Here is a 211,594-nt window from a genome sequence, read left to right on the forward strand (position 1 = left end):
GGCACCCGCGGTCCGCCGCCCGACATAGGCCCCGCCCTCTATGCCTCCCCCATCCTGTTGGCCATCACTGACACATAAAGCACTTGGTCATATTTACAGGATATTTTTGAGCTCGCCACCCAAAGAATGGACGGCACCGTCAGTGAGAACAGGCCCATTTCGAAATGCAGCTCATCGGCCTGTAGAGCCATTCACAAGCTGTCACGGTCAATAAGTCCAGGGTCGGTTACACCCAGGTGACACATCGGAAAATATCGCAGGATCTTCACGCTTGGCGTTTTTCCCCTTATACAACCTCGGCCTCCTATTTCGGGGCATCGAGGATGCGTGTGCCAGGATAACTTCTCCGTGCATGGCTGGATTTCGAGAAACTGTGTACATGCGTGTGCACACCTGAGAGTGCGCGAGCATGCGTCCATGTCCCCCACACTGTCTGTCCATCGTCACCTCACGTCACACCCCCGTCCTGCTGTCTCCTTCATGATGTGAGACGTCCTCCTCCTCCTTTCTTGCTTCCCCCCCATTTTTCCGTCTTTAGCTTTATCCTTGTGGTAGCAGGTTAGCCTTTTAGTGTATTTATCTTTAAAACTAGAGAAAAAGACAAAAAAATCTGCTTGTTCATTGTACAGTGTTGTTCTTTTAAAAAGTCATTTTTGTAACTGAAAGTGTTTCATTCATCCAAATAAAAAAGGAGACAAAAACTGTACAGCAGAATAATGCCTAGATCATATTTTATGTTGCAACATCACGCACTTCAGAGACAACGAATCAGACACCTGATCGGCATCAAAATATGACCTCAATAAATACTGCTTTAATATTATACGCAATGCAAACACAAGTTCAAAGCCACCCATCTCACCAAGAAAAAGCTACGTGATGCTTTACCTAAGAATCAGCATTCCTTAATCAATGTGATGAGAAATCAGCGTTGCCTAAAATCACAATACTTCATTACGATACAACCCAGAGAAACGCAGCATGCATCAGTCTTAGTGTCGTATGACACTGTAAAATGAGTCAGCAAGTCAATACGATTACAGGGGAATGGCTGTACTTTGTGGTATCTAATTTTTTATTCACATTTTATTATGCAGAATAATAATTAGATATGCATGGCTTAAAAGGAAATGACTATAAATAAAAATATCACAAAGCAGAGGTAGCTGGCCCATGGTTCTTATTTTATTGCATAATGCAGAGGAGATACTACTTCCCTCTACCGCCAGATGGTATACCATAGCCTGACCGTCTAGCATTACATATATATTATGCTTAAAATATGTTCTGTATACAAATACATCTACACTCATCACTGTTATTTAACTATATATTTTTTCTTATGCAAGTTGCAGGCAACGAGTAAGTTTAGATCACTTGCCGGAATCGGAACCAGTTAAAGCACAAAGAGCAGATTAACGTGAACGAGTTAATCGATGTTGTGTTGAATAATGCTGTACTTATGGTGCGTGTGTACAGCCTAATATAAACAAATTTTGCTTCGGCTGCATAATGGAAGATTTCGCATTTCCCGTGTAACGAAGTTAGTTTCATTTACGCCATTTTGGTTCAAATGAGGCGCATGAACGCCAAGAGCCAAAATGGTAGAAATCGTGGGCGCTGAATTTGCAACCCTGTTGCAATATGTTAAGGCTTAAGCAGGCGATGCCTGATCGTAGAGTTGTGTTGCTATTATAAAGTCTATGCTTTAAAAATGCAGAACAGAAATGGAAGAGTTGTTTATCTGTCGTTAATGTGCTTAACTTAGGCGTGAGTTGGCATGTTTGTCGATACTGTGTAAATTGATCGCCGCTAAAATCAGTGCTGGTAGACATTAGGCGATCGCTCTTCACATGATGCACATATCTGTGCATCGCTCTTCGAGTCTCAGTTCAAATCCACAGCCACACTAATTGGAAAAAACGGCATACTTTTGGGATTAATAAAGGCTACTTTCTAAATAATTCCAAAATATTAATACTGTAGAATGCCATTGTGCAAGTTAGACGTTGTATTATATTTGTTGACGACCCTGGTTTTTACTAATCGCAATATTAAAATGGATAAAATATTTGATAGGACTGTCTCGGTGTCATTTGTGATTCTCACCACTAGATGGCGATATTGATCAGCCTGTGTCTCTTACTATTGCATAAGTCCAATTACTTCCTAATTTTTGCGCTCGTGGTGCCCCTTTCACCGCTGACCTGAACTTCACTGAAGACGTAAAGCGAAATGAGCAGAACTCGCAAGGCAAAATCGAGAAGAAATGAGTTGACAAAGCACGGTAAACAAAGACGGTTTGAGCAGAATTATACCGATCCTGTCCTTAAAAAAAAAAAAAAAACAACTTTACATGTCCCAGCAAATCCAGCTCATTGTGTCAGTAACTCAATTTGGAATATCAATTTGAATTTCAGGTTAAGGGGCACCCCTGAGAGTGAGAGGGGAGCAGAGAGGGAGTGCACAAAATTCAGTGGGGCAGAGAGGATGTGCCAAACAATAACATGCTTGGTGAAATGGAGGTAGGCTGGGTTGTTATGGGAGCAGTGACTGCTCTGATGTAACACCCAGCAGATGAGACCTCCAGCACTGGGTGTCCTCTCTTTCCACTTGAGTCAGAGGACATCTGCTGGTTGACAAATATCATGCTTGTCTCCTGCCCACAGTCCCCCCCCCCCCCCCCCCCCCCACCCCCAACGTGGCCTCCTTCCCTGCGAGTGCGGCGGGGAAAGCAGGCGCCTGCTTGACAGCTCCTGCGCATCCTCGTGTGGAGCCGCACGCTCGGTCAGCCTGCCTGTCAGCACGCTACTGAGCCTGTGGGACGAGTCGGCGTGGAGCGGGAGTTGTGGGGGGGGGGATCTTGACTGTCTACTGGGAACGGAACATGCTCGTTTGCTGGGCGAGCACAGCGCGGGCCGTGACTGGGTTCAGTCACACCAACGGGCCTGCATGGTCGGTTTGCAGTGTATCTCTCTCTCTCTCTCTCTCTCTCTCTGTTTACTCATCCTGTCTTCTCAGGAGATAAGGCCGTCTACGCCTCTGTCTTCCTCACTCCGTGATGTCCTTCTTTGAACTTCCCTGCCTTTATCGCTCCATCTTCCCCCTGGAGGTGATAACACAGTTCGATGTCTCTGGCCTTGCCTCTCCACTCCTGACCTACATGTAGGTGTCCACGTCGATGCCAGCCAGTTTAACCGTAATCAGCACAAGTTGAGTTGGATAAAAAAAAAAAAAACACACGCAGAGCACACACCAAGTCGGGGCAGTGAACTGGACGGGAGTATTCCCCTCTCTCAGCCCCATCACTCTGCGTCCCTGCTGTCAGGTGTTTGCCAGTATGTCATCATGGGCGCCCTCTGTTGGTCACTGTGTGAGCCTCTCCTGGCCTGGGGTTATATATATGGCCCTCGCTGTTTTCTCGACAGGCAGTTAGCCTCTCCCCGGCCGGGCACGCTCCTTCCAGGGACACACTGACATGCAGACCAGCTAACTGCAGGCAGCTAACTGTTCGCTGTCACCCTGCCAGCACTGTTGCACCCCCCCCCCCCATATGTGAAAAGAGATGGGTGGCAGGACTTGTGTGTGTGTGTGTGTGTGTGTATGTGGGGGGGGGGCAGAAGGGATCCAGCCAGTGAGCCCCAGGGGGCACACAGGCAGGTCTCTCCATTTGGCATATACCCCCATCACCTCGGCCACACCCCCATCACCACGGCCACACCCCCATCATCTCGGCCACGCCCCCATCACCACGGCCACACCCCCATCACCACGGCCACACCCCCATCATCTCGGCCACGCCCCCATCACATTGGCCACGCCCCCATCACATTGGCCATACCACTCATGGAGCCCTGAGGCCCACCTGGGGCTTTGCAGCCTGAAACGCCTTCTCACATGACCACTGGCCTAGCCTGTCCTTGTTTTTGTCGCCAGGCCGACAGCTCCCCCCTCCCCCCCCCACAGGTCCAACACGCCATTTGGTCTCCCTGCATAAATCTCAGCTGGAGTTCGGGCCCCAGTTTGCCTCTCCTCAGGCCTGGGGACGGCCCTCAGCGACTCCCGAGCCGTGCGAAAGCCTTGTTTAAATTTAGGCCTGGTCTGACGTGGGGAAATTTGGAGCCTGCCTTCGTCGGCTTGTAAAAAGAGAGAGTGGAAGCAGGCGTTAGTGCCAATAGGAAGAGCGTGTTCCTCACCAAGATACAGGAGACTCTGTCAACACACACTGCTCTCAATATAGAAGCTGCAGCTCTGCCAGGCATACCTCTCCCTTCATTCCCTCTATCCTTACACACTCTCCCTCACACTACCACTTATTTGCTTCGTTTATGGGTCTCCTGGACACCCTCAGTCCCAAGCGATCTGTCCCACGGCCCCCGGAATGTCCTTCATGCCATGAGTGACTCTCCACCCACGTCGTACACGTCTGGCCCTGCCAGCCTTTGGTTTAATTTGACATGGACCCGCATTCTCAGTCCGCTTCTCACGTAACAGATCATCCTCATATCCAGGATCCACTACATTTCATTCGACCCCTGTTAGCGACATTCATAAACCGCAATTAGCGAGGTCGGAGTCTTCAGTTGCGCCTAAACGCTGAAAAGGCAGATCGCTATTCCGTCTTCGAAGAGAAGGACCATAAAGTTATTTCTGCTCTTTGTGCTCTTTCGACCTTGAAGAAGTACATATTTGCATACCGAGGATGATCTTTTCACAGATGGAAATGAGCGAACCAGAAATTTGAGTTTATTGCTTAATAGAGATATCTTCCCTTTCAGATATTGCCCTGTAGATGATATTAGATTTACAGACGATGAGTTCCCGAATTACTGGTTCTGCTTTAACATGAATCTCGTTATTTGCAGAATAGCACACAAAACGTCAGTCACCTTCCTCACCCCCCCCCCAACTTCCTCAATTTACCCCCCCTGCACTTTTTCTCAGCTCTACCCCACTGCCCTGCTCTCCCCCTCTCTCTTCCCCCTTTCTTTCCTTCCTCTGCACAGGAGTGTGGTAATCCCATTACTCATGTGCGAATACCAGCTGGGAGGGGGGGGGTGGGGGGCAGACGGGAAGGGGAGGGAGGGAGGGAAGCAGGGGAGAGCAGGAAAGTATGGACGGAGAAAAAGTTAATATCCTCCTACAGAGAGTAACTCTACGCAGCGTGCTGTGACCGAAGAGTGTTTTTCCCTGGATGGCGGCTGCTCCCGCTTGCCAGTGTGCCCGTCGCATGGACAGAGAGGGAATGGTATTCAAAAATAAAACAAGGGAAAGATATAGTGTGATTCCTGACGGGTTAAGCGCCAAGCTTGAAAATAAACAAGTTCTTTGATGACAAAGAACCCATTGAGTCTCTCTCTCAGACACACACAGACATGCACACTAATACATACACTCTCTCTCTCACCCACACACACGAACTTGCACATTAATACTCATACTCTCGACCTCCCTCTCTCTCTCTCCCTTTTCCACCCCTCAGTCTCGTTCTGTCTCCGCAGTTTCTCCACGCGTGACGCTTTTTCCCTTCTCCCCCATGTTCTCTGTCTTTCACGCGGCCTCGACCCCCCCGCGCCTTGAGCGCTCCGTCAGCAGCAGCGCTGTCATTCTTTCCCCTGTGCCGTCCTTCAGATTCTAATTACCATCAAGAGAAAGGCCCGGCACCACGCACATTACGGTAAATTAGGAGCTATTGCGGAGAAAAATAAGTTAGCGATGGGAGGTGAGGCGTGGGACGTATAATAATAAGGGCACATCCTCCCTTTCTGTGGGCGACCCCCCCAGCCCGGCCTGGCCCGGCCCGGTCCGGACCGGCCTGGCTCTCCCCTTTCCATGCTCATCTCGGGTTTGGGTCTTGGCTCACCCTGGGTCCCCTGCCGTTTTGCGGTCACCCCCGGGGGAGCACATCGGAGACGCGGTTCCATAAACCCGAGTCACCGAATCCAGTGACCCCTGCGGCGGCGGTGGTGCACAGGTGTGTCGCGCCCCTGCGCGCTCTGTACGTGGGTGTGTGTGGTTTTTTTGTGCGTGTAACACGAAACGCTTGTATTCTGTTTCAGCTTGGAATGACTTTATTGGCACGGCCAATGCCAAAACTATTGTAGTGTCCGCCTGGGGCCTGTGAGCTCTGTGCCTATGGTCTTCTATCTTTTTGGGCGGGCCTGCTGACTGGGGGAGGAGGAGGGCAGGTTCTGGTGGCACCTGTCTGTTCAAGGCTCCCAGTCCATTAGGTGAATTGGCCATGTCCACTGGGCTCGCTAATTCGGCTGACTGGAAGCCTCCGTTTGCTGTCAGTCCCAAGGCTCCTGGGCACTGGAGCAGCCGTCCTGTCCGCCTTCCTTCCCTTCTCTTGTCTTCCCACTCCTCTCTCTGCCTTTCTGTGGACTCTGTAACCCCCCCCCCCCCAATTCAGTAATGCTGAAGGCTCTTAGCCGCATGTGTGTGATGCGTTTAATCTGGGTGAGAGGGGCAGTGTTAAGGGGACTCCCCTTTTCCCCAAGTTGTCCTGCTCGTATGCGCATGTCACTTCAGTAGCATGCTCTCACACTCTGGACATGGCTCCCTGTCCCTTGTCACACAGATAAAGCCTATTTTCAATTAAAGCTGAGGCTCTTTGTCCCCAAGGAACAGACAGGGAGTGGTTCCTCACATACCGCGGGTAATTGGGGAGAGGTGCACTGTTTTCTGTCCTGAAAACGAGTCTCCTTTCTCCCTCTTTCTCTCCCTAAGCGTCTCTCTGTCACTCTGATTAGGGATGGGGATCGTCTCACAAAAGAGGGAGCCAGAGTAAGAAAGAGGGGGAGTTGGGGCTGGGGGGCGGCCACCGAGGAACCCCGGAGCATGGATGTAGAGGTTCTCAGCCTTGGACCTTGGAGATCAAGATGTGTTTGGAGTTTTCCAACTAATTGGCCAACATATACGCATTCTGTGTGTGCCTTTTATGGTTTTAGCATGTTAGCAAGCAGCGTGGAAAAAAGTTGGATTTTGGCCTGGTAGTTGTCGATCATGATATATTGATATTGTTTGGGTTTCTTGAGTGAGTGGAGAGAAGGACTAAGAGAATTAAAGAGCTTAAGTGATAAACAGTATTATTGATGCTATTGTACAATTTTTCACATGGAAAGCAATTTCTGTTATCATAAAATAATTATATTTCCTGTTGAGAAAGCTGGGAGTTTGGTCCTCTCCGAGGAATCACCGTGGTGAAGGTACCTGTTTCTTATGACCACAAAATCTGCCGGCGAGTTTGTAAAATGTGAAAAGGAATGTAAAAAAGCGGAATTTAAAACAAAAAGTGGGAGGTGAACATTTCAAATTCTGTGGTTTTACGCAGGGACACGGCTCTGCGTGAATCATTTTTAAGTACGAAAGAAAAAGCAGAGAGGGCGGCAATGGTGTGGACGGTAATGGACGGAGGTAACGATGGCGGAACAGTGGGAACGAGAGAGACGGAGACAGGAGAGAGACAGCAGGAGAGAGGAGGAGAGAGACAGACAGAGAGAGGGTGAGGGGGAGGAGCCGTGTTAATCGGTGTTCAGAATGTACTGTGCCGTGGATGTGACTGAAATGTCATCGCCCTGCACTCATGTTGCCATAGAGCACCTTTTGAAGTAAACAGAGAGAAATAGGGGAGAAGGAGAGCAAGATGGGGGGATGATGACAGAGTGAGGGATGGTGGGGGAAGGAAGGGGCCGCCTCCTTCCCCGTGCCTCCCCATACCCTCATCCTCGCCCCTTGGAACATTGCTCTTTGCTCCCCTCTTCCACTCCCTCTCTTTCTGCTCTCATCTCACCAAACAAACTTCCTCTCTGAAAAGCCAGAGGCTTCTGAAGGACTCTTCACCTGAGAGAGCGAGTGAGGCGGCGTGCAGCTAATAACAAAGATGGGCTGCAGAAAGATAATGAAAACTGCCTGTGAAACAAGAGCACGCAAATAAACATGGAAAGCTAACTAGGTCTACAAAAACCAATATGTCTTAAAGGGAATGTCATTATGGTGTTACTGGCTTTTAGGGACCAGTGTATGTGAGGGTGTCCTTAAATAAATGGGACACAAACCGACAGTACCTAGGGCTCCACCAAATTGTTCCCCAAATGGACATGTGGAAAAACACACCATAGGAGCCCAGAAGCTCTTACTGAGCAGAGAGACAAGGCAGGCAGGACAGGATGCAGGTTCCTGTTTCCTGGATGCCTGGAACTCACCATCCTGGCCAAAGGTTCCTGTAAAGGACACTAATAATTACCCAGGAAACTGAAGAACCACTTGGTTAGGTGGCATCAGCTCCAAAAAAACAAGACACCATGCTTTTTTTTTTTTTATGGCATGATTTCAGTGTCAAGACTCTCTGTCAGTCACCACACTCTCTGCTTCTGATTGGTGTTCTGGCATTTTACCCATACCTGGAAGTGTTGGGCTGAGGGAGGAAACACGCTTCACTTCTCAAGCGTGGCACGCACACCCAGCCAGCAGCATAGAGTCACCCTGCACACGGGGGTGGGGTGGGGGGTTGCTAGCAGGACACGGAAGGTCCTGATGTCCTGACTGAGGGCCGCATTGCCTTTTCACTGCTAAAAGATGTCACGGGTAATGAGGAACTCGTGCAAGAAGTGGGACTGTATGTATCGACGTGGAGTGATTCTGGCAAACGCGTCATTACCCATAACTTTTGAGTGGAGTTTCTCTCATTCAAGATGAATTAATTTGCTTTCTATGTGAGGGGGGCTGTGCATGCAGTACAATTCGGGAGCCTGCTGTTCTTCAGCTAGAGAGCAACGTCACAGCAGAGGTGTGAACAGAAGGCAGAATTAGTATCAGTTTACCTCAGGCAAATGTGTCTCCTACTCTGAAGACAGACAGTGTGCTCTCTGTACCCCAGGCTTATACAGCAGGGTACATTCACACTACAGGCTGCCGTCAATGAAAATCAACAGACTGACAGACAACGTATGCTCTCTCTCTCTCAGCATCAGAGCTTCAATGAGCGAAGGCACACACCTGTAATTCGGCTCCACAGAAGGTTACTGATGAACGTATTCTCTCAAGTCTTGCTCTTGCATTCTGTCAAGCTTTAGTAAGTAGCTGGGTCCACACTCACAGTGACCGCACAGATTTTGTAATGAAATGGTTAGTTATACTGTTCGTGGGAAAGCCAGTATATGTGTTTGGTTTTTGTTTCACAAATAAATAAAAATACAACACATGATAAAAAGTCTGCTGGCAAGTCATTAAGTGGTAGCTCCAGGGTTAGGGATTCAATCCTTTCTCTGCTTTATGTCTGTAGAGCTTCCACAGTTTTATGTATGTGTGTATATAATATAATAATAATAATTATTATCACACCTTTTCTAGGCAGGCATCCTTTCTGGTCGTCTTCCCTGCGCGGTTCCCTAGAGGTTCCCCTTAACCCTACTTAGGGAAGGTGTTCACTATTTAGATGCTACATTATTAATACAGAATAGATCTACAGTAACAATGTACCTTTTCTCACATGTGCATATTTGTAGGTTGTTTACAAACGCGGCAGCTTCGTGATGCCACCCTTATAACTTGCTATTTGCTATTAGCAATCATCGCTCTCTGAAATTGTTTATTAAGAACGGTACACGTGACGTAGGTAGACGTGATGACGCCGCCATGCCTCTTCTCGATTCTGAACGTTGGCAGCGTGTGTAGGACGCGGATGTTACGTCACCACGGCAGCGGCTCTGGCGGTCTCCAAGGCGACGCCGCGTGCTGCAGTGACGCCAGCCCGGCTCGTGGCGAGTGGGCGTGACCCCCCTTCCGTCGTCCGTGTGGGCGGCCCCGTGCAGTAGAGAGAGAGAGCGAAACACGACACCCCGGGAAAGGAGGGGGGGGGAGGAGAGAGTAGCTACGGAGTGAGTGGAGGAAGAAGAAGAAAGTCGGTAAAAAGAGAAAGAGAGCCACACTCACTCTATCCATCGGTGAGTTTTCGATAAAGCAATGCTGAAGTACGCGGAATGCTAGAAAGAGAAGGAGTAAACAAGTGACCAAAACTGCTGAAACAACGAAGCGAGCGCCGGGAGGGCTTTCAATCCTCTGCTGTGTCCGGACTGCTGGCTCAACCCGCATTTCTCCGCACTCGAGTTGGACGAGTGACACTGCCCCCGGGGCCACTTCGTCCCTGCGATCTGGGGAAACTACACAGCCACGATACAAACTCCGAAGAGGAGGAGGAGGAGGAGAGAGAGGAGGAGGAGGAGGGGGCCTGGAAGGAGAGGGAGAGAGCGGAGGAGGAGGGGGGCGCGCTGAATCAGTGAGTGAAACGGAGCAAGTTAAGCGCACCACCGACGGCAAGAAAAAGTTTGTAGTTTTGTGGTTTAGATTAACACTGGGAGGAAGATCGACGAGAAGGGATTGAGAGGGAGGCCAGCTTGGCTCCCGAAACTCGAGCCGCCTGATTGATCCATCTCGAAAGCCACTTTCATCATGAAACCCCCGGGAGAATCGGGTAAGTTGTGCAAACATTTTTTTTGTGCATGGACAGCTGAATAGGCGCCTAACTAGCTGGCTTGCGGCATAATACCTGCCGTATACTGACTACCTGGTTAACCCATGGGGCGATCATTAGCTCGCGAGGTACAAACAGTTAGGCGCAGCGTGTTATATTCCCCGATGACAGGCTTCTGGTACAGTAACCGACCCCAAATCATCAAATTACCCATGGTGATAATTAATGTCAAATCTGATTTTCCCCATGTTTATCCGTGCAGACTCGATGCATGCTCAACTATAGTGAACAGGACTGCAGTTTTGGGTAATGTGGCCGTTAGCTTGGTGAAAGTTGGAGACTAAGCGATCACACATAACCGCAGATTAATATGGCATGTACGGGCGAGATTGGTGGTGGACAAATCAAACTGGCCAGAAAGGGGGTCGATCGTGTTTGGTTTGGGTAGCCGGCGGACCGGGGAAAGTGTATGCACTGGCGGCATAAGGGAGACAGCACTGCGGCGATAGGCCCTGCTCCGGAGGGCTGCCCGGGCAGACCGCGGGCTGCTTCCTAACTCTCGACCGTGAAAAAGTTCATTGTCCCGCGTTCGTCGCCTCTCCGGCCGGCGGCGTGCGGCCGCGCCGCGCTCCGCTTGCACAGAGTTGCCCAGTCCCCGCAGCTAGGCGCATTTGGAGGCGACCTGTTGAACGTGGCGGATGAATGTGCGTCGTGTTGGTGTTGCTGCTACTGTTGTGTTTTTTTTGTGCTGAAGTTTGGCGGCGTGAGGGGCTGCGCGGCTGCTCCGGCGTCCCCCCCCCCCCAGCGGGTCTCTACGCTCGGCGCCCTGGCCTTAGCCGTTAGCTGTTAGCCGGCGCACACGGCGTACAAAATGGAAGCGTTTTCTCTTCTCAGGCGGAAACCACCTTTTTATTTAATAAAGAAAAGTTAATTACGCCTTTAAATTACCTCGGTCCGAATCTGGTGCGGCTTCTGCGAGCCGCTAGCAGTATAATAACTTTTTTTTGCGCCTTTCTTTCGTGCCTTAGCTAGCCGGTGCGTTTGTGCTGGCTAACAGGAATGTAACAGTAGTTTAGCTGTTACTTTCATACTTTTCTGTACTTCATTCTCCCCGCTTAGCTCTTCGCTAAGTCACACAATGTCGCTCCGCTAAACGGGACCGTTTCAATGTCCATGCCGAGATTGCCTTTCCATGTCGGATCGCTCTTTTAAAATCGCATAGTTTTGTTATTTTGTTTTTTTTCTGTTTTTTGTTTCATATCCCCCTCCCGCACCCCACCCCCTCCCAGCCCTCGCTCATATTCCACTCGTAGCTACTGGAAAAAGTTTCCGTGAAATATTAGTAACCGGAGTTAAGTCTTGACAGTTAGGGACTTTGTTTAGTTAGCTAGTTAGCCAGACGCCTTCATGTCTGGTTTCACCTGTTTTGGAAGTTTCTGTCGGGGGAATGGAGACATACACTAGTTAGTAACGTTAACATTAGTTTAAAACACGATTATTTTTTTCTGGTTGATTGAGTATTAATGTATTGTAATGTATTAATGCATTTTGCGCGGGCGTGGGGGGGCATCTTGGTTAACCATTCCACCCCCCCCCCCCGGATTGCATGCATCACACCGCCTCCATCAGCACAATAACTCCATCACACGGTCGCACCGACGGGAACAACACGAGTCATTCACGCAAACAACATTATCGGCATGGTAATGCATTCACCCGGACTGACACGATCAGGCTTCGGCACTGACAAGACCGTCACCCCTGCACCACAATGGAGTCCCATCGCCCTCATGGTCACGTTTAAAGCGGCGATCGTGATCTTTGTGTTTTTCAAACAGGGTTTTTTCACTCCCCCCTAGACACTGTTCAGTATGTGCGGACCTAAAGTGCCAAGGAGTACCGAGAACAATGAAATCAGCGCTTGAAATATTGGAGAGAGCGTCTGTCCAGATAAGGCTTGGTAGCGTGAAAACTCCTGGCTCCTGTTAAGCAGGTTAAAAGACCGTGTCGCTTAAGTAAAATTTTTTAACCCCAAAACGGAACAGATGCAAATATTTGGCTGAACACAGCGTGAACCTGACAGAGATTTGACTTCTCCGGGGGCCGCAACGGGCACCGGTCTTCTGTGACTGGGCTATGAAATAGGCGTGTACTTTTTATACGCTTGTTGATTTTTGCTGGTTTGTGTGACTTGTTTCCTGTTTCATGGTGTTGCATGATGTCGATTACCTGAAAAGCCAGACGCTGTCATCTGGTTTTCAGTCTAGTGGCAGAAATAGCTGCTTCAAACTGCCTCCACACTATTCCCCTTTTGGATCTGGGCTATATATATATATATACACACTTACATATGTACACACACACACAGTATAGGAACAATATTATATATATATATATATATATATATATGTACATATGTAAGTGTGGACTTTCTCAGTGGATTCATTACTGGATTCATTAATACTGGTTCACACCATTCTTTTTGACAGATAACGCCTGTTCAGCCAGGGGTGTGCATTATTCTGCTTATTTTCACTTGAAGTTTGCCTCTCAACAACATCATACCATACTGTGAGGTATAAGCATGTGTATTGAGGAGGTGGCCGTGCAGCAGGTGTATGAGACCATAGCGGTGAGGAGGCCAGATTTTCCGTCGCGTTGGCCTTTCCCCATCTGCTGTAGGCTGCCCGTGCATGTGACTGCATGTGCCATGTACCTCCGGTGCCCCAGGGCAGCCCCGTTCTCAAGAAACTCTCTCAGACAACTTTGCAGCTTATCCTGTCAGTACCGGAGGAAGATCTTTAGGTAGAAGTCAGTATCTAGCTTCAGTTCCCTCGGATGCTGCCTTGATGGGAATACAGCGTGGATTGACTGCATCCTTGCAAACCCACCAGTGAAATGTCCTTGTTTTGAGGTGCTGTGTTTATTCTAAACTCCCAGCCATATTTTTTGACAATTTTTTTCCCCTGTATTAAGAATATTGATGTAGGAGTATTATGACACTTAAATTTTTTATTATATATGTAAACTAATCCAGGACATGAAATATATAACAATTTATAATCTGAGTATCCAACATGTGCTCAAGGCTGTAGTTGTCACGGTCAAACTGCCATGATCCACATTAATAATGGATATTTTTTTCCGCGTGATGGGTTTCAGGTATCTGGTATATTCTGCTTCCAATCAATGATGTTTTTTTAAGTAAATGTCACATTTATACTTCTTGGAACAATCGTGGTAGGTGTTCCACTGGCTGTCCTGTCTGTTGTGTGACCCCCGCAATCCCATGTGACCACACCCTGAGTGCCTTGACCTCCCCCCCACCCCATGGCAGGCCTCCCGAAACCCTTCAAAGTGAGGTCGCTGGTGAAATGGCCGGGGAAGGCTCTGTTACGTGCATGGGAATGGCTTCCGTGTGTCTCGGGCCAGGGGGAGCTGCGCTGCCCCGATTGTGGCTTTCCCACTGTGACTGTGGCCAGGTGTGCGACAGAAATCTGAAGAGTGGCAAATCTTTTGGCTTGTTGTGTGACCGTTAGAGCGTAGAAATACGCTTTTAAGAACACTTCTGTTACGTTCAGTGGTCGCTGCTTTAAAATCTTTGTTTTAAAACTATTTGGTAGGGCGTCATTGTCACAATACTGTACCTGCCTCGGTCATGTGGGTAGAGTTTAGTGCACCCAGCCCTTGTGGTTACATTAGAGTGGCCACTGTGGTTAGTAGCAGTCATGCAGTCTGTGTGTGTAAAGGCAGTCTATGAGTTTGAGCTGATAAGAGGGGCTTTGATTTGTGTTATCAGCGTGTTGGTGTGAGCATATGGGGGGTGGCCGGGGGCATAAGGCCACGGGGAGGGTGTTGCTGATGGGATCAGTGGCTGTCACAGGTCCCGCCCCCTCGATTGGCTATTATGGGATTGTGGTTGGTTGATAGCGGTGAGACTGTGCTGTTGATATGGCTGCCTCTGAGCTTTTGTCACTTGGATATTGTGTGAGCACATGCCGGATCATGGGATAGCCATGCTCTGGGGGTGCTGGCTGGGCATGAGTCCTGTGTGGATGCATGTGGGAGACCTTGTGCCCCCCTCGCCCCCCACCCTACTTTTCAGCATCGTGTGTGAGCTAAAATACTTCTCTGTTCTCTAGCATGCTTGGAGCTACAACTGGAAGGCTGGGATCTATGCTGCATGGTTTGGCTTTGGCTTAACGGTGTGTCAAAGCAAACACCTTCTCCCTGTTTCTGGGTTTTACCTGAAAATGGGGGCACGGTCCATTTTGCGAGGCGGCGGCCATGTTGGCCTTTTCTTCTGGTTCTTTACAGCGATCGCCGGCCTTCTATGGCTTCTGCGATTTTTAGCAAGGGAGAATTCTGTTTAGGGTCAGGTGGGGGTATGGTTGAGCCGACCGGAGGTGGTGGTTAGACTGGGGGGGGAACCAAAAGCTGGGCCCTTTTCCTCCATCAGCAAACAGTTTATCTCCAGAGGCACACAATCTTATCTACATGACTTAACAGCAGTGCATACTTCAACAAACTCATTTTTTTCCTCCTCCATAATTATTTTTATAGATGGGGCCGCCGTCTGCTGCATACTACCTCTCCCTGCTTTTATTTGCGAGCTCCTGAAACTCAACCTGTTGTTCGGGCATGAGCCCAGTGGAGGGTTCGCTGACCTCGCCGGCCGGTATGGGGGGGCGACTTCGGCCTGCTCAGCACTTCGGGCCGCCCGATTGCCGCTTGTCGTGCCAGGAGACTTTGGCACGAGGGTCGGCCCGTCGTAAGCCACTGCCTCTCGCTGGTTTTGGTACCAAGGCGCCGTTTTGTTATTTTGGTTTGTGCGGGCACCGCAACTCCGAATGAAGTCTCTGATGCCGTTTAACTAGCTGAACCTCTCTGTCATTAAGTTGGGAATGCGCGGACAGGGATCCTGCTCCTGATACAGGCGTCACCCTGCCGCGCTGATGATGTTTCTCTGTATTTAAAAATCGCAGGTGTGGCCGGCCATTAAACGGCCAGCGGCATGCCAGCCTCTAGCTGGAAATCCCGGATTTACGTACAGCCCTTTCCCAGCCCTAGCCCCGCAGCGATGCGTAAAGTAAGCGTTTATGCTATCCCGGGAAATTATCTGTCATATTAATTATTTACCAGTGAGCATGGATTGGAGCGTATTAACGGGAAACGATGGTGCTTGGCTCCAGCCCCGCAGAGTACGCGCACATGCTGGTGCCACATTGATTGAATGGCACTTCTCCTGCATCCTTTTATACCTGCATTGTGTGTGTACATGTATAACTACATACAGTGTGCATACATATGTAAACACAGGATGAACCTGACTAAATATCTGGGCTGGTACGATGGGGAAAATCCAAACCCAGGAGTGAACTGGACACCTGGAATGTGGCTGGTACAGGGGCAGGGGTGGCTCAGATGGCAGGTTCTTGCTGCGTTTAATGGACTGGTGGTCGCATGGGTGCTAAGTGACCTGCCCAGCACAGTGACGGACTTACCGGGCTGTGACCTCGGGGCTGCATCTGCCCTCTGGGCCGGACGTGTGCAAGACACCTCCGCAGTGCCTGCTATAGTCGAGTCCCTTTTAAAGCATATTAGGTTGAAAATGACATATTGGGTCTTTTGAGTTGGGTTGGGGGCTTTCCTGAGCCCTGGGCTGGTGTATGTGATACTCTGGACATTGTGTACTTTCTGGGAGCTCTGGGGAGAATGTCACCTCTCTGTTTGCCTCTAAGTGGGACTTTGCTCCCACCCCAGCCACGGGAGGTAAAAGTTCTGGGCTCCAAGCGCCGGCGCTGCTTGGTTGTGGCAGCCACCCCCCCCCCGGTTGTTTGCGGGAATGACCCCGCTCCCTGGAGCCGGCGGCGAATAAACAGCCAGAGGCAGGCAGCAGAGCCCGGGCACAGCGCAGCGCGAGCATCTGCTGTCGCAAGTCTTGAGGAGAAGGAGAGTAAAGACAGAGAGTCTGGAGGGAAAACCACAACAGAGGGAGAGGAGCAGCCCCCCCCCGAACTCCTGCGATCTCCTCCAGAGCAACTTGGCCATGGTGGTGTCGTTTGCCATGCCGCTTACCAGCTCCCCCCCCCCCCCCGCGCACATAACGGTTTTGCTGCTGTGCCAGCAGGAGGGCGGGCCTGGCCCACAGCCTCCCCGTTCCATCCCCGTCTAGTGTGTCTGCTGGTCCAGCTTCAGACGGTCCCTGCGAGTTTAAAGTTCCAAACAGCTCGCCGCTCCGCTCGTGAAACTATCGTCTCAAACTTTATATGTGCGTTTGGGCTGGAACAGAACTATCTTAAGCAGCAGCTTCAGTGCCATTTTTGAATCTTTCTCATGGAGAAGCACATGGCACGTTTCTAATGATCATCAGATAGTGCGCAGCAATAAAACCTGATTTCTGTTTATTTTTAGATACCTGGGCTTTTGAGCCAGTTCTCCCCAGTCTTAATTTCACACAGGCCTGTCTTTTTAGGGTTGTGTGGAAATGGCTCAATGGATCGAAGGTGCAACTATTTAAAATTTTTTTCTTACGTCCCCTTCCTTTCCATGCCATTCAAATTCACAAGAGCATTATCAGCATGACAAGAATCCAGCCCGGCGCTGCCAGAATCGGCAGCGTCGGATGGACGGATGGACGGACGTGGCGATGGGAAAAGCACAGTTCAGAAATGCAGTAGGTGAAATGGAGAGCGGCTCTTTGGTCCGCCTGTCCTCTCTGGGCACCGGGGAGCTGGGGCTCCGGTTTCCATGGCCGGGAATGCTGTGTGCGCCGTGGTCCACGTGATGCAGGCGGGGACGAAAGCCAGTGCGACGGACGCGCTCCTGTTTCTGGGAAAAGCTCACGGCTCCCCCCGTCCCACTGGACTCTTGTTCCCTCTTCCCCCTCATCCTTTGCTCCCCCCCCCCTTCCCCGTCCTGCAGCAGAAAGAAAATTTCTCTCATAGATGTTTCTTAAGGTGGACCGCACGGGTGGGGGGGCATGGGCACGGGGGAGGATTTGGTGAGACTCTGGCTGGATGAAGGGGCTGAACCGGGAGGTGAGGGGCTGCTTCTGAGGACGCTTCCCGGCCTGGGTTCGCACACACGCCCCCAGGGCTGGGCAGAGAAGACGGCCCGGCAGGTGCCCAGAAGTACAAAAAGAGCGGGCAGGCAGGGTGCCGGGGATACTGTCCTTTTTCTGTAGGTGCGCTAGGTGTAGGAGAGAGGTGTTAATTTCACTGGTGCGTCGTTAGAGTTCTGGGCTCCTCTCCGCTGTCACACGGTCTGTTCTGTGTCGTCAGCAGTGCATGGGCACAGCGATTTAGGTAGGGAACTTGGAAAAGTGAGCTTCTGTTTCTCAGCCTTGCTGTGTGTGTGTGTGTGTGTGTGTGTGCACTCACTCGTGCGGCCATTCCTAGCTCCAGGTGTCTCCTTGCTTTGTCTGAAGTGCGTCTTGCTGTTAGCATTTGACCTTGATTTCTCTATATCTGTCTCAGTGCCTCATTTAGTTTTAAATTTTTTTTTCTTGTCACTTTTGCCATGACTGCCAAGTCCACCCAGTGCCCTGGTGTAGAGACAGCGTCACGCTGGGGGCTGCTGGCTTGTCCACATGGTGGAAGTATGTAATGTAATATGTGGTTTCCAGTGTCCTGGCTGGGAGCAGGATTCGCTGTGTGTGTGTGTGTGTGTGTGTGTGTGTACGCGCAGGGACACCAGATCTGGTGGATCTTGGTTCTTCAAGGAGACCAAACAGTCCACAGAAGGTTGGGCTAGGGTACCTTCGGCCCGCCTGCTCCAGCCTCGACCAGATTCCATCCCTCAGGGTCCTCACAGGCACTGTAAGCAAATATGCTTCCTGTCTCCACGTGTAAAATGAAACGCTGACAAGTGTTTACGACGTGGAGTTTTGTTGCTACCGAATTGCCTTTTATTTGTCAATCCTTCATTTGAATGAAGACACAGGTGTGCAGAGGGCTGACTCTGAAACTTGATATTTCGTGTATGTGACCTTACTGAGTTGTTTATTTGCTTGTCCAATTCCTTACCCTCAATGGCCTGGTATTTAGTTTGGTTGGGGCCCGTTCCTCTCCCAGGTCACAGGCGGGTGACCTGGATGGGTCCTGCTCTCCTGTAATTAGGTGGGGCGATGGCCCCAGGCCCTGGCTAGTGGGCCGCACTGGGAGGTCCACACTCCCGGCGTGGCCAGTCCTGCTCAAACTCAATGGCTCTTTATGAAACTGGGAGTGCTGGAATATTTTCCGTCTATTTTTATCTGGGAATTTGCGGCTATAGAAGGGTGGGAGCAGTGAAGTCAGAAATCTAATATAATGCAAAGCGATTGGGGGGGGGGTACATCAGCATGCGTCTTCCAGGCCGCTAACCCCGTGTGTGTGTGTGTGTGTGTGTGTGTGTGTGTGTGTGTGTGTGTGTGTGTGTGTGTGTGTGTGGTCGTCTCATGGATTCACATTCTGCTTGGCGCCACCTTAAACTCTCTCTCTCTCTCTCTCTCTCTCTCTCTCTCTCTGTTTTTCCCCCCGCTCCCCTCCCCCCACACCACCCCTCCTTCTCCCCAAGTCAGGAATGCGAGATCACGTTTGAAAAGTCCCCCCCCCTCCACACCCTGCCCCTCCTTCACTCGCTCACTCACTCACTCCCTCGCTCTGTTTAGACCTGTCCTCTTAGCATGTCAGTGTTAATTTTGAACTTTGGGCCAATTTGTTGCAGACGGCTCCTCCGTGGTTCCAAGTTGGCGGGGGCAGGCTGGAGGCTGGGAGAGAGTGCGTGCTGGGGGGGGGCGGGGCTGGGCCGTGCTTGCGGCAGGCCCCACTCCATAAGGAACATGCATGTCGCCTGCAGTGTGGAGGGGGATACAAGCGCATCTGCTTGCAGGAGTCTTTAGTAGATCAATGACAACCCCCCCCCCCCCCCCCCCCCCCCCACTGTGTGCACAGAAAGGGCTGCCGGCACCCCCTGCAGTAGCCCCCACGTCACACCTTTCACCTTGATGTGACCCTCAGAGGGCTCCTCCCCCGTCCGTCATTTGCGTTGGGGAAATTGCTGAACTCACCTGGAGTTGTCTGCCTGACTGACGGAAATAACTTATGCGGACCAAGAAAACCATTCTTAGGGGGGACTGGCTATATAACCTTTCCTGGCCTATTTGGAAGTTAATAGTGTCCCAAAGTGAGAGAACTGGAAGATCTCTCAGTCACTCTTTGGGTAATTATGGCACTCTGGGAAAACCGCTGCAGCACCAATAGAACACTGTCTTTCTTAGAGAGCCGTGAGCCTGTCCCTCTGCCTTCTGTCACTGGCTCGCAGGCGCGGGCCTCTCCCGGAAGCTGGATTCCTAATATAGGGAAGAGGGAAGCCTCGTGGAGGCTGCTAGCCGGCTCTATAGCCATGCCCTTAGCCCGCAACAGCGGGTGTGTCTGATTAAGCAGGACGCATCTTATTCTCTGTCGGGGAGTGATGGTGCTGCGCTCACGACAGACAGACAGGCTGCTGCTGGCCGCCGGGGGAGCCGACCCTTGTGAAGCGTAGGGCCCCCGCGTGATGATGCTGCCGTCTGTGTTGCATGCTTTATGCTATGGTGGAGTGTGAAAGCCTTCTGGGAACTAGCCTTTTAAGCATCGATTAACCCCCCCCCCCCCACCACCACCTTTACCCCTCCTCCTCAGGCCACTGCGCTGCCTCTGTCCCTGAGCTGTGATACAATACCCTCAGTGGCATCTTACCTTCCATTACCCCTCTTCACCCCCCCCACCCCCCACTCTGAGAATTAAACACTACTTTAGCTCCCTATTAACCAGCAAGTTCAGGTGCTCTGTGTCAAGGCTGTACTGCTTCTGGGGCTGTGGAGTTTACTGGCCTCAGGGTCACGTGTTTGCTGCGTGCTTCCTGACCCCGGTGGTGCCAGAGGGCCAGTTGGGAGGCTCTGTTGTCCCCGTTTAGGGGAATCTCCCGGAAGGCGGCACACTGCCTCTTTACATCGGCGGGTAACTCGATTTGCAATCCACGCACCTTTCCCAGCAGTCTGCATAATGCATGGATGGTCGAAGAGGTATGTTTACCAAAGAGCCCCACGTTAAACTTTAATGCCATGTTTATCGTCTGTGTTGTCTCTCCTGGGGAGGACTGGTACTCCAGTCGTTTCAGGCTTTTGGTCTGTATGTGTGTGTTTTTTGTTTTTTTTTGCTTTGTTTTGGTTTTAGTCACTGAACTCATAAATCTGTTTGCTGTCTTCAAGCCCCCCGCCACCCCCCCTTCTTGAACACTGCCAAGAAGGTGTTGTATTGCCTACCCAATGCATTTCCCGTATAATTATTTGAAATGGGCCAGCTTTAACTTTTGACATGGTTTTAGGTGATTATGCAACAAACAAGTAGCCCCCCCACCACCTTGCCCAGATATGGATCACCCTGGCTTGGGGACCCAACACAACAAGGTTCATTGGTTTAGGATCGCAACTCGTAGCCAGAGAGGACGTGGATGGCAGAGGGCCGCACACCCCCAGGTGGCTCGGCACAGCAAGGGAGCCTCACCTCTGCTGCTCTCCTCACACCTGCCCCCCCCCCCCGGCTCACACACTGCGGTCATTGTGTCCCCCTCTCCCACACACGCGCACACACTCTGACTCAGACTCGTATACACAGACACACTCAGACATTAATACACCGACACACCCTCCACACGCTGGTGGTCACAGCTTGATTCATATGTATACAGAGACACACGCTTGCCTTCACATACTAATATACACACACGCTCAGAGTCGGTCTCTCAAACCCAGAGTCACAGGCTGACACACACTCCCTTTCTCCCTCAAACTCCCACGCACTCCCAGACTAACACACACACACAGGCGGGCAAACATACCGCAGCCCCAACATGTGGGATACATTTGAACAGCAGTTTTCCAGTAACAGGCCCCGTCCCCCTCTCTGGGCTGAAGCCTGCCCCCCATTCGTCTGTCTGTCTGTCTGTCTGTCTGTCCTGTGCACCGTGGTCTGACTGCCCTCAGTGGGGTGGGGGAGGGGGGCAGGTAAACTCAGCCACTGATGGAGGCCGTGAAATAAACATCCATTTCCCATGTCTCCCCCCATCTATATGTGTCAATTCCCAGCCGCCGCATTAGCAGTGCGCCGTTCATTATGCCAGCGGCTGACGAGCGTTAATCCCGGCTGGGCTGGCCGGGTCCCCGAGGGAGGCCCTGCTGCTGCTGCCCCACTGCCGACCGGTTTTCCCGCAAACTGTCTGGAGGGGGTTTCAGCACTGGGTCTTTGTGCCCCCAAAAAGCAGCCGACACCCTCTGCGTTTGTGGGCATTGCCCCCCGCCCCCCACCCACCCACCCCGTGCCTGTCTGCTGCCTGATTCAGCTCCTGTTCCCTTGTTTTCTCAGGCACACAGCTTGCTGCCCACAGGCTGCCTCCGCGCTGCCGCCGCAGATGTAATGAGCAGCAGAGGGGGGGCGGGGCGGGCGGCGTGGGAGGCGCGGCGCAGGGCGGCAGTGGCGGCTGTGCGGTCGGTGACTCAGTGGCAGAGACAGGGGTCCAATTGGCCCGGGAGCACAGGCTCTGTTAACGCCGCTTTGCGTGCCCCAGCGCTCCGTGCCCCGTTGGTCTCCGCAGGCACACCCCCGCCAAGCCCCTGCTTCTCCCACTGTCCCTTTATCATCTGGGTCCCTGGAACCGACCCCGAGCCCGGAGCTTTGACCTCGTGCCGGCTCGTGAGTCGGCCTGCGTCACAGGAAGGGCCGCTGTGCTGTTTTTCTCCCGCTGCGGGTGGCGCGCTGGTGTAGAAAGGAAGTCGGCGCTGACCCTCTGGCGCGGGAGTGTGCCGGCGGGGGGACACGGGGGGTGGCCAGCCGCTGCGCAGTGGGTCCCTCTAGATGGGGTTTCTGGGCTGTTTTCTTCCTGCTCTCCCAGGGCTGTCCTCACCTTCTGTTTGGGTGCCAGCATCCCAGCATCTAAATGCCCTTGTCCTGTATAGTGTGTGAAATTTGGCCTACGGTCAGTCCTGTTTCTGTCCTGTCCTGTTCTTGGCAGCATGGCGGCCTGCCTGACGCAGTGCTGCCTCCCACTCCTTGCAGTCAAGGCCTGGGTATTGTGCTTTCCTGGCCCCTCCATAACACACAGTATTCAGAGGATTGTCCACCTCGTAACAGAAGCGGGCCGTCCTAGAGACAGGCAGGAGGTGGTGTCTGCTGTGCCCCTCCAAACCCCCCCCCCCGTGGTGTCCCTCGGCCCAGGCAATGCGGTGGGTGAACTTTGGGGGTCTGCAGTGGTGCCGGCGTGGGTGGGGCTCCCCAAAGCGTGGTTACATCACCCGACTTGCGTAAGCGGCTGGTTTATTTGCTCCAGCTGGGGACTCTAATCTCTTCGGGCAGACAGACAGGGGGTGGTGGGGGGGGGGGGATAACTCGATCAGCATGTTGATGCGCAGGGTCCTGGTTGGCTGGCCTCTTTACCACCTAAGCGCCAGTCACCCACATGGGTGACCCCCTCCTGCGGGAATTTCGTTGGTATGGCCTCAAGCGGGTATGCATCGCTTCCACGGCGAGGTCAGCAAGGTGAGAGTGACACACGTCAGATGGCTGTGGTTTAATCAGCATTAGCGGACGCATTTAATGAGTTTGAGAGTCACACAGGGAGTCACACCTTGGTCCTATGGATGCTGACTAAAAAGGATCGTGCATAACAGGCTGTTTACAAAAGTAAATTCTGTGTGCAGGGCAGGATGGAGGGTGTGGGGGGCAGGACTGAGTTGTGGGGCCCGCAAGCGAAAACCCAACATGCCCCCCCCCCCCCCCACCAAGAATTGTAAGCAGATGTGGACGGACCTTTTTCCTCTAGCTAAATATAGACTGATGGAAGAATAGGAGGAAGCGAGGGAGGGAATAGGGGACTGACGAGGTCCGGGGGGAGGCCGAGAGAAGCATGGAACAAGTCTGACGGGGAGCGCTCGTATTTTTGGGCAGTGTAAGGCACGCGGGCGGCCAGCCGCTGCAGCTTGGGGATGCCACCATCAGCACCAGCATCTGCCGCTTCTCTAAAAGCGCCTGATGCCTGCATGGCACTAATCGCGGCGCTGATTTGCCCGCTGCTCAGACGGGACCACCGTGTGAATGTCGGGTGTGTGAGGGGGGTGTGGTGTGGGGCTGCCCGCCCCCATGCTGCAGGCCACTCCCCCGCCTCCGCCCTGTTGCTGGAAGTGCACATTTTCCATGGCAACCGGCCAAATATTTAGCCTCCTCGGCCGTTTACGCCACAGGAAGAGAGATGCGGCGGCTTCCTGTTGGCGCCTGTGTGGAAGTTTGCTCGACAGGTACGGAGGCGGGCGGGGGGGGAGCTGTGGTGACGTTCCCGTGTTTGGAGTCTCGTGTCTCCAGCGAGGCGCACCTGTGCCTCCTTCCCTCCAGCGTGGGGAGCCGGCTGCCAGTGGGAGCCGGAGGAGGGGCTCACGACTACCTGTTGCTGCCTCGCTCGCATGATCCCCCCCCCCCCCCCACTGTTACCTGCTCTATTTGAGGCCTTTTGCTCCTCTCTCCCCTGAGCTTGAAAAGACTCATTGTCATTTGTTTTATTTTTCTGTTCCCTCCGTTTCTCGGGTGTATTTTTAGTCCTGAAGTGTCTGGTTGCTAGGCGACAGTGTCCGAGAGAGGGAGAGAGGGAGAGGAGGAGAGAAAGCGAGGGATCGGGAGGAAAGTGTTTGCGTTGTGAAGGCTGAATGAGAGCCACGCACACGCACTGAGTCAGCGCTGACGCACACACAACCTGCGCGGCTGATGTTATTGTGCGTTCTGTTTTTTCCTGCTTCTTTTCGGGGTGGCGCATGTTTATGTCACCTCGCCGCTTCCATATGCGGCCGCCGCTGTCACGAGCGTCACTCTGGCCACTTGCACACACTTGTGTAACTGTCCCCAGCCACCCGGCGCACGGCGCCGGCCCTCCATGCCCAGATCCTCACGTGCGCCCGGCCAGTCCCACTCCCACGCTTTCACATTGGAGCCCCAACCTCCCTCCCGGGGGCTGCAAAGGACTCCTGCTTCCTTCCCCCTAAAATTTGCCGCTTCGTTAAGATGCCCGAGACTCTGGTGACTCCATCTGGCCGCATAATTAATGAAATGCTACAAAATCACAAAACGTCGGCCTTTTCTTTAAAAAGCAGCGTGTCCTCCAACAGCACCAAATCCACGTCAGCCGCGTTTTAGATGAGATACGATAACATCTTAACTAGTAGCAGTCATTAAATAATCAGTTTTGCCCGTTTCCTTGTCCCGTGCTAATCCGAGAGTGTGCCTGGCAGGAACATGAGTGCGATTGTGTTTTTGTTTACCAAACTCCCTTTAAAGCTGTCTGTTTGTGCTCTGATTCACCCTCAAGCTCCTGTCTGTGTGTGTTTGTGTGTGTCTGTCGGTGCATGCGTGTCTGTCTGTTACTGTTTCTTTCGGTCTCTCGTTCACCGGTGTCAGTCTCTCTCTCAGCTCTGGCTCCTCCTCCTCTGACCCCTCTGCCCCACCTGCGGGGGGCGTGTTTCCCCGCATGTCTTCGCTTGTGCGCAGCGCTCAGAGGAAGCAGAGCCGCTGTTGCGGTGGGGGACTTCCTGTCCCACTCTGGTGCCACATTCCAGGAAACGGCACCCCCCCCCCCCATTTGCCTTTTTTTGTTTTATTTTGTTCCTTTTGTTTTTGTTACTCAGCTGCTGCCACATCCTCCAATCATGTTTTGAGCCTGGCCTTTGTCTGGGGTGGGAGGCAGGGTCCAGGTTGCATTGATCCTGAGTTGTGAGTCAGATTCAGCCGAGTCACGTTGGTACTGGAGTTGGGGGGGGGGGGTGCCAGCAGCTAATGATTCCGGCTGAGGTAAATATACCCCAACGCTGGGAACTGGCAGGTCAGAGCAGCATACTGGAAGCTGTGTCCGGCCTGGAGGTGCCCTGCACCAGCCAACGGAGGAGTACTGTAAGAGTGAGGGGGGGCTCAATCACAGCCACAGAACACATCAACGTTCCAGCTAAGATGTGGATCAGAGGTGTCACATCCTGCATAATGCCCCCCCCATCATGGCAGATACAGTGCGTGATACAGTGTGACACCGCAGTGTGTTCTCATTTTCACTGCTACAGAGAAGCGTGTGTGTGGGTTATGTATGCATTACATCGTGGGGACCATTTTTTGGTCCCCATCAGGGGAAACGGAATTTTATAAAAATCTTGTCACTGCAATAAAAAAAAAACTAAAAATTGCAAAAGTCTTTGGTTACTTATGGTTAAGGTTAGGGCTGAGTAAGGGTGAAGGTCATCATTGTTGGGGTTACGGTTTTGCCCATAGAAATGTATGAATGGTCCCCACAAAGATATGAGTACGGGTTTATGTATGTTATGTGTGTGTGTGTGTGTGTGTGTGTGTGTGTGTGTGTGTGTGCGCGCGTGCGCCTGTGCGTTTGTATGTGACTGACTGTACACTTCTACACCAGCATGTTTTGGCTCCTCCCTGACAGACAGGTTCCTGGAAAAGGGTTACAGGTACAGTATGTAAGTGGGGGGGGGGGCTGCTCACCCACCATCAATGCCTCTTCCACCTCCGGCTGCCTCTACTGTGGCTTTTATTTCTCTCTCGCATATCCTCCTTCCCCCCAAATTCTCACAGTACCTCTCCACTTCTCTCCACTTCTCTCCACTTCTCTCCTTCTCTCCACTTCTCTCCACTTCTCTCCGCTCCTCTCACTCCTCTTGATGGTGAACAATAACCCCAGTGTGCGTGCCTCTATTTTTGGCCTTTGAAGGCCACTGGTGAACTCGCTCTCTCACTCTCACACCAGCTTTGTTTTGCTGATGCACCCCCTGCCCCCCCAGCCCTGATTGTGCACTAGTGCGACATTACATCTTGGGGACCAAACAATCCTCTCTTCCTCCTATTATAGGTATAATTTTAGCCTGGCTTGACGTCACCCTGAGCCTTGCCTCCCCCCAGTACGTTGGCCTCTTGCCGGGAGTGTCCCCCCCCCCGGGGTCTGGTGCTCCCGGCCCCTCCTGGGACAGTCCGAGATGCCCCTCCTCGCTGCATTTCTCTCGTTCTCACTTTGGCGTTGAAGAAACCTGGTTCTCTAAGATCTAACCCCAGCAGGCAAAGTGTGTCCAGCCCCGACCCCTGCCGACCCCCCAGGCCTGTTCCATGTCCGTCAGTTGTTGAGCTCGCGTGGTTTATTTTCAGTTCTCTCTTCAGTGTCGTGGGTCTGTCTGACCTGTGGCTCTGGGCGGCTCTCAGTGAGCCTCCGGCTCCTGGCTCGTGTTTAGCGGGCACCCCTCTGGTCCTCGCCGCTGCGGGGGCTTGCTCCCGCTTCCACGTCCTTGCAGGTATTCAGGAAGAGCACAGGACTATAGATGGGGGGGGGGCGGCTGAGCTGTTGTGGGGGAGAGGGGGATGACTCCGTCATGAGCACGCGGTGATCTATCTGCCATTATCGATGTCCAGGCCGCGTGGAGCCAGCCAGTGCTGGGAAGCCCTGAGCCTAGTGGACCTCCCCAAGAGTGCGGCTGTGTCGCTCCAGTGGAGGGCAGCTCAGGACTAGACTTTTGATTTAACCCCCCCCCAGGCTCCCTGTGTCCTTGCCCACATACCCACTGTGTTGAGACCATCTGTGGGGTGAAGTCCAGATATTTATCGTTCTTTTGATTCTTGGGGGGGGTGTTTAAATGGCGGCTGGGGCCTGACCAGAGACGAAGGGAGGGAGAGAAGGAAGGAGAGGCGATCCGACCTGGATGACAGCAGACTACCAGACGAGCTATGATCTCATCCCCCTTTCTGCCCCTCCGCCCCCACGCTCCCATTGTCTGCCTCCTCCCTCCCTTCCCACTCCAGTTTCCCACTCTTTTCTCTCTGTGTCCCAGGGCTCATCCCGCCTCTTAGCCCCCCCCCACCCACCCCCCCACTCTGTCCCAGAGCAGAGATTACGCCCTAGTCAGCGTGCTGCATTATTGATGCAGTGTCTCAATGTCCGTGTGTCTCACTGTCTCTGCACTTTAATGGGTATCTGGTGTCGACACTGGGGGTGGGTCTGGGAGACAGAGGGAGGGCCAGGGATTCGGGTCATGGAGGTTAAGTGGGGTGGGGGGGGTGTTTATGTGCCAGCATTGAAATGCTTGGGCTTGTGTTTTGCACATACTCTCACATACTCTCACATACTCTCACATGCCCACACCGGCGTTTGCTGATGGGCTGGGCGGCCATGTGATTCGTGAGCCCTGCATGCGTGGTGTGGGACGTGTGCACATGCGCGCTTACACACACACACACTCACACACACACACACACACACACACACACAGGGGCCCTGCTGTGTGCCACCTCCTGAAGCGGGCTGTGCTTAATTTAACACTGTTAAGCAAATGTTGCTTCTTTGAGCCAGGGGACAAAAGGAATCATCGTCGTTGTCATTGCCAGTATCCGTAACGATGATGAATTCCCTCATGGGACTTTTTGTTCAAAGGCCTCGTCTTCTCCCCAGCGAAGCCTTACAGTAATGGAAGGTGGGGTAATGGCTGTTCGTGGCCGAGGAGGGTTCAGAGGCTTCACGGCTGCTGGCTGCATACAGCTCGCCTGTTACACTTGCCTAGCACAGAAAGCGGGGGCCACTTGGCCGTGGTGTGGGTCGAGAGCTCTCTGTGTGGTCGATTTTAGTACATTCCTGTTGGATTTGTTACCTGAAGGAATCAACTGGTGTCCACTGGCCTGCGATTTCAGTCGAAATTTGTTTGTCCGTGCCGTCATGTGGGCTGTGGTCTGCCTCACGGCCTCTGTGCCCTTCTGCTGGGGGGGCGAACGCGACGCCTTATGTGATACTGACCCAGGACAAGAGCACCGGCCTGGAGGCTGCATGGCCCGGCTCGGGAAGCAGATATAAGCGGCCCTTTCATTTCAGACTGTCACTTTAGCCGCATGTGACTTTTCTGCCGTTTTCGGAAAGATTGGTGACGCTGCACAGCTAGTTTTACATTTAATTAGTCATAAGTCAGTGCGTGCGCGTGTGCCAGTGGGGCATGGGGGGCGGTAAAAGGGTGTGTTTACTCGGCCACGCCGGCATATCGATTTCAGTGGCACCTTCTGATGTTTAGAGGCGGCCTTCGACCTCGTGACCCGAAGCTGGACTTTGCCGTGGGGCCGCCGCGTTACAGGCGCCGTGTCACCGGGGGTCATCGCCCGCCCACTCTTGCCCCGATTCACTCCCAGTCCCTCGCCGACGTGCGATCGCACGATCCCATGCCGTGTCGTGTGACTGTCTCCCGGCCCGTGGGATGGCCCTCGGCCTTCCCGGCTTGGTCCCCCCCGATCGGTGCACGAGCCGCTGGCCACTTCCACCCTCGCTGCCGTAGTAAATGGCGCTGTGAGAGCGCGGATGTGGCTTACAACAATTCCCCACACGCTATGGTTTCCAGGTAGTGAGCGGTCGCCTGTGCGCTCGCTGTGAGCTGAGCTGCGCGCATCCGCCCCAAGCAGGCCGTGGGGGGCGGGGCACACAGGTGCTGGTGATGCAGGTGTTTGTCGCCGCGGCGAGGGGGGGGGGGGCTGCAGACCTTTATGACAGGAAGGAGTCTGGTGGGGGGGGGGATTAAACTATTTTCCCCCCCACCAGAGGACTGGGGACCTCCAAGGACTGCAGGCCCCTTTTCAGACACTTGTGGGTGTGTGACCAGTCCGTAGCTGCAGGGCTTTGCGGTTCAGCTTCGCTCCTTTTAACGGCGGAAGGCTGTGGGTTTTTTTCTTCTGAAACCCCCTGCTGTATCAAAGTAGACATATTTATGTGAGGTGTCACCATAGCATCTGGTACTACGAGTGAAAGGTGACAGTGCGTCCCAGTGCGCCGGCCGCCGCGCTTGCTGTGCTCAGCGGAGCGTGCTCCATCCCGCCACCATGCGTGCTGCACGGCCGATTTATCTTCCGCCATCCTGGGGGGTGCTGATGATCTCTTCTTCCTCCTGTACCCCCTCCATCTCCTTACACTGTTCCTTCTCTCCCCCCCCCCCACCCACAGGGTTCGCCTTCCCGGACTGGGCCTACAAACCGGAGTCCAGTCCGGGCTCACGGCAGATCCAGCTGTGGCACTTCATCCTGGAGCTGCTGCGGAAGGAGGAGTACCAGGGGGTGATCGCCTGGCAGGGCGACTACGGCGAGTTCGTCATCAAGGACCCCGACGAGGTGGCCCGCCTGTGGGGAGCACGCAAATGCAAGCCGCAGATGAACTACGACAAGCTGAGCCGTGCGCTGCGGTACGAGCAGCCCGTCCCGACTGGGGTCTCACGCACCCCAACGGGAACCGCGTGTCGGCCACACAGAAGCTTTGATGTCTTGTAACCTTTAGAATGTAAATGAGGGGAGCCATTTCCCTGGCTTGGTGTGTTGACGCTGGCGCATTGCAGGGGGGTGGGGGGTGGCTATACGACCTGTGATGCCCCAGCCAGGTGGCTCGTGCCAAACAAGTAGCCCCCCCCCCCCCCCCCTCCCCCGACTTGGCTCACGTTCCTGATCCTGCCCTGGTGTTTTAGCACATTTCCAGCTTGTGACAGGCTTTATATATAGAAGAGACTGCTGGGGGGGGCTGACGCAAGCAAGCGTGTAGCACACAGGCGTACGTGTATCTGCCCCGGCAGTGCAGCTACACGTGCAGTCAGAGGTGGTCGCGGACACACACAGTCACGTGCGGTCAGTGGCAGTCATACGTGCACACAAACACGGTCACGTGCAGTCGGTGGCGGTCATACATGCACACTCATGGTGAAAAGTGCGGTCAGAGGCGGTCACTTGCGCTGCCAGGCGTCACGGCCCGGCCAGATGTGCATTATCATCATATCCAGAGGGGAGAGAAGCACTCCAAGCGCACATCAATAAGCAGTGCGGGCTCTGCGGGCACGCACACACGCATGCGTGGTGACCTGGCACGCCACTCAGACCACGTGGCGCCGCCGCCATAGGGGGAGCGAGGCGCAGGGAGCGGAGCACAAGGCCAGCTGCCGCCACTCGCTCGCCTGCCTGCACGTGCTTCAAAGATGTACATATTTCTCAGCACTTTAATCTGACAGCGGTTTCTCCTCCTACTTCTCGTCTCCTTCATACTTGCATTCCTTCCCTTGGAGTTCTTCTGGAAATTCCCCCAGTGGTCCCTTGTCAGCTGGAGGGTCGGCGGAGGTGCTTTGCTACTCCGGCAGATTCATGGGGCCCGGTACTCAAAATGGGCCCCTGACTATATAAAATCAAATGAAACATTAGACTGTGGGGCCTCAAGCGGACATTTTGTCGGGGCCCCTGGACAGCACTAGCTGCTTACTCTGCTTTTAGGCCACGTGGGGCTCCTGGAGGTGGGGGGATTCTCCCCGAGACATCTCCCGCGTCCCGATACTTCATCGCTCGACATAGATCCGAGCCTGGGATCACGTGACTGACGACAGCGTGTGAGCGTAAGCGTGCAGCGGTCAGTGGGTCAGCGGCAGCAGCCGCCGGCCACCACAACAGCCCCCTTTGTGCCGGGCAGCCCAGCGTGCGTCTGGGAGGGTGCATGCGGGGCTCTGTGCGCTGCTTTGTCCCCCTGAGAAAGACCCTTTATGGGTCCTGTTGGCGGCGGCGTGAGCATGTGCTTGGGCACGGCTGCTGGTACATACGCACACGCGCACACACACCCAAGGCATTGCTCACATAGAGAGGAGCATGATGGGGGTCACACGCACGCACACACACACACACACCCACCCAGGGCACTCCTCACATAGAGAGAAGCATGATGGGGGTCACACACACACACACACACACACACACACACACACACTCACACTCACACTCACACTCACTCACTCACTCACTCTCTTCTCTACCTTTATCATCCATACACAGTGTTCCCGCTACTGCTGCTCTAGCCATAACTTGGGGTGGGGGGCTTCAGCCTTCTTACACAAGAATCACAACAATGACTTGATTATGAATAATGGGGGCCTTTTGTAGCAGCCCCCCCCCCCCCCCCGCCTGCTTAAATACTCGTGTCCTTTAGCGTGTAGCGTATATTTGCTCCCTAGTCCCGCTCTGCGCTACGTGCCCCATCCGTCTGTTTATTGGAAGCTCTCTCAAGCTCCTACATCTTGAAAAGTTTTATACACTTAATGGGGGGGCAGACTAAGTGGATGAATTTCCCAGTGTTCTGGGAAGGTTGGGGGGGGGCAGAGCGTGTGTGGCCCCCACCCCTACCCCGGGTAACGTGTGCAGCGCCGTGAGGGATTGCAGGCGCTCCCATAATATCAACCCCCCCCTTCCCTTTGAAGTGAGTTCAAATGCTCTTCAAAGTGTCGCGCGTCGACTACGCCAGTATGTTGCGCACGTGCGCCTCAGCGCCAGGCCTGCTCTCCAGACCCCCACCCCACCTTTTTTAAAGGGGCCTCGCCTGCCTCTCTACCCCCACAACCCAGAGTCCTTGTTCCTCTGACTCGTCAGGAGTCTCAGCGGTTCGCCACCCCCCCCATACCGAAATAACACACTGCTCCGTCTGCGTAAACAGCCCCTGAGCCGCACGGCGGTTGGGGGGCGGCTGACTGGGCGACACAACAGCGCTAATAACCATAATACAGCAAGACAGGGAGGAACCCCCCCCAGCTCTCCCTCTCAAAATAATAGGCTGTGTTGTGGTGACAGCGAGGGGGCGCTGCAGCCAGGCCCCAGTCATACTGAATGTTATTTTAATACAGGATCGAGGGAGGGGCATTTCACTGGGGTTTGGGCGGGGCTTCTGTGACACAAGGGTCGCGTGACGTTTGTTCAAGAAGATGAGGGGCTTGCGTAAGAAGATCGAGGATCAGGAAGGGCGTTTATATAAATTTGAGGACAAAGGTTGATACAGGTGTGAGGATCATGTGTGTCAACCTATACGAGTGTCTGCATGTCTGCATAAATGGTTTCTTATGTAGCGATCACACACATTTCATGTTATCGGATATTATCGAATAATTGGGTTAAATATTCAGGGTAAAGAAAAAGTACAAGAATTGTATTTAGTAACTCCTGGCACCTCCTTTATTGGCAATAACCTCCAACAAATGCTCTCCATAGCTGCTGATCCAACCTGCAGAGGTTAGGAGATATTTGACCCATTCCTTTATGCAAAGCTGTTTCAGTTCATGTATATTTTTGGGATGTCTTGCCTGAACGGCCTGCTTCAGATCATGAGGCAGCATTTTCAGGTGACTGAGATGAGTGCTGTTCTGAATATAGCATTTCATCCCTTTCAGCCACTATGTTGATTTATTCTTGTTTTTGGATTATTATGTTTTAAGGTGCAAGAGATGTTTGTAGGTCCTTATTTGTCAGCCAAGGGCTCCTTGTTGGTGTCTTCGCAGTGATCTGTCAGACACACACTTCTAGGGCAAAATCTCTCTTGATTGGACCGTATTGCACTTGAGTTCTTATGAAGAGTACAGAAGTTTTGTGCTGGGCCAGGTCAAATCCACTTCTGCTCCCTTCAAGAGGTCACTATCCTTGACGTTCTTCCATCTGTGACCTTCATTGACGTTCGATAAATACATCCTTTCATACTTCATTCTTTTTACTTATCCTGGTCGGTGGTATGTGTTGATATAAATCATCCATCCATCCATATCCAGGTTGATAAAGATAAGTCAACATAAAATACCCTGGGTATCTTTTGTTAAATACAACGGTATTATGACAGTTTATTCCACAGGATTCAGAAACTTTTTCTGGCAAGTGTAGATCAAAGCCGAGTGAGCGCGAGGGTTGCATGAACGTGATTGGCGGGAGCGGTGGTGGCACGGGTGACAGGCGGTCCGTGAGAACGGCAAGAGGTCCTTCTGCTCTGCTTGACGAGGTGACAGTCTAATGACTGTGTGCTCTGCCGCTGTCTGGGTCTGGTCAGATGCTGCTCCCGGTGGGGTTTGGGCAGCACAGCGCCCCCAAGTGTGTGGTGGCAGTGTCTCTGCAGTTAGTGTTTATGAGGCATATCCTGCTGTCTGTCTGCTCTGCAGATATTACTACAACAAGAGGATCCTGCACAAGACCAAAGGGAAGAGATTCACCTACAAGTTCAACTTCAACAAGCTGGTGCTCGTCAATTACCCCTTCATTGACATGGGGTCTGCAGGTTCGAGTCGACCTTGTGTCCTCCTGCTGTGTGTGATACTCTGCTCTGTCGCCGCTACCGTCTAACATTCGCCCCTTCCCTTGCCGCCTTCAGGTAGTGGAGTCCCCCAGAGCGCCCCACCGGTGCCCACGGGGGCGGGCACGCACTTCCGCTTCCCTCCCTCCACCCCGTCGGATGTGCTGTCGCCCAACGAGGACCTGCGCAGTCCGGGCGTGTTCAGCGCGGTGTCTCGCCGCATGGCCCGTGGCTCAGTCAGCGACTGCAGCGATGGTACCTCTGTTAACTCCGAGATCGAGGAAGGTGGTGGAGGTGGTGGCGGCGAGGAGAGGCCCAGCGGAGGGAGCGGCAGTGGTGGCGGCGGGCCCGGCGCTGGGGGCTTCCGTAGCATCCTGCACCCTCGTCTCTCCCATGAGCCTCTCTTCCGGATGTACGGTGGTCCTGGCAACCCAAATCACCCTCCTCGGGCCCCTCCAGGTCACCGAGTTGTCGCAGATCCCCTGTCCCCCTTCCCTGTTTCTCCACTCCCCGGCCCTGGTGGTGCTGGGCTGCTAGCTCCGCCCCTCTCCCCTGCCCTCTCCATGACCCCCTCCTCACACCTGCCCTATACACCCTCCCCGACCCTCTCCCCCATGCTTGGCTCCCACTTTTCCTTCAACCCTGAGGACATGAAACGCTACCTGCAGGCGCACACCCAGAGTGTCTACAACTATCACCTGAGCCCACGTGCCTTCCTGCACTATCCCAACATCGTCATCCCTCAGCCTCAGCGGCCCGATAAAGGCCTGGGCCCCAGCGGGGGTGAGCGTGGTAGCGAGCGGCCCAGCCTTAATAGCCACCCCTCTGGCCTGCCACATGGCCACGCCCACCCACATGGCCACGCCCACCCGATCCACCACCCGCTGCATCTCGGCGAGGAATCCGCCCACATGTCACCCTTCAAGTTCAAGCTGCAACCACCACCCCTGGGGCGCAAGCAGCGTGAAAACCAGGCACCTACGCAGACCCAGGCCAGCTCTAGCTCCTTGTCCTCCGCTTCGGGCCTGGGCTCCTCCGTACCTTTCGGCAGTGACCACAGCTCGGCCAGTGGCTCCTCATCGTCTGGCTCCCTGAGCAATGCAGGGTTGCCCAAAATCAAGGTGAGAACCTGCTTAGGCTTGGTATGGATCCAGAATGTTGGGCTTGCTGCAGTTGTAGAATGTTGGCAGCTTTACGGCTGTAGATTGTCAGATTTTGTACGTTTCCAGAATGTTCCAGCACTATTATTTTAACGACTGTCCATTTGACTGTATATCCCATACAATTAGAGGTTGCTTTCCCTGCTCACAAGCTCTCTCTATGCAGGTGGAGCCAATTTCTGACATCGAGTCTGAGGAAGATGTTCAGGTGACAGATATCAGTGATGAAGAAGGAGAAGACAGAGAGGAGGACTTTTATCCCCCGCATGGGCGAGAACAGCAGGCCAACGGTACAGCTGCACCACCAGCTGCTGATGAGGATCTGGATGAAGATGTCTTCAAGACCCCCGCGCCACCACCGCCGGGCTTGCCACCCTTTTTGGGTCCTGAGAATCGACGCCTCCCAGCACTGAAGAGTGAGCCGGTGGAGCCTGGAGAGCCAGCGGCTGCAGTGCTCACACCCTCTCCAGCCGGCCCCCCCAAGTGCATCCCCCTCAAGCTACGATTCAAGCGACGCTGGAGTGAGGACCAGCGCATGGAGGCCAGCACTGAGGAGTCTGATGACAAGAAAGTGCGGGCTGAAGAGCGGGATGGCCGCAGGGGTGTGGAAGAGAATGGGGGGGCAGAGAGCCCCCCCCTGGCACCTGAGTGTCCCCTCCCCCCAACCCAGCGCAGGGTCAGCGCGGAGCTGCACCGTGCCACTGCCCAGCTCTCCCTCGAGAACAACGACTGCTGATTCCCACACACACACACACGAGCACATAAACACACACATCATCTCTCTCACATAAACACACACACACAGCGACATGTACAGATTTGAAGGCAGGTGGGCATCTGCGTAATCCATGCCGAACTGAAACGGACTGACACTAATGCTGATAGGCTCCAGCAGTGGGTAACTGCTGAGTGACAGTGTCATTCTCACCCCCCACTACAAACCTGGGCCTGCCACACCAAACTCAGCCTATCCCCCCCCCCCCCCCCCCACACACACACACACACACACACACACACACAAAAACATACACCAAACTCATGTCAGTCCTGTCCACCCACAGATGGGCCCCACTGTGACAGATCTTCATCTTGAACGAAAAGGGAGAGAGTCACTCTGGATGCTGAGGAGGGGGCGGGGGGTTTGGAGCACTGGCTGTCCTCAGGACCCTCACCTGCCCTCTTGTGCCCTCGGGACCTCTTGCAGGCCCTGATTTCAGTGTGGTGGAGGGAAGAATGTTAGTTTTTTTTTTTTTTTTTTTTAGCGAATGGTAAGATTTCATAAGTGCCTGTTACACGGTGCGGGGGGGGCACAGCAAAGGGGCTGCTCTGGCATCTGTTTCTCCAGCTATAAACTCATAGGAAGACGTTCCGAACTCTGGTTTCGTTTTTCAGACTCGGACTTGTAAAGTCGCGGGGAAAGTGGAGGTCCGGCGCCGAGCGGCTGCCGCCCGCTTGGTCACGCGGCTCTGCTGCGCAGCCCCGCAGTTCCCAGCATGCCCTACTAGAAGGTTCTCCCTTGGGTGTCGTGTGGTGGCGCAGTGCTGTGTGTGTGGGGGGGGGGGGGGGGTTGGGGGTGACTTTAAAAGATATCATATCGGAATGAGAGTCATCCTCGTAAACGCGGCGCATTAAGCACCCCCCACCGCCCTCCCCCATGTGTTTCTGCCTGTCACTTGTAGAGATCACAGGCAGGGCTAGTGCCGCTCTGCCTGTCCCATGCTGGCCTGCAGAAATGGGGCTGGATCCTGTACAAGCCTCACTTTAAAAAAAAAAAAACCATCATAACGTGGACTGCGGCACAAAACTCAGGTGACACACGGAGTCCATGTGACCTTCATTTTTATTGTTTTTTTTTTTGTCACCGTGACTTTTCCAGCAGAACTTCAGAAATGCCAGCATACTCCCAGCAACTTTTTTGAGATTTCATGGAAAGGAGGGGAGGGAAGGGGTGGGGTGGGAGGTAAAATAGAGAATCTGCCTCTTTTAGCAAACTTTTTTTTTTTGGGGGGGAGGGGTCATGATGACCTTTGAGGCATTGTCTAGAGAGGGTGGAGAAGTGAGGGGGGATAACCATGAACCATGGAGGGGGGGCAGGTTGTGCGCTTGAGGGGGGAGGAGAAGAAAGGGTGGCGGTTATAGCAGAGAAGGGGGGTGGAGATTGGGGTGGAGATTAGGGAGAGGAGCACCGTGGGTCACATGGTCACCTCTTCACGGCAAATCAGGGTCGCTGGGTCACTCCCCCCCTCCCTGGAGCCTCGCTGGTCAGATTTTATTGCATTGGCTGAAGCTGGGCAGACGGACACGCACAGGAACCACACTGCCTTTATGCTGACCAGCCCAGGAGCACCGGGGTGGGGGCAGAGGGGGGGGGGGGTGCCGAAACAAACTCACTGCCTACTCTTTGCCTTGTTTTTATAGCATGTAAAAAATCTAGCAAAATATGGAAATATACACACATAAACTATACCTTTTATATATTATATATAAAATATTATAAATGGAGAGAGATTTTAAGATAACATTTAATAAAGTCAGATTCAGGATTTTTGTAAGAAAAACCGAGAAAATAATTAAGGGGAAACAGCAAATCATTTTATGGGGTGATTTCTAGACAGGGGTTGGTTGGGTTAGTTGGGATCTTAATTTTTTATGTCGTTTTAAGATATTTTGCAGGGAAACAAATGGGATTTCTTTTTTTAAAAAAAGAAAAATATTTGAAAATGGAGTCTAAAAAAAAGCCGTGAAACACAGGCAGCAGGGGGCAGCGGCCCCCCCCCTTCGCCACGTGCAGTTTTGGCCCAAGGCTGTGGTTCTGGCCAGTCCAGTTGTGTGACGTGGACAGGGGCTGCCAGACTGAGGAAGAGTGCGCCCCCGCTGCACCCGTGACCGCTTCAGCACGCCGGGGATGCGGAGATCCAGAGCCATAAGCATGTGGAAATCCTGTCTCTATTTTGGGACCGAAGCCACTTTGAGAGGCTGCTAATTCGGACTCTACGGCGTCTCTGTGACCCTGGCTGCGGGAGGCGGTGCAGGGGCACCCCGCCTGGGGGCTGAGAGCTCTGCAGAATAGGGGCACCCCCTCCCTGCCCCGCGACTGGCTCCGGAGTGCAGAATCACGTTGGTTAACAAGGAGCCTCTGGGAATCCGGTCAGACGTGTCCAGACGTTGTCATGGCATTCCGGGAGCCCATGAGCCCCGAGGGCATCTCCGGGCTGCACCAAGTGGACCTGAGTACCGAGTGCTGGCCTGGGTTCCCTGCCCCTCCTGCCTTGTCTGTACTCCAACTGACAGCTGCCTTAATTCTCTTTGTATCTGAAATGACACACCTGATGTTCCCTGTGCCTGCCTCCCTCTGCCCGCTCATGCGCACGCAGCCCTGTCTCCGGCCGCACGCCGACCGCATACCATACCCTGGTTTACACTGCCACCTGCGTTTTCCCACAAAACGCTCCAGAGGGCACCCTACCAAATTTCACACCCCCCTCCGCTTTGGGGGAGCAGCTAGAAAAATGATCAAATCATCCTGTCTGGCACCTGGATGGGACTTTGAATATGACAGAGAGGCACACGGTACGGGAAATATACATCGGATATTATTTAGCAGATTGTTTTCCCCTTTGTATGTTTCCTTCTGATGTCAATATTGCTGTTCATTATTATTGCTGTTATTATTATTAATATTATTATTAATATTATTATTGAATTATTTACCTCCCCCTTTTCCCGTAGATAGTGTTCATCACATTCAGTGATAGGTTCCTCTCCCTGCTCCTACCCCCACCTCACCCCCTCCCCCTTTGTTTCTTTCTGCTGACCCTCCCCAGTTTTTACAGTGCAACCATTTTAAAAAGTGTAACATAACATTTAAAGGATTGTAATTGTAATTCAGCTGGCAGTCACTGTAATTGAAGAGTGATTGTGGTTAATGGGGACGTGGTTGGAGTGCGTTGATTATCTTCGGGGGGCGGGGGGGGGGGGTCATGGTTTTATCTCGTCGTATTGTAATTTTTATTTTATAATGTTATAATGTTACTTTTCTGTTTTGCTCTTGTATATTTTTTCATTTTGGGGATTATATCATTTCAAAGTAAAGTGTATTTTCCTGTGTAACAGTCTCTCCCTCTCTCCCCTCCCTCTCTTCGGTTATATAACACTCAAATGGAGGGATGAGACATAATACCATGATGTAACATTGAACCTCTTCTTCTTTGATTATTTTTTGTTTTTTTTTTTTTTCTTTCAACTTGTAATTAAACTGTAATCAGGGTTAATTAAAACTGGTTAAAAACCACTTCTGGCGCCTGTGTGCTCTCTCATCCGAGTGTCCCTCTTGATTTGAGATCATTGGGGGAAACGTGACGTACCTTCCAGAGCAGGCGGATTTCTGCCGCGGAAGATGCGTGTAAACAGAGGATTAAACTTTCATCGGCCCTGTCCCGCTGCTATGAATAGGTATTAATCTGCCAGGTCGCCTTGGCCAAATGCGCAGGCCTGTCCTGCCTGGGGGACGGCCACATTCCGGGAGATGCTCTGTCACACCAGTCATGATGGCGAGAAGATTAATTATCGATGCGGAACCGGCACCGGTTACCTAGCTGTCTCATGACATCGAAATGAATAACTCATGACTTGGGTATATTACTTTCAAAATATATATTTTTTGCAATCAGTATCTATGAATAAGGTTACGTGGCTGAATAATTTTAGAAATGCACTTTTGAGTGAGTGAGCTGTGAAGCACTCATCTCATTAATAGAATAATACATCAAATAGCAGAAGTTGTAAGGACACCCCCCTGCCCACGGGGTCCCTGAGCTCCCATGTACTCAGGCAATGAGCTGCTCCACAGTGATTTAACCCCATGTCATGCTTCAGGAAGAGCGAGCAGAAGGAAGACCACAGCAACCTCACCTTACACTCTCACCACATCCCTCTCTGCATCTTCGCTTGCTTTCGTGGAACCCAGCCTGTCATCCCCCCCCACCCCCCGTTGCCGAAGCCGTGTGCGGCATGTACACGCCTACAGACGCCACATCCGCTTCTAGGCTGCGAAGAGCCGGGCCATGCGACTCCATCCTGCATGCAACGCTCTCGTGGCCCCGGTGTCACGTAGCTCCACACTGATATGCTCGCAGCGACGGGGCCTCCGCCTTGCTAACATGGACGCTGTGAGGGAGGAAGGGAAGGCGGATGGTGTGGCGGGACACTGCCGCCAAAGAGGCTGTAGGCATCAATTAGCCACAATTAATTAGGCGTAACTATGAATCGTAAGACCTCGTGACGCACAAAGTCATAACAAAATCCATATAAACACAGCTGAGCAAAACAAGTGCGAGAACGTGGGCCACTGTTGGTCGACTCTGCTATTCTTTGAGAGTAGCCCCCCCTCCTGTTCCTTAAAAGTACTGCCAGCCACAGCACAACCAGCCAGCGGCTCCCTATTGGTTTCTGCCCTGTCAATCATGAAATAGCACCAGTTTTTTTTTTATTCCCACCCATTCCATGCAATATTATTTTAAAGTTGCAATGTAGGTTGTTGCAATTGAAAGTAAATATTTTAGCCTGTAATTGATGCTTTTTTACTAAGGACAAATAAACATGAAACATCTTGAACTTTCACTTATTTGTATTAAAATGTGGAAAAAAATGTAATTAATATGAACTAATTACATGTAATCTAACAAGTGTGTTGACATAAGCGGCGTAAAGGTTGACTGTCATTGGAAGAATACATAGCTTTATTTCTTTTCGACAATTTATAAGTGTAACAATGTTAATAAGCATAATGTGTACTTTAGTGGCATGGTGGTGCAGTGGTTAGCACTGTTGCCTCACACCTCTGGGACCCGGGTTTGAATCTCCGCCTGGGTCACATGTGTGTGGAGTTTGCATGTTCTCCCCATGTCGTCGTGGGGTTTCCTCCGGGTACTCCGGTTTCCCCCCACAATCCAAAAACATGCTGAGGCTAATTGGAGTTACTAAATTGCCCATATGTGTGCCTGTGTGAGTGAATGGTGTGTGATGAACGTCCGAGATAGGCTCCAGACCCCCTGCCACTCAGTAGGATAAGCAGTTTGGAAAATGGATGGATGGATAGTTGAGCAGGGTCCCAGGAGAATCCATCCTACATTTAAACTTCAAATCCCGCCCCCCCTTTTCACCAGGTTGAGCCCCTCCCTCCCAGTGAAGTGCCAGTAGGTGCCAGCAGATTCCCCAAGGGACCCCCCCCCCCCATTAGCAAGCAACCCGTTTCTAAGGAACAAAGGAGTGGCTGTCACAAAGACCAACAGGTGATCAGTCACACTGCAGGTTGTGAGGGAGAATCCTCCCCAGCGTGGCCCAAACTCGCCCTGTAGATTGCAGGCCGCAGCAGAACCAGGGTTTTCAGACACGCAGTAACAGTGCTGCAACATGACACTGCCTCCAGAGGCCGGAATCGCAGCTTCCTGCAGGATTGCTCCTGTCGGCAAATATCTGCACTACCTAAAGCCAAGACTGTGGAGGTACCGGCCTGTACAGTGACCTCTAGGTCTGACTGGCTGCTCTGCTGTCCGGAAAAAAGGCATCGACCTCCAGACACATAGCTGCTTCCCGTAACGACTTCCCTTGAGTTTTACCTTGTGCGCAGGTATAATAACTATGATACAAATGGCCAACAAAGTGATTTGCAGTAATTAAAAAAGGAACAGCAGAGAGAGCAGTAATATTGCTGGTCCTTTGCGCTGTTTTAGACGCCGCTCGCATATTCAGGCTTGAATTACTGTGCTGTAGTGCCGCAATGACTCAACCGCTTCGTGTCACACTTAATTAGTCTAAATCACCGTTTCCTTGTACTGTTATGTTGTCGATGATTTAGAGACCAGATCACTGGGATGGAGAACCCCCCCCCCCCACCCTGCACTGCCAGAGGGCAGCCAGTGTACACGTGAAGGATTGCAGTGCTCTCTGCAGATGGGAGGAGGGAGCACGGGCGGAGAGGCCTGGCCCGGACTGGTATGGGCGGGGCGGGACGGCCGTCGGCGCATTGCTGTACTGGGAGAGGTGGCGTTGCTGCTGCTGGCACCCGGGGGAGGGCGGGGTTACCATGACGATGCCACATGGCCGAGCCAGCTGATAGCTCGCTGCTGTCTGCTGTGTGGTTACTAGCCAGGAATGGGGGTCAGAGGTCTCAGTACTTTCCCAGATCCTTCCTGTGTTTGTGGAACTATTACCGGATTTACCATCAGACCATTAGCCTAAAACTATAGTATGCTTTAATCTTTTAACCGAACAACCGACTAACTCAATCTAACTCAATCTCTAACCCGGAAATGTGAAACATTGCAAAAATGATTTGTTTCAAGGAGACATCCAAACGTTAGTCATTATGTATAATTAAGAGATTTACCGTGTACTGAGTTTACACAATGAAGATCCAACTGATAGCTTCATGACAGTTATATGTGGCTAACAGGCACCACCAGGAACATACAAATAACCACAGATATAATGTAAGATTGTAATTAATTAATGTGATATGATGATGATGATCAGCTGCCTCCTGGGTCTCCAGAGTGCATCTCTGGAACAGAAGGATACTTATCTGTGTGAAAACATGGCGGACGTGTTTTCGGTGGTCCGTCGAGCCCCTTTGCCCAGAGCGGACCGGGTGAAATGCCATGACCGGTCCCTGGAACCCAGCTGCAGACTCGCTCGTCCCATGCCAAACCACGACTGGGAATCCACACCCTGCCTGAGTCTGCTACCCAAAACCAGGGCGCCTCGCGACTGTGGTCCACCAGAGCTAGGCAGAAATGTTAGAAAACTTGGCCGGGATAACCACACCAAAACCACACTTTTTTTTTTTTTTTTTTTATTTTAAAAAAACTACTTCTGGAACCAAGACACAACAACCTTAGAATACTAAATATATACTCCTCTAGAACAACTGCAGAAGTTCGGTTTTCACCACACTTGCCGCTAGCAAAAAATGTGGCCTGTGACTATCACTCATTATGGATGCAAGCTGATTAAACTTTCGAGCAAGTTTTACGGCCCCATACTGACATGTCTCTAGTTAACACTTGTGCGGGCAGTACCATAAGGCAGATGTTAGCCACGTTGCTAACGCGCCTGCACTGGTGCCACAGGTATTTTATTCCATTTGCCGCGCTTCGTTTTAGAACCATGACGCTATCTCCCTCTTGTTTCTCCTTGTCACCGTCCGCCACTCCCATTGTCTTGCTGTCTAACTATCTCTTCTTCTGTTTGTTTCACTTCATTTGTCCTTCAATGGCTGTCTGGTTTCTGGCAGCAGCAGGCCAATCAGACAGCGTGCTGCCTGGCGGGAGGGCCAGCCCTTGATGGCTGACTGACGGGTGAGTGTGGCCCATGCTGAGATTGGCCGTTAACTGGGCAAGGATTAGGTCAAGGGTCAAAGCTTTCAGGACAGCGAGAGGGTGAGAGCTTAGTAAATAAGTGAGAGCGGCCATTGCACAACAATGTCATCATCTGAGGAGCACTACAGCTTTAAGAAAATGTTTTGTTCAGGCTTTCTGAGGTTGGGACACATTTTAGCAAAAAAAAAGAAAAAGAAAAAAAAAAAAACATGCCCGCCCTTAAATATAATCACAGCCGTTCTCATGCCAGCCAACTGGTCAGTTTAGACTTCAGGGGTGGAGAAACTGGAATCTGTTGTGGATGCAAAAACTCCACAGGCTCTTTCTGCCGGTACTGAGAGTACACTTTCAGGATTAGTCATAATACTACTGAAACGGTCGTAACATAAATCTCACCTCTGGTTGTACTTTTGAAGTTGCCTAAATATTTCAAGCTTTCATCGTGCAAAAACAAAAATCTATAGTTTAGTTGTGCTTAATTTGTAAAGCAAAGAAAACGCAACAAATAAGCAAATGTTTACTCCGTTGCTTGTTCTGTTTGCAGCCCTTATGTGACACGTTCCGTGTGGGTTGCGGCAGGCCGGTCTGATCAGCGGTTTTGTCCCGCTTCCAGGACCGGAGCCCTACGGCTCTGTCATGATGTCATCCCTTCTGCAGGAGTAGTCGAGGACACATGACCTTCAAAGAGAATCGTTACGTTGGCTTCAAATGCAGCGCGACATAGGGGAGTGAAACGCATCCCTGAATTTTAAAAAGGTCGATCGAAAGAACTGTAGCACGTACATTTTTTTTTTTTGGATCGCTGCCCCGGGTTCCTACTGTATGGCCTTCATAACGTTACCCTCCGCCTGGGTGGTGCTGTGACGCTGCATAATTCCCACAATCGTTATTGCACCTTTGAAAAGTGTCCTTTTACGATACTAGAGGTAGCAACAATAAACAAGTCCCGACTTAATGTTTTAAACTTGAGCATTGCCAAAACTCAAGCAGTTTCCTGGGGAATCCCGATTTTGCGTACAGGGCTGTTACCTGCTGGCTTCAATCTGTGTATTTCTTTCAGAGAATTCAAATTATAAAATGCTAAATTAAACGTGCTTTAAATTAAACGTGGTTCCTAAATGAATTTTCACTTCACACATAAACATGCAGCAGTGTCCGATTTCCCTCCCGGCTTATGCATACAAAAACCACCGCTGCTTACGTGCTATCATATACACTACAAGTTATTACAGTTAGGCCATAAACATCCTGAAAATACCCCATAAAACCACAAAAATTCCACGGCGAACTGGACTGTATGTATTATGAAGTGTAGAATCGCCGATTAACCTGTAGGTGTCTCTGTATCTCAGCACAGTGATATTTCTACTCCCCCTCCCCATCCAGTAGTCACCCCGGATCTATTTCACCGCTCAGTAGTAGTACTGATCTCTGTTGCAGTCTTGTAGCAGTGTCAGTTTCTGTTCCCTAAATGCAGTAATCTTGAATTAGCGGCAGTTTTAGCCTGTGGGGACCCAGATAATTCCTTCGATCAACTGTCTTGTTCGGGCGAACAGAACTACTTACATGACAGTTAGGGGGCGCAGTTTTACGTGAATATTCATAAGTAACTGCTTTTCGCTATACGCGACGATGTTCGCAAGTGTGATTATGTAACGGTTACTGCGTTGCATTGCGTATGTACAATAAACATTTTACTTCCCTAATTGTAACTTGTAAATGACCAGACGAGCATTATCGTAACTCGTAATAATTATTATAAAACTAAATCGTAACGCCACACAATTGTTTATAAAAAAAATATATGAAAAATACAGAAAATGCATGCAGTTTCCTACCTACCAAAACGACATAACAGACATTTTAGGACTTATACCCATATACACTATTTTATACTACAAGCCTTGTTTAAGTAAACATGGGGTTAGACGAGTTTACTCCAGACCACGCCTCTTCAGTCCAGCTGGTGGCAACATGCGTGATGACATCATCGTTGTAGTTCTTCATTGGGTAAAAGAGTCTGTAGCTTTTAGCCAATCAGAGGATGATTCAGTGACGTCAACTTAGAACTCAACTGAAGTTGTATGGAGTAGGCGGGGCACAAGGATCGTCGACGTCAAGAAGATCCTCGATGAGAATCATGATTGGCTGGGGGGGCGAGGTGAGGGTCTGTTGCTGAGAGAAAAAGAGAGCGACGAAAAAGGAAGAGTGAAAAAGCGAAAGAATTCAACAAAATAAAGTAGAACATTGATGACACAATGTTATAGGACACATATAAATCCAAACGTGGGGTAATATTGCAATATTTGCTGCACGTTTTACCTTACGATCAAAATAACAAAACTTTGGAGAAAAAAAATCTTCAGTCGACGCTCCGCGCCCCAATTCAGTTGCCATGTCACTCGTCCCACTCCCTCTAGGCCATGTCGTGAAAATTAATAATGCATATGTAGTTTTCTAGCAGGTGTTCTACAGCGCCGCTTATGGAATCTCTGGGGTAGACGGACGACAATTCCCAGGGTACACCGCGGATCTAGGGGCAGTCCCTGTGGTGTCAGTTGTAGCAAACACAACCGGTAATCGACTTAGAGGAGGCATTCAGCAATTTTTAATTGGCTACCGGCATTTCCCTTCCTTTCCTTGGCCCACCTTCTCCCTGTTCCTAAGGTTCCCCTTACTTTGATTGGACACTGTAACCGTTCTGCCGAAGCTGCGGCTCTGCCTTTTCCCCAGTCGCTATTTGTTCAAGATGTTTGTCAATCAACAGTACTTTGACAGTCGGTCATGCTCTGTAGTTTGTAATCCCACAACTATAGGCTACTGTAAGTGTCAGTGATTTCTGATTGGCTGGACGGCCCAGCTGTTAGTGGTTCATTCACCATTTTGTGACTGTAGTGGAAAAGGGACTCAGATAGTTTTTCCCTCTCCTTTGAGTTGCCGTGAAAAAAGACATGTTTTACGGAGGAAAATAAAGTGAAAGCTCGGACAGACAGCAGCCATGGACGGCAATTCGATTGTACTCCTGGTCGTACTAGATATTCCAACTGCAGACGGCACCGTAAATCTGTCTGTCGCCAACTGAACCTTTCTGTTGGGTGAGTTTAAGCGAGTTTATATTCTTTAGCTGCCTGGATAGCTTTGCAGCTGCTATCGATAGCTAGCTGTCTGTCTTCCGTGCTCTTTTCCCTGGCACCCTCCGTCTATGCCACGGAAAGAAAATTGGGAAAAAATAGGGATGAAGTGCTGCGAAGAACGTAGCGGAGAGCAGAAGCGGGAGAGGGGAGGATCGGGGAGGAGGGGTGGGGGTGTACAGTCTAAACTTTGTCAAATGTTATAATGGCTTAGCTAGCTGGCTAACTGGCTAGCGAACGGGACGCGACGCAGCTCCGCTCCGATTGACAGCGGTAAACTTGACTTTGACTGCCGAGTAGAGCGGCAGCGGCGGCGCTGGGATTCCCGGACAGGCGGCACGTAAACACACCGAGGCCACGGAACGAACCCCCGGCTCAGCCGCCGCAGGCACTTAATGTCAGTGTTTTGTCACAACTGTCTTTAAAAAGCCGTTTTCTGGCCGGCTACTATCGTACTATTAAAAGTACGCGCGGCCGATCCAGGCTAGCTACTACCAGCTACTACTGTGATAACAGCCGCCGCCACGACCTGCTCTACGCCCGCAGTTAGCTGGGCGCCCTGGAAATGCAAGTTTTTCCGTGCTGCTCTCCGTCTATTCCGCCTTTTATGCACTTTTTGCGTTGTTTTTTAGCGCCGCGCTTCAGCGTAAGCCGGAGCGGGCCTGTCCGCCGGGCGCTATAGTCGCTCGGTGCCGGCTACGCTTTGTGCTCCAGCACGCAAGAACTGTGCCGGGTTGCCCCGACGGCGCACCGTGATCCGGCCGCCGTGGCCGATCTCCCGGGGCTGCTGGTAGCGCTGTCACTCCTTGTGGGGATAACCGTGCCCCCCGATAAATATCACCCCTCCCCCAGCCGCATCAAGGTAGCTGCCTTAGTCAGCTGGCTGGTGTCTCCCCCCCAAGCGCAACGTGATCGTGTTAGTACGGCTACGATTGATCTAAGTTATTTCACGTTGGTGAAATGGCACCTATTCAAGCACGTAGTACGCCTGGCATCCCTTACGTGCCGCTGTCGCGGCGGGGAGTTTGGTCATTTGTGCGAGAAGTCATTTCTTAACGTCGCTGCGTTTAAGCTACTTTGCCCCACTCTAGCGGTACTTGCCGCTACGTGACTCGTCTCAAACGACGCCGATCCTGCTTGGCGGTAGTCAACATGTGGACCGTGTAACTGCAGGGGGGATCGACTCGGCTTTGGCAGCGCAGTTAACACTTAATCCCGCTGCTCGATAGGTGAGGATTCTCCAGAGCGAAGGAAGATTGTACGCGGCCACAGATTGTTGCCTGGGTCTGTTATGGTTACCACGCTGTTCGGCATCTCTGCTCTTGTGTTGTAGTTAACTGTTACCAGCCACAACATATATTCCGCAGCTGACGTTCTTGCCAGAGTAACTGTCTGAAAAAGTACCGCACGTAGGTCGCGATCTCTCAGACGGTGTGTGAGCTAGGCGTGTGTGTGTGAGAGTGAGAGAGATCACGGTCTCATTCTTTCATGTTTGCCTGCTCCCCTGTGACCCACTTAAACCAAGGCTACTCAGGCGCTATGGGATGGGAAACTACAGCCCAGAACACCCACATTCCAGTGCGGTGCACTTCCTGCACAATGCAGCACAGACTAGCACCCCCCCCCCCCCCCCCCCCCCAAAGTGTCCCACAGCTCTCCCTATGCACCACAATCGCAGGGCACTGGACACCTGGTGTCGTTTACAGGGGAGAGAGCAGAGGTCAGCAGCCAGGAAGCTCTGTGCAGCCGTGCATGTCATATAGACAGCCAGCCGGCTTGCTACCTGGGTCCCGTGTGTTGACGCCGGGTTGTGAGGTCCGGCTTCCCTTTATGCAAAGGACTCTTGGAGTCATAGGCCCCTTAGCATGATTTTGCCGTGTGGTGACGTGTTACTAATACCCAGTGCTCGTCCTTTTTGCAAACCCTACAAGGGAGTTTGGGCAAGCTGCCTCAGCATGCTGTATGCCGTGTAGGGGAAGGCTGTCCGTCTGTGTGCTGCATAGCCATCGTAGTAAACGAGGGTTTTACTGCATGCTGTCTCTGTCGTTTCTGCCTGCATGGAAGCGACTACCTCGGACCCCTTGCCGGCTCCTGTGCCGAGAAGGGGAGGACGGCTGCTATTTTCATTGCAGGTCTGCTTGTTCTGTTAATGTTGTTTTAATTTCTGGAGGTAAAAGAATAAGCAGAATCGGTGAATATAATAAATATGCAATAAAATACAATTTGCTGGGGAGACAGAGTGGTATCTTGACAGTGATATAGATGTGACTTGTGGGCAGGGTGAAGGGGCAATCCTGGTGGTCTGGGGTTCCCTCCTCACAGAGGCTGCATGGTATGCTGTAAGGCCACAGAGGATCCCTAGCAGGTCCGACGAGTAAGACCTGGGGTCAGAACCGGTGGCAGCCTGTGTGCCAACAGCTATAGTGATGTCCAGGTCCAGCTCCAAGTCCCCTGTTTTCCAGGGAACATGCCGTCCTGATCCAGCTGGAGCCGTGAGGGGGTGCAGGCGGCATTAAGTGTGGCCGCGTTGCAGCCGCTCCTCTCCCTACCCCTCATGTGTGACGGGTTTATCGTCTGAAATATTTTATTGATTCTCATCTATGTTTTTTTAATGGGCCCTAAAGGGTCTTTGCTCCAGCGGGACTGCCACTTCGTACCCGCCGTCTCGCTCACGAGGATCTGAATCACACGTTTGAAACTCGCGTGCTCTCGCTTCCTCAAGATCAGACGACATTCGTGGCATACACTCAGATGGCTGCAGAAATGGCTGGCAGCACGGCACTGCCGTGTCGCTGGGGGTCCGTCCTCCCGTGTTGTCATGTACGTCCCCATTGGGGATACGGCATCACCTCGTCCTCCGAAATATCAGAGACGGGAATGACAGCGCTGACAAAATGGAGTCATCTCCGCACGTAATGGATTGACTTTTTAAATGAGCCAGTGCCACCAGACACTCATATTGCAACCAGTCAGATTTAAAATATATATATTTTTTTTGTTAAATCTGAGATTTACACTAAGAGTCAGGGCTGAAGGGGAAACGAACAAGACAAGAAAGCGACCAAAGAAAAAGCGGGAGGAAGTGATGTTACAGGCCATGGCAGGAAGTGGGGGCTGATTGTCATAGCAAACAAACAGTTAAAGTACGGCCACTGTAGAGAGAGTGGGGGGAGAAGAAAACAAAACTTTCAAGTGACGGGGTTGAAGAATTTCCCCACCTCTACCAGGAAACCAGCATCTGTGTGTGTGTGTGTGTGTGTGTGTCAGTGACTGTGTGTCTGAGGCATCTGCGCCTTTGGATTCCTGTGTACTCTTGCTCTTTATTTTTCCCCAGCTTCGTACCTTATTATTACACTGCCGCATGCTTGATTAAGCTAAAATTGTCCCTTTTTGCAACTTAAGTGTGAAACAGAGAGTCAGTGTGAACGACGAAAGCTCTGGAAAATCCCCTTGCCTCGTTGCTACATGCAGGATTGCTCGCACCCGGCAGGCGGGACCAGAACCTCCACACTCTGGCTGCCCATCGCTCTGGGCCCATTCTTGTGTGACCTCTACTGGGATGCAGACCTAACCGGCGCCGTGATGCTGTACCAAGCCTGGCGTAAAGGGGTGGGGGCCACCACTTAATGTGAAAGGGTTTTGTGCCTCGCCTGTTAATTCGAGATAGACATGGAGCTCGGCGATGGCGTGCTCGATCACTTTCTACCATGTGGCCATTTGGCAGCATGAAGCGGTGGTTGATGTGAGCCCGAAGGTTATAGGTTCAAATCCCACCACTGCCTCACCCCAGTGATGAGGTTAGCCTGAATAGGTTTGTCTCTGCAAGATTGGTCATTTGCCCTCATTGATGATATCAGCTCTGCTTGTAAATAAATATTAAAATGAAATGGCTCTGTACTGCAGCATACCACGGTATTACCTACTGATGCAACATATTTAATGTAACTAATTAATGCTGTGAGTAAAAATAAATGTGATGGCTCAGATTTCGGCTGCACTTTGCTCTCTGGAGTCTGCACTAGATCCCCGCAGTGTTTAATATGGTCGACTGAGGTGCCAATGAGAGTCTCTGACATGTTACCCATGCACCCAACCGAAAGTCTCACCTCTTAAGTGCAGCCCGTTAACCGGGGCGTCTTCGTTAGCGGCTCTCCCGGCAGCTAGCCAATAACGCAGCCTCTCCTCTGTGTTTCAGAACCCGGAAGGAGGGAGAAGGACAGGTGGGATCTGGGAGAGAGGAAGGCAGAGGAAGGAGGTGGCAGAAGAGAAGCTGGGGAGCACTTTAACGTAAAAAGCCAAATTACAGGAGCACTAAAGGCAGGGATGAAGTCTGCTAAAAAGCCAGGAGGACGTTCCCCCCCGTCCACCCGGGCCAAGGGGGGCAAGAGGCGGGGGCCTGCCGAGACGGCGTCCGAGGGAGAGAGGCGAGAGAAGGCCAGGGACAGTCTTGATGAAGCCCCACAAGAGTCTAGGAGACAGACCCCACCCAGATCCCAGGACGAATCGGTCAGATGTGGCGGCTCCTCGGATGGTGAGGGGTCCAGGGACCCAGGGCGACTGGAGGATTGCGAGAAGCTGGGAGATGACAGTGACAGGGGGATATCCAGAGTGGGGGGGACACACAGGAGTGGAGGCAGCAGCAGCAGCAGCAGCAGCAGCAACAACAACAACAACGGGGGCAGCAGCAGTAGCAGCTCGGGCAGCAGCCCCAACCCCCCCTCGAGCCGCAAGACGGCCACTTTCAAAGCCCGCGTGCCCAAGAAAAAGTACATGTATGAGCACTGTACGGCAGCCACGTCCAGTGCTACCCATGGCAATGGCTATGGTATCAGCAGCGGGCAGCCCACTGCCCCCGGCGCCCTACCCGGTGAGGACAGCATGGACACGGATGGCCACAGCCACAACAGCGGCCTGGGAGACGAATGTGCCTCCGGGGCCACTGCCGTTAGACCCCCCGCTGAGAGAGAGCGGGGCATGGCGGGAGACGGGGAGGGAGACGGAGCCCCGAACTCCGTGCGCTCATCTTCCACCGACACAGCCAGCGAGCACTCGGCAGACCTGGAGGTCCTGGAGACGCACAGCAATCCGCACCCCACTCTGAGTCCCACGCGGCCCTACCGCAGTCCCTCTGGGCTGGCCCTGCGACCCAGCCCCACACGTAGCCCCACGCACAGAGACCCGGACCGGGACAGGGGCCTGCCTGCTGGGCTGGAGGATGCACTCGCCAAAGGACTGAAGAACCAGAGGATATTGGCCCGATGCAGACGTGGTGATGGGGATGGCAAAGGGGTGCTAGAAGGTGGGGCCCAGGGTCAGGAGGCGGGGCCTCGTTCCAGTGTGTACCGGGCAGGCGTGGTGCGTAGGGTGAGCGGTGAGCAACACAGCATTGCCGTACAGCTCAATGGCGAGAACTACCTGCGGCACTACCCCTTTCCCGGCGGGACGGCCCAGGGCGGCCCTGTGGACCTCATCCTGGATGCCTCCCCGCCAGGCTCTGCCCCGGTGGCAGTGGGGACACGTGTGGTGGTGCCGTTTGGGGGTGAGGGCCAAGAGACGGCACGGCAGCTGTTCAGGGAAGGTGTGGTGTCCCAGGTGGACGGCCACCCGGCAGTGCCATGCCGTGTGACGCTGTGTGAAGATGCTGCCACACTGGCCGATGCCGACGCCGGTGAGGAGGAGCGGCACATGGCCGCTGCACAGCTCGTCTGGGTGCCCTGGCAGCACCTGCGCCTGCTGGTGAACCCTTGGGAGCTGCCGCAGCCGGAGGCAGGCCGGGACCGCGAGCGGGAGGAGCGTGAGCACTGGGTGGACATGGAGATGGAGCTGGAGCGGGAGGTGAGCCAACTGAGCAGTGGCATGGCGCTGGGCCGAGCTGCGGGGCCCCCTCTGGGTTGTGGATTCCCGTCTGGGGGAGGGCCGGGTCGACACCTTGGCCGCCTGGCTGCTCCGCCCTCCACGGGTGGCACACCCACTGGACCTGCGGTGGACAGGGAGCGGGACAGACAGATCCAGAAGCAGCCTCAGAGCCTGGAGGAGGACATCGAGGTGTCTGAGTTCAGCATGGCCCGCCTGCAGGAGGACAGAGTAGCTGGCGAGGTGGGGGGTAAGACCGTGGCACAGCACCCCAGGCACATTCTCTCTAAGCCTCCCGGCTACCCCAGTTCTCACCACGCCCTGGGACGGGGTATTGGCACCCCCATGGGCACGACACACCTTTCTCTCACCGCCATGGCCGGCCCGCAGCCCCCGCCATCTTCTGCGATTTTGGGCCCAGAAGCAGGCGTTGGGTCGCCCCACCTGCCCCCACTGCCGTCCTCGTCGGGGTCTCGCGGACCCGTGGTCCCGCTGGACAAGGCGGCGAGCTCAGGCACGCCGGGGGGCGGCGGCTCGGGCTCCACGTCCTCGTCGGCGTCGTCATCGCGCTCTCGCACGCCTCTAACAGCTGCCCAGCAGAAGTACAAGAAGGGTGACGTGGTGTGCACCCCCAACGGCATCCGCAAGAAGTTCAACGGCAAGCAATGGCGGCGACTGTGCTCACGGGAGGGCTGTATGAAGGAGTCGCAGCGCCGGGGCTACTGCTCACGCCACCTGTCCATGCGCACCAAGGAGATGGAGGGCGGGGGCTGAGCGGGAGCGTGGGGGCGGAAGCAGCTCGGGCACCGTCACACCTTCCGACCTGAGGCTAGGCGGCGGCAGGGCCAGCAGTGAGTTCGACTGGGACGAGACGTCACGGGACAGCAGTGAGGCCAGCAGCCGGGGCGACTCTAGGCCGCGTCTGGTGCTGCCTTCTCTGCTGCCGCAGGACTTCTCGCGCTTTGACTTTGATGAGTGCGAGGCGGCCACCATGTTGGTGTCATTGAGCAGCTCGCGCTCTGGTACCCCGTCCTTCTCGCCCGTATCCAACCAGTCGCCCTTCTCCCCTGCCCCATCGCCCTCGCCATCGCCGCATTTCGTCTTTCGGCCCGCCAACTTCAGCCCCATCACCGCCCGCCGCCATCGGCACCAGAGCGGCACAGCTGGAGGTGGTGGCACGCCCAAGCTGGGCACGCCGGGCTCTGACCGAGACCGGCACCCCCCAAGTATCCCTCCTTCCTTCCAAACCAGCCTCACGTTCACTGTGCCCATGAGCCCTGGCAAGCGCAAGACTGATGCCCCCTTGCCGCCGCCTCCCCCGTCGCAGGATTACGGCAAAATCGAACATGAGCAGGGCGACCCGGGGCTGGGCCTCACCACGGCGGCCTTCCGTGTGCTGTCGCCGCAGACACAGTCCCATGCAACCTCTTTCTCACGGCCACGTGGGGTGACCACACCCTCCAGTCGACCCCCCTCCTCAACCAACGCCTCACCCCCACCGATGCTGGTCTCCCCGACGCCCCCCTCACCCCTCCCACAGGATGCAGGCCTTCGGCGCGTGGTGCCCGTGTCCCAGCAACCGCTGCGCGACTCGCCTGTCATCGTGCGCAACCCTGATGTGCCACTCGCCAAGTTCACGGAGCGCCCCCTGGGCCGCGGGGGCGGGGTGGCCTCTCGCTCCAAAGAGCACAGCCAGACCCCCCAGCCAACCTCTGGCCTCCAGGTTCCTGTGCCCATCAATGCTGCCGCCGCCACCAATGGTACGGTACTTCTGCGCAACTCCACACCCGCCCTGGTGTTGGTGTCCTCTGCCCCCTCACTCCCCCCCATGCCATCAGGCCACCCTGCCCAGGCCAGCCCCGCTCTGGCCTGCATCTCCGTCACCTGCCCCACCTCTGGCCCAGTGCTCACCAATTCCGGCTCTGGGAACCGGGACCGAGGTGGACACACAGGTCCCTTTGGAGGCCCGGTGCAGCAACCAGTGCCCTGCCATCCATCTCCCACCGCCCTGCTGCCCCTCATCCTGCCAGCGGAGTCTCTGCACCCGGCCCCCTGCAAGGATATCATCATGGGCCGCCCCGGGACAGGTAAAAACCCATAATTAAGGGCTGGCACCCCATCAAAAAAGGGGGAGCAGTATGCTTTGCCCATTCTGAGTGCTCCGTGTGTGTTTCGATGACAGAAGCTGTGGCAAGTAGGTCCTTTGAAATAACCATGGATAAAGGGGTGTGGTTTACACACGTGCTGTGCACAAAGCTTCAGAAGGCAGATGCGTTGGGGAACAGGGTCCCTGAGGCATGTGGCACTTTGGAACCCCTTGGCCTGGCCGCTAAGGATCGGCCTCCCCGTTAGCGTACGTGCTGCTCATGCCGAGAGTATATAATCCAGAACAAAAACAGAATTGGATAACTTGACCCGGAAGGTTCCGTTTCACCGCGAGTCCCTCAGGCGCCCGGTGTTTTGTTCAGCGTGTTACGGCACCTTCCACGTCGCTTGTTTTTTTGTTCTGTATGCTGTGCTGGTTTTACATGAAGCTGCTTGAATGTGCTGTGCTGTAGTGCCGAAGAAGTGGGTGACTGGAGGGGCCAGGGAAGGGCACCAGCTTTAAGCGAAACGTGTGTAACTGTGCCCTCTGGGAGTGTCCTCTGCTGGTGGGCGCAGTCCGCTTACTCTGCAGCATTGGATACTTCCAGTCTTTGAACGGCAAATGAGAATACAATGAAAAAGGAAAAAAACGTCACACTAACCATCAGATGGAATACAGTTAAGGACAGCAGGTGGTGCCGTGGTTACCGATGTGGCTTAAATGCCAGGGGACCCAGCTGTAGTGTCCTTTAACTGGAAGGGCTCCAGTGCAAAACATGGATAAATGGACACAGTGTAGCAGCTTGCCATAAAGTAATGTTATGTAATGTAGAGCCATCAAACTATCAAAGTGTAAAGTAGATGGCAGAGAGAAGACATACTGCCTGTTCTCTGGTGCTGAAAGGCAGCTTCAGTTTTCCTTATTAATAACATTTACAATAATTCAACAGTTTTTACAATGATAAGATTAGTCCACATCCACACCGTTAATGAGATGTTATTAAAGAAGTATGTGTGGGAGACATCCTCATGGTTAATTAAGCGTTATTACAGGCATGTACGGTAATTCCTTCACATTCATGAGGGTTATGGGCGGAAGACCTGCGAGAATGTGAAAATTCACAAATAATGTTTGGGCACCCCTAACCACAGCCCGTAGCAGTCTGCTAGCCTGAACGATAACGTAAAAGTCTATTGATTACCGATTTCTAAACAGTCGGTACTGTATTGTACACTTTGCATGTCAAATTGCTTTGTCATTTCTTATGCAGACCTTTTTATGTAATACACAAATAATCTAAATTATGCCCCCTTATGTACAGAGTTACCCCTGTATGCACTGGGAACACTACATTTTGGACTCATTAAAAACACAAAATTAATGGCGCTGAATAGTTTATAGGTTACTGCAAGAAATGTGAGATTCCACAATCACAAAGACGGCTATGACATGTGAGTGAGGCTGCTTAACGAGATAATGGTGTATGGCGTACCCCAGCCAAGACTTTTAATATTAAAAATAATAGCTAACAAATATTCTGTATCTAAAATATTTATGCATTATTTGTTTTTCTATGATCCAAATAATTTTCAGTAGTGCTTTTGTGAGTTTCTGTGATTTTTCAGCAAGCAACAAAAATAGTTCCGTTTAATAGTTAATGGTCAATAACTGAAACTGCAAATTTGGCATCAAATTTGTGAGTCTAGAGGGGCACCTGTATATGGGAGACATTATGAATGAACATTGAGCGATTGTTGCATTTATGTAGCACTTTTCAAGACAAAAACCATTTTACAAAAACAATGGGGAACCACTTCAACCACCACCACTGTGTAGCACCCATCTGGATGATGGGTGCCATTCTGAGCCAGTACGCTCACCGCACAGTAGCTCAGGTGAAGGGGCAGGGGAGAATTAAGAGGTTAGATATAGGGGATGATTAGGAAACCAGATTTGATGGGGCCGCAGTGACAAATTTTAGCCAGGACGTTGGGGTACCACCCCTACTCTTTCAAAAGAGATCTTTTATGACCTCAGGGAGTTGGGACCTCAGTTTTACGTCTCATCCGAAGGACGTCATAGTTTCAAAAAGCATTGTGTCCCCATCATTATAAGGCTGCCACAAATGATGATTTTCTGTCAGTTAATCTCTGACCTATTTTACTGATTGGTCAATGAATCCGAACACTTAATTTTCTTCCAGAAAATCAAATTTCATTTGTTCATTTTATTTTGACAACAACAAACTATGTCCTTTTCCTCACTATACGGACCTTACTTACGCCCACAGTACGATTAGCATATTAGTAGTATGCCTAAAATGTCGAGAGGCATACTGTGATGCCAAAAAATAAGTAATCAGCCTGAATTTGGTATGTCCTTATGTTTATTAAACTCGGTTAGCGAAGCACACCACATGCAACTGTTTCGGTAAATCATGGAAGCGATAAGCACTGAAGTTGAGGTGAAGAACAGGACAGCTCAGCAAACTGCAGATATTGTGTATAAATGGTAATAAGATGTTGGTGGGTGGCAGTACTTTTTGCAGTCTAAAGTCCGACATGTTTTTTGGTAAAGATTGTAACGTAGCAGACAGACAACTTCATGGGTTTATTAATAAGTGTATTTAGCAGCTACAAGGACAAAATATATTTAAAAGCTCACCATAGTAAATGGTAACTTAATAAACATGAATAAATAACTTTTAAGGTGGTTTTACCCTTTCTGGTGGTCCATCATTCAGAATAGTGTCTGTGCGATTTCTTTTCATAGAGCTAGTGCTGAAATACTCCCACAATTACATATTAATATTGAAGGAAAACTTTTGTCAAAATGAATTGAATTATTTTCTTAAAATAACTTAAAAAGATGCATTGATGTAAAGTATTGAATGCAGAGCATTTTCTGCATCGATGTCTTTGACTACATCGACTAATTGCGGCAGCCCTGCATCATTGCACTGGGACACTGGGATCCACACTGGCCACAGGATGGGCTAACCTGTTGGCTACACCAGCACCTCTTCCAGCAGTAACCCAGCTTTCCATCCAACTACTGGCCAGGCCCAAGCCTCATCTTGAGATGGACTACCTAGTCTGAATTAGTCCACATCCTCCTGGTTAATGCCACGTTATTACAGATGTATGTATGGGAGACATTAGTCCACATCCTCTTGGTTAATGTGGCGTTATTACAGATGTATGTATGGGAGACATTAGTCCACATCCTCTTGGTTAATGTGACGTTATTACAGATGTATGTATGGGAGACATTAGTCCACATCCTCTTGGTTAATGTGACGTTATTACAGATGTATGTATGGGAGACATTAGTCCACATCGTCTTGGTGAATGTGACGTTATTACAGATGTATGTATGGGAGACATTAGTCCACATCGTCTTGGTTAATGTGACGTTATTACAGATGTATGTATGGGAGACATTAGTCCACATCCTCTTGGTTAATGTGACGTTATTACAGATGTATGTATGGGAGACATTAGTCCACATCCTCTTGGTGAATGTGACGTTATTACAGATGTATGTATGGGAGACATTAGTCCACATCGTCTTGGTGAATGTGACGTTATTACAGATGTATGTATGGGAGACATTAGTCCACATCCTTTTGGTTAATGTGACGTTATTACAGATGGATGTATGGGAGACATTAGTCCACATCGTCTTGGTGAATGTGACGTTATTACAGATGTATGTATGGGAGACATTAGTCCACATTGTCTTGGTGAATGTGACGTTATTACAGATGTATGTATGGGAGACATTAGTCCACATCCTCTTGGTTAAAGTGACGTTATTACAGATGTATGTATGGGAGACATTAGTCCACATAATCTTGGTGAATGTGACGTTATTTCAGATGTATGTATGGGTGACATTAGTCCACGTCCTCTTGGTTAATGTGACGTTATTACAGATGTATGTATGGGAGACATTAGTCCACATCCTCTTGGTTAAAGTGACGTTATTACAGGTGTATGTATGGGAGACATTAGTCTACATCCTCTTGGTTAATGTGACATTATTACAGATGTATGTTTTTAGACAGTCCTAGGGTTGTTACCATATAACTACTGACAGCACAACATTTGTTTTAGTGAATAATTTTAGCCTCATCAACAGGGCCTTGCTGATCAGCCGAGAAAACCATGTCAAAAAGTCAGAATCGCACCTTAGTTTCACAGACCCAATTTCACAGAAATGGTGGGGAAGCAGCTCACTGAATTTCACAGTCTGAGACACGGGGGGTGGTGATGGGGGTGATTCTGGATTTGATATTGACACTAGGGCTGACTCTGGATTTTTGCGTGACTCTGAACTTAAGACAGCACTCTGGACTTGAGACACACGAGGGGTAACTGTATTTGCGACAACACACTGGATTTAAAATTGGTTTTGGGGGGGGGGGGGGGGGTGACTGTCCTTGAGGCAGAATACTGTATATCAGATAGACACTGGCTGTCTCTAGATTTGTGACTGACTCTGGACATAAGACGGCACTCTGGTGCAGTTGTTTTCCTTGTGTGTGATGCTCCGTGCCGAGCGGGAGGTGGTCTCTCACGCAACGTTAGGCCGTCACCTGGTGCTGAGGGGCACTGCTGGCGTGTTGGGCTTCCCACATGAGGGTACCGTGCTCTCACACCGATCCTGGGGACCCAGCCTGAGCGTCTTCTCACACCTACCACCCCTAATGCATGCGGGGTGGTGTTTCCGCAGGCAGCTCATGGATTTGGACAGCGGATATGGTCTGTGGGTGCAATTGTCAAGGAACGACCCGGAAAAGGTGGCGAGGGGGAGCAGGGAGGTATGCTCCTGAGGGGGCCATGGGCATCAAATGTGGAACTGATGCTTATTACCTCCTGGCCCAGATCCTCCTGGCCACGTGCCATCGCACAGTTTGGTGTCTGTTTCCCTGGCTCTGCAACACAGTGAAAACGCCATGTAGCCATACCTCTGTTTGGGTAAAGAGGCGAGAGGGAAAAAATCAGTATTTCCAGGTAGCCTTGGCTCTATTGGGTGTGCTGTGGCCTTTGAGGGGTGGGGGTGGGGCGGGGGGGGTTAATTCATTCCACTTCTTAATGACGCATTGCAAGAAGTGGAAAAAAGGCGTAGGAGTCCTTTTGGTGTTGGGTTTCTGGGTGTTTATTCTGAACGTGTGTGTGATACTGAACAGGGTGGCTGTGCCGAAGGATCCGGCGTGCCCCTGTCCTGTGTGGGCACGCACCGCACCCGTGCCCAGCCGAAATTAGAGAGCGACAGGCCCTCTCTTCCCCTCCCCTTCCCTCCCCACCTCTTCTCATCTCCCAGGAGGGATCCTGCGTGTGTGAAGGGCAGCTGTGTAGCTGACATTGTAGGCTGCTGCATCAGAACATAGACAGGAGGGTGTAATTTTGCCATCTGAGTGAGTATCTGAGTGATGGATGTGTTTGAGCGGCCCCCGCGGCAACCGCACGTGTGATGCAGTGGTGGATGGCCGGTCACCGTCAGCGGAGTGTGGCTGGATTGAAACACGCCTGAAGTGAATAGGGCCTGCCTAGACATGTTGAGAGGGGAGGAGGAGAGCGGAGAGAGAGAGAGAGAGAGATCAGCATGCCTTTCCCGTTTAAGTATGACACAAACGAGACATTTATTGGGTTTATTTTAGGGGGAAGCCGGGTTTGGGGCAGAGTCTGAGGAAGGACAGAGTGATTAAGGGGATTAAAAGTTTGAAAAGGGCTGACTGAACAGGACGTGGTGAATATCCACAGATTACTAGGCCACAAGTGAGCAAACCATTTTTTTTTGTTTCAGCCCTTTTTATGACCCCCCCTCCCCCACACCGACCTCGAGGACCGTCAGAGCATCATTGCTGCAGCCTTTATGGCTGCTAGTCTCTCTGCGACCAACATAAATGGCGTGTGAGTCACTCACCCATGCTCAGTCGCTCACACTCGCACGGGGACGCACACACGTATGGGGACACACACTTGCACGGTTACGCAAATGCTCACACACACACACAGGAGCTGGAGCCCGGCTTAGGGTGTCGCTGGGATACAGGGGAAGTGTACAGGGTGTGGGAAATCGCTCTCTGTTTTAAAAATGGAAAAAAGCAGCGTAGGAGGGACAACTGGAGAGAACGAGGCTGAGAAAGAGGGCGGGGGAGGGAGGTGGATGGAAACCCAGACTGACATGCCAACGGAGTGAAACAGATGTGTGTGTGCGTGTCTGCATGTCTGTGCGTGTGTGTGTGTGTCTGCGTGCGTGCGTGCATGCATGCGTGCGTGTGTGTGTGTGTGTGTGTGTGTGTGTGACTGAGTTTGTGTGTGTGTTTTTCGATTGGTGACCACCGGATGTGACGTGTCAGTGCAGAGTGCCTGTTTCCATGGCGACCTTGCAAACTCTCCCATACTTTGCACACATCCTGCATCCTGGCCAAGCCTGTCTAACCGTCAAGCTGACACTTCATGGTTGCCAGTGACCTCACTGGTTTATTGTCACTCTGATGCCCAGTCATGGGGCGCTGTTACGGAGGGGTAACAGAGCAGTGAAAGGGCTGGGAGGTCTTCTGTTTGCCTCTGTCACCCTTCCCGCCCTGAGATGGGGTGTTGAAGCTTAATGTGACAGACAGGTAGCCTTGAGCCAAGCGTGACGTGGCGTGGCAGGCCCTCATCTCCCTGGTCATCTCCCTGCTCTGTGCACACACATGCAGTCCTCGTCTTGACCAGTCCCTTGCATCTGCAGTCATGCTCCCCCAATGCCTGTTTCACTGGCTGACAATTTACCCTCTTAGCTCAGCGACACGAATCATTTGAGCTTTGGGCTTTTTCACCCTTTCTGTAAAGGGAACATGGATGATATGAGTGGGAAACCTACTAGGGCAGCAGAAATTGCACTTTGATCATTTCGTAAAGTAATATTAGTATTTTTGTGATTTATAATGGATAATTTTGCTTGATCTTTGTCTCCGTAAATGTGTCCTCCATTTGTTCTGTCTCATTTTTCCACGTCCGTGCTATGCTCAAGTCAATAACTGTCAGTCGTCTGTTTGTCATAGAACAAGACTGCCCCCAGGTGGACAAAGTCTTAAACGGCGCCGCTGTAAAATGTATAGCTGCTAGGTCTTTAACGACTTCTGGGGATGACTTCTGGGGACCATCAGGGGACGTGACTTCCTATAATTTAGGCTTTTTGTCAGATAGAGAGAGGCAGGGAAGCACTGCCTGCTGCTGAGCACTGGGGCATCTCAGAATTACCGGAAGAATCTGTTTCATAGTAAGAAAGGTACTTGCTTGTCATCCATGGCTAACAGTGTGATCACGGCACAGACGGATTAGCCTATACAGGGCAGCAGCGTGATGGCTCTGCGGAAAACCCTGTGGTCAACACCAGCGGTAAGGATGCTACAGGCAGAAGCCAGCGCAGGGACTTTTGACACCCGAATGTATGTGGGTGCTACCATGGCAACCGGGGACCTGAATAATTTGGGTTTTAAGTGGCTGTGGCTGGTGGTGAGTCGACCCCAGTGGGAATCAGGAGCCGCCGGAGGTGGGGTGGCACTTTCATGCAGCAGTCGGAAGGTCAGCCCTGGTGAGTGATCCCCACGCCCACTGTGTACGGGCCAGTGGGATTATTACATGCAACCCTGGAGTTTGCAGGAGGGGGGGGGGAGTCACCCGCGTCCAGCCTCTCTCACTCCATCACCTGCTGTTTAAAATCACTAATCTCCCCCTATTTATAGCTTTAGCCACTCACCCATACTGTGTGCATGGCTGCAGCAAACCTGGAGCCAGGCCCAGGAAGCGCAGGACGCACTCGCTTGCCAGTCCTGCATGGCTTTTGGACATTCAACATCCAGTCAGGAACCAAAGTCACAGCCCAGTATACCCATTATGGACATTCACTCATCTTATACCCTGTTAAGCTGGTCAGGGGCCAATCTCTGGTGGCACAGGGCATAAGGTGAGGGACACCCTGGACGGGATGGCAGTCCATCACAGGGGATAAGGCGGGGGACACCCTGGACGGGATGCCAGTCCATCACAGCGCACAAGGCGGGGGACACCCTGGATGGGATGCCAGCCCATCACAGGGCACAAGGCAGGGGACACCCTGGATGGGATTCAAGTCCATTTCATGGCATGAACATACAGTAATACTGTATGGGCCACTGAGAGACATGAGGTAGTCTAACTGCATGCCTTTGGACTGTGGGAGCAGACCTGTGCAACAAGGGGAAAACATGCAAACTACACACGCACATCCACAGACACAGCGGGGAAGGGATTCCAACCCCTGATCCAAGAAGTATGACACAGCACTTATACCCAGTTAACCACTCTGTTATGAACATACAGGTTAATTTATTGAGATTTTTAGTATATAATATATAGACTGTGGTTCTGTGCATTTGTCTGCAATAAATCCCATCAGCAGCATATGGTGTGTCTGAATGTCTCACATTTAGTATGATACAACTGGTCAGCGATGTTGGAATCTGAGCCCTATGCTGATTCCCAGCAGTCGCACAAGCAGGTCTTCCTGTAAGGGTTAACGATTGGCTTTCCACCAATGAATGAGCCAGTCTCTACAGCAATAGTACCCCTTGCTTTACTCTGATTGGCTGTGTCCTGGGATACAAAAATTAGTCCCTCCCACCATTGTGCTTCTCTCTGATTGGCAGGCCAGCCCCTCGGGCAGCTCGACTACTCGACAGCGAATCTGCCCTGCGGTCCAAATCATTGTGACTGCCGTGTGCCTCCCACTGGTCTCTTGTCCTCGTTAGCGTCAGGGATGCGTTGCATTCCAGGACACGCTCGGCGTGCACACGGCAGCTTTTTAACACAACCCTAAGTATCACTCATTTAAAACCTGTCGTTAAATGTCTCTGACTTCTCCAAGTTCTACACCCTTCCTCCCACAGGAGAAGCTAGTTTTTCTCTCTCTCTCTCCCGCCCCCTTCCCTCCCTCCCTCCCTCCCTTTCCACAGAATGACTCTCTGGCTATTTTTACACTCCTGACTCCCTCTCTTTTTCCTTCCCACCCATTTTTTTCTCCTTCGCTTTCTGCCCCCAGTCGTCAGTCCCTGGGTATGTGCATGCATGTGTGTGTAAGTGCGTGAGTGCGTGCGGCAGAGGTGTGTGTGTGTGTGTGTGTGTGTGCGTGTGTGTGTGTGTGTATTAGCATGATCACGGGCAACATGGCACCAATCATGGTGGGATGCCTCTCTCCTCTCCGTGTTTAGAGAACATGAGCGTGTGGGGTTGAATGGGCCCGTTATTGTGGAAAATGACGTGGGTGCCCCTGCGTGAGGAGCCCCCGCCCCTCCCTGATGGCCCCCTCTGAGCACAGGCACAGAGTGGCACAGAAGTGCTCCGTAAACAGGCTCGCTGTTTAACAGACGGTGCCCGTCTGTGCCCGTCTGTGTCAAAAGCCCCACTGTGCACTCGTGACTTGCTTCTCGTGACAATTCCTCCGTTGACATACTAGTAGGTCGACATTGGTGATTTATAAAATTATTCCAGTTTCACATAGTTGTTTTTGTAAAGTGATCTGTTTGCGCTGCCCTGCGGAAACAGTGGTGCCTTGTTAGGGTGCAGTAAATGGATATGATAATCATCACACACTCGCATGACCCCTTTGTTTGTGGTGATCACCAGCTCCTGGGTTAGCATTGAGAAGGTGTGTTTTAAACTTGTCATATCTGTGCTGTGGCCTTATTGTATTTTGTATAGAAAATAGATTACAAATGATTTGACCGTGTTTTGTTTATTTAATATTGTCAGCCACCATCAATGATTACGTTCTATTATTATTAATTTGTAGTTGTTCATGTTATTTTTATAACATTCATTTCAAGGTGATGAGATGTTTCGAGACATGTTTCAGGATATTACATTTAGCAGCGTTTTTCAAAAACCTTGGTGGCTAATTTGACTTACATCATTGGTAAAATCCAAATATGCACTTTATTTGGAATATGGGAAATATTATAGGGATGAATATTATAGGGACAAATCTGTAAACGTTTGCATTCAGTTGAAGGGTAGACTGATATAATGAAAGCCACAGTACAGAAAGAGGTAGTAACACTAAATAACTAACTATGCATTACAATTTAAATGGTAGATTAAACGCTTGGTTTACAGTCGTGTTTACGGGAGCAGCATTATCTAATGTTTACAGCGCCCTCTGTCCTCAAACGGTCGTGACAAGTACTGCTTTTCTAGTTCAGACCGCAGCTCAGTGGGAGGGCACTACATCTGGTACTTGTGTCAAGCGATTTGTTGTCCCACATCCTAGTGCCCTTTTTCAATTGGTGTGATCTTCAGTCTATCTCGACCCAGTGTTTAGGCCATTCCAATGGTAATGACGCCTGGGAGGGGCTATGTTAAATAGTTTCAGCAATACGAGTCAGGTTGTTTTTCACGAGCCAATAGCTGAACGAAAACCGCAACGTCATCATGGGACCAAAGGACGGCACAGCCAATAGGTAGCCTTGCCCTAATTTTATTTGACTATTAATATTTAGAAGCTTTCTTTCAAGTCAGAGACCAGTCCGAGCATGAGAACCAGACAGCGTGTGATTTGCATATGACTGACATTCCAGCGTATATATTGACCAATTATAGAGCTAGGCGGTGAAATGACGAGGAATGAGATAGGCCAATGAGAGAGAAAAAGTAGGCCGATGGGCGGTGCTGGGCTGGGCGAGGTTGACACTCAGAGAGCGAGAGGGGGCAGCCCAGTTTACAACAGGAGAAAGAGGGTGGGAGGGAAAGAGAAAGAAAGAAAGGACGAGCGAGCGAGAGAGGAGGAATCGAGGGGAAGAGTCGAGTTCAAGTGAATGATGTTGTGATACAACGACTTTTACTACGAAAGACTCGCCGAGTTGACGGAAGGGAGTGTGTTGTTGTGAATAGATCCTACGTGGACTGGCCAGCTGCATACAAATTTCACGGGACTTCGCTGGCTGTTGTTATTATTTCCAGCCATCATTTCCACGGATCCGTATCAGAGCATCTCTGCCAGGCTGTTCTTTTCTCTGTTTTTGAGAAACCACGTCGTTCTTTTCCAGTTCAGATCGGCGAACGAGTTGACTATGTTCCTCTCCTCCCTGTCATCTGAATTGAGATTAGCCGTCGGTGCCGTTGCTGTTGTCATCGCAGGAGCTCGTTTTTTTTCGCAGCAATATTTTAGTCTATTTTTTCTTTGGGGGAGGTAGAGGTTAGGGTGTGTGTGACGAGGGGGGAGCCGAAGGTGGCTGTTTTGCGAAAAGAGAAGTCGGCGTAGAGCTGCGATAGTTAGCCCCGCTAGCTGGCTAACCACTTCGAAAAATGAAAGATTTCGCGGTGTAGCGATCTATTGCAAAATTTATACAGATGTGGGATTTACACATGGATTACAGTTGATTTCGACATGCACTAAATCGTTGAAAACAGCTTATATTATCTTTAAGTAGCTACTGATAAGAGAGGAAAAGAGAGGATGTATATATAAAATTAACAATTATATATTGTCTTTTTATATCAATTTCACACGTATTTCTTGCTCTGGTTAAAGCATACGTGGCTACGAGTGACCAAAAGATACTTTACGTGCGAATAATCCGGCCCAGAATATTAAATGCGTTTTGAAAAATAGTATACGGGCAGAAATACTCGTTTTACTTTTAATTACGTCTAGAAAAAAACATAACATCAACAGTACAAAGTAAATAGCTAATGGAATGCGTTTTAAGATCTGTTGAATGTGTTGTATTTAACAATATACCGTAAAGGACAGTTTTGTATCCGATTTACTCTTGGTGCTTGATTTGCCCAATTGCTTTATGATACGTAATGGACTAAATACTAGTTATATTAGCCAAGCGCGCAACTGAGCTGGCGGTTTGCTCACGTCGGTGTCCATCCTTTGATTAATTAATCCGTATTATAATGACTTTTTCGAGTTGAGACGGCTTGCCCCGGGTGCTGCGGACCGGAGCGGAGCGAAGGGCAGTCGCGACATGAGAGCCGCCCGCGTTTGGTTGGCCGTGATCGGTGCAGCGGGTGCGGGGCCAGGGGCGTTCCCGAGGGGCTGGACCGCGCTGGAGCGCCGCTGCTAAGGGATCCGGTATCTCACCCGGAGCCGACCAGCAGCACGGCTGTATTTTGATGTGACACCTGCATCGGTGGTGGCAAACCGCGAAACGCGCGATTTAATTAATTTGATCGCCTTTCACTGCGAGTTATAGTGACCTCCGATCGAGAAGCCAAGCAAACCGTAATAATCCGTAAACCGTTCTCATCCTGTAGTTATAATAAAATCAAACGGAGCGCCCATTAAATGCACACGCCAATTAAGTTTAACGGGGAGCTATGTTACATACACTTGGGGCTGAAGGTATGGTAGTCAATAGCTTTAAATATCTCCAGCATTAGTTCTAGACCCCCCAGTGTCAGCCTGCCAGATGATTTAATGTAGCCAGGCGGTTAGGCATGCTGTCAAGATATTTAATGTTAAACAATACACATTTTATCTCGTAGTGTAAGTAAATGGACTTAATAGGGAGTATATGTGGCTTTTTAGAAGATACAGAAGGCATTGTTATGTTCTTTCCATGTAGCCGCTGAACAGTTGCGATCATTAACCTGCTACTTCGAGGGTGGAACAGAATACAGGAAGAAAAGCCTAGTGCCTTTTCTTTTGTTACAAAACTGGGTTGATGTCGTTAAGCGCTGGAATCTGCGTCGCCAAAAATGAGTTGGCTTCCTAGCAATTAAGCCAGAAACAACCAAAGAGGCTCCATCCATATGCAATTTCATATGAAATATCGCTTTCTCGGATTCGTGTAACCTTTAAATGCTTGCGCTTCTGCAAACATTTCGTTGTATTATGGAGTAAACAGCCAATGTGTCAATTTAAATCTAGCTAGTGCGATGCGTCTTTGCTGAGGCGAAGTAAGTACGCGACGCCGAGGATGGGGGGATGGCCTACATCGGCAAGCCTGTAAAGGCATCGATCCGTTAATGTAAACACACAGGAAGAGAGGAACAGAAAGTGCACAAGTCGACGCAAACGAAGGTCACATTAGGTGATTTAAGGCTATTAGGGGTGGACGGAGGGAGCTGCAAGCGCGATCAGCTTCATTGCGGAACTGGGACCACTTCCACACCCTAAAAGTTGGCGTGCTTTTGGTGGATTTGGACCGACGCTTTTGAAATACCAGCTGCTAACGAGCTGCCAGCTAACGCAGCATTTGGTGAATGATCAGTGACGACACCATTTGGAGCCGGGCAGACAGACACGCATGTAACGCCGGTGACGGACTGTACGGCACGCCGCCCCGACGCTTTCCGTTTCGTTATCATCATTCATTTTTGGAAGTGAGAAACCAGTAACCAGTTTTTTTGAGGTTTAAGGAGAGGTCGATTATAACAATCATGTACTTCCACCGATGGAGCGCTCATCCATTCAAGACTGTCACATGGGATAAATGTTTCTTGGACTGCTGATGTTTGGGAGCCTTTTTTAATTTTTTGATCCTACCTATTAAAATGGACATCATTTTTACTACCTTTTAAAATTATTTTGGAATTGTAAAATATACAAACGTGTAATTTGCTGAAAAGGACTTTTTCTATGAACCATGTTTTCGTCAGACAGTCCTCAGTATCTCCGACAGGGCTTGAGTATGTTCGGTTAGTAATGGTTCCAGACCTTACCTACACTGCCTAGTAATTTACTGTGATTGATCAGGGTCAGACGCTTCTGTAACACTGCTTTGCTTTTCTTATATTTAATCTACAAGTGGCTGATTTGCGTAGAACCTCTTTGGCCACGTTCTTTGAGCGACGAAGTTGAGCCATAGATGAAAGGATGTAACTAAGTGGCACATCCACGTAACGTGTAAAACGATCTAATTTAAAAACGGCGAGGCACGAATCTAATGAGATACTGCACGCTTGGGTTCAGTATTTGGTTACGCCTACTGCTGTGTGAAGTTAACTTTGAATAATATGATCGTAGCCTCTTGACCATTAACGTGCAAAGGGAATGAAATGTCCACTTTAAGTAAATGGAGATGGATGTGATCCCACTTTGCACTATATTCAATACCGATGGACCAGGCTGTATAATTTCTTTTTCTTTTATAATTAGTTGCTTGGACTCAGTTGTTGACCTCAAGACGGTGACTAGGTGGAAAAAAAAAAAACTTTTGCGGAGCTAACCTAGCTAGTGATTGGCCGTTAATCAGTCTCAGGGCATAGCATCCAAATGCCATTGATATAAACATCACTATACCTAAATAGAAAAAGTTGCACAGACACCTTCGTTTCCTAGATTTACCTCAACTAAAAGGCCCTGGATATTAATTCATGGACGGTAAACTAGTGCTAGGGCTGCTCCCATAATCACAAGTATTTTGGTCAGTATTGAGGTCATGAATATTTAACATTGTTACTCATTGACTTTGGAAATATCATTAATTTATTGAACATTTAAAATGCCATTTTAACAGTAGATTTACTTAAACTTCAAATGTAATTAACTGAGAAACAAATAAAAAGGGTCTGGAAAGGGGTGCAATGGGTTTATAACACAAGACAAAATGGAAGCATGATTGCTAAACGAAATGTGGCACAATAATAGTTTTATTTTGATTATATAGTTTTGAAAATTATTGGAAGGCAAAACCATAATTCAAATTAAAATTCATTTACTCGCCCAGCCCTAACTAGTGCTGCAGTCACTTTTCATACTAGACTGGGTTATCAAAATGAATACGTGGCTTGATTTTGTGCATGAAAATATTATGAATTATAATGTTAATTTTGAAGTTTGAAGTGACTCGGGTTTGATCCAGTAAGGGAATGAAGTACGAAAACAGCCCAGGTGGCACTCAGGGTCGCAGGTATAGACCAGGACAGTCCCATGTCAGACATGCAGTCCTAAGCTATATCCAGGTGGGGCTCGATAATGGCACAGAAGAGGCGTATCAGAGGTTGCCATTTAAATGTGAAAACAGCAAATAAAATATCTGAAATCCTGACACTGATGTTTATGATTACGTATATATGTATAATCATTCCCAAAAAGTGTGCCTCGCATGCGTAGACTGCATTGTTCATTAGTCATTGTGATTTTGTTGTAATTTTATTGTCTGAAATGATTAAATCTTTTTATCCTGCAGTATGGACCAATGTGGAACCCCGGTCAGTGCCGGTATTTCCTTGGCACTCATTGGTTCCTTTTGTGGCACCCAGCCAGTCAGATTCCTCATCTCAGCCTGCTGAGGGCCAGCAGCCTGTCAACCACCCCCAAACAGCCAATCAGAATAAAGGTAAGATCTAATATGTGCGGGATAACCATAGTTGTGAAGATGTATAGGCTAAAGGTGCATACTACTCTTTGGGGTCACATTGATGGAAAACTATCCAACTTTACAGTAAATGTATCAGCAGGAGCAACTTTTCTTCCTGATTTCAGGTCTTAGGTCAGTGTTTTAGGTCTTGTTGCACTTTTCATATACAGACGCTCCTCTGCTTACGAACTTTCAACTTACAAACTTTCAGACATACGAACGTAGAGAACTGTAAGTCCGAATTGTGTTCGTTGGGCTCCCATTTTCTGTCCGCTATATCAATTTTTTTTTCTGCGGCTCAGTTCCGCCTTGTACGACATCTCACTGCTACTCCCGACGTGCAGCAGTGTAGCGTGCGTACTCCCAGCATCCTAGTTCTTTGTTCTTGCGTATACTCTTAGAATGATGTTGAATAGCGACTTACGAACATCTAAAGTTGCGAACGGCCGCTCAGAACGTAACTCGTTTGTAAGTAGAGGAGCGTCTGTACAGTGGCACTTTTCCACTGCCACCAAGAACTGAGCTGTACCACAAAGATATTATTATGTGAGCCGTACCCGACCATACCCACGCATACCCACATGTTCCTGCTGTGGCTAAACCGTGTTAGTTGTGTCACCACCATCTGATTGTTTTAACTGCAGAGTGACATTGGTGATCTGTGTCAATATGCATGGATTCTGTGAAGGAAAAAACTGGATATTCTATATATTATTCATCATTAGGGGTATCATACATCGCAGTGTACTGATGCATTCTGTGTAACTCGGAACTTGAAAATCTCCAACCACCTACTTATAAAAGTACTAGAGAACAGCTGAATGAAATGGATCCGTAATGCACATTTACGCAAGTTAATGCTAATTCTGCTAGAGTTCGAAGCTGACATAAGACAGCCATTCACACAGACATGCTAGTGGATAATAGCACATAGTAAATCATGATGTACACCGTGTGAACAGTAATTAAGTGTTTTAGTTTTACATCACTGTCGCTCTTCAAACCTGGCAACTCCTTTACTGAGCCGACATTTCTGTAGTGGAAAAGCAAAGTCGGCTAGAAGCGCACTGTAACTAGTGTCTCTTCGCGGTACGGCTTGGGTAGAGCTTGGTTCCTGTATGTCAGTGGAAAAGCGCTGTAAGTAAGAGAGCCCTGTCTTCCTATTTCAGAATCGCAGTGCAGCACGGTGTTGGTAAGCGATGGGAACGTGGCAACCTCGCCCCAGGAGAGAGGACCACCACCACGACCCACTCTACCTGCAGAGGAACCGCCTCCGGAGAGAGAGAGGGAGAAGGAGCGAGAGAGGGAAACGGAACGAGAGAGGGGCGACAGCGAGACAGAGAGCGACGTGGATGACCCGTATGTCTTATTACCTTTCAGGGGATCTTCACCTCTATTTGCAGATCTACTTTCCTAATGAGCATGACCAATTCATGCTTCCTATATTTAAGGAAATTACATCTAGTCTGTAGCTTAGGAAGCCCATCTGCATCCTTAATGTGGGTTTCATCGTCATCCTGTCCTGTGCCTTGTGCCTCATAGGGTCACTGTCTCTCAGGGTTCGTCTTTTCCATCCTCTGGCAAGGCCCCAGTCCAAGCATCTGACCTGCTGTTTTGTCTCTCCACTGTTCCAGGTTCTTCCCAGGTGTGGTCCCGGAAACCCCCCTGTCAGTGTCCCCGGTCAAGAGACGCACCCAGTCCCTCAGTGCCTTGCCCAAGGACAGTGACAAGAACAGCCCTGGCAAGGTTTGTAGGGGTCTCCAGTTTGGCAGGCCTGTTCTTCACCTTCCCCACCCCTCCTCACCTGTTCTTCCTTGGTGGTCTCGACTTGATCCTTCCCTGTTGGGATGGGTATGTCCGGGCTCCCCCATGCTACATTGTGCCAACTGTCCAAACTCCCATCCCCCCAGAGAGAGAAGGACCACATCCGGCGGCCGATGAACGCCTTCATGATCTTCAGTAAGAGGCACCGGGCTTTGGTGCACCAGCGGCACCCCAATCAGGACAATCGCACAGTCAGCAAGATCCTGGGGGAGTGGTGGTACGCACTGGGCCCCAAGGAGAAGCAGAAGTACCACGACCTCGCCTTCCAGGTATGGGCTCCTGGAGTCCCTGTCTGGGTTAAGCGGAGGCTGATTGGCTCGTTAAACACCATGCGGCTTGTTAGCATAGTGGAGTGAAAGGCAGCATTGAGACCTTAGATAGGAGTTGTGTTTCCACCTTCCGCAGCCAGAGGCTTTGTGGTTTCCTGTAGTGTAAGGAGGCCCAGGGATCAGCTGTGGGGTGCAGGATTCCTCTGTGGTGCTTCCTGATAAACTTTCACATCATAAACTTCTAATGTGTGTATTTGTAGTATTGTGATGTAATAGATAATCATGTAAATTTAGCTTCACTGCTGCTCTGTAGTAATATTAGCATATCGGTATGAAGGCAGTGTGTAACTTTTCTGGCAGAGCTTACATTTACGCACCAGGGAATTCAGCCTGTTGTTTTAATACCTGTACAGTAAGGAGAGCCTGTAGGAACGCCTTTGTCATCCATGGTCTTTCTCTCCCTCCCCCTCTCCTTCCTTGGACCCCCATCTCAGGTGAAGGAGGCCCATTTCAAGGCACACCCAGACTGGAAGTGGTGCAATAAGGACCGCAAGAAGTCAAGCTCCGAGGGTCGTGGTGTTCCGGGAGGCAAGGATATGCGAGAGAGGAGCATGTCGGAGACCACAGGTGCGAGGGCTTCTGTCATGGCAAGAGGTCCAGTGTGTTCTGAGCACTGTGTCTTTTTATAACTGTTATTTTAAGGCATCCTTCCTCTTCTCTCTACTCTAATAGAACCTCCATCCGTCTCCCTGGGAGTAGACTTGAAGGGGGTGGGGCCTGGACTGGTGGGTGTGGCTGAGAGGAACCTGGGGGAGGGGCCTGTGGGACAGATTCCCCGCCCTCGCGCATTCTCTCAGAGCGCTGTGCACAGTCTGGAGCGCAGTGAGAGGGGGAACACACAGGCGCTGGCTGAGCTGGCACAGGTACGAGGACGCCCTCCCGTGCCGGTGAGCCACGATACACCTTCCACCCACCCCTAACCGTCTCCCATACCTTCCAGATGTGCGGGGATGGGGGTGGGCAGTACTCGGGGCGCGCCCCGGCCCACGTGCGGTCCCACCGCGAGGTCAGCGAGGACATGACCAGTGACGAGGAGCGCATGGTGATCTGTGAGGAAGAAGGCGACGACGATGTCATTGGTATGTGGGGCTCCAAGCTGCACAGGTGACCCCAACCCCTGCCCCCCCTTCCTAAACTCTGCACCCTGTTGCCCTCAGAGGACTCCTACCCAGGAAGCTCTATTGACCTGAAGTGTAAAGAGAGGGTGACCGACAGCGACAGTGAGAACGGCTCTGGGGACGAGGCAGACCGCAAGGTAGTGGGGTCGGGTCCATGGCGTATGCTGGGTGGGGGGGGGCAGTGCTGGCCTGAGGTCCAACATGTCTCTTTCTCTCCCCCTGTAGCACCGCGTCTTCGCCCCAGTTATCTGCTCCTCGTCCTCGTCCCCGTCGGCCTCCTCGCTGGGCAGAAGCGTATCACTCTCCTCCTACCCCATCAAGCGCTACATGGACACTGGGGGCAGCGGCTCTGAGCGCAAGAGGAAACGGGGGATGGAGAGTGGCGGGGGAGGGGGCACGGGCGATGGTGGCGGGGGGCCCAGCAAGGAGGGCATTGGAGTGGCCGATGGCGGTGTGGCCCCCTCCCAGGCATCATCCTCCTCCAACCAGTCAGTCATCGCCAGTTCTGGGGCCATAGCTCCTCCCCTGTCCCCTGCAGCCCCCCTGGGCTTGTCCCCGCTGACAGGGGGTCTGGGTGCAGTTCGAATGGCCAACACGGTGGTGACCAACGTGGTGCGACCCGTGGTCAGCACACCTGTCCCCATCGCCAGCAAGCCCCGTGAAGGAGGGGCCGCCTCCAGCCCCCTGCCCCCCGACAGGAAACCCACTCCAACACAGACCCAGCTGCTGATAGGAGCGGGAGGAGGAGGCGGGGCAGCCGGAGGGGGTGGGTACTACTCTGCATCCTCCCCTAACCCTGTAGTCACAGGGACGTCGGGGGGCGGGCCAGGAGGGATAGTCACCAACCTGGTTCTGGGAAGCACATTCCCTGCCCAGCTCATTGCCCCTTCCCAGCCGCCACCTCAACCCTTGCCTGCCCACGCTCACGGCCACAATAATGGCCCCCTGCCCCTCTCCTTGCTTCAGCCCCAGTTCCTCCCTGCTCCTCCGCTGGCCCCCACGTGTGGGAGCAAGGCCATCACGCAAGTGCAGTACATTCTGCCCACCCTGCCTGCCAGCACCAACCCCAAGAGCCCCTCCCCTCAGCAGCCAAACCAGCAAACCAGTGTCTTCACCCTGCCCTCGGCCCCTCCCGCAAATGTCTCCTTGGCCAATGGGAAGCAGTCTGGGGCGGGGCAGGTGGCAGGATATGCCCCAAGTCCAGCAGTGGGAGTGGTCAGCCCTGGAACCGGAGGTGAGGGGATAGTTATAGGCGCGCAGTATAGTTGCGCTGTTGTTTCTAGAGCAGCTGTGAAATGCCTAAAAGTAATTATGGCCCAGTTTAGGTGCTGTTGCTTTTCCTGCTTGTGCTGAGCTTGTTGGCTCTTTAGTAAATGCTAGAAAATCTGCTCCCGCCAGGATTGCAGGGTCTGTGTGCTGGGGGTCTCTTAGCTGCTAAACTTAACGTTGTGCTGGAGGGAAGTCGAGGAGGCGTAGTCGAGGTCCAAAGCCACTACGCGGCTGACGATCGCACTAGGTACTGAGCTTCTACCTGCTGTCGTCCTCTCTGGCCGCAGTGCAATCACAGGGCAAGATGCTGGTCCCCATGGCAACAGTGCGGGCGGCGCCGGCCCCCAGCCAGCCCTTTCCCCTGGTGACGCCGACGGTGCCTGTGCAGAACGGCTCCCAGCACGGGAGCAAGGTGAGCAGCCGCCTCTGGGGAGTGTGGGCTCTGCCAGGACCGTGCCGTGCCGCCTGAGGGAGCAGGAAGCGGGTAATCCCTTTGTAACCCCCCCTCCCCCCGCCCGTACAGATTATCCAGATTGCTCCAATGCCTGTCGTTCAGTCACAGCTCCCATCTGGGGGGGCAGTACATCCTGGTAGCCCCTTTCCCGTTTCCATGGGGACGGCTACAGTGATGACTCCAGGCTCCGCCCCCTCACAGACTGTGTTGCTGCCACCCCCAGCCACAAGGTGCCCATGCCACTCCGCCGCCCCCTTGCTTCAGGTTGTACGGACATTTTTTTTGGGTCCTACTGCTACTAATCTGTCATAACAGCTTTATCTCTCTTGGCTCCTCTTCCTGTTTAGGATCACCTATGTTCAGTCCACTCCTGGGGTTCCTGCCCCTTTACCCTTGGTTTCCACAACAACTGGTTCCTCCTCACAGCAGGCCCCGCCCCCTCACGGGTCGGCCTACGTACCGCCGTCGCTGGCGACATTGGGGTTCACTGCCATAGCGCCCCCAGGTCAAACTCTGGTACAGCCCCTTATAGCAGGTCAGTATAATGGGTCAGTAGGAGCCCAGTTATTTGTTTAAGGTGAACTGACTCCTAAAGTGGAAATTTCAGATGCAGGAAGTAAAAATCCAGTCACAAAGTACTCAATTAGTTGGTTGAAACAAAACCGTGGCCTGGATTTTTACTTTCTGGACCTGAAATTTCCACCTCTGACTGACTGAGCACTAATGTGAGCTTAGTGAGTGTTAAGGTGAGCCGACTGGGCATTAATGTGAGCTTAGTGAGTGTTAAGGTGAGCCGACTGGGCATTAATGTGAGCTTAATGAGTGTTAAGGTGAGCCGACTGGGCATTACTTTGAGCCTAGTGAGTGTTAAGGTGAGTCGACTGGGCATTAATTTGAGCTTAGTGAGTGTTAAGGTGAGCCGACTGGGCATTAATTTGAGCCTAGTGAGTGTTAAGGTGAGCCGACTGGGCATTAATTTGAGCCTAGTGAGTGTTAAGGTGAGCCGACTGTGCATTACCTTGAGCCTAGTGAGTGTTAAGGTGAGCCGACTGGGCATTACCTTGAGCCTAGTGAGTGTTAAGGTGAGCCAATGGCATTACCTTGAGCCTAGTGAGTGTTAAGGTAAGCCGACTGAGCATTACTTTTTGCCTAGTGAGTGTTAAGGTGAGCCGTCTGGGCATTACTTTGAGCCTGGTGAGTGTTAAGGTGAGCCGACTGGGCATTACTTTGAGCTTAGTGAGTGTTAAGGTGAGCCGACTGGGCATTATTTTGAGCCTAGTGAGTGTTATGGTGAACAGATTGACTTTAGATTAATTTAGTGAATGTTAAAGTGAGCTGGCTAAGTGTTAAGCTACATGTTTCGGTTTAGCCTATAAGACCTTCATCAGCAATTGTCTCTCTCTCTCCTTCCCCTTCTCCTGTCCCAGGTCAGACACCACTTTTGGCTTCTGCTCAGTCTCCAAACTGCCCCCCGATTTCCTCGCTGCCATCCCCTGCTTCTGGGGGTGGGGGGCAGATAGTTACTGCCATTTATCCTCCGCCCAGCGTCACCCTAGCGACAGGGGTGGTGTCAGTGGCGGCGGTGCCCCCCAGCGTGGTGTACACCGTGTCCAGCCCCTCCACCCTCTCCCCGCACATCCTGCCTAAGCACACGCAGCCCCACGCAGACAGGCCAGGGGCGCACACCGGGGCGGAGAGGCAGAGCCACCCGCAGCCGGATAGGCAGGCAGACGTGCAGGTGTACTCGCAGCCAGACAGGCCGCCACACGCACAGACTCACTCACCCCTGGAGAGACAGCCTCACTCTCAGTCCTCCAGCAAGCTAAGCGGAAGCACAGTACAGACCTCTAGTGGTTCAGGAGCATCTCTACGGGCTACTAGCCCCTCCGTGCCCTCACATACTGGTAAGAGGCCTTACTTGGTTAATTTTCTTTTTTTTTTTCTTACCTTTATTCCTGCTTGTTGTTTAATTGAAATTTCATTTTGTTTATTTTCCAGCAGGCAGTGCTCCGGGCACCCCCAAATTACCCTCTGTTCAGACAAGGACCCCTCAGAAAGTGAAAGCTGCAGTCGCTAGTATCCCTGTGGGGAACTATGAAGGAGGGGGCCGGGGGAAGGAGAGAGATAGAGAGAGGGAGAAGGAGCGAGAGAGGGAGAGAGAGAAGGAGAGCATTAGTGGGGGAAGCAGCCGCTTCCCATTTGAGACGGAGCGGCTCGGGGATGTCGGCTCTCCTGCATCCCACCCTCCCGAAGAGGGACCGTCAGACGGGCCCCCGGAGGGCCACGGCGTGGGGGACAGCGCTCCTAGCCGTGGCAAGGAGGGAGGTCCCAAGGAGGTGAGACACAGCTGGTGATGTGGATGTGGCACAAGCGTGGAAGGCAGGCAGATACAGTGGTCGCTGTTGGGGGGCCTCGGGCCATTCCCTTTGTGTGGCCTGTTATTTAACATCAGTTGTTAATTTTGCAAAATAACTGTGGATTAAAACGAGGGACCAGGTGTTTCCTTTGTGAAAAGAATGTACATTAGCTACCCTACTGTGATTGTGTAATATCACTATTCATGTTAGTAGCAGGGGTTAGGTGATTTTGTGTGTGTGTGTGTGTGTGTGTGTCTGTGTCTGTGTGTATTAGGTTTATATTACATTGTGGGGGCCAAATGTTACTTTGACGTTATGGGGACCTATGTTTGTGTGTGTGCTACCACCCCTTCCTTTGGGTTGCCACGCTAGTTTTGAGTGGCGTAGCTATTATATAAATCAAACAATTAATAATTAGGTTCTCCCAAGCTCAGAGTACTAGGTAGGCTGCCCCTCCAATAAATGATGGTTTGTTCCACTTTAGCCCTACCTTCCAGTATACACAGGGCATACGCTTCAAACCCCAATGTAGCAACTGTGAGATAGGTAATATTAATCCTAATTATGTAAATATAGTTCACATGAATCAACAGCATATGAATTAGTAAATATCATCAGTTCTCTGCTTTTTCCACAGGGCAGGGCGATATCTAAAAAGCAATGTCATATTTCAGTTCGGTTGCAGGTTATTATCGCTTGATAATATTGAGTTGTCAAACTCACTGATACTTTCATGTACCGAATGAGTATTAAAATAACGGTATGCGTGTATGTTGTAAAACGGGTTGCAGTCGTAGGCTATAAGGCTGAACAAAAGCGAGACACAGGAGCAGCAATATTCATGCAGTTGGGGGCGGGATCCAGCGATCATAATCAAACTCGTGGCATAAATGTGGGGAAGCAAATTATTTTGTTCGATTAAAACTGCAGCATAAAATCTAATAAAAATACTATAGATCATAAATGTATACTTGAGTGTGTTTTCAGGTTGCAACCCCTTAAAATTTTTATGCCACCCCAGGCAAAATTTTATATATCTGACCCTGGTGTGCATATCCGTGTGTGCTTGCATGTGTATGTGTCTGTGTGGACCTGAGTGTGTACGAGCGCTGCATGATCACAAAGGCGCATGTAAGCACTTCATAGCAAAGTGATATGAAGTGCGGCTGTCACAGCAGAGCTGCTTATCGCTCCCTCGCTCTCATACATTCTCTCTGTCTCTCTCTCCTGTACAGGCTGGATGGAGGGATTCCCTCCCATCTTCTCCTTTGCCCCCTCCGTCCGGTCCTGACCCCCCACTGCCACCTCCACAGAGCGACAAAGATGCCCCCCCGCCCAAGAAGGTTAAGGCTCGCCCTCCACCACTGAAGAAGACCTTTGACTCCGTGGACAAGTGAGTGGGGGGTGGGGTCGTAGTGATCACATCTTAGCCCGGATTGGCTGAGTCAGCGTCAGTCAACCAGTCAGAGCAGGAACGTCGACTGAGCTCAGACTGGGCAACTGGGGATCTGTGTCCTGACAGCACGGCAGCCCTATACAGGGTGAATGCGCAGTGATGGGTTCCAGGGGTCATGTGAGCTCGCTGTATCGCAGGGTCAGTCACCCCTAGTATGAGCAAAGGCACTCCGGACTCTCTGTGCTGCAAACTCTCTGCCCCCCCTGAAAGTGCGCAATGACTGATAACAAGGCAACTCTATGAATTATGAAGAGATGCTCTTTTTGGCAAACTTGAGCTTCAGTTGAAAAAAACCCTCTTTGTCTGTGAAAGAAATCATTTCACTAGTAATTACTTCAAAGAGCCTAACAAAAGGGACTTTGTTCCCTGGCAGTGGTGGCCACATGACCGGATTTGTACTCCTGATTGGATCTCATTAGCATCAGCCCCTGCCCCCCAGTTCATGTCCGCCTGCCAGCTCTGGTGTCTTACTTTGAAGGCTGGTATGGCCCTGCGTTAAGGGTTTAAATGGTGTAGCTCTGTCCCTTTGATTAGCATCTCTGCAGGGGCGTTTACAGGCATCAAGGGCTCCGGGTGCTGTGTGCCCTCAGCTGATTAGGTCTTAAATATCCACCCCATAGCCGCCCTCTTGCCCTCCAGGGTTTTGGAGTGCTTGAGTGCTTGTCTGCCCTCCCCTGCCCGTGCTGCCCTGGATCAGCCCCAGACTCTCTGTGTCCCGGTTTTAGATAAGTAGTTAAAAGATGTTTTGTCCAGCATATTGCATCGGCACATGTTGTTAGGCTGGACGTGAAGGTGATAGAATGGCACCCCCTAAAGCTCGTCGCACTCTGTCCAGGGTCCTGTCAGAGGTGGCGTTCGAGGAACGCTTTGCCGAGTTGCCGGAGTTCCGACCGGAAGAGGTGCTACCATCCCCCACGCTGCAGAGCCTGGCCACCTCGCCGCGTGCCATCTTGGGCAGCTACCGCAGGAAGAGGAAGAACTCCACTGGTGAGCGAGGGAGGGAGGGAGGAAGGGAGTGAATGAGAGAGTGAGTGAGGGAAAGATGTAATACGTACAGGGAGGGCTAAAGGATGCAGCAGAGGCTGGTGTCAATGGAAGGCAGTAACTCGGAGACGTGTTAGTCAGAGCCGCTGTGGCTGTAACCCTCCTACCACGCCGTGCCGCCTGCAGACCTGGACTCATCCACGGAGGATCCTGTCTCACCCAAGAGGAAGAGCCGGCGCCGGTCCAGCTGCAGCTCGGAGCCCAACACACCCAAAAGTGCTGCCAAGTGCGAGGGTGACATCTTCACCTTCGAGCGGCCAGGTGAGTGTCCCCTGCAGCCCTGCTAGGTGGGTGGGGCTTGCTCCCCATGGACTCTCCTGAGGGCCCTGTCTGCTGACACAGGAACTGACGGCGAGGACATCCTGGGGGAGCTGGAGTTTGACAAGGTGCCATACTCATCCCTGCGCCGGACCCTGGACCAGAGACGGGCGCTGGTCATGCAGCTTTTTCAGGAACATGGCTTCTTCCCCACAGGTGGGCTCCCCTCCCCTCAGTCTTTCCCCCCCCCCCCCCCCCCCCGAGTCGCTGTGCTACTGCTTCTGATGCTAACGATTCTGCCCCCCCCCCCCCCCCGAATGCAGCTCAGGCCACAGCCGCCTTCCAGGCCCGCTATGCGGAGATCTTCCCCACCAAAGTGTGCCTGCAATTGAAGATCCGCGAGGTCCGGCAGAAGATCATGCAAACGGCAGTGCCCTCCGAAGCCGGCGGCTCGGGGCTTGGGGCTGTTGGTGGGATTTCGGACCTGGTCTCCCTCCCAGGACCCTCCGGCGGCCCGTCAGGCGAAGGAGGGCTAGGGGTGGAGCTGTCAGAGAAGGAAGCAGCATTGGAGAGAGCACACAGCCCCGGAGAGCACCGTGGGGGCGCCAGCGAGTCGCAGGAGTCTAGCAGATGAGCCTGGCAGGAGGTGGGACAGGTTGATGGATGGCTGCTGGTCCCGTGCCCCCCCCCCCCACCACCCCCCAAAAAAGCCTAGCTTTCTGCCTGTGCCTGGACCTGCCTGTCTCATCAGCCCAGAGTGCCGGCTCAGAAAGCGGTGGGGGGTGAGGGGTGGGTTGTTTTGGAAGGGTGTAGCGTGCAGGGAGACGGATGAGGGTTTCGGAAGTGAGCGCACTGAGTTTCTTTTCCTCAGAGACTCTTCATGCACGGCACAGATCTTCTCACTACCAGATACGGATACGGAGACGCCGAATGGGCGAGTTCCCACTGCTAGCCCAGTCCGGCCTGGCTGGGCACGTGGCGCTATACAGGACACACAAGGGGTCCTGGACTGGCGTTGTTTCTTTCAGTCTTTTTACAGGCAGTCATTCATTTTTATTTTTTTTAAATGAGGGTTAGAGGAAAGTAGTTCTTTGGTTACTAAAGGGGGCGGGGTCTAGTTCTTCCACCTGTCACTGGCTCATTTAGCTCTGCAGGACATTGAAAGACTGAGCCCCATTGGCTGGAGATCACATTGATGAATGGAGAACCACATATACATCTTGTTCCATTTGGCTCCGCCTCTAAAAAAAATGTACTAGCTCCTCCCACTCTTCAGTAGCTGGCAATCAGGGCCAGTTACTTGAGAGCTCCGGGGGGAGTTCGGAGCTTCTGCCTTCCTGTGATTGGCCAAATTGGACGGCCATGAAGGAAGCGGGGGATCCGTGAACGCCGCTCTCGGGCCCTGACTGTTCAGCCCGGCAGTGGCTAAGATTAAATTGAACTCAAATCTAAACAAACCTAACAGAGGGATGAAGAAGAGGAAGGACTTATTTCCCCTGAAGGCAAGCAGAGAGTTTTAACTTTTTAAAGGAATATAAACTTGATTTTAAATTGACTCACGTGATTCTCAAGTTCATTATATTATTATTATTATTATTATTATTATTGTTCTTACTGTTATTGTGGATGCGTATTACCCACAGAATTAGCCCTCACTGCTGTTTTGTTTTCTCATCTTCTCCTTTGTGTTTTGGAGAGCATGCATGAAGGACAGCCACTCTCCTCTCTCACTCCTCCTTTGTCTTCCCTCTTTAAACTCTCCCCTTCTCCTTACAGCGTGTGGTGTTTGAAGGGGAGTAACTGCTTAAAAAACATAAGATTATTTTGATACTCTCGGCGAACCTCGTGACCCCCACCCTCCATCCCTGTGCTGCCATCATTGTCCCCCTCCCCGTTCGTCTTGTCACTTTATTGCTCTGTCCTACGCCCTCCTGTGGGCGAGTGTGGCATGAGTGTTTATGGGCAGGGAGCCTGGCTTGGTATCTGGCTGTCCCCTGTGCAGGAACGGGTTGTGTTGTACATATTTACTGTAGAGTCACGGGACTCGTTATAAAAATCCAGAAAAAATGCATAATTGAATATTAAAAACGCCGTTACCGAAAATAAAACTGTAAAATAAAAAAAAAATAAATGACTATGACTATTAACAGTTGTGTTACTCCTTGTTTTACTGAGGAAATATACAAAGTCTATATTAATAACTTTTTAGTTGGTTTCTTTCAGTAATCAGAGTAGCCGTAAGATAGCGGCTTATTACGGTCAGGATTTAATAGCGCTTTATAAGGACTGAAGAGAAGAATTGTGAGAAAAATATGTCCATGGGACAAGATGAAAATGAAGATCTATTGGCTTCTTTCTTGTGCAGAAATCTGGAATAAAATGCGATTGATCATGGCTGCCGCACACTTGTGTGTTGGCTCCTTGATCAGTTATGATGATAAAAGGGGTCTTGGTTTCTAAATGGGCATGTTGACCATGTGCAATATTTCTTACATAGAAAGCAGCATAAAATGACAATAAAGATTTAACACAGCACCTTGGCTGCTTGTAGTTTGTTTGTGAGATGCTGACAGTGACTACCCTCCTCCTACCCAAGCATGTGAACAGTGCCCACCCAGATGGTCCCCCAAATGTATTCCAAGAACAGCAGTGATGCAGTTAGAACAACTACGAGTTTACCCAAACACAACTTTCTGAATTCTGAGCTATCAGCTTTGTACATGGAGGATTTATTGTGGAAGGAAAACCTGTCTATCGAGTGCAAAACCCATTCCTACAAATACTTCACACATCTTTGCATAACTGACATGTGAGTCTATTTTCCACCCATCCATCATCTCTTATCCACTACAGGGATGAAGAGACTATCCCAGGAAGCATAGGGCAGAGGACACCAGTCCATCACAGGGCACATGTACTGGGCCAATTCACCAGAATTCAGCTGCATATATTTCGACTGTGAAAGGAAACCTGTGCAGTACGACAGCATGCAACCTGCACACACACAGGGATTCGAACACCCAACCCTGGAGATGTGAGGCAATAGGGCTACCTACTTAAGAACATTTTGAATTAAGACATCCAGACACCATAGAGATGCAATGATGTAAAGACAGGAAGTCGGGGCCAATCAGCTCACAACCTATGAAACACCAGTGGAGTTTCACCAGCCACCTCAATCCATCAAGAGGCGCTGTTAACACTCCTGAAGGGCTGGGCTCAGCAATCACCCCAAATTCCCAACTGTCATGCAGCTGTGAAAATAAAGGCAGTCCCATAGGTTAATAACATTTGACTTACAACTCGCACTTGCGAATGCACTGCCATAAATGCTATTATAATAAAAATCACAATGGTTTATAATAATGCACGCAATACTTTGTGACACTCATGAAAACATCGAACAGGATCAGCGGTTCGTCAGCTTGAGGCGCAGTTAAGTACTGTATGCGGTTACTTTTATTTCTGTATCATTATGTGCTGTACAATTCATTTCAAAATGTTTTTCATGATTCCGACTAACACTAAATACCCATATTTAGCTGTTCTGACTTGCCTACTAATTCTGCTTAAAGACAGACTTGAGGAATGTATCTCATTCGTAAACTTCCTGCCTGTACATTGCTAAGTTTTACTTGTTCAGCGACGGTTCTGCCCAAGCCTCTTACTATCTGTGCGGCTGGATACGCATCTTAAATGAGCTGTAAAGGTAAGACAGCCAGACCGTACAGCGCACTGCTGCCCTCCCAGGCTGCTTTGTTGGATTCGGAGGCCAGGCAGCAAGAGAGGACCAGGACTGCAGCTTGGTATCAAACAGCACTGTCATGTTTATTTACAGTGAAATGAGATTCAATTTAACAGCTGAAGTAAAAATCACATTTACAAAAAAGAAAAAAAAAATGTACAAACTGTAAAGAGGGATGCATAGACCACATGGGAAGCAGAGTCCTTGGCCCTGCCCTCCCCCGCCGCATGCTGGTCTTTACAGCGTGTGTGTGCACAACAGCTCAATGTGTATAGCTCACTTCTGCAGTGCATTATGCTCTGTTACGAGGCTTATCATATGATTGTTAAACCAAACCCCCTATACACACATTTCAGTCGCTTCTGACTACTTTTTTTAGTTGTTTTTATTTCTTTTATTTTACTAGCCCTAGTCTCCCATGGGACTGGTCGACTGCAGTGCTCAGAGCAGCTGTAGGCTGTCCACCGTTATGGAGTCCATACCCAGGCTGTTCTCCAGGGCTGTGTGGTAGATCTCGATGGCCTCCGCCAAGGGCAGCGCCCCTCCTTCGCTGGTCTCAATGATGGCGATCGTCTCCCCGAACTCATTACACATGATGGTGGGGGTGTTCTGGGTCTGAGGAGGAGACAGGAGATATGAAGCTCTCTTCTCACAGCCTCTGGTTACACTTAGGCTCGTGAACGTTCATCCTTACCTGCTGCAGCTGCTGCGTCTGTATCTGGATAACCTGCGGCTCCCCCTGAGGACAGATTCCGGGTACTGCGCCCGCAAGGTCCACTGATGAAGCATCTAACACTACCGCCGCTGCCCCTTCGCCAGCGGTGCTGGCGGCCTGTGGCCCATTTTCGGGCAGGTTGCGGGCGTGGGTCTTGCGGTGGTTGCGCAGGTTGGAGAACGTCCGGAAGGCCTTGCCACAGATGAGGCAGACGTGCGGCCGCTCGCCGGTGTGTGTGCGCCGGTGCTCGGCCAGGTGCATACTCTGTACAAAGCTCTTGTCGCAGAGCTCGCAGCGGAAGGGCCGCTCACCCGAGTGGGTGCGCAGGTGCTCCCGCAGGTGGGTGCTCTGCCGGAAGCACTTGCCGCACTGCGTGCAGGGGAAGGGCCGCTCGCCGGTGTGCACTCGCTGGTGTAGCACCACTCCGGACGAGGACACAAACAGCTTGCCGCACACGGGACATTGGTGGCCTTTGGTACGGCCAGCCGCTGAGGTTGCGCGGCGACGCCTGGAGGTGTGGCTCAGCTGATGCAGCCGCAGGTTGGCCGCCGAGTTTAGCCGCTTCCCGCACATAGTGCAGTCCAAACCCCCACGGCAAACTGGGGCTGCCGTTTCCGGTGGACCAGGAATGCTGGCCCCGTTGGAGGTCTCGCCTCCCTCCGCTGGCACGGCGAGCACCAAACCGGGAAGGTGGGAATCGCCCCCTGGTGGAGGCTGGCTGGGGGGCATGGAGAGGGAGTCGGGGGGAGTGTCAGCGTGAGCCAGGTGAGGGTGCACCTCAAGGCAATGGCGATCCCGCAGGCGCTTACGCAGGAAGCCTGAGGGGCAGTGGGGGCAAGGGTATGGTGCGGGGGCCCCGGGGTGCTGGGTGTAGCGGTGGATGGCCAGCTTGGCTGGGCGCAGGAAGGTGGCGGGGCAGTCAGGGCAGGGACAGGGAGGAGGGTTGGAGTGCAGCAGGCGGTGCTGCCGCAGGTTGGATGACTGTGTGAAGGCCTTGTGGCAGACGTCGCAGCGGTACGGCCGCAGGCCCGAGTGCGTCAGCCCGTGCCGCGACAGGTTGGCCAGGGACGAGAAGGTCTTGCCGCAGTCACTGCACTGGAAGGGCCGCTCGCCTGTGTGCGTCCGCAGGTGGTTGCGCACATGGATGCGCTTCTTGAAGGGCTTGCCACACACGCCACACTTGAAGCGGCGCTCAGCCACGTGCACCGTGCGCCGGTGACGCACCAGCCGCAGCTGCGAAGGGAACGCCTTACCGCAGGATGGGCACGGGAACTCGGAGGCTTGGGACAGGGTCGCTGCCAGTCCAGAAGAGTCGGGCTGCGAGTCTCCCACCAGGACATCGGCCATGTCGGTGGGGTGAGACATCTCGCTGCCCTGTGCTCCCCGAACTTGATCCGGGTCAGGCTCTGGCTCCAGCCCATTCTCCTCCCCGGCCGCAGTGGCTCCTTCTTCCTTCTGGGAGCCCGCAGTACCAGTCTCCACCCCGCAGGGGTCGCCGTATGCCTCGGCTTCCACTGGCGTGAACACAGCAATGGCCGCGGCCTCCCGCTCCCTGGTAGCGACCTCATCCTGCTCCCTGGCTTTCTGCAAGACGCTGAGGTGTGACAGGGGCAGGTGTCTGGGGACTGTGGGGATCTGTCGGGCAAAGAGAGCACAGTAAGATCACACGCACAGACGCAGAACCAGCACGTCCTCCCAGTCACATGTCCGAACAGGCCATACCATGGTAATGGGAGTAGAGGGAGCCCGAGCCATATGTGTTCGCCGGTGGTACAGGAACTTGGTCATGTTGGTGAAGGTCTTGGCACAGAACTGACAGCGATGGAGAGGCTCTGCCGTGTGGGTCTTCCTATGAAGGGAGGCGGACGCGTAAGTGCTGGGTGCCCGGCCTGCCCGATGCAGGATACAGCCGCTGGCCAGCGGTGACCTACCTGTGTATGACCAGCGTCATCTCGGTGGTGAAGCCATGGCCGCAGTCCACACAGAGGTAGCGGGCCTCGCCAGAGTGCGTGCGCATGTGTGTCTGCAGCGACGCCGGCTTCTTGAACACCTTGTCGCACTCAGGGCACTCGTGCGTGCCGTGCTCGTGGACGCGGCGGTGAGCAGCCAGCCGGTTGGCTGAGGTGAAGGTACGCTGGCACTCGGTGCACTGCAGCGGTACGGATACAGCGGCAGAGGGCTGGCGGGGGCGCGGCAGGCCGAGCTGTTGCCGTCTCTGGGGGGTGCCCACCACCCTGAGTCTCTCCTGCCCGGGGTGGTCGCTCTCACCCAGCCGATACCCATCCTCTGCCTCATCCTCGTCATCCCCTTCGCCCTCCATTAGCCCTTCCTCCCCACTCTCCTTGTCCTGGCCCAGGAAATGCTCGCCCTGGTGCTGCAGGAAGTCCTCGGGTGTTTGGAAGAGTAGGGCGCACTCGGAGCACTCGTAGGGGTGGATGATGACCACCTGGCTTTCATCGTCCATCTTCGCCTCTCCGGGCTCCGCCGACCGGATCGGAACCGTCGCCACACCAACCGTCCTCCCACCGTTGGATTCCAACGGGCTAGGCAGAAGCGGGGGCAGCAGCCTGGCCCTCCGGAGGGGGGGCCCCGCCGAACCATCTGCCAGAGACTGGGCTGTGCAGATCTGCAGCTGCAGGGTTGCCGAGCCTTGTACGGGGGACACGGATGGGAGAAGAGCAGTCCGGGGTGGTGTCGAAGGCAGGGAGGACATCTGCTGCTGCTGGGCTGCCAGGACCTTGGGGGGGGGGGGGTCATAGACAGAAAATGGGGTCAGTGATATGCGGTCCTATCACACCAAAAATTGTCCATGAAAGGATAGAACACAGAGGCTGAAATTCTGCAGTTGACATGGGTGCGTCATCACCTGGGCCAGGGTGAGAATTTCCCCGGCTTGCTGCTCACTGACGATCAGATTCTGAACGTTGACCAGCGGCGTGACAGTGCCGTCGGCCTGCAGCACGAACTCCTGGAGAAGGAAGACAAAGCATGGCGTGGCTGTTAGCCAGGTGCTGCCCTCTCTCCGCGCGCTGGCGGCCTTTCACTTAGAGTCACTCACGGTGTCGGTGCTGCTGCTCTGCCCTCCGCTCTTGTTGTGTGTCTGTCTGTGTGCCAACCACACCTCCGGGGTATCGAAGAGGGCCAGGCAGTCTAGGCACTGGTACTGTATCTGGCCAGACAGCGGGGGCGCCGTTCCCGACTCGCCGGCTGCCACCACCTCACACAGCTCTGGAACAGGAAATGCGCGTGACATTCCTCCTACTCAGAGTGCCTCAGCTCAGCATCCAAACCTCAAACAATTTGCTGCATCTTCAACTTCCGTCCCAGAACAACAGACCCTCCTGACTGCTGCCTCCCATCCTGGGGTTTCAAAAGCACATTAATCCCCAACTGTAAGCTCCCCCAACACAATAAACATACAATCATAACTGATGAATAAGTTCTTCCGCAAAACTACCTGAAAACAAGGTAGTTGTTTAGGGTGCTTAGGTAGTTGTTTAGGGTGTTTAGGGTGCTCTTTCGTCTGAAAGAGCACCTTAAAAAAATACTGATTGTGCAAATTATGTAATTAAGGGAACGACAAACTGCACACCCACTGCCTTCTGGGAGCCCAATCTCAGACACTTGCTCTATTCCTTCACAGCTGCTTCCTTTATGCTGTCTAGTGCTTCCGAGGGCCCTTCACAAAAACTTTTCTCTGACCCCCCAACCCCCACCTACCCTGGCCTGCCTCCACCGCCCCCTCTCTCATGTGCAGCTCCTGGTGTAGAAGCAGCTCCTCTGGGTTTCTCAGCAGGGTTCCACACTCCAGGCACTGATACTGGCTCTCCCCTTGGCCCACCAGGGCCTGGTGGGGGTCTGTACTGCCCGCCACGGCCACCGCCGCCTCTGCCTCCTCGCCGTCGGGGCCGGTATGACTCTGCTGATGCACCAGAACCTCCTCCAATGTATTGAACAGCTGGTGGCACTCGCTGCACATATACTGGTGCTGCACGTACAAGCCCTCCATCTCCTCCTGCTGGTCACCCATTGTCACTGCGGGGCTGGTGCACAGGAGGGGCGCAGACTTTCTGCATGTAGAAACATGGAAAAAGACCGATGAATATACATACTAATCTGTGTCTGAAAAGTGTATTTTCTGTGGTGTGTATAATGTCCAAATGCACAAGGACATAAAGTTGGTGTATATGTCTGATTCCCCAAATCATACCAATAGTGGGCCTTGGGAAAATAAAACATAACTAATGATAAGTCTTCATTAAGTTTAACTCCTGCTTGTCTAATGTATTATTTTCGTTTTATCTTTCAAAGCGTGTCACTTACAAAGGACACATGGCATTCTGTGTCACACATTAATGAATCTGAATTCTATGTTTTCTCAACCCAAACATATTTCTAAAAATATGTTTAACTCCCACCACAGCTTTCTTTACGTTTTATGTCAAGAACAATAAGGAGATTAAAGTTATAATAACAAGGTTATGCAAATGAGTAGAGATACTCGCACTTTAAATTTACAGATTAATTGTTATTTTATAGCTCGGCGTGCTTCGCTCGGGGCGTTTGATCGATGTCCGTTGACTTCACTTCAGTCAGCTTCCAGATTTCACATTTCTGGTTATGATACAGAATGAGTTGGCTAAATCCATAGCCTGGCATTGGTCACGGCACCAGAAGCCGCATGCTATGCCCACTGTACACAAATGCAAACGGTTTGATTAATACACACCAATCTGGCTATTTAAAATGATCGGTCTCTATTAAGGACTCTCCCCAATACATTCAACTAGGCATATGGTATAGTACTCATTAGTTAGCTAAAACCTCCCTTCAGCAGACGTACGCACATATAGAAGCGTGTTTATTATTAAAAACCGTGTGCTTGACTGTATACTGAAGACTTAGATGTGAGAATGCTTTAAAAAAGAAAACAGCTGCTTGTTTACTTAATATTCAGTCCACGTTGATAAGCACGACTCCTCTATCCCTGACTCACATTTCTCCGATCACTTCGTCTCCCTCCATTCTCCACCGTGTACCCCTGTGTAATGGCCCGTGGCGAGCAAACGGTGGCGCTCTCCAGATTCCCCTGCCTTTCTGAGACGCACCGCTCTCTCGTGGCTGCGGCGCCCCGGTTCCAAGCGGTCGTCAGGCGGCGCTCTCCACTTTTCTCCGCAGGTCTCCTGTAACAAGCCCGGGCCTTCCTTCCCTCCCGGATCACCGTCTTACCTCTGTTACAGTTGTAGTATAGTCCCCCGTGCGGGTGACTTGTCACTGCGCGCCGAGGATGCAGTGTGGCCTTCTCTGTCGTGACACCGTGCAAAATTCCTCCGGCTTTTATCCGACTATTTAAAATGCATTCAACGTCTCAGTATAAACACGTTCAAGGAAGCCGAAATACAACGTTTGTCCGCCGATCTCCCTCTGTCTCCGCGCCGACCCGCCCCTCGGCTTGTCCGTGTGATTTAAGGCGGTGCTGATTGGACGGACGGCCTGTCACTCTCCATGTGGGCCCATGCCGGGCGGATTGGAGTTTTTCAGCTGACGTAGTTTGGGGCGGCAAAAGGTTACATGTCGCCATTACGGAGAAATGAGCGATTAAAGTGGTAGCGTGACTTAAAAAGTACCGCATGTTGTCCAGAACGCAACGGGGAAATTCTGACATTTTTAAGTTTACTCGGCATTCAATCCTTCGTTGATAGCCCGTGGGATTTCATCCTATCTTCTTAGTCAGTTTTGTATATGTTGTTTCGGACAACAAGTGAAAGGGCTAGTTTATCACTTGGCTAAGTAATTTGTCAATATTCGTAAATAGAATATTTAGCTGCTGTGCAGCGTTTAGGGTATGGAGTTTAAGTAAAAATGGTCTGTGAAGTAAGACTAGCTCCATAACTTCAATTTCAATCGGGAAACGAATACATTTCCCATAAGTCCTATCACTTTGGGACGAGTAGGGGTGTGTTGGTTCTGCTTTTTGCCTAAGACACCATTGTAAAATAAAGCATTTTTTCTGTTATAAATTCAATCTAAAGTTTTGTATAAATGTGAAAAAAATGACATTTAATCAGGATAAATTATTATTTTTTAGTGCTTTTGTTATTCAAACATTCTAATGAATTGACTGTCCGGACTTCGTTACCCATGAGGCAATGCGCGTAGCGGTGCGTTTCTGTGCGTCCGGTCTAACTGCTCAGACAGAAGAGAGAGAGGGATAGACGAAGATATTCACCGATACCGTGTTAATGCCGCCTTTCTTTTATCGATTTTTTTAAAAGTCAAAATAGACACATCCGGCAATCGTCTGGCCCGATTTAGCGACCCCTCGTCCCCCCTGCCCCGACACCCTAGCACACAGATATGAGCGGCAGCGGGCGGCCCAGGACCAGCTCGTTTGCCGAGCCACCAGGCGCTCCCGGAGCCGCTGCAGCCGCCGCCGGATCGGCCGTTGCTGGTGGGAGTGCCGCAGGAAAGACTGGGGCTTCGCAGGCCTCCGGGAGCAGCTCGTCAGGGTTTGGTAACTTGAAGCTGGGCAGTGAGTATTTATTTAATAATCTAAAACTATGGGGAAACGGGGCTGCTAAGTAAAGTAACACGATCCGAGGAGTGAGAGATCATGTAATGGAGTTAAATGCCAAGCTAGCTGTGTAGTTTTTCTTTTCTTATTTTGCGAACGGCCCATTTGGATAAGGAGCTCTGATGCTCTCCCAACAGCTATTTTCGACGGGCTTTAATCGAAAAAGGAGAGAGGCCTCGAGGAAATATGGGCGTCGGAGGCAGGAAGGAAAGCACTAATCGAAATAAGACGAGAAAACTACTTATTGAATAAAGATCCGTCTTGTGGTACACAACGAATACTTGGGCTATAAGTCTTTTTGTTTTTTTGCCTGGAGCTAAAGGGGCCGAAATCTGGGTACTGGTATTTACCGGCCGAATTGAAGTTGTTTCTTGGTAATACAGTAACGAGTACATTGCGGGGCTTCTACGTGCTAAACCATAGGAACTTTACGGTATCGGTTACTGTTTTAGCGCAATCGATCGGATCTACTGCTTTAAGAAGAAATAAAAATAAATTGTGAATTTGCAATGGCAAAATCTAATACCGAAATTAGTTTCCATTTGCCTCCCTGATTCTTCAGTTTATCTTTAATACTAAAATGAAACGTGATCTCCTTTTACGGCTGTATCTTAGATGCAGGGAATATTGCCTTATTACATTCATTAACAAACGCGAAATTCTATTAATCTAGTATACTGTATGACGTGCGACAACGCAACAAGTCAAATGTTTGCTCTTAAGGGAAATGCTTAGACTTTTTACAGGTGACATTCTACATATTTTTTTCATGTGGATTTATAGGCCTTATGCATTTTAACAAGTATGGTTTTCTCTGAATGTGACTGGTTCACCAGTGTGGTTGTTGACCTGTGTTGTCAACTACTGTCAAGTTTGAAACCCACTGAATACTGTGTAGAAATGTTTGTTGTGTTTATTAGATAGCCACTGATATGTGGGCTCTGTTAGAAGTGGCAGGTATGTGAGTGGATATTGCAGCAGTTTGTCCTTATATCGACAGACAAAAGATATTTAAGAATGATCATGCCAGAACTTGTGGTTATGGAAAGGCTCATGTGGGAGATATGTAGGTGTGTACGTGGCAAGTGTAGGGGATGTATAGGGGAGTAAGTGGCCAGTGTATGGGATGTTTGGGTGTGTAAGTGGCCAGTGTAGGTGATGTAGATAGTTGAAAACTTATAAGTAGCTAGGGTTCAGTTTGACCCGATTGCTGCAAGGTCAGTTGCGATACTTGATTTGGATCGTTCGATGGATCGATCTGTGACTGTGATCTCGGTGCTCGTGCTCACCACTTCGGTGCCTATAAAGCGGATGTAATTAGAGAGACTAGTGAACGGTTTCATGGTGTTAATTTAATTTGGCATGTCTGCAAAAAAGAGTTTCACTTAGTTGAAAAATGGAGGTGAGGTGCACGATCGTCCTGAGCGGTGGTGCACTTCTGCAGCATGTCAGTGTGCGCTTTTGGCTGTGTAACTCTTAGTCTGGCAGTGGTAAACGGCAGGGGCACAGCTGGAGTGTGTGTGCCAGGTTTTGGGGAACTAAAAGGACAAGGACTCGGCTCAGATCCTCGCAGTATCAATGTCAGGTACACCGAGGTGTATATTTGAGTCTTGCTTCCCTAAGATCTTCTCTCCTGTTGTTTTTTTTTTTGGGGACTTTCTTGACGCGAGCCTGCCGATTTTGTAATTTCCGAGTTAACAATACCGTCTGTCGTGTCTCTCAGCGCTGGGGCCAATCGCTGGACATGTTTAAAAACAAAGGAGCTTGGTGTGATGGTGATATAGAAATAGTGGAAATAATTCTGAGGCTGTGAAGTGCAGCAGTGATTTTTTTAAAAATTAGTTCTTGTAGTCTGCTGAAGTTTAATGCCTCTTTTTACCTGGTTGACAGGGGAATGAGTCGGAAGCAGCTGATGATATCAAGTCATTTATCTGTTTTTTGGTCTCTGGCTATGGCAGCAGAGATTTACGGTATAGAGTCACAGTTTGGGTAACCTGACTGTAAAGTGCTTTGATAGTAAATGCAAGCGTTTGCTTCTCTAGTGTAAGTGCTGCAGTGCTTCTGTTTTTGAGCCATCTTTTAATCTAATTGGATATACATTTTCTAAATAATTATTGTAAAAGGTTTTGTATCTATCCTATCCATCAGCAATAGACCCTGCAGATCAACACGAGGACTGGGAATAATGAGGCATTTCTAATTCGACAGGGTGTTTGAGGGGCAACGCTAGGGAACATTATCTCTGCTATTTGGGACTTTGGCTTTTCTCGCTTTGCGGTCGCTCTGCCCAGTGTAGAGAAAATGTCAAACGTCTTTGGTGCGTAAACGTGTTGGGATTAATTTGAGCGGCTTTCAAAACAAACTGGGAGATATGGACCCTGCAGGGGTACAGGTAACGAAGCGGGTGCATGTTTTTTGTTATAATATTCAGTAAACTCAGTGTTAAATTTAGAAGATTGGAGAAGGTTACTAATTTGGCATGTTATGAATGGGATAGTTACTCTGAAAGTGAGAAGTCGCGCTTATCAATGTTTTATTAACGTAAGGGATCCACATTCTTTAGCTACTCATTATTGCATTTATTATTAAAGGGAATATCTTGATGTTCATTTTTAATGATTTGGAGAGTTTTTGGAATGGAGGCTAATGCTTAATTGTGGTCAGGTGAGTCTTCCTGTTTTCATGTGTAACGCTATAGGCAGCATTGTGACGTGCAGATCTGCTTTGTACCTATGGATGTCACCCAGAATTTCCTCCTGAATGTACGGTTTGAGCGCAGTTATACTGTGAGAGGTGTTTAATATTTTCTTTGTTTAGTGGTTTTTTTCTGGAAATTGTTGTTGGGATCTTTGTAGTTATTCTCAAGAAGAAAACTTTTACAGAGAAACCGGAGCAGCATTTTCCCCCCTCTTGGACAAAATCTGCATTCACAGTCATTAACCAACCATATATGGCTGATCACTTTTCATCTCAGTCAGTCTGTTTGGTGCTGGAGATGCCTTTAGAACTAAGAATCATATGCTAGTGGTGTGCGTGTTTGGTCAGAGAGGCGCTCGTGGCAAGGATGGTCTACATCCCCGGTGGTGCCGGTCCATCCTGAGCTGACCGCTCCCGTGAAGACATCATTCCGGGGATTATCGTCTCTTTAGAGAATGGCATTAAGACGAGAGAGAAGCCTGTCTTCTGCTAGAAGCAGCATGTAGACAGAGATGCTCTGTGCAGATGAGCTCTCTCACTCGTTACAGCAGTGCCGCACTTGTCTCTGCAGGGCAGCCTGCCGCAGATGACTTTCGTGTTCCATTACCCTGCAGTCTGCACCCTACACCTGGTAGATCTTTTTTTTTTTTCTTTCGTTTTTTTTTATTGTCAGATGACGTGTGCAAATATGACGGCCAAAGCAGATCGGGTTGCCCAAGTCATAATCTGACCAATCAGAACAGGGAAACATACACACGCCCATTTTTGGTTAGGGTTACAGGAGGGCAGTACCACTGTTCTTGTGACTCCACGAGTCACGACGATGTGCTCCCAAGTTCCTGTCAGCCATGTGGTGCCTCATCGCAATCCAGAGAGCCTAAGGTCTTGGGTTTTGGAAGGAAAGTGCCATGTGTAAGTCCCCCAGGAATGCAGGACCGTGAGCACCGGGCAAGGCAGCGGTGCATGAGCGAGTACTGCATTGTCTCATCTCTAAGGATCTGGGGGTGACTTAAGTGTGTAGGAGATACCGCCTGCGATGTCATAGCAATCCATGTGCTTCTCCCAGGGGACAGCGGCAAGGTGACGACGGTGGTGGCCACACCCGGGCAAGGGCCTGACCGCCCGCAGGAGGTGTCCTACACGGACATCAAGGTGATTGGAAACGGCTCCTTTGGCGTGGTGTACCAGGCGCGCCTCATCGACAGCCAGGAGATGGTGGCCATTAAGAAGGTCCTGCAGGACAAGAGGTTCAAGGTATGCAGTTGGCAGCAGCCTCACTCAGACGGCTCGGGAGATCCCAGGGAGTACCGAGAGCGAGGCCCGTTTGGCTAATGACATGCGCCTGAGGGATCAGGACACAGTGTTACTGTGCCTGACGTGCAGCCGGAAGGCAGAAGGGCGTCAGGCTCAAACTGGGGCTATTGAGATGCTGCTTTAACACTTTGAGAGCCTCTGCTGTGTCTCTCTGGCCCAGAACCGGGAGCTGCAGATCATGCGCAAGCTGGACCACTGCAACATCGTGAGGCTGCGCTACTTCTTCTACTCGAGCGGGGAGAAGGTGAGGACGGGGCGGTGGGATATTTTATCATGCTCCAGATTCACCCTTCTTTAAGCCCCTGCATCCTTATGAGAAAATCAACGGAGAGTGTTTGTGCAGGTAGTTTTGTTCATGGAAAATCCACCTTTTCTTTGTGAGCGCTGAGAGTTTGCACATCTCAGAAGGAATCTGCTTTTTTTTTTTTACCATTGTGCTTGGTGTTTCTGTTGTACTGAATAGACAGTTCAGTAACATGGTATCATCCTGATTGAAATAGCATAGCTTATGGGGACCAGAATAATGCAAAGCCCTCTGTGTTGGAGAAAAGAAGCTGAAGACTGTGCAGCTGTTATTGTGCAGTAGGAAGGCACTGACCTTGAGGAGCTTTCTCTCCGCAGAAGGATGAGGTCTACCTGAACCTGGTGTTGGACTTCGTCCCGGAGACAGTGTACCGGGTGGCCCGGCACTTCAACAAGGCCAAGACCACCATCCCTATCATCTACGTCAAGGTAACTACTCTCCCTTTTCCCTCTGAAACTGGAGGGCATCACACCAGGTGTGTGTGTTATGTAGAAGTAAACCATCTACCTTTAAAGTCTTTTTAGCCAATCAGTGTGGCAAAGGAGCTGAATGCTGGATAAATTGGCATTGGGAAGTTGCAGTCTGTCTTTCTCATTTTCATCATCTGCAGTCTGTCTCCATGTACACATTCCTGCTCACGCTGCAGGTCTACCAGTCCAGTGTTTCCCAAAGTCATTGGCAGCCTTGGTAATAAGGACCAAATATTAAATGTGATTTATTTTTTTTCTCCAAAGTACAATAAAATTATTGGCACCCCTGAAAATTCCCTTGAACAAAGTACAACATTTGCACGTTGATATGTTGCGTTTTACAAGCACACCTTACAAGCAATTTTTAGGGACCCTAAAGCTGTGATGCACTACTTTCTGTTCCATTGGGGTATAAATATGAGGTTACGTGCAAGTCAAACCCCCATAGGTATCCACCAGCACAGGTAAGACCAGAGAACACAGAAATGAGAATGAAATGAATAGGCTGTTGACCTCCGTGAATTTGGCAATGCCTTAAAAAATAGCTGCAAACTTAAATTGCCATTTCCTCTATTAGAGCAATAATTAAGTCTGGAGTAACTGGATAAATCTACCTGGTAGAAGCCTGTTCTCCACACACAATGCAGCAGTTGATTGCTTCCTGAGGTTACCAAGTCCTCAGAACCAGATGCCACCTTTATCCAAAAGAAACAGTTGGCAGCCATGTAGGAGTAAGCCTTTGCTGACGTCAAACAGCAAATGTAAGCTCCCAGAGTTTGCTAAATATTACTGGAGTCTTGATTGGACGTAGATTTTGTCAGATAAAACAAAAAAGATCTTTTTTTGCAACGAACACCAGAGGTGGGTTTGACGTTAAGTCAAAGTCATGACGACAAGCATCTAATCCCCACCTTGAAGCATTGTGGATATGTGCTAATGTGGTTCTGCTTTTCTTGCAAAAGCCCAGAGAATCCTGTATGGATACATGGCATTATGGTCTCCATCAAATCTGAGACTCTGCCAAGATGTTAAGACTGGTCTTGGTTAAGTCTTTGTCAGATCCAAAGCATTCCTCCACATCTAAAAAAAAAACACTTCACAGACCACAGAATCAAGATTTCTCAGCGCTACACTGACACAAACCACTGAACTTGTGGTGCAAGCTGAAGAGAAATCTTAAAAGTAAGGTCCAGGGTCTAACTTTGTAAAGTATCTTGAGATTTCATGTGGCGGAATGGTCTCAAATCCCTTGGATTTGTTTTCATCTACCATTTAAAAAGAAGACTTGGCACTGTGAAGATTTTTCTGTGTATAAGTTTACCTCAATGAGAGCTTAGATTTATTTGATTTGAACATATCACGCTAATGAACAGCAGGCTTTTTTTTTCCGTCGTCTTTTGGTTATTTTTTACCAAGGGTGCCATAAATTCTGGAGGTCACTATGAAAGCCTGTTTATCAAAGCCTGTTGTCTGACTGTGCAGTGCTCAAAGCTGCCCTTGCAGTGTCTCTCACCCTGCTGTTTGACGGTCCATCTCCCTGATCTCCTAAGGCTGCCCTTGCTGTGGTTGCCGGTCTAAATCAGTTGGTGGTTCATTGGTACTTGTTAATCGATTGCTCTCTGGTTCCAACAGATCTGTTAAGTCCTTAATCCAGCATTATTCATGTTTTATAATGTCTTTGAACTGCCAACTGTGCTCTGGGGTTAAAAAGTGGATGTTTTGGTGTTTTGCTGGGTGATAGCTTATCATGCCGCAGGGAGCGGTGCCTTCTGGGTTCCTCCACGGGGATCTGTGCTTAGCCTGAGACACATGCACCTTGCCTAAGAACTCTGGGTAGCCAGTGGCTAGTAAATAGCATCCCAACAATTCCTGGTGGTCGAGTGATAGATAGCAAAGGCCCACTGTGCTGGTGAATCCTACTTAATCCTTTGTGTTACTCTGGCCAGTGGCCAAGATGGTGATTCAGTCGCTTTGCAGACAAACGCCAGGCTTTTAGCCACCTGTCGCGTGACTGCAAAATCACTGACCCTCCAGTCCCTCCTCCGGTCACAGCCGTCTGCGAGGGGCCATGTTCCAGGAAACGGAAGCTGAAGCGAAGCCTGCAGGCCTGCGTGGTTTTCCTGTGCGCAGTTGATGCTGAGGTGATGGGGCGTCAGTGAGAGGTTGGCGCTCGTCTGTGCTATTGGGAAACAGCCCTCTGGTATGGGGGAATCACACCGTGCTGTAATCCAACGTGCTGCGGCCTGTTGTCGTAATCCAGCCCTAGGGGCAGCTGTTCTCCTCTATAATGGTGTTTAGGTGATGTTCATATAGCCTTTTACAGTGGTAATCTTATAGAGGCTCATGTAGCTGCAGACACGGATGTGCTCCCGTTGATGCCTCACTTGCTGGCATGTATATCCTGTCCCAGCAGTTCCCAGGTGTCTGAGCTCTTGAGATTGTACACCCAGCATGTCCACCCCCTGTTCCTGTTCTGACAGCTTTCCTTCCCTTAGGCCTGTTCTGTGTCCAGGCTCTACTGTTTTATGGTAAATGAGTCCTTGTACGGCCCACGGGCTCATGTCTCCGTGCTCCGTCGCCTTCCTCTCACTCCTCTGTGGCATAGAAATGAATCCCCCCCCACATGAAGTGTGTCCCTTCAGTGCCTGTGTGGTCTGGGGCTGCCATCTGTGTGCCCAAGGCTGTCCTGTCTCCTTTGTAGGTCTACATGTACCAGCTATTCCGCAGCCTGGCCTATATCCATTCCCAGGGGGTCTGTCACAGAGACATCAAGCCACAGAACCTGTTGGTGGACCCTGAGACTGCCATCCTCAAGCTGTGTGATTTCGGCAGGTGAGTCGCCCCGTTTAGGAGATGTAGGTTACTGCTGATAATCGTTAATGATCAGACTGCATCAATTGGTCACCCGTGGCTTCGCGCGCTGCGTAGTCATTCGCCGACCGTGATGACTGCACCAAGTGTTGACGGTGGTTTGTGCGAAGTCTGAGCTTTTCCGGCAGCTAGGATCGTTTCAAAACAAAACCAGTTTGTTTTTGTTTGCCCCTCCCCTCAGTGCAAAGCAGCTTGTCCGTGGGGAGCCCAATGTCTCCTACATCTGCTCGCGGTACTATCGGGCCCCCGAGCTCATCTTCGGGGCCACTGACTACACGTCCAACATCGACATCTGGTCCGCGGGGTGCGTGTTGGCTGAGCTGCTGCTGGGACAGCCCATCTTCCCCGGGGACAGTGGAGTGGACCAGCTGGTGGAAATCATCAAGGTGAGCCAGGGATGGTGTGACTTGGTCTGAGAGATCGGTTGAGTTGGGCTTCCTAGTGGCACATCTGGTCTTTAACAGAGTGGGTTAAATGGCTTGTTTGGATAACCTAAATGCATTGCGTTGGGTCGGTAACACTGATTTCCAAGCCTAAGCTCCGGCAACCACCATAACTCTCCACCTCAGGTTTTGGGGACCCCGACAAGGGAACAGATCCGAGAAATGAACCCCAACTACACGGAGTTCAAGTTTCCACAGATCAAAGCACACCCCTGGACAAAGGTAGGCTGTCCCGCAGGTCGTCGTACCTGCTGTCCCGCAGGTCCTCGTACCTGCTGTCCCGCAGGTCCTCGTACCTGCTGTCCCGCTCTGTTTTTGGTGAGTGTGTGCTTACCCTGTCCTGTCCCCCCAGGTGTTTAAGCCGCGCACCCCTCCAGAGGCCATAGCACTGTGCTCCCGCCTGCTGGAGTACACGCCGGTGACACGACTGTCCCCTCTGGAGGCCTGCGCTCACGCTTTCTTTGACGAGCTGCGGCAGCCCAGTGCACGGCTGCCCAGTGGCCGGGAGCTGCCTCTGCTCTTCAACTTCAGCCCCGTGGGTAGGTCTTCCCACCCCCACCTGCCCCCTCGGCGGTCTGTGGCCCAGCCAACATTGCACCCACCAACATTGCAGGTTAACTGCAGGTTAGCTGGAGGTTTCGATTTGAGAAGTCCCCCCCCCCCCCCCCAGTCTCAGCACCTAAGGTAAGGTGGTCAGTGTTGCCTGAATGGAAGTGATTTTTATGAATTAGATTTGTGTTTATTTTGCTGCGAAGACTCCCGCCTTTGCGTCCCCTCGGGATCGACGAGGCGTGCCTGCTGCTTTGTGAATATTCATACACGTGTGCTGGAGCCTCAGCGGCAGAAGTGCTACTATGAGCGCTGCCCCAGACAGACTAAACGTACTGACTGATTTTATTTTTGATAAAGATCCGCTCCCCCCTCCCCCTCCAGATGGTGGTGAAGCAGCCAGCTCTGTTTGGTCATACTTTCTGCCCTGCTAGTGAGCAGGGCCATATCAACGCAGGTACAGCTCAGATGGTTTCCCCTCAGTTTGCGGTGCGGTTTGGCTCCTGGCGGCAAAGGAAAAGTGCCATTGGTCTGCTCTTAGTGCAGCTCGCACGGGATAGCTGACCATCGTTAACTTTCAGTATTTAAGGAAGGACCCTTATGATGGCGACCCGGCAAACCAGCGTAGCCTCTCCAGAATAAACGTGCTGCTCCCAACAACCACATCTTCCTCATTTTATGCACATTATTTCGCCCGGAAGTCCAAGCTGATGAAAGCAAGTTCGCTTTTACTAGTGCACGGTCATTCACACATGAAGTAAAATGTTACTCAAAGTCCACTGTAAACTGTTACATATTGTGGAAAGTGACGTATGATGGAAAAGTGATTTCACATGAAGGACAGGAAGTATAAGGTCCAAAAGGAGCACCCTGCAGAGTGCCTGCTCACTCCTGAGGTTTTAATATAAACAATTAGGTTGAACTAAACTTGAGTAATATGTAAATAAGCATTAAGCACTTTGGTAGCCAATGGTACTTTTTTGCTGTCCAGAGGGGGCCAAAGCCAAAAAAAATGACCTTGTATTTTGCACAATGCAGTTTCTGGGGTGGGGTGGGTGGGTTTAGAACTAAAAAGGAGATTCAGAGGAAGCTTATGGCTGTTCAGCAGGTCCTGGTGTAGTGTCCAAATCTCAGGTTCATTGCTGAAGGCAGAAGTTTTACGGTCCTCGTAATTGTGAGGGAGGACAGGTATTCAGTAAAATATCTCGCCCTGTAAAGGGGTTTGAGATAACATCTCTTAATGGGAAGTACACAGTCAACATGCTAATTAATATACCATATAAATTTAAAGGGGAAGTGTGTGCTTCAGTGGGTTAGAACTCTGTGCTTGTAATCGGAAGGTTGCTGGTTCAGTTCCCCGAGCAAGGCCCTTAATCTCCCCTTCCAGGTGTGACCCTAGACTGTGACCCCTAAGCTTGATCTCACTGATATTTGTCCTTGTGTGTCTTGTGTACAGCAAGGTTGGGGAGGTGAAAAGAGAATTTCTCCAAGGGGACAAATGAAGTATTCTTATTCTATTAGACAGGCAGCTAAAACACCACTTTTATTGTCCCCTAGAGGGCAGTATGGGAAGCCTGCATGTTCCTTTGTCCCGCTGCTCTGTTCTCTGGTGCTCATGTTGGCGGGAAGCTGCATTTTAGCTCAAAAGGTCCGAATGCTGCTTTTTTTGAGGGAAACCGGGCTTCTCAAAGCACTCCTGACAGCTGTGTGACAGTCTCGCCGTGTCAGTGTGTGGAAGGCCGTGCTACTCCCTGCTAATGCACCCTCTCCCCCCCCCCGCCGACAGAGCTCTCCATCCAGCCCCAGCTGAACTCCACGCTCATTCCTCCACACGCCCGAGCACAGTCGACGCCTCCCTCTCACGGTAATGCGCCACCGTCAAACCAGCTCCGTTTAAGAACAAATTTCCCTTCAATTGCATTCCAATTGCAATTACGCTGTTAAAGGCTTAGGCGAGCTCCTAAGTCCCTTCAAGATGTTTGCTTAAATATGGAATTATTAATGCATCTAAGCATGAATGTGCCCTGTTTGCATATCTTAATGTTAGTCACGCTATCTGTCGTCTCCTCACTAGTTGTAGAGCTTAGGGTAGGCATCAGATATCAAAACTTGAACCCAATACCAAAACCTGTCTACTCTTGTATGCCTTTTAGATGAGAATCTGGCAAACAGTTCGATGGGATGAAAGCACAAAGGTGACATTTGTTCTTAATGTAAAGGGAAGTCAGCGAGACTGCCCAGCATCAGGGTCCTAAGCTCGCGCGATTGCATTCATTCAATTGTGGAGCAGGGGGATGGCAAAAAAAAAGTACCTAATGTAAGCTTCCTCTCTCCACCAGCAGAGGGCAGTGTCTCAGACAGTGCAGCCCAGCCCAGCTCAGCTCCTGGACCTCTCAGCAACAGCACCTGAACAGCCCTCGTTATCTGTCTGTCAGTCAAATCCCCCCCCCTACCCTCCCATTCCTCCAGAATTTTCCAATGTCATTGGCTCCAAACTGTAGTAAGCAAATACCACACGTGCACACAATACACCGCGCACACACAAGCAAACGCACACATGCAAACAAGTGTTCAGCATCTTTATGTCCCCCCCCCCCCCTCCCCACAACTTGTAACCCCTACCCTTTAAGTGAAAAAACAGTTCTAACACATAGGTTCATCGTAGTTATGCAGTAGGGTAGAGTTTCAGTCAGGTTAGGTCAGGTCAGTATAAGCTACCTCCAGGCGGACGCCCAGGGATTTCCGTGCAGTGCGAGGCTGGAGGTCTGCGTCAGCGATCAGACCTACGTCTGCTAGCGGCAGCGGTAACCGAGGGCATAGCAGGGCATCTTCAAGGGGCATGTTGTCTGTAATCTCCACTTTTTAATTTCATTCATTTTTTTAAAGAGAAAATAAATTTTATTTATTTGAATCTCACACTTTGTTTTTATAAATAATTGAAACCTGGTTTCCAAGGAATAAACACCATAGTGAATGGTTGTGAGCTAATTGTAGACATGTGACAATCCCGTGGTGTGGCTTTCTGACGGCTCCCCTCCTGGCTTCTGGGCCAATGTCGCCATCTGCTGGTCACCCCCAGGATAGGGCTCCGGAATCTCCGTGTGGACTGGATTTTTCTCCCAGCTGTCCATCTCACTGTCTTGTTTCAGTGGGGGGTGCCTTTCCCGAGGCTGAGGCAGCTTGCCACTCTGGGGCTCTGACCCTTAGCCGTCTTCGTCGTCAAAGCACTTTGTGTTGCCGTTGAAGCCACTGCTGTTCGTCTCCATCCTCTGGTCGTCTTTAAAGTGTCGAGTGTTGGAAATTTTACTTTTTGTTTAAGAATCGGGGGAAGTGTCTGCTTTTATACTTTTTAATTATGTGAAACTGACAACTTTTTCCATTTCTGTACATGTTTAATTTTTATATTCATTAGAGCATGGTGGATTTTAGATATTTATTTTAAACGCGAGTTGGCTAAATTCTGTAGCAACAGCGGCACCAGGTGGGGATGGAAGGGTACCGCGAGCGTGAACATACAAGTCTTACAGCTTTTGATTTTAGAAGGGACCGTCTGAGTTTCCTGCCAGTGACTGTATAGTCTGGAATCTCTACTTGTCCGCGTGCCATCTGCCCGATTGTCACGGTGGCGTCTTCCGGGACGCGGGGCGCAGTCCCTGCTGTCCCGCACCGCGGAGGTGCTCTGCCCTCACCCCGGGTCATGGCTGCCCCAGATCCCCAAAGTGGGTCTGCAATTCTGTGTCTGTCACTCGGCTTCCATCCCGTTCAGGTTCGACTGCTGTCCTCCTCGTTCCGGTTACTGTTACCCCACCAACCCCCCCGTATGCTCCCAGCTCCCACTGCTGCACCAGCTAAGCTACTCCAGACAGCAAGTAGAAACAGCCCCCTGCTTTTGGAGCCTCTCCCCCCAGCCCCCCTCCCCCCTGCCCCCCCCCTGCTAATCTGTAAATATAAACTTTTTTGTTGTTATTATATCGTTGTTCTTGTAATTTTTCTCTAGCGGGGTGGAGTCAGTCAAGCAAAGACTGGGCTCTCAGTCTGTAAATACAATTTTATTTCAGGCCTTTTTTGGGGGTGGGGGGGAAGAAATTGTACTGTTCTGTTTGAATTCTCTCTCCCTCCATCTCTCTCGTTGTCATTTCTCCTCTTAAATGTCTTTTTGTTTATTTATTGTATATCTGTATGGGTCTGTTTTTGGGAGGGGGGTTTAGGGTTAGGGAATTTTGTTTTTAATGAATCATTGACTAGCAGCTGTCTAAAATTGTTCCAAGGTACTTGTATCTGAAGCTTTGGAATATTGTGTAATAAAGGTCTGGTATTTGCAGGTACACACACACACACACACACACACACACACCATAGTCACTCAGCGGACATACATACTAAATGTGAAGGGACATGACTTGTGCATATCGTGCTAATCTATGTATTCGTGTGCACGCGTCAAGCCAGAATCTTTGGATGCTGTGGTGTCCAGAGCTATAGGAATAACAGCAGTTGAAGCCATGGTTAGTCCTGCAAGCTGCCCCACTTCTCCTCTCTGCCCCTCTCCCCCCATTTGTATGTCCGAGGATGTGGGAGGCTGCAGCTGTGCGAGCCGATGTCGACTTGTCTATGTGTGTTAGAGCGAGTGATGTGACTGGGTGAGCACGTGTCGCTGGTCCCCCTGGCTGCGTGTGCGTCCCCATCGAGATCAGCATCCGCTTGATGTCTTGGTCCCCACTGACTCCCAGCTGGATTCAGATGTCGGCAGTCTAAGTCTTGGGTCGTGATTCCCTTGTTCGTCGCTCTGCCCAGCGTGGGTGGCGCTGTTGGAGGGGTGGTGGGACTGGGGTTTTTGGGGTGCAGAGGAGGGAGGGGGAGAGAGAAACTGTGTTTTTGTTGGTATAAAATTAAACTCATTAATAAACTGATGAAGCTGCTATAGGCACCTGCCTTGGCGTCATCTTTCTGTGTCGTTCAGCGCGGCTCCCTGAGGGCTACCTGCTGCCCGTGGAGCATGGTATGAGGCTGGGGTAAACAGCCAGGCTGGGATCCTTCACAGGGCACACACAGGCTAGGGGCAGTTTAGAGGCACCAGTTCACCTACTTGCATGTTTTTACTCTGGGAGGAAACTTGTACATCTGGAGGGATTTGCTCTGACAAGCCTTGTTTGCTAGGAGAGCTAGGCTGGCAGTACGCTGGCTGTAGCTCATCTCGAGTGTGACACTAGACTCTTTAGAGAAATTCTATTTAATTGTGTTGGGAGGTAGAAAGATTCTGGTATGCGGGACTTGAAAAGTGAAGAATCCACCCATAGGTCTCAGGCGACTAAACAGTCATCGGTGCGTCAGACATTATGAAGGGGCTGTACAAGCTTGCACTGCCAAGACGGGACACCGGCTTCCTTTTTGAGAAAGCCCACTTTTGATCGTCATTGCTCTCGTGCCATATTTAATGCATAAAATGAATTGGTTTAATAGAGTATTTGCGCCAGAGCTGCTATCATTTCGACGTTATGAAGGCGAAGGCAAATTTATAGCGCCATTTTGTGAATTACCGCAAATTAAGTCGCCAACACCGCAAACGGCAGTAATTGGCGTTTAGGAATTAAACACCTAACTCAACGCTGTGCACCAAAACCCCCTCTCCGTTTCTTCGGCTATCTCCAGCATAGGTGTAACCTGTTGTTTCCCCGCAGTGATATATAATAAGAGCGGTAAAGCACGCATGACAGATACCCCGTTTCAGGCTGATCGCTGTCATGTCCCGCTGATGCAGAGCGCCGGAGGATTTCTGCGCATAAAAACCTGGGAGCTTGACTGGCAGCCTGTAATATTTGCAGACATGTAGGCTGCGTTGACATACCCAAATTACAGTTCTTGTTGTGCCTTAGTGACTGTTTATTTCATACAGTTTTCAGGACATGTTCACGGTTACCGATACTACACGACAACGCATAAAATATAAATTAAATAAAACGCCTCCCTATAACAATAATATTTTATTATTATTATTATTATTGTTATATTAATATCATTATTTTTATTATTAGTCTTACATATTCTAGAAATGTCGGGCAATATCGCGTTATGTTAAGATATACCGAATGATAATGTAGTGGCTTTTATATGCTACTTTATTCAGTTTATACTTGTGTTAATATAATTCCATCGTTTACCCCGGAGTCTGAATACTGCAGGCCGATAGACGGGACATTTCCATTTAAAAAGGTTAAAACGGAATAATTAGACCTCTTAATTTAGCCTCCAAATGCTGTATTTGTGCGGTCTGTTTACCATCAGTGTACACACGACTGTGTAATATCAGCCAGTTCTACTGATGTCAGTTCTATGTCATATTGTAGCATTTATCTGGACCCGTTTTCGATGTAATTAAGGTATGTATAGTGGTCTTAACATCTAATATTGAGTAGCCTACAATTGTTATCAGCATGTGACAACGTAATTTATTAGACATTGCAGTGTGAGTAATATTGTATTGTATTGTAATGTCATACAACAGCCATATGTCCTAAACGTTTAATATGCATGAATTAAAATACCGACAGCACTGTAGTGCATATGTGATTGCGAGATCAATGTTTGGAAATATAATATAAATCTAGATATCACCTACTGGGGTGCCCTGTGAGGCTCGCTATCCCTCACTGTAGCGTACGTCACACATCCAGATCCAGGACTGGAGGTTTAAGTGGCACCCCAGCTCCCTGCGTGACGTTTGCTCTGTGATTGGTCTCAAAACTTCACATCGCCCCCCCGGCCAGCAAATTCAACTGCGGGGGACCCTATATGGGGGCTCAAGGTGATATCAGCTATGCTTCTGTCCGTACGTTGTGTTTCCTAGGGCTTTCCAGGCCGCTGCATTATGGGAAAATGAACAGATCTCTGATATTACTGTCCAAAATGCGTTTATGCTTTTAATTATTTATAAATGATATCATCTCAAAAGTACAAGCATTGATTTACTGCAATATCCATTCAGATATAAATTAAAGATATTCAATTTGTATTCAGACTGTACAGCCCCCTCTAAAACGTTTTGTCTAAGCAGTACAATGGTCATCATAAAAAAGTCTGTCATCACGAAGCAGCTCGAAGATCTAAGAAAGTTAATCATGACCGGGGGAAGGTTGTTAAGGTGGCAGGCTTAAACAGAAGGGCAGGCCAGGCTAGTGAATTATTTGGTCTTTTACAGCACACTGGAAGTGACTTTATTGCATAATGGGGGAAACAAAATGATTTATTTCTGCTGTCAAGCTCAGTTGTTTTTCTTTCTTAGTGTATCAAGCTTTTTTTGTTCCTTCTTTTCCATCTTGACGTCTTTCTCTTTTGCGTGAACTCTGAGCTTCCCCACACATTACGGTTTGAGCTTTCTGGATGTCTCTCTTGTCCAATTCGCAGCGCTGTCCCTCCACTCTAACAAGAGGCCGCACCGTGAGGTGGTCCCCAGCCAATGGGCACCTCCTCTCAGCACTGTGTGACAGAATAGGGTCATTTTTCCCTGATATGATGTTAAATTTAGGCTTTCAAGTTGAAAATCTTTGCGATGAACTAAGTATTGAAGTTTCCTTGCAAATCATACATGCTTTTCACCTCCGTTCTAGTTATCCGTCCATTTGCTAACTGCTTATCCAGTACAAGGGCAGGGTGAGGCTGCAGTACATCCCTGGCAGCATAAGGCACAAGGCAGGGGACATCCTGGATGAGATGCCAGTTCATCACAGGGTCGTACTCACACAGTATGTGATTTCTGTTTTTTTTTTTTCTAATTTAGTTGGTCATCAGAGGTTTTCCATATACCCATTTATAGACATGGATTTTCCAGCATTAATCAAGTTACTCATAGTCACCCCCTCCTGGGACTTGAACCTACAACCCTCTGCATACAGAGCCATGTCCTTGGCTGTAATGTAACTTGTATGAGGAGAGATCACAGCGCAAGCACTTCATCAGCTAGGGTGTCGGGGAGGAGCCATGAGGCCTGGTGCTGTCATTTTACATCTTGAGTTGCATTGGGTTGGGGGCCCTGCGAGCTTGAGAGACGCATCACTCAGCACCTCCCCCCCATGATGGATTGCTCGTTGGCTTCCTGACAGACGAATCAGCTGCTCTGCCTCGACGTGCCATAAAACCCAACTACCCTACAGCATTTTTGGCCCATAAATTTGTATACATATGTAGCTCATGAACCAATACAAAAATAAATCTCTGGAAATAAGAAGCCTAAATTGAGACAGTTAAATGAATAAAAACTTAACCACAGGCCTATGATTATCAATCTACACTGACCCTAACTGACCTCGGTATTAATTATAATATTAATCTACTTGACCTGTTTTGTTGTAAATGCTTCATCTCACTTATCCAGATCAAGTTTGTTGTGAGCACAGGCCAGGGCTGACCCTGAGTGGGATGCCAGTCCATCAAAGGGCGCATACTCAAGGTCATTTGGAGATGCCAGTTTTCCAATCTGCATGTTTTTGGGTCCTGGATGCTGGACATGGTGCGTGAACAGGGTAGCTACCCACTGATGTCAGAAGATATTCATTCCCGACCTGCTTGACAAAATGTTAAAAGCCTCTTTCGTGAATGTGCAGAGAAAATGGGAGCGATGTGGCTCCGTCGCTTCACCAGTCGTCTCCTCTGCGCATGTTTGTCCTCTGAAAGAGTCTAAAAATAGCTCCTTTGAAATGGCAGCACGGCTGTGTAGTGGAAGACGGAGCCGCGCGTTGAGGCCCTCCGTACGGATAGTCGCTGCGGCGGTTTGGCTTCGGCGGTTTGGCTTCGGCGCATCTTCCTGCCTGCTCACGCTGCTCCTCCGGGGTCAGCCAGGCACCCAGGAACGTTGGGCTCGAGTCCAGACAGTGTGGGAGATCTTGTTGAATGTAAGGGCTGCTGCTGGCAGGTCTGGCTGCAGATGTGTGGATGCCGTTTTATCTTTTAATTGGCCCCGCACCTGGGTGGCACGGTGGCTGTGTGGGCAGCCCGTTGCTACGGCTCAGCAGGCTGGGATTGAATGCCGTGTGAATGGGTGAGGGCGCACATGTCCTCGCTGTGTTTGTGTGGGTGTCGAGCGGGGATTCTGCTTTCCTCCTGTTGAATTACTGACTGTAAATTGCTGGTGGTTCGTGAGAAGAACCTATAGTGTGTGTGAGCTGTGCCAGCCTCCCTTCCATGCTGTTCTCCCGCTATGTGCCCTGTGCTGCCTGGGATCGACTCCAGGCGCACAGTGACCCAGTACTGGATAAGCGGTTGCAGAAGACAGCTCTCTGCCTCGCAGGCCCACAGGAATCATTCTAGTGTACATCTCCAAATGAACACTATACTTTGCAGTCATAATTGACATATTAGGGTCACTCTGGACACTAACAGCGAATTTTACTGCATTTGCATGTAAATTACAGATCTCAGTGTGTAAGAATAGCAAATTGATGGACTGTAATTGTGATATTTGTGGGCATGCTGTTTAGCTCTGAGGGTTAGGGATATGCGCCCGTGCCCAGGAGGTTGTGTGGTCAAATCCCCCGGGTAGTAGTGTAACCTTTAAGAAAGTGCCTTAACTCCAGCTGCTCTGTGGGCTCAGGATGCTCCACTTGTACATACATCTGAATCTGTCTTATGTAAAGGGATTTCACCAGTTCCTCCATGGGGATCAATAAAGTATCTCCATTCTTTAGCTGATTTTCTAGGCAGATATTGCTTTTAAAACACGAGGCTCATGGTAATTGAACTTAAGTTGGGCAAGTAAAAATTACTGGAAACATAATTCATAAAAACATTATTTAGCAATGCATAGCATTCTTGTAAATTATTAATGCCAAAATGCAGGAAAGTTTAAATGTGTATTTTAAAAGAAGCTTATTTGCTTGTGTGAGCAAAAGAAAATATTTGATACCATAACCAGTTAATTAGAAGGACTGTGCATTTGCAGATTAATGGGCTAATTCCACTCAAATTGTTTCTCATTGTTATTAGAATGTGAAAAACTGTGAAACAGATCAAATGAATAATGTCCTTAGAGTCAAACCGATGGAATGATTGGACATGCTCACATCCCCTGGACTTCATTGGCTCTTCCGAGGTAATAGCCTATTACCATGCGGCTCACCGTAATGGTCGATACCCGGACGCCTCACTATTTTTCTGAAGAATCTAGAAGGAATTATCTCTCTGCTGCCCATTTCTCTGTCTATCATTCTGCATTATTGAGCTTATTTTCCAGTGAGAGCCATGCTGCCGTTACGGCTCTAGGTGTCGGTGGTCATTACTCAATAGAGGCCTGAAGGACTTGATATGAAAAACACGAGGCTGCCAGGGCAGATGAGCTAATCTGTGCTGTAATAGCCTAGAAGAATGAGGCTCTCACTCGCATTCTGTCTCCTAAGTGATTATTCCACCCGCTTAAGGGTCCCTCTGCATTGCTGCAGTTGGCCAGTACTCTGTTTACATGAGTATATAGAAGTAAATTAAAGATTGCAATCATAGAGACAAATAATGAGAGGATACAGCAGTTGGTACCCCTCCGGTCTTCCCAGCCGTGTTTCATGTTGCACTGCGGTTGGGAGTGAAGGAACTCTGTGACCCATAACCGAACTTCCCAGGTATCTGGCTCTGCAACCACAGCCCCCAATATTCGTCCATCCATCTTCCAACCATTTATTCTGCTCAAATCTCTGTGTGTGTCTGGGGTGGGGGGGGGGGGGGGACCTGTCCCAGCCCTCGGGTGACCACTTAATAACATATCAGGACACTACGAGCTAGAACATAGTTTGAAAATTCCCATTTCAATTAAAACGATGTGGATTTCACTTAAGTACTCTATTCTTGCTGTGTGCTGATTGGTCAGTCCCCTATAATCATGTGGCATGCATGTGTTACTAATATTAATGTGAAACAGCTGGATCAGTGTTACAGCAGGTGGGAAAAAGGTGACAAGCCACCGGCAGTTCTGTGACCGAAGGGGTTTAATCAACAAAACTGAACAAAACAGGGAAGGCACAAAATAAAGGACCACAAGGGGAAGAAATGAGGAATGAACTAAAAACCATAGAATAAACACAACTACAGAACCAAGCAAAGCCGAGGTCAGGACTGGGTAATCGAACAGGGTGACAAACAGACAGAATAGCATCTCACACAATAACCAACTGGAGAAATGAACAAAGGCAGGCGCTTAAATACAGTGATAACGAGGACAAACAAAGGACAGGTGTGAATCATCAAAAACCACCAATCAACAAGGGCATAGGGGAAAAAGACACAGGTGCAGTAACTAACACTAATGAACACAGAACTAAGGAACTTACAAGACCTGAAACTAATGAACACAGAGAACTACTAAACTAGGAGAAAATTAAGAAACAAGTAAAACAGAACATAACTGAAGCAGAGGCAGAGAACCATAAGGATAAAACAATAAATAACCAACAGGTGAGGCTGGCCTTAAACCCTTAACTGTAGGATTACAGCCTCTGTGCCACGCACTGGTACCATAACCAGTTAATTAATGGTTGTGCCAACCTGAGCCATGCGGCAGCCCAGGCCACAGGGGAACACATAAGGGTTAGACAGGGATTGAAACGGCGGGATAGCCAGCGACACCTGCTGGCCAAATGGGGTAGAGACATGGAGGGCAGGGGCTGATGGGTGCTGACCCTGACAGATCAGTCTTTCAATTGAGAAGAGGAAACAAACCAGAAAAAAAACAAGAGGAATTGAACCAATTAATCAAGCACAGGATCCTTATAGTTTTAAAGTAGTTTGAAAAACCTGAGGTAACACAAAGTGGACATGGATTAGGTGGTCAATTTACCCAATATCCACAAATAAATTTGTTTTCACTCCGTATAAAACACAATCGTACAAATGTAGATGGATGCCTGCCGGTGGTCTGATTCCACTAGCTAAGAGACAGTTTGTTCTGCTAGCCCACATTGACGGTGACACCTCAGTGTGCCTTTGGGGGGAGGACATGCAGATGGGGGGTGGAGCCTGTCATTTGAGGCAGACACGGGCGCCGTCCGGCTGCTGGGGAACAAAGCAGCCGTTGGACCAATGCTGCGTGTGCACAGGCGATGGCTGGAAGCTGACAGACACCGCCGGCCGCTCCCCCTCGGCTGGTACCCGGCACCCGTCCGATCCTTCCGTTCTCGCCGACGGCCTGTGCGGAGGTGAACGCAACACCGTCCTTCTCCATCACCATGGGCAGTGAGGGAGGAGAGAGGGAGGGAGGGGAAGAGAGGAGGACAAGGAAAAAGAAGGGCATGTTTGGGGCAAGGAGGAAAGGAGAGGGCCTGTGGCAAAGCTGGGAGCCTGAGGATATCTGACGCTCCGGCTGCTCCAGCTGTCAAAACCACCATGCAGGGCACGTCCTGGTTTTATATTTTTAAGACCGTTATTCTAATTCTGCCCAATCAATACGACAGGTGCCTCACACCAAAACCGGCGTTCTCAGAATGGGAGAATTTCTCAAAACAGCGATGCATCTGCGCAGAGGACTCTGAAACGTTAATCGCATGCGGCGAAACACACACAAAGTCCATCAGTCACTGCAGCGCTGTCAGCAAAGGGATTAAATCCTCTCTTCGCCCGTGTAAACACTCAGACAAAACACACTCATTCTTTTCAACAAAACTGTACAGTGTCAATCAGTACAAATGTGTGAAGAAACATAATGTTTGTATAGCTTAATATAGAAAGAAAGAATGAAGGAAAGAGAAAGAAGCCGGTCAAGGAGCCTTTCCTCTCTCAGGCCTCATCACTGTACTCACATGGCACTTAGGGGAAAATCTTTTGTTAGCTGCCCCGCCCCCTCCCGCCAGTCTCAGCACCAACATCCACTGCTTCATCGTGCTTCACTGCGCCTCACGCACCTTCCACCCCCACGACGAAAAGCATTCCTCAGCTGGGGGTGAGGATGGGTGCACAAGGTAACTGGACAGACCATTAGTGCGCGTGGGCAGGTGGGTGGGACCGATCCTTCACACGATGCCGATGTCCCAAAAGAGCTCGCCGCTCATTCTCCATAATGAGAGCATTGTATCAAGCTGCCACAAAGTGGAGAGCATGGTGCACGTTGCGGGGCCCAGGGGCTGGATAATGGAGAATAACGCAGCGCTGGGAGATTGCAGCACGCACCGCGCTGGCCCCGGGCTGCCCCGGCATATCCGCTGGCCGGCCATCTGACTTTGCTCAGGTCAGGGTCTGACTCATCCGCATACAGAAATATGTGCTTATGCCTCACTCGCCCCCAGCTCCAGCACCCTGAGCAGAAAAATATGAAGACTAAATAGTTTACATCACAGCGACCAGAATGACCCTGTGCAATGCAGCTGTACACCTACACCCCATACAGTGTGAGTCGGCATGATGGCCTGCTCATACATGCTGAGAGGACCGTGCCGTATAGTCTTACCTTTACATACAGGTATCTTAGCTCTTAACCCCCTGATGCTCTCCCTCGACTGGAACCTGTAGAAACCATTTCGTAGACAGCGGTGGCTCCTCGGTGCCGTGTCTGAGGCAGAGAGGCACACAGAGGTGACGATGTCCTGACAGATGGCGCTGTCCGCAATGACAGCACATGGGATCCTCCTGAACCTGCCGCCATTATTAGCTCTCACCACGTTGGCTATTTCCACGTTCTGGTCGGGTGTGAATAGCAGGCCTCTGCCGAGTGGGCCAGTGGTACAGCTCTAAAAATACAGAATGCCACATATCAGTGCAGTCTATATTATGCTGTGACCTATTTACTGCATAGGAATAGCTTACAGAAATATATGTGATGTTTTGTGTATAGTACTACAGTAAGCTGTGCATTCATACACCTGCTCTCATGTCTGCAGTATTGATGGCAAAGCAGGTCAAATCCCAGAATCTGCAGAGTGATTTCACCCTTGGGCTCTTGAGCATATTCAGCACATACCTCAACATCTCTCCCCACAACCCCACCCTTACACAATTTTTCCAGGGATCAATCCAGGCCTTTGTCTCGAGCTCTGGCTGAAAGCATCTGCTAAGTAAATTTGTTGTAAATAGCTTTAGCACAACATGTATACTCAGTGTCATAATTATGGACCTGTAGGATAAGCCTGACAAAATCAGTTGAATACAGAAGAAAGAAACTTTACTGCTCTATTGACTGAATCATACCTTCATAGACTATCCATCCTATCGTCATGTACAGTCAAGAGAGATGCTGTTAAGGCTGTGTGATACGTGATTTAACTTCAGCAGTTTGCGAAATGGCCAAATGCATTATTGCTGTGGGGATCTGAGAGACTGTTGTGAGAATCAAGTGTTTGGTGTGAAAAACTATAATTTTATTCTAACAGATAAATAATTAGATAATAAATGAATACTTTTAGTTTTAATTCATTGCAGTTGATAAAACTGCTCCTTCTGCTCCTGATACAAGTGTCTGCGAGGCAAACGCTCGGGAAATTTCGTGCTTATGAGTTTCATTGTGACAGTTCAGTGGGCAGCATGCTGGCCTTGCTCAAAAAAGCTGAAGGCTTCATTCCTGACCTTGGCTCTGTATGTGTGGAGTGTGCAGTCTAAAAATTGTCAGTGTGTGTATGCGATAAGTGGTCAGGATAATTACAGTCTCGAAATGGCTCATAGTGTTTATGTGTGAGCAGGTGCCCTGTGATGGACTGGCATCCCATCCATGGTGTCCCCTGCCTTGTGCCCTGCGATGGACTCACATTCCAACCAGGGTGTCCCCTGCTTTGTGCACTGTAATGGACTGGCATCCTGTGTAGGGTGTCCCCTATTTTGTGCGCTATGATTGACTGGCATGCCAACCAGGGTGTACCCTCCCTTATGCCTCATGACAGCCTGGCATTCTGTTTAAAGTGTTCCCTGCCTTGTGTCCTGCGATGGACTGGCATCCTGTCCAGGGTGTCCCCTGTCTTGTGCCCAATAATAGACTGGCATCCTGTCCATTGTGTCCCCTGCTTTGTTCCCCGTGATGGACTGGCATCCCGTCCGGGGCACATACACCAATAGCCATTCTGAGACAGCTAGTAGACTGGCTGCATATCTTTTGCAACTACAACAGCCAAAGAAAAGCCTGCATCATATGGGGGAAATGTACACACTCGCCACACATGGGGCGGGAACAGGATTCGAACCCCCAACCCTCAGGCGGCAGTGATACCCACTGAGCCACCGTGCTGGCCACTTAATTAAATGAATTCAGTGGAAAAATATTGAATAATGAAAAAGCCTCTGGCGAAATGTGCATATTTCTCAGAGAGGAGGTATATGCACCTCACACAAATCCCTAACCCCTGTCAAATATTCGCAATATTCACAAAAAAGCAGATTTGAGCTCTTTGTTCAGTCAGGTAAATGCTACAAACTCTACGAGTGACTTCACTGAGCACACCTATACTCTAGCCAGCTCGCTAACAACACAAATTATTTGTTGCCCTGCGGTGCCTCCTCGGGGCCCCCCTGTGGATTTTGTGAGTGTTGCCCCCCCTTGCAGCAGCTGAAAAGTGGCTCGAGGTGATGCTGGCGAGGTAGTGGATGGCAGCCAAGCTCAGCCAAGGGACTCGGCCTAACGACTCCGCCAGAGTCGTCCGATGCCTGTCAGCGGGCACCTTCCCAGCGCTAATGAACATGTCTCCAGGAAGGAATTCACAGTTGCCCTTGCCCGCCATCGTGCGCTATGAGATCATCTTTCTGTGCGATGCTTGCCATGTTTTTTCAGTGAGATCCATCCCACGTGAGATGCCAGTCAGTCGCAGGGCACAAACACATTGAGGACAACTTGAGGAGATAACATGACCTGACCGTATGACGCTGAAGGGGCAAACCAGGTTTAACAAAGGGGAGCCACAGACACAGACCAAGCCACTGCAGAGCTGGGTTGGGGATCGAACTGACCGTCCTAGAGGTGTGAGGCTGTCCCCCAAATCACTGTACCACCTTTAAATGGTGTCATCCTGCCATTTTCACTTTAAACGATAACACCAGTGTTGGTGGAAGGGAGAGAGGGTCTTGAAAAGGAGAGTCATGTGACCCAAGCTGGCTTGGTGTCCCTCCTTATACAGTGTAAAAATTTGCTGTGCTCGAGCTTCAGGAGAAAACTGCAAAATGTACAAACCTGCAAGCTCAATGTTTCCTGTCCTCACCGTGTCTGTTTCGGTTTTGTCTAAATCCCTGCTGAAAGGGCACATGTGTACTGCGTGGTGTCTGTCCTGTTCCTGCATAGCCCCACTTGCCCTAGAAAAAGTAACTAGTTTGATTATGTTTGTCAACCTCGATGACAGGATATGAGTTGTGTTAAAAGTCATTGCCACCTGTCTCCTGAAAGCTTTTCTACGCTGGTCATCTCTCATCAGTGATGGTTCTAGCTTGTATGGTGTGCCACTCCTCCTACCTCGGGCTTCCAGTGGGGCCATCTGAGGTCAACTCAACCTCCTTCCCATCTCATACTTCTGAGTGGGGGCCCATCTAGCTCACAAACTAGAACCTAGGCATCCACCCTGACAAGGTATTCCAGAAATCGTTATCTGCTGGTGTCGTACCTTCGGATTGGAAGCATGCTAATATAACGCCCATATTCAAAAAAGGGGATAGAAGTAATCCAGCAAACTATAGGCCAATCAGTTTAACTAGCATTACTGGAAAAGTAATGGAAGCTATAATCCAAGTGAAAATGGTAGATTGCCTGGATGCAAATAACATTCTGAGGGATAGCCAACATGGATTTAGGAGAGGTAGATCCTGTTTAACTAATTTACTTGAATTCTTTGAGAAAGCTACAAGAGAAATTGATCACAAGAAGGCCTCAAAAAGCTCAATGCTGCATGGATTTTAGGAACTGTAGTAGCTTGGATCAAGAACTGGTTAACTGACAGGAAGCAGCGGGTAGTTATTAGAGGCACAATGTCACAGTGGGCCTGCGTTCATAGTGGGGTACCGCAGGGTTCAATTTTAGGACCACTATCGTTCCTAATTTACATTAATGATATTGACACCAATACATACAGTAAACTGGTTAAATTTGCAGATGATACCAAGGTGGGTGGTGTAGCACATACTGATCTAGCAGCACAGAGACTATAACAGGATCTTGATTTAATTAGCGACTAGGCTAATGTCTAGCAGATGAAATTTAACATAGATAAATGTAAGGTAACCCATGCAGGAAAAAGAAATATAAAGTACAGATATTTTTGGATTCCACTAAAATAAAGGTAGCCGATTATGAGAAAGACCTCAGTGTATATGTTGATGCTTCCTTGTCCCACTCTCATGGGGAAGCAATAAAAAAGGCCACTAGGATGATGATCTCTAGGTATGTGCAGTTTAAGACAAGGGAGGTGATGCTACGATTATATAATTCCTTGGAAAGACCCCACCTAGAATATTGTGTGCAGGTTTGGTCACCATACCTTAAGAAGGACATTGCTGCCTTGGAAAAGGTGCAACGTAGGGCTACGAGAATGATTCCTGGTCTTAGAGGAATGTCTTATGAGGAGACGTTTGCTGAGCTGAATCAGTTTAGCCTTGAGCAAAGGAGACTAAGGGGGGACATGATCCAGGTATATAAGATTCTAACAGGTCTGGATGCTGTTCAGCCAAATGGCTATTTCAATATTAGTTTAAATACTAGAACTTGTGGCCATAGGTGGAAATTAGCAGGAGAACATTTTAAATTGAATTAAGAAAACACTTCTTTACACAGTGTGCAGTTAGAGTATGGAATAGTCTTCCTGCTAGTGTAGTGCAAGCAAAATCCATGGGTTCCTTTAAATCAGAGCTAGATAAGATTTTAACAGCTCCGAGCTATTAGTTAAGTTCTCTCCAAATGAGCTTTATGGGCCGAATGGCCTCCTCTCAGTTGTAAATTTCTTATGTTCTTAAGGTTAATTGATCAGTGCGATGATGTGATATCATCAACATGATGTGCAAATCAGCAGTAGAAAGCAGATGTTGCCCATACCTAAGTCCGCCAGTGTCTCTCATGTCGACCTTCTGGTACGTGAGAGGCTTTGCCAGCAGACCAGTGGCCTGAAGCACCATCCCCCCGCCCTCCCCAAAAGCCACCGGGTCTCACGTAGGTGAGCGCTGCGGTATTTCCATAACCTCCCTGCAGCAATGGAAGCAGCTCCTGAAAAAAAACAGATCTGCAGCAGCCCCAATTCAGGCCAGTTGCCCCCCAGCCTGCAGTCCACCTCCAGGTAACACAGATTGGATGTAACCAGAAGCCTGCTGTGTATTATAGCTCAAAGGAAGGGGGCGCCAAGGAGCTGAGAGCTCAGCTGCTCCGCACCAGGTCTGACTGCCCCTCTAGCCTTGAATTGTGTGTTCAACTGCAAAATTGCTAGCAAACAGTGCAGAGAGCACTGCATTGATTTCTGTTACACTAAATAGAGTGTTAAAATAACAGAGAGCTTTCTGCTGTAGACCAAATCAAATCAGGGTTAGAAGGACATAAAGCTGACCAGATATATTGTTCGTTATTAATCTAAAATTTGCATTTTATGCTGAATTTCACTTTAACAATATAGCACCTCTGTGTTATCGGAAGAAACCGTGAAAGGAAGAGTATCATGAATGTGTTGTGTTTTCACGCCTTTTCGACAAAAAAAATAAGCAACGCATACAATAAAAGTGAAAAATGGTTTTTTCTTTTCCGTCTGGAGTCCTTCCCCTTACGAAACGACACGTCTGTGTTTTTCTGCTTCATCACTTCCCTGGGCTCTCTGGAGTCCTGGCCTATGCCACCTGAACTTAAGTTCTGCGTAGACATTCCTGGTTCAGTCGAAGTCTTGGTTCATTTGACAGTTTGAGAATCTTGCTTAGCTCACCCATTCTAGTGAGAATGGAGGAGTGTAAGAATTCAGAGAACGGCCACGATTTCACTCATTGATTTTATTCTTCAAGTAATTGTTTCAGGTGTTTGAAATATTTAAGTCTTATTACCCAGCAATTAGCGCTTGCAGCCTCAGATGGCCAGGGCCGGGGGTCTGAATCCCATATTTGTCGTGTGTGTGTGTGTGTGTGTTGTCCAGATATACCTTAAATGTAGGGGGCAAATTATGGGGACCGGTTTCCTGGTGTCCATAAGGGAAAACTCTATTTTATAAAAATCCATGACTGCAATGAAAAAACTAAAAATGCAAAAACTCATGTATTTTGCTTGGTTATGATTAGGGCAGGGTGGGGGTTAAGGTTGTCATAGTCAGCGTTAGCATTTTTCCCACAGAAATGAATGAGCGGTCCCCAAAAAGATATGATTACATGACTCTGTGTGTGTGTGTGTGGACTTTGCCTGTCCTTCCCATGTTTATGTGGGTTTCTCCCAGTCATGTAGGTAGATATGGTAGATATTCTAGATCCTCCTGACAAAATGTCACCTGGTGTCCCCCCCAGCCCTATTCTTTCATTATATAATTTCACAATTTTATGTATTGTGTGGCCTCTGTAAAGTGCAGGGCTCCCTGAGCCTGCCAGAGTATCCATGCCCCTACCGCACTCCTGGATTTCCCTGATAGTAGATCCTTCCCATAAAAACACATTTACAGAAGAACTTGCAATAAATGGTGAACAAAGTTCAGGAGAATCTTATCAATAGAGAAATTAAACGTCTCTTTTCAGGCTCTCTTTCCTGTTTGGTCCCTTCTTTGGTTCCCTGTTCCATTTCAGTCTCATTCGTGCATCTCTGGCTTTCTGTCGCGTGTTTCAAGCCAAGCTTGAAATAGCAGATCAATGGGATACCCTTGTCCCAGTCTGGGGACCCCACTGTAAATGCAGACAAAGGTGACCTCAAACTCAAGCCAATGCTGAGAGGAGAGGAATGAACGGGAACCGGTTCAGTCGGTCAAAGGACGTTAAGCTGGCAAGAAGCAGAGGCTGACTCTGCCCCCAGTCTGCAGTAATGCTGTCCTGAACAGTTTTTCAGGTGCTTTGGGACCCAGGATGGCAGGAGAGATGAGGAGGAACATGGTGGATTGCTGCTTCACCTCCCAGGAGAAACTGAACCTACATTGTGCTGATGTGGATGGCCCTCTGTACCATCCTGAGGACCTTTCTTCAGTTGTTCCTTCCTGGTAACCTCTGGTTGTGACCTCACCTTCCTCCAGGGCATCTGGATGGACGATAGACACCCATTACCCATTGTGGGCTATAACAGTTAATGGGCAACATCAAGGGCCTGTTACAAAGTTTGACTGCAACGTCAACAGCAGTTACGATACTAATATCAGGGGCGTTATGCAAACTAAATTTGTGGGTAGGCACCATTTCACACCCACACACAAAACAAAAAATACACAAATGCAGATATTATTGTTCTTGAAATTTTATGTAGCTATTACATACACATGGGTATTTGTTTTACAAACTCATTTGGTCTGCCATCCTCCTTGCTAGCTAACGTTAGCTAACTAACATTAATGTAAGTTCATAACACACCTTCACAGTATGCCTGTGCTTGCATATCGATTAGCTACCCAAGCAGACATGTGCGTGATATAGTTTGACAGTTTTAGGCGAATGCAGCACATGTCTGTGGGGCAACAACACAGAAACAATTTAGTTGCCTTCTTTTACTTGCAGTAGCACATTGACTTGGCTAGCAATTATAAACGGCTAAAGATAGCTAACCTTGTTTACCGGTGCTGAGATATAAGTCGTGCATGTCACAGCCTGACAAATTGTTGATGCTCTGTAAAGTTATCCGTCAAAGACAAGAATGATGAGGGATGGGGGAGGGGATTAAGAGATGTGATCTCAAGGAGGAAGCTTGATTATCGGCAAGTTAACTGTAAGTTTAACGACGTGTTATTTTCAGTTAATATAAGCCCGTTATTGGTTGACTGAATAATTAACTTATACATTTCATGGGTAGGCATGTGCGTACATAAATTGACTGGCACAATGCCACTGACTAATATTATCCTGATGAGTGAAGAAAGGAGAATTCAGTTCTTCTGAACACAAGGTTCTAGAACGTGCAGTACATCTATTGTACTGTGTCCAGACAGACCTTCCATGTAAACAGATAATACCTTGTTATGTTTGGACAGCATGTAGACCTTCATTTATTGGAACCCATTTTGGTTTTAACACCTGTTTTTGCTTAAGGGTAAGAAAGCTTAAATAAAGAATATTCCCCGGGGTGCTAGATTTATATAACGGGCTATCCTGGCCTTCACTGGAGTAGACAGATCTGTGACAACATAATGAACAGGTGTTCAAAGCTGTGCTTAACAGAAGCATGCCGAAAGCCTGACTCTTGCACATATTCAGCTGTTCCGCTGAAATATTACACATTAGCCATTTGTTGCATCAACAGGCAGTTTGCACAAATATAGCGGCGCTGTCCGAGAAGGGGCAACGGAGTCCAGGTGCGACAAGCATCCTCCACAGGCTCGAGAAACTGTTTTGTCACGCTAAGTCTGTAGGTGTAACACAGTGTGAGTGACTGTGTGGCAGGAACTGGGGAGGAATAGGGGCATAAGCAGAGGCGTAGTTAGAATCTCTGGACCCCCTGATAAAATGTCATCTTGGGCCCCTCGCTGCCTTTACATTATCTATCCATCCATCCATCCATCCATTTTCCAAACCGCTTATCCTACTGGGTTGCGGGGGGTCCGGAGTCTATCCCGGAAGCAATGGGCACGAGGCAGGGAACAACCCAGGATGGGGGGCCAGCCCATTGCAGGGCACACTCACACACCATTCACTCACATTCACACCTATGGGCCAAGTCCAATTAGCCTCAGCATGTTTTTGGACTGTGGGGGGAAACCGGATCACCCAGAGGAAACCCCACGACGACACGGGGAGAACATGCAAACTCCACACACATGTGATCCAGGCGGAGACTCGAACCCGGGTCCCAGAGGTGTGAGGCAACAGTGCTAACCACTGCACCACCATGCCGCCTCTGCCCTTACGTTATATAATCTTATATTATTATGTATTCAAGGGCCCCTGTAAAGTGCCAGGGTATCCATGTCCCTACTGCCCCCATAGGCGTACAATTGGGTTCTGATCTACATGATGAAAAGTCAGTGAATTTGCTTTTCAAAGCCAACTTGCAGCATGTGAAGCTTCTAACACTTCCAGTGTGTGTGTGTGTATATATATATATATATATATATATATATATATATATATATATAAATATATATATATATATTTAAAACACAAGCCAGGCTGTAGTGCCGACATCATGACTTTCAAATAAATACCATTTCATTTAGAGATGTTCTGCTTAGACGGCATTTGTTCTCTATCAGGTTCTTCACCTGTGATATTCATAATGGGAGTGTATCCTGCCAACTCTCCATTTTTTCTTGCTACTGGCCACTGCAGTTTTTTTCCCACTCTTATTCTGTGAAGTTGCTGTCCTCTCCCTCTCCAGCGCTTCCCAGCCAGCTCTCTTATCCTCCCCCTCTTCCTGTCCTTTCTCCCCTTTATCTATCGCCACCCAATGCTTCCTTTAAACAGTTCCCAAAACCTTGCACATTTTTATGCGGACAAACGTTTGAATAAAATCAATTGGATGAAGGTAGACATGCCTGCAGACATCTGCATCAGTATATAGTTGTATTAGAACTGTATGTTTCATTCAGGTACCTTTAAGAGAGATAAGTGCTCAGACGCTGACTCTTCTGAATGATTGAGCACGTCGACAATGAGGAATCACATGACCATGTGAACTGCGGTGGAAGAAGTGCGGAGGTGAAGTTTACAACCCAGGGCTGCGACCCTGCAACGCCCTCTTACTCGACGCTATCAAGTCCCGAGGCTTTGCTGCCAGGGAGGTAGGCGGGGCCTCTGTTCGCTGACTGACCCCCTTCTTGATCACCCTGAGGTTCCTTCAGGTGCTCTCGTGCCTGCTTTGCCTCTCGTCATCGATTAGAGAGGCTTCCGGCTCTCTGGAGCTCTGCACAGCAGAGGCGGTCGGATGAAGGTGAGCCACTGAGCAGGACATGTGCCAGATGAGAACAGGGGAGGCATATTAAACTGAAAGTCACTTTGGGAGATACATAATACAGGGTGGAAAGGAGAATTCCTTCCAAATTCAGCCATTTCACATGCCATCCATCATACTTACTGAGGTAGGTATCTACACCAAATAACACTTATTTTAGCAATAAAATCCTGGATTATGGATCACAGCTGGCTGCTGCCAGGGTCTCAGCTGACATCTACACCCTCCACCTCCGTCTCGAAGTTTAACACAGAGTCACTTGCGATTCACAGCTGACTGAGGCTTTTCAAAACGTCAAACACATAAAAGCACATTTTCCATCAGGAGCAGAGCTTGTTTGATCATATGAAGGTTAATTCGCATTCACATTCACCAGGGTCCTCAGTACAACGTCCTTAGTTTTGTTACTTCTGAACTGTTCTGTTTTTCAAACTGCGATATTCAATATCCAGGCGAACCTGACCTCTATAAACTAAAGCCATGTAACATCTATTAATTTCTCCCAGGAATGTTTGACATTCAGCGAAAGGGGAATGATAATAAAGTCTTATCGTCATGTGAGGATATTTCTGGGAAATTCTTAGTGTCAGGCTTCCGTCATATTATAGTATCAGTATACATTTGCCAACAAAAATAACAATAAACAACTAAACAAATAAGATTCAAGAATTGCAAGGGCATGTAAGGTACAGTACATCTCAAACCCTTTTCATAATCATTATCGTTACCCAATGCTACCAATAATTACCTACACAAACAGTCACACGTCTCCAGTGACTGCTCTGTGTATAATCCAGGGTAGGTGAGGTTTTTGCTTATGTTTTGTATGCTATGTCCATCTGTAGACATTTTCCTTTTGAAGAGGACTGGTGTGTGCGTCATGGACACTGTTCCGTGTGTTTTCATATGTGCAGTGATGCAGTGAGTGGAGGGTGGGGGTATATCAGTTGGAGGGATATTGCAAAGAGCGCCTGAATTTTCACTGTGTTAACAAGATAAAGGTGGCGGGCTTGGAGGATATAAAGAAAAAAATGAACTCATCAATTCACAGAAGACAATCAGCAATACATCAGGTGCGTGTTGACACTGCGATATGACTAATGTTGATTATTTCCATAGTGCATAAATTTTGCTTAGACAAGTTGGAATGGAAAAGACTCATAGTGTTAGTGAAATTTTTCAGATAGTGAAGGTCCAATACTCTTTTCAAGGTGTGTGTGCTTTTAATTTTCATCTTTAACACAGTACCTGGTACTACCTAACATGCAATAAAATTAACACTTCAGCTGAAAATCGCAAAAGACTGTGATGTAGATTAAATGTGAAATTACAAAGAAAAACAACAGAAATAAATTCATTGTGGAGTAAAACCAAATATTTCGCCCTTCATTCTGTAAAAGTACTCAAAATATCAAGAGTCTTAAATGAACTTGAGCAGTTTAATTCATTGTAATAGCTTATTATGTTCATTTACACTACAGGAGCATTATGGGACTCAAGCTGTTGTTGTTTCACGTCTGACGGGGCAGAACTGATGTTTCCATTATTACTCTGATGCTGTTGCTGTGGTTTTCTACAGAAGGGTTGTAAGCAATGTTTATTACTTGTTTTTCAACCAAGAATAGTAAATTGATTAAACAATTGGTTGATGTATGGCCAAAACAGTTAGTTTTAATTGGTTATTTGCTTGCTTATATGACTTTGTCTGCCTGGGTTGAGTTCAAAGGCTTGTGGTTCAAATGAAGCGGTAACCAAACTGTGTATGAGCCATGCAGGCAGGCTCCTCTCCCATTTATTCCCTTACCACCTGGGACAGCCTTTGTCCTCTGACTCTAAGTGCGTAAGTTGCTAAAAATGAATAGCTGACATATAGCTGAATGGCTCTGTTTCAGTCTTGGTCCGTTTTTATATTTGATGCATTCACAGTGCCTTCTTGAGTATACACTGGTGTAAATTTACTGCATTGCAGGAACATTGGTGCTTTTCCAGCTAATTTCCTTCATTGTACAAATACGCACCAAGGCAAGAATAACTACTGTATCACTTCATAGAAGAAAAATTACGTCTTAATGCTTTTTAAACTGATAAATTATCCATAATCCCTTTACAATGTGTGGACAATTACCTGACAATTATATGGAGCATGTCTGTACCTGCATGTAACACTCATGGACCCTCTAAACTGCTTTATAACCTTTTTACGAATCCTTGAGCTGCAACTCAATCCAAGGCTTAGCTGCTATGTGCTAACAATGTGGCAGAACAACAAAATTAATGATGTGTGCATAGTCTCCCAACTGAACTGAATACACTGAATCAGCTAAATGCAGGGAACAGAACTTTCCACCATCTCACTATGAGCTGCTTGCATTTTATTAACCAACAAGTACACTTATGTTTAAGCAAACCCTAAAATAAATGTGTATGGCATTAAGCTGCAAAGCAATTACCCATGGGGAAGTTTCCTATAATACACCTCATCAGGTAAGGCTGTACTTTCAGTTTAGTCCCTTAAATGATATTGACTTTATTTTTACCATGAATATATCAATTCCCCTTCTGTTCTTGTTCTACAAATGTGGATTATCTAATTGAAATCCCATTATTTTTTGTGTGAATTTGACTTCTGAAATTAAGAATGTAGACTTTATTTACCAAAAAAATAATATAACAACATTCAATTTTTATAGAGCTGTATACTGGTTGAAAGGGATTTAATTTGTTCTGATTACTATAACATAAAATGGGGGCAATGGTCTAGGCTACAAATGATCAGAAGTAAAAATATAAGCCATTAAGTTTAAGTGACTGTCAGAGATCCATTATTAGGTTAGTAATCCATCCATCCATTTTCCAAACCGCTTATCCTATTGGGTCGCGGGGGGTCCGGAGCCTATCCCAGAATCAATGGGCACGAGGCAGGGAACAACCCAGGATGGGGGGCCAGCCCATCGCAGGGCACACTCACACACCATTCACTCACACATGCACACCTACGGGCAATTCAGCAACTCCAATTAGCCTCAGCATGTTTTTGGACTGTGGGGGGAAACCGGAGTACCCGGAGGAAACCCCACGATGACACGGGGAGAACATGCAAACTCCGCACACATGTGACCCAGGCGGAGACTCGAACCCGGGTCCCAGAGGTGTGAGGCGACAGTGCTAACCACTGCACCACCATGCCGCCCCCTAGGTTAGTAATGAAAAACAAAACAAGTCATAATAACTGAGTCTGTTTTTTAAAACCAGTATGCCAGCCATGTTTTAGGATCAGGAAACAAAATTAAGGAGCAGAAGTGCTTGGCAAGTTTCCAATTTCCTTCCGAGCTACATACCATATTCTCATTACCTCATTCACCTGACAAGATATTGTTCTACGAATGCTTAATGTATTTCAATAAACTAGCTTCTATCTGGAGAGCACAAAATATATGATAAGTACGTTATATATTTTCTGGTTTATTCGAAGTTATAACATTGAAGGCTATAATATTATTTTTTCCCAATTCTTTATATATAATAACTAGCTTAGAGACTAATGTGGGAGGTTGAAATTAATACATATTTACCTGTGAAATATTTATTGTGCATTAATATGTTTTATCTCAAATATTATGTTAGCATTAACACAATGACTAGTTAATAAGTCACAAACTGCAACATAATCTTGAATCAAAATTAATAACCACGTTCTCTGCAGTTAGTAATGGCGGACTCGCAGTTACGTATTATGACGCAACCTCCCTTCTTGTACCTATTTTTCATTGGCGCTTACTAAACTTTGGTCAACCAATGAGCTGCATCGTTACTAGAGGGCGAGGAAGTTCTTGCTTATTTTTTTCTGTGGACTGCGATATCTGCAGTTTTAGGTGAGTAAAATAATTTTCAAATTGAATGTGCCGGGACAAATTAAGCTTTTGTTTGTCGCTCGAAGTTTGAATTTAGAGGGGAGTATTCATGCTTATTTCTAGAGCTGGCTCAGATGGGTCGCTACCCCGCCGAAGGAAAGGAGGCACCCATTTGGTTTGTTTGTTACTGGGCCGCCATAACACCACCGAGGAAGAGTGTGAGGACTGCCAGCCGCCTATCACGGCACCTTTTTCCTCATGTAGCTGCTGCGGCGCTCGGATGCTGTCTTGAGCCCAGTCCTCCGACTTGCCGACTATAAACCATTAGTCCCGTCCGTCAGCCAGCCTCGAAACTGTCATGCAAACTTACCTAAAGTACTTAATTTGGTAACTTGGTATCAGTTCATCAGCCCATATAAAATGCTTAGGCACGTAACTTGAGACGTAATCTAAGCTATGTGGTAGCATGAAGTCGAAAGTTTAGGTTTCAGTTTCATACCCGTTTAAGCCGTTACCCAGCAAAAATTTTCATCAAAACAGGCCGCTAATCTAGTACAAATTCATATTTGCCTCATGACGTGTGATTTTGTATATTTGATACAAAGCGGCAGTTGTACATTTATTTGAAGTAGAAATTTTTTATCAGAAAGCGTCTTTATTAATTAGTTGTGGACTGACTGCGAATGAAGCCAGGGATATGCATCATCATAAATTAGAAATATGTTTTTGACTGGCAATGGAGATCACACCTCCTTGCTCAATTTTTATCCCGATGACGAGCCCCATGCTTCCTGTAGGTTTGAAGAAGTGTCGAATTCTTCTGTACACGCATCGTTAGCCTCTTCACATATTGCTAGTCACTCCTGTGCTGAATACTTCCTTCAAAACAGGCTACAAAGCTGTTTTAATCTGGTTTCCTAATTCAGCTGACCATTGCATTTAGTACAATTTCTTTATTGTGGTCAGCATGTCAAGAAAATACATCTGCAGTGTTTAACATCTATGTAGCTGAGAATTTCCATTTTCTTTTCAACAAAATGAAACCATTCTAGCAACATTAAACTTTAATTTCTAATTTATATTAATTTAGTTTTTGTATACAGAAGGCACCCATTTTCACAGCAGTCACATATGAGCTGCAGAAGCAGTAACTAGTGAAATTATATCTAGTAGTAAACGAGACATTGACTCTTTAAATGCATGACTCTTATCTTGCATGTGATTAATTGAAGGATGTTTCAGATCGTTTTCGATTAGCATACCCCTCAGTTACAAGCAAGTACCCCCTCTTACTTGTGGCAAAGTTTATGCTCTCTACCTGCTTAGGATATATTCCACTCTATTGACTTTAATCTCCTACCTTTCCCTCGGGGGTGTCTGATCCAGTTTCAAAGTTCACTAGTATTGATTCAGCTTTTTAAAAAAAAAATCTACGGGGGGGAGCATTTGTGGTGACTCCAGACTCCCAATGTTTGCAGGACAATCTGCCTTGTGTTTTACATGTTATTTCTTTGCAGCACTTGGGTATTTGCGGTATAATCCAGTGCAATGTAAAATGCAATAAAATCTCTAAATCTGCGGTTTGTTGTCAGGCCCTGTCGTCACTCTTAGTCTGCTGTGTGTACTGGTTTATCTGCTCACTCATTTGCTCACCCCCCCCCCCCCCCCCCCCCAAAGTGAGGCAGACTGCATCCATCCGTCTTCCAGACCCACTTATTCAGTACAGGGTCACAGTCCTGGAAAGCACAGGGCATGAATCAGAGGACACTCTAGATGGGGTGCTGGTCTATCACAGGATGCAGTCTCCCAGAGACAGGCAGAGCATGAAAACTCAGCTCGCGCAGTGGCAGGGGTGGGAATCAAACTCACAACCCTGGAGGTGTGAGGCAATACTGATAACCGCCGTGTCACCTTACTGATTGAAATAATTATTATGCAAATTGAATAATCTTAGCCTTCTCTCTCTCATTACTGGGGCCATTGGCTGCTTAGAGACAGCTGGAGAATCTGCCCACATTATGATTTGGCACAACCAAGCCTGAGACCAGATGTCATCGGGGGTGGGTGGGTCTGTCCCTGGAGCAAAATGCCCCCCCCCCCTTCTCCCTGCCTGTCTAAACAATGCAGGAAATATGGGGTGACTGGAGCACATGTTCACGTGCGCCTGATTTGTAATGATCTGTGAGATTAACAGATTAAAATAGGGACCAAAGTGAGCCGTGTCAGAGTGTCTGTAATACCTGGGAATTTAGTGTATTGCAGCGTACAAACGAGGAGGCGGTTAAGTCACCGTTTTGTTTTCACCTTCCAGTGAACCAGCTGAAAGACAAAGTCCGTTCGTGCGCTGCAGCGGTGGCTATTTATGGCTGATCTGTTGAAGGGTGTCTGTGATTCATCAGACTACGTTATGTAAAGCTGCCCTGTTCTGCCCGGTGTGCATTTCAAAAAGGTTTTCTCTAGCAGAACCCCTAGCTCAAGATCGCATTGTGACGTGACTGATATATTATTAAAAAAAAAATCAGTCATGAAGGCGTGTCTCTATTTGATGCAGGAGGCATCCATAACCACTTATCCAGTGCAGGGTCATGGTATAGAGGAGCCATACATACTTTACTTACATCTAATTTATGTGTATTTAAACAAAAAAAAAATGTGTGGTTGAAAGAGGTGATAGTATTAGGCAAGTAAATTACCTCTAAGGCTAATTTATACTTCTGTGTAGAATCTACGCTGTCAGGTACAGCATAGCCACGTACGGTACACGTATGTTACATGAGCCTGTAGCCATACAGTATGAGAGACCTGATGGCTACAGTGTATAATATAGTGCAATCACTTATCAAAATGTGAACGTGAACTTTGACTTTTAATGTTTAAAAATATGACTTTTCTTGTTTCTTAATCCAATGGGTGGTGTTGCCATGGAGCTTAGCGTTAGACTTAACTTAAAGTGCCAGCATATTAAAACAGATTTTTCAGCCAACACTTTGTAACTGACCATCTGTTAGCACAGCATCCAGCGTCTCTCGCAGTCGCTTGGCGAATACTTACTGCTCGGGGAGGGAGACGAGGAGAGGCGCTTTTTCACACCCCCAGGGCAGACATGACGCGCTGCGGTGTTCCGCCTGCCGCGAGGCCTGCGCTCTCCGTCTGAATGAGACATACCCGCCCTGAGAGAGGCGTATTCGGTCACCGGGAAGGGCTGGCACATGGTCGCCCCGTGACTGTAAGCATTAAATATGGCAGATGAAATGTTCTCCTTTTTAATTATTTTCTTTAATGTCTGCTGTGCTGTCCTGACCTAAATGTGTGTATTTAAGAATCTTCTTTGATATGAGGGCACTGGCAGTAGATGTGGAGGTCAGCTAGGAATTCAGCTAATGCCGGCCAAAATGTTGGCCTTTTTATGTTTCAAACGGGCAGAGGAGCATCGGAGGGAAATCAGGCCGCCTTTTTCAGAATGTCATGGTCTGGCAGCTGGTGTACCCTCAGTATGTTTGCTTTCCTTTCTGCCAGGGATGGACGACGCCTCTGTGTACATGTGCTTCCCCTGCTACCAGGAGTTCGACTCCCTGGAGGCTGTACTGGCTCACCAACTGACCTGCAATCCAGAGGCGGTCGAGACGGGGATGTCAGGGCTGCAGGACGAGGTGAGCGGAAACAGGACTGTGAGGCGGCTGAGGGGTCCAAGCTAACAAGGCGGAACGTGACACCGGTGTCAAGTGGTCAACCGGCACAGGTTTGGATGCCACGGTACTCCTGGACTTAGCTGCTGGTGTCCCTAACTTAGCTGGATCGCGGCTTTAAATCCTTAGCAGGAAGGAAGAGTGCGGTGCAAAGCTGTGATTGACAGGAAGACTGCTACTTGAGTTGTGGCGTGGTTCAGGCGGAGGCTTGGCAGGAGTGTCCGAGCTCCAGGGTGATGTATCACTCCCACCCTGATGGATTGCTCGTTGGCTTCCTGACAGGGAAACCCCGCTGCCGCGTCTCGACACGCCGTAAAAACCTGGGTCACGTGCACGTTTTGGCCCACGTCCCTGTCAGCTGTTTAATTATCTCCATTTGCATACCATTGACCAAATTATCATATATCATAACTTAATTCTCATAATTTCTATGTGATGTTCAAGAAGAGTTTGCATTTAAATGAACTGTTTACGTATAGTAAGAATTGAAGAGGTATTTACTCTGAATTTAAATTTCAGCTGTTTTTCAAACGCTAATTATGACTGACTAGACATCTGGAAGCTCTTACTTGTCCTTTGAGCCTATGGTTAAGGCGCTTCGCGTCTCGATTGTGCAGCATGTTCTCTGATTCACTAGAGACTGCTCCTCGGGGTGTTGTATGGCGGCATTAGGAAACCGCAGAGAATCTGTAAGACAATTCAAAAACACACCCGTCGATAAACGGAACCTTGGTACCGTGAGACATTCGATTTGCGCTGGTGTGTCGTGGCAGAATTCCTTTATTTCCCGTTTCATATTTTATTGCCGCCCGTTAGGGTGATTCTAAATGGGGTCACTGAGTCACGTCAGTGGCGTGACTCTCAAAGCAGACCGATGTTGATCCACCCAGCATCTTCGCTCCCTGTGAGCCCGTCCACCAGTCCATGGCCCCCAGTGTCTTGGCTCTTTCTCACATCACATCTTTCTCACGTCACATCACATCACATCACTTTGCAGCCTGCAATCCATTCAGTTGGGATGTGTCATGCACTCCTTGCTGTGCTAGTTAGATTTGTGAGCGGGAATAATTTTACCACTAACTTATTCATTTTATGGATTTGAACAGCTAGTAATATGTAGAATTTGTAGAGTGTTCACATTGCTTTCACAAGGACTGTTGAATTTTGCATACATTTAATGCAGTCAAATCTAGTAGCGTAATAGTAGCTAAACAGAGATTCAGTCATTTTCATTGTCATTTAAATCAGGCTAATTCATAAAATCATTTAGCTTAGGATTTAAAGAGCTTACATATTTAGTTTCTGTTGTAATATGGGAATTCAGAAATGTTTAACCATTACTATGAAAGTCCTTTAATAATAGCGATTTCAGCAGTAATGGTAACGACAAGCCGTGAGCGAGTTTAGCAGAGAGCTCTGAGGTGTAGAATCTGAGCCCGACCCGCAACCTGGTGCTGCATTTGCGATAGTCGCACTCTGCTCCCTGTGCTGCCGTGTCCCTGCTGTGAACGAGATTAATGATGTCTCTGGAACTCTCTCATTTATTTATTATTTTATTCTGTTCTCTCAGTCCCCGTTTCACCCAGAGTAATGTTAAATCCGTATTAATCATCCCAGAGCCAGATCTTTGTGCTCTTTTTTTTGTCTTAAGTGTTGTCAGTTGTTCAGCTTGGGAAAGAGATGGCTGTTTGTGCGCAACCTCTCCCTTATCTCCCGTATCCCATATGGACAGAACCTTGCAAAGGAGCCAGCCAGCTGTATCCTGCTGAACCCCTGTGGTCCTGAAGGACAAGACCAACCTAGGGACTCCTCCGACCCGCAAGAGCAAAATCCTGTTCCGGAAACCGAATGTGTCCTCGGCTCCGATGTGCAGATCCGGTACCAGTGCGGAGACTGTGGCTGTCTGTTCGACTCGCTCCTCCTGTGGCAGCAGCACCGCAAGCTGGACGAGTGCCAAGGGGCTGCGGTGGCCCCCGGGCAGGACACCGAGGGATGGCATGGGGTGGGGGAGCCAGGGGCAGCTGAGCCAGGAGAAGAGGCCCGGGTGGAGGCTGCAGTGGAATCGTATGCAGAGCTCCGAGACGGGGAAACGGCGGTCAGCCGGGATCACTCTTATCTGCAGGTGGGCAAGCCGGGGAATCTGGGCCCGATGAACCTAGAAGAACAGGAGGAGGTTGGACGGGTTGAGGCGCAGACTGGGCCCGATGTCAGCTGGTCTGTTTCGGAGATGAAGTTGACTGATGTACAGAATTCTCAGGATGGCGGTGAGACCAGCAACTCGAACTCAAAGAAGCGAGGGAGCAGGAGGGGAAAAGCCAGTGCGATCACAGTGGCCAATCAGAGCCTGCTATGTGTGGACTGTGGGTGTGGCTTCAGGCTGGTTCCAGAGCTGGTGGCCCACCGCAAAACACATCATGGCCTGGAGGGGGCGCTTCACCGCTGCAGTGTATGTGGCGAGAGTTTCCTTAACACCACCCTATTCCTCTACCACCGTAGGCAGCACAGAAAGAGGGAGCATGAGGAGGAGGGTCAGGAGAGTGCTGGGGTAGAACTGGTAAAGGAGGTACCTGAGCAGGAGCAGGAGGGTACTGAGGTGGGACTGGGGCAGGAGGCACCTGAGCAGGGGCAAGAGGGCACTGGGGTGGGCCTGGGGCAGGAGGTACATGAGCAGGAGCAGGAGGGCACTGGGGTGGGACTGGGGCAGGAGGCACCTGAGCAGGGGCAAGAGGGCACTGGGGTGGGCCTGGGGCAGGAGGTACATGAGCAGGAGCAGGAGGGCATTGGGGTGGGACTGGGGCAGGAGGCACCTGAGCAAGGGCAAGAGGGCACTGGAGTGGGACTGGGGCAGGAGGTAGCTGAACAGGAGGCTGGACAGGGGCAGGTGGAGACTGAACAAGTACAGGTGGTGGCTGGACTGGGGCAGGACATAACTGGGGAGGGGCAGGTGGGGGCTGAACAGGAGGCTGGACAGGGGCAGGTGGAGACTGAACAAGTACAAGTGGTGGCTGGACTGGGGCAGGACATAACTGGACAGGGGCAGATGGAGACTGAACAGGGGCAGGAGGGGGCTGGGCAGTGGAGCATAAATGCAACAGGGTGTTCTGGTTCTGCTGATTCTCTACCAGAGAGGGGAGATGGGTGTCAGGAAGCCATGCAGGAGGCAGAGGAAGCCCGAAAGGTTCCAGAACCGAGCGCCTCGCTGACTGCCAAGGCCGATATAGAACAGCTCGGTCCAGACGTGAGTGGTCCGGCCACGACAATGAGCCCCAGTTTCCTCTGCATCACCTGCGGCTTGGCCGTCAGCACGGAGTCTGAGCTGGTGCAGCACCGCAAGACGCAGCACGCCCTAGGGGAGGTGCTGCACCGCTGCCCCGAGTGCGACGAGGGCTTCACCAACACCACCCTCTTCCTGTATCACCGAAGGCAGCACCGCGGCATCACCAAGGACGCTGCGGGGGCCCCGGGGACGGACGTCCACCAGAACCCATCCAAAGGGGCTTCCGTAGTGCTTTTTGACGGGGTGCGGCTGCAGAAGAGGCGAAGAGGTGAGGCCTTGCGGAGTTTCATGTGCACCTGCGTCATGCTCGGCGTCCCCGTGATTCTAAAAGCCAATGCTGTCCACGGTCTCTGCAGAGGATGGGGCGGAGGAGGCGGACAGGACCGGCGACGCTACAGGGAGCTCCAGCCTGCCACCGAGAGCAGAGCCGCCATCAGAGCCATCGGCAGGCGGCCTGGCCACGCCGGCTGAGCTGTACCGGGACTGGTCGCGTACGCCGCTGCCCCACGCCTGCCCCTACTGCGAGCTGACGTTCACGCGCCGCTGCCTGCTCCGCGCCCATGTCTTCAGCCACACGGGCAAGAAGCTGTTCAGCTGCGAGGTGTGCGGGAAGGCCTTCTCCTGCCCCAGCAACCTGATGCGGCACAGCCGCACCCACTTGGGCACCAGGCCCCACTGCTGCCAGGTCTGTGGAAAGTCCTTCTCACATTCCAGCACGCTCAAGCGGCACCAGGCCGCCCACGGCCAGCCGGACGGCAGCACCCAGCGTCCCCACGCCTGCCCCGACTGCCCATCCAGCTTCCAGACGCGCTCGCAGCTTCAGAGGCACAGGTGAGGGGCCATCTTCGCCAGGAAGCGGGCATGAGCAGAGCTTGGTCCATCTGGGGGGGATTTATTGTGCGTGTCCAGCTTGTATTTTATTTAATTAAGACACCATTGATTTTGAAATGATTGCATTACTGTAGTGATCGCTGTCAGCGCCCGTCTAAAAGTATTTTAATGAACGTGTTTATTCGAATAGATGATTCTGGGAAATTTACCGGCTCGCATTGGCTGTAGTACTTAGCGATCGCCGTAATGCATGCTTAGTGCCTCGTGTATAGCAATTAGCGGATTGTCTCTGTTTCCCAGGATTGTATGGGGTGGGGGGGGGACGGCGGATTGGTCCAGTGGGCTGACATGAAGGGAGGGGTGCAGACGTGTGCTGGGCCTCCATTTGTAGGCTGACAGGCTGAGCTTTCGGACAGCAGCTGAACGTGGTGGGTGTCTCAGCCATTTTGAAGGGCCCATTCCCCCAGGAATCAGTCACAGCCAAGGGAAATGCAGAAAGCGGTCAGGAGTGACTGTCGTTGTTCACCATCAGTAATCAGATATGGACAAACAGCATACACATGCTCTCTCTCTTTATATAACCTGCTTTCTGCTCTCATAATTAACTTGGAGTATTTCCAAACTCTGAGTGGCACTGTGGCTTAGTGGATAGTACTGTTGCCTCACACCTCCATGGTTGGGTGTTTGAATCCTGCCTTCCTGATTGGCATCTCTAAATTGCCCATAGCGAATGCGTGTCTGATATACTGGCATCCCATCTAGGATGAACCCCAACCTTATGTCATGTGCTGCCTGGGATGGGCTCCAGCCCCCCCATGACCCTGCTCAGGAAAAGGGGTTGGAAGATGGATGGATGAATTATTGAAAAATTAATAATGGGGATCCAGATTTTTTCAAAGGAAATGAAATTCAGTATTTCAACAATTTCTTGTTAAAAAGTCCACTCCATTTTTACATTTCATTAAAATTAGAAATATTTTAAAACTGTGCTTCAAAAAATGAATATAATGGGTATAATTTGTTCCCCAATAAATGCAAGTAAGTGAGCAATTTATCTGGGCTGCTGGCACTGACAGTGAATACCCGTGCGGCTGCTAGTTGATGTCCTGTGAGTACCCCTGTGGCTGGTACATGGTTTCTCCTGAGTATCTTTGTTAGTGGTACTCGCTGTCCCTTGAGTACCCATGCAACTGGTACTCACGATCCCTTGAGTACATGCGTGGCTGGTACTCATTGTCCCCTGAGTATCTATACGGGTATTTCCCGCGGTTCCGTGAATACCTGTGCGACTGATTTCCACTGTCCCATGAGTACCTGTAGGACTGGTATGCACTGTGAGTACCCATGCAGCTGGTGCTGATAATGTGATCCCTGTCCATAAAACTCAGAGGATGCTCTCGGTGGGGAAAACTCGGATGCAGATGATTTGTAGGTTTCGGAGTCATTATCTTTCTTGACGGAAACAGACTATGACGGCAGAGGTGGCTCATTTTAACACTGAGGCCCAGACAGTGTAATGTGTTTGCCCTTGCCGTAGGGAAGCAGGAGGGGGAGAGTAGCCAGTGTCCATTTGTCATGGAATAGGGAGGGTGTGAGGATTTATGTCAGGGGCTTGCAGTAAACGCTTACAGAGCAAAATGGTGATCAACAGAAATAAATGCGCACACTGGCTGTAAGGTGTTAAAAAGGTTGGTTTAACAGTCACAGTGAAGGATAGGAGCGCACTGCCCCCACGGTCAGCGTAAGTACATTCGGTGGCTGGCTTGTTGACACATTCTAAGCTGCGATCAGCACTGTTAGCGAAGGCAAGGGCTTGGGAGAATTTAAAGAGCCATCTTGGGGATCTTTAGAGCTGGTGAGCTGGAGCCGGTGAGTCGTCCGTCTGCCGGGAGACCGTGGGAGGCCACTGTTCCTCTCATGGTCAGGGGCTCCATCTATAGCAGGGGAGAGGTGTAGGTCTTTGGCTGACCCTCCCTGGGGGGAAGCGTCAGCATTTTCCTTGTGACCAAGGAAAGGACGAAGGGAGAGCAACACGCGTGTGTTTTTTTTTATTTTTCGGGTGGGGTGGGGGGGGGGGGGGGTATTGTTCTCCTCAGCTGACGAGGCAAGAACGTCAGCCAGAGAAGGGCCGCAGTGCTCCACATGGGAAGGGAAAGAACCCCAGGGAAGTAAGCGTGTGCGGGCAGGGAGCCATGGGGCACGGCTGGAGGAAAGGGGAAGACGTGTTGGCCGGCTCCTAACAACTGCCTGATGGAAACCAGCAATGGCTTTGCTGGGGGACTATTGAAAGTGTGTAATTAAACTGTGGGAGCGCCTCGTGCCCAAGCTTCCTCCTTGGCGGATGATAACAAAACACTGGCGTGATGCGGCCTCTCCGCTCAGAAAATAAGTGTTTGCATATCTTGCCATAAATGTCAGCCCCTCTGTAATTGTCGGCTTGCCAGCCTAGCGGGCTGGTTTGTTGACTCTCCTGCGCTGCTCTCAACCACTAATTTTTCCTTGAAATCTGCTGCTCTCAGCCAAAACCGGCGGTGTTATCGTTTTATTTTTAACTGATCCTGTACGGTGTCCTCGGCGCGGGTCCTTTCTGGTGTTCAAGGCTGCAATCGTCCTTCTGTCTCAGAAGTGTGGACATGGTGCTTTCTGTGGGCACGCTTTCCTGATGATCATGCAACGTTAGTTTGTTATCGTCAAGTTATGGCACATGATTTTCAAGTGTTGGCCTAGAGGATAAGGCTGGCCTGAGTGTGTGTGTGTGGGTGCGTGCGTGCGTCCACCTGCCCACGCGTTTTTGTAGGTTTGTAGGACCTGATTTCCCCACAATGTGATGAGTCTGAACTTACCATGTGGAATACAATGGGGAAAAAAAAACTTAAAATGCCAAAAGTCTTTAGGGTATGGTTAAGGTTAGAATTGGATGATATGGAGAAAAAAATCATATCAATATATTTCGGCTGAATGGCGATATATATCTGAATATTTTTATGAAGTGGAAAAAAATTCAGTTGTAAGTCAAAGCAATACAGGATGCCATTAAAACCATGAGAAATGAATTTATGATTAACAGGCCTATAGTATCTGAAAGTGCTTTCAGTAACAGTGCAGTTATGCTACAGGTTAAGAATACATGCAAATCTAAACGAAATATTTAAATGTTAACAAAAACTGGCTGGTCTAAGTGTTCTAGAAGCACGTGTTTGAAATTACATGAAAATGTACGCTGCAACACAAATGTAAAAATGTTATTAGATAGAAGAAAGTGACCTGTCACGTGGTCTCTGTTATTTTAACAAACAATAAATTGTAGCAGGTTTTCCTTAACAAAATATTGTATACAACTTTGTAAATAGAAGCTAGTAAAGCCAAGCTTGTGAAGTAGCTCGTGTTGAGGTGGTCTTATCTAAGCATTTTATTCAAGCTTAAAGATTATGGTCAGGAATTCCCTACCAATTGCTAATTGCTAAGATAAAATTGATCTGATATGATAACTTGCAATAGTTGCATTGGCACTTTTAAAAGAATATCATGCTTGATGAGTGGGCTACTTGCGTACAATCACTTACTTCAGCTCTTCTTTTCATACACAGGTTCAGCTGCACACAGATATACAGAATATAACTATTGCACTGTCTGATGTGGTTATACTAATTTAATAAACAGGGTTAACCCCATCACTGCATACGTGCACACGAGTGGCGGTGTGGTTAACCCCATCACTGCATACGTGCACATGAGTGGCGGTGTGGTTAACCCCGTTACCGCATACGTGTGTGTGAGTGGCGGTGTGGTTAACCCCGTTACCGCATACGTGTGTGTGAGTGGCGGTGTGGTTAACCCCGTTACCGCATATGTGTGTGTGAGTGGCGGCGCAATTAACCCCGTCACTGCATACGTGTCCATGAGTGGCAGCGCGGTTAACCCTGTCACCGCATACGTGTGCGTGAGTGGCGGCGCGGTTAACCCCGTCACTGCATACGTGTGCGTGAGTGGCGGCGCGGTTAACCCCGTCACTGCATACGTGTGCGTGAGTGGCGGCGCGGTTAACCCCGTCACTGCATACGTGTGCGTGAGTGGCGGCGCGGTTAACCTCGTCACTGCATACGTGTGCGTGAGTGGGGGAGCGATTAACCACCTCACCGCATACGTGCATGCAAGTGAGGGTGTGGTTAACTCCGTCTCAGTGTTTTCTACTGCACCAGGTACTGTACTTTTGGTACTAAAAATTTGGTTCCACTGATTTCCGGCCATGAATCAGCACCTGAAGTTCCAAACCAGCTTGGGTACTTTTTCGGTAATTTGGTATATTAGGGTGGAATTTGCAGATCTGATTATTGTTAACTCATTATGTATATAATGCGCCTCACAAGCACAATGTACATCCACCATCTGGGCAGGTTGGGCGGGCGTTTGTTCGTTCGTTCGTTGGCCAAAGCGGTAAATGTTCTGCTGAACCCAGCACTGAATAACAGTCATTAAAAAAAATAAAATGGAATTTAGGAAAAAAACAACATATTTCATAGGATGCACACACGCACAATAATGAATAACAGTCATTAAATTGAGCGTTCGTTCGTTCGTTCGTTCGTTCGTTCGTTCGTTCGTTCGTTCGTTCGTTCGTTCGTTCGTTCGTTCGTTCGTTCGTTCGTTCGAGCAGTAATGTCCTACTGAACCCAGCACTAAATAAGTCATAAAAAAGAATAAAACTGAATTTAGGAAAAAACGAAATAGATTTTATAGGACGCACGCACAATAATGAATAACAGTTATTAGGGCGGGCGGGCGGGGGTTGGTTCGTTCGTTCATTCGTTCGCTGGCTGGCTGGCTGGCTGAATAACAATCATTAAATGTGAGATTTTTTTCTTATTGCATTGTTCTTATTTCCCATCCACTCCCTAATTAGACACTTCTTAGGTGAATAAATATGATTATAATGTAAAACATGGAATTCAGAAGAATAAAAATTGAAAAAATAAAAAGGAATTTAGGAAAAAACAAAACAGATTTCATAGGACCATACTATTCTTTAATCACATCTGTATTTATATAGTTTTGAAAATAAAAATATCTAAAAAAAAAAGCATTTAAAGCATATTATGCATGATTTAAGAAGAGTGTATGAAACTGGTAGCCCTTCATATGGCTCAGTACCCGTGAAGTAGCTCTGTTTCGAAAAAGTTGGTGACCCCTGACCTAGATTACAGTAGCCATCTCAAAGCATTGGTTGTTGTTCGTTTTAACCAGTCATTTACATATGCATAAATCTAGAAGTGCTCCTAGCATTTTTCACAGTCTCAATGCAACTTTCTCATTGGATGATTTGTTTTACCCTCTTGGTGCATGTCACTGTTTTAGCTCCGATTTTCCGCTTGCCAACAGTTTTCGGAAATCGCTGACAAAATCTCCCAGATCTGAGGCAAATCGGTGTGAGATCACTCTCTCCAAACTGTTCACAGTGAAACTCGACAAAGTCACCGATGCATTGCAGATGCCCGCCAGATATCTACCAGACTAAATACCTGGACCTGTTGGCAACTCCAAATCCTGTAGGTGTGAAAGGTGCTGCGATTGGCAACGAGTGCGGCGAGCCACAGACAAGGAGAGCGCAAGACATGGGGCGAGGCGAAACCCGAGGGAGGAATTTAGAAAGGTGTAAAAAGTTCAGTTTCTCTAGGACACACACACACACGTGCGAGGGAGCATCTTGGAGAGAAGCGTCTTCCTGAAATGAAAGCGAGAGAAGTGAGCTCTGTCCAGTAAACAGAATGACAGACACACAAGCTTAATGGTTAATCTTAAATGCCACACTAATCTCCCCTTTTTGTTGTTTAATGAATTTTACTGTATTGTCTATTTTCTTTTTTCGAAGAAGGGTCATTGTAAATTGTAAAGGTTTTGAAAATGGTAAAATGGGTATTTGGTAGGTGATTAGATGCCCTAATAAAAATTATTACCGTATATAATATGGCCGTACAGTTAAATTTGATGGGTGTTTTAATGCCCTAATAACGAAACGAAACAGGGGAAAAGTATAAATATGTGTTTTTGATGTAGGCAGAAAAAAACCTGTGAAGGTAATGTACTATAGCTTTTGTTGTGATGTCGTTCTGCAGCGCTGTCAGTTTTCATACCAGTGGTGCATCAACAGAAGTTTTTAAACAAAAAAACAACAAGCATGGCGCCTCGCGCAGTGGAAAAGTGTCTGTAGTTAGGATATGTACCTGTTACCTGTCTCCTTTCTCCACCCCTGCAGGCTCCAGCATGCTGGTAACCAGTTTACCTGCTCAACCTGTGGCCAGTCGTTCAGGCGTAAAAAACACCTGGATTTGCACTCGCTCACACACCAAGGTGCGTCCTGCCCACCACCCTGCTCTCCTCTCCTCCTCCCCAGCAGCGCTAAGGATCCCAAGCGTAAACGGGAACGTGGGTTTTTTTTTCTCTCTGCAGGAATTCGCCTCACACACTCCGACTCTGGGTATTAAGTCAGCCGCATAAATAATAATCCCTTTGCCTAATCCTGTTAAAACAGCCACCCTCGCTGGGTATTTTTTTCCTGTGTGAAGAGCACAGGACTTCTGGGGACAAATGCTTTAAAAGAGTGGTAAACACCTTAAATGCATTGCAGTTATGACTTTAATGTGTTCAATAATCGTTTTAAAAATGGAGTACCTTTGGAATATGAGATAAGTCTCAGCTGTGACTGAATGGCTGGGTAGGTACTGCAGACCTGATGAACTGTGTTATATCTGTTATCAGCAGGTGGTGACATGGGAGTTTCCAATCCTGTCTTTAATTAGCCCATAGTGTGATTGTGTGACTGAGCGTGTCCCTTGTGATGGACTCGCGCCCCACGCCTGGTGCCCTGTGCTGCCTGGATCTGGCCTCAGGCTCATTCTGACCCAGCACTGGCTACACAGTTATGGAACAGGGATGGATGGATGAACGCTAACACAAAATAATTATGCTGCAAATACAAATACCCTTTAAGAATGTAAATCACCGCGCCATGTCTTCTTAAAGCATTTTTCGAATGTCCAAAAAAATAATAAAAACTGCCCTCAGTTCAAGAGCAAAACTGTCCTAAAAAAACAACTAAATTATTCCCTTTTCTCACTTGCATATCAAAGGGCGTTCCACAAGAACGCAGTCTGATGGTGGCGCGCATCCCGAGTGACGATGAGCTTTCCATTAGCGTGACTCTCCGAATGTGGCATCAGGTTCCCTAGCAACCCAGCCCCGCTTTGCTTCTGATCGTTACATATCGTTTGACAAAAATAGACGTCTGAACGGGCACTGGGAAGTACATATAGCTGTAGCCTTAACGTATGAACTACAGTATATACAGCATGTATGCGTCCTTTGTCTGTGCCACTGGATATATATATATACACACACCTGATGTTTCTTCCACGCATACTGAGAAATACTACATATTACTGGCTTTAGAATTAATTCCTTCTTATGGTGAAGGTAAATATTTGTTTTTAGTGTGAAAGATGCACTGTTGCTTAAAAAGACATTTTTTTCCGATTAATTTACCGTGCTTCTGAGCTGCCTTTGCGGAAAATGTGTGATATCAGGTTCCCTAGCAACACAGCATTGTTTCTCAGCATGTATATATACTTTTTTTTCTTTTTTTTTTGTGTTTTATTTATTTATTTTATTTATTGCTGCCTCTGGGTCAATCGCCAGTGGGAGTTCACACTTGCACCCAATTCGCAGGCAGTTTTTTGCGATCTGCCACCCCTTCCTGGAGCTGGCTGCCGGACACGGTGCCTGATTAGCGGCCTCTCCGGCGTGCTTTCTGTGGGTCGTGGTCTCTGCCCTAACCCCCCCTCCCCCCACCCCTTTTGCCTTTCCAGAAAAGGAGCCCAAGACGTGCCCACACTGTTCCGCCCAGTTCCTGAGCCAGGCTGTGCTCAATGTGCACTTACGCCGCTGCTCCGGGGAGGACGACCGGGCGCGGGGCCGAGGCAGGGGCCAGGGCCGGGGCAGGAGCGTGGGCCAGATGGAGTGTGACATGTGCGGTCACTGCTGCGTCACCCAGGAGGGCCTGGATCTGCACCGGCTGTCGCACACGGGCCAGACTCCCCTGCGCTGCCCGCTCAGCCCCTGCCGCCGGCGCTTCGCCACCAGCGCCGCCCTGGAGGAACACGTGCTGGCCCACTGCCGCCGGCTGGCCTTCAAGGGCTCCGACGCCACCCCCAGGCCTTTCCGCTGCGAGCACTGTGGGAAGGGCTTTGCCTACGCCTCCACGTTCCGGCTGCACATGCGCACCCACACTGGCGAGAGACCCTACGAGGTAATTATGCCGCTTTCCAGGGGGCGTCTTTATCTGGTGCGACATGGTGCCAGGCAACAGAGCTGGGGTCCTGGCATCCTTTGGAACCAAAATTCTGGGTTTTAAAAGACTTCATTCTCCGCAAGTAATTCTGAACTTTTGAAGCATGGGTAGTGTGATGAGAATGCTTAGCTAGCCATCCTTCTCGCCTGTCTTTCCTGTCCCCAGTGCTCCCAGTGCGGGAAGCGCTTCCGCCAGCTGCCCCACCTGCAGGACCACGAGCGGATCCACAGCGGCGAGCGGCCGTTTGTCTGCTGGCTGTGCGGGAAGAGCTTCTCGGTGGCGGCGCGGCTGACGGAGCACGCGCGCACCCACAGCGGCGAGAAGCCGTACACCTGCAGCCGCTGCCCACGCACCTTCCGCTCGCGCTCCAACCTGGACAAGCACAGCAAAGTGCACGGAGACGCGCCCGCCACCAAGGGCACCGCCGGCCAGGGTGAAGGCGAGGCCGCTGTCCGCACCATCGTGCTGCTGCAGACCTCCACTCCCGTCACCTCTGCCCAGAACCAGCCGCAGGCCGAGGTCTCGTTCCCGGGGACGACATCCTCTGTGGTCCTCCTGCACCCCTCCGTGTCTGTAGTGGATGGACAGGACATCCAGCATGCCATTGAGTTCATCATAGAGTAGATTCAAGGACCTGGGGAGTTCGGGGGTGAGGTTTGTGGATGGGTGTCCTACAGCTGGGTAATGTGTGTCTGGATGTACAGGGCTTGTAATTTTTAATAAAATGGTTCCCATTTCACTTTGGACCTTGAAAGTCATTTTATGTGGCAAGACCTGGCCACCGCCGCAACCGTGACCCCAACTCGGGTCACTCTTGGCTGTAAATCTGGAGGCAGGGGTATAGCCCCTGACAGACAGACGTGGACAGACAGAGGTCAGCTAGCTCCTCCGTGATGGTGCAGAGATGCTCTTGGTACGTGTGGTTCAGCACGGGGGCTCACAGTCCCCCCCCCGGCGTGTTATCGACGCGCTCTCTCATTTAGATCGGGTCACTCGCCTGCTGTCCTCGAGCTGCAGGCTACGGGCTCCCTCATCGTGACACCTCAGGGGGCTCCTCCGAGTAATCACACCCCGCTCACCAGGCTGGCTTCCACTTAAAATGTCAGGGCCGTTACTTAAACAGAAAAACAGTCTTTATTCTATAACGCATTGACTCGTTTTTTTCATTTAAGCTGCTCCATATAATAAGATGTGACCATTTTATCTGTTTGATTATACTGTCTTAATTCAGTTATTAAGAGTATAGCTTCGAGGCAGTTGGCCAGCTAACAGGATTTGGCTGCACTTATGTAATTTTTTAAATAGGAGTATATACTTTTGAATGTCTTAACTAATTGGCACGCCCCCAAAGATGAGCTATGCTAAGTCAATATACCTTGAGAGCACTAACACGCTGTGCAAACTCTACATGGATTTAAAATATGTCCCGCAGCCTTGATTAGCAAGGCAGATGGAGTTATCCAGGGCAATCTCTCTGCTCTCATGTCACGTGGGCCCCCGGAGTCACTCAGGGCGGGGTTTGGTGGGGGTGCCAAAACGGGGTCAATCATGGCACCATGATCCAGAGTGAGCCCCAAGAACTGTAAGACGTCAGTCCAGTGCGTCGCTGGGCCCTTGCACGCTAAGAGGTATTTACAGGCGCCCATTACCCAGAGTTAATGTCCTTGAACCGTGGCGGAAACACAACCGGAATCCACTCTCACGCCTTTGGTGGTATTGAGGCTCACAGCCCTGAAGTTGTGAGTCCCTACGGCACCTCTAGTCTGTCTTAAATGCTTGATTGTAGTCTTAAAATGTCTCCGTGGTTCATTTCCTCCGCTTAGTTCTGCTGTCAGCACCCTTGGGGGGGGTGGGTCCATCAGGAGCTGCTTCTTGATTAAGCGTCAGGCGTGACGGACAGGACGGCAAACCAATCAGGTCACGATTGACAGGTCGGGCGTCAAGTGGGGAAGCGTCTGGGGAAATGACCAAGGAAGGGAGTGACTTCATCTGAAAAAAGCAGGGAGTGTTCTGCACTTGATGGCTAAATGTAAGTGGACATGTAGCCTGCACATGTGGCAGGAGGGGGTGCGTTAGCCGAATCGCAGCTGCGGATGTGTCATGGGCAGTTAACTGCTCGATTTGTGGGGCCTCCCCAGTGGTGCCCCAGTCAAATTAAGGTATGTGACCCAGCAGAAACACAAAGTTGCCTGGTATCACATCAGGTGCAGTTACGTCTGCGGTCCGAAAGAAGCGTGTACCAGTATTCAGGCCTCTGCTCTGGCTGATTGGGAGAAAATGGGTGGGGTTAACACTTTAACTCAAAATAAACAGCAAATGATTTGTTTCTTGAAAATGAGAAGGGAGAAAATTACAAACAGTAATTCAAGCTATTGTAGTACCTGGGACCCTGTAGTGGGTGAGCTATGGAAGAGAGATCGCTGGTATGGTAATATCTCATCAGTGCAGACATCTGGACATAAACAGGGAACTCTGGGGATGGTAAATTAATCCAGATGTGACCTTTAGAACGATCAATTGTTTAACACGTTAATTAAAGAGCCTATTGGATGGGCTCATACTTCTACAGGACCCTTACCCCAGGTTTAATTTCAACTCCTGTTCTTAGCCACAAAAAACATCAATAAAGATGATTACTGAACTTTCATCCCCAAAATTAATCTGCGCATCTTCCGTTTGAGTTATTGAAGCCCCTGTGTGCTGTGCTGAAAGTGCGTTTTCTGTTACGCGCTGCGACCCCCACCAGACAGCCAACATCCCTTTATATTCCTTTTCTTGTCATGTCCGTTTTTGTCCAGGGTGAACTGGTGTATTTCGGGTCGGGTGAGCCAGCCCTGTTCTGATGGGGGGGTGGAGGCGGTGCCCCGGGACGGCTGGGAGCTGGTTCAGTGAAGCGGGGGCTCCCCGCCGCTGAGGGTGGTGCGGGCCGGGTGTCACGCCCGTCCTCGGTGCACCGTGCGATGTGGTATTTTTGTTTATCGCGTCGGCTGCCTGGAAGGCTACCCGCAGCGACCACGCTGCCGAATGAGATGAGGACAAGGTTAGGGCTGGAAAGTGACTCTCCCCGACAGTCCCCCCCCCCCCCCCCACTTCATTCTTCCTCCCAGATTCAAATGGCTTTATTGGCAGGAGCTATGGCTCTCTTCATGTTGGCACGGACCCCCAAGCACCACCGGTTCTGCCTCCTGGCTTTTTAAGGCTCGCCTCCCGCTCCTTGGTTACGTCCCTGGTCCCCAAACACCCGGCCCTGAATCCCAAACTATCATTTTCTCCCAGTGACAGGGGGCCATTTGTCTGCCTCCCATGTATACCTAATGCATCTCGCTCTGTCCCCTGCTTTTCTCTGCTGTCTTCTGTCCTGTTTCCCAAATTCTACATTCTCTTCTTTCATGATTTCCTTCTCGCCCCCCACCCCCATCCAACACACCCCCAGCCTCTATTTCCTGCCTGCTGAGGTGGCCGTACCTGTTGTGACTTTGACAAAGTCCCCTCCCATCACCCTTCTTTGCCTATCTGTATATTTCAGGGTTTCCAATCTATATGTTTGCATGTTGGGGCCACTGGCATCTGCAGCTGGCCGACGAGCGCGAAGCGTGTCCACGTGCACATGAGCGCGGGGGCCACTGAGCCTGCGTGTGACGTGGCGTGTGCGTGAGTGAACGCGTGTGTCCCCGTGCGCTCATGCCACCGCTCTGCCCTCACGTTCATCTCCTTATTCCTCCTCTAGCCCTTTCTTTTGTTCACCTTGTTTCTCCCTGTATTCATCTCTCTCTCTCCCTCCCTCACACCCTCGCTCTCTCTCTCTCTCTCTCCCTCCCCTACCCCCCATCCCTCTCTCTCATTGATAGTAGAGGCTACGCGACTCGAATACTGAACAGCTAATCATTATTCCACAGGCAAGGCGCAGCACTCGGCCTGAATGTCAATTCTCTCTCTCTCTCTCTCTCTCTCTCTCCTCTCTCTCTCTCTCTCTCTCTCTCCTTGTCTGTCTCCCCCCCCCCCCCACCCTGTATCCTCTCTGTATATCCCTCATCGGCTGATACGGCGACGCAATCTGGGTCAAAGGGAAACGGTGAAGTGTAAATGCTACAGGCAGAATGAAGCCATTCGGTCACGCGGCTTCCGGCCAGAGCCAATCAGAGCCACTGGCGGTGCCGGCGTGTCCCAGGCCCGTGTGCTGGGTCCCAGCCCGGCCACGTGTGTGAGGCTCTGGGCGCGGTATCGCTACACAGAGGATGACAGTGGTCGAGCGCACGAGGCGGCGAGGAGGGTGGGGGCATAATGCGGGGAGACAGAATAGGGAATCAGACTGGTGGCTGCTGAGAGGCACTGAGTGAGTCTGTATGTGGGGTCCATTACAACTTATTCTGACATTGTAGGCATCATTTTTTCAGTCCCCATAATGGAAAATCCGACATAAAGATCTGTGACTGCAATCAAAAAACTAAAAATGCCAAAGCCGTGTATTTTGTCAGGTTACTTATGGTTACTTACGTGGTGTGCGTGTGTGTTTGTACAGCCCCTCGAACAGGAGCGTCCGATGAGGGTGAACCCCGGCACCAGCCCGCAACAGGCAGTGAGCAGGTAAGGCAGCACGGCCCGATAGAAATGTGTGCCCTGCCTGCCAACCACATGGGAAAGAGGGATCAGACAGGAAAAGTGGCATAATCCGAAAGACAAGCCGCTCCTGCGGTTTCCCACAGAGCCGTGGGGTCTCGTCTCCGTGCTGCTGCCTCCTGCTCTTCACTGCGCTGTATTATTGCCACGCACCGAACAGACGAGCCGCCTCATTAATGCAAGCCTTCGCCTGTGAAGAGCGTGGCTTTCTGGGAAAGTTGCTTTTTTATTTTTAATGAGGTTGGTCCCATCGGTGATTGGCGCCGATTATCGCTCGAAATGTTGTGCTTCGTCGTGTCCATCCATAGACCGCAATGTGTCGTGGATTTTCTTCTGAACGTGACTGAGGTTAGCGGTGCCAGGATGTCACCCTGGCGCAGAAAGCCCCGCAACTGCCTGTGAAGCGGCGGACATCATCCCACTGCTGTCAGTGAGCACCGGGCGGTCATGTGCCGGCTGGCAGGGCTGTCACTGTGCATGTGTGCCCGTGTCACGGCTGCTTTGTGATTTCTGAAAACAGACCCAGACAGGCACGTTCGTCTGATACGGAGGCAGGAACTTGATATTTGTCATTTAGGACACCTGAGATGAGGAGGAGTAAGAGAGAGATGGAGAGTGCCGGGAGAGGGGGAGGAAGACCAAGGGAGTGGTGTTGGAAAAGGGGGGAGAGTAGGAGGGAGAAAAAGAGAGAGAGAGGGAGCGGGAGAGGGAGGCACTCCTGATTGGCTGGAGAGAGCTGGGAAAGGAACAGGGATACAACTGAGGAAGGAGAGAGAGAGAAGGAGAGAGAGAGAGAGAGAGAGAGAGTGTGTGAATGCAGTTTGCAGTCGAGCACCGTGGAATTACAGGCAACATGCAGACGAAAAGGAGGAGGATGAATGAACATAAAAGGACATTTATTTTATTCTCTCCATCACTGAATTCTCTTCAGTGAGGAATATAGCGAAGGGGGAGGGGGGGGGGGAGAACAAGGTTAATCAAGGATTTTCTCCATCATCAGGGAACGGCCTGCGAATTTCTGTCCTGGGTGTCATTGCAACTCTGTTCCGCTGTGAGTGTGCGTGTGCATCAGTCAGTCTGTGCATGCTCTTCTGTGCTTTTGTGATGATTCCCTTGATTTTTTTGGAAGGTGGGGGGTGATGCTGAGTGTGTGCAGGGGGGGAGGGGGGGTATTCACTCTATGCCGCACGAGGGATTTCACAGGATGCACTGGTCACAGACCTTGACTGTGTCTTTTCCCCCCGTAGCACCTTTTTCCCTGTTGTGGGGGGGGCTCCGACGGCTCTCCCCATTGGTATTCCACCGACCGTTTCTCCGAATCCCTGTCTGCTTCTGTTCGGGATGAAATCACAGTGCCGGAATTGTGTTTGCCCGTGGAGCAGGAACTGAGCTGGGTGAGTGCCCCCACTCTCTTTATCGCTCGCCCCCATTCCCCCCCCCATTCTTTGTCATTCCTCCACCATCAGATGCATCACCAGTGTTTTTCAGGCTTTTCTCAATTTCATTCACGCATCAGCCATTTTCCTCTCGCCCAGTCTCCGCCTCACCCATCCTCCCTGCCAGGGAGCCCCATGACCAATGCCAATCAGTTTTGATGTATTGATTAGCAACCTACATATAACTGCTTGAGATTTTGTTCCCCCCGTTAATTGGATCCTCGTCACCGTCCTCATCATTCCCCTCCCCCTCTTTTTTCTGTCTCCGTCTGTCAGTCCTCGTCACATTTCATTAGAAATTAAGCTTCTGTAAAATTTTGGGGAGTCCTCTCGATGTGTGTGTGTCTGTGTGTGTATGCCAGTGATTATCGGCCATGCATTGGATTCTGCTCTTTTGGCCTTGATCGGTTTTGAGTTGTGTAGCTGAGTGAGGATCAGATGCACATTTTTAATTTTTATTCCTTAGTGGTATCTTTATAGTCCGACAATGGAAAAACAATATGAGAGATAGCAAGTTTCCCATCATCTGGGAAAAATCCCAATTGATACATGTAGAGGATCAAAGAAGAACTCCACGCTGACCCCCCACAACACCCTCACGTGTCCTGACCCACTCACTTCCTGGCGAATCTGCTTCTTCTGCTTTGACGCACCACTTTTGCTGAGAATTTGCGCCCAAAAAAAAGCCGATAAGCCATGAGTGCTTACAATGACATTTCAGCAATCCCAAGTGCTCGCTCAAGGAGTTCAGCTTTAGATCACCTTCAGCCTCAATTTGAGGGTGAACAGTGCAGGTAAGGACACTAATCTAATCCCTGCTTGCGTTCCTCAATATGCAACGTAGTATCGGTTTGGGCTAAGGGGAGACGGTGGACCGAACAAAGAAAGACCTGAGGAAAATGACTAAATCAGCGGCGATGACACAGATTCCACAGTCTTGTACATTTATTCCAGCACCTCCTGTTCTCTCTATTCCCACAGGGTCCATGCCCCCATGTGCGGCTTCTCCACTGCAGGACCTCTTCCAGGGGCCACGCTTCCCACCATGGGTCCTAGCTGCCACATGCTAGACAGCAGCATCCACCAAGATCGCCATATTTCATTCGACACCTGCCAGACGAGAACCAAAGGATTCATGCTGGTTTTGGATCAAGTCAAAGTTGGACTAGTCGGCTACTCGCAAAGGGCCAGAATTTGACCTGGTCTGATGCAAATTCATCTGGCTTATTGAAAAGTTAACTTGAATTTAGGCTTTGGTCCACTTCTAGAATCTGAAGAACCAGTCGATGCCAGAAAGGACTGGAGGTGCACAGATGAGGGTTTGGGTCACGTTACCTTCTGCCTCTTGGATTGGAATCCCTAGCTCAAGTGACCCAAGGCCCCCTTTTTCATTTGTGTCTGGTGATGGACCTGACATGAAGGAGACACAACACCAGAGATACCCAGCCTGAGGATGTCGGAATGGATTTATGGGGAATGGCTGAGTCTTTCACCTGCAGTCTTCTCAAAGACTGTTGGAGTTTCTATGTTTTGATCTAATAATTTTGGAGATTTGATTATAAGCACCACCGAGAAACTGGAGCCTCCCCTGAAATCTCTGGCTTTTTGATTTTGATCAGAGATACCATATAAACTGTAGAAATTTTTTAACCCTTAACCATCCGGAGTGGAGTAAATCTTGATGCAAGATCCTTTATCTGTTACATTTCTCTGATAAAGTGGAATAGGGGGAGGACCGGGGACGTTGCTGAATAATGAGCAGTGGAGCATAAATGGGGGAGGGAAGAGACACCTGACAGCACAGGTGGAGAGGGAGGTCGAAAAGCAAGATTATACCCAAAGGCCATAGGTTCTTGTTTCGTGAATCCCTTCAGAATTACAGGTGGAATGTTATTGTGATGGACCAGGCAAGGGGCAGCATTCCAGTCGGCGGGCAGTTAGAGTCAAATCGAGATGCCTGCCTGATGCCATTACTAGGATGAACCACACTTGTGAGATCAGCCATCATTGTCGTTCCAGGCAGTGAGCACAAGAAGGCTGTAATCGGCTCTAACGACGGGCGCTTGCTGATGGACGCCTGGGTCGTTGCTGCAATCAGGGCTGATTAAGAGGATTCGGATGCATATTCTGGTGTGTTTCCCAGGTACAGATACGCAACGCGACTGCTTCTGGAAGTGTGCGGTCCGGGGGGGGGAGGGGGGAGCGGGACTGAGAAAAAGAGAGAACAGGTGGTGGGAATAGACACCTTCATCTGTTTTTGATTTTGTTCTGTGTGTGTGTCTATGTTTTCCTCCCTTTCTTCATCGCGACACAAGATTGTGATTGAATGCTGGCTTTGAATAAGCGAGAGAGGCCTGCGACCGCCACAAAGGGAGAGACGTGGACGGGGCGAGTGTGAGGGGAGGCGAGAGAAGGGCCTTTTTTGCCTCAAAACCGCGTTTTTTTTCCCCCTGTTGCAGTCTGTGAGGTGCTCTGTCACTCTGTCCCTGTCGCTGATCTGTGAAAGAGAGAGCCAGCGTTCCTCGCACTCTTCCTCGGCTTCTCTCCTTTTATTGCTCCCCAGCTGCAGACCTTTTTCCCCCCTCACACTTTTTTAAACAAAGGAATATTGTTCAATCAGAGGTTAAACCCAGGAATCTGCCATTTCTAAAGTGAACCATCAGCACCCCCCCCCCCACTCTTAAAAAATAAATTAAATTAAAATCTTTTGGAATCCTTGTCCACCCCTGCTCTCTACATTCAAACTGCACTCCCACATCTGCTCCCCCAGCTTGGATATTGTGTCCCCCTGGATCCTGTTCACATGTCTGCCAGGGCTGCGTTGACTGGATACCACACTGACTTATGGAAAAAGGCATCTAGTATCGTCTGATTCATTCTGTGAGTATGCCTCTTTTGTGTAGCCGTGTGTCTGCGTGAGTGTGTCTTATCATGCGTCTCCAGTGCTACTGTGGTCCCTTTACATTGCTCTTAAATTGTTAAGTTCCCTGCCCTCTCTGTCAGATTGCTATATTTCATATTTGTGTGTCTCTTTCTGCCTTTCTTTGTCTCTTTGCCTATGTAATATATATCTATTTAATATATCTATTTTATATATATATATATATATATATATATATATATATATATGAGAGAGAGAGAGAGAGAGAGAGAGAGAGAGATGTGTGTGTGTGTGTGTGTGTGTGTGTGTGTGTGTGAGCATGCAGCAGGAATGCAACAACAGTATTGTGGGCTGGGGTTTATACTTTGAAGTGTGTATGTGAGTTTGTATGAATGTGTGGACGTCCGCATGATGTCATAATGCCGATGTATGTTGCCACGGCGAATATTTGTGTACAAGCTATCGGGTTGTCTGGGGTACGTGGCTGTTTGTGAATGCCGCCGTCCGTGATTTTTATCTGCAGTTTCCGTAGCCTGTTCAATTCCGGCATCGTCAGGCTTTCGCTCGTCGTGCTCTTGACCGTCGAAAGTTGAATGCTGTTCCCTGTGACATTAATGAAGCATAATTGTTCTTAATTAAGGAAATCATTTACCTACTGACACCTAGAAACCTGGATCTACGGCCGTACATATGATTTTGTGCATCGGAAATGCATTAATATATGGTGTCATAATGCTCTTTAATGACAGAGAACTGAGATAAAAAGACTATTACAGGAAACTCCCTCATCTGCTATAAAAACAAATTCAATCAAGATAGTGTCTTTATGCAGACCATTGAACTGTGCCTAACGCCATTACACAAGCAACTGCTGCTGGTCTCTGGGAGAAAATCTTTGGGGTTAATGCACAGCAAAATATCTCTGATGGGTTTACTGGCAAAGTCTTATCCGATTGTGCTGGCCCACGAATTAAGGTTACTAATAATGCGATTATTGCCAAAGTACCATGACAACACTTTTCATTGTTATATGAAAGCAAATGAAGGGACAAGCGTCATTTATCTGTCTGGGCTGATTTATTATGTTTGGTCTGTGCTAAAGATGTGCTGTAGGTCAAATCTAATGCTATTTTCCATTTTGTTGGTAAATTACCCGTTATGGTATTTTAGCGTTTGAGCATTGTATCGAGGTGTGGTCCTTACTTTGAGAGACAGGCTAATAATATCCTTCACTGGGAGATTTGTTTTTCAACTGTGATGTTAAATGAAGCACAGAGTGATTTGCTTGATCCATCAATACTTGTAACAGCTGTGGAATAAATCGTGACCAGAGTATGCACCTGTAGCTCCTGGTGACTGGTGTTGCGTTCTTCCACTGTTAATTAAAAAAATATATAAAAATTAGCTCAGCTCGAAAAATCCCTGGCATGCTTCTCTGTGAAGCCTAGCCCTAAATCGGGATGTGAAAGGGAGCCCTTTTACCCACCAACAATGCTGCATGTATACCTGAATAACAGGGGGGATGACGGGGTAGATTCCTTGTTCTCGAATGAAATTAAGGAAACTGCATATATTGAAGAGACCCTGGCTTGCAGGGATAAGGGGACCGGCTGTAGGACATTACACTCCACGCTTTAGAGTAATGACTGCAGATGTAATAAAGGTGATTAATTAATGAAACCTGAGGCTGGAAAATATGTTCAGAGCCAGAATACATCCACAGGCTCCTAACGAGGATCCGTTTGGCTCGTACATGGTGGAACTCAAATAAAAGATCTGGAGGAAGCGCATGGACTTTCAAGGCATTGTTGGCAAGTCTGGGCCACAATTTTTATGGCTGATATTTCATCGAATCATTTGTGGTTAATGTGATGAATGCACAATGACGTGAGGAAGTGTACCTTCTCATTGTATGGTATTTTGCAGCCAATCACTGCTATTCAAATATCACCTGACCCACAAACTAAGTTGCATCGGCAATCACAGATTGAAATTGTCATCTAAAGAAAAATGACCAAAGTGGTCATGGATGATGTAGGATGGTGATTTTAGTTCATTGGTGTTCAGTTACGAATAAATCAGTCGCTTCCTATATATTGGTGTCACGGTGGACAATTTGTCCTACTAAAGAAGCTTAATCTGCATTGGTTTTATAATGAGGGTGGACATGGTCTATATTTCTAACTCATGCATCATCTGTGACTTAAATAAGCAAATGAAAATCTTTGATCGCGACGCCGCCTGCTTGCAGAGCTGGGCTGGGCTGGGCTGCTGAGTCCAACAGACATTGTTCGGAAGCCATTATTGAGTGCACCTGCCGCTTGCCCTCTGGGCCTCGGCACACTGTGTACAGAAGCCACACCTTGACAATATCATGGCCACAACGCTGTCATTTATTGGGACTATGACAGTGCAGTTTGTCCAAACAAATTGGCTGTATGTGTTTTTTGCCTTAAGCAGGTTGGTGACAGTATGTGCCCTGTGATGGACTGACATTGCATCCAGGGTGTCACCAACCTAAGGGGATAACCTTCACTCTCAGCAGCCCCATACAGGATAAGCAGTGATGGAAGGCGGATGGATACTCCATATATTGAGAGTATGATGCGTGAGACGAATTGGTGAATATTATTTAAAGATGAATATGTGACTCCATATGGGGATTATTCTGGAACAAGAAGCTAATGAATAAGATCAAAACGCATGTCGATGTTTTTTAACAAATGGGCTTGTGCCCAGAATGCGCCACATTTAAATCTCTGGAGGGGAATCCGGTGCAGAGTCTTTGAGCGACGTGACTGAAAGTGCCGCGGACACAGTCTCAGCGGACGAAAAATACCGGCTAAGGAAGCGGGAATTATCAGAGTGCAGAGGTGATTTTCCAGTACAGGAAGATCTGAGACGACGCAAGGATGTTTTGAAGAACGGCTAATGGATAACTGGAGATGAAGAGCTTCTGAGTAGCTTTTCATGCTTCTAGCAAGGGGGGAACAAAAGATAAGGACTGATGACCTTGACCTCAAAATTAGCAACAATACATAAGCGGGGTGTCTAAATGCATCGTGTAATCACAACAAATCTATTTTGAGTGAAGCCTGTGTGTATGTACCTGTGCCTATTCTGGGTATAATATGTATCTATACTTTTGTAAACAACATTGTGGGTATAGCAAGTACCTTTGTACACTATTGTAAGGGTAAACCGTATATATGTGTAAATACTGTTCTGAGTGTCATACATATTGTGAGTGTATTCCATCTCTGTATGCATTATTGTGAGGTTAGTCTGTTTTTCTGTTTAGGCTACTATGAATGCAGTCCATACTTTAGTATAGATTGTGTGATAGATATTGTGAGGATAGTCTACAAGCTTATATATGGTGTTCTGAAAGTGGTCTGTTCCCCTATATAGACTATTATGAGTGTAGGTTGTATTTCTATAGACTGTTATGAAGACAGTATATAAGCTTATATATTCTGTTCTGAGAGGAGTCTGTTCCTCTGTACAGACTGTTGTGAGTACATTCTGTATCTTTGTATACACTATGGAGATGGTAGTCTGAAGCTTTTTATACACTATTGAGATGGTAGTGTGTACTTTTGTATACACTACTGAGACAGTAGTCTGTCCCTTTGTATACAATATTCAGTCAGTAGTCGTAACCTTTTTATATACCACTGAGATGATAGTCTGTCCTGTTGTATACACTGTTGAGATGGTAGTCTGTACAATGGAGTACACAATACGGCAGTACTGCTCCTTCAGTGGAGCCTGCTCTGTGGCGTATGCTGAGTGTACGGTATGGGTATTGATTTCAAAAGGAGCTGCTGAGAAGCTGAGAGGTTATTATGGGATGGCGCTCGTGGAGGATGTGGGTTTTGATATGAGGGTATCTAGGCTTGAAATCCTGAGAGGGACACTGCTGTCTTCCTCTTCAATTTTAACCAAAATTGCTGAAGCTAATATTGACTGGTACATAGTTTAAAATTGCGCACTGTGTAAGTTTCTCCGGAGAGAGGTGTCTGCTAAGCAAACAGACGATAATAGTAGCCAGGCGGTGCGCAGAGAGCTTCTAGATCACCGCCTATTGTGCTGAGGATTGTGTTAGCTTGCGGATTACACAGCCAGGGGAAGGACATGGTGAGCATTATGATGCTTGGCCTTGGTACACCTTACGCTGCGGCATGGTCACTGCGCGTCACTGTGCTCTCATGTTCTGGCTGAATGATGTGACCCTCTAGGTCAGGCACCTAGCAGAGCGATGCGATGTGAGCCCCGCCAGGCCGTGTCAATAGTGGCTGAGCACCCGTGTAAGCGAGAGTGTCCAGTAGCAGTCTCCCTGGGAGGGCACGCTTGAGTGCCGCTCGGCGCTTCAGAATCTCCGTGTTTTCTGTAGGGAGAAAGAACAACAGCAACTGAATGGGAATGTTATGGAGGAGCCTTAACATTTCCTAAGGTTGCTGGCTTGAGCGTCCGCTTGGGAGATGGTGGACGTTCGCACTCCAAACAATATCACGCCAGGATTGGTCGTAAGTTCCATTAGTTTGACTCGGTTCGGCTGATGAACCCTCGTTCCATGTTCGTTTCAGGAAGGCTCCAAGGAGGGGTGCAGAATTTGATAGGGTAGAGACTTGTTCAAAGTCTGGTTCCAAACATTAAGGATCAGCACTGCATTGTGTTCCACTGACTGTAACTGGGTGGGCTGGAGAAAAGGGGTCAAGCTTGCTGAGATGGACAGTAGGGTGGAGGAAGAAGAGACGAGTATCAGCCAGATGCCATTTGTTACTTGCCTGGGTCTTGAGTGGATTTCTCACCTTCCAGCAGCAAAACAATCTCCAGTGATCCTCCTGTATCCTCTGGGCTGAATCCAGATGTAGGAACTGGACGTGGTGTCACTATACTGGCCTTCTCAAGGCCGGGGGGGGAGGGGGCTGGACAAATCCCGCCCGTAGGGGCCATAGCCGGTTCCCATGGGAACATGGCATCTTCTTCACTGGGGGAAGAGGGCGGGGTTGTCGATCTGCTGTCTCCAAGCAAAAGGGATGCTGTTGGGGTATTGTGCCCACTCAGATGAAAGCACACCTGGTGGAGATGCTGGGTGGAGGAGGTGGCGGGGGCCCAGCTGCAGCTGGAGGGGCACCTTAGGAAGGCTCCGGCCACACTGCACTTTGAAGCGGCACTGATTGGCACTGCATCAATAAACATGAGGGATGCTTGCTCCGGAGCAAATTAGGCGAATCATAACACGCGGCACTCAGCCCTGAGCCGCATTCGGAGCGGCCCAGACGGCCAGCGATATGGCGGAGAGCACGGGCTTGAAAAGGACCCTTTAAAGGGCCATACTCAGCGAGACACCGAATCTACGCTAGTCGAGGAGTGACGCTGCATGTACGCACCGTGTTAAGTCCTCGGTGACTCAGTTTGCCCATTTATTTAACGGTGTTCGGAAGCAGCAGCTAAGACCCAAACATCTGCCAACGAACATACATTAGATCTGAAGAAGAGAGCGAATACTGTTGAGGGTGTTTACCTCAAATGTAAAATTGAATGTAAAACTATTCATTCAATTGTTATTAATCCAACTATTAATCTGAATTCAATCTGCAGTAATATCTCTTGCAAAATGGTGTTAGCTGATACCTCTAACTCTTCTTTTCCTGAGCTTCAGATCTAGAAGCATCTCAAATACGTATCGTGCCTGTTATTTTAATTAGCTTTGAATTAATAATAAAATGACTTTTCTTAATGACAGTAATCTAAGAGACCTTATTTAATGAGTTATTAAACATCAGTAGTTATAATTTCTCCATGCCTGTTTATCTCCATCAAATCTAACACTATATGAATCATTTAATTCCCCCAGTACGCCCTGCCTGGTGTTTTTCACTCTACTGTACTTTGACACCAGTTATGCTTTTTGGTTCCACCTGCTATGCGTGGATTTTGTTTTATATAACCGTGTATAACCGTACTGCTGAAAATGAGGAGTCTGGCTTCCTGTGAGACTGTCTTACTCTCTCTTTTCTTCTCTCTCTCGCTCGTTTGATCACTCCTGTATCCAGATCTTTCCCATATCTAATCTCACCCCTCCTTCCATATCAGGGTGTCGGAATCTCTTCTCCATCTCTCTGCTCTCTCCTAGTTACTCCAACGTCGAAAATGTTCTCCGTTCGAGGTTTTTCTTCACGTTTTTATCCCCCCATCCTCTGTTTCTCAGTCCCCTCTGCCACATTTGTGTTGTCGCTATCTCTTTCGCCCATCGCTTTCCCTCTTCACCTGCCTCCCTTTTCCTTCTTCTTTCCCGACAGCTTCCGAAACTCCATTTCCCTTCCTCTTGTGAGGAGTTATGGAAGTGGAAACCGGTAAATTGCAACGCTGTAGTGTAGCAACACGAATGCATGAGTAAGTCAGGAGTTTATGGAAAACTTCCCTTGTGACATTAACCCTGTTTTGGAGTATAAGCCTATTTGGACTGTCACCTACCATTTTCCCCCTTCTCCTTTAATCCCCCTTTACATTTCATTAAATATATTTATGTCTCACTGCACGTGAGAAAACGGATTAGTGCCTATGCGCATTTCTCTTCTCCCTGTGGTTGGTTTACAGATTTTATCCACTTATCCACTTTTCAACCAATCGCAGAGTGACAGAAAACATAATTTTGCATCATCGCTAATTACAGCAGACTACAAAGAAAGGATACCCATATACAAGGACATAAGTTATCCTAGGGGCTGGATCCTGGGAGTGACCTCAGGAAGCTCAGAGCACATCCCTGAACACACTTATGGTTGAACTCCTACCTTGGTACCATCTTTATCCCGAAGGCGATCCTTCTAAAATAGCCATTATGATGCTATATGAGCCAGTTTGGTATAATGAGTCCAGAGTAACTGGTTCCTGCTGATTTTCCTAGTTTATGTAAAATCCCTGGGTCGCTACTGCTGTTTCACCACTGGGCCCTTGAGCAAGAGCCTTAACCCCAGTTGTTCCAGAGAATGGCTGAGCCTGCTGTACATCATTTTGGATGAAAGCGACTGCTAAAAAAATAGATGAAAATGTAAAATTATATAGAAATGATCCCTTGGTTTATGTTCAAATGTAGAAACGTATAGACACTTTGATCAGCTCCGTCTCTAATCCTCCTCCTTTCTGGGTCCATCAGCCTGACCACCTTAGCAGCACATGTACCAGCTAATGGGCCAATATAAATGTCCTTTAGGAAGGGGATGCAAAAAGGGGATTAAGCCCGCTGGCGTGTAGCAGAATGTGGGCTTGGCTGCCAGAGAGTGCTGGGAGCACATCAGCAGTCGCGTCGCACACTCGGCTCTGAAAGGACTCTAAGCCCACGCAGGTCTGGACCAAGATCTCAGCTGGATGTGTGATTAGGAGGAGGGCAAATCGTTGGTCTGTTCTTCACGAGCCCGTGGGCCTTGGTGGTACCTCAAACGGGTGACGCCATCTCTGCATGGCGACAAACACGTGATTAGACTTCAGCTCACGGCACAGTGAAAACAGCATTGTTGTACTGGGCTGAACAAATAATTACTGAGAATGAAAACGGTTTGACATTAAATATTTACAGTTAATATAATTAGTGGTAATGAAAATGGCTTTTAGTGGCATGGAAGGAGTCTCTGGATTATCTGAGCTAGACTTGTGTTAGCGCAAAGCTACCTGCTTTGGAGGAATGATGGTGTTGCTTTTTTTCAGCAGGGCTTTGCTTCGTTTTGCTTTGTGTATCTCGAACTCGTGGATCAGTAGTTAGCCTTGTAGCGGCGTGCACGCAGGGCTGTTGGTTTGTATCCCAGCCTTGGGCTCAGTACATGTGGGGTTCCTCTGGGTCCTTCCTTCATGGCATAGGCTAAGGTTCTCTGAATTTACCCTTTCCATTTCTGTGCCCTGGGCTGAGATGTACTCCAGGCACATTTCAGGTTTATTCTATATGAAATGCAAGGATCTGTCTTTGTGTGTGTGTGTGTGTGTGTGTGTTTGTGTGTGTTTCAGATTTACTTAAATGTCTTTCACTGCTTTCCTCTCCTATAATTGCAAAGTGTGATAGTCATTCTCGAAGCTACCTGCCCATCACTGCTATGTTTGCTGCTAAGCAAACACCCCAGGGCTACCAAAGCCTCCCGCCACCCCCCACCCCCAGTTTTTCAAACCAACAGTCTGGTCTCAAGTTTGGTGACTTAACTGCTGCTTTAAGTGCTAAAACTGGGGCGTATCGAAAGGCAGAGACCGTGCAATCAAAGACAACCGTTTTTCTTTTGTTCACCTGCTGGAACTCTAATGCAATTTCATAATATCAAAGGGAAGATAATTCCACGAATGGCTACAGAGGTAAAGGACAATAGGTCTCAGCAGTGCAGGACCGCTGCCCCGGGGGGGCATAAGGAACTAACGAACTCCATGCCATCGATGAGGGACGTGGACCACATTGCGGATGGGACATCAAATCCTCAGAGGCAGCAGTTGGCAGTGAAGGAGTACCTTGCGTTTTCGATGGCCCATTTTATCAGAAAGCGATTTAGCATTCACGGCAGCGTCGGCTACAGGTCACATGGGCTTCACGGCCCAATTACAAGCCCTCAGGTATGAGAAGCTGAGCTGAGCGGCGATAAGGCAGGTTGCTACTGGATTGTTTTATTTTTTTCTTTCTTGGTTGTGGTAGTGGCATGTTTGTGTTGGTTTTAAATCCGTTTTGAGCCATTTATACTTGTAGTTTAATCTCCACTGTCGATTCTTCCTAGCATCCATTATGGTGCTGAGATGTTAATGTTAAAAAATCGTAAGAGTCTGGTGTCCGAATTAATGAAGAGACAGACAAATAAATCGCATCTTTATCTGAGCAAAGGATCTTGGAAGCATTGGTGCTCTTCCAGCGTTCCTTAGAATGCTCCTCAACAATGGAGCTGTTAGTCCTAATTCAGAGCTAGGGACACATACGAGAATGAGGTCTGAATTGAAACAAACCCCTAAGGAAGCTCTGTACACTGAGTCCTGTCAACAGTCCCTGCTCAGGAAGAGGAGCCAGTGATCATGTGTTTTTTCCAGCTGGTGGCGGGCAGCAGTGGTAGAGCCAGAGGCGAGGGCAGGAAGCGACTGACGGGGCGAGGGGCAGATTTGGCGAGAGGTCGATTCCAGGTGTCATAAGGCAGGGTCCGAACCCTGAAGGATGGCTTGGGAGGGGGGCGATCCAGCGACGTTTGCTGTTTAACATGCAGTCGACAGCTGAGCTCTGAGGAAATGGAGAAGCTGTCGGGAGTGCGGCCCTATCAGCAGGGCCTTCAATTAACCCTTGTGTGCTTTGATTATCGCAATTAGCTCTCCTGTTTTCGTGTCACTTGTTGCTATCCCCATCAATACAGTGGGTGCTGACAGGAGAGGAGCCACTCTCGCCCAGCGCAGACGATTTTATTGTCCGCCAGTCTTCCCCTGGAGTCTTTCCAGGGGTCGTCATGCCAGAATCGGCCCTGCGATTGAGCTGAATCGAACTCAGGATGTTTTCTCTGACAGGAATTGTGATCCTGCCTGCCGCAGGAGCTCAAACATTGGCTTTTGACATGAAAGCACTCCACACTAATTCCCCCCTCCCTCCTTCTTTTATTCCGTGTGTGAGAGGACCTTTTGACTATTTCCTGTGAACAGGCACGGTCATAGCCAGTCTTATGTAGGACCCACGAGCAACATGACGGGATACCGGAGTCGGCAGTCCAGGGGGCGGAGCTACATGCTGCCACGACGGCATGTAAGGAGTGTTGATTGTGTCTTACGCTGACCCTAATTAGATACCGGCATTTCGCCTAAGCCTCAGCAGCAGCATCACAAGGAAAAGGATAAAAATGCGACGCTGCCCCCATGTGTTACGCATCCCATCACGTTCGCCCCAACACTTCATTAAAATTTAATTTGGATGTTAAACCGCCTGAAAGGAGAAATCAGCTCGGAACAGGATTTAAAAACAAAAGGGCTCTTTATGATATTAACCCTTGTGTCAGAAGGTAGTTTATCGTGACGCACTTGCATATTCATGACGCGGCTTTGTAATTGCAGTAATTGTTAAGTTACCTTTCAGAGAGCCGATTAAGCTGCAGGGGCAACCTTGAGTAATTAAAATCGGGGTGGTGGGACACGGCCTGTGCCTGCAGATAAAGCGACTCGCAGCCATTGTCTCTCCGCATTAAGCAGGAGAGACCAGCACACATGCAGGAGCTCTTTCCATCTCAATCTCAAACGAATGTGTCAAGTACCGGAGCTTCTCCTGCCATGTGGCTCCTTTTGCTGCCCCCCCACCCCCATCACCACCCCAAGGCAGTTTTATTTATGGTTGTGGGAGTCTTACAGTGCTGACCTTTCCGTTAGTCTCTCCCTAAACTTCTATCTCCGTTCTCCTCTTCTTTTGATAATAGTAGTATAATCCCTCATTTTTATTATCTGTTTTTCTGCCAGTCGTCCCTTACAGGTTTTTCCGTTCTCTAGGAGGATTCTAGGCCCACAGCGGCCACACCGAGTGCGGACATTTTGCTTTTTTGGAGGAAAATGTGGCAGCTTTGGAGTGTAATGGGTGTTTGACAAGTACAGACATTTTCTAATGGATGTAGTAAAGGTCCATTGAAGTCGACAGTGATGTTGAACTCGCAGCTTTGCTTTTATTTTAATCCCACGATTTCGCCTTTAATGGCGAGTGGCCGTGAATTGTCGAGTCGCCTTAATTGCGGCCAAATCGCCGGCTTTCACAGATGTGCTGAAGCGGACAGGCGGCCAATCGACGAGGAGATCATAATCACGGTCATTAGGGGGCCCCACATCACGGATCCTACTTAAAATAGACATCTGTTGGCACGGCCCGGAGGGGGGTCAGAGATGAACCAGAACAAGTGTGTGAAATTTACCGCTCTGGTCCTGCATTTGGCTCCCTTTTCGTTTACGCGATTAAATCTCACGTTGTAAACCCAGCAAATATATGGGGCAGGGTGACGACTTTTAAGATGCTCTGCTCCTATCCCTCTACCGCTGCCGCCGCGGATTCGTCAATCAGTCTCAGCTTTTCCGAAAGGCGAAAGCAGTAAATCTGCCTCTTATTTTGCCGCCGTAAAGTCCGATGCGGCCACTTTGTGCACTCTATTAAAGCGTATTTAGAAGGGAGCGGATACAGGCCTGTCTCAGCCCTGAGAGGCTGATCCAGAAACAGCAGCAGCTCATTTCTGATGTGTTAACCAACTCCCGGCCATTTTGGTCTATTATGCAATGCTTTTATGAGCTGCTACCTGTGTACAGTGCATGCATTGGTGTGTACGTGCACCCTGCTAACGTCGCAGCGGCGTTATGCAACGCCTTGCAGCGAACCCATTTTTCACGGTCAATTACTACCGAAATAGCCCGGGTGACGCTTCAACAGGTCCTTTGTTTGTCTTTTCATCTAATCGCTGCAGAGTGCACTTATGAGCCGAAAAATCCGGGGTCCATTTTTGCCTCCATTCTCGCTTCTGCTTTGCAGGGATTTTGATGGCTAAAGTGCCGTTTCACATGCTTGGCCTGCTTACTGCCCCTGAGAGCTTCCTGGGCCCGAGCCTGGAAATTACCACAGTCCTCCATCTCCAACCTGGATGCGGTCAGGAAGGATATTAGGGTGTGAATTGGAAAGGGCACCGCGGCGCTCTCCGAGCCGTAAGGAACATGCGGGTTCGACGTCCCTTGGGCGTTCCTGCTGCTAACACCGCAGCGCGAGGGCACTGGCCAGGTGCCGTCTATGCTAATGGCCGTCTGTAGGGTGTTTTCGGCTAGGCCGTGGTTCTCCTCTCTCTGCTGTTACATGCCCATGCTCGGCATGGCTGCCCTGTGTGACCCACGCTCCCGGTCCTCCGGATCAAGCGACTGCGCTTGACCTGCCGGTGGACAGTTAAAGCTCCTGTGTTTTTGCAGGTGTCTCTGCACCTCACCACTCCGTTAGAGTGAGACCTGCCTCTTCATCCGGTGCGACTCGTCCTGGCAGTGTCTGCGAGCCCGTGGTGTCTGCAGCATAAACGATGGCCTTACACTCTCACTATATGAAGCATGTTGTTTAGTCACTTAATAATATGGAAATAATTAGGGCATAACAGGGGAAGTAGGCCACTGGTACCCTTTATTGCCAAATATGGATGAATATATCATGTCCTGCAGCACTCTACAGATAAAATATGGAACATGTTGTCAATGTCTTTGTGCTGGCTATGGTGCAGTTATATCAGAAGATTATAGCTCGACTGCATCTTTGACGTGAGGTCAGATTGAGCGTCTTATCTTTTGTGGTCATTAATGATTCCACTCCTGGCTAAACTCCCCCACCAGTTGTCTTGATCTGAACATCTAACTGCCCCCCCCCAAGAATAAATGACCAGCAATTAAATCCAGGCTCTCAAAATGGCCGCCATAGGTGCTAGGCAGGGTGAAAGGTGCCTTTGTGGTCATTTCATGGCAAGAGCGAGCAGCCAGTGGCGCTGCAGAGGTACTCTATCTTCTGTGAAGCACAGGAGAATGAGAACCTTCCTGGTCCTCCATCAAGTCCATGGTGTGAGCAGGATCAAGCCTCCAGATATGACTTGAAATGAGAGCGGTCCAGAACTCCCAGCAAGTCATAACAGACCTCATAATAAAATGAAATTTAATGCCATGCTCAACATTTTTAGGGGACCCCCAAGAGTCACTGCTGAGATGGAAAACTGTTGCCGGTGGTCGACGGAGACAAAGATTTAATGGGGGACCCAACAAAGGCATTCAGGTCAATGGTGGGTGTAGGTCAGTCTTTGTCAGAGATTTAACAGAAATTAAATTACGGGAAGAAATCTCTTGTGTCACATCCGTTGAGTCAGGTGGCCTACGGGAGTCCCCAGAGTACCATGATGGGACATGATGGACATGATTTTGCATGTGTCTTGAGCTTAAGGTCATGTGTCAGTTGTGTCTTTTATTTGGCCTGTGGCATTAGTTGTGTCCATTGGCCTGGCATCCGAGACACTATACCAGTGTTTAGACGTGCGGCTCTCCATTGTCTGTCCATATGTCCATATCTTGCACCGATATGATGGTCGTACGTACATTTAACACATGGGCTGTGCATCTGCGTTGCTGATATGTTGATTTAACGTTGGCATGTTAAGCTATTATCGTGGACAGTCACTCTATTCCTGAAGCGGCAATTAAATATAGAACTCTTCACTTCCCACTCCCTCGCTCCATCTCTCTCCCACACTCCACATCTCCGAGCCTCATCTCACTCCTACTCCCACTCTTTCTGTGTGTTTATATCTCCGCTTTCAACTTCATTCCGCACTTTTGATCCGTCTCTCTTTATATTTTTGCTGTAGTCTAATTGTTCTGCAGTCTTGTCTCCTGTTTGTGTTTTGCTGTCCTTGAAGGGCTGTACGGTGTCTCAGTGGCCAGGCTTGTGGCCTCGCGCTTCCACAGTTGCTTGATCCTTTGCCCCGTTTGTGTTTAAGCGCGTGAGAGTACGCTTGCCCTGCCGTACTCTGACCCCCCCCCCCCCCCCCCTTCTTGGGTATTCCCCACCCTGTGCCCGGTCCTACCTGGCACAGGCTCCTGCCTCACTGAGATCTTGTATTGGATGCATGGCTATGCAAGATGGACGGATGTGTTGTCCATGCTTTAGCCTCGACCTTCCCGTCTTCTTTTTTCTTGTCTTTACTCCCCCCTTCTAACCCCCCCACAAATGCTATATGACCAGTTTCCCACCTGTTACCTCTTTTAGTACTTTTAGTATTGATTTGCGTACTTGGTTGACAGCTGGAGTACACTGATGATTTTATCCTGAGGGTGGTGGATTTGACAATATGTCACCTGGGAAATCTGTGGCTGGTGTGAAATGCGTGTAGATTCATACCCAGTAGACACAGACACACACGCACGCACACACATACACACACACACAGATGTAATAATTACACAGACGCGCTCGCACACAGATGTAATACGAATATATTGCACTCCCTGATATGACTCATTGAGCTACGAAACAAGGCTTTGCAAATCCCCCTCTGAATTTGTGCAAATTAGTAAATATGCAGTCACTCTGCTGTTTGGAGATTCTCGCTGTCATATGGTTTTCTCTGTAATGATAAACCATGAGAGGGATGAACAACCCCGGGCCCTAGCTTGCCATACTTTAGTGTTTTCGAATGTTCTTTGTACATGCATGTGCACACGCGACACGCACAGGCCAAACAGATGTCGCTGTGTCCATTCACACCAAGACGCCACTGTGTCATTCGAGTCCGTCCGAGTGCCTCATTCCATAGAAACATTGAACGCTGATGTGGATTATCGCAGCTAAGAGCCACTCGGTAGCATAAATGAAATGTGAATGGGGAATCCAGTGGGGGGTGTTGATTGAGCAGGAGCCACGGGGGGGTCTCACACATATTTCCGCGATGCCGGCTGCATACTGGCACGCACAGGAATGCTCTCTGCCATGACGGCCAGTCTTTCTCCTCTCATGCCCGACGTTCTTCAGTGCAGTAGGCGGCACTGTGACCCAAACGTTTACAGCTGCAGTAGCGGGTGCCGGAGTTACGCAACGGCAAGTAGGAGCCCCGGAGCCTCTCCTGGGCATCGCCCCCGGACTCTGACCACCCCCCAGTCCCTCGTTTACCTGCTTTTTGGTTCTCTCTCCCTCCCCATCCCTTCCTGTTTTTGCTCGCCTGTTGCCACGGCAGCAGTATCCGACAACGAGAGGTAGAGAGAGCAAATGTCATCTGAGTCATTGAACACACAGGCAGGCGCGTGCGAACACGTGTGTGCGTACGTGTAAGCGAATGGAGGCTTTTATGTCCCGCCTGAGCACGGTCTGATGTCCCTCGTACGTGTGAAATATGCGACCAGATTCATTGCTAGTCTTAGTTACCAGCCGTTAAATAATCACTCTTATTTAACGTGGCATAGAGCTCCTTCCCCTGGGTAAATGAGCTGCCGCTGTTTTGTTCTTCCGTAATTCCGTTGAGTCGGTGCTTTTCTCATCTCCGTGTCGGCAGACTGCATCCCGCAATGTGCATCGAGCTGAGATACAGCGTCTATCAATGCAGATGCCCTCTCACATGCCTGGGTGCATACCGGGGGCATATGTGACCGCCCTGTCAGTGCGCAGCAAACGCTGGCGCCAGACCGCCCACGACACTCACGTTTCGGTGTCAGCCGCTAGTTGCCCAACTCCAAGCTCCGGTCTGAAGAGGCTGGAGAGAGACAGAGAGAATCGGAATAGTAGAGATGGAGAGAGAAGGAGGGAGAGGGGGAGGACAGAAGGAATGAGCATGCCAGTTCTGCGAGAGTTCATCGCTGAGTCAATACGCTCTCCGCCTGGCTCTCTGTGATGTGGTTTTGAAGTTTATTGAGTGCTTGCAGCCGCGTCTTACGGAGGACTGGGGAGCTGCTCATTCGGGATGCCGGCTCTCCCCATGTAGACTGAAGTCAGCCCCCTGGAGTCCCAGCCGATTTCCTCCAGACTACAGTCTCGCTACGCACTCACGTTACAAAGCATTTCATTGTGGAAGACGTCTGCTTCACCGAACAATAGCTATTAATTGTAACATGGAGAATTTGTTCTTATAACAGTTGGCGGTATGGTGCTTTAATCCCCAACTATTCACGCTGTTCCAGCCTCAGACTTAATTATGTTGGTGATTCATATTTCTTTTATTATTACCGTTAGATTGACTTGTTACGCACAGAAACAAAGGGAGCTTCTCCAATCCGCTACACCTTGTTCCCTTCACATTCCCTTCGGTCTCCCTCAATCCACTCTCCCCTCCTCAAGATTGCCGTCCTCTTCTCTAATTTTCTCCCTTTCCACGCTCCCCAGTTCTCCCCCCCCCCCTTTCTCTGCCTGAGGGTGCAGACTTTATATGCTCCTCTCTAGCTCTCCATCTTTCTCTCTCTCTCTCTCTCTTTCGCTTTCTCTCTCTCTCCCTCCCTCCCCCCCCCCCCCCCCGCGATTCTCCCTGCCTCCCTTTCTGTTGATAATTAAGATCACAGATTTTACGGTTTTCTCTGTCATAATAGAGGCTCTGCAGACACCGCCAGCATGCCGCCAAGTCCCCGGCACCGCCAGAAACACGCTCGCGGCGCACACCCGCACACACAAACCCGCACACACAAACCCGCACACACTTCATGTTTATTCATGCTGCTCCATATATTTCTCTGTGCCGCCGGTACCAGCGCCTAGTGTGACTTACGGCTCCTAGCAAAATTTAAGTGTCGTAATAAGTGCTTATACAACATGATCCAGACTGATCCAATTCACGTCCAGGCAGGACTGGACTTCAACCCAGAGGAATGAGTTTGAAAAAGAATAAGATGTAGGCATCATTAGCCACTCTCACGTTTTACATATCACCTTTGGGATATCAATGGCTCTCCCTCTCCACAGTCTATGTGGTGTCCACCATGCCAGCGTATACAGAAATTATTGACGTGTACTAATCACCACGCCCCCCGGGGCTGACAGTGAAATAGTGTGTGCTTCATCTGCCATTGATTGCGGTTTGAAGTCCAGGCCAATTCCTGTGGCCATCCAGGGTCAATCTGCTTTCGGGTAATCAGCAGGAGGGTGCCTCGCACAGATCGTGGTGGCGTCCCTCCCCCAGGCCCTCGTCAGATTACTTAGGGTTTTGACAGACTGCCCCGGCAAGTCCGCCGCTCGATATCCCTTCAAAACATGCTATTGTATCTTTAGTAATGGCAAATGCTGGTCAAAGAAGCAGATGGTAAGGCTTGGATATGTGGTTTGCTCCGTAATTCGCCATCTTTGAGGATTTGCTGTTTGGGTTTTTATTTTTCCAAATAAAAAATGGCACAGAAGATTTATTTATAACCCAGGTCCCCTTTACTATTAAAGTCATCCTGTCTTGTATAACAGTGTCCAGATATCTTTGCTCGACGACGGTTTCTAACAGGAACACAGCGACCCAGAATAATATCAGTCGCGGCAACACTCTCCCGCCCACTGACACGCTCAACCAGAAAGCCGTCGAGTCAGTTACAGAGAAGGACAAGGGTGGAATAGTCATGGTGGGGGTTGGGGGGGTTTGTTTATCCCATGGGTCAGATAAAGATGCTCGATCTTTCCCTCTGTGCGAAAGGTTGGAGGTGAAAAGTCTCGAGATGAGAGATTATTGCTTTTCAGGTCCTTTGTCTCGGTAGCAGCAGTGAAAGGTCACAGGGAGGCCGCCATGACTCAGAGACTGCTACCCCATTGTGACTCATATGTATGCAAGGCTCCTTGACCACCTTGTCAGTGTGGCTTCTCACTGATCCTTCCCATGTAAAAGGGACAGGTCCTTTTTGACTTTTTTTTGTGTCCCTGTCTAAGAATGCTATTACCGGATGCATGTGCTTGTGTGATTGAGTGTTAGCGTGACTGTGTACAATATCACACTGTGGGACTTCCGTCCAGCGGTGTTTAATGAGTCTTCCCGTCCACTAGGTGGCGGAACAGGCAGCCAGAAGACCATTCTCCATGAGGAGCAGTAGAAGATGCCGGCTCTGCCAGCACTGCTGCTGTCGATTCACTTCGTCCTCCTGTTACTGACCATAGCCCCGCCATCTTACAGCCAGGGCCCCGTGCTGTCCTCTGTCCGAATGGGTGAGCCACACCACACCTGCGCCAGCATGCACCTGACTGCCATTGACCCCGATTAGCTGCTAGGGCGTCCGATCTCAGCTCTCCGGCTGTACTCTCTGGTCTTCTATACACCTGGGCCGGAATATTTATGGGTTATAACCAGCCAGCCCCTGCTCTGTGTACCAATCCCCCCCCCCCCCCCCAACCCCCAGCGGCAATCCTCGATGACCAGTCTGTGTGTGGGCGAGGAGAACGCTTGGCCCTGGCTCTGGCCCGTGAAAACATCAACAGCGTGATGGAGGGCCCAGCCAGGGCCCGTGTGGAGGTGGACATTTTCGAGCTTCAGAGAGACTCTCAGTATGAGACCACAGACACTAGTGAGTGCTCCGCTCTTTGCGTGCGTGTGCAAGCGTGTGTGTGTGTATGTGTGGGTTTGCATAGATCACATTTGAGGACCAAAATGTCCCCAAAGTTTGGTAAAACCTGAAACTTCCTTACTTTTTAATTTGGATAACCTCAATTTTATAAAAATCTGTGAATGCGATCAAAAAAGTAAAAGTGCCTAAAGTCTTGTGTTTTGGTTGGTTACTTATGGTTAAGGTTAGGGCTGGGTGGGGGTTAAGGGTGTTGTAATTGGGATTAGGGTTTTTCCCATAGAAATGAATGAACGATCCCCATTTAGATAGGAAGACCAACTGTGTGTGTGTGTGTGTGTGTGTGTGTGTGGCACCATCCCGGTGCTGGTGAAGATGACACGACAAAATAGGACCTATCGATGCAGTCGATCAAAATCAGTTAATCTCCACGAAGATGGTTTTTAGTTACACAGTTTGATTTGGTTTGGGGTTTAATCCAGCTGTCTGGTTTCCCCCCCCTCAGTGTGTCAGATCCTACCAAAGGGTGTGGTCTCAGTCATCGGCCCTGCTTCTAGCCCCGCCTCCGGATCCACTGTCAGTCACATATGCGGGGAGAAGGAGGTGAGAACCCCCCCACTCACCCTGTCTGCAGTGTGGCACTGCAGCAGTGTGGCACTGCAGCTGATGTCATGGTGCCTTTTAGCTGCACGTGTTGCTTTGTTTTAATGTGTCTATTATTATAACAAAATAATGTCTTTATTATTATTATTATTATTATTATTACATTTAAATACTGAAGCCTACTTTTTGAATAGGCTGTAGTATTAAATAAACCAGCACATAAATAAAAATCTGGAAAAGACACTGTAGATGCAGTTTAATTTCATCTGCCTTATTGATGGATTTCCAGTATAAAAACCGAGAGTCACTCACAGACAGCATTGATTTTCATTGTGCCTGTTATACTACAGTGTTTACGGTCACTTTATAAGCTGAACATGGCTGTGTGCAGGCTTTACCTCAGTGACACTCAGGATGAATCTGTCAAGGTCAGCCCTTCGAAACAAACACCTGAATGCTCCCTAAGGTTTACTTGCTAAAATTACAGACACGTCTGGGTGATGCTGGAAGCTGGGTTATTGAGTGAGGGATTACCGGTGATCTGTTAGGGCTCCCCTCCCTTCAGATTGGTTTTGCTATTCGTGTTCACTGCACGTCTCATTACCTCAGCTGTCATCTCTCATTTCCCTCATCAGTGGTTATTCCTCTGTGCTTTTACCTGCTTGTGCTCCATATATTTCCTGTCTCCCACCCCCCCCCCCCCCCGCAGATTCCACATGTCAAAATTGGTCCGGAAGAGACACCAAGACTTCCGTACCTGAGGTTCGCCTCCGTCAGCCTCTACCCCAGCAACGAGGACCTCAGCCTCGCCGTTGGGGCCATCCTGAAGTCCTTCAGCTACCCATCAGCTAGCCTGCTCTGTGCCAAGGCTGAATGTAAGTTCAATTTTCTGGGTAGAGGAATAGCTGGAACATGGGGCCAGTGTGTTAGCATCGGCGCTAGTTGGCTCATTCAGTAGTTTTCTGCTCCAGTGGGCTGGTGTGTATGAAGACCAGATTTAATTCACATGCATGATTCTCTGTGTGCCTCTTTTATGCCGCATTCCTGCGAACACAGCAGCAGAGTGACAGCTGCACATCACTGCTACATGCCGACTCATTTAACTGGTTGACCAGGTTGGACGTGGATACCGCAACACGCTATTGGTCGTGCAGTGATGTTGAAATGCCACTCAGGGCTGACTGGCAAATTCTGATTGGCTGGAGGTTTCTTCTGAGAGGTGGATTCTGGTACGACTCACACTGGAGTGGCGGTTCGAGGATCCTGTGGCTTCGCGTTTCACTTGCTTGTTGGGAATGAAAGGGTTGCCATGGAGGCAGGACAGGTGTTTGCGCAATTATCCATTTGGAGACACTATTTAGGGAGACAGAGACTCTGAGAGAACAATGTCTCAGGGTCATTTTTGATTCAGCCCTCTGCAGACTGATGTTAGGATGCCTCTACTGATCCTCACTTCCTGTCACTCGTTAAAATTCAGGTAATAATGTATACAGAATTACACACCACAAACAAAGGATATTTAGTCTATTTTGTGCCTGAGCGGTGTTAAATGCAAATGTGACTTTTTTGATTTGGCTGCTCTTGATCTTACCGGTCAGAGAAAAACAGTCATTTTGGGTTAATGAGGGATTAGTTTCATTATAATTTTAAAAAACAAAAACAAACAAAAAAAACGGACATAATGTGGCCAAAAGCTGTTGTTTCGCTGGTAGCAATGAGCAAGGTAGTCTTTGAAAATGAACGTCAGAGGGAAAACTCAGACGATGCTTTATCTAACATAGCTGCTCCAAAAGAGCTGCTGGTGCATCATGTTTCTGGGCCTGTAACCCTTCACCCCTTTTGGTCATTCAGTGACCACAAAGCTCTGCTTTCATTATGTTTTATTAGACGTGTTTGACTTGGGGGAAAAAAAGCATTATTCCCCTCTCACTTCCCGCACCCAACGAAATCTAATTAAATGTTTTGGCAGGGTCCAGTGATTACCACTCTGCTTACAGGATCGTTTTCTGTGAAATGGGGAATTTCTTCCTTCCATTACAGCAGCCCCCAAGAGGGAGTACAATCTTATTTACATTTTTTAGTTCGTTTTGTTGTGTTATGTCACACAGCATTTAAGGAAGCAAAGCAGTAAATTACTGCAAGTTAATTAAAACACGGCATGCATGAACCCGACCCCCTGTCTCTGCTTCGGCCCCAGGTCTCTTGCGATTGGAGGAGTTGGTGCGGCGATTTCTAATCTCCAGGGAGACGCTGTCCATCAGGATGCTGGACGACAACCTGGACCCCACCCCCCTGTTGAAAGAGATCCGTGACGACAAAGTGGCCACCATCATTATTGACGCCAATGCTTCTATCTCTTATCTCATCCTGAAAAAGGTCAGACTTGCTCACAGCTTCTGATCTACTTTTACTAATGAAGTAACATTCATTGAGAATGATGTCTGGATCTGCATTAAAATGTATTAAAATGTATTAAAGTGTATGAATTTCACATGCTGGGCTTTCTACTATTACCAGTGGTGACATTGGACTTATTCACATGACAGGAATGTGTGCTTTTGAAGCAATTTTACCACGATTGCTCAGCATTCACGGAAATAGGGAACTGAGACTCGCATGAAAATATTTTGTCCTTACTACAGTAGCAACATGCAAGTACTAGAGAACAACTAAATGCTGGACAGGAACTGAATGCTGGGTGAAAGTCGTGAAGCAGTTATGAGGGTGAAAATCCAAATGTAGTGGCAAGGCACTCCAAAGGATGGGAAAATTATTGCAAGTGTTTTGCTGCTGGGGCCAGATGTTAGCTCATGGCAATAAAGGGGATAATGAAACAACATTCTGAACCTCCTCCGTTGTTGTCTGGCCCTCAGGCGTCAGAGTTGGGCATGACATCGGCGTTCTACAAGTACATCCTTACCACCATGGTAAGAGTCCCTGCCATCTTTCTGTCCCATGTGTTTGGAAAGGCGAGAATTTCCCCAGAGAGTCTATACTTTTGTTAAAAAGGTGAAGAAAAAAACAAAACACGAAAACACAAAGGGAATTTCCAGGAAAGCAATGGAAACGCTGCCCGGTGATATTATCGTAATGAGATCTCTTGCCTGTTCTCGGGCTCCCTCTGTTTATTGTATTTCTTTGTTTTCCTCTTTTCCTCTTCTCTACTCGGTTCGCTACTCTTCCTGTACGCTTCCGTTCTCCTCCTTTCATGTTTTCCCCCTGTCGCTTCCTCAGAATTCCTTGCTTTCTTGTGTCTTTCACCCATGGCTGTCTTACAGCAGCAGTTCTGAGAGTGCCCCTTAGGGATTCCCCGGCCGTTTCATGTATTTATTCCATCCCATCGCTATACCATCTGATTCAGCTAATCAACTAATTGTCAAGCCCTTGATTAGTTGATTCAGGTCTGCTGACACTGGAATAGACCAAATACATGGGATGACTTTGGGTCCCTGAGTGGTTTGTGGGAAGAAAGAACTCTCTTTCCTTTTTCTCTCTGAACTATGTTAGCATGTCTTACTGCATCCATCTATACTCTGATGAGATACCTCTACCTTCCATAGGACTTCCCCCTTCTCAGTTTAGATGACATTGTGGACGACAACTCAAACATCGTGGGCTTCTCGATGTTCAACACCAGCCACCCGTTCTACCTGGAGTTCATTCGAAGCCTCAATTTGTCCTGGAGAGAGGGGTGTGAGCTCAGTCCCTACCCTGGGCCTGCGGTAGGTTTTGCTCTTTGATTATCGTAAGTTAATCACTGCACTCTCTACTTCCTCTACCAGCTATATGATCAATTCCTTGCTGTTTACCCTGTTTATTGTAACTGTGATAAACTTAAATTAATTATTTGTGTGTCTGTTGTTATCATCCTCAACAAAAACGATAGTAATGGGAGGGTGCAGTGGTTAGAACTGTTTGCCTCATACCTCTGGTGCCAGGGTTCAAGTCCCTACCATGGCTCTACGTTTGTACGTTCTCCTCGTGTCGTCATGGGGTTTCCTCCAGGTTCTCTGGTTCCCCCCCCCCCCCCCCCCCCCGACAGTCCAAAAACATGCGGAGTACCCAGTAGTCTGTAGGTGTAAATGGTGAGTGTGCCCTGCGATGGGTTCACACCCTGTCCTGGGTTACTCTATGCCTGTAGCTTCAGGGATAGGATCCAGGCCCCCAGGACCCTGCATAGGACAAGCAGGTACAGAAAATGGCTAATTTTATATCAAAAATTTAAAAATATATTTTATAATTACATACTGTTTGTAACAGTGGTGTCATAAAACAATTTAACCTCACGGGACAATGCAATACAATATAATAAAAACGGAAAAGAAATGAGGTCACAGACAGGAAAGTAAGATCTGCACAGAAACGTTCAGATGGAGCCCTCAGCCCGACACACCGTTCATGGAGTCGCTCACTGACCCACACCTCCGCGTTTCAGTCGCCGTCTCTCTCGGGGTTCGCCGCTGCCCCTACCGGAAGCCCACACAAACCTCCGTTATCCCTCCTCTGCAGCTGTCCTCAGCCCTGATGTTTGACGCTGTCCACGTAGTGGTGGGTGCAGTGCGGGAGCTAAACCGCAGCCAGGAGATCGGGGTGAAGCCCCTCAGCTGCACCTCGCCACAGATCTGGCAGCACGGCACCAGCCTGATGAACTACCTGCGCATGGTCAGTGCTGCTCAGCTCCCTCCGGCTGTCCGTCAGTCACTCGGTTACCTCTGACCGGAAAACACTCGCCTTTTTGACACGAGTCTCCGGGTGATTTGATTGCTTTGGGCTGCATTTCTATGACTGATATTATTGCATTTGAGGTCCCTCTGTGTCACTGCTCGCTTATACGTGCGTTCTGTGTCTGCCCTGTGTGCTGCTGTCACCTACATGGTCATTGGTTGTGTCCCCCAGTCATTTTCGTCGTCACCTCACCTGTCAGCATGTTTCTCTCCCATTGCTTCTCTCTCCTCCATATCAGAATCCATTATCCTTTGGCTTTTCGCAGCAGTATGATCTGTTTATATCCTCTCCCATTTTGGCTCCCCTCTGATCTTTTTTCACTTTAGTATAATTCTATGTGAACATTGTGCCTGCAGGATCTTAGCAAGAGTATCTGGCTAGTTGACTAACCAATAGTAATGGTATCAGATCCATTTTTAGGTTGATGTAACTGGTGTGGCCAGGCCCCACAGTCTACAGGCCCCACAGTCTACAGGCCCCACAGTCTACAGGCCCCGCTTTAAGTTATTACATTTTTTTTCATTGATTGTATGCAGATATGTTTCATCTGAATACATTACTTTGCTAAATATTATAGAGATATAACAGATAATATAGATAATATAGAAATATACACATATTCGTCGGTACATTGTTTTCAGTTTGGTATGCACAATGAAATGAATGAATGCATTTACTGACAGTGGTGAAACCTAGATTTACAAGCTGATGTTGCACATGGAAACCTAATTGTGGCCGTGAGCTAATACTGGCAATAGTTAGTTATAGTTTGTGGTTTGGGAACATTTAGATCTTCCTATAATGTACAGCACTGGAGAAGGAGTAGTTGATAAGTAGATAACTGTTTGCTGGGTCAATTATACTGAGCTTGGATATATCATCCATGTGTGTAGAACTGGAGCAACCCCCTGTTATTGCTACAGATACACTACATAGACAAAAGTATTGGGACACACCTCTTAATCATTGAATTCAGGTGTTTCATTCAAACCCATTGCCACAGGTATATAAAATCAAGCACCTAACCATGCAGTCAGGTAACATTTGTGAAAAAATGGATCATTCTGAAGAGCTCGTTGCATCCAAGCGTGGTGCTGTCGTAGGATGCCATCTTTGCAGTAAGTCAGTTTGTGAAATGTCTTCTCTGCTAGGTACTCCACAGTCAACTGTAAGTAGTATTATTGCAAAGTGGAGTTAATTAATTAATCATTAAGTGTTTATGAACATCAGCCACGAAGTGACAAACCACATAAAATAACAGCTGAGGCACGTAGTATGAAGAAGTCGCCAACGCTCTGTCGACTCAGTAACTGCAGAGTTCCAAACTTCCTCTGGCATTAACTCCAGCACAAAAACTGGGCACCAGGAGCTTCATGGAATGGGCTTCCATGGCCAAACAGCTGCATGCAAGCCTCATATCACCAAGCAACGTGCCAAGTGTCGCGTGGAGTGGTGTAAAGCACGCTGCCACATTACTCTGGAGCAGTGGAAACGTGTTCTGTTCTAAGTGATGAATCACGCTTTTCTTTCTGGGATGAGTCTGGGTTTGGCGGATGCCAGGAGAACATTACCAGCCTGACTGCATTGTGCATATTGTAAAGTTTGGTGGAGGGGGGATCATGCTGTGGGGGTGTTTTTCAGGGGTTGGGCTTGGCCTCTTAGTTCCAGTAAAGGAACTCTTAATGCTTTAGCATGCTAAGACATTTTGGACAATTCCAACTTTTTGGGAATCGTTTGGGGAAGGCCCTTTTCTGTTCCAGCATGACTGTGCCCCAGTGCACAAAGCAAGGTCCATAAAGACATGGTTGGGTGAGTTTGGTGTGAATTTGACTGGCCCGCGCAGAGCCCTGACCTCAACCCCACTGAACACCTTTGGGATGAACTTGAACAGAGATTGTGAGCCAGGCCTTCACGTCCAACATCAGTGCATGATCTCACAAAGGCTCATCTGCATAAATGGGCAAAAATTCCCACAGACACACTCCAAAATCTTTTTGGAAAGCCTTCCCAGAAGAGTGGTAGCTGTTATAGCTGAAATGGGGGGATCAACTTTGTATAGATACCTATGGATTTAGAATGGGATGTCGTAAAAGGTCCTGAAGATGTAATGGCCAGGTGTTCCAATACTTTTGCTCATATAGTGTACGTGGCCATATTTGATGATGGAGAGCATGCAATTTAGTTTGATTGTTGATGTTTTGGTTTTGTTTATTTGACATAATTGTTTTTACAATATGCAAATAAGCATATTTTAGGTTTTGTTATTCAGACATGTCAACAGACTTTTCCTAATTGTGTTTGCGGTTATAATAAATAATTTGAAACAAATTATGTTTCCCCTGTTGTACCGAAATTACACCGAACCATTAACCTAAAACCCTGGTTTGTACCGAACTGTGAGTTTTGTGTACCACTACCCCCCTGCTATAAATACACTGGATGTATAGACTTAATCTAAATCCTGTCTTGGACATATGATCACATAGCCTAGGTCAATGTAGCCTGCGTGGTCATACTACTGTTAGGCGCTGGTTAGTCCTTTAAGGTTACGTTGTACACTGTCAGTGATTGGTTACTTATTACTCTTCATTATAGTCGCATCTGTATTACAATGACCAAGTAGCAGCAAACACAATGATTCCTCTTACTTGGTTTATATTGGCCTCAGCTGGAGCCCCTAATATGCTGGCCTTCCCTGGGCCCTGGGCCCGCCCCTCCTCAGAGACAGGCCTGAATAATACCCGTGATGTTTTTCCCTTTGTGTTTAAATGAATTTCTTTAACTCTTTAGATCTTTTGTGTTCTGTCAGGAGTGAATGTGAATCTCCCGCTCTCCAGGTGGAGTACGATGGCTTGACTGGGCGAGTAGAGTTCAACAGCAAAGGCCAAAGAACCAACTACACCCTCCGAATACTGGAGAAACACAGAGGTGGTCACAAAGAGGTTAGAAGTCCCTGCAGACCATTGGGTCACCTACGTTATAATTCCAGGGTTTGATTAATGTTGGAAAAATATTTGAAATCAAGTACAAGTCCTGCTCTCAGATATCTTGTTTCTCAAATGCCATACATCTGTTTCTTCACCCACCTTCCCGTCCATTAGATCGGAATCTGGTACTCCAACAACACACTGGCTATGAACTCCACCACTCTGGACATCAACATATCAGAAACTCTGGCTAACAAGACCCTCATTGTCACCACGATATTGGTAAAAGCTAGTGGGCTCAAGAGGCTCCATGTCCATGTGCAGCTGCAGAATTTGTAGCTGTGTGCTCTCTCTGCCCCTATGTAGGAAAACCCTTACGTTATGCGCAAGGGCAACTACCAGGAGTTCCAGGGCAACGACCAGTATGAGGGCTTCTGTGTTGACATGCTGAAGGAGCTGGCTGACATCCTGAAATTCTCCTTCCGGATCAAGCTGGTGGACGATGGCCTGTATGGGGCTCCAGAACCCAATGGCTCCTGGACGGGCATGGTGGGGGAGCTCATTAATAGGGTAATTACCCTGAGTAAATGGTCCCTTTTCTGCCAGCCCTGGGATATGGGTTTGCTGTGGGCACACGACAACCTCCTTAACAGGCTAATGAGCAACTCTTAGTAACTAATTACACTGTGGTATACTTCAATTACTGCAGTGCAGTCCCATTGTGGCACTAGCACGCTGCACGATTGTCCTGTTTTCTACTGGTGCTCTGAGCTGATGAAACTGGCCAATTAGTTCCCCATTAATCAATTGCACTTGTAAATAAGGATACGTGAGTTTCAGTGGTGCAAGTCTGCAGACCTCGTTCCATGGCAGCCTTTCTCCATTCCCGTGCCATAACTTTTCCAGCCTTATTGGTGTCTAAGCCCCTCCTCCTTTCCCTTCATTCCACAGAAAGCAGACTTGGCTGTTGCGGGCTTCACCATCACATCCGAGAGGGAGAAAGTCATTGACTTTTCCAAACCTTTCATGACGCTTGGAATCAGCATCTTATACAGGGTCCAGCTGGTGAGGGAAGAAGCACGGGACAGGCGATAGAAGAGGAAAATGGCGTGAAAATTGCACACTTCTGTGTTTTTCTGAATTTGTAAACGTTAACTTATTGCAACCTTTTACATAACATTTCGCAATCTGTGTGAAGATACAGTGTAAACTACTGCTCTCTAGTGGTTAACAATGGAATTGCAGGGGAACCAATGCTATGCACTAATACGTTGATTTGATTGACCCCCCAGGGCCGGAAGCCGGGTTACTTCTCTTTTCTGGATCCCTTTTCCCCAGCTGTATGGCTCTTCATGCTGCTCGCCTATTTGGCTGTCAGTTGTGTGCTCTTTCTAGCTGCCAGGTGAGACCCACGTCCTGTAACACAACACTCCCATCTACATTTCTAATCCAGACATTCAACAATACTGTTAGCATCAACCCTTTAATTATGGTTTGGGTCAAACAGGCCCGCACACCCCTCAAAGCTGTCAATAATAATGTGATTTTTCTAGATTGACCTATATAAGACAGTGGTAATTGACCAAATTTCCTTAATACTGAAAACTTCATTAGGGGACTCTGGATAATTGCTGAAGGAATATGAGATGCTGATGCATCTTCCATCATGCTTCTGCAAGATGGTCAAAGAGAATCAGCAGAAACCACACCTAGTACAAACTATCCTTTGGTGGGATTGCAGTACGGATGAATCTGTGGATTCTTACCTTGTCTTGTGACCGAAACAATGACATTTACATGCCATTATTTAGCAGACTCTTTTGTCCAAAGTGACATGCAGGTGAGAGTCAGAGAACAGGATTAACCAGCATCCCTGGAGCAACTGGGGTTAACGGTCTTGCCCAAGGACACAATGGTTATACTATTATTCTCCTGGCTTCGGGATTTGAACCCACAATATTCTGGACATAGGCACAGGGTCGTTACCTGCTGAGCCACACATGTAACCCCCCCTCCCCCCTGGTGTGTTGTTTTTGGGCCAGTATGACACAGTGATACCTCCAGAGAAAGCAGATTCTGAAGAATTCACAGATCTGCCCTGTCTCATTATGGGAATCTTGCTTATTTATAGCCGCTGTTTCTAGCAAAGTCAGCTACCTCTTTCTGTAACTGGAATCCACGTCGGTAGGATGTGAAGAAGATGTCACATGTTATGTTCCTTGCAGTCCTTCATTCATACCCATGACCTCCATCCTGCAGTTCATCTCAGGTGCTCCTTCCATATAGATATTCTAGGTATTCTATATATATATATATATATATTTACGCATAGCACCCATAGCTAGATTTCACATCACATACTTTGCAAATTTGCAAATTTTCACGCCGCAGTTTGCAGGCTTGTCTGAGATGTACTTTCATAAGGCATATCTTCCTCTCTAAAGAAAAGAGCTCTGTCCACTGTAACATGTGAGCCAGGCTTGTCCATGAGAATCAGGCTTTTCATCCAGACGACCCACATATCTCTGAGTGCAGCCAGCTTGTCTCTTTAGCAGTGAGCAAATTCGGTATCATGGTTATCAAAACAAATCACCTTAGAGGTGATGTGATGTGAGTTCAGCACTCAAAACATTTCCCTTCTACTCTCTGTGTTCTGTTGACTAGCAATTTCTTTTCTCCTTGATTTGCAATCTCGGGCAAATATCAACAAACCTTAATAAGTTACATCTATTTCTCCTAAAGCATGAAATCCCTACTAAATGGTCATGTCCAGTCTATTCTTGTCTATTTCTTGTCATCCATCAATCCATATTTTGACCATTTATGCTGGACAGGGTCACAGAGTGGAGATCTTTTGACATGTTCTGAAGTCTATCGCCAAGTCTGCCTTGGCTTTGTTACAGTGATGCTGAACCATTTTAGCATTACTGGAAGACTGCCGTCTAAGTTTACATCATGCTTCTGCTAAAGATGGTTGTGCTGTCCCACTATTTTCATCTGACAAGGGCACCTCGATGCCAGATTTCTTTTCTAAACCGACAGAAAATACCGTCAGGATGAAGACCATCAGCGTCTTCTGTCTCTGAGTCGTTCTCTGTCTGTGAAACCTTCTCCTCCATGTCACTGTCACCGTTCAGACCCCAGAGTGACACTTCATTAGACTGTCAGTCTTCGGGAGCCTGTCTTGAGGGTGCTGAGGCGGCACAGAGGAAGCGGAAAGATTTAAAAAATATATATTCAGATATTTTATTTGAGGAAGTGAAATTAGAACTAATGACAATATCTAGCGATCTTCACAGCTGCACAAAAGGGGGGGCGGGGGGCGGAGCTGAACCCCCTTAAATGGGCCATCATGCCACCAAATGCATTCAAAATAATGAATGAATTTAATACCAAGAAAGGCAGGTAAAAGGCATAGATGCTGCATGTGGTCTGGAACACCTGCAGAGTTGCTAAGGACCTGAGTATTCAGTGACCTGCTTGATTGCACTTTTTAATGTTACTGAGAAACTAGTCAAAAATGGTTAAAAACAGGCCTTGATCAAATTGATCTGAATTGAGATAGAAATATATAAATAAATAAGATATAATGTAGACTGCTATACGTTAGCTGAGTAAATCACTTTCACAGTAGGCGTCTGCTAAGCAACCAGAGGTCTGACTCCAATGTGTTACTGACTCTCTACTTCAGACTGAGCCCGTATGAGTGGTACAATCCCCACCCTTGTCTGCGGGAGCGCCGGGACATGCTGGAGAACCAGTACACCCTGGGCAACAGCCTGTGGTTCCCCGTGGGGGGGTTCATGCAACAGGGCTCGGAGATCATGCCCCGCGCGCTCTCCACCCGCTGCGTCAGCGGCGTCTGGTGAGTGATCCGTGGGGCTGCCTGCCAGCGCCGCTGCTGTTTGTCCTTCTCCTTTGGCTCCCTCTGCATTGCTGGCCCGCTGTACATTTTGTTGGCTTCGTTTTCCGCTTTCCTCGCACGCTTCCTCCTCAGTCTCTGTGGAAGTTTGCCGTACTGCAGCCTGCCCAGGGCGGAACCTCAGTGTAACTGCAACAATGCAGCTACCCCATGCCTCTCTCTCTTTGTGGTTGCAAATGTGGCTGGGTTGCTGTACCTCCCGGACTCTGTTTACCCTCCTGTATTCTACACTGTACAGTATGTTTCACGCTCCATCATCAGGCTGCACTGATCTCTCTGGGATTTTTGGGTGCCGTGCTTATGGAAGTCCGTTCATGTGTGACATTTTTTATCATCTTTCCCTCCCTGTCAGGTGGGCATTCACCCTAATCATCATCTCCTCCTACACGGCCAACCTGGCTGCCTTCCTCACAGTACAGAGGATGGAGGTGCCCATTGAGTCCCCTGATGACCTGGCAGATCAGACCAATATAGAGTACGGCACCATCCAGGGGGGGAGCACTATGACCTTCTTCATGGTATGATCCAGTTGTGACTTGCGCTTTGTTCCTGATTTTCTGGACGCTTATCGACTTGTCGTTTTGTGCTTCGGCTCACATGTTCGTGTTGGTATGCTAAGCTGCCATTTGTGAAATGGTGGAGGTTTCTATACATGATCTCTTTGAGGTCGCCCCCCACTCTCGTTGCTCTGTGCGTTTCTCTGTGTTTGTTTTTATTAAGTGCCTGGGTGCCTGTGTTTTCCTGGGTAAGTGGTTTGGCATCCGTGTCGGCCATTGTGTACGGGTGACGGCAGAAGTACCAGACTGCGTTAGCTATTATTTCTGTGCGGCTCACGTATCGGCCTTCATCGAGACCGTGCCTCCGTTCCCTGGGTACGATTCTGCCACTCCTGTATGCTCTAATTTTCGAACTCGCCGAACACGCTGGAATGGTCTCTCGCTGTGTTTGTTTTGGATCTGTGCTTGTTTTTCAGGTCATGCTGATTGGTGCTCGGTCTCGCTCATGATCCTGTTTTTGCCTTCTATCCCTCACTGTTATGAACTAGAACTCGCGGTACCAGACATACCAGCGCATGTGGAACTACATGCAGTCGAAGCAGCCCAGTGTGTTCGTAAAGAGTACCGAAGAGGGCATCGCCCGCGTGCTGAACTCCAAGTACGCCTTCCTGCTGGAGAGCACCATGAACGAGTACCACCGGGGACTGAACTGCAACCTCACACAGATTGGCGGCCTGTTGGATACCAAGGGCTATGGCATCGGCATGCCACTGGGTCAGTGGGGGCACTTGGGCCAGTAGGGGCAGGGGAGGAGAATTATGCTGTGTGCTGAATCACAGTGATTAGGGTGACTTGCTCTACCTTCCTGTCTGCCTGGTCCACCCTCATGGTCCACACGGTCTCCGTCCTCAGGCTCTCCATTCAGGGATGAGATCACACTGGCTATTCTGCAGCTCCAGGAGAACAACCGGCTGGAGATCCTCAAGCGGCGCTGGTGGGAGGGAGGGCGCTGCCCCAAGGAGGAAGACCACCGTGCCAAAGGTCAGTGTCTGGTCCAGGAAACCTTTTGTTGATAGGAATTTACACTGGGGTAGTGTCCAGATAATGATACAGGTGTGTTGCACAGTGCCAGGAAGTTCAGAGTGAGTGAGGGTGATTCATGTGACCTCAGGTCATGTAGAACAGTTAAGTGTATGTGTTGGCATGTAGGGGCATGTGCTGATACGATCGTGTATGTCCTATGGCGTGTGTGAAAGGAAAACTGTCTATACGTCCATGCAAAGCTGAGTCCGTTTATTTATTTAGGTTCTACGGCGTATGAGTGCCTGTGTTCCTGTTGCAACTGTGTCCTCAGGTCTTGGGATGGAAAACATCGGGGGCATCTTCGTGGTGCTGATCTGTGGCCTGATAATCGCCGTATTCGTCGCCATCATGGAGTTTGTGTGGTCGACCCGGCGCTCAGCAGAGACAGACGAGGTACGCCCTCGCCCTCGGCCCGGCCAGACCCAGAGAACCGGCCCAGTAGGTCACCGCAGCGGCTTCCCAGATGTGTCTGTCTGTGCTGCGTCGAGAGCATGCTGTTGTTGGTAGTGTATAATCACCCCATCACCCATGAATACACTTCAACCTCTTTACTGCCTCCATAGCGTGGCTCCCTGAATCACTTACCATGCACCAGGTGCATATTTTCAAGCTCTCGTCTTCTGATGTCACCTGCCAGGCTGCACCTCAGTGGATGGTGTCCCCCAGCAAAGCGGCCCCCAGGTCACAGCAAGGCTGACACTTGCTCATTGACAGACGCACCAAGCTTCTGTCAGCGAGCAATGCTGTCAGAGCTGGATCCATAATCCTTCTTGTGCTGGCGGTGAGGGTGGGTCTGGGCTGGGTGATGCTGGAGATGAACGGAATGAAAAAGCAGAGGAAGAAACTCGTGAAAAAACAGATACAGTCAGAGCTGCAAAATGTGTGTCAGATGGCTATAATTACTGGCTTTTAAGTCTGATGATTCTTAAGTGCTTCTTTCTGTTTCTAAGGAAATGTTCATCTGATCCCAATGCTGTGTGATTTTATTCTATGTAGGCAGTTCAGACAGTGTGAATCCATGCCTGTGTGCATCTCGGTGACTATTCTGTTTAAGAAACACGTCTGCCCTTGTACTGTCTGTGTTGTCCATTGTTTTCTTCTAATATTTATCCCATGGGGGTGTCGTCTGTGCTGTGTTTTGTCTTGGGAGGGCTTTGTTCGGCTGCCTGTCTACCGCTGACCCCTCTCTGCCTCTGTGATATATATTCCTGCCCTTTTGCTTGACCTTTCCTTTGACGTTATTTTTTTGTGACGTTGCTTTTGAAGCTCTTGCTGTTCCTGCTCTTCCTGAATGTGACCTGTTCTCCTCCCTTTCTGCCTGCCCCCTCCCAGGTCTCTGTGTGCCAGGAGATGCTGACGGAACTTCGGAACGCCATCTCGTGTAAGAAGAGCTCCCGTTCACGTAGACGCCGTCCCCTGACTGGCCCCGGAGGCCCTCGCCACCCCACACGCCTTTCACTGGGGGCTCCGCGGCCCCTCCGGTTGGTAAGGGAGATGCGCCTCAGCAATGGCAAGCTGTACAGTGGCTCGGGGCCCCTGACAGGTGGTGCAGGGGGCGGGGGCGGCCCCTCGGACATGGGGCCGGGGCCACAGCGCCTCCTGGAGGACCCATTGGGAGCAAACACGACTCCCTCGCCAGTGCCAGCGGCACCCCCACGCTCCTGCACGCACATCCGCATCTGTCAGGAGTGCCGGCGGATCCAGAACCTGAGGGCCAGCTCCACCCGGATCCCCCCATCCTCTGCCCCCCTACCCAGACTCCCCCCACCACCCCCTCCTTCATCATCCAATACTGACAGCGAGGGCGGAGGGGGTCCCAGTCCACGCCGGCTGCATCACACCCCCCCTCCACGGCCATTACCCCCAACACAGACCGGCACCAGCGCAGACCTCCTTGGGGAGCAGGAATGAGGAGATCTACATGGTTTGGGGAAGGATCTCCTTGTGCCATCTGGAGAGAGCCCAGATGCAGCTGAGGATCAGGCATCCAGCGAAAGACAGATGATTGGCCAGAGTGCGGCGAGGCTGGAGAATGAGTCCCGGTCACCCCACATAAACCCAGACTCTGCTGGGCACTACAGACCCTCTGTGTTTCATCCTTATTGTTTGCAGTTGTTTATTTTTGCCGTGAATGACCCTTGGCACATTTGATACATGTCTGTCACATAGCCCCCCCCCCCCGCTGCTGGAGTCGGGGGTGAAAATGCATGAAGGGTTAGATTTTGTAATGTGCTCAACACCCATACCCTGCAGCTCAGGGCTGGGTGCCATGGCAACAGCTCCCTTGCTGACCACGTGGACCTGTGATTTGCCCTGCTGACACTGGTTGTGCGAGACAGGACCACCCGGATCGCAGCATTGCCGAGCTCGCTGGATGCCGGCTCCTCTTAAGTAAGAAGCACCGTGAGCTGCGCTTGAGCTTTTACACTCCTGCCCTCTCTCACCTGTGCAGCTGCTGAGGCTTAGCTCCGCCCACTGAGCAGCAGACTCCGCCTACACCAGGAGCCGCTTCATAAACCCAAGGGACTCGAGTCTTGTGCTCAGACTTGAAAATATGTGACATACGAAAAGAGAGGGAGGGAGGGACTCTTCAGCATTAGACTGGAAAATATTTTTTTGTCTTTTATTGATTATTTCTTTTTTGCTCTCTTGCTTTCTCTGGTCACTGTTAATCTGCCTCGGTCAGTAGGCAGTGGGAGTGTGTGGAGTCTGTGGCAGTTGGTCTGTTGAACTCCACGAGCCCCACGTTGCCCGTACCTCGGCCACGCCACTCCGCGAGCTGGCGGGATGAGCTGAGGCATTGTGGGGGCCCGGCTAAGAAGGATTGCTGGACATGAGAGCAGCAGGACTGGAAGCTGGGGGCTGTGGGATGAGTTTAGCTTACTGTGTGCGTGTGTGTGCAGGTTTAGGACCACAGTATAAGCATGGCCATTGCCTGATTCACCCTCCGAGTGTAAAGCTGGTGTCTGGGTTTCCCCAAATGAAACATTTCATCACCACCAGAGGAATCGGGAAACTGTTAATCTGACTAATAAGAATTAATAAAATCTTAATTTTCCAAAAAAAATTTCTGATTAAGGCAGAAATGCACAGAGGCTCTCTTTAGTATGTTGTACTGTCACACTGACTGGGCAGTGAGAGGGAGAATACTTGACCAAATTAAGTGCACAACTTGTGAGCTTATGGTGGTTCAAAAAAATCACAAAGCCTGCCGCCATGCTGTACGGAGCTCCACTTCAGGATGCCACTCATGAAGCAGCACATGGGAGGTAAGACAATGGCGTCTGAGTGACGATTTCCTGACTGAACGACTCCCCTAATTAGACCACCCCCTCTGCCACCTGCATCATCGTCCTCCACTGCTCTGCTCTGCTGGTGACTCGCTGTAGAGTCTTTCCTATTCAGCAGACTCCCTCCTGACGCTGTCACTCCAGAACACAGAGCCAAACTGTGTGAGATTCTCTCTTTCTGCATAGTGTCAAGCTGCGACGTTTCATGCTTATAGGACAAATAAGGGATAAATGCGATCAGGAATTTGAGGGTCTGGGGGAATTCCATGGTCTGTCGGTGACTAAATTCCAGACTGTTTCGACGATTGCAGTTGAAATCATGTCGTTCGGAAGCTTGCCATCCTTGATCAGCATTGTCAAAGAGGAACATGCAGGGAAGCAGACAGACAGACGGAGATGGTGATTATTTCCTTTAGGGTGGAAAGCGTATGAAATCAAGTCTGTGTTAGACTTCCACTTATACACGATATTGTCATGAACGTTTGCAGGTGGGTTAGCTAGTGATGGGGAGATCTTCCATGCGAAGTCAGCCAAACGAGTTTAGAGGGACTCCTTGCTGATTCTCGGGACAGCGCATGCACCGAGCCAAAAATGAAATGGGTGTATTCCCCCCGACCCCATTTTACCCCCCTCTTATGACGTACCACTAACAGACGTCGTGGCTAAAGGCTAAATAATGAACAGTGAAGTCCTGAAAGACACATGTATGTGCAGTGGGGTAAGTGCACACACAGAGGGTGGAGCAGGTCACTGTCTCAGATCTGCTTTGAGGTTGTGGGGACGAGGGGAGAGGAAAAGCCGCAGTTCACACTTTCCTCACCTGCGACTTACTGAGAAGTGAGAGGAGCGACACAGGTCACCGCTGGTGGGAAAAACAACAAAGAAAACATATATTTTTCATTTACATTTTTTCCTTTGTTATTTTTCATATTTCTATACTAGTGCTAAATGGATTAAAGGACAATGACAAATATTATTATGATTATATTGTTGTTATAATTATTATTCCTATTGAGGCACAGGGGTCAGTGGGAGGGGACTGGGAGGTGTGGTGGGAAATCGGCTTTCGGGGTGGATGTTACGTCCCCTTCATAGTGATCCCCTGATGTTAAACCTATAAACAAATGCGTTTCGAATAAAAAAAGGGAAAAGTATTCTGACACTCTGAGGCTGTGTGTATTTTACTATTGTAATTGTTTCTTTTACCCTGAGCTGTTTGCGGTTTTGCTTTCTCCAGTTGTTGGGTGTTCCTTCCTAATGATTGAAGCACAATGTAGGGGCCACCCTGCAGGGAATGCCAGTCCAACACAGGCAGCACAATGGACAATTAGGAGGCAGGTTTTTTGGACAATGGGAGGAAATCAAAGTATCCAATAGAAAGCCAGACAGAAAGAACCTGCAACTTTGCGCAAACATACACAGATGGGGGCAGGATTCAATCCCCCATTCCTGAAGATGTGTGACCCTCTGCTCAGCTGCTGGGTATGTCTTAGGATAATTCCGGTGAATTACTTAGAACAATGAGTGCTGTAGCTGATATGTGAACATGCAGTTTGGAGTGGGGTTGTCTTTCACTGCAAGTATTGTGTGTATGTATGTAGCTGAGAATGTGACAAAAGGGTGCAAAAGGCAACAGAACACAGCAGTCTGTTCTGCACAGCATTAATTCACTGGTTTTATCATACCACACGCAGGGCGAACCAGGAAACATGTAGCTTGCAGACACTGTCTATCAGCAAGAGGGGCACAAGTAAACGGCAGCAACATCTGGCAGTTAATAGAACACTTTACTTAATGAACCAATGTCACGTGTAATGAAGCGTCAGATTGGCAAAAGTCACACCCCCCAACGCCCCACCCCCCAGCAGTGCATGTGTTATACCGGCCGAGCAGGGAGGAGGCAGACCCCGAGATGCGGAGGCAGAATCCTTTATTTAGGAGATCGGGTCGTACAAAAGCCAAGAGGGATGTGCTAAATCGTGGTCGAGGGGCAGGCGAGAGTCAAGAACTGTGAAGATCAGTCAGGCACGAGTAGACAAGACGTGGATCTGGGGAGGAAGGAGTAGGGCCGACGAGGGAGCAGGGGACGAGCAGGGAAGGCAGGAAGGCTAGCAGGCAGGACACAGCGGGCAAGATGAACCAAGAAGACGATACACTGAGCGATCGCTTGGTATGGCATATCACTGGAATGGCAACAATACTTCGCACTGCCTGCTGGGAGCACAATGGTTAAGTAGCCAATTGTTCAACCGTTCGGCGGCCGGTGCTCTGCCCCGCCTGTGTGGGCGTGACAGCATGTCTGGTAGGGCAGCTCTACCCTTGCTTAATAATGATGTGGCATTTCACTTTCCTGCTACAGCTCACAGGGGTGCTGACAGGGTCCCCATAATTCTGAACTTCTTAGCTCATTGAAAGGCATTCTGAGCTCAGTCCGGAGTGGTTGGGCCCTTTTTACCTCGGCGTAACTCGTGTCCCTCTTTGAATTCGGTCGGCATACAGGAGAATGGGCGCTTGACGCTTGACTGGGAAAGACCAGATCTCCATTCTGCGTCATTTAAATCCTGGGAAAAAAAAACGTATCTATTGCTAATCATAAATGTTCAGAAAAACATCCATAAAAGACCATAAAGGTCTGGATGGGGTGCTCCTCCTTGGATTGCCACGTTATCATGGTGGAGGAGTGTGCATACCTCAGTGACCCTGGGGGCTATAGCCTCTGGTAAGGTCTCCCAAGGCAAAAAGGTCTTAGGTGAGAGGCCATATGAAGAGGAAAAACCCATGATGAGAGAGAATTATAGCAAGGGTCTTGTTTCCCTCCCTCGGACTAGGGTCACCTGGACCCCACCCTGGAGTCAGGCCTGGGAGAGGGGCACACTGGCGAGCACCTGGTGGCCAGGCCTTGGCCCGTGGGGCCCGGCCAAGCCCAGCCCAAAAGACGTACAGGGGGTTTGGTGCATTGTGGGTCAGGTGGCAGCCAAGGGAGGCCCTGGTGAACCGATCCCCAGCTGACAAAACTAGCTTTCGGAACATGGAATGTCACCTCTCTGGTGGGGAAGGAGCCTGAGTTTGTGCGTGAGATTGAGAGATACCGGCTAGATATAGTCTAATTCACCTCAACACATAGCCTGAGTTCTGGAACCAATGTCCTGAAGAGGGGCTGGATGCTCTTTCCTTCTGGAGTCGCGGCAGGGTGAGCGCTTATGCGCCGAATGACAGTTCAGAGAACCCGGCCTTCTTGGACTCCCTGAGTGGTGTGCTGGTTAGTGCTCGTTTTGCTGAGGGACTTCAGCTCTGACGTGGGCAACGACAGTGTGGCCTGGAGGGGGTTGATTGGGAGGAATGTATTCCTGATCTCAACCTGTGTGGTGTTCTGTTATTGGACTTCTGGCAATGCATGGTTTGTCCATAATGAACACCATGTCCTAGCATAAGGGTGTCCATAAGTGGACGTGGTATGAACATGCCCGGGGCTACAGGTTTATGATCAATTTCATAATCGTATCATCTGATCTGCAGCCTTCTGTCTTGGACACTCGGGTGAAGAGAGGGGCGGAGCTGTCAACTGATCACCACCTGGTGGTGAGTTGGCTCAGGTGGCGGGGGAGAAGGCCGATCAGATCTGGTAGGTCCAAGTGCATAGTGAGGGTCTGCTGGGAACGTCTGACAGAGGCTCCTGTTCACCAGATCTTTAACTCGCATCTCCGGCCGAACTCCAACTGCATGCCGGGGGAGGTTAGGGCCATTGAGTCTGAATGGACATTGTTCCAGATCTCCATTGTGGAAGTGGCTGTACAGAGCTGTGGCTGCAGGGTGGTCAGTGCCATTTGTGATGGAAACCTTCATACCCGATGGTGGACACCAGAGGTGAGGGGGGCCGTCAAGCTGCAGAAGAAGGCCTACCAGGGATTATTAGCCTGGGAGTATTAAAGTTTTTAAAATTAGGTTAAATCGGCAAAAAATTAAACTATGTCACCTTTCTTTGTTTTACCTGCATCGGGGGCGTGTAGTGCCACCTTCACCTGAAGATCGCTATTCGCCTTCTAAGTAGCCACGTTTCCATGTATTCAAATGGCATTCGGATGGCAATTTCATGAACAACGCAATGGTGAAAAGCAATCCAGAAACATCCCCATCAGTGTCATTAAAGGGGGGCAGGGATGTGGCCAGGTGTGAATGACTGTGCCCCAGTCAGTGAAAGTGTGTTCCCTACCCCTAGACCCCAGAGGGTTAAGAAAGGGGACAGGAGGGTGTGTTCCAACTACAGGGGGATCACACTTCTCAGCCTTCCTGGGAAATTCTATTCCAGGGTATTGGAGAGGAGGGTGAGATCCATAGTAGAATCTCGGATTCAGGAAGAACAATGTGGTTTTCGTCCAAATCGTGGAACACTGGACCAGCTTTATACCCTTGTAAGGGTACTGGAGGGAGTCTGGGAGTTTGTCTATCCAGCCTTCACGTGTTTTGTGGACTCGGAAAAGGCTTACGACCAGGTTCCCCGAGGTGCTCTGTGGAGGGTCTTTCGGGAGTATGGGGTTCAGGGCCCACTATTATGTGCAATTCGGTCCCTGTATGAATGGAGAAGAAGCTTGGTCTGCATTGCCAGTAATAAGTCGGATGTGTCTCCAGTGCGGGTTGGGCTCCCGCCAGGGCTGCCCTTTGCCATTGGTCCTGTTTATAATATTTATTGACAGCATTTGTAGGTGCAGCCAGGGTGTTGAGGGTGTCCAGTTTGGTGGCCTCAGGATTGCGTCGCTGCTTTTTGTTGATGACGTCGTCCTGTTGGCTTCATCTGCTGGGGACCTCCAGCGTGCTCTGGAGCTGTTCGCAGCCAAGTGCGAAGCGGTGGGGATGAGGATTAGCACCTCCAAGCTCGAGACCATGGTTCTCAGCCAGAAACGGATGGATTGCCCTCTTCAGGTCAGGGAGGAGGTACTGCCCCAAGTGGAGGAGTTCAAGTATCTCAGGGTCTCGTTCACGAGTGAGGGTAGATGAGATCGAGAGCTGGACAGCCGGATCAGAGAAGTGTCTGCAGTTCTGCAGGCGCTTAACGGCTTTGTCATGGCTAAGAAAGAACTGAACCGGAAAGCAGAGCTCTCAATCTATTAGTCTGTCTTCGTCCCTGCCCTCACCTATGGTCATGAGCTGTGGGTAATGACCAAAAGAATGAGACTGCAAATTCAGGCGGTCGAAATGAGGTTTCTCCACATGGCTCCCTTAGTGATAGGGTGAGAAGTTCAGATATTCAGGAGAGTCTCAGAGTAGAACCGCTGCTTCTCCACGTAGAATGGAGCCAGTTGAGGTGGTTTGGAAATCTGGCTCAGATGCCTCCTGGGTGGCTACCTGGAGAGGTTTTCCATGCATGTCCTACAGGGAGGAGGCCCTGGGGCAGATCCAGGATGCACTGGAGGGATTATATCTTTTGAATGGCCTGGGGACACCTCGGTATCCCCCCAGAAGAGTTAGTAAAGGTGGGTGGGGAGAGGGAGGCCTGGGTATCTCTCCTGAAGTTGCTATCCCTGTGACCCGAACCCCGGTTAAGCGGATGGATGCGGTACACATGCAGCACCCTTAATACCGAACTGCATCATTTTACTTACAGACTGGAAAAATGGATAGTGACCACAATCCACTGGAAACTACAGATGGCCAAATGAATATTCATGAACCATTTGCGGGTGGCAGGGTGGTGCAGTGGTGCAGTGGTTAGCACTGTTGCCTCACACCTCTGGACCCCCCACGACCCAGTAGGATAAGCGGTTTGGAAAATGGATGGATGAACCATTTGCTGTATTTTCTGATCTCACTAGATGGTACTTACTGTTCAAAAAAGGGCAAAGCAAACCAAGAACACCATGTGTTAGAAGATACAGCTAATGGTTCATGAAGCTTCATTCGATCATCAACTCTGTTAAACATACAACTTCATTAACATACAAATTTATAAATAAAACAACACATTCTAAGCTGTAGGCCTATTTATCCATCTAGATGGTTGTGGTGAGAGTTGCCTAGTTGTGCAGTTATCGGCCATAGAATGTCGTCTCACAAAAATAATGGGCAACATGGCCGAGTTTATGATAATAAATAACGAAAATGAACGCATCCCAAAAAGAGTGTTTTGCGACCGGGAGAACCCCTTAAATACACTTAATGATGCGCGATTGATTTTACTTTATAAATCTGTCCGACCATCTACAGGTGGATCACTCCACAGTCTGAAGCTGTGCTCTCCCAGCTGCGTTGCAGTTAATGTTTGCTCTGCGGTTTTATGCTATGGGCTCGTTCCAGGCTGTAATAAGTGATGTATTTCATGTCCACAAGTTAACGGTGTGCCACATCATACACCGAATTTCAAACGTCATTGCCCGTCTGTTGAACACCGTGGTGAAATTCCCCTCAAAACAAGAAGAGGATGAAATAGCGACACATGGCTATCCGGAAGCCAACAGTTCTCAGGTAAGTAGTCTAAGTTTCCAAATTGTAAAATATACCTACCTTGTTCAGTTGCTTGTTTGACCTTAATTTACAATTTATTAAACGTGATTGATATTAATCGATAGTACCATGTGGTCCCCTCCCTCTTTCCAACAGGAGAGCTACAATTTCAGCTTCTGTAAAACACGGGCAATTATCGAGCCGGTCAACGGGCAGCTAAAACGATATTTCCACTGCCAACATGGCGAGCTTCATGTGGATCAAGGCAGAGCATGCAGGATTATTCTAGCATGTGTAGTTCTGTTCAATTTATCTAAGGTCAGTGACGTAGAGGAGGATGAGCAGCAGGAGAACACTGAAGATGTGGAGGAGGATGGGGAGGAAGGAGTTGAAAACAGTGGCTACACTGTGTGAGAGACGATAGTACAGAATTTCTTTAGCTAAAAAGAGTAATAGGCTATAAATAAAGAATGATTTTATTTCGTATTGAATGGGCATTAATGACTGTAAATAATTATGTTATAGATGTATAAATATGATTTATAAATAATTATCAATTATATAAATTTTAATTGTTTTTTTTTATTAAGTGTACATGTAGCCTATCTATTCTTCTAGGGATGTTACAGTAAATGTAATCGATTCTTTGGGGAGCTTGCTTATTTTGTGCTGCAATAAAATATTGTGCATTTTCAAATTGTTTTTTTCTACTAGCAAGTTTTCAGTTTCAAGCCCTAATTTCTTTTTTTGGAGAAGCAAAACTTCCTTTTTGAGTGCCAGGACAGCTAGACCGTCTTCTTTTCCGCTTTTTCTGTAATACAAAAAAGAGTAAAGTATTAATGCAACTAGAAATGTGCAAAATATTACACAGGAATCGTAACTTGCAAAATTTTAATCAAGTATAAACTTTAACTGCACTACCATAAGAAATATAATTGAACACTAAGTGTGTCAGGATCCGCGGAGGACAGGCAGGCAGGCAGGCAGCGGGGAAGGATGAGGTGAGTAGGCGGAATACGAGGTAAACGAGGGTTTCATTGGGAAGACTGGGGAACGGCACACATTACATCACTGACTGACACCAGACAGGGTGATGTGGACTGATATATAAGACACAAGTCGAAATAACAGGGAACAGCTGGGCACAATCGGGGAAGCGCATGTGGATGATGAAGGAGCGTGGCGAGACGAGACCGGAGAAACGGGACCTGGAAAACAAGAACAAAGCCATAAACGAGGGGCAGGAAACAGAACTGAAACACAGAACAAGCACAAAGGCAAAAGCCAAGACAACACCTGACAAAGGACAGGGAACGCCGACAGACAGACCAGGAAGGGAGACACGGAAGGGACAGAGAAACAAAAGGGCCAGGAGCGAACGGAGGACCCACAGGGGAACGAGGATCAGAGACAGGAGGAACAAACACAGGAGGCACAGAGGGACAAGGAAGAAACTGAGGAGGCCAGACGGGAAAGGTCAGGGGACGAAGGAGAGCCCGAGGGAGCCACAGCAGACGACCGGTAGGTCAGAGCAGGAGGGGACCCCGGAGAGGCCAAGGAGATAGGGCGAGGGACAGGTGAATGGGATGAGGAGGAAGTTGAAGGGGGGACCAGGGAAGGCGAGGAGGAAGCCGGAGGGGACACCGGCGTAGCCATAGCAGGCAAAGCAGACGTCCACAACGAGTGGTGGGACCAGCAGGCGGCTGAGGAGCTGCAGTGGGGGAACCTGCAGGTGACTGAGGAGGCATCGGAGGCGGGACTGAGGCTGGGCGAAGAGGCGTCAGAGGGGGACCCGCAGACAACAGCTGAACAGGAGCCACAGGACCCACAGGCACCCCCCGAGTCCCAGCCAAGGTGAGCAAGGGTGAGCCAGGGGGCAGGACGGCCTCTCCCCTTTCAGGACACTGAAAGGCAGGACTTTTGGCTGGGGTTGACCTTGCCAGGGCAAGGGCAAAAGAGTCATTAGGGAGGTCCCCGAGGGGTCCCATTTGAGCTCCTCCACCCCCAAGGAGGAAGGAGCGGTGGTCAGACTGTCTGGGACCTTCTCGGGGACTGGGACCGGTGCTATGGGGACTGGAGCCAGGTCAGGAACTGGGATATGGGCCACAGGGTCTCAGGCGCGGGCAGAGCCGCAGGTGGAGGCTGAAGGGCCTCAGGCGGTGCAGCAGTTGCAGTAGGGAGCTCGGGCGGTGTGGCAGCTGAAGTTGGAATAGCATCCCAAATAACTGTAGGCCCCCCGATTTGCCAGCCATGTCACCCAATAGTGGTGAGTGGTGAGGCGGTGGCTGCTCTGCGGCGATGATGTCAGGGGCAAGCCCTACCGGTTCATGGATTGGAAGGGGTTCCTCCCGATACTTGGCCGGGAGTAAAGCAGCGGAGAAAGAGTAGGCGCCCAAGAGGATCGTCAGGGCTTCAGCTGGCCTCTCCTTCGGTCTCCTCCGGCCTGCAGCGGTGGAGAGAGGCTGTGCCTTGTCCTCCGGGACGGGAGGTGGTACAGCAGCCTCCGTGAAACACCGAGCTCTCTGAACAACTGGGCCCTCCACTCAGCTATCTGCTGCAGCAGCCTCCGGAGATTCTCGCATACCTCCCCTAAGAGGCACATCCACGCCAGAAGGTCGCCGCTCTTACTGGCCACCTCCAGCGCCACTGGGTCCTCCTGGACCTCGGGCTATTTCAGCCAATACATTGCCTCTTGCAGCAGACAGAGGGAAGCACACGTGAAAGATGAGGGGGCGTGGCATACACAAGGATCGGACGAGTTGGGCGTGACAAAGTGAAACTGAAAAAACTTATTATGCAGTACGATTGGATCGAAATTTAGTGTTTTTTTCTGATTGGGTAAAAGGAAGCACAGCAAACCAAAAACTTACCTTAACACCCGTGATGTCTTCGGAGGGTTCGCTGGGCTACGAGGCATGGCGGTCGATGTACTTGCAGCCACAACGTCATATTCTTCTGTCATTAACTCATCTGGCTCACTGATCAAGGCTTTACTGGTTAACTATATAGTCACGACATTAACCGTAATGTCATTTATTAGGCTTAACCTGAAGACTGCTACCCTTCCAAATGACCACCGCTCTCCAACCACTGTAGGTGAGTCACTACCATCGCTGCCTCATTTAAAAAAGGTTTTGGAGGTGGACCTCCACCTTGAAAAGGACATTTTGTATAGAATAAATTCTGGTAATGAATAATTTATTTTCTAGCACATTAGGTTGCAGTCTACGCGAGTGTCAAAGAATGTCAAGCCTGTTTCACGTTCAGCCGAGCTCGCTAACCATAGCCTACAATGTTACCCACCCTTACAGTCTACATTATATCTATACCTTAAATACTTTAATGTGTAATAAAAACTTGTTGAAAGAAGATGAGCAACTTGTGTACAGAGATCTATTTCACTGTCAGCAACATAGACTGACATTAACAGTTCCCTCAAGTCATGTTAGCCATTTAACCTATCTGAAGTTGTAAGTTACCGTCAGCTGGTAAGAGTTACCTTACCAATTATGTTGCATTATCTCCTGTAATTAGTGATCTCGTTTTTGGCCAGAACAGATAAGTTGTCATATTTTTTAGGACCTCTTGGATGGACCTGTCATGAAAATGAAAATGACACAGCAGGAGTGAGACATGAGACAATCAATCGGGGAGGGTGCAGGGCAACGAGCAATCAGGTAAACACACAAGGACAGACACAAGAACAGGCAACAGGTAAAACTCATATTTACCTCACGGAACCCAGAAACTAAACAGGGAAACGAAGAACTGACAAAGAAACAAGGAAACAGAATCTAACACTGGGGGAATAACAGACAGGTAAAACACAACCTCGGGCACGGAGAAAAAAACCTAAACCGAACACAAGTTACAAAACACAGCAACTAGAAAACTGATACAAATAAAACAAAAGGGAACAAAATCTACAAAAACAGGAGGTGGGATCTGAACACAAGACTGAGGGGTTGACAGGTAGCCACATGCTCAACACATTGAGTCATGCGGCCATTTGAGGAACAGGAGAAACACTAAAGACTAACAACGAGGAGGACAGGATGGCCAGTGACACCTGCTGGCCAAACGCAGAGAAGACGAAACACTGGGACAAGCAGGTGCTGACTCTGACACTTAACCATATATATCCAAGGGCCTAAACATTTTCATGACAGAATATTACATCTAAACAAAAATCTCACTTTTTATACGGTTAACATTATCTCATGATTTCCAAGTGTAGAAGCCGAGGATTTTAAAGGGTTTGGGCCACTACAAATTCACTTTAGTATGATGTTTGAACGCAATTTTCCTTGTAAACTAACTGGTCCAAAGTTGTTTTCACCTTTACATCATTACTCATGTTCACATTTGGTGACATTTTTTTTGACAAATTTCCGACAGGAACTAAAGGGACTTTCACCTTCAAGGAGCTAAACGCTTTGAGCCAGTGAAGACTCACTTCAGGATGTCAGTATATGATGTCTACAAGTGATATCACTTGATTCCTGCCTGGCCTAAAGCTGTTTCCACCTTCAAATCCACTGGGACTATAGCTCATATATACATTGATTGTCATCATGCAATGTTTTCCAATCAAGAGTTCAAGGGGTTAAACACTTTGGAGCCAGTGAAGACTCACCTCAGGATGACAGTATATGATGTCTACTGTCACAATTTCTCTGTGCAGGGCATGGAATCAAGTGGGGAGTACACAGGTCAGAGTGAAGCACATACCACACGTACGTACCTTATCTTGATCATTGGTGGTCTGATCTGGCACTGAAACGGAATCAGTCAAGCAGACTGATAAGCCATGTTTCCCGATTTATTTTTTAGAGAAGTGGATTTGTGGCAACAACACAGTGAGACAATAAGATCAGCCGCGACTTACGGCTTCTTGTGCTGGTCGTTTTCTGGGCACTGTGGAAAAATGAAATGGTGAAGTCAGCATATTAGTAGCATATATCCAATATTTTAATCACCTCTGTTCTTGTAACACCTAGTCATTTCTATGGCAACCGTGTTGCCATATTTCTTACTAAAATACATGATCATATTTATGTAGATCGAAGGGTACATTTGTTCTGTTTCTTTTTGTGTTTTTCAGATGGCAGCTCATCTTGTGTGTTTCATAATCATCCTGCAAGACTTGCTCGGGGTGGGACAACAGACAGGACCACATGACGCAGGGAGGAGAGCAGGAAACGGGGATTTCATGTTGGGTTGTGGTGGAGCTGCAACCGAGGACTGGAGGGCCAGAGTTTGTTCACACTGCGGGAGAAAAGGAAGCTCTTACATAAGATTTGGAAACAAGTGACAGGTGAACTGAGGGGGCTCGGTAGATACCTGACTGCACCTTGCCCCAGGATGTACAGTCCTGGTCAAGATTATACTCCTCAACTGTAAATACATAATGTCGATAATCAGTTTAAAATTCTTTGCCTATAAACAAACTGCTGCACTACATTTACAAAGAGCTGTACTTTGGTTTCATCTATCCATTGAACATTATTCCAGAAAGATTGTAGCTTATATAAGAACGTTTTTGCAAACGTAAGTCTTGCCTTTTTGGGTTGTTCTGTCAATAATAATTACCTCCATTGCATTCACCCATGGAGTCCTACGTAGGTTAGTGTGTAGTGAATGACACAGACAGAAACCACCACTCCAGTTGCTGCAGGTCAGCCTGAAGCTCTTTAGATGTCCTGCATTGTGTTTTTTCCACAATTGGTGCCCAACCTTCACAGGCTCACAGTTTCTTCTTAGCACCACCTCTTGAAAGCATCTTAAGACTTTTATGACTGGGAAACTTCTTGATAACGTTACGAGCTGTTTTTTGGTGATTGTCTTGTAACTTTCGAAATGTTTTATGATAATGGTAGTTTTGATGCTTCCAGACAGCTCCATTGTCATTACCATTGTGAAGAGGAACCTGGAAGCAATCAGCCCCTTTTCATGTAGTAAAACTATCATTCGTTGCTTAATTCGGATCATGTGAACACTGAAGATTAAACACAGGTGAATCTTGTTTCCTAGTTTATTTGAGGAAGTAATTTATAATCTTATAAAGGTGCCAATAATCGTGTCCTGCGTACAGTTTAGGTCAAATTTTTTTTATTTTGCTATATGACAGCTTTTTAGTTGTTGTTTAATAACTTTGGACATTTTATTAAATATCCTGATATACAAAAATGGTTCATTAGCACTTATTTCTGAAGATAATCTACACTCTGTACTTGCAGTTGAGGGATGCCAATAATTCTGACCAGAGGAATTGAAACAGCAGCAAAAGAAAATATTAAAGAGTCAATCGTATTTTTAAATTTTTTGTTCAATTTTAGCTCTTTTGTATTGAAAGTGTAAATGAAAAAACTCATCATATTGTCTAGGATGTGCTGAAAAAAAGGTATAACACACTTGCATATTAAACGTTTTTAAAGGTTTCATTTATTAGGCTAAACAAAGACATGTAAAAGGGCAAGAACAAGGGTTAACTTGTGCTCAAAGGCGCCGGCCCAGCGGGTCACAACTGCAGTGTCATCCACAAGGATCATTCCATCATCTGCCTTGACTGTGACTATCCAAGCAACATATTTGAATGAGTGTAATGTTTCAATTCCTCTGTAAGCAGGATGCGGGTCACTAGACCATAGATGTTGTATTATCTGCCCACAGAATCCTCTAAAAAATGCCTCGTTATGTACCCTAAGAGCCCTCGCAGCCATCCTTCTCAGTTCCTGGTACAGACCAGAATTGTCATCAAGCCATGCGCTGTGACTTGTGTTGATAACGCAAAAAAAATTTGATCGCATTACACCGGTCTTATCCTCCCTTCATTGGCTACCAGTTAAGTCTCGGATTGACTATAAAATACTGCTATTAACCTATAAAACACTGAATGGCCGTGCACCAGAATACCTTAGTGATCTGCTGACCTCATACAACCCTCCACGCTTGCTTCGTTCTCAAGGCACGGGATATCTGTTAGTACCCAGGGTAAAAAGAGCTACGGCAGGCTGCAGAGCTTTCTCCTATAGAGCTCCTCATCTGTGGAATCCTATAGAGTTCTTCCTCCCGATTTGTGGGTTTCAGGCTCACTCTCAGTATTCAAGTCTAGACTAAAACACACCTGTTTAGTTTAGCTTATAGGGGCACTAGTTTATAGCTCTAGCTAACTCCTCACTCCCAGTCAGACCTATAGTGTGAGGTGTAGAGCTGGGTGGGGATCGGTGCCATTGGCTTTGGATAAACTGGACTGTCAGTGCTGTCACTAGGCAATAGGAGCAGTGCTTTATGACTCAAGGGTAAAGGCAAGAACAGCTGGTGATTGTCAGACCTTCCCATTTGGCAACACTTTCTAGTTGACCTTCAAAGAACACAGCCTTCAAAGGCTATGGACAGGGCTGTTATGGTTCTCAATAACAAGAATGTAAATATTGTGCTTGTGGTCTTGGCAAGGCTGGTCATGCCTAATTGCCTCCCAAGAATGAATTTGGGGTGCAATGAATCGGACTGACCTTGTTTGGCGAGAATGTAACCATTGTATCCTCAATATTTAGGGAGGGGGAAGAACAACATCTGGCGATTTTCACCCTCCTACATGAATGTGGCACCTTCAGGCATCTGGAAATTGTACCCAAGGGTGAACAAGTCGTGTGGAGGCCCACAATTCTCCTGGTAGCTTGGCTTATTTCTTTTGATTTTCCCATGATGTCACACAAGGAAACAGTGCGCTTGAGGGCTTCCTTAAAATACATCCAAAGTGCTTCCAATTAACTCAAGTGGTGTCAATTAACCTTTCAGAAGCTTCCAAAGCCATGACATCATCATCTGGGCTTTCCCAAATTGTTTAAAGGCATAGTAACCTCCATGTATGTAAACTTCTGACTTTGAAGAAAGTAATAAAAAATTCTCTAAAAATTGTCTCTCTCATTATTCTGACATTTAGCAAATAGAAATGATTTTGGTAATCCTAACTGACCTAAAACATGATTATATGTCAGACAGTAAGAAAAAAAGGTTATGTGTTTTTTTATACAGTGTATGTACACTTCTGCTTTAAACTGTACTGTATATACTTCTGTTCTTAATACTGGAACTGGTCTTTAGCAATGGAAGGTGATGTAAAATGGGCACCAGAGACGCATACACAAGTACGGTCAATACACATGTTTTGGACTTGCATTTCTGGTCATATAAATTGCACTAAAGTATGGACAATATGCGACAGATACTGTGTTAGTAATGTTTTGTTTAAAATTGTTTACTGTATATACCTGATAAAGACATTCTCAGGAGATTTAACGGGTTACTGAGTATTCTTGTGAACTTTGTGGTCTAGAGACCTAAAAAATTTGTTCTTTTATGTCTGTATTTGTATACAAGAATGTTTTGGATGTTAGATGGCATTAGCGACCATAACGGGTGTTGGGGTCATGCTAGGTTCTAGAGATGGAAGAGGAATAAAAAAGGTATTTGGTGAAAGAAGTCCTCGTCTCAGCTGTGATGTTTTTCATTTAATTACCGGGTAAATACACTACACTCTGAAAACCAAAACAACGTTCCCAAGTCCACCGCTAATATTCTTAGCTACAATTAGATTGAATAAAAGAAACCATACTGGTGACATTTTTAATGTTTTAAAAATCAGTCTGAGCACGGTGTATGGATCAGAAATATTTAATATATTGATTCTTAGTCAAACTCAAGGAGTAAAGCAGAAATTTTGTTGTGACAATGCACACTGTGGTCAGATACAGAAGTCAAATATGGTGTTTTTTACCTTTATTATAAAATCTTTGCCGTACTAAAGTAATGCCATTTATAACCCATTTCACAAATGACAAAAATACCGAGCTGCCGACCTCGCGACCTCAGCGGTGCGTACGGCCATAGCTGCTCTAACCTGTTAACATGGGCACCAAAATGAAAACCTTAGCCTCTATGCACACGCAATAGAGCCTCTGTGTCCCAGCGTTCCATCTCCCGCATCCTGTCTTTATCTTTTTTCACCTTCATATTTTTGTTTTGTTGCTGTTCAGGGCTAAGCCTTTTTTATATAAATATTAATAAACTTTGTGACCCACACTTGCATCCTCACTGCCTGCATCCCACCAGCGTTAGTCTGGAGGCTAGGGGAAGGAAACGGAAAAAGAAATGACTGGCAATATAGTTATAGTTGTGAAACACTAGGATGAACTTCAGGAGCGGCAAAGGCCAAAACAATGAACAAAACAATGGATCTACCTACATGTGCACCAGCTAAGGCTTCCCTAAACAAAAGGAAATGAAAACAAAAGACAATCGCTATGCTCAATAACCACAAAATACAGACAAACGATTCACACACAGAAAACAATCGGCCACTCTCAACAACTCTTACACAGAAATATATACACAGATTATTTACAATGAATACACTGAGCAACAGAGTCTGAACTGAAGTCCTGAAAGGGTGGTCATTAGCCAAACACTGAGAAACAATCTTAGCAAAAAGTAGGACCTAAGAGCATCGTATAAAGATCCTAAAAGTAAGCGCTGACAGAGCCAGCATGCAAGTGTCGTGAAATGAGGACTACAAATAAAATCCCACCCCAAATACTGAGTTCAACCAATAGAGGAGCTGCACGGTGAATATATTAGTGATATTAAACCCTTCATCTAGGACTTCATTCAGAACACCTTTTTGCGATTATGCCATTTATTGTTTGTACTAAAATCTACCAAACACGTCACCAATCAATTTCCACAAATAGATGCATATGTTGTGTATATATTACGGGTCAAAGGCAGAAGTCATAGCAAAACAATGGATTCTAGAAGGAAACCCAACTGGAGAGCAGAAGAAACGGTGCTCTTGGCACAGTTGGTGCTCAAATGGAAGGATGTAGTGCGAGGCAAGTTTGACACAACCATAGCCAGCAAGGAGAAAAGAAAGGCTTGGGAGGGTATTGCAAGCTCCATAAATGCTGCATCACCTCAGACGAGGCGTTCAGCTGAGGATTGTGAAAAAATATTATGTTTTATCCACCTCGCGAAAGGAAATTGCAGCTTACAAAGCAGGCATGAATGCTACAGGTCTGTCATTACTCATACCTCACATGACCTTCACTATAATAACTGATATTTTATTTCCTTGCTTCTGTTTTTGACACACAGGCGGGGGTCCTCCATGTAAACCTCTCTCCGACAATGCAGAGACCGTAGAGGAGATATTGGGGACCGCAAATGAATCCACTTACGGGATTGCAGGTGCACAAGATCCAGCAATGCTGAAGCCGAAGGAGTTTCAAGGAAGTTATGCAATTAATGCGACTCCATGACCCATGGTATAAAATGAACACTGACTTGCTTCATTCTATGTGTGAATTAAAGCAATTTGAAACTTAATTCCACTTAAATGATTCATTTATTCTTTATATCACAGTAGTGATGTTGCCGATCCCGCTGCCGTGCCATCGCACCAAACAGCTCACAAAGGTTCCTCCAGCCCCTTAGTCAAACCTTCTCTTTCACCAGGCCAAGGGTTTGTGCACGCTGGGCAAGACTCTGAAAATGACTCAGAGAAAAAAACTTAAATTAGAAATAAACTTGTTAGAAGTGCAAAATGAGTATTATGCTCTGAAACTTGTCCAAAATTCTAAAATCACTGTCGAATACAACTTGAGTATTGACACTATGATATATTTTTCTATTTACATATATTTCCTCGTTAATATCTGGGACTATTATGCGCACATGAGTGCAATCGATCGCTCCAATCATGCATGGGAAGCCTGCAATCCTCATAAAAGCGGCTTGCTTCCGCTGTATGGTTTAGATTTCTGTGGGAAAGTCGATGAACTGTGACGCATTTAAGAGTGAACCTTTACTCTGAGATGTTTTATGCATGCAGCCCGGTTGTGCTGGATCTATATTTGCATAGCTGACATGGTACTACCTTCCCCTTCCGAGTCTAGGTTCCTCTCAAGGTTTCTTCCTGCTGGAGGGAGTTTTTCCTTGCCACTTTTGCCTCAGGCTTGCTTGGTGGGGTTCTGGCCGGTTAAATGTAAAGTGCTTTGTGACAATGACTGTTGTTAAAAGCGCTATATAAATAAAATTGAATTGAATTTAAGTATTTTTTTTTCAATCCAGCATGATGGTGGTGAGTACACCAAAAGTGTAAAAAGCCCGGATGTAGTAAAGTTTGATGCTGACTGCAGTGCTAGAAATGACTCTTGGTGGGTCTTGATTGCCGCTCAGTGGCTGGGTGGGCTGTTCGGGCCTATCAGTGCCTACTCTGTGTCGCTTCTTGGAGATTTCTGCCTGGAGGAACGTTTTTGGCTGGCCGACAGCTAAGAGAAGCAGAATAGGTTATCCGTCACTGCAAGTGCTTCACCGCTTCACTAGCGTAAAGCCAGATAACTTAGGCAAACACATTAACACCAGCTCTGAATAACCCTGATGCACTGCATACATCCAAGAAAAACCTTCTGGACCAACAAGTACCCCAAGAGTACCAAAGGCAATTTGTCAGGCGGCATACAGTCATTAACACAAGCCACCCAAAAAGACAAAAATCACTAGCAATAAAATGTGGTAGCAATATCCACGACATACCATCCTTGATAACGGTGGGCTTTTAACAATTAAGCAAAGTAAATATCTGGATGCGAAATGAGCAAAATTATTTCATTTGTTCTCTTAAAAGTAAAAGTCTAAAAGTAAAGTGTTCACCACGCATTATCTTTGCTCCAGAAAAAATGCACTCCTACAGCCACTAGGGGAGCTCTCACTTTCTCTCAGCCCTGATAAATACTTATGCAGTCTAGCAACCAATTACGTTGGTTGATTTCTGGACACTTCTACTAGATGTTATAGCCGACAAAGAGAAGTTCTCATGAGTAGTGAGTTGAGATCATTCTACTTTCAGGGCTTTGCTACACGGAGCAGTTTATACCGTGTCTGTTCCCTCCGCCATCTTGCCGGTATCCATTTACACATTTTATGCTTAACCATTCATTATGAGAAATGTGGGCTGCTATAGTTTTAAAAGTTTGCCAGTGCGCTCTGCAGTGGGATTTTGAACAGAAATAGAAAAGGAATTAGTGAGTCAGGTTATTGAAGATGAACCCACACTGTAAAAAAAATCTCATAATTTTTACAGAAGAAAACTGGCACTTGTGGTTTCAGCAGTCTTCCTCGACAGACCATCATGCAGTTTACTGGAAGGAATTTCAGGGATGAAGTAGGGCGAACCTCCAAACGCCACTTCTTCAGTAAAGACCTCAACATCCGGTTTGCAGAAGATCTCACCAGACAAGACATAGAGACACAAAAGGCTGTGTGGCCCAAAGTAAAGCAGGCAAGGAAGGCAGGTCTTAAGACCTGTTCCATGGTCCCTGTGCCCTCATTAATGGACAATGAGTCACACCATAGCCTGCTATCTTAGGTCAGGGTTTTTTTCAGGATTTTACCAATACAAACACGCCTTTATTAGACAACATTTACTCCTGTTCAATAACTGTTCAAAATAATTCTATTTCTATTTCAATTATTCTAATTCTATTATCTGTTTTTCATGCAACATGTTTCAGTTAAAAAAAAAGATATCTCCCTTATTGCTGTTGATGAAAGAGGTCTAAGCGACATGACGAAAATAAAAAGCTTATTCTTATTCTGTAATGGTTAATATTATTTTGCTGCAATAAACTCATTCTTGGGCTGGCCCCCCATCCTGGGTTGTTCCCTGCCTCATGCCCATTGCTTCCAGGATAGGCTCCGGACCCCCCGCGACCCAGTAGGATAAGCGGTTTGGAAAATGGATGGATGGATAAACTCATTCTAACGTTGAAGATGTTATATTCTGGTCTAATCAACGGGGAGATGAAGCTTATTTCAGTTATGGCATCTCACGGCCAGCAGGGGTCACCATCCCCCTGAAAATTTCCCTGGTCAGATTGTATCCATAAAGCGGATGTGCACTGTCATACAGTATGTCAATGTCAATGGCTACGAAACAGCAGATAACAAAGAATTTGTTATCAAATCTCCTTACACCTGGACCTTCTTAAATGATCACATTTGACTGACAAAGTTATAACTGAGGGCGACCTTAACTTAGTCCAATATGATTTTTATGTCTCCCTCCAGACATTATGCAAGTCACCCCAACACCACATTTTCTAACCTTTGCAATGAACTGATGCGTGGAGACACTTTAATCCAGGAATTCTTGGAATACACATGGTTCAGCTCAAATCAAAACCTAAAATCGAGAACTGACCATTGGTTAATTACAGGCCACTTGCTATGTTAGGAAATCATTCATCGTTCATAGTGTGATCTATCTGTGCATTAAACCTAAGAACAGAAGAATTTATGCGAACAAATAGTGGAAGATTAATTCCAGTCTGCTTAAAAATAACGAATACTGCCAAAAAATTAAATCATGAACTCTGAAGAACTAATAACACTGGTCAAGAATAGAAAATACCCCAGTTTGCCATTTCATTCAGTAAAGAGTTTTAAGTGACCTTCAAAGAAATGAATTAGACATTATAAAACAATTAAATATATTGGGCAATAGTCCTAACCCTACTGAAGATGATAGACAGAAAATAATAAACCTTCAGTCCAGGGGTGTCAGAAACATTTTGAATGTGGGGGGGACACACTGGCATAAAAGTAATATTTTATGTTAAATGTGGGGGGGATACGTCCCCCTCAGTTTTAACAATGGCGACGCCCATGCTTCAGTCCAAACTAGATGAAATGTACATTCAAAAAGCACAAAGGGCATTTATCAGATCTAGTGCTAAATGGATTGAGGAGGTGGAAAAAACTTCTATAATTCTGCCTACTTCTTTGGACAGGGAAAAAAATGCTATTGAATTTGTTAACGATAAATCAAATTACAATTGCAGAACCTGATGCAGTAATCGGTTTCTCTTGCGGTTTATTCCCCGATCATTTTGATACTTGCCTCAATACCATGTCCACTTTCTCTAAACACTTCACACTGAACTTTACAAACATGCACCTGAGCATATCAGCTAACTTTCAGTGCAAGATGCACTAGAACCACCAAAACACTTCACACTTCACCCAAAGTGACTCATCCTGCCAATACTATATAGCACATGCACTCTCTCACAAGACCTCTTTGTCACACAAGGTACAATGCATGGAAAAAACACAAAGGACTTGAAGCGCTGCAAAATGCATACAGTATATATGATGCGTTGTTGTATCCTATATTTTCACACAATGTTTATGGCAAAATAAAAGAAAAACGTATTTCTTACAGTGAACATTGTAATACAACCAAATAATACAGTAAATAAATTCAGCTGCACAATACACTGGAAAAGAAAAATACATTAAAACGTACATTACATTCATCCATCCATCCATCCAACTATCCATTTTCCAAACCGCTTATCCTGCTGGGTTGCGGGGGGTCCGGAGCCTATCCCGGAAGCAATGGGCACGAGGCAGGAAACAACCCAGGATGGGGGGCCAGCCAGCCCATCGCAGAGCACACTCACACACCAGTACATTACATTAAATGTGTGTGTGTGTATGTATGTATGTATGTATGTATATATATATATATATATATATATATATATATATATATATATAAAAACGTTTACGTATACGGTTGACCTGGCCTAATCCATTCGGTCCTTTGCATTTGGCCATAAATTTTCATCGACATCACACCAAATATTTTCTCTTGCAATACACAGGAAAACATCTCTTTCAGTGCCTTATCCAGCTCTGGATGTTCTCCACATGGATGTCCATACACCCAACAGCCATTGCATCTAAAAGCAACATCTGATCATGTGGCCGATGGTCATATACCTTCCATCCCCATGCAGAAAAAAGTTCTTCAATGGGGTTGATGAATAGAGTATGATGCAAGAATAATGACATCATCCTGGGATGTGCAGTAAACCACTCTGTGACTTGGCGGGGATGATGAGAGGCTACATTTTCCCACACAATCACCAGTACTGGTAAATTCTTCCTCTCCCTCCTGTGGGAGGTGAATACTGGATCCTACAGTAGTGGGTTACAGTAAAGACAAACGGGCACCGATGCATCATTCCTCAAATCACAACACTACAGTAATATACACATGGATCAAATACCTTCAGTCAGAAGGCCACCAGTGTGCTCCTGAGCAAGGCACTCGACCCTGACTTGCTCCAGGGTGACTGTCCCTGTAGTTAAGATACTTCACTGTAAGTCGCTTCGGATGAAAGTGTCTGCTAAATGAATAACTGTAAATGCTTTACTGGAATATATATGTTGCCATACCCACTGTTTTTGCACAGAATGCATCGTGTTGTGATGCAAAAAAGGAAAGAGAGACTCTATGACCTCATCTGTATAGATGGGAACAAAGCAGCTAACAGGAACAAAATTAAGACATTTACTTTTTCTGTCAAAATGCATCATATTTCAATTTACAGTGCTCTAAATTTCATTAGGTTTTGACCTGAACGTTAACTGTTTGAATGGCTGCCCCATTTAACCTTATTTATTTAAATTAGTTACTGAAACGTTAGCTATTTATCTAAAAAATAGTAACAACATAAAAAAAACTAAATGTATTAGGTACAGATGTTATGATTAGCCGACTAGCATATGACAATATTTCAGAAAGTCAGTGTTTGGTTCAGAAAACCTTTTGCTGATAGAGATTTACACTTGCTTGTGTTGCACGGTTATGTGACCTTAGGTCATGTAGCGCGTACTTACTTTAGTGTATGTGTTTGGATTCATGGGCATGGGCTGGTAATATGTATTTCCTGTGCTGCGTGTGAATGAGGAGACGCAGATAAGGGGCCTTGCCTTCGGCCGAGCCAGACCCATGACCATGCTGTCGTGCGAGCCTCTCTGACGGGCTGCTGTCCGCTTCAGAGTCTGCGTGCCTTAGTTTCATGTGCCGCAGTATTTGGTTCCTCTTGCATTGAATCAGCATCCTGTTTGCTTGTGACCAACGATGTTTGTGGAAACTATTTCTATATTGCATTGGCATGATGTGTGAAGTTGCTGTTGTGTGTAATATAATTGTGTTGTGACAGTATTTTTCCATACCAAACCCCAATTCTGTAAATTTGTTTTTCATTGCTAGTGTATAATCACCCCATCACCCATGAATACACTTCAACCTCTTTACTGCCTCCATAGCGTGGCTCCCTGAATCACTTACCATGCACCAGGTGCATATTTTCAAGCTCTCGTCTTCTGGTGTCACCTGCCAGGCTGCACCTCAGTGGATGGTGTCCCCCAGCAAAGCGGCCCCCAGGTCACAGCAAGGCTGACACTTGCTCATTGACAGAGATGCACCAAGCTTCTGTCAGCGAGCAATGCTGTCAGAGCTGGATCCATAATCCTTCTTGTGCTGGCGGTGAGGGTGGGTCTGGGCTGGGTGATGCTGGAGATGAACGGAATGAAAAAGCAGAGGAAGAAACTCGTGAAAAAACAGATACAGTCAGAGCTGCAAAATGTGTGTCAGATGGCTATAATTACTGGCTTTTAAGTCTGATGATTCTTAAGTGCTTCTTTCTGTTTCTAAGGAAATGTTCATCTGATCCCAATGCTGTGTGATTTTATTCTATGTAGGCAGTTCAGACAGTGTGAATCCATGCCTGTGTGCATCTTGGTGACTATTCTGTTTAAGAAACACGTCTGCCCTTGTACTGTCTGTGTTGTCCATTGTTTTCTTCTAATATTTATCCCATGGGGGTGTTGTCTGTGCTGTGTTTTGTCTTGGGAGGGCTTTGTTCGGCTGCCTGTCTGCCGCTGACCCCTCTCTGCCCCTGTGATATATATTCCTGCCCTTTTGCTTGACCTTTCCTTTGACGTTATTTTTTTGTGATGTTGCTGTTGAAGCTCTGCTGTGTTCCTGCTCTTCTGGAACATAACCTACCTGTTCTCCTCCCTTTCTGCCTGCCCTGCAGCCCCCCCGAGCAGGTTTCTTTGTGGCAGGAGATGCTGACAGAATTTCAGAACGCCATCTTGTGTAAGAAGAGCTCCCGTTCACGAAACCGCTGCCCCCTGACCAACCTGGGAGGCCCTCGCCTCCCCACACGCCTTTCACTGGGGGCTCCGCGGCCCCTCCAGTTGGTAAGGGAGATGCACCTCAGCAATGGCAAGCTGTACAGTGGCTCGGGGCCCCTGACAGGTAGTGCAGAGGGCGGGGGCGGCCCTACGCACATGGGCCCGGGGCCACGGTGCCTGTCGGAGGTCCCAAACACGACTCTCCAGTGCCAGCGGCACCCCCACGCTCCTGCACGCACATCCGCATCTGTCAGGAGTGCCGGCGGATCCAGAACCTGAGGGCCAGCTCCACCCGGATCCCCCCATCCTCTGCCCCCCTACCCAGACTCCCCCACCAGTGCTGGGCACTACAGACCCTCTGTGTTTCATCCTTATTTTTTTCAGTTGTTTATTTTTGCTGTGAATGACCCTCGTCAAACGTGAGAGCAGCAGGACTGGAAGCTGGGGGCTGTGGGATGAGTTTAGCTTACTGTGTGCGTGTGTGTGCAGGTTTAGGACCACAGTATAAGCATGGCCATTGCCTGATTCACCCTCCGAGTGTAAAGCTGGGGTCTGGGTTTCCCTAAATGAAACATTTCATCACCACCAGAGGAATCGGGAAACTTAATCTGACTAATAAGAATTAATAAAATCTTAATTTTCCAAAAAAAAATTTCTGATTAAGGCAGAAATGCACAGAGGCTCTCTTTAGTATGTTGTACTGTCACACTGACTGGGCAGTGAGAGGGAGAATACTTGACCAAATTAAGTGCACAACTTGTGAGCTTATGGTGGTTCAAAAAAATCACAAAGCCTGCCGCCATGCTGTACGGAGCTCCACTTCAGGATGCCACTCATGAAGCAGCACATGGGAGGTAAGACAATGGCGTCTGAGTGACAATTTCCTGACTGAACGACTCCCCTAATTAGACCACCCCCTCTGCCACCTGCATCATCGTCCTCCACTGCTCTGCTCTGCTGGTGACTCGCTGTAGAGTCTTTCCTAGTCAGCAGACTCCCTCCTGACACTGTCACTCCAGAACACAGAGCCAAGCTGTGTGAGATTCTCTCTTTCTGCATAGTGTCAAGCTGCGACGTTTCATGCTTATAGGACAAATAAGGGATAAATGCAATCAGGAATTTGAGGGTCTGGGGGAATTCCATGGTCTGTCGGTGACTAAATCCCAGACTGTTTCGACGATTGCAGTTGAAATCATGTCGTTCGGAAGCTTGCCATCCTTGATCAGCATTGTCAAAGAGGAACAGGCAGGGAAGCGGACAGACAGACGGAGATGGTGATTATTTCCTTTATTGTGGAAAGCATATGAAATCAAGTCTGTGTTAGACTTCCACTTATACACGATATTGTCATGAACGTTTGCAGGTGGGTTAGCTAGTGATGGGGAAATCTTCCATGCGAAGTCAGCCAAACGAGTTTAGAGGGACTCCTTGCTGATTCTCGGGACAGCGCATGCACCGAGCCAAAAATGAAACGGGTGTATTCCCCCCGACCCCATTTTACCCCCCTCTTATGACGTACCACTAACAGACGTCGTGGCTAAAGGCTAAATAATGAACAGTGAAGTCCTGAAAGACACATGTATGCGCAGTGGGGTAAGTGCACACGCAGAGGGTGGAGCAGGTCACTGTCTCAGATCTGCTTTGAGGTTGTGGGGACGAGGGGAGAGGAAAAGCCGCAGTTCACACTTTCCTCACCTGCGACTTACTGAGAAGTGAGAGGAGCGACACAGGTCACCGCTGGTGGGAAAAACAACAAAGAAAACATATATTTTTCATTTACATTTTTTCCTTTGTTATCCTTCATATTTCTATACTAGTGCTAAATGGATTAAAAGGA

General features: G+C 48.9%; 7 protein-coding genes and 3 long non-coding RNA genes across 23 annotated transcripts; 7 read left to right on the forward strand and 3 right to left on the reverse strand.

Annotated features, from left to right (window-relative positions):
* The first annotated feature begins 9,831 nt into the window (after positions 1-9,831).
* Positions 9,832-39,052, forward strand: LOC125749008 (ETS domain-containing transcription factor ERF-like). Its single transcript, XM_049025821.1, has 5 exons — positions 9,832-10,471; positions 29,486-29,720; positions 33,471-33,586; positions 33,680-34,722; positions 34,928-39,052. The coding sequence occupies exons 1-5, from the start codon at positions 10,450-10,452 to the stop codon at positions 35,495-35,497; spliced, it is 1,986 nt and encodes a 661-aa protein (XP_048881778.1). The 5' UTR covers positions 9,832-10,449; the 3' UTR covers positions 35,498-39,052.
* A 5,859-nt stretch (positions 39,053-44,911) lies between these two features.
* Positions 44,912-45,884, reverse strand: LOC125749527 (uncharacterized). Its single transcript, XR_007399946.1, has 2 exons — positions 45,462-45,884; positions 44,912-45,314 (listed from the first exon to the last, which is right to left on the reverse strand). It is a non-coding gene; the product is annotated as an uncharacterized LOC125749527 (long non-coding RNA).
* Positions 45,885-45,913: 29 nt separating this feature from the next.
* Positions 45,914-82,197, forward strand: LOC125749523 (protein capicua homolog). Its single transcript, XM_049026858.1, is given in 22 exon segments — positions 45,914-46,234; positions 50,466-52,884; positions 52,886-54,210; positions 69,385-69,534; positions 70,725-70,914; positions 71,190-71,301; positions 71,466-71,648; positions 72,143-72,275; positions 72,381-72,571; positions 72,649-72,787; positions 72,866-72,963; positions 73,052-74,060; positions 74,383-74,507; positions 74,619-74,779; positions 74,897-75,084; positions 75,977-76,453; positions 76,548-76,885; positions 78,142-78,299; positions 79,198-79,349; positions 79,533-79,667; positions 79,749-79,880; positions 79,988-82,197. Coding segments are annotated over 21 exon segments (7,998 nt in total). The 5' UTR covers positions 45,914-46,234; positions 50,466-50,593; the 3' UTR covers positions 80,299-82,197.
* LOC125749526 (uncharacterized) lies at positions 75,093-75,970 on the forward strand. The gene is made up of 3 exons (XR_007399945.1): positions 75,093-75,379; positions 75,590-75,755; positions 75,798-75,970. It is a non-coding gene; the product is annotated as an uncharacterized LOC125749526 (long non-coding RNA).
* A 1,270-nt stretch (positions 82,198-83,467) lies between the features above and the next one.
* Positions 83,468-89,562, reverse strand: znf526 (zinc finger protein 526). 3 transcript variants are annotated; one of them, XM_049026860.1, is made up of 8 exons: positions 89,354-89,562; positions 87,845-88,194; positions 87,183-87,352; positions 86,991-87,092; positions 86,056-86,861; positions 85,847-85,973; positions 84,104-85,759; positions 83,468-84,024 (listed from the first exon to the last, which is right to left on the reverse strand). In XM_049026860.1, the coding sequence occupies exons 2-8, from the start codon at positions 88,152-88,154 to the stop codon at positions 83,851-83,853; spliced, it is 3,345 nt and encodes a 1,114-aa protein (XP_048882817.1). In that variant the 5' UTR covers positions 88,155-88,194; positions 89,354-89,562; the 3' UTR covers positions 83,468-83,850. The 3 variants fall into 3 exon arrangements, with proteins under 3 accessions (XP_048882817.1, XP_048882818.1, XP_048882816.1); XM_049026861.1 differs by having other exon boundaries at positions 89,233-89,562; XM_049026859.1 differs by having other exon boundaries at positions 89,121-89,562.
* On the forward strand, positions 89,563-102,262 carry gsk3ab (glycogen synthase kinase 3 alpha b). 4 transcript variants are annotated; one of them, XM_049026866.1, is made up of 11 exons: positions 89,563-90,656; positions 94,462-94,649; positions 94,870-94,953; positions 95,331-95,441; positions 98,185-98,315; positions 98,536-98,740; positions 98,924-99,019; positions 99,150-99,336; positions 101,133-101,210; positions 101,500-101,541; positions 101,686-102,262. In XM_049026866.1, exons 1-10 carry the CDS (start codon positions 90,482-90,484, stop codon positions 101,529-101,531), a joined length of 1,287 nt encoding a protein of 428 aa, XP_048882823.1. In that variant the 5' UTR covers positions 89,563-90,481; the 3' UTR covers positions 101,532-101,541; positions 101,686-102,262. The 4 variants fall into 4 exon arrangements, with proteins under 4 accessions (XP_048882823.1, XP_048882822.1, XP_048882819.1 ...); XM_049026865.1 differs by having other exon boundaries at positions 101,689-102,262; XM_049026862.1 differs by lacking the exon at positions 101,500-101,541.
* A 16,282-nt stretch (positions 102,263-118,544) lies between these two features.
* LOC125749207 (uncharacterized) lies at positions 118,545-123,173 on the reverse strand. The gene is made up of 3 exons (XR_007399802.1): positions 123,058-123,173; positions 121,952-122,296; positions 118,545-119,453 (listed from the first exon to the last, which is right to left on the reverse strand). It is a non-coding gene; the product is annotated as an uncharacterized LOC125749207 (long non-coding RNA).
* Positions 122,232-143,034, forward strand: znf574 (zinc finger protein 574). Of its 6 annotated transcripts, none has more exons than XM_049026232.1 (8): positions 126,188-126,378; positions 129,677-129,810; positions 131,579-132,727; positions 132,824-133,391; positions 133,480-133,954; positions 140,205-140,299; positions 141,814-142,253; positions 142,461-143,034. In XM_049026232.1, exons 1-8 carry the CDS (start codon positions 126,270-126,272, stop codon positions 142,917-142,919), a joined length of 3,429 nt encoding a protein of 1,142 aa, XP_048882189.1. In that variant the 5' UTR covers positions 126,188-126,269; the 3' UTR covers positions 142,920-143,034. The 6 variants fall into 6 exon arrangements, with proteins under 6 accessions (XP_048882192.1, XP_048882191.1, XP_048882190.1 ...); XM_049026231.1 differs by having other exon boundaries at positions 131,579-132,557; positions 132,654-133,391; XM_049026235.1 differs by lacking the exon at positions 126,188-126,378 and adding an exon at positions 122,232-122,288 and having other exon boundaries at positions 131,579-133,391.
* Positions 143,035-148,170: 5,136 nt separating this feature from the next.
* On the forward strand, positions 148,171-186,181 carry grik5 (glutamate receptor, ionotropic, kainate 5). Of its 4 annotated transcripts, XM_049026739.1 has the most exons (22): positions 148,171-148,306; positions 149,330-150,491; positions 151,119-151,228; positions 168,709-168,867; positions 169,059-169,223; positions 169,726-169,823; positions 170,533-170,698; positions 172,021-172,199; positions 172,697-172,750; positions 173,384-173,545; positions 174,333-174,485; positions 177,386-177,490; positions 177,650-177,757; positions 177,842-178,045; positions 178,427-178,540; positions 178,768-178,877; positions 181,167-181,340; positions 181,750-181,915; positions 182,443-182,668; positions 182,807-182,935; positions 183,249-183,415; positions 184,310-186,181. In XM_049026739.1, the coding sequence occupies exons 4-22, from the start codon at positions 168,759-168,761 to the stop codon at positions 184,886-184,888; spliced, it is 3,168 nt and encodes a 1,055-aa protein (XP_048882696.1). In that variant the 5' UTR covers positions 148,171-148,306; positions 149,330-150,491; positions 151,119-151,228; positions 168,709-168,758; the 3' UTR covers positions 184,889-186,181. The 4 variants fall into 4 exon arrangements, with proteins under 4 accessions (XP_048882696.1, XP_048882695.1, XP_048882698.1 ...); XM_049026738.1 differs by having other exon boundaries at positions 149,330-151,228; XM_049026741.1 differs by having other exon boundaries at positions 149,330-151,228; positions 183,249-183,370.
* A 7,681-nt stretch (positions 186,182-193,862) lies between these two features.
* LOC125748894 (uncharacterized) lies at positions 193,863-199,258 on the forward strand. Its single transcript, XM_049025565.1, has 5 exons — positions 193,863-193,979; positions 194,228-194,556; positions 195,743-195,798; positions 196,282-196,379; positions 197,807-199,258. The coding sequence occupies exons 1-5, from the start codon at positions 193,863-193,865 to the stop codon at positions 198,014-198,016; spliced, it is 810 nt and encodes a 269-aa protein (XP_048881522.1). The 3' UTR covers positions 198,017-199,258.
* The last annotated feature ends 12,336 nt before the right edge of the window (positions 199,259-211,594 follow it).

The sequence above is a fragment of the Brienomyrus brachyistius genome, chromosome 9 (assembly GCF_023856365.1).
Source record: "Brienomyrus brachyistius isolate T26 chromosome 9, BBRACH_0.4, whole genome shotgun sequence".
Classification (NCBI taxonomy): Eukaryota; Metazoa; Chordata; class Actinopteri; order Osteoglossiformes; family Mormyridae; genus Brienomyrus; species Brienomyrus brachyistius.

Coding starts and splice junctions, on each gene's coding strand:
- gsk3ab (XM_049026862.1), top strand. CDS start 90,482: ATGAGCGGCAGCGGGCGGCCCAGGACCAGCTCGTTTGCCGAGCCACCA. Junction 95,442..98,184: donor TCCCTATCATCTACGTCAAG/GTAACTACTCTC, acceptor TCTCCTTTGTAG/GTCTACATGTACCAGCTATT. Junction 98,741..98,923: donor AGCTGGTGGAAATCATCAAG/GTGAGCCAGGGA, acceptor TCTCCACCTCAG/GTTTTGGGGACCCCGACAAG.
- znf526 (XM_049026859.1), bottom strand. CDS start 89,149: ATGGAGGGAGACGAAGTGATCGGAGAAAT. Junction 85,974..86,055: donor ATGACGCTGGTCATACACAG/GTAGGTCACCGC, acceptor CTCCCTTCATAG/GAAGACCCACACGGCAGAGC. Junction 84,025..84,103: donor AGACGCAGCAGCTGCAGCAG/GTAAGGATGAAC, acceptor TCTCCTCCTCAG/ACCCAGAACACCCCCACCAT.
- LOC125748894 (XM_049025565.1), top strand. CDS start 193,863: ATGTGGATGATGAAGGAGCGTGGCGAGACGAGACCGGAGAAACGGGAC. Junction 194,557..195,742: donor CCCCCCGAGTCCCAGCCAAG/GTGAGCAAGGGT, acceptor GTCATTTATTAG/GCTTAACCTGAAGACTGCTA. Junction 196,380..197,806: donor GCAGGGCAACGAGCAATCAG/GTAAACACACAA, acceptor TGTGTTTTTCAG/ATGGCAGCTCATCTTGTGTG.
- znf574 (XM_049026230.1), top strand. CDS start 126,270: ATGCTTATTTCTAGAGCTGGCTCAGATGGGTCGCTACCCCGCCGAAGG. Junction 126,379..129,676: donor TAACACCACCGAGGAAGAGT/GTGAGGACTGCC, acceptor CCTTTCTGCCAG/GGATGGACGACGCCTCTGTG. Junction 133,392..133,479: donor GCTGCAGAAGAGGCGAAGAG/GTGAGGCCTTGC, acceptor CGGTCTCTGCAG/AGGATGGGGCGGAGGAGGCG.
- LOC125749008 (XM_049025821.1), top strand. CDS start 10,450: ATGAAACCCCCGGGAGAATCGG. Junction 10,472..29,485: donor GAAACCCCCGGGAGAATCGG/GTAAGTTGTGCA, acceptor CCCCACCCACAG/GGTTCGCCTTCCCGGACTGG. Junction 34,723..34,927: donor CAGGGTTGCCCAAAATCAAG/GTGAGAACCTGC, acceptor CTCTCTATGCAG/GTGGAGCCAATTTCTGACAT.
- grik5 (XM_049026738.1), top strand. CDS start 168,759: ATGCCGGCTCTGCCAGCACTGCTGCTGTCGATTCACTTCGTCCTCCTG. Junction 173,546..174,332: donor GTCCCTACCCTGGGCCTGCG/GTAGGTTTTGCT, acceptor CCTCCTCTGCAG/CTGTCCTCAGCCCTGATGTT. Junction 178,541..178,767: donor TCTTATACAGGGTCCAGCTG/GTGAGGGAAGAA, acceptor TTGACCCCCCAG/GGCCGGAAGCCGGGTTACTT.